Source organism: Melospiza melodia, chromosome 8 (assembly GCF_035770615.1).
Source record: "Melospiza melodia melodia isolate bMelMel2 chromosome 8, bMelMel2.pri, whole genome shotgun sequence".
NCBI classification, from domain to species: Eukaryota; Metazoa; Chordata; class Aves; order Passeriformes; family Passerellidae; genus Melospiza; species Melospiza melodia.
The window spans coordinates 15277758-15516129 of record NC_086201.1 but is presented as its reverse complement, the minus strand read 5'-3'; the positions used below and the strand labels follow the sequence as shown (position 1 = coordinate 15516129).

The following is a 238372-nucleotide window of genomic DNA, read 5'->3' as shown; positions in this document are numbered from 1 at the left end:
CCCAAGCAATGACAGCTGTGGGTGATGGGAGGAGAGCACTCACACACTGGAAGCAGCAGAGCAGGGCAGGAGAGCACTCGCCCTCATCCACACACATCTCCAGGCTTGACAGCCACAGAGAAAAACAGAGGGTAGATAAAAAATGAGCTGGACTTCACCACAGGTCCCAGCAGGGCTAGGTGCTGGCAGGAGTGTGACTGACTGCGACTCACAGCTGGGGCAAGGCAGCTCTCTGGCTAATCCCACTCCAGTACAGTGGTCAGCGCTTCTCAGCCCTCCCCAGGAAGCTCTGTGGCATACGGCTTTAAATAGCTTTATTATGGAAGCTCTGTGCCACGGGGACCATGGGGGTGCCAGGCAGCCCCGTGCTGCCCTCTGGGGAAGCCAGGACTCCTCAGAGCGCAGAGCTGAGCTCACCCACGCTGACCCTGCCCCCGGCTCCACCTGTCTCTGTCCCGGGGGGGCCCTGTGAGCCTGGAGGTGGCCTCCCAAATTGTCCTCGCCTGACCCCAGGCTGTCAGATGCAGAGGCTGAGCTCCTGGCGGACAGAGCACTTGCGGCACTGCACCACGCAGCACCAGTGGAAGCGGCAGAGGCAGTTCTCCTCCAGCACCACCGTCTCGTCCCGGTGCCCTCTCCCGCAGCACAGCAGGTCGCAGCCGCTCGTGTCCATGGCCGTGCTGTTGCAGACGCGGCCCCTGGTGCCCAGCGAGCCCGTCTTACGGTTAGCCGAGCAGAAATCAGGCGAGTCGGCCGAGTAGATGAGGTCCTGTTTATCGGGAGGCTTGATGTTGTCGCCCACAGGGATGAGGGTTTTGCCGTCGTTGCCTCCCATCACCTTGAAGGCCCCGTTGAAGCGCTCGAGCAGGCGGTCGCCCACCTCGCGGAAATGGGGCATCTTCCTCCAGCAGGTCCGCAGCGTGCAGGAGCCCGAGAGCCCGTGGCATTTGCACTCTGTCCTCATGTAGCTGCGCACCGCCTGAGGGAGAGACAGCCATGCTCAGCCCTCGGGGCCCTGCCCAGCACCCCCAGCCAAAACCCTGCCCCGTGGTGCTGCCCTGGCCTGGGAGAGGGGTGGGGATGGAGAGAGGCTTTCCAAAGCACCTGCAAAGGATTCCCAAAAGATATTGGGTAATATTTCAGTCAAAGCTGGCGCAGGTACACGGCTCGGGGACACTGGAGGTAGAGGGCTGGGCAGGGGCACAAGGGCTGCGGGGGACAGGGAGTGCAGGGGCCTTACCAAGCGCCCGGCTTCGTTGTTGTGCAGGTCGATAAGAGCTCGGATGTCATTTTTGCCTTTCTTGTTCTTGGCATCCATGAACTGCTGGGATTTCTCGTAGCCAAACTGCACATCATCCCCGCAGCCACCCCACTCCCAGGCGGTGCCCTCTGTGCCCGGCCCCGCCGTGGGCGAGGGGGGCGCCCGGCTCCGCGTCAGCTCGCAGCCACACTGCAGCAGCTCGCCCATGCTGCAGGCCTGCGTGATGGCGTGGCTCACTCCCGCCGCCGTGATGGCGTACACGAAGGCTGTCTCACGGATATCTGCAGGAGAACAGGAAAACAGACAGGGCTGGGATGTGGGGTCAGCCTCAGCAAGCAAAGCACCATCCCTGGCTTATATCCTAGTGGCTTCCCCATTCTCCCTCTTCACATGTGCTTGGTGCTGTTCTCTGGGCAATGCACCCACCCTGGAACGGGCTGCCTGGAGCAGGAGATGCCTCCTGCAAGCAGATTTGAAGGTTCTGGGGGATGGTCAGGCCCTGCCACTGTTCCTGCACTCAGCTGTGGAGAGGCAACAAATCTCCCACCTCCCCTGAAAGTCTGGGTGCTACCCCATAGGAAAGAGGGAAGCTCAGAGAGCAGAGGGTGGTCCCAGATGACCAGGCGGTACCCACAGCTTCCTCACACTACCCTGCAATTTCCCTCCAAGCAGTAAAAATCCCAACCCAGCTCCAAACTGGCACCTGGAAGGGCACACTGCGAGGGATACCGAGGGTGCCACTCACCCTCTGCAGGGCGGCAGTGATGAAGCTGTGCTGCCTGCTCTCCCCCCACCACCCTCTTTGCCATGGGGAGCTGCCCGCCCCCCTCTCTGCACCGGCACAGCCTCCACCCTGCAGGATTATTTATTATTAGTATTTGCTCCTGTCTCTCTCTGCTCCGGGACACGAATTCCAAGCATCTTTCCCCTGCCCGGACCTGCCGCTCGCAGCCGCAGCCAGCGGGGGATTCTGGCGGCAGGGGTGCGGCGCCCTGCTCGGGGGGCTCCGCGCCCCCTGCGCCGTGCCAGCCCCGCTCCTGCCCGCCCGGATGCCAGGGCAGGGCTGGCCCAGGGGCTGGCCTGCAGGGGATTCCTGGGCAGGGAGGGGAAGGGGGGTTTCGGGGGTGTCCCATCCCTCCATCTTCTGACGTGGGGAGGCTGCAGGAAGAGGGATAGCAGGGCACCAGTTCCATGAGCGGCTTCTCCAAAAGCCCGCGCAGCACCTGCATCCCTCTGGTGTGAGCAGGAGCTGGGCAGAGCGGTGCCTTTCTGGCATTGCTACCAAGGGGGTACCACCCCCTCCCCGGGCCCACCCGACCACCCGCCTGCTCCCACCTGGGGCTGGCAGAACCCTCAGCAGACAGCCCGAAGCTGGCAGAGGTCCCCATGCCACCCTGCCAGCCGGGCCCTGGGGGGATGCCGCTCCTCTGACAGTTCCTCCAGACACGTGGCTGCCCCCAAGCCAGCCTGCCCTGGCATGCCACACCTGGCACAGGTGGCAGCAAGGGAAGAGGGGACAGCCATGACTGTGCCAGGGAGGCCATGGCCAGAAATGAGAGGTTTGCAGCATCCTTGGATAGAAAAGGATATTGGATGGAAGGTGTTTATCTGATGGAGCTGGGAACCCCAAAAATGCTGAGATACTTGGTGCAGTTCCTGCAGGTTTACAGGGAAGCTGGTGCCTGCTGGCACCTCTGAGGGCTTCTGATACCCATCTTGTTGCTCTGGGGAACTCCACACCTCCAGCTTCCTCAGAGTGCCAGGGACAAACTCACCACTGTCCCTATGACGTTGCTTATCTCCAGCAGCCCAGCATCGAGGCTGGACCAACCACCACCATCGTGGTGGCTCCTTCAGCATCCCCATGCCTGATGTGCCTGTGCCTCCTCCAGCACGAGCTGTTCCTGGGTACCCAGCAGCTCATCTGCCAGTGCCTTTCACTCCCCACCTGGTCTGGCCCTGCGTTCTGGCACCATCCCACTCCCAGAGCAGATCCCTGCCTGGCACAGGTCCCACCTGCCTCACTGCCAGTTTATGGTGACAATAGGTGACTCCAGAGGCAGGAGAGTCCCCCATGTGTCCTCTGTGCCTCTTGGCTGAATACACCTCCCTGTGTTGGGGGGAACCCACATCTGCAAATCAGCTCTTTAATGAGTCTATTCCTCTCCCATGGGCCAGTGTGTCCCTTGAGGCTTCAGCTCTGACCCCCACCAGTATCAGCAGTCAGTTGGGTGCCCAAGGCACCCCGCCCTCTCCAATCCCCCCAGGGATGCCATCTTCATCCCCCTGCATGGCCCATGGATATATCCACCTTGCCTTGGGCTGGCCAAGCACCAACAAATGTGATGGCTGAGGAGACCGGGGCTTGCTCCAGCATCTTCATCTGCCATAGCACAGGGACCAACATGGGAAGAGGGGCAGGGCTAAACTCACTTCCCATTAAGTGATCCTACCAGCCCAAGGTGTTTCAAGCAACCCCTCTTGCTTGGAACACCATCCACTCCCAGCTACTCTCCCTGAGGAGCATGGCAGGGATTTCCCATCCCTCACACACTCACGGGTGCCCTCCTGCTCTGCCCCTGCTCTGATTTTGCTGCAGCTGGGCCTGGCTTGGATTGCTGTACCCACTGCCTGAGACCTGCACAAGCCTTCCTGCCACCCAGCCCTGTTCCTCAGGGTGACACCAGGATGCCCATCCAGGGACAGGGACAGGGACAGGAGACACTCCTCTGCTCCCTGCAAGGCCAGGAGGAGGGATGTGAAGGGCACCCACGTGTGAGGGGCAGCTCCCAAGGGCTGCACACTGCCTCCCAGCCGGGCCCCTTCCCACAGCACACCCTGGGGTCCCGGGGGAGCAGTAAATCACTGCCAGACGAGGGTGCATTCTTGGGCTTCATGAAGCCCCGCGCTGTCTGGGAGCATTGGTAATTGCTTCATTACAACACAGGGAGACATGTCCTGGCAGTAAAACCTCGGCGTGACTGCACCGGGGAGCACTGAGCAACCCCCTGCACACACACACACACACACACACACACAGAGCTTTGCACGCCAAGATTCCTCCAGGAGCCCCGGGGAGGTGCTTCCCCAGGCTGGGGTCCTTCTGGGAAATGGGAAGCCGAGGAAGGGCTGGCCTTACCCTGCTGCAGGATCTTGCCGAAGTACTTGCTGTGGCTGGTGCAGTTCCAGCGGCGGAAGCGGAATTGGTACTGGCACTCCCGGACGCCCAGCTTGGTGCCCTTGGCCACCTCCTGCACGATCTCTGGCTCCAGCTGGCACAGCTCTGCCTGCTTCCCCGCCAGCCGCTTCGTCTTGCGGCAGATGCTGTTGGGGTCCATGACCAGGGGGCTCCCCACTGCCCTGCAGGAGGGGACAGCGAGCAGAGCAAAACCAGCACCCAAGCCCAGCAGAGACCAGGCTGTGGGTGGGACACGAGCAGCCCTACCCCCAGGGATGGAGCAAGGCTGCGGGGCAGTGCCAGCTCCATGCTGAGCCCGGGCGACAAGGGGACAGAGAGACATATGCAGTGGGGGTAGGACAATAGGGATGGGTGGCTCACCCAGGCAATACCTTGCCCTGTCCATCCATTGGGGAATTGGGTGGATCTCCTACTGTGGGACAGTGGTATGCTGGCACATACCACTCTACACTCTACATCCTTGGGGACATTCATGGTGGTGTCCCCAAGGGAGATGGCAGAAATATTGTGCTACTCAGCACCTGTTCATTGGGGCTGGCACTGACCTGACCCAGCCCTGGCATTGCCATGTGACTGATGCCCGATGCAGCTGCGTCTCCCAGAGCTGTGGACGCAACAAGGAGCCCAGCCAGCAATCTTGGTGTGTCTCCCCCTCTCCACGGGTTCTCGCTGCTTCACCCCGTGGGAGACTAGAAGAGTGACCTTGCTTCTGATAAAGGCCCTCGGCTGCTGGCCAGGATCCTGTAGTCACCTCCCAAACCCAGGCCCTGATTCCAGGGAACGGAGCCGCAGGCGGCTGCGGGAGTGCAAGGGAGGGATGCAGGTGGCATTGCCAGCTTTGCCAATGCCAGCGAGGGAGGGCAAGTCTTGGCTGGGCCCACGTCAGAGGCAGCTCCTCCTTGCCAGCACAGCTGGCGTGAGGTGCCTGACTCCCTGGCCCCGAAGGCAAAGTCTGAGCTCGGTGCTGTGCTCCCCGGTGTGCCATGGGCTACAGAAACTCCTGTACTTTCCCCACACATTTTGCCTGGAGTGCCCTCCGTGGTGCAGCTGCACAGCCTCCAGCGCCCTGCCTTGTGCTGGCACGGGCCGTGCTCCAGCTCTGCCACGGGCAGCTCCGGAGCCATGGGCCACACCAATTCAGCACAGCCTAAACTCAGCCCACCCCCGCCTCCAGCGCTGCTCCTGTGGGCTCATCATCCCGCTCAACAACATGATTTTCACGGCCATGGATGCCCACAGAAGCTCAGGGCTGGACCCAGCAGACCCCAGGATCAGGATATGCCTGATGATTGGGAGGGTTACAATCCCTGGGATTCCCTGGGGAGCAGTGCTTGGGCGGCCCGTGCTGCCTTCAGCCCCACTCACTGGAGAGCATTAGCTGCACAGCTTCCAAACCCAGAGCTTTATAGTCTGGCCAAGCCCCAGGGGCTCAAAAATCACAAGCTGACTCTTAGTGTTTAACTGTGTTCTGTGTTTCCTCTTCACTCTCGTGCAGCTGGGGGGCTGTGTTTGGGACACCAGACTGCAGTTCTCTGCTTGCAATCCTGTCCCCAGTGCAAACCCCCTCCAAGCCCCTTGTTTGAAGCTCAAAGCCCTGCCAGGATCCCCCTGATTCCTGTCAGCTCCCCAGCTGCCTGGATCTCCTGCCTACCAGACCCCAGCTGGCTTGGAGAGGATGTGCCCTCTCACACAGCCTGGAAAAGGAGCCCTTATGCTTTGGCTGGAGGTTTAAAGGTTAAACAGCTCAACAAACAGCCTGGAAAGGGAACTTCCAGCAGGGAAACTGAGGCAAGCCCACACTCCTGCCAGGGAGAACTCATCTCCCTTTGCTCCTGGCAGCTCAGTTTCCCTTTGCTGCATGATTCACATGGACCTCTGCAAAGAGATGGAGCAGCTGGGGAATCATCACAGAGATTGCCTGGCACAAGTCCTCCATAGATGGGGACACTGAGGCCCACGTGGAAGGTGACCAGAAAACCTGTCCAGACCCATCCCATGATGACCACAGAGGGATCCAAGCCTCCATGTTGGTCCCCAGGCTTGCTGTCCTTTGTGGCCACAGCAGGATGGCGGAGGTTTGGCTGCCCCCGTCGGTGGAGTGGGGGAGAGGGGGAGCCGGGATGGGACTTTCATTAAGAGACGACTCTTTGTACTCATATAAAAACGATGCTCCAGCCCCCGGGGCCGCCAGATCAAATGCTGAACTGTGGCTCACCCCGGCCCGCTGGATCAGGCCAGGAAGGAGAGCTGAGCCCCGCGGGTCTGGGGGCGATGGGCGCCTCACCGGGGGTCCCCACCCATGGTCCAGGCGGCGGCGAGGCTGGCGGGAGAGCAGCAGCTCTGTCCCTGCCGGCCAGGCTGGGGTGGGCTGCTAAGTCCAGAGCGATATTAATTTCCGCTGGGCTCCGCTTTCTGGCACGGCGAGGCTGCCGGGAGCCCGAGAGCTGTTTTGCTTTGGAGGGTTTAGAGGGGGGGGGGGAGAATGGGGGGAGACAAGGGCAAGAAAAATGCTGCCAAACTGCTACCACTTTGGCAAGGGCTCCGGCGCAGGGCCCAGATCTGCCTGAGCTTGTCCCGCTCCAAGGCCTCCCGCATCTACAATTAAGGTGCCCCACCTCTGCTGCCGGGCACTCCTCCCCCTGCCCTGGTGAAGGAGCAGGGTCGCCAGCCCGGCTCCCCACACCTCGCCTGGGGCACCCCGGCCCCTGCCTGGAGCCCCCAGCCAGGCTCAGCGGCACAGAGCATCCCTGCCACCTGCCCCTGTGCCCTTTGCTGCCTGCCAGAGCTGCTGCTGGGGGCTCTGGCTGGCCCAAAAGCCAGCAGGATGGTGAGCCCCACTATCCAACCTCCCCGCAGCCCTGTGTAAGGGAAACAGCCCCCATTGCTGAAAGGGGAGACTGAGGCACAGACAAAGGGCTGCAAACCACTGCCCACCTGCTGCTGTCAGCCCTTAGCTGCCACAGCCACAGCCTGAGCCCAGTCCCAGTGACACACGTCAAACAGGAGCTTCTGATGCAACCCCTGTGCTCTGCATGCTGTGCCTGCTGCAACAGAGACAGGGGTTCCCAGAGATACAATCACCATTTTCCACAGCTCAGCTCATGGTCATGGGACTTCCACTATATCCCACTCTCATTCCCAGCCAAAATCATGGACCAAGGAGCCTGGGACAGGTCACCATCTTCTCCTTGGGCATGGGGATGATGTGGAGCAGGACTTCTGCTCCCTGCCAGCAGAGCATTATGGAGGGGAGCCAGCAGGGTCCTGGTTTGCAGGAAGCCAAGGCAGTGAGGCCGGTAGAACTACGCAGTGAGGAGGAGGACCGTCAGCTTTCCAAAGTCACACCTGCAGGAGAGCAGTGGCTGGGCCATGCCAGCTCCGTGTGGGATCTGACAGGCCTGCACCCATTGGGTACTGCTGCCTGGGCACTCCTGTGGGGCAGGGGGACCTGCTCTAGGGCAGTAAGGCTGTGTCTTGCCTTGCATACAGGTCTCTATCCCAGCCTCTGGAAGCCCTCAGCAGGGTGATGTAGGTACTGGGGTACCCAGGTCAGCACTCTGAGCCCACAGGTAATTCTGCACCCACCTGGAGAGGTAAGAACTGCAGGGTGACAGCCCTGGACACCTGACCTCCATCCCTGGGGACATGGGTCACCTCACACCCCACACAATGATGTCACACTGTGTGACAAGTCACACCCAAAGGGAGCCTGTCTCTTTCCCAGCTGTGCAGACAGGGCAAGGGGGACCCACAGATGAATTTTCACCCACCCAGCTTTCCCTCAGCCCATGCAGGCATGTGGTGGGCACCCAGCCCCTCACCCAGGGCATGTGTGGGTGCTGCCAGTACCGGGGCACTGGGTGTGGAGCCAGAGCAGGAGCCCACGGGGGTGTGGTGAGTAAGCAGCAAGTCACGGCCCCGGGGGGCACAGCCAGGGCTTGGCTGCCGAGCAGCACCCGGGGTACTGAGGCAGCAGGAAATGCCATGGGTTGGGAAGACAAGGGGGACCCCCATTCCCCGCCCTCCTCCTTACATCTCCTTGGCAAGGATGGCTGCAAACAGCTGGGGAGCTGCCTAAAGGATCGAGGCTTTGGCATGGCATTGCACCAAGCCATGGACCTGCTGGCTGCAGGGTCATGCTGAGGCCAGGCTGTCGTGAGCAGGAGCTGCCCAAACTTGTGCTGCAGGTACTGGGGGGATGGAGGGAGCATTCACCTGCAGAGGTGGTGGTCCTAAAGCCATGTCCAAACCCTGGAAGGGCTGGGATAATCACTCATGGTCACTGCCTCCTTCTTCTGGGTGCTGACAGGGGCTAGAGCTGGGGTAGCATGAGGGCTCAGCTAGTTCATGCCCAGATGTGGGTGCCACATGTTGTGGGGGGACCCTGCAAAGCCTGAAAAGATGTCAGAGTGTGCCCAGTTCCCTCCTGCATGACAGGGGTTTGAAGCACTCAAGGTTCTGATGCAAAGGCCAGACCAATCCTCCAGCTGTGTGCATGAGTAGGGCATGGCCAGGGAGCCTGGGTGTCACCATGGGAGATGGATGTGACCAGGAGCAGGGACAAGGAATGGCACTGGGGAAAGTTCAGCTGCCTTGTGGGAGAAAACAAGTCGCCCAATGCTGGAGCCAGTAGTCATCTCAAAGGGTGCAAGAGAAACATTGTGCCATTGAAAAACCCAGCAGGTCAGCAGCTGCCCCAGCAAGGGCACAGGGAGATGGCATCAGGCAGGGGCTCTCTCCGTGGCAGATTCATTCCTGCCCATATGGTGCTGCCCCAGGGCAGAAGGCATGCTGGGGAAGGCTGGGCAGCTGTGGGGTGGCAGCTGTGGGTCAGCAGGACCAGGGGTGACTCACAAGGCTCAGCCCAAGGCAGGGCCCTCCAGCCCAGCAGCCTGCCCTCACAGGCTCTAGCCCCGCACTGGGGGAGCTGGGCAGGGAAGGAGGAGAGAACACTGCTGGGTGGTCACACAGGCTGTGTGGCTTGAGGGACATGGGACTGGGACCCCTCAAGCAAGGGTACAGCCACAGGGGCTGGTGGGAGAGGTCCTCTCTGAGCACCTCTGAAGAGAAGCTGGAGGTGCACTGCCCTTGTGCATGGATGGGCAGGGCATGGGGGGCAGGTGTCCGTCCCTCTGGGCCCCCTCAGATCCACAGCTGGAGCAGAGCACATTTCAGCTGGGATGATTTTCTCCCTTGCTTTCCCCTCCATCTCCCAGCTGCTCTCAGCCATGCCCATGGAAAGCCAAGAGGCACCAGGGGAGCTGGTTTTGCTTGCCCCCATCCTCAGAGTGCCTCTGCACTCCTGCAAACCGGCTTGGCTGAAATCCTGCCCTGAACCTGCCTGGGGCTCCTCAGACATTCAGTTTGCCTGCTCTGTATCTCTGCAGCCTCTGGGCCAGCCCAGGAGCCCCAGGCAGTCCCTACCTGTCCTGCTCAGGGAGAAATCACTGTTGCACAAGGAGCTGAGCAAGAAATGTGTAAAGAATAGGGGAGGAGGAAGAAAGGATTTACAGAGCCTCTGGGAGCAAGGAGAGCCTACTCCCTGCAGCTTGGCACTAATCAAGGTGCCAGCAGCATGTGAGTGACATATCTTCCATTGGCACTGACCACAGCCTGCTCCCTTTTGCCATGGGAAGGTGTGTGTCTTCAGTGAGCTCTCTGGGGACATCCTCACACAATGGGGATGCTCTTTCTCAGGCTACAGTGTCACTAGCAGGGTGTCAGTGCTTGTACACCATGCTTAAATCTTCTTCCATAGATGCAGCCATGTGCCAGGATCCCAATGGGCACAGTTACCACCTGTGAGTGGCCAGGCCCTGCTGCTTGCCTGGGCTGGGACTGCATCTTGAGATCCAGCCCAGCCCTCTCACAAATTAGGTCATCAGTGGGGGAAAATGCTGGCTTAAACAGGCAACCCCTGTAATCCCCCAGCACACAGATAATGTACTCAGGGGTGGGATGGGGAAGTTGTAAAGACATTTCTTTCTTGGCCAGGGGAAAATGGCTGAGCACCTTGGCTAAGCACCCACAAGTGCCCAGTGATGCACACACAAATGTGTGCCACCAGAGCCCCTATGCATCAGTGACAGAGAACAGCTCTATCAATGCCACCAGTCCTGGGGCTTCCAGGAGTTCTGGCACAACACACAGCTGCTCCCCTGAACCCCTCCCCACCAACAGCAAAACCCACTGACACCAGTGCTACCCAGACCGGGGAGAGGGGACCAGAACAGGAGCAGGCACATGGGACATGCCTGTCATGAGTGCCCAGACTCCTCTGCCCCACACAGGAAGGGCTCCCTGAGATCATCTCAGCCAGGCGCCAAAGCACCAAACTCTGAGAGAAGCAGCTCATGAATCACCCAGCTGCTCCTCTGCCCGGTCCCAGGAAGCCTGGCACATCCATTTGGCAGTGCTGGTGGCCTCACCCACCCACCACCTCTTCCCAGCTCGCTGGCTCCAGAGTGAGGCAGAGTGAGCTGGTGATCCCCCTGAAGCCACTCCACTGCCCAGTGCATTTGCTGTGCATCAGGCAGCTGAGTTATTATTCTTAAAATAAAGGTTCCTTTTTTCTTCTTTTTTTTTTTTAAAGAAGAAAAAGCAAGTTTGACCCCTTGCCCTCCTCTGCCAAATCCTGCTAATCTCCTGCAGTCACTGCTGCCTGTGCACACATGGCACCAGCAGGACCCAGACTCGACGGAGAGATGCAGTTCTGAGCACCTGGAGCAAGGGACACTGGTACCTCTTACCCTGCCCTGGCTGGTGCTGTCTGCCTGCCCCTGAAATGACAGCAAAATGAGCCTCTGCTTCACCTTTACCTGCTCCAGTCATGGGCAGATGTCCTCAAAACTGGAGCACAGCACCATGAACTTGGAGATATGGGGGAGGATGGGGCAGAGAAAGCATGGACAGCTGAAGGGACAGCTCTGTGTGTGTCTGAGAATTGGCCAGGAAGAAACAGCAGCAGGATGGCACATGCCCTGCAATGGCATAGCTACCCTGAGCTGGGTGGTACGGAGCATGGAGCCCCTCCACAAGCACCCTGCCTTGGCCAGGCTTGCCCTACCTCACTCTCCCCTCTTCTAGCACAAAAACCCAAGGCAAGTCCCTCTCAGCCCCACGCTAAACCCTTGCCTGGCAATAAACTCAACGCTTGGGCTCCAGGGACAAACTCTCAGCTGATGTACAAGTGACTGTAACAGCACCATTTACTCTCACAAAGATCCCCAGTGCAGCCCTGGAGCCAGGGCTAGCAGAGGGAATGGAGATGTGGAATAAATCACTGGTGGGCAGGCAGGGCACTGTGAGGGGAAAGGCTTATGGAGAGCTTTATTTTAGGGGTCAAAAGAGTGTGACAATGTGGAGACGAATAGCCTCAGATAATGAATGATAGCCCGGACGGCACGCCGGGGAGCTGGAATCTAAGCACTTAAAACCGGATAAAGACAGGCTGGGTGAAATTCTTAATAGATTTAAATAGTTCATGTTTCGACAGATACCTGGGCTTTCCAAGGCTGGGTCCCAGTTCTGTGCCTGTAATGAATCCCCCACCCCCTCTGGTATCCTGCAAGGCACCGTCTCTGCCTTTGATGAGGGCACCATTACAAATAGGGGTTTTGTCCCTGCTGTGTCCGGGCCACCGTTCAGGGGGGACACTGTAGGGACCCTAAGACTTTTAATTAAATTTGACTTATTGAAGGGGTCTGGAAGCCGCTAAGCCCCCTTGCCCACCCCTCAGGCATGCAAGCTTCCCAGGCAGTGGGCTGGGGGTGCGGGGAGGCAAAGCGCAGCTCTCACCACAGGACCCGCGCACCCTGTACTCCTGGGGATCCCCCAGCTGCTGCCTCCAGCACACTTGTGTGCCCAAACGCTGACAGTATGTGGGTGCCCCGGTCTGGACCAGAGCAGCCAGCGAGCAGCAACTCCAACCCAAGCGGTGCCTGGGTGCAGGGGACTCTTTTGTCCCCAAGCTGGGGGAGACGGCCCCCGGAGATCGAGATACCCTGCGCGCCCTCCTGCTCACCCCCGCGGGATGTGCTACTCACCACCAGAGCCCGATGATGTTAGCGGGGCAGAGGAGGATGAAGAAGAGCCCCAGCTGGGTCCGGGAGGAAGGCAGCATCCTGCCAGGACTGAGGAAAGCGTCGAACTCGCTCCACGCCGCTGGCCGGGAGCCGGGCACCCCCGAGGTCCGGCCGGGGCCCCGGCGGGTGGGTGCCCGCTGTCTCCCTCCGCCGGGCCGGGCCGGGCCGGGCCGGGCCGGGCAGCAGCGCGGCCGGCGGGGCCGTCCGGGCCGAGCCGGGCCGGGCTGGGCTGGGCTGGGCTGGGCAGGCACCTCCGGCGGCTGGAGCGCGGCGCGGAGGCTGCTCCGGAGAAGGAGGAGGGACGGGGCTGCGAAAGCATCTGCTCCGACAGGGAAACCGGAGCCCGGGGGACGGACAGGGCGGGCCGGGCGGGGGGACTCCCGGGTGCCAGGCTCCGTTCCCAGCGCAGAGCCACGGACGCGATGCGGGCACGGGCACCCTCCGGGAGAGGACGGTGGCCGCAGCCCGCCTGGCCCCGCGTCCTGCCGCCGCGTTTGAATGTGTGAATGTGCAGCCCATTTTGAGGATCTGGCTGGCACAGCCCTGCCCCCGAAGCCCCGGACCTGCTGCGGACCTGCTTGGCACGGACCTGCCTGGCAAAGCCCTGCTTGGCACAGCCCTGCCCGGCTCCACTCGGGGTCCTGCCGCAGCCCTGTCAAACCCGACCTGGCCTCGAGGTGTCCCCGACACCTTCCTGTCACGCTCCTGCCCGACCCTGACGCCCCTGACATGGCCTTGCCCAAACCTGGCGCCCCCGTGTTGCCCCAGCACAGCCCTGCCCGGCCCCTGTCCCTGCCTGGGCTCGCCTGGCACAGCCCTGGCTCCATGACCCTGCCTGTCCTCAGAGCAGTCTGTCCACCTGGGAAAGCTGGAGGAGCGACCCCTCGCAAGCATCTCCCCACATTTAGCTCCAGCACTCTGGAGAGACACACCTGGGGCAGAGGGACACGCAGGAGAATGATCGAGCCAGCCCTAGGAGCAAGGAGACCAGGAGTTACTATTCTCCTGGTGGTGAGGGACATCTTGCTCATGGTGTTTTCATTTCAGGTGCTGGGGACCCAGAGCAGACACAGTTCCCACACCAGCTCATAACAGCAGGAGCTGCCTGGGCAGGAGGAAGTTGACGTGCCCAGAAGGTAGCAGGGGGCCACACAAGGGCTGTGCAGCTGGGGACAGGAGGGGCCCATAGCCTGCCACACCAATGCTCCCCACAGAGGAGCCTCAGGAATGGTTTTCCAGAGCTCAGTCCAGTGCTCTGCATCTCTGAATCCTCTTGTACCATTTATGGCTCCCAGCAGAGCCTGGGGATCAGCTCCCAGCCCTGCAGCTTCTGGGCCATGGATCCTGGGAGAGGATCTACCCTGGGGGAGTCTCACCTGATCTCTGTACCCAGCTCCACTGAGCAACCAGCCAGCCCGCTGGGTTAGCCCAAGGGAAAGGAGGTGTCTTCCACCCATGATGGGCAAAGCAGGGCACCCTTGCTGCTGGTGAGATCAGCCCTCCCTCCGGCAGCCATTTGTGCTCTGTCCCCCCTCGTGGCCTCCCATACCCTGCCCATCTCAAGCCCCTGGCTTGCCCATAATGTTCCCCTTGCCTTGATCACCCGTGGTTTCATCCCTTCACCTGGGCACGTCTGCTCCCTGCTAGCAGCATTCGGTGGTGAATGACTCAGGCTTTATCAGCAGCTTGGCACAATTCTCTCCCTCCTGGGCACAGGATGTAAGAGACTCCCACCACCTCTGGAGGACTCACACCTGCTCCTTCTCTGCCCTCCCACACAGGAAATGGGCTCCTGGTCTGCACCCTTGCCATGGTGACTAGCACTGGGCTGCCCTGGCCACAGCGTGGGGACGCGGGGACACAGGGACACGGGCTCAGTCCCTGAGCTGGGCACTGCATCACTGCACCACGCCGTGTCCCTGTTGCTTTTCCTTCACCCACCCCTCCATGCTGGCTGTCCTACAGGCAGCTCATCAGCTCTGATTTGGGGATTAGTCCGCAGCCACAGCTGGTGAGAGGGGACATCCCTGCTGGGGCTGGCCAGGCTGAGCCGTGCCCGGGGGCCCAGCCCCTGCCGGCCGCGCTCGGCTCGGCTCATCTGCCGGCGTGTTGAAAGTGCCTGTTGTCCCTCCGCCCCTAGCGCCTGGCCTCCTCGCAAAGGCAGCGCGGGGCAGGTGAGAAGCCTTTATCTGATTTCCTAAGGGCAGAAAAATCCCTTTGATTTTGCCCCGAAGAGGGGAGCGGGGGGCGGGGGTGCCGTCTCGGCGAGCAGGTGCGGCTGGTGCTCAGCGACTCGCCTTATCATGTCAGCTCTGGTGAGGCTGGAGGGGCCGGGGGCTGCCGTGCCCCCTGCACACCCAGGGGGGGGAGCTGGTCCCATTCTCTGGGTCCCAGGGCAAAGCCCCCTTAGAGGGGCTGTGGGGCAGAGTGGACAAAGGTGGGCTCCTTGCCCTGTGTCTGGATCAGAGGACCTGGGATGGGGTGTATGCCAGGAGTTTGCCCCTATTTCACAGCTTTTCTCACAGCTGCATAAAAATTCTCCTTTAGCAAGGGGAAACTGAGGCTCAGAGATGCTGAGACCTGCTTGAGCAGGTGGGGAGTGGTTGTCTATTCACTCAGTCCCGGTAATTTTCTTGCTTCCTCCCCTTCTGCAACAAGACCCAAAGGCACACGTACTTCAGGGGACAAGGTGACAGTGGTCATACTAATCCAGGGTGACTGGGATGCCACTGCCACTCTGAAGCAGCCTCCACCATCACAGCTGATCCTTTGTCTCTGCCTTTCCTCTCCTCTCGCAGCGCACTCCCCCCCCCCGGCTTTTGTGTTATTACAAATTATAAAACAATTTTTTCCTGCCGTCCCGCATTCTTCTGCCTCCTGCAAGAATTTTAATGTATTTATTTTTGCTATCAGGGGAAAGCGCCGTGTTCCTCGGCCACCCCCAGGCAGCCCCGGCCCCACTTGGCCACTGATGGAAATTAATGATGGAGGATGCAGGGGGAGAGCAGGCACCCCTGCACCCCTGCAACAGAGAGCTGGGGGGACGGGTGCCCCCCAACCAGCCATGTTTCTCCCAGTGGCAAAGGACATAGAGCTCAGCTGCGGTAGGGGTGATGGGACAGAGGGGCTGCGGGGTCCCCAGCTAGAAGTTGTTGGTTATGGGCTGGGGAGGGGACACTTATTGGGCCCAGCCAAGAGGTGCTTTGAGGTCCAGTTTTGAGGGTGCTGTGTTGGGGAATCATCCCCATATAGCAGTGTGACTTTGAAGTCCTCTTGAGGAAGAGGAGACCTCTCCTGGACTCCAGCGCACTCTGCCTCTTGTGACAGTATCCCCAGGGATCCCCAGCCTGCTTGTGAGACAAAGCATCCCCTGAGTGGCCCATCCTGCACCCCCCACTGACCTCCCTCTGTCTCTAGGCTGGTGCCCTGGTACTTGCTGAGCTCTGTCTCTCATGCCCAGCCAAAGGCATGGATGGGGGTGCCCTGCTCCAACAGCCCTCCTACCCCACAGCCACAAGGCTGGGGGGGCTCTGGCTGCTGGGAGGGAGCGGACAGGGGAGGAAGTAATGGGCCTTTCCTGCTGTGGGGAAAGCGTGGCCATTTCCAACCCAAACACCCCGGCGCTCAGCGGCCGCATACTTTCCCAGCGTCCCTCCCCTCCTTTATTCCTGAGGACATTGGCAATCAAACCCACGTTGGCCTCCTCTGCTGCTCCTGCAGTGAGGTCATCGAGCTGTGTTTGTGACATCCCGGCATTTCCATGGCAGCGCGCTGTGATGTCATAAGCCCGGGTTGCGACCTCACGGCAGGAGCAGAATGATCTTATTAAAACAACACGGTCCCCATCCATGGCTGCTCACAGCTGGGGGACTCCAGTGCAGGGTAGCAGCCAGCAGACAGGCCTGTGGCAGCCAGGGGGATGATGAGGATGGTGCCCTCCCTGGGGTTATGTCACCAGTGGGAGATGGTGGTGACACAGGGCATGATCCAGGGCTCAGAGTGGAGGGTGGCCCCCAGGGCTGGGCTCCCAACTGATGCAAACAAACAAGCCACATGGTGCTGAAGTGACAGTGAATTTGGGGACGGCCATGCTAGAACTTACTCCTCAGGGTCCCCCAGGCCTGGCCACAGAGCTGCCCACCTCTGGGACCAAGTGTCTGGGGCCTTATCGGGGTGCAGAGCCCTTTCATGTCAGGCTGGCGGGCGGCAAGCAGAGCTGATGAGGACCTGTCCCCAGATGACAGCAGCCCGGTGCTGACAGCGACTGTAGGGCCCATTCTTAAATTAGACAAGTCCCCCTCCCCCTGGCCAGCACTCCTGGCCCTGCCCCATGGCTGGACATGGCCTGGGACAACCCACAGCACTTTGCATGGCCATGACCCACACACACACATGTGCACACACTTGTGAGCACACACCACACCCGGGGAGGGATGGTCATCCCTTAGGCACTGACAGGCAGGAGATGGATGGATGGATGGATGGATGGATGGATGGATGGATGGATGGATGGATGGATGGATGGATGGATGGATGGATGGATGGGTTGGTAGCCCTGGCTGGACAGGTAAGGGGGCTGGATGGGAAGAGTAATGTATGCATTTGTTGATGGATGGATGGGTGAGTGTATAGAAAGCTCAGGAGATGGCTGTGAGAAAGCTGCTTGCGAGTGTGGATAGATGGATGGATGGACAGATGGACAGGAGAAAAAAAGGCCCTAGCAGCACTCTTTAGCCTGTAACTCTGGACATTGTTGCTCTTTCCAAACAACCTAAGTTTCACACAGCATGTGTCCTCGTAGAGAAGGGAACATCCACGTCCCAAGGGGAGAAAATTTGCCATTCTCGCTGCACAACAATTTGAAGGCCTGACCTCATGCTGCTGCAGCAGTGCACCCTCACTGCTAGCACAGAATCCACTCTCCACTGGCCAAAGGGGAAACTGAGGCCAAGGAAACTGGCTTGCAGAGCAACAAAGCTGAAACCACCGCTCCTCAGGGAGGCATGGGTGTGTGGCCAGTCCCACTCGCTCCAGCTCCCCACGCGTCCATCTGTCCATCCATGGGAAGGACATGCATATCTGGGCTGCGAGCGATGCCGCTGTCCTTGGGCCCCCGGGGCTGTAAACATGATGTCATGTGGCACACACAGCTCACACAGCCCGCTCTGTGCACGGGTCCCCGCATGGGCTTCACAACCTCTGCGTGGGAGGCATCCACCATGGCCCACAGCCAAGGCAACTGGAGTCAGGAGATAAAATCAGGTTTGCTTTAGGCTGGAGCAAACAGCCTCTTGCAGGAGGAGTAAGGGACAGGGAGAGCAGATGGAAAAAGAGGAGACACCTCCCCGTCTTGGAGAGTTTGGCAGGGAGCAGAGGTGATTTGGGAAACTCCAGGAAAGCCCGGCGCTGCTCTCGGGTCGGCTCCCTTTGCTCCTACTTGACTTAGAATAACTCCATAGGCACTTGAAGTCACTAATCAGCCAGGAGCACTTGAGAGCAGCCTGGGGCTGCCTCCCGTCTCCTGTGATAACAGCATGCCAGCCCCGGGTTCTCTCCAGCATCCCACTCTCACGTCCTCGGGGGAAGCTCCTGGCCCACCAGGGTCCCATGGGGCACAAGGCAGGGGCAGCCTGGGTCAGAGCCTTCTGCCAGGTGCTGGGCCCTACATGGTGGTCATGGGGGACACACCATCATGCTGGTTGATTTGCTTCTTATTTCAAAAGCTTTGTGCTGCCCTCAGGCCTCTGCCCAGGTCTGAGGGGTCAGACAGAGTGAAAGGAGGGGAAGGGGACCTTTGGGAGAGGGCCAAGAGGGTCCCACTTGAACTCTTTGTGTCAGAGAAGAGCAGCTGTCTCCAGACCTGGGATCTGTGCACATTCCTCTTGATCCCCATGTCCCCCTTTGCAGCCCCACTGTCCCCAGCGTGGCTCATGACTCAGGCAGTGACAGTGTGGTGACACACAGTTGATGTAACAGGCTATCTCCAGTTCAGTGCTCTGGGCTGTTTACAGTCCTCAGTCCCAGGATCAGCCTTCTCACAGCCTGGGCTTTCCTGCGGATGAGTCAAGGGATGCCCTCCCCTGGGACACCCCACTTCCTCCCCCCATTTGTGGGAGAGCAAATCGGGGTCAGTGGATGCAGCTCTGGGAAAGATTTCCAGCTCCTGGGTGACACTGCAAAGTCACATAAAGGAGGGGACACTCCCTCTGAGGAGGACCAGCAGGCAGGATCCTCCATGAGCAGCGTGTGGTGGATGGCTGAGGGACAGAGGGGCAGGGGGTCCCACAGTGCCTGACTCTGCACGCACAGGTCCTGCCAGGGAGATGAGGTCGGACCTGACAATGGCTCTGTGGCATGAGTACAGTCACAGCATCCCTGGGGCAAAGTGACACACAGGATGTGACCTGCCACCCCCAGCTCCACATCCCCCCGGCTGAAGACAGCATTTGCTCTCCCGCCTCTGCCGCGCTTGTCGCCAGGCTGGGCTGGCCCCGCGCTGCGGGACCTCCCGGGAGCTGCCGGTGTCCCCGGCTCCGGGCGGCATCCTCCGGCCTGGAGGGGCCATGGCCCAGCCTGATCCCTTCGGAATCCCCGCCGGGAGACTCTGAGAGGGGCTGATCCCCCGAGCCCTCCCGGCCCCCAGCGCCGCCTCCCGCACAGCCCGGGCAGCGGCCCCGCCGGTCCCGCCGTGCGAGGGCGGGGAGCGCAGCCTAGCGGCGGGAGCGGGAAGGAGCCGGGATAACGGCGCCCCGCTCCGCGTCCCGAGCAGGGTGGGGAGCCCCGGGGACCGGCCCGGGGAGTCGCTGCCGTGGTACAGCCTGTCCTTCCACAAGGCCGAGTGCGAGGTCCTGAACTCAGGTCGGGGCCTGACCCTAGTACTGGTTTTGTCTGCGGGATGGATGGATGGATGGATGGATGGATGGATGGATGGATGGATGGATGGATGGATGGATGGAGAGCTGCCCTGTGGAGAAGGAGTCAGAGGCACTGGTGGATCAAAACCAGTAAATGAGTCGATAATGTGCTCTTGCAGATCACGTCTGAGACTGGAAAATAAGGAGCATGCCCAGCAGGGCAGGGAAGGTGGTTGCTCCTGCTCTACTCCACATTTGGAGAACCCACCTGAAGCAGAGCAGCTCTGGGGTCCTCAGTGCGAGACATGAACCTGTTGGAGCAGGTTCAGGTGAGCCAGACAAGGCTACAAAATGACCAGGGGGCTGGAGCACCTCTCCCGTGAAGACAGGCTGAGATTTTTGTTGTGCAACCTGGAGAAGGCTCAGGAACATCTTATTGCAACCTTTCAATATATAAACGGGCTTATAAGAAAGATGGAGAGAGACCCTTTACCAGGAGCTGTAGTTTTCACTCTTTTTGCAAGTGGCAATTGTTTTGAACTGAAAGAGGTCTCAGGGTTCCACTGCCCGGCAAAGGGAAGCACAGCAGGCTGGGAGAGGCCAGGGCATCCTCTGCCTGGGGGAGTGAGAGCTACAGGGTCTCAGTTTCCCAGGCTGGGAGCTCACAGAAGTCCTCGGGCGGGGACTCTCCTGGTGCACCGGCTCTGAACCCGGCCGGGGCAGGGCAAGCACAGAGCTGGCTGTGAGCAGCCATGAGATGGCAGCAGGCGCTCGTTCTTGGCTGTCCCAGCCTGGGGTGTCTCAGGGGTGTCTACAATCACGGGGGTGCCCGTGTCCTGCACCCCAGTCCCGGTCCGGCTGGCAGGGAGCACACAAAGCATCAGCCTGGAGCCTGGCCCGGGACACTCCCGGCGCCCTGGTGAGACAGGACCGAGGGCAACAACAGCCACTCACGGGGCTCCCAGATACGTGCCCAGCCTCACTCAGCCTCCCTGGCAGGACCTTGTACCCAATGCCCGATAAGGGCGGTTAATGATCAGCACTGATGTCCCATGGTGTGGGACACCCCTGGAGTGACACCGGGACAGGGTCCTGCCTGCCCCACTGTCCCAGGCTGGCCAGAGCAGACACGTCCTGCATGCATGGTCCCAGACACCCAGCAGGGTCCTGCTCACGGGCTGGACAGCTTGGCCTGCACCAGCCTGAGGCAGGAGCTGACGCTGTTCTCTCACTGGCGTGAAAACATACCAAACCTTCCTCCAGTTTGGTGCCAGCAGCCACAGTGGGCTTACCAAGGTCTCCCCATCCATGGTCCTGGCTGGCAGTGCCTGGAGAAAGTGGTGAGAAAGAGCCTGGGACAGTTTGGACCCAGATCCCCACAGCACCATCCTGCCCTGCTGGGGGACGAGGCAGACACAGGGGGGTGACAGGCAGGGAACAGAAGCAGGGCAGGACGGCTCAGGACGCCAAGCAGACCTAAAGAGCAGCCCAGTGGCGAACCTGGAGCTGATGCAAGGTGTGCAGGGTCTGGGATGTGAAATCCAGTGCCAGAGTGCAATGCCAGTGCTGGCACACGTTGTGCTCTGGCTGGTGCTGTGCCCAGTCCTCGTGCCCGTGCCTGGTGTGCAATGCTCAGCACCCACTGCCTATGGATGCAATGCCCAGGATACAGCAGCACCCGGTGCCACAGGCTCCATGGTGCCAGGGCGCCGTACCTGCCGTGCCACGCCAGTGCTGGCTGCCAGCTGCCACGTGCAAAGCTCCACCAGGCACAACACCTGGCACCCAGTACCTGCTACGGGGCACTGGGCACCGCTGGTGCCATTTCCAGCGCCCAGCACCCGCTGCCTGATCCGCGATGCTGCTGAGCAGTCACCACTGTCCAGTACTCGGTGTGCGGCTCACGGTGCCCAGTGCGCCGTACCGAGTACGTAGCACGCTGTAGCCGCTCTGCGCGGCCCGGTGGAAGGTGTGCCGCAGCCGGCGCCCGGCGCACGGTACGGACTGCCCCGTGCCCGGTCCCGCTGAGCAGCAGCCGGCACCCCGCACCCAGAGCGCAGCAGCCGGGGCCAGCACCCGTTGCGCAACGCCGCGGGTGCGCGATTCTCTCGCCGGTGCGCGGTACCCGGTGCGCGATGCTCGGTCCCCGGTGCCCGTGCCCGGTCGCCGCCCCCGCGCCGCCCCCCGCACCGCCCCCGGTGCCGCCCCCCACCACCCTCGCTGCCTCCCCGCCCCGCCCCGTCCCGTGCGCTGCCGACGGAGCATGGCGGGCCCGAGCGGCGGGGCCCGGTGGCCGCTGCTGCCGCTGCTCCTGCGCCCCCGACCGCCGCCGCCGCGCAGCAGCCCGGGACCGCCGCGCAGGACCGGGGGCTCGGCGGCAGCGGCGGCGGGGCCGGCGCGGCTGAAGGGACCGGAGGAGCTGCCGGGGCCGGGGCTGCTCCGTACTTTCGTCTGGCTCTTCCTGCGGGGCTACCTGCTGCACACGCACCGGCTGCAGGTGCGCCGGGGCAGCCCGGCCCGGGGTGCGGGCGTGCGGGGCTCGGGCTGCGCGGGGGCCTGGCCACCCTGCTCGGGGGCGCAGCGGCGGAGGAGGGTTCGGAGGGGTGCGTGGGATGGAGGGGCTGCCGGGGGGCTGCAGGGAGGGTGCAGGACCCGGGGCTTTGCAGGGGAGGGAGTGGGTGCGGGCTGGGGGCAGGGGGAGATGCGCTCCGGGGAGGGGGTGAGCTGCCGACAAGTGACGGCAGGGAGCTGAGCGGGGGCGGCAGTGCCGGGGAGCAGAGGGGCTGGGCGGCGGGGGGCACCCGGCGCCGTAGGGCGATGCTGGGGGCAGCAGGCAGAGAGGGGCCGGCAGAACCGAGTGACCTCGGGAGGGTCCAGCCTGCCCAGGGCTGTTCCAGCATTCCCGAACCAGCCGGGCAGCTGAGGGCAAAGGTTTGGGGGCATCTCACAGGGTCCTGGCATGCCTGGGCTCCCGGCTGTGACAGCTGGAGGGAGCAGCGGTTTTGGGTGCAGGTGGCTGGGCTGGTTTTTGGGCAGATGATACAAGACAGGGGAGGGGTAGCCAGAGGTATTTGTTTTCTTCTCTCAACACTTCCTCATACGTCGGATGAAGCAAGCAATGGGCTTGGCTGGCTGCAAGCCAGGCGGCATCTTCCAGCGCCCTGGAGCTCTGACCAGCCCGAGGAGCGTGCAGGATCAGGCCTCCCTGGCACCCCAGAGCACCAGGCACTGCTGGTTGGAGAAGGGACTGTCTCAGGACAGTGGGGTTTTGGGGTGTAGGCACTGGAGCTCCCTCCTGCCCTTGGGACACAGCCTGGCTTTGCAGAAAGATGCCCACATGCTCTGGAGGTGCCTTTCCCCGTTTCCAGGCAGCTCTAGCTCTCCAAGGCCTGCACTGTGTCAGGTCCTGGCTGCCAGCAGATGCTGGTGGGCAGGCTCCAAGCCGGGGCACAGCTGCCCCATGCCCAGGAGCTGCCTGCATACTGGGGCAGCCATCCCTCCTCCTCCTCCTGCCACTATGCACGAGGAACGAGGAACGTCTCCCCGTGGTGACGAATCCAGCTGAATCCAGGCACAGGCTGCGATGCAGACAGTCACCAAGGGAGATTGTACCACGTGCATCCCCGCAGCCAAGGGGAATGGGGACCAGGGCTTGCCTGCTAAGTCCCCTGCATCCCCCCGTGCTTGGCCATGCTCTGCAGGGGCTCTGGCAGTGCCTGGGTGCGATGGAAAGTTGCCTTTGGACGTGGCCCTGTGCAGATCCATTTGCAAAGGGCTGCCCAGCTGCCCCCAAGGGATGCACTTGGAGGTCACGGTGCTCCCGGCCAGGGCAGCAGGCATGGCACCTGTGGCTGCAGACAAGGAGAAGGGAGCTGCAGCCAACAGGGCCCAGAGCAGGGCTGATGTTGGTGAACATCCCCTAGCTGGCTGGTGAGCCTGTGGCCCCAGGGCCATGCCCTGGACGTGACAGCCTGTTCTGGGAGCAGCCCAGTCATGCCCTAGCCTGGTGCTGTCCTCCCACTGCTGATCATTAACCATCCTTACTGGGTGGTGAGTTCAAGGACCCACTCAGCGACTGTTGTCCCCAGGTTAAGCAGAGCTGGGGCCATGCTGGAAGCAGCAGGACTTAGTCCTGCTGGTGGTTGCTGCAATGGTCCTGCATCTCAGCACACTCCTGTGCTTGGCAGTTGTCTCTGTGCCTGCTGTCCCTTCTTGGTCATCCTTCCCCAAAAGACCCACCAGGCTGTCTCTGAATCTCTGGGGTGGGTGAAGGATGTGCCAGTCTGTGCTGAGGGGTCAGTGCCTGGTGTACTTAGTGCTGGGAGAGGAAATGAGCCTGGAGACACCAGCCCAGGCCATCTGCAGAGCACTTCAAGGATGCTGCCAGCTTGGGGGCATCAGAGGCAGGTGCTTGAGCTGAGGTGATGCTGAGGGGTCCATGGGATGGGTGCAGATAGGCACATTCAGGGTTGGGGCAGGGAGGATCTGGCGTAGCTTGTCCCATTGACCCTGCCATGCTTTGTGCATCACAGGTGATATCCCGACGCCTCTATGGACCTATCTGGAAGTCAACCTTCGGACATTATAGGAACATCAACATTGGGAGCCCAGTGGTGCTGGAGCAGCTGCTGCGGCAGGAGGGCAAGTACCCGATGCGGAGCGACATGGCGCTGTGGAAGGAGCACCGGGACACCCGGCGCCTGCCCTACGGACCCTTCACCGAGTGAGTCCCGCCCTGGCTGCGCTCTCTGGGCCAGCACACATCTCCTGCCCCTCCCCTAGGTGCAGGGCCCAGGTGCCCGTTGGCATTACTCCCGCTCCTGCAAGCTGCCTGTCCCCACCAAGCAGAAGGGCATGTCCATGGCGGGCAGAATTACCCCTGGGATGGCTCCAGCCTGGGTGGGGAGTGTGCACACAGGGATTGGGGAACTGCTGCCAGCCACTGCCCCCTGCCCGTCCGTGCCCCCGGCGCTGAACCTCGTCCCCACGCAGGGAAGGGGAGCGCTGGTACCGCCTGCGCCAGGTGCTCAACAAGCGGCTGCTGAAGCCCTCGGAGGCGCTGCTGTACGCGGACGCCATCGGGGAGGTGGTGTCAGACCTGATGGTGCGCCTGCGGGAGGAGCGGAGCCGCAGCCCCTCGGGGGTGCTGGTGGGGGACGTGGCCAACCTGCTCTACCGCTTTGCCCTGGAAGGTAGGGGTGTCCTCTCCCTCACCCCCGCCCTGTCCCACTGTTCCCATTCCGCCAGAGGTCTGGATGCTGTTTGTCCCCCACAGGCATCTCTTACATCCTCTTTGAGACCCGCATCGGGTGCCTCAAGCAGCAGGTCCCTCCTGAGACCCAGCACTTCATTGACTCCATCAACCTCATGTTCAAGAACTCCATCTTTGCCACCGTCCTGCCCCGATGGAGCCGCAAGGTGCTGCCCTTCTGGGACCGTTACCTGGACAGCTGGGACACCATTTTCGCCTTTGGTGAGCGGTGACAGTGGGGGTCCAGTGTGGTGGCACTGTACTCCCTAAAGACCCTCAAAAGCAGGGCAGTCCCTGGCCAAATGTCTTTTTGGCAGCCCTTGCTCTGTCAGCTCTGGTTCCTGCTCTCTGTCCCTGCAGGCAAGAAACTGATTGACCGAAAGATGGAGGAGCTGGAGGGGCAGGTGGAGCGTGGCACGGAGGTGTCTGGCTACCTGAGCTACCTGCTGGCCAGTGGCAGACTCAGCCTGGATGAGGTCTATGGCAGCGTGGCGGAGTTGCTGCTGGCTGGTGTGGACACGGTGAGAGCCAGGCAGCTGCTGTCAGGGGATCCCTGCTGTGCTCCATGCCCAGGGGAGCCCATGGGGCCATGCTCCACCCAGCCCTTGTGAGCTCTAGCCCAGTTGGGACTGATGCTCCACAGGGGCAAACCTTCAGGAATTGGTCAATACAGACCCCATCCTCTGCTCTGCTTTGTATCCTGCTCCCTGCCTCCCTCTCCCCTGTGCTTGCTGCCCCTCACCCCTGACTTTTCTGCATACCAGAGCAGGGGCTCTCTGGTGCCGTACTGATGCTGTGCTTGGCATAAGGCTGCTCAGGTACTGGCCCCAGTTTCTTCACTCCCCCTGGTGCTCCACTCCCCAGACCTCCAACACGCTGTCCTGGGCTTTGTACCACCTCTCCCGGGACCCAGACATCCAGGAGACCCTGTACCAGGAGCTGAAAGCTGTTGTGCCTCCCGACCGGTTTCCTGCTGCTGAGGATATCCCCAAGCTGCCGATGCTTCGGGCCATCATCAAGGAGACTCTGAGGTATATCCCAGCCTTGTCCCTGCCCTGAGGTCCTGGTCACCAGCCCCTTCTCCAGGGGAGATGCACCAACCAGGCAGGAGGCAAGGCTGGATTTCAGTCCCTCTGGACTGTGAATATCCACCTCTCCCCTGGGGAGCTGCTGAGCCTTGTCCTCGTGTCTCATCTCGCTCTCTCCAGATGAGTTCTGCTCCCCCACTAACTCTCTCCATATCCCAGAGTCTACCCTGTGGTGCCCACCAACGCCAGGGTCTTCTATGAGAAGGACATTGTCATCGGAGACTACCTCTTCCCCAAGAATGTGAGTGAGGGCCGTGCTGTGGGGACCCCCTCTGCACTCAGTGGGGTCATTAAACCCCAGTTTCCCCCTGCAGACCCTCTTTGTCCTGGCGCACTACGCGATGTCCCATGATGAGACCTACTTCCCCGAGCCCGAGCGGTTCCTGCCCCAGCGCTGGCTCCGGGGGCACGGCTCCCCTCACCACCCCTTCAGCTCCATCCCCTTTGGCTACGGGGTCCGTGCCTGTGTCGGGCGCCGCATCGCTGAGCTGGAGATGCACCTGGCCCTTGCCAGGGTAAGTAGGGATCCCTCCACTTCGGGTGTCTTGCCATGAGCTGGGATATGCATCCCAGAGAGTCCCTGAGGCACTGCCAACTCCTCTTCTCCCCACAGATGATCCAGGCATTTGAGGTGCGGCCGGACCCCCGTGGCGTAGAAGTGACATCTGTGTCCCGCATTGTCCTGGTGGCTGACAAGCCCATCAACCTGGAATTCATCGCTCGCCCGGGAGCCCCCTGACTGCACGTCCACCCCCACCCTGGGTGCCAGATGGAGATCCCCCTTACTGCCCCACAAGGAGGACAGGAACGCATACGCCTTCCCTGGCCAGCTTGGGCCAGGGGGCTCACAGCCCCACAGTGGGAAAGGTGGGGGGGATGAGAGATTGACCCAAATCACCCCTGGGCCACTAGTAGCCCCTTGCCCAAAATCAGCAGGAGGCTGGGGGAACTGCTGTGCCTTTGACACACTGCAGGGGGGTTGTGTCCCACCCATCCCGTGCCCAGCTGGGCTGTGTGAGGAACCCGGGAGCTCTTTTGGGGCTGGGGGAAAGCAGGGAGGGGGCTTGCAGCCATTCGGTGTCTCCTTCGTCCTGTCCTTGTGTAGCTGCGCGTGGATCTGTGCCTGGAGCCAGGACATCTGGGTCCTCTCTGAACAGCTGACCTTGGCCTCAGAAACTTCTCTGTGCCTCACTTTTCCCCTTGCCCCCAGGGGAGGGTTGAGTGCTGGTGGTGTTTGGGGTTTGCACCTTTCCCAAGGGACAGAGCCAGCCATGGTCCTGGGAAAGCCCAGCAATAACACATTCCTCATGATGGGAGGAGGCCTGTCACCACCCAGGACTGGTATTGCATCCCCTGGCAGAGCCAGCCTGCTCAGGAGAGGTGTTGAGCTCCTGGGACTTTCCATGTCAGCCTTTATTGCGCTGAGATGCTGATATGGGGTAACAGGAATGGCAGGGCTCACTGCAGGCAAAGCAGGACAAGAAAGATCAGCTCAGCAACCCCTACCCCCAAGCCAGGACCATTGCAAGGCTCACAGCTGGTAGCAGCCACAGGCACGGGATACATTGCCTTTTGCCCAGAGGCCTCGAGGGATGGGGCATGGGACATTTTTAACAGTGAGCCCCTCATACTTTCCTGCTTCTTGGACTGAGGGAAGCAGCAGGCAGAAACCTTGCTGATACCAAAGCTTCTGTCCCTCAGTGTGTCCCGGGAGGGACCTGCACACCACCAAGATGATTAAGACTGCATGCCCTGTGTCCCCATCCCCTCGGTTCTACCCCCGAGTTACTGCTCTGCCAGTGCCAAACTTGCTGGCAAACAGCCAGTACCCCTTCCCCAGCCTGGTTCCCTCCAGAGGAGTCATGCCCAGCTTTACCCCAGAAAGGCAAGAGGCAATTCTTCGATCAGGCTGTTTTGTTACAGCAAGGCTGAACAGACTAACAAATAAATAAATATCCCCTGCCCACCCCAAAACGTGCACAGGGTCTCCATGCAAGTGCCCATCCCGCTGCCAGCTCTGGCATGGGCTGTGCCTCTGCCAGAGAGCTCCAGCCCCGTGTGACCCTAAAATAAAAAAGCCTGTGTGTGCAGCTGAGCCTACGCTACCAGGCACCGAGCACAGACAGCGGGACTGTGTTCACTAGGAGGGAGCCACAACAGAAACACTCAGATCCATCAGCAGGATGGCAGAGGGTGGCCAGGTCTTCTGGGGCTGTATGGGGCTCTGCCCAGCTGCAAGCATGTTGCAGCCCCTCAGCATAGTGCCCACTGAGCATCGCTGTGTGCTCACTGGCAGGAGGCACCCCTGGGTCCCATTGTCAGTGTCTCTGCCTCTCCAAGACCGGCAGGATCTAGCCCTGGACTCAAGACGAGCCCGAGGACTGGGGTGAACAGGCATGTCCTCCCCACAGAGAGCCTTTGGGCCCAAGCCTCCTTCTCACAGGTCATGCAGGAGATCCCCAAGTCAGACAAGACTTGGCATTTCCCTGGTGTCTTCAGAGTGAGGATCGATTGATGCCTGTGGGGCAAGAGGGCGTGTGAGACCATAACCCCCAATGAGTGCTGGACTGGCCACCCTGTGACATGGCCCCTCCAACATCCCAGTGGTCACTGGGGTCTTTCCTCCAGTCCTTGCTTGTATGCAAGCCCTGGGGTAGGAGGGAGGGAAGCTTGGCTGGCATGGGACATCTCAGTGGCCCCCTGCAGCTCCTGATACAGCCGCCCCTGTGGGCATCAGGGACAGGGTGAGCAAAGGCACTGTGATAGGGGGAGGGGAGCAAAGGGGATATTCCATTTATGGCTAACACACACCATTCCCAGTCACCTTCTGTGCAGAACAGGTGGGCATTGCTAGGGGAACTGGTATGCACAGGCCTGTCCCAACCCATTGCCCACCACCACCCCAAAAAGCATAATTACCTTTGGGAAGCAGTTGGGAACTGGAGCCAGCTCCCCCCTCCTCATTTCACCCCTACAGAGGTGCAACAGTGAGTGCCAGGACCATGCCCGTCCCTAGCCAGTGAGGATTCACCAGGCAGTGGGTGAGCAGAGCCGGCTGCAGGTGGCCAGGCAGTGTGGTTCCAGTGCCACCTGGGAGTGAGCCCTGTCTCTGGAACAGACAGTTTTGGGGCTGCTGCAAGTGGAGGGGGTGGGGGGCTCTGCCAGCTGGAGCCCATGGGCTGGCCACGTTTTGTTTATGGCTGGTGGTGGGCAGCAGGTCCGGGGTGTGTGAGTGGGGGTCTGTCCGTTCTGTGTCCCTTGGGAATGGCACTGGAGGTGCTCAGGTCTCAGGAGGGGAATGAGGCAAGATAAAAAATAGGCTTTTATCTTGGGGTGCATCACACCCCAAAACCCTCATCTAGCCCAAAGCCCAGGGACCTGCAAAACCTGCATTCCACACACTGCCTGAATGGGATTCTGGCAGTGTCTCCATGGAAGGTGCCCTCATCCTTCCTCACAGTCATCAGGGATCCCTGTGATCCTTGTGTACCCCTGGGACAAGCAGCCTCTGCATCCTGCTGTCCCCACCTGGGCACCCAGCGCTGCCAGACCCCAGCCCCAGCCTCCTCCATCCCCCAGGATCACTTTGGATGGGGCAGGGGCAGAGGCAGGAGCCCCAGCAGCAGGGAGGGGACAGGCACACAGCAATGCGGGGGTGGCACCTACCTGAAATGGAGAGAAATTGAGGGTGCAAGTGGAGAAAGATGGAGCACCGTGGGCTAAGAGTTAAGAGCATCAATACCTGCAGGAGTGAGCACAAGGGCCTGCAGGATGTCAGAGAGGGAGACGATGCCCCGCGGGTAGCGGTTTTCATCCACCAGAACCAGGCGATGGACCTGTGGGTGCAGGCAGAGCATCACGGGCAGGCTGGGCAGCTGGCAGCCGTGGCTGGCACGGGGCACCCGGCCACTCACCTGCTCCTTGGCAATGCGGTCAATTATGTCCTCCATGGGTTCGTGGGGGTAGCAGGTGAGGACCCCCTCCAGGCAGACGCTGCGCTGCCGCAGCGCCTCCCTCACACTGATGTCCAGGTTGTTGTAGGTCTTCTGGGCTGCCAGGTGCTGTGATAGATGTGTCCCCATTCAGCACCCCAAGGTGTCCTTGCACCCCATTCTGCCACCAGAGAGGGGACACCAAGCCCAGGAGATGCACAGAGAAAATGTGCACTGGCATGTGCATGACAATGCATGTGGAGTGGGTTGGCATGGGCACAGACAGGTATAAGGACCCCACCAGTGCATGCAAGGGGCCAGACTTGAGCCTGGACATGCACACACGCAGGGTACTCACAATGACATCAAACCGCGAGTACAGGCCAACCACCTGCCCTGCAAAGAGAAACAGAGCAGGGGCTGCAGAAGGAGCCCTAGGGACCACCTGCCATGTTCCTCCCACACCCAAGGGGCAGCCCAAGGGCCAGGAGAGGGGTTTTGGGTAGGGATGGTGCTGGAGCTGCTAGCAGAGGGAGATGAGGACGTCACATTTTCCCTCCCCAGGTACCAGCATCATTGATGACAGGCAAGGCGGAGACACGGCGATCCACAAAAATCTCCAGGGCAGTGTGGACTGGGGCAGTCTCAGCCACGACGGCCAGATCACGGAAGGTGCCAATGCACAGTTCCTGCACTGTTTTCTTCAGGAAGCGTGGCTTGGGGATGGTAGAAGCCTTCAATGGGACAGGGCAGGGCTGGGCTGGCACCTGCATGTACCTTGACACCCTTGCCTGTGACACCAGCCATGAGTGTGCACAAAGAGCCCCAGCACTCACAAAGATGTGGAGGAACTTGAGGATGCGCTTGTGCGTCAGGATGTGCAGGACATTGCCCGAGACAGGCTCAATGACAGGCAGGCGGTGGATCTTGTGCTTGATCAGGGAGTAGACAGCATCGAAGAGGCTGTGGGTGATGTGGACATCATGGTGGGATAGAGCTGTGTTCAGGTGCACACATCCCACTGCAAGGGGTGTGCTCCCCCTCAGCGGACAGATTCTCACCTATTGCTCGGAGAGATGTAGACCAGTGGCTTGAGGGAGCCCTGCAGGTACACCTCTGCCAAGGGAGAGAGCTATGAGAGGAGGTCCTCCAGCCCCCTCTGGCAGCCCCACAATCCCAGAGCCCACCTCCATGCCCTGTGTGACAACATCAGCCCAGCCACCCACATGTTTTTTACCTCTCCAGGTCTCAATCTTGTGCTCCTCCACCTCGTAGATCTGCACCTGGAGGCAGGGAAATGCCCTGGTCGTGATGGCTCCATGGGGGACTGAGGGCACTCTGAGACACTGCCCCCTTCCTTGGGCATCGTGCCCCATCACCCAAACACAGGGATTAAATTTTGTGGGCCAAGCAGGGGAGCAACAAGTAGATGCTGATCTGGCCCGGAATCATCCCCTGGTCATTGTCTAGCAATTAAGAAGGGACCAGGAGTGGTGGGGACAGCCACTCCCTGCCCCATGTGTGTCCTGATCCCCCAATCCCTCCTCGTGGCACTCACCAGAGGTGAGCGGTAGTAGCGGTGCAGGATGTTGATGAAGTCGGTGATGGTGAGCATCCCTGTGGAGACACGTGGGGCTGGCAGCACTGCCTGTGCCCGCTCGGCCAGGCAGGGGCTGGGGCCAGGCATCGCTTCTGCCACTCACCCACAAAGCTCTGCGCCTTGCTGTCCCAGAGCGGGGCAGCACGAACCCCGTTGGCCACCAGTGCCAAAAAGGCTTTCTTGATCTGCTGGCAGAGTGCAGAGGGGTTCAGAGGATCCCCAAGCTTGCCTCTTCACTGCCCATCCCCACTCATCCCCCAGGTTATCACCTCCAGGGAGATGTCAAAGACAACGAGCTTGCAGCTGGTGGGGATGGCATCATAGCAGCAGTGGCTCCTCAAGAAGTGCATATAGACCTCAGCATCAGGGGTCTGAAACTCGGTCTCTGGGCCCAGCCCCAGTATCTCATTTCCCAGTGTGAAGGTGACAGGTCTCCTGTATTCTTCCTCCTCCTCTTCCTCCTCCCTGGGGCATACAGCCTTCGGAAACCCTGCAGGCAAAGTCAGCCCAGCCCTAGCCAGTAAGCTGAGCTGCTGGGTCTCAGCTGCTGGGTCTCAGCACCCTCCTGCCTGGGGGGAGCAGGGGGTGCTGCTGACAGAGCCCCCTGTTCCCAATTCCACAGGAACAGTTCTCCATAGCCGTTCTCCAGCCTGGGGCAGACTCCAGCTGAGGAGAGGGGTATGGGCAGGGTGGGCAGAGAACCAATGCACTTGTCACAAGGTAAGGAAGTCCCCCCTCCTACATACCTAGACTCTTCCTGCTACCCACCTTCCTCCTCAGGGCATGCAACAGCATCCAGCAGCGCCACCTGAGTGGGCACACAGTGAGCAGGGGTCAGCAGGAGCCAACTCAATCTTTTCCCCACCCATGGATTCTGCCTGCACCCACCCAGCTGCTCTGCCCACCCAAGCCAGGCAGAGAGAACTGTCTTTTCAGGGTGCGGATGTGGGCACCCCCCACCAGCCCAGGACCCCCAGAGTCTCCATGGCAGCTCCAGTCCAGGACGCCCAGCTCGTCCTCCTGCTCTGGGGAGACAGCAGGGCTCTCCAGAGCAGGACAAAGCATGGATGGCAGGACCTCCTGCCTTCTCTCTCGGCTGCTGGAGCCAAGCATGTCCCACAGCGGCTCTGCACCCATCCTCTCCCAATCCCAAGGTGTAAATTCCATTCTCACTTCTTCCTATGCAGAGAGCCTCACCAACCCCATTGGTCCCTCCCGGGGACCAGGTCCATCCCAGGAAACCTATACTAAACAAAGCAGCAGCCCAAGGAAGAAGGGAATACACAGCGCCGGATGGCTGACCCCGTTCCCTCAGTCCCCAGGAGACCCTATTTAACACAGTAGCACATGCAGAGGGAAGAGCCACAAATCTTCCTGACAGAGCCAAAGTTTACAGCCACCCTAAAATAATGAAGGCACGGAGACGGGGACCACCACTCCCTAAGGAGCCTAGAGCCAACACGGAGAAGGAAGAGACCCTGCACCACCTGCCCCGACCATTCCCAAGGGGCTTGGCACAGCTGGGACAAGGACGTCCTTGTCCCCAGGGCTGCATGTCGGAGGGAAGGGGCCCGTCAGCCGCCCACATTCTCCCGCCCCCGGGGTGGCCTGTCCCCAGTCGGGGGTCTGTCGTGCCGCGCCCCCCACCCAGCCTTACGGTACCTGGGACGCGGCGGGGCCACGGAGCCGCTCCATGCTATCTGCGGGGCAGCGCTGCTATTCTGGGCCCGCGGCTGGCGCGGCCCTGGCAGATAGAGTGTCAGCGAGCAATGCCAGCCATGCCCCCACCGCCACCGCCGCGGGGGGGGGGACACGGCCGACACCGCCGAGCAGCGCCCGCAGCCACCGAGCAGCCTCGGGCTGAACTAGGTGGTGGCGGCCCCGGGGGCAGCGCTGGCCCTGGGCACCCGAGGGAGGGCGCGATGGAGGGATGGCTGTGGGCAGAGAGCGGAGGGACACCCCGCTCCGCGTCCCCCGTCCTCCAGGAGCGGTGCTCCGCGCCGTCGGGACGCGGCCCAGCCTGCCCCGTGCTGCCCGGCCCCGCCGCGGTGGGGGACACAGCGTTCCCCTCTCCACGGGGATGCTGGAGAATGGCTGGATCCAGCCACGGGCTGGGGGGATGCGGACCCTTTGTCCTCGGCGCTGCCCAGCCCTGCCTGTCCCTGCCCCGGATCCTGCTGCAGCTCACTGTCCTGCGGTGACCCTGCTCCCACGGCCCGACCTGTGGGGTAACCTCCTTCCTTGCCGTGGGGCCATTCCCTCCTGCTCGCCCTCTGCCCGCTCCCGGCTCCGATTTCTATTTCTGGGAGGCTGTGGGCTGGCTGCAGGGTTGGTGGCTACAGGGCCAAAGGGACAGCTCTGGCTGCAGGGGACAGCTGGATACAGGCCCATGGCAAGGTACAAGGAGTTCCCTGGTGCTGCCTCAGAGCAGGCAGGAAGAGGAGGGACGAGCTCGGTGCTGGCTCACAGGGTGGTCCAAGTCCCGCAGTGGTGCAGGGGCCCATGGGGCCAGACCCTTACAGCTGTGCTGAGCAGACCAGCCTGGCTCCAGCCTGGCCATCGTGGGTGCTGGCAGCAGGGAAGGGAGCAGGCATCTCCACTTTCGGAGGCTATTTTCAGGTGCTGGAGAGAAGCCGAGGAGAGATGAGATTGTCGCCAAGGAGACCAGAGAAACAGGGCCCAGTACTGGGAAATGGTGGGCTGTGAGGAGAGGGGAAGGAAAGGCTCTCTAACAGACCCAGGGCTCACACATCAGCACCTCCTCTGGGCCCCAAGAACCTGCCCATGCACCCAGCATTCACCTACCATACTGGGAGGACAGAATCCTGAAGCAGCTCGGCACCCAACCCTTCCTACCCCCCTTGTAAGGTTGGACTGAACTGTTCCCCTTGATTAACGATGCATGGGATAGTTTCTAAGACATAGAAAGACTCCAGACCAAAGCAGTTATGCTGGGAGCTGCTTTCCCATGCAGGAGGGTATGTTCACCTGCCACAGGGCAGCAAGAATTACCCCAAGGCCTAGGAAGGACAGGGAAGTGGGTGGTAGCACAAACCCTCCCTGTATCAGAGCCTAGTGAAGCATGGGAAGGGGTGAGCTTCCCACCAGACCCAAAGAGGTCAGGGAAAGGAAGGCAGATGAGAACCAGGAAAGCAGTTGAGTGTTAAAATTTAATAGAAATCCTTGAGAAACAAGGGGAAAATAGAGAGCAGACCCAAGAGAAGAGCACTAGCCTGCAGTCCATGCACACATGCTGCAGGGCACACCAGAGAGCCAATGGCCCTGAGAAGGCTGCTCCCTCCCCAGCAGCCCCACTGCCCCCACAACCAACTGGAGCCACACGGGTACCCACGGTCTCTCTGGAGCTGCAATGTGCAAGCCTGAGGTCTCCCATGGGGCCTGTTGCTGGGGGAGGGCAGGATGTTGGCACAGACATTCAGAAAGGATAAAACTGGGCAGTTTTACTCCCTCCCAGGCATGAGGACTCGGGACTTATCTCCAGGGGCCAGGCTGCAGCAGGGCAAGAGCAGGCTCAGCTGCCAGCAACTCAGGACACAGACACAGGCGAGCTCAGCCTGTGCTGACTGGGGATAGAAGGGCAGGCTCAGCCAGCTCTCACACAGCAAAGAAACCACAATGTCAGGCTTTCTCAGTCTAGGACAAAAGCCAGATAACCCCCACTTCCTCCAGCTTTGCCACTTGCTTTAGAAAATGAAGTCACACAGGCCTCCTCTTTGCCTAGGAAAACATCTCTCTCTACAACCAGCCCCAAAACAAGTGTGCAGTGCAAAGGGCTCTCACAGTCCTTGCTCTACAGAGGCAGCTCCTATGTCTTCCTTTGAGGTAGATTGATGTGTCCCCAGGGAGGACGGTGGCTGCTTGGTCACATCACCAGGGCAGTGTCCTTGAGGCAGCCAGCAGGTCTCTGGTTGGCTCCATCAGTGCACTTGTTGAGAGGTAAGCTCTGAGCAGGGCTGGGCTCCAGGCATCTTGTGAGATCCTCACCAGCTGAAGGGAGGCATGAGCTGCAACGAAAAGGAGACCCTGAGCTTCTTAAGGACAGTGAGAAAGAACCAAAAGGACCATGGTGCAATAATCATCTGCTGTATCACGACACAGGGACTCAGAGATAGGGCTGCCAGGCTTATCTACTCCATCTCCCATTCCAGGCAGTGCCACTGACCCCAACAGGTATCCCAATATCAGTGGGACTGCAGGGTCACAGCTAAGTCCTCCTGTCTGTGTGTAAACCCAACTCCACCCTGGCCTCAGCACAGGAACAGTGATGACCTTTCTCTTAGAACCAGAGACCAGGGGTGTGCCTCCCCTTCACTTTGTCTCATCCAGACAAACTACAGTCCTCCACCTCTGCAGGAAGCTGTCAGCAGTCCAGCTTTGCTTGGGGAAGCTGGGAGAGTGCAACAGACCTGGAGACCTCACTGTTCCCCCAGCCAGTGCTGCAGCTGAGAGCTCTGCTCACTGTTAACCACATCAGTGTCCACAGAAGTGATACAAGTTCCAGTGCAGGGAATATCTTGTCAGCATGTTCTGACCATGACAGCTCCAAGCATCACCTAATCTGGCTGTTCTGAGCTTCAGAGCTCCCATCTAAGCTGGGTGTACAGTGCCAAGATGCCCAGTTGCACAGATATCCTGCCAGCTCCATCTGTTGGCTCCTCAGAGAGCAGAGGCTTCAGAGCCTGCAAACCAATCTGCTCCTCTCCCTTTAATAAAGCTGCTTTTTGGGCAGCCAGTTTTCTACCAGGACACCAGTCCGAAAGCCACATTATAAACACCATGAACATCATGGCCAGTGCAAACTCACCCCAGTTTGCCCAGTTCCAGTTTGCTGAAGCCATTTGATGGAATGCCACTCTTCTGGAGGAACAACGACTTTGGCAATGACCACTGTGGAAGGAGAGGAAGACAACAGAATGGCTATTTAAGTCATGGCAAAAATCCCTCAAGCCTGCTGTGCTTTGCCATAGGCTGCCCTAGAGAGCTTGAGCTAGAGCCGCCTCACTGCTGCGCATTGTCACTGCCACCAGACTGTTCCCAGAATAGCAAACAGAGCAATCTTTGCTCTCTGCCTAATGAATCCCTCTGCTCAAAGTGGGAGTAGAACATCTCGAGGTCAAGAGTGGGTTTCTTTCAGAGCAGCATTCTGCTGTAAGGCACAGGAGTGACAGACAGAGATGACTCCCTCACAGAGAACAGTGGTCAGAACAGGTGCCAAATATGTAGGGCTGTGCCCAGTGCACCCAAGGATATTCAGATGCAAAATACTTGCAGATCTAATATACTGTTCATGACTTCATGTTTGTGGGAAATAGGGCAGCATGGGTTTTTCCAGACTCCTGGAGGCCTTGGCAAAGAGGGAAGAAGGCAAACAGGTACGACAGGAGCCAGAGGAAGCAGAGCAAGCAGGATCTTTACCCAACTCTGTGCAGGTAAACAACCATTCTGTGCCTACTTTACCCCCACTTATACATACCATTTGGGCCAAATCCGTCCTTGCCCCAGTGTGGTACCCTTTGACACACCAGTTCTTCAGTAGCTCCAGACCTGGGAAGTGACAGAAGACAGTAAGTGAGAACAGCCAGGTTTACAAAGAGTTAAGCCTTCCCAGCTCAGGGCATGCAAATATGCTGCACTGACCACACAGAACATGCTATGCAATAACTACTTGAACACGTGCCTGAGTGCCAGTAAACACGGGGTAAACCCAGGGCGTTCACCCTTTGTACGAGCAAACATCAGTGCGTGGGCTGCTGCAGTGCTTGCCTTCCTCCCAGGGAGCCAAGACATTCCTTGCAGCAGGCTCAGCGAAACAGGAAAACTGGGGCAACACAGGATTTGCCGAATTAGACCAGATTGGCTGTCCCCCTGAGCCCAGTGCCTGCCAACAGCAGTACCTGATTTGGGCTGCACCGGTGAAAGTTCCCACTGTGCAAATGTAGAGCAGCTTTGCTGTCATTGACCCCTTTCCCAAAGGAGAGCAGCTCAGGCAACCTCCTCCTTGCACAGCACAGATCAGCTGCAGCATCCCAGTGCATCACCTCCACCCTACAGGGATCCATCCAGAGCTCAAGATGGGCTGAGACTTCATCCCTGACAGAGGGTAAAGACTGGCACAAGCCGAGATCATCGCTGGTATGACTGGAAGGGACCAATCCTCTCACCACACACAAGCCATGGTGCTCCAGAGCACAGCAAGGTCATTTTGAAGCAGAGCCATGTGTTCAACTGCACAGAACAGGCTCCACTTCCTCTAGGGCTTTCTGCAAGCTGTCCCCCCGCTACAGCCAAGCACCCTGCTCTTTGGCTAACCCAAAAATATTGAGAAATCCCATCCTGTTTTCTTATTTAAGAGCCTTAGGGTCATAGCAGAAGACTAGGGTGACTTGAGAATTAAGAACCAGCAGAGCAATGGCTACTCCATTGATGCTGTCCAGCTGGCATTACTGTGGTTTTCTGTAAGATACCAGGGGAAATCCTTGCTGTCCAAAGCCTGTTTCTTGGTGACCTTTCAGCAAGCCCCAGAACCTTGTAAAAAACCCCCACTTGTTGGGGGCCAAGGGGAGCAGGGCAGCTCAGATGCCTTGTGCTGGCTCTGTGCACCAGCCTGGGCTTTGCATCTTGCTGGCTAGAGAAAGAGGGGTGCTGCATGGAACACAGGGGAACAGGAAGGGGATGGGGGAGGGTGAGCTCTGCTCAGAAGTACAGAGCAGTGATGGGATAGAGGAAATCTGCTCGCCTGCTTTCTTTGGGGAAGCTGGAGCACTGAAGCAGGACCCTTGCCTGAGCAGCAAAGTTCATGGCAGCACTTCAGTGAGGATGATGACAGAATCTTTCTTCCAGTTGATGGAAGATCATCCAGCAAAGATATTAGCAAGGCAAAGGATGACACGTGCTGACAACACAGCCAGAGAAGGCTATGATGTTACCGTCTCTCTGTGAAAGACTGTTACTGACCCCTTTGATACTTGCTTTAACACCAGTGAAAAGTGACAAAAGCATTTTTCTTCTTTCTCTCCTTGATAGCCAGGTGAGGAGCACACAGTCACTGCAGTGGAGAGCCAGCTCCTCCAGAAGCTCTCCATCTAGATCAGCTATTGGATGGAAAATCCTCAGCCACAGCCTCTTTTTATTTTCTCTAACCCTTCATGCTAGACCTCACTGACTCTCCCCAGGAAACAGTTTGTACTGCTGCCCTGATAGAGGCAACCCTGAGTGAGAAGGAATTGGTCCAGCCCAGCTATGCCTCATTAAAGGATAATGTTTTTATTAAAATACAGAATTGTGTCCTGAAAGGATGGAAATGTTAGCTAGATTTCTAGTGTTTAGAAAAAAATTCCATTTGTACGCTGACTGTTTTTCATCAATTAGAAAGCTGCAGGAGACCAGGGAATAGGCCCAATTTTTCCTTCACAGATCACTTGTCAGGAGCAAAGCCCAGCAAATCCAGCTGTTTCTCCATCAAAAGAGAGCAGAGAAACACAGTAAGAGGCCAAAGCTACAGGTTGAAGGCAAAATCCCAGTCTGCTTCATGCCCAGGGCACCTAGAAGTGCTGGTGCTGTGTGTACCAGAACAGTAATCACCTCTCATCGAGTCAGAATAAGCTTTTTGTGACATTTGAAGCAGTCTGGGAAGGTAACACATTTCCTGGGGGTTAGTATGCAGGCAGGCAGCTCCCCCTCAACATGCATAGCTCAGAAATCTCCCACGACTGCTGGCAGGCAGCCTGCCTGAGTCAGGTGGCTGTGCCATGCTTTGGAGGGCAGTTACCTTTGTGTCTATTCGAGTAGTACTTGAGCTCCCACTGGGTGACCAGGATGTTAAAGTAACGGGGCTGCTCGAAGAAGCGCAGGTAGCGCATGGAGATGTGGCTGGGGAACACCCGCTCGAACTGCCCGCGCCGCGAGTACTCATCCTCTGTCTCCACCAGGACACGAACGTCATCTGGAGTCAGGATGTCCAAGACAGAAGAATAAAAATCCTGCAGACAAAAGCAACCCAAGGTCAGGGAGAAACATCCCTCAAGCAGAGGTGTCCGTGTGTCTGAGATCTTTGGGAAACTGTGGAAGGAATCTAGGCTCAATGGTGACACCAACGCTGCACAGAACTTAAGAGAACACCAATTCTGCAGCCCAGCCTCTCTTAAATACACTGGCAGGAGGCACACAAGGCCAGTGACCCTACTAACCCAGCACAGGGGTCAGCTGGCAAAGGCTGTAAGAGCTGCACAGACATATAAGGAGAAGCAGGCAGTGCTCAGACTCTGTTTGGGGACCGGTGGGTAATGCGCCCCTCAGCACACATCTATTTTAATGTACAGGTAAGTCAGTGAGACTGTTGTCTTAAGCAAACCCAGTTTATTTCTGACCAGCTGTCTTGTAACCCACTGAAGCCCAAGTGCACCCCATCATCTGGCTGACTCCAGAGAAGAGCACAATCTGAAGAGGGACAGACATGTGGGACTGGCTGGGACATGGGCTTGGCATGATGATGCAAGTAACAGAGGAGGTTGTTTTGTACCTGGTCAGGTATCTTCTGCATCAAGTAATAGACCTTCTTCATCTTCTCTGCTCTCAAATGCTCAGATATTGGCTTGGACTTCTTCGAAGCACTGCCCATACTGAGGACACAAGAGAGACAATAGAGCATTTAAGTAGAGAAGACAAAGTCTTGTCATGGCAGAGCTGCTCCCAGCAACTTCTGAGAGAGTAATGACACCCTCATGAAAATGACATGGAGGAGAGAACACTTTCTCCAAGGATTTCACTAGTTACGAGATCAGTGATGGATCCACAGCCTTGTGCACCAGCACAGAACGTGGGAAGGATGTGGGCAGGGAAACTGGGAGGACTCTGCCAGACCCTCACTAAGGCATTTCAGTGATCCTTCACCCAAAAGGTGAGCCATCACCTCACACTCACATAGGATGCACAAGGGTCAAAGACACACCATGATGTGATTCACAGCACATGAAGCCTGGTGGGATCTCATGTTTCCATCCCACTTGGAACACAGCTTCCTAACTGCAAGCACAGGGATGGGGGTGCAAGTACCCAGTACTGGTACCATACAAGGAAGAAGAGAATTCTTAGATCAAAAACTTCCTCTGGCAATATTGAAGTACTCTCAGGACTCAAATTCAGCCACATGCCATGGGAAGTCCTGGCCTTTTGTATTATCTGACCAGCAACCATCTATTCTAAACACCAACTTAACCTTTGGGGATGCCAGAATCTGGGAGATACTTCTTGAAAACCTTTTAACCCATCTATCAACATAGCTTTTTTTTTTTTTTTCTGCTGCTGCAAAACTTTAGTTGTGTGAATCTCCAAACAGGGAGAGTAGAACCTTGAGTCTGTGCCACATGGTGCTTGGGGAACATGCATATCTACTGGAATTCTGCCCGTATGCTAAAAAATCCCTTCATATGCTTCCCAGGGCAGGAAATACAGTTAAACAAGCTTGCCTCTGGATGCAAGAAATCTGGTAATGCATCATCTGAACCATGTTAAGGATCCACTTAATCCCCTGCAGGTCTTTCTGAGGACACCTGCCCTTCAGCACTTCCACTGGAAGTGGCAAACCAGCATGTGATCAAAGCACCGCAGACGAGCTGGTGAGAGCTCCCCATCTGGAACAGACCCATGTTCCCAGCTTCTCCACTGAAGGCACAGGGCACTCAGGGCAAGAGTCCCATCTTTTGGCATGCCCACACATCACTGCATGCTGGTGCTTAACCAAGCAAGCTGATCCTTCAGTGACATATGGCCAGCAGCCATTCTGCTGCAGACTGGTTTCCTTCCAGCCATCAGGTTTGAAACCAGGATAAGCCCTAGCTGTGGTGAAACACAGAAGTATTAGGGGTCTGGCTGGACACACACCCAGGAACTAGCATTCTGTAAAAAACAGCCATGTTGGCTGTGAAGTAAGACTTTGCACACCTCCACCCATAAATTGACAGCATGTGACACCTGCAGTCCTGCCTAAAGAACTGATCACTCCAGCATTTGCAAAATAACAGGTGCTCCTCTTGCTCTAGGCTGCAGCATGTCAGTTCTGGTAAGTCAGAGGGTAAGTGGATCCAGCCCCAACAGAGCCAGCCAGTCCTCCAAGCAAACAGAGAGGCAGTAAAACTTAGCATCATATTAGTTCTGGCAGGGGGAAGGACAAGAGAGCATGACTTGACAAACTGCAGAGCAAGCACAAATTACATTGGCCTCACTTCCAACTATGGACCTGCAGAGAGGGCATAAATCCTTCTGCATTGAAGAGACCACAGGAACCAGATACTCAGGCAAGGAGACAAGTTCTTTGGACCCATAGCTAAAACACCAGCAAGCACAGGCTCTCAACAGCTAGAAGCCAGTATTTGCTGGGCTCCAAGCAGCCCCCCCAGATGAAATCCCTCAAGAAAAAAGCCTGCTTCTCTAACAGAGAAGGAGGATAACCTGTAGGTAGAGCAACTTCTTGTCTGTGTCTCTGAAGCCACACTGTCCACGCTGGGCAGAACAAAACCAGCGAGGTTGAGGAGGTCCCGAATCATCTGGCCCTTTATGGTCACATCCAGTGGGGAGTTGGAGTGGAGGCTGCAGAGAGGAAGCATCACAGCAGCCTGAGTGCTAGAATGGAGGGGTTCAGCCCCATGCCCCAAGATCAATCCCTGTGTTATCACTGACTGAGACACAAACACCAGTCTGTCCCTTGCCTTGTGAAACCAGCCACAAGACACTGAGAGAAAAATTCTGACAATAGAGCTTTGAAGGGGTGGCTTATCAGAAATAGTTAATTTTTCCATCTCTTCCCAATTTTGCTAGAAATAGGCAAATCCATCCCCTGTGTGCATGGCTGTGTGTACAGCTCATGCCCACCCACTCTCACAGACAGGAGGGGCCATGCTGATTACACTGCAGCTCCCAGCCCTGCCTGCACAGCTGACACCACAAGGCCGGATGCGGTCAGGAAGTAAAGAACAGTGCGCGAGGCAGTGGAACTGCTGACTGCTTCTGCCCACGCAGAGAAATCTCTGCCATCACCCGTTCTGTACAAGACACATCCCTCCTTGCCTTCCTTTTTTAACATGCTCTTCCCTGGCTCTAGCTGGAGCATGCCCAGAAAAGCTTTCTGAACTGCAGAGGAATGTTGCTTTCACAGACAGGGAGGGCTTTGATTCCTGCAATCTGGAGAGGGAAGCTTCAAAGCCCATCATCTTTTAGCACAGGCTACAGGGGACATTGCAAGCCAAACTCACTTTGTAGTAAAAGAAAGGCCATTATCCACTGTGCTGTGGCTCAGAATATGCTTTACCTTGGGGAAATGTTGACTTCTAAGATCCAGGGCTTGAGGTTTTCATCCAGCATGATATCAAACCCAAACAGCTCATGGCAACAATACGGCCGGCGCACATACATCTTCACCAGGCTGTTCACGTAGGGCTCAGAACTGCAAGCCAAGAAAAAAAACCTTGTTTCCAACAGTCAGACAGACAGCAGAGCTCTGGCTGTTCACAGCACGTGTTGACAGTTCTGGAAGTGTAATGCAGCCACGTGCTGTGGGAGCAGGTGGGCTGAGGGACCAACACAGGCCTGTGTGTTGCTGCTGCCTCACCACATATGGATCCAGCACTGCATCTTGAGCATCCCTGCTGTGTCAGGTAGCATCCACCTCTGAATACAAGATTTATCCTGCACCAGGGACCATTCTCTCAGGCTCCCAGGCAAAGCAGGGGACCAGATGGCAAGCTGGGCAATTTTGGGTACACTGCACCTTCCTGGCCTTCAGGCAGGTCAGGGAAATGTAAGATCTATCTACCCACTGCAGCTATTGTAGCAGGAGCATAAGTAACAAGGTGAAAGGAGGGATGTGCAGAGAAATACTGAAGCCAACAGCAGTGATACTATTTCAGTTAAGAACAAAAGGACCAGGCTGAGAAGGGACTGTACAGTCAAAAGGGCCAAGGTGCACCTCACAGACACACAGAGCAAGGGGTGCCAAGACTCACGCAATGATGGTTTTGATAACGATGTCCTTAATCTTCTCCCAGATGGCCTCACAATTAACTCCTTTCTGGGTCAGGTAACCCCAGAGAGCTTTGAGTGCCCTGTGAGAGAGAGAAAGCAAAGGAGCTGTGGGGATTTTTGAAGGAATTTTGAATGAGTTACAGATGGGGTTTTCCAGTTGTTTTAGATGATGTGGTTTATTTTTTTTTTATCTTCTACATAGGTAGGAAAGGTGAGTTTGGTTCACATCTTTACAGCATGGTTCAGAAGGTCACAAGATGGCTAGTTACAAGACCTTTAAAGGATTTATTGACTAATAAAACACTGCTAACAAGGACATTTATGTTTTTGACCTGATTTTTAAATATTTCATCTTATGGACTCATGCTACACTGTAAGCTTTCTGAGCCAATAATGTTATGACACACAAACTTACACAAAACTCTAAAACTCTAAATTTTCTTCCACTTAGTTTAACATGTCTCTGTTTCAAATTATAAATCTATATTCTCGCTTCTAGCACCTAAGTTTGGAAGCTTTTCCCAAGGTCTTAGATCAAATCCTGTGTTTAATTTTAAGCTTTGGCTTACAGGCCCAAAGTTCTCAGAATTCCTTGCATTTTGGATTCCAAAATGTAGCCCCTTGCTGCTGGTGGTGAAAGCAACAGAGGGGAACCCTGACAGTGCTCTTCCCTGGCATGGCAATGCTCCTGACATCCTCAAACCTCTCAGTTCCTAGTTACTGCTCTCCCCAGCCTGGCCCCTGGTTTTGAAGGCCCAAGCTACTAGGAACATGAATCTGTCATAGACTTCTCTCAGCACAGTCCCAAATTAGCACATGAGCAAGGTAAGTCAGGCCCAGATCTTCTCTTCCCTCCCCCTCCATGTCCTCAGCAAACCTCCCCTTCCTGCAGGCCTTCCCCCGCAGCACTGCAAAGCAGCTCAGCAGGAATCCAACAAGACCCCAAAACTGTTTTAGCTAAAGCCACTTCACTGAGGCTTCAGGGATGAAAAGAATTTCTGAAAAATGTGGTAACAAGATGGTATGGGGGAGCATCTATGCTTTTACAGGAGTTTCCCATACCACACTGAGTGCTGCAAGCTACTCTGACACTGAGCCAAGGATGGATGCTGAGATATTTCTCAAGTGAGACCATGTGGCTAATGGCCAGGAATCCAAAGGTCACGCTTCCTGCATACAAGATGCAGTGGATTACAGCCACTTATCTTTAACATAGGAGCAGCCAGCATTGACTTGCATGCAAGTATGGGAAACCCACACAATCCCACCTCCACACAACTGCAACTGCTGAGGGGCAGCAGACCCTGCTAAAAGTCCCAGTGCAGGAAGAGACCACCATGAAGCAGGTCCAGGTCTAAGTGATCTGGCCACAGCCAAACATCTTCTGCAACTCCCTTTGAGTGCAGTAGCCCTGCCCAGGCTGAGAATTGAGAACTCAATCCCACACTATTTTTAAAAAGGTTCAAACACCACCATGGAATCAGAGACAAGTTCCTGGGGCTTGTATCCATTCACCCATGGGACAGCAAGCAATGGGAACTCCTGCAAAATTGCAGCCCTCCTCCCAAATGCCTAGAAACAGTACCACTGCTCCCATTCCCAGAGTAGCACTAAATTAACAGTTCTGAACCAGAGTTGTCCCCTTCTCTGCCTCCACAGCAAAGTCAAGAATGAGATGGGCAGAAGCTCCCATCAAGCCAATTTAAGCATCAACTATTCAATATCTAACAAAAACCAATCAGATTCTGCTTTAACCACATCCCATCACCCTCACAATAGGGGAAGGGGAAGAATGAGCAGAGATGAGTGCAGTGTTGGAAGCAGGGAATGGCACAAACACAGGCAGGATGAACAGCACTTACAGCAGTACTGGACAGGATGAGTCACAAGCCAGGGAGACTATCCAGATTCCATTGACACTAACTCATGCTAAAATCACTCTGTTCTTCCACTTTCCCAAGTGGGAGCAGATGATACAGAAAGCAAGTTCAAGTTTTGGGTAAGAATACTGAAAAAAGCCTGACTTAATGGGAAATAGAAAGAGCTGCCTTGTACCCTAAAAGCAGCACCTACCATTTGTGTCCCTGACAAGCAGTCTCATCCGAGTTGGGTTTGTACGCTGCGTTCTTCTTGTTCACGCTGTAGTTGGTCAAGTGAATGAACTTGTTGCCAAGGCTCTCGACTGAGGAGGAGTACCTGGAGAAGGCAAGAGGAACACAAGCTCTCCAAGACTGAAGTGGCTCTCCCCAGTCCATGAGGCAGGCACAGACTTTGTTTTCATCTCAGAACACTCTCAGCCATCCACCAGCCCCACTGCCTGCAGCTCTCTGTCCCCACAGGCCCAGAGCTAATGGAACAAAACATGAGACAGAACAGGCTGCCTTGGGACAGTGGCATGCAATCCCACCCTCACAGCATATCCTCAAGAAATAAGAGCCAGAGTATCAGTGAGCAGAAGCACTGATGGAATTGCAACAGCCTGAGGCAATACAATGAAAACTGGAAGAAATGTCTCAGTTTCTGGTATGCCAGCTTTTATGCAGAATGAAGCACAGACAATGCATTTCAAGAACTGCTTTAGACTGAGCTGATCTTTCATTGGAAAGGTTGGATGTAGGCAGCATCCTCTCACATTCCCTTTCAACAGTCACCTGCAGCAACCTCATGTGTTTCCACACTGCCTCTTAAGCAAGCAAGGTACAGCTTTAAGCATTATAGGGCTTGACTCCCTCTTGCCCCAGCCAAGGCAGGCACCACAGCCACAGGTGCCTGGGGACCAAGGCAGCCCCCAGCACTGCTCTCCTGCACAGCCTACCTGCAGCTGGCAAAGCGAACCAATCCCTCCTTGAACAGGTAGACCCTGAGGGGATCATAGCAAGTGACGTAAACATAGAGCCTCAGGTCAAACTTCTTCCCGCCAATGAGGTAGGGCTTTTGCAGGTATCTGCAGAGGGAAGGAAGCACATAAGGGTTAGGATTTTCATATGCAGGAACATCTCTAACCCCCAAATCAGAAGCCCTGGCAAAACAAGGGATCAATGCAGAAACCTTTTTGCACAGCATTTCCAAGTTAATCACATCACAGACAAAATGACAGAAAGAGCAGCTCTCCCATTCACAAGGAGCTCCTGCAGCACATAAGAACTGTTTCCTTCTGCTCGCTTCCATTTTGAAGAGATTTTCCTCAGTTTTAAGGCACAGTAGCTTTTCCACACCCACAACGCTGATCACAATTTTCAGGAACATTTAAGAGATGCAGTACACCACAGATGGTTTTGTACAGTAGGTAGAAACAGTTGGGTATTTTAATCCAACTCATTTGATTATTCATCCCAGAGGTTCATGATTTTCCATAGGAAAGTTTATCTCTCTGCAGAGAAAGTGGACAGGGAGAACTAACAAGCAAACACAACAGTTCCCTGTCTGCCAAACACTGCAGTTTTCCTGCTCTCACAAGAATCTTCCCAGATTCAAATCAAGATGTACTATTCCACTTTTCTGCAGAAGGGGAAGGAGATTGAGAATGCTGTTATTTCAAGGAAGTCCTTTGCATCTACATGCACTGAGGCTCTTACTGAACCATTCTAACTTGGATAAGAACAAATCTTTGACAACTGCCACCTCTTCCCTGGGACTTCGCTTCCCACTGTGCTTGTGTGAACTGGATAAGATTTGTTTGTCTCCAAACATGCCAAATCCCAGAGTACAGAGCAGTGGGAGCCGGATCATAGCAGAGCTGAAGCTGTCCATCTGCCAGACAGAAGCTCCAGAAAGCTCATGAAACCAAGTTGTGTCTGAGACCTCAAATATCTACAGAGACTGCAGCACTGCAGTAAGCCCAGTTGCAGCTGATGGAGCCAAACTTCCAGCAGCAGGACAACCAGGCTGTCTCCAGAGAAATCTCCAGATGCAAATCAGGTACTTCTGCTTTGCCACATACTAGTAGGGGCCCAGAATTGGCCAGAGATACAAGACATTAATTAAAAGGTCCCAGGCTGTGTGTCAACCTTGGTTTTATGTTCACTCACCTCTGTACTAGCAGTGGTCTCCTTTTGGGGAGCTGGCTCCATTTGTGGATGACCTGGATACCATTGCCTCTTGCTGATGCTGGCTGCAAAGCACAAACAAGAAAGGATCAGATCTTCTCCCTGCACCTACAAAAAGACAGAGGATTGAGTTCTGCTTTACACCTACTGGCTTCACAATCCATTTCTGTCGGCTACCTCCTTCCTCCCATGCTTTCCTGAGTGATTTGATGTCCTGGGGCAGGATGAAGGATTGAGGGAAGAAATTAAACTCCTTTTTCCCACAGCGAGCCTGCATCTTTAACAGGTTGCGCCACAGACGGTCCTTCCTTCCAATTTGAAATGAACCGGGGAAGTGGTTTAGCTGGAAAGGAACACAGATGCTATGAGATCTCTCTGCTTCCCCTACTCCTTGCCCACCCCTTTCTGCTCCCTTGGCAGAGGATACATCCCCTCTGAATACAGTGCAGGGTAACAGTCCTTGCTCCCCTCCCAAGATTGCACCCAAACTGATCCCACCTGTTCCTGAAGCTTTGCAGGGACAAACTGCCTCATTTAGAGCATCACAGCTCTTCAGAACAGGCATGTACTTGTGACAGATACCAAACCTTTGGTCCCTTGCAGGCTGTCATGCCATGAGCTACACCTGACTGTTCTGTGATCAGAGTAAGGTACATGCCCTTCGCTGCACTGGCAGTGAGGGCATTGTCCCTATCCCTCAGTTCTGCCAGAAGGAGGACTGCATTGCTTTAAGCAGCAATGACTGAATTTAGAGAAGCTCACAAATAAATACAATTTGGCTACAGCCTCAGTCCATACAAGAGCCACCCTCACAGCAGAGATGCCCATCCAGCTATGCCTGTCTCTTGGACTCCTCTCCCAGTTCTGGAAGGGACACTACAGGGACAGCTGGCACAACAAACACTTGGCCCTGAGCAGAGGGGCACCCAAATTGCTTGCAACACAGTCTCCATGCACATGAAAGAGGTCAGCAAAAAACAGCCCCTACCTTTTGGTGCTCCCTGATGGCTTTGAAACCAGGGGATTTCATGTGGTTGCCCCAGCAACCCAGCCAGTCAGTGCTTGCTGCAGGAAAAACAGAAAAGTCCATGACTGAGTACCCTGCCACCCATAACTCCTGCTCAACCCACAGCACCCCATCTCCTTAGGCTAGCAGAAGTGTGCCAGGGATGCTGTACAGCTCTAGCACAAAGCACTCACATTTGCTACTGCAAAGCTGCCAAAGCAAGGGCTGAGTGGCATCCAGTTAACCAAGTGGGTCATATAGTTGCAAATATGACTGGATGCAAGAACGTGAAGAGGTACAGGGTCAAAGGAATGCCTTTAATTCCCCAGCATCCTGACTTCTCTGCATTACAGCTGGCAAATGAAGCAGTTGGCTAATGAATGCTGTGCTGCTGAGGGACAGGTAGGTGTGCCATAACTACTTAGGACTTCCTCTGCCACCCATGTCTCATTATAGCCTCAAAATAGTCTGTGCAGAGGTCTCCTGATACATGCAGAAGTCCAATAAACTTCCAGGAGATCACATTCCAGAGTATGGATCATAGCTGCAAATGCTCAGTGCTTCTCCTACACTGTCCTTGGGAAGTGACAAGATTCCCAACCCTGAGAACTCTAGCTATGGTCAGAGATGTCTTCCTCTTCAGTACATGGGGACAAGGAGCAGCAGTGCTGGGCCTGGCACTACATGAGGGCCAGCCCACTCAGAGTGGCAAAGCAGAGCAAACCTGCCTCACATCTGCCTCAGTTCCTGACAGCCCAGGAGTAAACCCTTGTGGACTATGCCAGGAACAAGCCAAGAGGCAAATCAGGCCCTGCTGGGACCCACAGATGTTGGATACTACAGGTCAGACAGGCAAAAACATGAACCCAGCATCCTGCAGTGCCAAGCCTGTATTGCTTCTGCTCTGTTCTTTGCAGGCATTCTGCCTTCTAGTGTCCAGGTGCTGGAGGCAAGGAAGGACACAATGCTGCCTCCCAACTTACTTTTGCTAACTCTGAAGTGGGACCTGCCAATGGTTTGCTTCACTATGTTAGGTGTGACACTGCACAGTTTCCATCGCAGCAGCTTCCTCTGCTCCCAAGGCAGCTTTTCCACTAGGAAAGCAAAAAGTTAAAGACTGAAGGAAAACAAACACAATACTTGGATTTACTACAGCTGCAAAATTCTTATGGTTTGCTGCACAGGCACCAGGCCTGTAGATGAGGGTGCATAGCCCTCTTTGCAGAACTGTCATGGAGCAGAAGACTCCACAGCTGGGGGAGATCCAAGACACTGGAACATTTAGTGGCAGCCTGAGTCATGCTCCAGACATTGGAAATAACAGTTTACTGCAGTCATTTGGATCTCACAGCAGTGTTGGGTGCCATCATGGGAAGGGTTAAGGGCAGTCACTGCCAGCCAGTTCCAGGCTGTGTGCTGGCACCACCTGCTCCCTAATAATGGGCCGGCCACTCTCACCTTGTGCAACAACAGACTCTGGCTCACCTGCCTCATCCCGAGTACTGAAGTAGATAGTTGGAGGCACATTAGGGAATAAACTGCAGACAAGAGCTGGTTTGAGCACTTTGTCTTGAGCCCCAGAAGGCTGGGCCAGGCAGTCAATGCGTTTCCTAAGAAAGATGAAGCAGTAGTCAGCTGGCTAAAAGTGAAAAGTAACAAAGGAAGAGGGAAGCCAGAAGGAGCCTTAATCTGGGTGTCAGGAATTTGCACCATCATTGCAATGTGGTGCAAGCAGCGGGCACCAAGGTCAGTAACTCAGTCTGCAGCAATGAGGGGAGGAGTCTGCAATGAATGCACATGCCAAGTACCCACTGTGGAGTTTTTGAGTTTCTGGGGCAAGGAGTGGAGTCTTTTTCATGACAAACCCTATAACCTAGTCCAAGGGAACAAGGGGTGGAGATTGTAATACATATTATTTAACTCTCGTGGTTTTGCTGTATTGCAGGGAAGAGGGATGGAGTTTTACCCACTATATGTACACCTTACCACAGCAAGCCCCAATACCTGGAAGGAGGGATAGAATTTGTAATGTTTCTATTAAGATTGTGGTGAAGTGAAAAGTAGGGTTTGCAATGAATGTATATTCAAATATATGCCACTGCAGCCATTGGAAGAAGCCACACCAGAGCAATCCAATAAAGAACAAAGAACAGCAAAAGAAAAGGAACTACAACACAGTATCACCAATCTCTCAGGCCACCCCTTGCCTCACTGAAGGGACTGAGTGTAGCTTGTCACAAAAGAATTGGAGACCAGGCTGAGGGAAGAAGAGGTGTTTTATCAAAGTCCTTGGTTTTGTTTTTTTTTTTTTTTCAGTACTGAAATCAATAATTAAAAGTTTATTAATTGGAAAAGGATTATATTGCTTAACATTCTCTGGCACAAAGCTGGTTTTGCCCACACTGGTTCTGCCCACACAAACTGAAGGCAGGAGACAGCTGCAAAGGTTTCAAGGCCAGGCCAGCACACACCCTGCACAAAGAAGTGGTGAACACCCATCCCTCCTTGCTGCAAGAGGCATTTAGCCCAAGCACTGCTTCTCCCCATCTGCCCCAGAGGCCAACCAGACACATCCTGCCAGAAACAGCTGCTGGGCCAGTTTACATCACCTCTCCAAGACTTTCATAACCACATGTGCACACCCAAAGCCCTGCAGCACCCTAAGGCTCAACACTTGCTCACAGAAAGCCTTGCTTGTCTCCCAGATTAGTGATGACATGATTGGAAGCAGCAAGCTGTCAGGCAGACAGCAAAGCCTGAGGCAGCCCTGGTGCAAGATTAGCTCCCACTGCTGGATGGGCAAAAACAGGTCCAACAAAGGTCAACCAAGAGTCATGAAGGCAGGGCTCAGATGACCACAGGCTGACCAGTGCTCCCCAGAAAAAGATTCTCCCAAAAGTTAAAGAAAAACCCAAGCTCCAGGACTTGCTTCTAGGATGCTATGCTGAGACACGAATCTCCAAGGAGCTTTTGCAGTCTCTGGCCCAGGACACCTCCACTCTGCTTCATCTGCTGGGCAATGACACTGCAAGAGCACAATTTAATCCAGTAAACCTAACTCAGCAACTGTCAGTGCCAGTGAAATTAAGACCCCTGTTTTGCTGCAGTGGATGCACCCTTAGCACTTCACAGGCTGCTGCTTGTAGAAAGAGAGGTAGCTCTAGTCTGCAGGATAGGAAGGAAACCTGCTTTGCCTGGGACATCTGTTCCTATCTTCACTCCTTTACCCCACATGCTACCATCTCCTCTGTCCCCATGGAGGGCAAAGATGACAGAATCACAGAATATGCTGATTTTGAAGGGACCCACAAGGATCATCCAGTGCAACTCCCTGCCCTGCTCAGCACCATTCCCAAGAGTCACACCCTGTGCCCAAGAGCATTGTCCAAACACTTCCTGAACTCTGTCAGGCTTGGTGCTGTGGCCTCTTCCTAGGGAGCCTGTTCCAGTGCCCAGCCACACTCTGGGTGAAGAACCTTTTTCTAATATCCAACCTAAGTCTCCCCTAACACAATTTCAGGCCATTCCCTCGGGTCCTGGGACAAGTCTGGGAAAAATACACCAAGTTCAGTGCACTGTTCACAGCTACTAACCTGGATGCAGGAGTGGTGGAGAAGCTGGACAACACATCGGCATCGGAGGAAGAATCCGAGTCACCTGCAGGAGGAAACAAACATTTGTCTCCATGAGGAGTGAATGCACACAGTTAGAGAGGGAAGAGAGGAAACAAATGCTGCAGGGGACAGAACCTTCCAGCTACCCCTAATCCTTGGATCCTGGCTTTTGCCCACCAACTGGGGTCATAAAAACAGGGAAGGGAGCAGAGCTGACAGCCCTGCACAGAAAGGAGATGGGTAAGTTCTGGAGAAGGACAGTGGTAAGACCTAGCTTGCTCCCAGAAGGAGCCCATGCAGTTCCTCCTTGCTGTTACATCACTTTTGGGTTCAGTACATCCTGGAACGACAGCATGAATGTAAGACAGGAGGGCAGCTGTGCTGACTCCCAGCTCCCAGACAGCTGTTGCACTCCCCACATTGAGGCATGGAGCACAGCCCTCCCTGGGGCACCAGCACTCACTGTCCTCATACTCTTCTTGACTGTAGTTCTCATCCAGACCATCAGGAAGTTCTTCCTCTGCTTCGTCCTGGGGATGGCTTGGCTGCAGCAGTGACTTCTCAGCAGTAGCACTGGGACAAAGAACATCACATCAAAAGGAATGGCACATGCTTTCTGTAGCCAAAAACCCAGAAACCCATGAGGCAGCATGAGATAATGTGGGCAGACGAATGAGGGCACTGCCCTTTCCAGTGCTGATGTACAAGCACACATCCCAAGCTAGCAAGATGGAGAGGCCCCAGACCATGCTGAGAATGAACATGTTCCAGAGCAGCTAGAAAAAAGAGGAAAAAGAACACCCTCTCCCACCAGCAGAGCAGGAACTCCATGTCCTCACACCTTCTCTATCCTGTATTAGCCCTGTGTTCTTTTATGAACCCACGTCTCTGACTAGGAAGGCCTGGTTCAACAGCAGGCTGGATTCAACATAAGTGCAGCGCTTTCCACTGAAGGCAGGGCCCCCCAAGTAGAAGAAACTAGAAATGCCACACAGTAATTCCATGCTATGGTTGAAGGAGAAAACAGAACAGCTTGGAGCTATCCCAAGTGCCTGTGTCAAGCTGGGGGTGCAGGAAGGTGCTCCACCCACTAGGATGCTGCAGTTGGGTTTTGCTCATGGACACAGCTCATGGTTATCCTTATGGTCACCTCATACTGCCCACAGTGCATCCTCTCCCAACACACATAGACACAACAGCCAGCCTGGCACATCCTGCTGCAGCCTCCCTCCTCCTCCTGCCTCTACTTACTTAAGCTTTCCTGAGACCACAGCCTGGGCCTGCTTCTCTTCTTCCTCCAGCTGGATGGTGGACACCTGTGCTGCCACTTCAGAGACAGCAGCAAAGTGCAGAGGATCTGCTCTTGCCAGGTGGTCCCCGGCACACAGAGTGCTGAGCACACCCACGGGACGGCAGCCAGTCCTGCAGACAGGAGCGCTGGCACACGAGGCCAGGGGACGGACACTGATCCGCTCAGGGCGGGCAATGGTGTCACAGGTGCCCCTAAGGCTCGAGTTACTGTTAAGGCAGTGGCTCTCCAGCTCCGAGTTCAGGGGAGCAGTGGGTTCTTTCTGGGTGATCTGCACTCCGGCATGCTGCCTCCATCTGCTGCTCTGGTTGGACAGGCTGCCCACACTCATAAGGCCGGAACTTTCAGCTTGGCACCCAAAGCCTCTGTGTGTGGCAGCCTGACTAGGTAGCTGCTGCACAGCCTTCAAGAGGCTCTTCTCCGGTTCCTTCTCTTTTGAGCTGTGAGGTCTCCCCTTAGCATCCTCCAATAAGCACTGATCCTTCCTGAGGACCGCACAGCTTGGCACAGGGGCATGGGAGGGGATTTTGTTTTGCTCTGACACAGCGTTGCTGTTCGTCACTGTCCTGTTAATCAGGCTGCTACCAAAGCTGTCTCTATTGTCCCCGAAGAGGGACCATGAAGTAGCAGGAAAACTCCGGGTGTTTTCCACCTTTTTCATCTTCAGTGACTGCAGAAAAGGCACTTGAGCACTGCTTGGCCGTAGGAAGGAGTTGTTATTGAGCACGGGTCTACAGGAGCTGGCAGCCTGCTGACCTGAGCTGAGGGGAGAGCCTTTGACCCCAGTTCCAGAGTGCTCCTCTGCCAGCAGGCAGGGGTCCATCAGCAGGGAAGGCATCACCCTTCCCGTGGCAGTGCCAGTGTGTCGAGGGCTTTGGAGGCTGTCTTCAGTGGGCTGTGCGTGGCAGAGTGATGGTGAGCACAAGAAGCAGGATTGCTGCAGAGGGATCCCTGAGGGCAGCAGGATGCGATCCTGGAAAGCACTCGCATATCTCTTCTCTAAATTCCAGACGGGTTTGGCCTGCTGCTGAGCGAGGCGCCAGGGCCAGCACGGCTGAGGTCGTTCTGCCGGGAGGCTGCCTGACTGCAGCCCGATGCGCTTCTGCTGTTTGGGGCCCCCATTAGCATGGTCTGCTCCTGCCGACGCCATGTAGAGCCATAGCACTTGAGGCACAGTCAGTCATCTACTGCAGCATCTTTGCTGGCCTGAAACAAAAGGATAGCATGAAAGACTCTGCTGTCCTGTCAGAGGACAGCACCCAGCCTAATGCCACATGAGGAAAGCAGGGTGGGCTGCTTTTCCTGCAGGATGAAAATCACATCTCCCATTTACTGAGCTCACCAGGAGTCTCTGGAGACCAAGTCAAAGAATGGCTGGCATCTCACATGAAACCAGAGGATGCAAAGAACAACGTAAAGAGAGCCATCTGCAGGAAAGCTTGTACCCTGCAAACACACAAGGGTGCCTGACTACTAGCCAGGGCCATGGAGGAGCAGCTCCAGCAGGCACCCAGTCTGCAACAAGAGGCTGCTTGCCTGGGACCCATATGGCAGCTGGAGCCCACTCCTGCAGATCTGTGTCTCCAACATCAGCCTCCTGACTCTGCCACAAACTCCAAAACATCTGCTTATTTTTTCTCCCTGCTCCTTAAAACTTCAGCTCAGTACATTACACAACTAGATGAGAACCTCAGCCCTTGCTTTTAAAAGGAACATGTTTCTCACTCTTGTAGAAGAACTTAGTGAGGGCTAAAGGTTTCCTATAGAGCTCAGGACTGAGAAGGCAGCAAGAACCAAATGCAGGGCTGTTCTAACATCAACACCTTTGCTTCCAGCACAGACTGGCAGTACTGTGCACATACATCTCTCCCCACTGCAGTCCTTCAGAAAAGTCTCCTGCAAGGACCAAACTGGCAGGCCACAGTGCTGCAGATATAGGTGCCCTGAATCTTTCTAGAATGAACTATTGCACCATACCTGCAACATCCTCTTGCCTGAGGAGAAGGGAAAAGAGAAAACAAACCACTAGCCAGTTATTGCTTTAACACATGCCTGGAGGGACCCTGGATACAGCTGCGATAGGAATTTGTATTTCAAGCAGGCTGGCTGGTTCTTCCACCTTCCACCAGCTCTCACACGCTTGCATATTAAAGAAAAAAAAAAAAAAACAGAGGTATAAAAAGAAGGATAAGCAGGGCATCAGCCATCACACTCTTCTTTTTCTTGCCATACACACACACACTCCTTTCTCACCTGAAAGACAAGCCTCAGATGCAGCAGTTAAAGTGTAGCTTGGAGACCCTGAGGTTGCTCTGTAGCACCATCACAGCAGCTCGCACCACCACAGAGCTGGGTCAGACGGACCTACACCTGCCAGACCCTCTCAGCCTGTGAATCAGCTCCAGTCTCCAGCACATAGCAGGTCAGCAGCATCTCAGCCAGAGGATGTGGGAAATGGAACATCCCATGCAGGATCCCATAGGAGGTATACATCCTCAAGGAGAGCTGCTACCCTGCCAAGCTCTGCAAGGAAATATGGCAAGTGCCGAGTCCATACCACATCCATAGGGCTGCATTGCTTGTTAGTGCTTTTACAGTCAAGCTGAGAACTCCTGATGAGGACAGGGCACCTGCATCCCAGTGGGAGCTGCAGCCCAGAGGGCCTCCAAACCCCAGGGAAGAGAATCCCACAACTGAGATGTACAACACTATTCCACTGCTACCCAATCTGCCCCCAGCAGCAAACCTGGCTGTGTTGTGACATTCACAGCGATTAGCACAGAGGGAAGAAGCTGTGCCTCAGATGCCGTCCCCTGCCCAGCTCAAATTTCCACCAGTAAACAAGGGAGCAGAGCTTGGCCTGCACACGCTGCCCCCTCCAGCTCACAAGCACACCCGGACCACAAAGCGACCTTAGCACACCAGTGAACATAGGTGTTAAAGAGCAAATTAAAATCCAAGGAGAATGAAAGTGTTCCTGCCTAGAGGATCTGTCACTGGCCTCACCACCTGCACTGCCAGTCTGGCCATCGCCTGCACTCTCACCCGGCTGTGAATGACCTTGTAAAACCAGCCTGAAGTGAAAGCCATCTGTAGCTCATCTCCAGCTGGCTTTACAGCTATCAGTGAATCATCCTGCTGTAAAAATAAAAGTGATGTGGCCTAATGAAGCTGTAACAAGGGCTGTGAATCTCACAGTCAGCTTACACACAGGTGTGAAAATGCCAGCACAAGTCCTGTGTGACCCTGATCTGGAGTGACAACGGTGGCATAGATGTGACTGACAGAGACACGGGGGTGCTGCTGACAGCTGTGGCTGCCAGGGTGGAGGTCTGGGCATGGCACAGCCTTAGCTAACACTGCCTGGAACCCAGCCCACAGCAGCAGACAAAGACATGCCAAGCTTGGCCCTTCCCGAGCAGTTTTGTCACGGAGTTGCAGAAGTGTCTGGGCCAGCACAGGGGAGGGGTGTGCAGGAAGCAGCAGCTACATAAGAAAGCTGCAGGGCCTTTAGCAGAGCTTTCAGGTAAGGCCTAGGTTGGCCAACAGCTAGTCACTATCACTGTTTCCCTGTGGAGACACAGGAGCTCAGAGATAGGGGCAGGAGGAGCAGGAAGGATGAAAGGAAGATGCCCTCACAGGATGCATCCAGACTGATAGCAGCAGTCCATGCTGCCTGTCCTTCCCCCCATTCACACCTCCTGCATGCCAGCACAGCCAACTCTAATGCCCACCTGAAAACTGTCTCCCATCCTTACTGCAAGGACAGCTTGACAAAGCAGCTGCTGAGCATCCAGGAGACCTGATGGAGATGGAGGGAGGACCTTCACGTGCCAGGCTGTGGTCACAACAGGACAGCAGGTGCCACATCTCTGTAGCTCTGGGTAGGAAACACGTCACCTGCCCCCAGGTAAATCCCTGCTGGTTACCAGCAGAGAAGTTTTCCCTTTATATTTAATTCAGCTGGAGTTTTGGGATGGACAAAGGTCACAGCTTGATGCAACCCCTAGGTCTGCTAACCCAACTCTATGAGAAAGGAGCTAGACTCTGTTCTGCATCTCACAATGGCACTAAAATAACACTCTTAAAATTTTATTGTAGAAACATGAGCTAGGAAAAGCCCTGGGTGAACTGGCCAGGCTGGAATTCAAACCCAACCAAGCAATTAATGGATTTTGGCTTGGACTTATTGACACACAATACAGAGGCCAAAGCTGTCACTGTTGGAGTGACTGTACAGCTGCACTTGCTTACAATTACTCTGCCAGCACCTTTTATTGCCACACAGCTTGCTTGCAAGTGTTGGGAGGTCAGCTGGAGCACTGCCACAGCCTGTACAATTGTGACATCCCTAGAGCACAGGGCCAACATGTGCCCAGCCTCTGCACACCCCTGTATGCAGCAGTCAAACCCTTTCTTCCAGCCTGAGCCCCGCTGCAGCATGTGCTCCTCTAATGGCAGCGTGGCAGCTCCTCACAGCCCTCTTCCAAACAGAAAAGGACAAGACCTCAAGAGCCCGGGTGTGCACCTCATCCCATTGTTAGAAGAGTGTGGCTGTGGAGGTTATTTTAAGTGCAGCTTGGTGATACACTTAAAATAACAAGAGCTTGTAAATGTATGCACTGCAAGCTGACCTGATAACGTGTTGTCAGCCACACACAGCCTGAAATCACAAGGAAGAGAGATTAGACAACTGCAATTGCTATTGCTTTCTATGCCATTGCAGGGTGCATATTGTGTTCTGCTCTTTATTATTAAAAAGGATAACACATTTTTCTAAACAAGACCTGAGTTTACACCAAGTTCCTCACTTGCAGGTCTAGGGCTTTTGATTAAAGCTTGAACAAGCAAGTTAACAACAATGCAAAACAAACAGGTTTTAAAACAAAAATACATTTACAAATAAGGGTTTGTATCCCTTCAAAAAATTTAAAACTTTGAACAAGATCAACAACATTGATCTGAAACAAACCAAGTGTCTAAAAGTGCTCCAACAGCTCGTAGCTAGGTACAAATTTGTGTTTCAACAGCATGGAAACAGCCCTCCCTCCCCAACGTCAGCTCCAAGAAACTAGTGGCCTCAAGGGCAGTCACACGCCAAGCCAAAGCACCTGAGGCCACCAGCAAGTTCAAGCTGAAGAGTGGAGGGTGTTGCTGGCCACAATATGTCCAAGAGGACAACACAGCTCAGAAGCAGCTTGGCCACTGCAGAAATGCTCTTGGGTACATCAGCCTGGTGTGCTGCTTTGCCATACAGTTAAGCATCACTGTTCCCTCTCAGCTTCATTGCAATCCTTGCAGAACCACATTTTGTGTGCAAATCCAGAGGATGACAACCAATTTCTGTCCCAATCAAGACGTCAAGTTTTTACGTGGCCACTCAGGTCAAAAACAAAAAAAAAAAAAAACAAAAAAACAAAAAAAAAAAACAAAAAAAAAAAAAAAAAACAAAAAAAAAACCAAAACAAAACAACAGTGAGAAATCAACCTCTGTGAGGATGCATCAGCAAATTCCACCAGCATGCCAGGATTACATTTGTGCCAGGGTTGGTCATTTCCATTCATCAGCTCTGGTGCTGAACTCCACTCCACACTGAGTAGAGGAAGTATGAGGAGTGTATGGCTGCCTGAAAAGACCCTTTACCTAACAAGGGCACTGCCCTGCAAGAAAAATAGAGTAGCTCAGGTGTGTGCTCCTGCTCCCAAGGTGGAGGCAGACCTCAGGGACAGCAGGATGCTGGAGCAAGCCATGGGAGAGCTGCAATCCAGACAGCATCTCACGCTGTGCTGCAGCAAATGCCTCCCTCCATGCACACACAAAGTGGGCTGGGGACTGAAGGCTCCTGTGCTTGCCTTCACAAGGGACTTTCCCATCACTCTAAGGGCACTGAAGCACAGTTGCTAGATGAGGTGGGGAACTCTGGCACAACAGGCAGAAAATCCAGGGCTATAGCTTGAGGGCACCCAAGGACACTTCAGATAAAGGGCCAGCTCAGTACTCACCCCGGGAGGGCTGACCTGGCTGTGACCAGACAGTGCAGGGGCCACAGCAAAGGGCAGAGCATGGAGCTCCTATTGCTGTCAAAGGATATTAACTTTTCTCCCTGGCAGACTCCCCAGGCCCTGAGGCAGATGCAGTGCACACTGACAGCAGATCATGCAGCTCTGTTTCCCCAGCAGTGAAGCTGGTAAGTGCCTGGTCTTGCTCCCACCCAATTTGCACTTTTTCATCACATGGGCAACAGAAGCACAAACAAGAGCAGAGAAACGAGTCTGGGTTAAAAGCAACAAGCTAAACCATGAGGTGTTTAACAGCCTTTCACCATGGAGGTCTACAGCCCATTCCTGAAGATCCAAACTGAAGGGCCAGCATTTTCAATTGATTTTCATTTTCTCCATGATGGGAGAAAAGAGAATTATGTGGCAAGACCTGGGAAGAGTTTGGCCACCAGTGTAGGATCTGAGGGCAGTCAGCACAGCTCTATCTGATCTTAGGCAGACTAGCCTTTAGTAGAAAAATAAAAGTGGAGGATTTTGAGTGAGTGAAACAAGTATAAAATATCAACATACAACAAGGAGAAAATAACTACCCAATTAGTTCAAGACACATTATTTCTTAACCCACCTTCTGTTCTTGATACTTTTTACTGAAACATAGCTGCAATTGGAAGAAAAGATTCCTAGATTTGTCCTTCAGTATGTGCTGAGGACTCTTCCATGTCCTGACACGGCTGGGAAAAATTCTTCTGAAGCCACTGCAAAACCCTCACTCCATACAGCAATCTCTCAGGGCTCAGGAGTGGAGCAGAAACAGAGACTCAAGGTGAGAAGCTGCCAAATACTCCCAGACCCAATGCATGGCAGGAACTTGGGAAATGTAAAGGAGTGGCACCCAGCCAGGCTGGTGCAGCCGCCAAAGCCCCCAACCTGTGTCAATGATTTGACACCTCCATGCAGGCGTTGTTCTGTGGGATGGTGACGTTTGTCCCCTCAGCTCCTCCCTGAAATGCGATCCCTGCTGGGCTGAAGGACCCCTTGACTGAGGTGTGGGAGGGGACAATTGTCATCAACCAACTTTACCTAACACAACTGCAGCAAGAGAGCAATGAAAGGACAGAGAAATGCTACTATCTGCTGGGTGGTACAAACAGTAAGAATTGTGGAAATATTACTCTATAAAACTATAATAAAGCAAACAATTCACTGTCAATTCCCCCAAACGATCCGGGAGTCACTAGACGTCATCTGCCCATTCCGTGAGAACACCACAACAAGAAAGACAGGCAAGCCTCGGGGGGTCATGTAGGCAGGGCTTTGATGTGTAGCTGTGGAGCTGAACTCTGCCTCCCATGAGACATCCACGGCCATGCACAGGATGCTGGCACAATGCCACAGGGTTTCCCCACACCTTCACTCCTCACTCCCTGACCAAACCCTGGAGGCATTCAGGAAATACTCCAGGCTTGTCTCAACTCAGTTTTGTGCAGACTTTCATCTTTCAGACTCAACGGTCCTTTTTAAAACACAAGAGCAGCCAAGCCAAGACCCCTATGATGGACAGCCAGGATGTCCCAGCACTCCACCTGGGCCTGGTCGATCTCAGCTCCATCCTAATACTCCAAGTAGCGTTGGAGAGGTTCCCTGGGGCCGTGGGTGGCTGGGGAGCCAGCCCTTCCTCGCTGACGCTCGCCCGGGGAACATGCTGTGTCTCATTTCTCCAGTGAAAGACTGTGATGCCCAAGCCGCTACCAGGATGCTCTATCCTGGCGCCGGAGCGCCGCCCAGGCCGCCACCCCCAGCATGTCTCGGCACAGAGCGTTCCCAAACCGCCCCCCAGCCCCACGGTGTCACGGGGCAAGGCCATGGCGAGCTCCGCGAGCAGGCCCGGGCGGGAGCGAGGTGCCTCCTCGGGGCCCGGGCACGGCTATGGGGCGGAGGGGCCGGGGAGGCAACGCGGGGGGACAAGGGCCACAGTGGGGGAACTCTGAGGGTGCAACCCAGGGAGACACAGGGGGAGCAAAGCCCCGCTCCACAGGCCGGCAACGCCGCCATACTCACCGCCCGCCGGGGCCCGCCGGAGCCGCCGCCGCCGCCGTTACCATGGGGAGCCGGCGGGCCCACGTGACTACAGCTCCCGGCAGCCATCGCGGCGGGGGCTGTACCGCCCCCTGGCGGCGCGGCGGAGCACGGCGGCGGCGCGGGCGCGGCCCCGGGAGCCGGCGGGAACGGGCATTTTGTCAGGGCCGGCTTCCCGCGGGGGGCACCCCGGGTAAAGACGGCCGGGTAGACGCCCCCTCAGGCGGACAGCGCGGGTTGCAAGGAAGGTCCGGCTGGAGCCTGAGGAGGGTGAAGGAAGCGTCCGTGGCGTCCCGGGATGCCCGGGCATCAGCGCTCAGCGCCGGTACGCGGCGACAGCGGGCTGGGCCCCGCGCGGCCGGACGGAGCTGCGAGGCGGCGGAGGAGCTGCTCGCACCGGCGGCGGAAGAGCGGCTCGCAGTGCCGGGCAAAAGGCGTATGGGGACTGACAGCGGCCAGCGCCGCCAGCCTCTCGGTGGCTTTGAGGGACAGCAGGACCTGCACAGCCAAGAGAGGGACAGGAGTCACCCACCAGCTTGACCCTTGTCCCTACAGCTCTATCAGGTCCCCCAAAGGAGCGGGGTCCCCGTGCCGTACCTGCTGGATCCCCGGGTGTTGGCTGAGGGCTCGCAGCGCCTCGAGGGCTCCCTCCCGCACGGCCTTGCGCGGGTCCTGGCAGGTCACCTGCAGCAGGCGGTCGAGGGCCCCGCTCTGGATCAGCAGATCCCGCAGCTCCTCCCCGCGCTGGCCCAGGTTGCTCAGGGCCAGGGCCGCGTTGTGGCACGTCTGGGCCCGAGAGTCGCTCAGCAGCCGGGTCAGCGCGGGCACGGCCCGGCCCAGCGTCTCCGCCGGGCAGGACGCGTGGCAGGCGGCGTTGCCCACCGCGAAGGTGGCTGCCCTGCGCACGCTGCTCGCCGGGTCCCACAGGCACTCCAGCAGCCTCTCCAGCCAACCCGGCTGGCTCTGCAGCTCTGGGGAAAAGCTGTGCCGGAGCAGGTTGCCCAGCAAGTTGCAGGTTCTGGCCCGTATCAGGTGTTGCTTGTGGCTGAGCAGGTAGGTCAGTGGCTGGTCAGCCACATCTGAGTCCCTCAGGATCCTCTGGAGAAAGGGCAGGTGCTCGGAACTGGCCCGGGCCACGTGGGTCAGGAGAGACAGGAGGTCACTTGTGAGTATGACATTGTCTGAGGACAAGACAGACTTCAAGAAGGCAACAATGTGCTCCGAGGCAGCAGCTTCCCTCACCACTTGGTCTATGACCTGTATATCAGACACCACAAATTGGCACAAGAGGCCCATGGGGAGCTCGGTGAACGAGAAGGGCAGATGGTGAGCGCAGACCTAAGGCAGAAGGACAGACAGCACTGCTGAGTGACTGCTCACACGTGAGCCAAGCCAAGCAGCAGCTGAAGGCAGCCAGCAGGTCAGTGCAAGCTTAGCAGCCAGTCCAGCTTCTCCAAGGGCTGCATAGCACCCAAATGACATCCCTGTGGGCTGCCAACAGGATGCGAAGTGGTGCCATGCATTGGGGACTGCAATGTAGGGAAGGGTCACCACAGTATGGGGGGAAAGGGAACACAGGGCCAAGAAAGTACCTGTAGCAGCTGGGCAGGGATCTGGGTATCTCTCACAGCCTCCATAATCAGTGCTAAGGTGTCTTTATCCACATCCAGGGCAAAAGGGAAAGAGAGGAGCTGGCAGACCTGGATGACCACATCTGGGACAACCTCAGGGTCCCCATCTTTTCCTGCTTGCCTGAATTAGTGAAAGAAAGAGGGTTTAATACAGAGACGATCAAAAAAACCTCAGGGCAAGGGGCAAAGGGCAAAGGGCATTCCCTGTGCCAGTCACTAAGGAGAGGTTCTGCAAGTGCCTGGTCAGAAACTTCTCAGCCCTTGGTGTGCTCATGTCCATGCCCCATTCAGCAGCTGAGCTCTGCCCACTTCAGCCCTTCCACAACTCACATCTCTGCCACGCATGCCAAGAAGCCAGGGGACAGCAGTCTCTTCAGTGTCACCATGAGGACACCATGGGACTGGCTGAGCTGAGGCAGACACTGTTGGGACTCACGAGTGAAGATGCTGAGGGCCAGGCTGAGGAATAACAGGGTTCCTGCAGAGAAAACAGCAGGCAGAAGGGCAAAGATAGAGAAGGCTGTAATGTTTCTTCACTTCTGTCTGTGCTCTCTCAAGCCTGCTCCAGGGTGAATTCTGTGATTACCTGCCCAAAACCAGAAAATCTCCACCCAGGTGGTCACACCTGCCAGTGGACATTCCCTGCAGCACAGACATCCTTTTTGCTCCTCCACAGCCAGCTCAGCTGAGCTGCTGCCAGCTGGGCACAGCATGGGCCAGCCCAGCCCTCTCTCCCCAGCAGACACTGCAATCCTCAAAAAAACCACCTGAGTCCTCTGGCCTCAGGGAACAGATGTGGAGGGGGACAGATATGGAAGGATGTGAAGCAGGGTCCAGGGCAGATGCCCTGCTGTCCCACAGCTCCTACCTTGAGGGGAGAGGAGGTTCCAGTCTGGCTCTGCCGTGGGGTGACCAGCACTTGGGGGTGGATCTTCCTCCAGCACTGCACTGGCGGTCCCCACATGAAGCACCACAGCTACACAATGGCAGACCAGGCTCCATAGCTCAGAGGAAGCAAAGCCCTGCTCCAAGACCACATCCTCCTAGAGGCAGAGAGGCAGATGTCAGAGGCCTTCATGGCCCCCAGGGTTCTGATACATGGCTCTGCCAGTCCCATGGTTCTCTGAAGGTCAGGGCTAGACTGACATGGGCCAGGAGTCCTGCTGCAGCTTTCAGCAGTGTCAGTCCCAGGGCATCTCTGCCCTCCTTCACTTCAGTGAGCCCATGGATCACCCCTCCCCACCCACCACTCTCCCATCAGCCCTGCAGGGACACAAGGTGACTTTCACGGGCTTGTGCAGCCAAAACTACACAGTTCCTGATTTCCCTCAGCCTCGTTACCAATGTGCATTCAGGCCTTTTTGCCACCACACCTTTTGGCAGAGACCAGGCAGAAGACATGGCTGGACTGGTACCTGTTCAAGGAGTTTCAGCAGGAGGAAAAACAACCCATCATAGAGACCAGCACCCATTGGCAGAGGGAGCTGCAGCTGTAAGAGAGTGGGAGACACTCTGAAGCTGGGTGCTGGGCTTGAGGGCAGCAGCATCACTCTTGCACCCTTCTGAGCCCGTCTTTGCACACCTCTACAGTGTGCATGGGTCCCCAGCTTCTCTGTCCCCATCCCATACCTCAGCAGGTGCAGTCAGCACATTTGTTACCACTGGTAGGATCTTTTCTCTCTGGAGCTGCAAAGCCACCCCATGCCGACTGAGCTGTGCCAGGAGAAATGCTGCAGCACCCTGTGGGACAAGGAGAGTTCAGCACCTTTGGGACTTTCCCATCTGCTCGGTCACTATTGACCCCTCATCCCTTGGCCTCATCCCACCCTGAGTGAGGAACAGTAAGGCCCAAATGGGATGCAGGGGTCTGCAAGGCTCTCAGTAGTGACTCTGGTGGGGGGGTGGCTTACCACAAGGGACACAACAGGAGACTGGGTGATGAGATCCACAGCCAGGGCAACCATCTCCTCACACCTGAAATGCAGGGACCAGGAGAGAAGCACTATGTTCCCACAGCTCCACATCATGCAGAACAGCAGCATCCAATACCCACACAGCTGGGAAGCAGCCACGTTTCAGGAGGAGCCCTGGTTCACAGCACCTCCTTGTCTGCACTGGGTCATCCTCACCACATCCCCAGCACCCACCCACACTGCCCAGCATTCTGCTGGTATGTATGGGTCAGAGGGATCAGTGGGACCAGGTTCCAGCTCCAGGCAGTGTGCAGGACAGAGTGCTGTTCAGGGCAGGGCATGTTCCTCTCTCCCCCATGAATGAAAGTGTCTGCTTACCTGGGAGGGGATGCCTGAAGCTGCAGGGTGAGCAGGGCCAGCAGGTACAGAGAGGCTTCATAGGCTGCCTCCTGGGTCACCTCCAGCACAGGGACCTACCAAAGGAACAGAAGTCATAGCAGGGAAGGAGGAGGTGTTTCTGGGCCCCAAAGGAGAACTACACTCTTCTGATTAACTCCCCAAAACTCCTCTTCCCCCACAGATTGATCTGACCAGTGCTCAGAGGAATGCATCCTGCTTGCCCACACTCCTACCCCTCCACGAGGGCTGTGGTCAGTCCTACCTCACCCTGCAAGATCTGCATGAGGGAACCCCACAGAGGCTGGTTCCTTCCCAGGTGCTGGCACAGGTTGGGGTAGGCATGGCAGCCAGCATAGAGGATCTGCAAGGCAGAGGGGAGAGATGCCACCAGGCCCTGCAGACAGGTTCCACCCCATGGCTACCATGGGCTCACTTATTCAACAACTCACACCAGGCAGATGGGAACCATTGAGGGCTAAGCTCACAGTTCCCTGTTTGCCATGCTCCTAATTCCAGAGCAAAGGCCCAGGCACCTCTGGGCAGAGCCAGATAAAAGGACTGGGCCATTACCTTCAGGATGTTCAAGGAGCAGCCTGGGTCCTCCAGTCTCTCCAGCAGTCTTGCAAGCTGCTGACTCTCTCCTTCCATAAGGTTTTCAGCTACTGCATAAGCAACCTGCAGAAATCAGCCTGTTTTGGACTCTGGGCACCTGAAGCACTGCCCAGACTAGAAGGGTTTGATGCTAGCAACAATTTAATGAAAGAAAGCATCTGCTTCCTACATGTTGCCTGTGTCTGCTAAGGGATGCCTATCTGCCATGACCTAGCATGGCTTTGATGCACAGTTCCAGAGTTCAGATGAGCAAGGTAAAATTCCTCCTTCCCTCCTTGCTGACCCAGCATTAAAGAATCGAATGTAAACCTGTAATTGTTTTCCTTCTTACTACCCCTTCAATTTCAGATTGCCTACAGTTCATATCACTGTAATAAAAGAATTCTTATTTTCCCTGCATTGCCTAGTTCTTTACTTAGCCCATCTCATAGTTCAGATCCTAAGTTTGAGTCTCAATTGATTCAAGAATCCTTACATTCCTAAGGTCAGCTGTTGGCTGGGGAGGTGCAGCCCACAAATATGAGCCTTGCAGCCAATAAAGCCAGAGGATCCCAGCCCTCCACTCTACTGTTGAGAAAGAGATCCTCCTAGAAAGGGCTGCTGCCCCTGGGAGGACCACACCTCTTCACCCTGTACAGAGAGCTGGTCTGACCTGCTGCTTGGCTTCCCGACAGCTGCTTCTCTCCAGGGGGATGCTGCATGCAGCAGCCAATGCAGCCAGGAAGAGCTCTGCCACACATGGGCTCTGGTCCTGGGCTGACTTGCCTTCCACTGCTGCACCTGCACAGGGACAGAGCTGGGGACTCATTGTGCTAAAGGTGCTGAGGGGCAGCAGGGTAGGGTTGGATGGCAAGAGAGGAAAAGTCAGGTCTGTGACATAAGGAGGGTGAGATCTGGGATTGAGGGAAGAGAACCCAAGTTAGCAGGGGTCTGGACAGATAAATTTCAACCACCTCTTCTGGCCAACAGCACTACAATGGCCATCAGTGCTCTGATGGAGCCAAAGGGGAGGAAGGAGAAGAAAACCCAGGAAGAGGTGGTGAGCTGCTATCACTGCTACCTCGAAGAGCAGGCTGCTCTAAGATGGATTCTTGAAGGAGTCTGTCCAGCAGGGGCTGATGCTCCTCTTGCAGCCTGGTGTAGAATTGTGCAGAGATACAAGGGTCTGTTGTGTCCAGGCTCTCACAGAGCTGGGTGAAGCACTGGGGAAGACACAGGGGTTGCCATCACTGCAGACTGAGTTTGAGAGGAAAGAAAAGGACAGCACAGGAGGAAGCTGTGGGAGGACAGAAGAGAGGGGAGAAGGACTCATGCTGGAACTTCAGGGACCTCCAAATGCCCACTCCAGCCAGGTTACTGTATGGGACCCACATCTGGCTGCATGCTGCTGAAATGAAGGGTACACATGGAGGCATGTGTCCCTCCTCACCTCTATCACAGCCTGGCAGACCATGCCCAACAGCTATTTTTGCTCTTGCTGACTCTGTTGTTAAAACATGCAGCTTGAAAACAAAGGCTAAAAGATATCAAATGCAAGCCTGTATGCATCTCCTGCCCGAGCCACATGTGAATCATACTCCAATGCTGAGAACCTGCTGTGCCCACCCAGCACAATCCCAGCAGCAGAACTCTTGGCAGCAGAGCCAGGGGCATGTCTGGTGAAGTGACACTTTTTGTGCAAGAGTGTGTACAAGGGACTGCACTGGCCATTGGCTCAGCTAGTAAAGCCACACCAGAAGGGTAAGGCCAGTGAAAGTGCCCCTTCAGAGACCTTCTTTTGTATGCAATTCCCCACAAAAACCCCAATGGGTGAGACAGCATCAGGCCCCATAGTTAGGAGCAGGGTCCTCAGGCTGCGTTCCTTCAACACACACAGACACCCCCATAGCTTCTGTCCCTGGGGGCAGAGGGTGTGAAGGAGGGAGATAGGAGCACCCTTACCAAGAGGCTTTGCTGGCAGAGTCTCATCTCACTGTCGACTGGCACAGCCAGCAGCTCCGGCAGCAGGGCCAGGAAGCAGTCAGCACTCTCCTGCAGACTGGGGGGAGAGCAGGGACAGCTGAGTCCAGAGAGACATGGCCCCTTGCTGTGAGGACAGGCTCACGTGGCCCTGGCTAATGGAGCAGGCAGCACTCACACTGTGAGCTGCTGTCAGCAGGCAGCACCACCAGACTTGTCAGCTGTGCCTTGCCTTCAGTTAATCCCATTCAAGGAAAGTGCTACTCTGTGAGCACAGCAATATGGCATGAAGCACTTAGACCATGATGCTCCCCCACAGAGACAACTCCAGCTGCAGAGTATGAACATCACCCTTCCACCTACTGCCTGTGGTCCCCAAAGTGACCACACGAGACCTCAGGGAACAGAAGGTTGTCCCTACCTGTCCTTTTGCCCACTCTCCTCCAGGCTACATTCACTGCTGAAATAAACTTTGGTCACCATGAGGAGGTCTGTCAGCACAGCGATACACCAGGGCTGCTGCAGAATCCAGAAAGAAACCACAAATGGGGATTGTCTGCTGGCCATCCCCACACCACTACAACAGGATCCTTCCCTACCGGAACCTCCTCCTTCCCAAGTGTGCCTGGAAGAGGAACCTGTGAGCCAGATCCAGCAGGACACCAGGGCCTCCTCAGCACCAGCACTCTGCAGGGCTGGAAAGCACCCATATTTCCCTGGGGTTCTACACCCACCTGCTTGGTGACAGCACTTTCCAGGATCTGCTTGGCTAGACACAGCAGGGACAGAGGCACATTCAGCTCTTGGCAGAAGTGGTCCAGCAGTTCAGCATCACACTGGGTAGACAGGAGGTTGCCAATAACACGAAGCACAGAACGAAGATGGGAGGCTCCCTCCAGCATCCCTTCCAGCACCTGGACACAGAGAAGGCAGAAGAGCTTATAATAAGCAGCAGTTTTGGTGTCTCCACCAGCCATGGAGCAGCCCTTCAACCCATTCAGGCAGGGGACAGCAGAGCAGCAGACGGCAAGCCAAGTGCACAAGACAGTTCCAACTCCTGGAAAAGCAGAGGATCTTTTTGCTGGCTGAACTGAGGATTCTCCATATGTTTCCAACCTAATCCTGATGAAGAAGGCAGCATCCAGTTCTCCAGTCTTAGTTTCCTGGGCCAGCCATCCCTTACCTGCTGAGCAGAGTCTGCCAGGCGGTCCCGGACACGGTGCTGGAAAGCTAGGTCCCTCAGCAGGCCCAGAGGCATGCTCAGCTGCATGGCTGAGGCCTCAGTGTCCTCACTCAGCTGCTGCCACTCCTCATCACTCTCCAGCTCCTAGCCAGACAAGAGAGAGGACTGGTGACACAGACCTGCTAGTCCCAGGGTCTCTGAAGCAGTCCCTGGCAACTGGGCCCTGCTGTCCTCACTGAAGACACCATCTTACCTCAGTCTCCAGGTCCACAATGCTGTGCCTGCTGCAGGGCTCTGCCCTGCCAGCATCAGGCTGTGGAGGGGAACCTGCTCCAAGAAACTCCCACTCATAGTCTTGACAGAGGCTGTGCTGCCTGGCCAAGGAAACAGTACAGTCAGTGAAAGACCTTTCCTTTCCCTCTTCCTCCTGCCCCAGTCTCTGCCTCCCTCACCCTGGGGTGGGAGGAGACTCCTCAAACTCCTCAAACTCTGCTGTGCTGCTCTTTCCTTGCAGGAGATACGGACTCTTCTCATTGGAGGCAGCCAATGGCTCCCTCTCCTTGGGGGCTGCCTTCCCTGATGCTGGTCTAGGTCTAGGTCTAGGTGTGGGATGTCCATTGACAGAATCCTTCATAGATGGATCACCTGCCTTCAGTTGACCCTGGTGATGGCAGAGAAGTTTGGTCAGGGCAGGGTTACTCAGTCAGATGAGTCCCCTAGACTCCACCACCATGAGCACCCCACATCCTGCCTTGTGTGTTGCTGACACCCCAGCCTGACCCAGGTACTCCTGTGTTTTCCCCCAGCACCCGCTTTAGTGTCCTTCCTTTGCCTTGACTGTGAGACATAGCCAGGGGAACCTCAGACTTTTCTCCACCTTTTTCTCTGTCTCTTCAACCATCTTCTGCTGGGCCTTTCTCAAGATCCTGGACGACCTGCTCCTAGGGACCATGGAATGGACTTGCTGCTCCTTCAGGGCCTGCAGCTCTGGAGACAGCTTCATGGTGAAGGGGTTTGAAATCCCATGCTCTTCTGTGTCGTCAATCACTGGGGAGGCAAGAGGAGAACTTCAGCAGCAGCTCTCTTGTAGGACACAGAGTGATCTCTCTTGAGATCCCAGGGGAATCCCAAGGAACCCAGAGCAAGACCAGGACCAGGAGCTAGGAGTCAGTGCTTGGAAAAAGCTGAGAGGAGAGAGGCATAGACCAGGATAGTAAAAATAGCAGGGCAGGGAGGTCCTCCCAGTCTCCAGACAGTAGTAGAAGGAAACAGACCTGGACAGCTTTGGAAAAGGAGTAAAATACTCACCAGTAACACGTCCAGCAATGAAGGGGTGAGAAAGCAGCTCTGGCCATGACAGGCGCTCCTGGGGGTCCTTCATCAGTAATCCTTGAAGGAAATCCTGCAGAGCAGCAGGATCACTGATACATGTTCAGCACCCACCAGTGAGCACAGTGTGCCCACCAGTCTCCCTCAGTGAGGGCACCCAGGAGGCCTGCCTTTCCTGCCTAGCTCTGGGAAAGGAGTACTTCTAGTGCTTGGGGCAGATGGCAAGGCATTCCCCTTCACAACCCAATAAATTACTCCTCTGCTGTTGGACCCAGTTTCCCAGCTTATGGACAGCAGATATTTGATAACAGTGATAAGGATTCCCCTTCCAGGAGGTCCAGCTCTCATTGCTTTTCTGTGTTCTGAAGTCCCTGCTAGGGGACATAAAAGCCAAGAGGGACCCACCAGGGCAGCAGGCGAGGCCAAAACTGCATTAACAGATCTCACCCTGCAGACAGGGCCCCAGCCCTTACCCTGAACACTGGGCTCATGGTCACAGGCCATTTGACAGGGTCCTTGATGATGAGGCTGACCAGCTGGAAGATGCTGTTGGTGTAGAAGGGAGGGGTGCCCACAAACAGCTCGTACAGGATGCAGCCCACAGACCACAGGTCTGCTGTGTGGTCATACGGCCGCTCTTCCACCAGCTCAGGGGACATGTACAGCGGGGTGCCCTTGATGGACGTCAGCACCATGGTGTGGATGCTCATGGCACGGGCAAACCTGCTCAGAGCAAAGCACAGATCTCAAGTCCAGACTGAAACATCTGTTGCAGCTCCCAGGGAGTTCCCTATGAGTTTATCCTCCTCTGGAGAACAAAATCTCCCCTCTCAGGTTAACCTCTAAATATGCACAGAATCCAGGCCCCCTTCCACACTCCCCCACTCCTCCTCTATAGCATGCAGGAAATCCCTTGGCTGCTCCAATGCCCAGCATTCCCCTCAGGCTGGCCCCCAGCACTCACCCAAAGTCACAGAGCTTGACAACACCATCTTTGCCCAGCAGGATGTTCTGGGGTTTCATGTCACGGTGCAGGATGCGGTGGGAGTGCAGGTAATAGAGAGCAGAGATGAGTTGGGCAGCTATGGCCTGGACCTGCCAGAGACACAGAAGCCTCACCCTGTGTCCCATGGTGCCACCCACTGGCACAACCACAGGGGCTAGGTCCCTTACAGCCTGGCTCCCACACTACTTCTACTTTTGTCCAGTTTGGGGCAGGGACCAACCCCAGCTGTGGGCCAGCAGTTCCTTGGAGTGGGCCAATAGCCAAGGCAGCCTAGTGCTGTGGCCCTTGTAAAGGGAACAGAGAAACTGAGGTCTCTGCAGGACCCCACTGTCCCACAATGCCAACCTAGCCCCGTCTCCATCCTTTTAAGAAGCTCTGCCAGGTAAAGTCCCAGAGGCACCCTCACTCTCCTGACATCTCCTGGCTCACAGCTGAGACCCTCTGCCTGCAGGCACACAGGCCCTGTTTTCTCTAGCCTGCAGCAAACACTGCATGGCCACTGCAATGACAGAGATACCTGGCTCTCAGGCAAGGTCCCATCATCCTCCAGGATCTGGAAGAGCTCTCCCTCTGCATAGTCAGTCACTACCACCACCTGGAGGGAAGAGCAACATGGTGAGATCAGGCCCTGGGGACCAGAACAGAGCAGGATAAGAAATTTGAGGATAGTGTTTGGGTGGCATTATGCAAAGTCCATCAGCTTGGGCTGGGACTTGGAATGGAAGCGAGCTCCATGGCTGCACTGCAGCAAGGACCTGGCACGTGGCAGAGGTCTTGTAGCAGTCCATATCTCAGCCAGCAAAAACAAGAGAAGAGGGAAGGACAGGACAAGACCAGAATGGTACTGCCAAGCCCAGTGGGTAGAATCACCCCCTTGAGCTTTGTTTTGAATCTGCTGTCCAATTACTTTATTTCATGGTCCCATTTGCCAGGGAACAGTCTTCAATCCTCTTTTATCATATTATATCCATGAGAGTTTAAATCAGTGAAAAGCCAGTCTCTGAAGAGACTGATGAGTGAAGAGTGACCCTTATCCTGTGATCTCAAACCACTCCTCCTGCATCACAGCCCCTGGTCAGCTCCTTCACCTCTGCACATGACCTAGTGCAGCCCACACAGGTGGTGGCTCCCCACATGGCACATACTAAAGGGCTCTGAAAAACACTAACTAGACCCTGGGATGAAGTCACCAGCATCTCCTGGGAAAGATGTCCCTACAACAGCAGGGGACAGCCCTTGTTCCCCTCCCCAATCAAGCAAAACCCATTGCCTGGAGTAATCCCCTTCACCTCATTAGCAGTCTCAAAGCTGTCAAGCATCTGGATGATGTTGGGGTGATGGAGGTCTCTCACAATCTCAATTTCCCGCTGCAGGTTCTTCAGCTCCTTCTCAGACCGCCCCACCTTGGGGATGAACTTCAAGGCCACCACCTTCCAAAGCAGGAAAAGCTGGGATCAGACCAGACTCCTGGTCAGACCCACCCTGGCAAAGGCTGTTTTTAACCCAAACAGGGTTCCAGCTGAACAAATACAGTAGAACAATGAGACATTTGTTCACTTGGACCTAGGGCTCTCCCCAGGCCCTTGCACATCAATGCTGCTGCTCACACTTCTTTTCACACTGGCATTTAAAGCAAAGAAATGTAATCAGTGAACACAGATAAAACCAGGACTTCAGAAATATGGGACAGGACCTCGAGATGCTGGTGAACAGCAGGCAGAACATTAGCCAGAGGTGTGCCCTGGACATGAGGAACACTGGCAGCACCCTGGGCTGTATCAACAGGCAGGAACTACAGCAAAGTGATTACTGACCTTTATTTCTAATCTTGTGCACCACGTTGGGAATATTGTGGCCAGGTGTTTGGCCCAGAAAGACATCAATAGGCTGGAATGGGTATAGCAGAGAGACTTATGATGGTGAGAGGACTGAAGCATGTGGGAGGACAACATGGGAATTAAAAATTGAAATGGAGGGAAGTTCAACTTGTTAAGAGGAAAACACATTCATCCTAGTAATAGTCAGGCACCAGCTATGGGTGCTTGTCTTGGGCGTTTCAGAGGATCTAAATTTAGTCCTGGCTCTGCTTTGAGGTCTTGAGGTCGGTTCTGATGTCCCTTGAATCCAGATGACTTAGAGCCAGCTGGAGCTGGTCAGGACCGTCAGCAGAAAGCCGAATGGATGCCGGGTCCCAAAATCCTGGCAGAGCCTTAGAATACAAGAGGCAGCAGAAATCAGCCCCGGCCCCGCACAGCAGAGCCCCAGCCCAGTCCCCTCACCTGGGCGCTGTGCCTCCGGCGCCCCTTGTACACGTGCCCGAAGGACCCTTCTCCGATCCTCTCCAGGACGTGGTAGTTCTCCATCGCCCGGGACGGGGCCGCCGAGCTGCCGAGGCACGGAGGCCGGGGAGGAGCAGCGAGTGCCCTTCCGCGGGCACCTCTCCTCCCGCGGGGCGGCATCCGGCCCCGTTCCCCTGGGCGAGTGTCGCCCCCGCCGCCCCAGGCTTTGTTGCTGCCCACCGGCTGGAAGGCAGGACGAGCCCCGAGCCCCGAGCCCCGAGCCCCGGCGGCAGCGCTCCCGCTGCGGGATGAACCGCGCTCCGCTCCCGCCCGGCCCCGCCGCCGCGGCGTCTCCTGGCAACGGGCTCCCCTTCCGCTTCCGGGGCCAGCGGGGAGATGGCGGCGGCCGCTGAGGAAGCGGAGGCGACGGACTGGTAACAGCCCCCGTACCTTCCCCGGTGTCTGCACCTTCCCACGTGCCCGGCCCCTTCCCGCTCCCCGCACCCCCGCTGTCCCGCACCCCCAGCCCGCCGGAGCCGGCTGACCCCCGCCTGGTCGGTTCCCGCAGGGCGCTGCCGCCGGAGGTGGAGGTGCTGGAGTCCATCTACCTGGAGGAGCTGCAGGTGGCGCGGGGCCTGGGCAGGTACGGCCCGCCTTCCCCATCCCCGGCCCGCCTTCCCCATCCCCGGCCCGGCCCCGCGCCGCCCTGCTCACCCCGAGCTGCCCCTTGTGCAGGTGGGAGCCCTGGGAGATCAGCATCACCCTGCACCCTGCCACGGCCCAGGACCAGGACTCCCAGTACGTCCGCTTCACCCTGGTGCTCTCCGTGCCCCCCCAGGTAGGCTGCCCGCGCCCCCCGCCCCTGCGCCTCCGAGCCTCGGGCCTCTCCACCTTCCTTGTTGTGCTTTGGGTGTTTCTCTTTGTTCCTAGTATCCTGATAAAGCTCCGGAGATCTCCATCAGGAATCCACGGGGGCTGTCAGATGAGCAGATTCAAAAGTGAGTGCCAGGAGGGTGGGGAGTGGCAGTTCCTCAGAGATCCAGGAGGCAGAACTGATGGACAAGCTTTCTGTAATTCACACGACATCCCATGTCTGGTTAACAGATGGATACAGGTCCCCAAATCACTTTGTCCTAAATCTCTCAGGAGCCACTGGTGCCAAATTTGACACAGAGGGGTCCACCTTGTGGTTGTTCCCCTGTGGTTCCCCAGAAATGTTATTTGAATCCTTGGGGCCTTGAAAGTTGCTAGTCCTGCCTTGACAGAGGTGACACTGTTCCAAGTCCTTGGGCAGCCCATTGTCGTCTTTGTGCTTCGGTCCTTGGCACAGTGGAATGTGTGCAGAGACCTTGGTGCCTGCCAGCAGTACGAGAGGATGTGGCTCCCAACAGACCTGCTCAGGGGCTGCCATCACATAAACAAAGCCTGTGATTCACCAAAACCAAAGGGTGCTGGCTGAGCTCAAGCTGAGGCCATCAGCAAACTTGCTCCTGAAGTCCTGTCATAACAAAGGCTTCCTGTGCACTGGCTTGTGGGGAGCCAGGACATCATGTGAATATGTGTGTGCATGTGTGCCCATCCTGTGCTCCAAGCAAAGCCTGAAGGCCACTGTTCTCCTTTTTTCTCTTGTCATCATGGCAGGATGGCAGGTATGTGGGACAGTGAAAAGGCGTAGCTAAATTTGTGTTAAGGATTTCTGCTGCTTTGCTGTAGGATTTCCCAGACCCTCAGAAGTGTTGCTGAAGCCAGGCTGGGGACAGAGGTGCTCTATGAACTGATCGAGGTGAGAGTGAGGAGATTGGGTGTGACCAGCCACAGACACTGATCCCCAACTGCCCTTGGGCAGGCCAGTGAGTAAAACGTTTGCTTTAATGCTTTCACAGAAGGGAAAGGAGATCCTCACTGACAACAATATTCCTCAAGGACAGTGTGTAATCTGCCTCTATGGATTCCAGGTAGGCATGTGTCTCCTGACCCCACAAACTGACTGGGAAGTGAGGCAAGAGAACAGGAATTCTGACACTGGGATATCAGCCTGGGACCAAGATACACCCCAGCAGCCCCCTGCCTCCCAGTCTGCACAGGGCCCTTCCTAGTGCAATACATGCTGCTCTTCCCATCAACTTCTAATCTTCTACAAAAAATGGACATGGGGCATGCTGGAGCATCTCCAAAGAAGCATAGGTTCTGGGGCTAGTTGATGGTGCATTTCAGCTTCCCTGTGTTGGCTACACCTCACCTGGAGTTCAGCACACAGGTGGTGAGGAGGGACTAGAACATATCCATGCAGGTGCTGAAGTCTGTGGAGACAGGGGAGCAGGCCTTACTGGGGTTGCAAGGAAAGCCAACACCTGCCTAGGAAGGAGAACACACCAGGTGGGAAGATTGCTGGTCACACAGGAACACATGCAGAGAAATCAGTCATAGAATCTTTGCATATTAACATTGGGAGTGTTTCTGACATTTGAAACAAGAAGCAGCATCCTAGTAATTGCTGAGGGAGTGGAGCTGCAGCCCAACAGAAGATGTTGGGCAGCTCTGCTAGCACTGGCTCCCCATGGATACCACTGACATGGAAGTGAAAACCCAGCTCAGCTGAGTGGTTACACAACTCTTTGCGTAGAAATCCTTCAAAGATACACTTTTGTCTTGACAGGAGAAAGAAGCCTTCACAAAAACCCAGTGCTACCACTACTTCCACTCCCACTGTCTGGCCCGCTATGCCCAGCACATGGAGGAGGAGATCCTCATGCAGCAGGAGGAGAGGGAGCAGCACCTTGCACCATCCCCCAAACAGGTACTGGGCCTTCCTTGGCCCCCTGCACAGACCCTTGTAACATCTGTATCACCTTCTTTGGAACGTGGAGCGTGTGCTGAGAATCAACAGGGATTAGACTGAGTTATCTCCAAGGGCCCTTTCTGACCAAACAAGTTGGTTTATTGGATCTCTGGGTCAGTGCCTGCTGTGTAAGGGTAAGGGAGTTTCATTTTTAGACTTCTGGAACCACAGAAGTTAGAAAAAAGGGCTCCTTCCCTAATCCTAGTCCTTGAACTGTGGGGGGTTGCAACAGGGTAAACACAAATCCACCTGTGTTTTGGGGTGATAAAACCTACCTAGCATGTGTTGGAACAATTGCCAGCTGCAGAGCAAAATACATCCTAAGCTGAGGGCTGAAGCCATACATGTTGACAGAGGTGCTTTGTAAAGCAGTCAGCTGCTGAAGCACAAATCCCAGCATGCCTCATGTGGAGACACCTTCCACAGCAGTTGTTGAGACACCGGGCTGCTGCTGGAACCCCTCTGGCTTCCTTACCTTGGCAGAAGAGTGAAGAAGATGACCCTGTTCCACTTCCAGGGTGGGGTTATGGGGCAGTGCATGAGCTGGATCACAGACAGGGTTTGCTATCCTCTCTTGCCTCCCCACAGGAGGTTGGTGTGCAGTGCCCTGTCTGCCGGGAGACCCTGGTCTATGATCTCTGTGCTCTGAAGGCAGCGCCGCCCCCGCAGCACCCTCTGGTAAGAGATGGGGGCTCACCTGCCCAGCTGGGCCTCCTCACTGGGTAGCTTCAACTGGGACATTGTAATGCATGCACACTATATCTCAGGTCTTCCTAGATGTTCCATCCAAAGGGCAGCTCACAAGCAGGTTCAGTTTTATAGCCCTGAGCTGAGCAGATGTGCTGAGAGAGAGGTGATTCTGCCATGGGGAACATCCCTGCACTCACTGGGTACAGTCAGGTCAGGAGAGTGACCTGATGGTAGCTGCTCTGCATCCTGCCCCACAGCAGGATGGCCCAAGGCAGTCACTGCAGAAACAGTGGGTCTGCACTGGGATGGATGCTCAGCTTCTGTCCAGGGATTTCCCATGCATCTGTAGGCCTGGTCAGTGTGGCAGAAGGAAGCGGGTTGCCTGCCACTGTGCAAAGAAGGGTTTGGGGAGTAGCTCCCAGCCCTGCCATGCCTGTCCATGCTAGGTGTTGAGAGAGCCCTTACCTTGCCTTGCTTTCTTCTGCTCAGGAACCATACAGGCCAGATGCCAAGGTGCTGCAGCACCAGGAAGAACTGCGCCTGATTTTCAAGAGACAGCAAGAGAAAGGGGGAATCATCGACCCCGAGGCAGAGAGGAACCGATATTTCATCAGCCTCCAGGCGGTATGGCACTGCGGGCAGAGAGCTTCCAGGGGGCTCTGCAGCACCAAGCACTGTCATCTGCTGTGGGACACCCCTGGCCTTGTCTTAACCAGTGGCTTTTCTTTCAGCCTCCAGCTGCTGTGGATCCAGGCCAAGCAGCCACTGTCTCCGAGCTGTCGGTGAGTGCCCGCGCTGCGGACGTGCCCCAGCCGCCCAGCCAAGCATCAGCTCCTGAGCCAGCCGGGGCATCAGAGCCCAGGGTGGAACCCAGGCAGCCTGAGAGGTGTGCTGTGCCCAGAGAGCAACTGAGCAAGAGGGAGAGGCACAGAGGGGAGAGGCCAGGCTCCAGAGGCAGGGGCAGGCAGCTGTGCAGTGGCTCACAGGAAGCAGGAGAGGAAGCCTGTCATCCACTCCATGGCTCCAGGGGGCCCAGGGTCTTCAGCCAGAGGGCAGAGCGTAGACCTGCTGGATGGCACAGCCAGGAGTTTTCAAAGCCTCCCAGTAGAAGCAGGGCTGCTCCCTTGGCTGAAAGAAGGGAGTTGTGCCGTGAAGATCCCTCACCAGCAACAGAAACTGTGGACTTGAAAGAGGAGCGCCATGACGTGGAGAAATGGAGCACAGAGGAGGGGACTGAGGCCCGGGGCAGGAAAAAGGAGAACCTGATGTTCAACCGCAGTGACCACAAAGCTGCCCCCAACTGGCAGGGCCACCACAGGCCCTGGGATTGTGGAAGGTGGGAGAGGTCAAGAGTTCAGGAGCGTGGTTCCTACCCCAGAGCACCAAGAGGGCGAGGGGTGTTCAGGCCCAGTGGACATCGAGAAGCCCATCTTGAGAAGGAGAGTGGCTCCTAGCAGGAATGGTGAGGGGCTGGGCTGGGGGAAAAAAGGGCTCATTCTGGAGAGAACAGTGAAGCAGTAGGAAGCAGATACTGTATCCCCTGGAAGGGAGGAGGCAGATGGCACGTGGGACAGCCTGGGACAGGCAGTGTCGCCATGGTATGTGCAGTGTAAAGTATCCTAGCATGAGCATCTGGCTGTTTACCAGCATTGGAGAAGTGGAACCTTGACAGATCATATCAGCCTTGGTCTCAGAGGACCCAGAAGAGAGAGGTAGCTTTGGGGACCTGCAGCTATTGTCCCTATAGGTGAAATGCCAAGAAATGTGCACACCTACAGAGCAAAGGTCTGAGCCCAGCATGGTGCCATGGCAGAGCCAAAGTGTGGCAAGACCTTCCCTGGAAGCCAGTGGAGCTGTGGTGGTGCCAAGTGCCGGGGCAGTATCTTGGAGCTCAGTTCCACTTGCTCTGTCCCCCATTCCTTCTCAGAGCACTTTCTCAACTGCTAGGATTGGCCAGGCAAATCCTTATTACACAGGACATTGCCCAGTCCCAGCCAGGACATCCAAATTAAGCTTAAGTCAGCACATTGGCAGGTCACAGCTGTCTGGTGGCTAAGGCTTCACCTTGGCTCTTGCTTCTCCAGGAAGCCCATATTTAGCTGGAGCTCCTGCCCTGTCTTTCAGCTGCTTTTGTGCAGGCTGAAGCTGATGGGGGAACCTCAGAAGAGAGTACTCTGCTTTGTAACCTGTATGTGTCAGAAGCCCCCTCCAAGGCCAGGCTGTCTCTTAGCACTTCTGACAACCCAGAAGGGAAGACATGGCCCAGTATTTTGGGTACAGCTTGCCCTCCTGTAATCTTCAAGCTGATATTGCTTAAATGAGGATTTGCTGTTTAAAACTTGGCGCAGTTCCATCTGCTGCTGCTCCACAGATGTAAATGGTGTCCCATTTAGAAGCCATGAAGAGTGGTCCCAAGCCTCTGAAGTGAGGCAATACTATTAAATTAATTCATTGGGTCTTCTCCAGAGCCTGCTCCCTTTGTTTCCTCTGCCCTCTTGCTCCTGTTTGTTGCTTTTTGGAGCAAAGGTGTTGATCCCTGATATTTCTCAAATCCTTCCCTGTTCCCTACAACCAGGGCTGAGGCAGACCTTTCCCTGGCACGTCTGGGTGGCAGGAGGGCTCCCTGCTTTGCCTGGCTTACTGTAAGCTCTCTGCCTCACCTGGACAATACTGATTCCTTCACACTTGTTTGTGCCTTGTCCCCCACCTCTTGTGCCCACACGTGGGTTGTTAACTGTCTTCCTCCTTCTGCTAAGAGCAAAAATAGCAGTGCTACAATGGACTTGCCAGAACTTCGTATGGGATCCCCAGGAAACCAATAGCAGTGTGTGCCAAGAGGGCATTTGCCAGTGCGCACATCTGTCTGGCTGAGCTTTGGCACATGAAAGCTGCACTACCCTTTCTCGACTGAGAACTCATCTGCTGCCCTGCTTACTCCATGCCTGGTCTTGACCTGAAGGGGTTGGTTTAACCTGCTGCCCTAGAACCTTCTGTGCTTAAATTTCCAACGGTGGTCTATTTTCAAGCCTAATGCTTTAAAATCATTCTTTTTTTCTCCCTCCTTGGCCTGAGCCTACACTACCTGTCCTGGGCTGGCTGATCTGAGAGACAGATGAGGGCTGAGCGCTCATGCCTTGAAGAAAACCCTAATTTTCCTTCAGTGCTCCCTCTGTCCTTGTTCAGCTGGTTTCTGAGGGAATGGCCTGCCCACACTTGAGTGAGAAGGTACAAACTTTACCTGACATTGGTGCTTGTTCTGCTGCCTCCTGCCTTCTCTGGTGAAACTGCTCTGTTCCAAGAAAGGCATTTGATTGTGTCCTGAAAGAAACATGGAAGATCTCTGCCCCTCACAGCAGCTGAAGCTCCTTGGCTTCCTCTCATGAGCCAGGATTACTCTCAGCAGAAACTTTGCTGTGCCATGTTTGGAGCGTGGGAATTCGGCCATGGAAATCAGAGTGAGGACTTGGATAACTTCAATCAAATGCCAGATGTGTTAGTGGGAAGGGATTTTTCCCTGGGAATAGTGCTTTAGTAAGGGCCCTCTCTGACTCACTGCTGTCAGCCTGGAGCAGAGAGCATTTTGCAACAGTACGTGGAAATGAATTTGGGATAAACAAACCAAACCTCCAGGTCAGAGGGGTGGAAGAGAGCTTGCACGTTGACCTGGGTCCCCTTGCTTGGTGTCCACCTGTGTCACCCACCTACCTCACAAGGCTGTTGTGAGGCTTAACTGGCAAAAGCCCTCAGGCCAGGCAGAAGGCACTGGCAGCATCTGTAGCATTAACACTATTAAAAGCAAGCAGCAAGAGATGTTGCGTGTCATGGCATCGGGTCCCTCTGGCTCCCCCACAAACACTCCCCATCCTCCCAGACTGCTGTGGGACTTTTGCCAGTCACTCACTGGCCAGTTCTGACCCCCAGCTTTGAGGGAAGAGGCTGGATCTGAGCAACCAGCCTCTGGAGGATGGCCAAACTCAGGGTTTGAGATGCCAGCCAGCAGCATCCTGCTCCTTCACTTGCAGAAACATTTGTGGAAGTCTGGGGTTGCATTAAAGCAGTGCCTATTTGCACCAAAATCCATCCAGGTGCCAACTGACTCTGCACCTGTGTATTGCCGTGTACTCTTGGTCCCACAGGGCAGAGGCAAGAGGAGGGCTAAGCAGTGACCTACAATTTGGGTTTGGCTTGGAATCCACTCCCCCAGCCCAAGCAACCCCCAGAACTGACCACATTAACATAGGACTGGCTCTGAGGAAACTACTTTCAGGATTGTGTAAAAGGCACTGGAAGGGGAGAGCTCTTGGGAAGATATGCTGTAACTGGCCAAGGCCTCTCATCTGCCCTCATACACCTCCAGGGCTCCACATCTCCTTTGGTGGGAAGGACAGTCATGCCCATCTAGAACAATATCCAGGCAGATCTGTGGCTTGGCATCATAACTCAGCAGGACTAGTGGCACCAGCCTGGAGTCTGAGGGACAATGAGTTGTCTCTTAAGAGCTGCTTTTTTTCAGAAACACTCTGGATTTGCAGTACTGGCCTTTCCAGGCCCTGGTCAGGACTAGCAGCTGGATAAAGGGACAACTAACAGGAAAATGAACCAGAGAGACAAGAGTTGTGTTGTGCACTTCACAGAGGATATTCACAGACCAGTGAGACCACTGTCCTTTAAAAAAACCAGACACTTTTAGCAGTGTAGAACCCCAATGTTCTGCCCAAAGGAAATGCCCTTCTGGGGCACCTCCAGGCTGACCCACAAGGAAGGGGATTCACACCAGGAGCAATCCCAACATGAGGCACACACTGGTAAGCAGGGCTGCTGCAGTAGCACCCAAGTCTGGGAAGCAGCAAGAGCCAGATTCCCTCCCTTGCAGTGAGGCTGGCAGCTCTGACTCTCCCAAACCAAGGCATAGGAGAGGTGGAGGTGAACAGAGACCTGGCCTGTGCAGGTGGGCGGCTTCATGGCATGATCGTCACATCTTTGTCCAGTCATCTCAGTGTCACAAGGGAATGCTGGCCACTGGTCACAGCAGGCTGGAGCTTATGTTTGAAATGGCTCCTTCAGGGTCTGTCTTGTAAAGCATGAAGTGGCCTTGCACCTGGGCAGCGCTGATCTGTTTGGAGACCGCCAGCGCCTGCTCCGCGAAGCGCTGGGCTGCAGCCGCGGGCTGCTCGGGGTAGAAGCGCTGGAACATGCGGGTGAGCTGCCAGCGGGAGCAATGGCCCACGTACTGCTTCACATCCACGCGGCCAGGACGCACCAGGGCTGGGTCCAGCCTGCCAAGAGACAAAGGGTGGTGCTGGAAAACCTGATCAAAGCATCTGTTTAGGGTGGGCCCTGGTGGAAGCCCCTATCGACAACAGCACAGGCCCTGTCCTTTCTGCAAAGTGCCGTGCACTGTGAGATGGTGAAGGGGGCAAACAGGTTCATCCCTGGGGAAATTGAGGGGAGAAATCAACCCAAAAAGAAAGGAGAGAGCTGGGGAAGGACTGACTGCAAAGGATGACAAGAAAGCAGCTTTTGTCCTGGGAAACAGTTCTCCCCATCTCTGTTCCATGAGCAACCTCTGAACAAACCCCTGGACCAGCTTGGTCTGTAGTGAATCAAGCCTGCCACAGCACATCAGCTGTCCAGGCACCATGAGCCCAGGCTGTATCCCACCAACCCAGTGGGCTGCACACTGGGCCAGCGTTTCACTCACAGTATGGACACAACCCCAAAACTTGCAGCTCCCCACAGGCAGGAAGGTGGTACCACTCCTGAAGGACACAACCATGTTCTAAATACCAAGTAGGCATCTGAGGCTCCAGCAAAAGGGAGCCTGATCAGCAAAGGATTTGCATCCCAAGGGAGGATGTGGAAAATCTGAACCCCCACTCTTCATGCTGGAGGATTCAATAAATAAAGCCCAGGAAAAGGGAGCAAGGTTTTCCTGTGCTACCCACCCCACTCCCTCCCGGGGGCAGTCTGACCTGTCCACGTAGTTGGTGGTCATGAAGACAATCCTGGCTTCTGTGGAGGCCACACCGTCCAGCGCATTGAGGAGACCGCTGAAGGTCAGGCGCCCCATGCCTTGGTACACAGCTGGGTCTGGGAACAGAGGTGTCTGACATTGTAGCTGTTGGCCACTAACCCTGCAGAGGCTCAGGGCCACCTTCCTATCACCTGAGGCTTATGCCAAGCTCCCTACTCGCTCCTTGCTTGGAGGCTGACCCTCTGGCTAGCTGGCAGCACATTCACCTCCCCTGCCCACAAACACCCATGGGAACACAAAGAAAAAGAGAAGGAAAGCCACTTTCTCCCTCATCCTGCAAGGAGCTGGGGAAGAGAAGGACCTTTGCCTGAGGATAAAAGATCCAAATTCCCTTTTACAGCCTAGCCAAAACTGGACAAGTTCCAGTTTGGGCCCTGAGAGACTCCCCCACTCCTGGTTTCTGCTGGAGCAGTTGAGCAGCCCAGAGTCCAAACATTTTTCAGGACAGCCACAGAACCTCCCTCCTGCTGCTGGCCCAGGAACAGGGGCAGTGCTCACTCTCAGCAGCAAGGTCCCGGCTGACGAAGGCAGCGTCCACATCCTCCAGCAGGATGATGCTCTGCTGTGGTGCTACACTCAGGAGGTGATTGAGCCGGTCATCAGAGAGGCTGTGGTCACTGAGGCTCAGCAGGCAGATACTGTACTCCAGTTCCCCAGCAAGGGCTGTGCTGGAAAGGACACAAACCACGAGGATGAATCACAGTGGGGAAGCCCACAGTCAAGGAAAAATCACATTTCTCCCCTTAGCAATAAGGGAGAGGGCAGAGGAGTTCTTTCCCAGCAAGGATCAGATCTAAGGAGCGGGCAGAAGCCCCTGTTCAGCCCACCCATACCATGCAGCACTGTGGAAAGCAAGGGCACAAAGGGCTTGTCACCCTGACCTGTCACAGTACCAGCAATGCAAATGCTTACAATCGGCACCACACATAAGGCACAGTCCAGTATTCCAAACCCAAACTCATCCACACCCTCTCATCCAAGACTGCTGTGGCTCAGAGCAGGGAGCTGACAATACTCACATGAAGCTGCTTTTCCCACATCCAGGAGGACCATAAAGCAGGTAGCCTCTTCGATAGGGGATCCCTAAGAAAACAGTGTTCTTTTAGGGTAACCACCTGGATTGCTCTGTGCTCCCTCCCTCCCTCCAAGCTGTGGTGCTGTGCTGAGCACACAAAGAGGATACACCTGGGGAATGTAAGCAGCAGGGAAAAATCTCTTCACAGCCAATTCCAGAGAGGACCATGAACATCCTGCCCCACCCCATACAGAGCACACCACACCACACCAGAGCCTTGCCTCTTTCATGGTACCACTTGGAGTTGTTGATGAACTCCTTCACGTCCTGAACCAGCCTCTCTGACACGCCTTCCTCCAGCACCACGGAGCTGAGGGGCCGCCGGCGGCGGGGGAAGCCGAACTGGCGCCACTCTGCTCCCATGGCTGTGTACATGATGGTCTTCCCCTCCTGCTGCTGCAGCGCCAGCTCCCGGGCTGCAGAGAGAGGCACAGGGGACAGCTGCCAGGGAACAGCATCATCTCCCATGCAGCCCTGGGCATCTCCAGGGAGCAGGCTATTCCCAGCAGGACCGCACACAGTTCCCCTACAGACCTTCCTGAAGGATGTTGAAGAAGATCTCCCGGTCGGTGCCCAGTGCAGTGAAGGTGACAGACTCCCAGGGGGTCCCTGTGTTCAGGTCCAGCATCTGCGTCTCCCGGCTGCGCTCGATGCGAATCCACTTCCTGCGGTACCTGGGGCAGGGAGACAGTGGGCGTGCAGTGATCCAGCACCCTCAGCTGCGCCTCACCTGGCTCATGCATCAAGAACACTAATCTCATGTAAAGAAATCATTTCACACTGCTGAGTACAGGCTGCTCTTGCTACTCTTCATCCCCTGCCCTAACCCAGACCCAGAGAGGAAGAAGAACCCTCTCCACTGTCTCTACAGGCCCCCCAACTTGCAAAAATGAGGCTGAATCCCCAAACTGCTTTCCCCTACCCTCCCTTACCAGATGAAATGATTCCCGAGGCTGGGGATAAAGTCGAACTTGGTGCTGACACGCCCACTTTCATGCTGCAGGTATGATGTCTCAACACTGAGGTGCTGCGTGTGCTTGGCGTGGTGGGAGACCCAGTTCAGCAGCCACTGGTAGCTCTTATCCTTGCAGGGCACCTCCAAGGTGATCATATAGTGGCGCCTGAAAGCCACCAGCCCAAACTGGGCCCCCTTACGGGCTGCTGCCAGGAATGTGCCCACCCCGACGAGGCCAAACCCAGCCCCAAAATATGGGTTGTCCTTCAGTGCTAAGACAAAGTCAGAAAGGGGCATTGTGGGAGGTCAGGCAGCTCCTTTCCACAGCATTGTTTTTGTACTCCAGCAACAACCTGTGAGGAAAGACTGAATGGTAGCAAGAAATGCAACAGATCACCCACAGTTCCCTGCCCTTTATCATGGCCAGGTCTCAAGGTGAAGGGGTGCCTGGCATGTTTGGATTTCCTACATCTGTGCTTATTACTAAGTGTTCCTGCTGGCTCTGGAAACCTCCTCCCTCTCTGCAGGCCACTGGGGTGAGCCAAGCAGGAGGGGGCCAAGAGGCTCTTGAAGAAGCACAGGAGCATCTGTAGCTTCTTCAGCCAAGACAACAAGGCCAGAGTTTTACAGGGTTTTATTATTTGAACAGCCAGAAATCATGAGCACTGCAATTATTTAAGGTTTATCGTTTAAAAAAGCTGAAGCACATCCCCAGCTGAGCCAAGAGCCGGGTCTCGGCTGCTGAGAACGCGCACACGACGGTGGTAGAGGGCACACCTCCATGTCTAGGTTACAGCCACATGCTGCGGGGGCCTGAAGCTTCTCCACCTCCCTCCGCAGGCCTGTCATGTGCTGGGACCGAGGGGGAGCCTTCCCCGCCAGACACACAGACGCGCTCTGCTCTCTCAGGTACAGAATCCCACCTCCACTAGAATAAGGTGTGACCTTCCTCCTTACCCTCCTCAGCCGGGCACTTTGGGCAGGGTCCCGCAGCCTCTCCCTGCAAGAGCCCCACCCTCCCCTGCAAAGGACCCGGACCCACACCGGCCTTCCCCGCAGCAGAGGCCCGGCCGCGGCCACTCCGCGGAGGATTCCCCGCCGCTCTCGTCCCCGCTGCAGCCGGTGCCGCCATCGCTCACCTGCACCGCGCCGCTTCCGCTCCCGCCCGCGCCGCTTCCGGCCGCACCATAGAGCGGGGCCGGCCGGGCCGGGCAGAGCGGCTGCGCGACGGGCACAAAGGGCGGCGCTCCGCCGGCCGGCACCACCACCGAGATGTGCCGGGGCAGGGGGGCCCGGGGCGGCGGGGACAGCCCGGGCTGAGGGCACTTCGGTGACAGCCCCGGGTAAGGGGCCAGAGGCTGGGGCACCCGCGGACAGCTCGCGGTGAGGACTGAGGGGCTGGGAGGGCCGGGAACAGCCCGGGATGAAGGGCTGGGGGTGCCGGGGTGACAGGCGAAGGGCTGGGGGGAGCCTGGCCCGGCGGGACTCCCGGGGCACCTGCGGGCTGCAGGCTGGGCATGGCGCTGAGGGTGGGCTCGGGGGCCGGCCCAGCTGGAGCCAGGGAGCAAGCCCTGTGTGTTGGGCTCGGGCAGAACGTACAGGTGTCCTTGCACTCTGTCTACCCTGTGACAGAGGGCTTGCCAGCAGCCTGCTTGGGGCACCCAGCATTGAAATACCCTGCCTCGAGACTGGCTGCTCCCCAAAATCCTTTTGGGCTCTGAGATGTCCCTCATTTGAAGTGCTTTCTTCTGTTTCAGGTTGAGAGGTCATCCAGCCCAGTGCCAAGGCAGTGCCCGGCGGCAATTAGCGCAGCAGTGACTGTATCAGAGGCTGCCAGCAGGGAGATGGAGACCCTGTGCTCGGAGCTGCTCCTGCCCACACCGGGAGAGGTGGGAGCCGTGGGAAGCCCTGGTGTGGCCAGCGCTGGTCTGGCCGGGACACCCCCGCTGGCTGCCAGCCAGGAGTTGCTGCTGGCAGAGGCATCGATGCCGGGGGAAGGGGCTCACGCTGAAGGAAGCAATGTGGAAATATTCATCGAGGCAGTGGCTGGCAATGTGACACTGAGCAACGCGGCCAGTGCCACAGGTACGGGGTGCAGGGAGTGCAGAATGGGCCCCACTGAAGTCAGCAGAGCTAGAGAGGTCTGGCCAGGGTCCCTGTCCCAGGTGCCCTCAGGTCTCTGACCCTGCATCATGAGTCTGGTGCCACCATTGAGCACAGACCTGGCACCAGCTGGGTGTGTGGATGGGGAGAGTGGCTGTGGGAGCTGCATGCTGCATGAGGGGGTGGCTCCAGGCTGTCGGTAGGGACCAGGCAGAGATCTCCACCTGAACTGCTACCCCCCAGCATGCTTCCCACGTGGGTTCAGTGTGGGCACTGGACATCCTAACAAGAATGAGGCCAAGCCAGCCTCTCATCTCTGCATGCTTCAAAGGTGCAAAGGGACAGAGCTGGTTATCGTGACCACCTGGGTAGTGGTATTTAGCCTCTTATGGGAGATCTGGTTCCCAAAATGTAATTTGTGGCAAGAGGGATATGTTTTCCTTGTCCTGAGCTGGAACTGAACGACCAGTCCCAAGCTCTGGGCCTGGAAAAAGCTCCTTCTAACGTTCATCTCTTGCTCTCTGCAGAGGTTCTGGTCAAAGTGGTGGAGCTGTACTTCTGTGAGAGGTGTGGCCAGAGCTTCTCAGAAGCCTCCCTGCTGTCCCAGCACCAGTGCCTGCTGCTGCCCCCCCAAGAGCACCTGGAACTCCCAGGGGCACTCTTGGCTTCTGCCAGCGAGAGCCAGAGTGATCCCAGGGGCTCAGAGCTGCCCGGAGCCAGCACACAGGAGGGCTCTGCTCCCGAGTGCCTGCTGTGCCCCATCTGCCAGGAGGCGTTTTTGCAGCCTGGCCAGCTCAAGGAGCACTTCAAGACGCATCGTGCCCCGTCGGGAGCCCTGCCCTGTCCCGAGCGGGGCTGCCGGTTCACCACGGAGGACCGCAAGCAACTGCGCGCTCACTTGCGCCACCTGCATGGGGCCTCCCCCGTGTCCTGCGCCTGCCGCGCCTGCCCGCTGCTCTTCCCCAGCCGCCAGGCCATGGAGCAGCACCACCGGACACACTTCCCCTTCCACTGCTCCCACTGCGACTTCATCACAGCCAATGCCAAGCTCTTCTGGCAGCACCGGAAGGGTCACACCACAGAGTCCCCTTCTGAGATGCCCACAACAGGCGACCCCCACAGCCTTGACAAGTGCTGCATCCTGCCATCGGGTATGGCTGGGTGGGGGGCTGGGGCCTGTGGGTGCTACAGAGGCTGGCTGTGTCTGTGCATCCCAGTTACAGCTGGAGAAGTGGAGAGCTGGGAACCTTGCATTTGTGCCTCCCTGCAGCACAGTTTGTGCCCTCCATCTTAGCCAGGTGGTTTTCCTGCATGTGTGTGGGTGTGTGAGGGTGGCTTCCTCTTGCATGGAACATGATGATCTTCATCTTTCCCCACTGAAGCAGCATCAGAAGGACAGGAGGAGCCAGGTGATTGCCACCCTGGCTGGAAAGCCAGCACAGCAGAAGCCAGGCCAGCAAAGCCTGCAGGTACTGGGGACAGCTCCTTGAAGGGACAGAAAGCATCAGCTGGAGAAGAGGACTCGGACAGCAGTGGGGATGAATCACCAGAGGAGGATGGTGAGAGCCTCTGTGAAGCCGAGGCCAAAGAGGATGGGAAGGCAGCTCCCAAAAAAGTTGGAGTGCCACAGGCACAGCACTTCAAAGGTAGGATGCAGGGCCTTACCAGGAGCTGCTCAGGCTTTGTGAACAAGCACCACATCCTCAGGGCGGGCAGGGAAATGCGGCCTAGGTTGATGGGTGACCTCACATCTCCTGCATGTACCAGTGCACTTGTTCCTCCAACCTCTGCCCAAGCAAATATGTCTCTTCCTGTTCATGCGTGCTGCCAGGTTTAGGCAGAGGTCTGCCTGGCTTTGGGGACCAGGGGCATGTGGGCAGGCCTGATGTAGGCTGTGCTTTGCCAGTGTGAGTTGGAAAGAACTCACCTGAAGTGTGGTGGTGGCTTGGGCTGGGGACAGTCCTTCTGAGTAGGTGGTGGCTGTGTGACTGCACATGTGTATAAACCCTCATCCTGGCACAACTGGATCAGGGACAGAACATCTGCCTGCACTCTCCATCTTTTCCCTATTAACTGCTCCCCCTCCTTTGTTCCCCCAGGGGATGTTGCAGAAGGCTCCGAGTACCTCTACAAAACCCACATGTGCCCCGAATGCAAGCGGTGCTTCAAAAAGCGGACCCACCTGGTAGAGCATCTCCACCTGCACTTCCCTGACCCCAGCCTGCAGTGCCCCAACTGCCACAAGTACTTCACCAGCAAAAGCAAGCTGAAAATCCACATGATGCGGGAGACAGGCGAGAAGGCTCATCGCTGCCCACTCTGCCACTACAGCTCCGTGGAGAAGAACGCTCTCAACCGCCACATGGCCAGCATGCACGAGGACATCTCCAACTTCTACTCCGATGTTTACTCCTGCCCCGTCTGTGAGGAGAAGTTTCGGCTCAGCCAGGCCCTCAAGGAGCACTTGAAGACTCACAAAACTGAACCCAAGAGGCTGAGCTGCTTCCACGGGGACTGCAGCTACTGTGCAGAGGACCGTAAGGAGTTTGTCCGTCACCTCAAGGATGCTCATGGCATCAAGGCCGTGGAGTGCAAGTACCACGCCTGCTCGCTGCTCTTTGGCACGGCTGAGGCCATGGAGGCTCACCGGAAAACCCACTACGCCTTCCACTGCCAGCAGTGTGACTTCATCTGCTCCAACAAGCACGTTTTCCGCAAGCACAAGAAGCAGGGCCACCCGGGCAGCGAGCAGCTCCAGTGCAGTTTCTGCCCCTATGCCACTTTCAACCCTGTGGAGTTTCACGACCATGTGGGCAAGATGCACGCCAATGAGAAGATCCACAAGTGCACTGAGTGTGCCTTCGCCACAGCGCACAAGCGGGTGCTCATCCGGCACATGCTGTTGCACACTGGTGGGTGTCCCCTGTAGGGGTCCCAGAAGCTGAGCTGGGATGGGGAAGGTGTCTTGTCCTGCCTCTGGGTGGGCAGGGAGGGCTGGGTCAGGTTTCCTGGGTCCCACCACCAGCTTTGCCAGCTCAGGATCACTTGCCTGAAGTTGTTGCATGCTCCCTGCTGAGCTGTTTCCCTGCCATGTTGCTTTATCTGGCTGTCATGCTGAAGGCATTTGTTTGTTGCATGTAGGAGAGAAACCTCACAAATGTGAGCTCTGCGACTTCACGTGCCGGGATGTGAGCTACCTGTCCAAGCACATGCTGACCCACTCCAACGACAAGAACTTCATGTGCACCGAGTGTGGGTACATCACCAAGTGGAAGCACTACCTGAACGTCCACATGCGTAAGCACACAGGAGATCTCCGGTAAGACCCCTGCTCCACTGCCCTGGCAGCATGGTCAGAGCTCCCCAAATCCTGCTCCAGGGGTCTACTTCTGGCTGCACTGTGTGCCAGTCTTTCTCATGCCTGCCTTGCCCTTTCTGGTACATAAGAAATTTGGGTTTTGAACTTACAGCATGGTGGTGTGGAGGCAAAGCTGTTTTTGGTGTCTCTGTGCTGCCAAGGAGGTGTATTACCTCAGAGGTGCAACTCTGAGCTTGGGTTTGTTGATCTATTGGTGTTTGTGGGTCAAGGCCTATTCAGGACTGCCAAATTATCACCATCTGGGTCTGGTCTGCCTCCAGGGATGCTAGAAGTGCTGTTGGCATGCACGTGTGAGAGTGTGCGTGTCTGATATAGTCACTGTATGGAATACAGGGAATCTATCTCCAGTCCCAGGCTGGGGGTGTAAAGCACCAGCTGTGCCAGGGGCTGCAGCAGGGAGGAATTGCCTGTGGTTAGAGCTGTCTGGATGGCAAAGGTCAGATCTGGCAAACCAAACAGTACCCCTTCCCTGTTTGTCTGGGATGGGGAAGGAGAGCTCAGCGTGCCTGATGAAGCTCAGCCTGCCCCAATGCCTCGTGCTGCCTGACAGATTGTGCTTGTCCCTGCAGGTACCAGTGTAACCAGTGCTCGTACCGCTGTCACCGTGCTGACCAGCTGAGCAGCCACAAGCTGCGGCACCAGGGCAAAAGCCTGATCTGCGAGGTGTGCGGCTTCGCCTGCAAGCGCAAGTACGAGCTGCAGAAGCACATGCAGGCCAAGCACTCGCAGAACTACCAGGTTCCCGTCTTCCAGTGCCAGTACTGCACCTACCAGACCAAGTACAAGCAGGCACTGCTGAACCATGAGAACTGCAAGCACACCAAGCAGAAGGAGTTTCGCTGTGCCCTCTGTTCGTACTGCACTTTCAGTAACACCAGCCTCTTCTTCCATAAGCGCAAGATTCATGGCTACGTTCCTGGTGACAAGGACTGGCTGGAAAATTATGCCAGCAAGGAGCTGGAGATCAGCTCATCTGAGGCACTGTTTGGCTATGAGGTCGGTGCAGCCCTGCATGTGGATGCCAGTTCCCCCCTCACTGGCAAGGAGCAGTGGATGAAGGAGAAGCCATCCCAGGTGGAGTGCCAGGGAGAAGAGGGCTACCAGCAAGTGTTCATGGTGCCCCTCCTTGAGCAGGATGCTGCTCCACCAGAGAGCAGCAGCAAGGCAGAGAGGGGCGAGGGGGAGCAGAGCTGTCCTATTGCTGGCAATGCCCTGGAAGATGACTGCATGCAAGGAAATGCTGCCACGGGCTCTACTGAGATCACTGTTTCTGAAGATGTGGCAGAGAGCTGCACCTTGCAGTTGGAGGCACTGAATGTCTCGTCTGACCCTCTCCTGGAGAACTTGACTGGAGAAGCCTGTGTGACCCAGCCAGAGAGCGTGGAAATGCTGTCCTGCAAAGAGCCTCCTGCAGCCTATGAGATGCTGGGCTCCCAGGGTGGCCTTGGCTTGGAGGACAGTGGCAATACACTGGAAGAGATCCCAGACTTTGAGGAAGAGGTAGATGTACAGGAAGACAAGGTGGTGAAGGTCAGTGTAGAGGCAGGAGACAACCAGGGAAAAGACACCCTAAAGGAGGACATGGGCCACCTTGAGGGGTCATGCTCAGACCACAAGGTCGTGGCAGACACTGAGGAGAGTGAGACCAGCCAAGCCAAGCTGCCAGAGGCCTGGCTCAGCATGCTGAAGACACCTGAACAGGGCCACCTGCCTGTCCCAGAGGATGCGCCCACCTCTGGTGACAATGCCAGGAGTGGCTCGGAGTCAGTGCTGAAGGCTCTGCGAAAGCAGGACAAAGAGCAGGCAGAGACACTGGTGCTGGAGGGCAGGGTGCAGATGCTGGTGGTGCAGTCAGAGAGCCAGGTCTTTAAGTGTGAGAAGTGCTCGTACATCACACGGAAGGAGAAATCCATGTCCCTGCACTCCAAAGCCAGCTGCCAGAGCCGCCGGGCCCCCCTCGTGTGCCGTGAGTGTGGGGCCAGCTTTAAGCAGCAGAGGGGACTCAACACCCACCTCCTAAAGAAGTGCCCTGTTCTCCTGAAGAACAACAAGGTCCTCAAACCTACCAATCAGGAGGCACCTGGACTGTGCCAACCTGCCGACCAGCCTGGTGATAATGGTACAGAAACAGCAGGGAGTGAGAAGGGAGGCTCAGAGGAGTCTGGGCATGCTGAGAGCCCTTGGGAAGCTGAACTGCTATCTGATAAAACACAAGCAGCAGGCATTCCTTTGGCTGGGGCACAGACATCAGGCTGTCATGCCTCTGAGAAATCCCTGCTGGGTGGCAGCACAGAGGTGGCAGAAGAGCCTCCCCAGCAAGGAGATGGGACTGAGCCAGGTGGAGCCACTGGTGCCTCCCAGTCTGGGAAACCCTCAGAGAAATACCGACTGGAGGGAGGGAAGCTGCACTGCAATGCCTGCTCCTTTGTGTGTTCCCGTATCACCACCATCACCTCCCATGTGGAGGATGGCTGCCGGAACCTGGAGCAGTTCTGGTGTTCCCAGTGCCCTGAAACCTTCCGTTCCCAGCGGGCCCTCAAGAGCCATTGTGCTGAAAAGCACATCATGCATCCTGAGGATGAAACCCAAAGGACTGAACTGCCTGAGGGGGACGCACTCAGTGTTGAGAAAGACCAGACCAGTGAGCTCCCACTGGATGCAGCCCCACCAAAATCCACACTGCCCAAGAGGAGGCGTTTCTCCTGCCCCACCTGCCCCTTCACCTGCCACCAGGAAAGGGCCATGAAGACGCACAAGAAGAGGGGCTGCGTAACCCTGGGTGAGTTTCGCTGCTCCTCCTGCCCCTTCACCTCCAAGGTGGCCAAAGCCCTGCGGCTGCACCGCAGGCTGCACCGCAAGCATTACAGCAAGCGGCCGCAGCTGCAGTGCTGCCAGTGCGAGTTCACCTGCAAGCAGGCCCGGTGCCTGCGGCAGCACGTCCGCATCAAGCACGAGGGCGTGAAGCCGCACAAGTGCCGCTACTGCGAGTTCAGCACCACGCGCCGCTACCGCCTGGAGGCCCACCAGTCCCTGCACACCGGCGTGGGGCGCATCGCCTGCGGCATCTGCAGCCAGACCTTCGGCACCAACTCCAAGCTGCGCATCCACCGCCTGCGCGTGCACGAGAAGACGCCCACCCATTTCTGCCCGCTCTGCGACTACAGCAGCTACCTGCAGAATGACATCACCCGCCACGTCAACAGCTGCCACCACGGCGAGCTCAACTTCGGCTGCTCCCGCTGTGAGGCTCGCTTCAGTTCTGAGACGGCCCTCAAGCAGCATGTCCTGCGCCGGCACGAGGAGAAGGTTTCCTACAGCTGCCCACGCTGTGACTTCGTGTGTCACAGTGAGGCCACGCTCAAGTGCCACGTGCAGAAGCAGCACCCACACCTGGAGTGCGGCACCTGCAAGGAGACCTTCGCCACCCGGGAGGCACTGGAGGAGCACAAGACGCAGCATTTCAGCCACCGCTGTGAGCTGTGCAGCTTTGCAGCCAAGGAGCGGCAGCAGCTGGTGCGGCATTACATGGAGAGCCACGAGCCGACTGCCCCCCAGGACAAACCCCTGCACTGCCCTTTCTGTGACTTTGCCTGCCAGCACCAGCTTGTGTTTGACCAGCACATGAAGGGCCATGGGGGCACCCGCGTGTACAAGTGCTCAGACTGTGAGTACACCACCAAGAACAGGCAAAAGATCACGTGGCACATCCGCATCCACACTGGTGAGAAGCCCTACAAGTGCCATCTCTGTAAATATGCCTGTGCTGACCCCTCACGTCTCAAGGTAAGAGCTCTGCTTGCATTTGCATTGCTTGAGGGGCATCCAGCCACAGGGGTTTGGGGAAGAAGTTCCTAAGGGGAGGTTTCATCCTCAGTGTTCAGTGGCTCATGCTGAACAGAAATAGGAGTCAAGCAGATAAAAGTCATTGTCAGTGCAATACATTTCTTCTCTGCTGTTGGAGTTTAAGGGTAAGGGAGACTTTTAACAAAGCAAGAAGGTGGCAGCAGTCTAAATTCACTTCTTTTCTTGCTGACATCTCTGGGTGCAGCCTTGCACTACTGAAAGCCAAGTTTGGCTGCTGGCTGGCTTCAGCATACTCTGTGGTGCCAGTTAGAGAGGGTGCAGGGAAACCTCCTTCTTGGAAGCAGAGTGTGCCCCTGCCCTCATTGCTGTAGGTGATTAGCATCCTGATGCATGGTAAAGGGCTTTTTCTAGAACAGGAAATGCGTGGGTGATGGAGGCACAGGGTAATGGAGGGAGAAGTAGTCTGGTTTTGCTAAAAGAAGTATTGACTTTTTTAATGGCCAGGCTGAGCTGGAGTCTCCTGGGGCCACCTGGGACAGGCTGTGCAATGTGCTCAGCTCTGTTGGGCTGGGCTTTTAATTTGACTCTGCCTTTCATATCAAACTGGGAAGCAAAGCCTGTGCCATCCATGGGCTGGGACAGAGCAGCTCAGCAGTACAGGAATCTCATCCTGACTCTGGTGTGGATCCCCCTTGCCCATAGCCTGCCAAGCAAGCACACAGTCCTCCTTGCCCCATGCAGCTGGACATGTCTGAGCTGTCTTTGAGCCTCTCACTGCCACCCCAAAGCCCTGCACATCCCCAGGGCCGGGGCCATGGTCTCATCCTGACCCTGTCCTCCTGCCCAGTATCACATGCGGATCCACAAGGAGGAGAGGAAATACCTCTGCCCTGACTGCGGCTACAAATGCAAGTGGGTGAACCAGCTCAAGTACCACATGACAAAGCACACGGGTGAGTGCTGTCCACTGAGGACAAGCTGTTGAGCACTGGGGAGGGTGTTGGGGCTGCTCCATGCTTCTTTTCTGCCAGTGGCCCAGCTAGAGACAGAGGAGGACATTTAGGGGGCAGCACATTATCCTGTGTTAATGGGGTGGGGGCAGTGCTCTCAGGTGGGAGGGAAATGTGGGTGGCACTATTTGGTGCCTTGGAAATGGGGATCTTGGTGTGCCTGCTAAAATGGGATGTAGGGGGGAGTCCCTGGGGACTGATGCTCTGTCACGGGGATGGTGAGACCCATGCACTGGAGAGCACGGTGCCCCCATCCCGGTGCCATCCCCTTCCTTCCCTGTTGCCTCAGGCCTGAAGCCATACCGGTGCGATGAGTGCGAGTACTGCACCAACCGCGCGGACGCCCTGCGGGTGCACAAGGAGACGCGGCACCAGGAGGCCCGTTCCTTCATCTGCGAGCAGTGTGGCAAGGCCTTCAAGACTCGCTTTCTCCTCAAGACCCACCTGAAGAAGCACAGCGAGGAGAAGCCCTATGTGTGCAACGCCTGCGGGCGCGCTTTCCGCTGGGCAGCTGGCCTGCGCCACCACTACCTGACGCACACCAACGAGCACCCCTTCTTCTGCCGCTACTGCCCCTACAAGGCCAAGCAGAAGTTCCAGGTCATCAAACACATCCAGCGGCATCACCCTGAGCACAGGGCTGTTGACCCTAGCCAGGGGGTGGGAAAGGACCCCAGCACACACACCGTCCACCTCCACAGCGTGCAGAGGGAGAGCCAGGCCAAGGGGCCCCCCAGGATGGAGCAAGGAGGAGAGTGCCCTGCAGAGAAGGATGGCACAGCACAGTGAGGCTCCATCTCAACTGCTCTAAAGTGCTGGTGGCACAGGCCTGCTGCAGAGATGTTTGTGTGTGTATATACAGGCATATATGTATATGGGTTGTAAAATACACAACTGTATAAAAGGAATTGCTCAGTTCTGTTTCTTTGTGCTGCTTGGAACCCCTGTGTGAACAGTGGGCCATGTGCCCACAGGGAAGGAGCACAAACCCAAGCTCAGCTCCCCATCTCTCCCCAGCATCACTGCACCCAGACCTGAACCTGTTTGTCACTGAACAATTTATTAAGTTGCTTACAGAGAAAGGATGGGATAAGGGTTAATTTGGGTTGTAGGGGCCAACGGGCTCTGCAGGGTTAGGGGACAGTGAGGACCAACTCCACTCCCAGCTGTGCCCAGCCCTGGGGTTTGCTCAGCTCCAGCCTCGCTCCCCTGACTGGGAGGGGACCAGCCCCTGCAGCAGAGCTGGGCCACACACCATCTCTCCTCCTCCCCACAGTCAAGCTCTGACCATGGGCCAGGGCAGGGTGCCTGTGGAGGGTGCAGGGAGCTGCACTGGCACAGACCCCACACTCATGCATGGGCAGCAGCATCCTGAACCTGCAAAGGGGAGGTCAGTGCTTTTTCTCAGCCCTCGGAGGCTACTGCAAAGGGAATCACAGCAGCAACAATGACACAGGGATTGCAGAGACAGGTCAACAAGAGGGCAAGTTGGTTGTCTCTGTGGCCCCAGCTGCTTGGAGCTAGTTCTATGGCTTCCATCTGGGTGCTGCTCACCCCATGAGCTCAATCCTGCTCAGGGCCAGGTGGCTCAGTGATGCGGATGTGGACAAAGAGCGAAGAGGGTGGGATGCTGGTGCCATCCTTTGAGAGGAGATGGATGTGCCGATATCCTGCAGGAAGGACAGCAAGGTTCTGGCTAACTGGAATCCCACCCTCCTCTCTAGTACCCAGCTGAGCCCCACATATGCTTGCGGGGCTGTTCTGGGTGCCCAAAACCACTGAGCAGGAGCCACTCACCAGGTTTGATGTTGGCAAATGCTAGGGTGAACTGACCCACAAAATCATTCCTGGAAGTCTTGTCATAATCCTCCACCACAAAGCGAATGAGGGCCAGCTCGGGCACGTGGAGCTGAAACTGCAGTGTCTCATCCCAGCGGGGGTTAAAGCCTGGGAAGAGAGAGCTGGTGCTGAGAGAGGGAAGGACAGCAGGGGCACAGCAGGGGCCATGGTGCTGCTGGGGGTCTCACCATTGTTCTCAATGTACTTGGTCTCCTGGTGCGCCTGGTCCGCGGGGACCCCGTAGATCTCCACACGCACCAGTGGGTCAATGATGGCTCCCTCCTTGCTGTTGGCCACTTTGGGCAGCTGCTGCCCACTGATTACCTGCAAGGCCAAATCTGTCTTTCGTGAGCCTCCTGAGCTCCAGCACACTGCCCAACAGTGTCCCCATCTGTCTGGGACCAACAGAACCCCAGGACACTGTCACAGTTTCCCCAGGGTCCCTCCACACCTCTGTACCTGGATTGTCAGGGTGATGGGGCCGGGGCCTTCCCGGCTGCTGGGGTCACTGGGGTTGAAGAGAGTCTCCTTGTCCCTCATGAAGGGTGGTTTGAGCACGTAGCCACAGCAGCCATTCTGGCTGAAGAGCCCGTCACACAGGTCCATCTCCATGCCAGCTGTCTGGAAGTTCAAGGCCACTGGAGGGAGGTGGCAGGGAGAAGGGTTCAGAACAGCTTGGAGATACCACACTCTGCTTTGGGCTGAAAACCAGCCTGTCCCCACAGCCAGAGAGATGTGGAGTTGCATAGGGGAATAAGGTGATAATGCTTTAACACCCCCAGAGCAGTGCAAGAGCTGGCAACCCGACCTGGCTCCAGATGGGGTTGTAGATGGCACTAGCACAGGACCCAGGGCATCTCCCCAGCCCACAGCCCTGCTCCACCCCGGCCATACCGATCTGGCACCCCACATTCCACATCTCCTGGGGGCTGTAGTTGGAGGAGTCAGCCCTCATCCCACTGGGGTAGATGCGTGTCAGCTGCCAGGCATTGTGGCGAACAAACTCATTTCCTAGGGATAGAGCAGGAGGCCCACTTGTGGGGTCGTTCTCTGGCCTGTACAGTCACCCACATGTACTGTCCATCCATCTATCCATCTATCTATCCATCTATCTATCTATCTATCTATCTATCTATCTATCTATCTATCTATCTATCTATCTATCTATCTATCTATCTATCTATATGTCTATCCACCCACCCACCGATTCTCATCCCTCTCCCTGCTCAGGAATCCAGGTGTGCTGCCTTGTTTTCTAAGCCAATAACCTCATCACCTACCAGAGCCAAACCCCACAGTACAGCCCCACTGGACCCTGTTTCTCCCAGACAGGAAGGGAACCCCAGTTTCAGGAGGCTTTTGCACCACCCCATGAGGAAGCCATCAGCTCCCTCTACTCTGTCCCAGTCACCTGGTGCCACTGCAGCCCCCCGATCTCACCTTCATCCCGGATGAGCTTCCTGGCCTTGGCTTCAGAGAGGGAGGAGATCTCCGAGGGCCGGGAATGGCTGCGGGCCTCCTGGAAGCCCCGGAAGGGCACGCTCTTGCAGTAGATGACACAGTCAGACAATGCTTGTGCCAAGGTCTCCTTGTCCTTCTGCAAGGCAGAGCCAGGTTGGGTCCCTCCTGATGGGAGCACCATCCACCAGCACTCACCCAGGGCAGGGGCTGTAGAGCCAGGGCAGGTAAGAGAAGCCAGGAGTATGCTGATGGGTGGCAGCATCCCCACTATGAGCAGTCTTCTTGCCAGAAATAGAGCAAGCAGGGGACCTCCAATATGTTGCCACCACAACAAAGAGAGTGCTGGCATGGCCAGGGGCAGAAAAGGCTGTCCTCCCTGCCTGGTGATGTCCCTGCAGTCTCTGTCTCCTCCATGCAGTAAGATGTCACCACAGCTCATAGCTGTGTCCAGGGACTCAGCTCTCCCAGTGGTCCCCAGCCTGGGCCACTTACCTTTGCCCTCCGCCTCTCCTCCTCTGCCTCTGCCCCATTGTCATCGTCAGACACATCAGGAGCCTCATCCCCTGGCCCGTCCAGGGTGTCCTCCAGCCGCCCAATCTTCTTGCCCTTCAGCAAGATCTTGTGCTTCAGCTCCTGTGGGGTTGGGGATAGAGAAGCACCTTGAGCTACCCAGTGCCTCCATGGGCCTTGTGGCCTGGATCCTGCACTGCTGGAGGCCAGCAAGACCAGTCCCTTCAGCACTCAGAAGGGAATGGAGTAGGAGAGTTTTGCCCCACTGTCTGATTCTGCAGGACTTGGTCTGATTCTGCAGGACTTGGGGAGACAACCCTGGGGACAGTCTTGGCACTTCTGTGACCATGAGGACACAGTACCCTCCCCCAGTGTCCTCAAATGCTCCAGTGGAGCAGGACAATGCTGGAACAGGTTGGCCTATTCTCTGAACAGCAGATCCACCTCCTGGCCGCACTCTCGGGCAGGACAGAGATGCCCTGCACAGCTGTGCTCTGTCCATACCTCTGGGGATGGGAGCTGGGAGGGGACATGCCCATCGATGGTAGCGGTGAGGAGCTGTTCCCCCAGGATGTCCTTGAGCTGCTGGACCAGGACCTCCTGCTGCTCCATGCTGCAGTGGTTTTCTAGGGACAGGATCACTGGGTAGTCCGAGGTCTGAGGAGCAACATGCACACCTGGAAATAAGCCTTGGTGGGGCTGGTGAGCTCTCACAAGGGCTTCATCCAGGTATGATCAGTGCCAGGACGGAGCCCCTTGTGTTCGTGTCTCCTCTGAGACCTTCATACCCCTCCAATCCCCCAGTATCCCCCACATCCCATCTCACCCCTGCACCCCCAACAGGAGCCCCCATCCCCTGGCACTGCACAGTGCAGGCTGTAGGTCAGACCCCCCAGTGCTATCCCCCGGAAAGGGACACAGCCACCACCCTCCTCCCCGCAGTGTGAGCAGTCCTGCTGCATCAGCAGGTGTGTGAGCCTCAGCACCGCTGCCCCACCACTGCCGTGTACCCTCACCCACCCAGGACCCCCAGCAGCCGGGGCAGGGGCCTTACCTTGAAGGCGTACTTCCCCAGGGTGCTCACCACCTCCCGGAAGGGGATCTTGGAGGTGAAGGTGTGGCCGTGGTACACCATGGGCTCCCCGTTTGGCCCGTCCCAGCAATCCACCTCCAGGCACCGGCAGCCTCGTTTCAGAGCCCTGCGGGTGGGTGGTCACCCCTGGAACCCTGCACTCATCCAGGGCACCCGCTCCCTGCCCTCCCCTCTGCCTGTGGGTGTCACCCCTGAGGGACCGGGGACACCCACCAAGGGTGGGGATGCTGCTGCGTGCAGGGCACGGCCAGAGGAGTGCTGGACTGCAGAGGAGCAAAGGAGCTTCTGGGGTTCACCCTGCTCAGGACATGACACTGGAGCGGGAGGGTGTTGGAAGGGAGCTGGAAGGGAGCAGTCCCTTTACCTGATGTAGCCCTCGATGCTGCTGTGGCCCCGGAGCTGATCCTCTATCAGGTAGGTGTTGTGGGAGGAGGAGATGAAGTAGTGGCAGAGGGGCTGGCTCATGTCCTGCCACAGCCCCCGGTGCTGGGGGTTGAAGATGGAGCCCTCCAGGGAGCAGAGGTACATGAGGAACCCATCAGCACTCAGCACATGGCGGCTCCGGGCTGCAGGCACAGGAGGAGAGAGGTTCAGCAACACCAGGGACATGGAAGAGGCAGAATGGGGGCAAACAGGGCTGCTGGAGGCTCCCAGAATCCCTAAACTGATGGCCACAGCTGCTGCCAGAGTCCGGGGCACAGAAAGGCGCAGCAGAGCAGTAACTTTGGAAAGGTGAGCAGTGGATCCCAAAGCTGGGGCTTGCACACCATGGGTGGTCAACCTTCTACACCAAAATGGTCCAGGAACAGACCAAATAAAGGGGAACTGCACCCAGATCACACCTTGGTGAGTCTTCCATTCACACCAGGACGGGGCTGGGAATGTTTCTGCCACGGGACTGTGAGTCTGTGACCCCTCCTTGCCCCCAAGCAGAGCACAGCTGATGTCTGAGCCAGCTCTCACCTGTCTCCGATGGCTCATACTTGTCAATGAGCTCCATGGCCAGCTCCTCTGTGCCCTCATCCTCCAGCTGCTCCTCCCGCAGGAAATCCGTCAGCTCCAGCAGTGTCAGCTTCTTTCCATCCTCAGAGTATTCCTGGAAGAGGCTCTGCACCTCCTCACGCTGCGTGAGAGCCTTGTAGAAGAGCACAAATTCCTCCCCTTCCAGCGTCCCCGACTCTGACTTGTCAGCATCCTGTTTGCAAGGGGGCTCACTCAGCATCCAGATGGGACACAGCAAGGTGTCCTAGCCACCAAAGTGGCTGTGGGAGGATTCTCCCACCCCAAAGAGAGGGCACAGAGACCCCACACCAGTGCTAGTGGCAGGCATTGATCAGTGGGGAATGGATGAATGGGCAGATGGAGGCTGGTAGGGTGGACTGATGGACGGATGGGAGGGAGGGATAAGAAAGCAGAGGGCTGGTTAGCTGGGTAGACAGATAAACAGCTGGATGGACAAATGAATGGGAGGAAGGAAGAGAGTGTTAGTTTAACAAATAAATGAGCAAATTGGTGTTTGTTTGGGTAAACAGGTAGTTGGCTGAACAAATGGATGGATGGATGGATGGATGGATGGATGGATGGATGGATGGATGGATGGATGGATGGATGGATGGAAAGTGACCAGATCCCTTTGCAAGGAGGTGTTGTACAGCTTGTTCCAGCCCCTCCAGTCCCTCTCCAATCCCCCCAGGCTCTCAGGTGCAGGGCTTACCTGGAAGAGCCTCAGGGCATGATCCTCGTTCATGTCCACATTCATCATCTTCAGGAGACGCTGCACCTCCTTGAAGTTCATGCGTCCATCCTTATTCTTGTCAGCTTTCTGGAACCAGTCACGAATCCATGTGCGGGAAACCAGGGCAAATGTTAAGGGAAAGGACCTTGGCTATGAGAAAAGGGGCTGGGTAGTATCAGAGGGCATCTTTTCCTTTTCCTGTGCCCTGCATTGGTGCAGATGGTGAGACCCACAACAGCTACACGCTGGGGTAAGGCTGAAAACACAGGGTCTGGGGGATGATCAGCACTGGGTGTGGGGGCAGAGTGGTGCTCTCAGGAAGGATATTGGTCTATCTTCTCCCTTTGGTCCATGGTGGTGGCCACCTCGATGAGCTGACGCAGGCCCTGTATCCAGCACTGTGCCTCCTCTGCCGAGCCAGCCACGAGGTCCAGGTTGCCGCGACGGCCGTAGAAGACGATGGTGAAGCAGCGCTCGGGGGGGAACTCCTCAGCCACGCTCTGCAGCACCTCCGACTGGTGCCCTTCCCGCACCGTCTCCACATCGCTGATGGAGACTGGGGCAGAGGGAGGGCAGGCCTGTCTGCAGGAGACAAGGACCACAGGGCAAGGGGCACCGCCCGCAGACATCCTCCAGTCATTCCTTCTTCCACTCCATCCATCCATCCATCCATCCATCCATCCATCCATCCATCCATCCATCCATCCCCTGAGCTAGTTATCTATCCATTAACTGCTGAACTATCAAGTCAGCCAGTTATCCATCTGCCCCTCTGTCTGCTTACTCCTGCCCTGGCATTCCAGAGGTTCCATTTGTATCCGCTGCAATTCCTACCCAGCCCTTTTGACCCACGGGTCCTGCTGTGGGCAGGATGTTTCATGGAGAGGTGTGGGTGAGAAGAGATCACACATGCATGCAGAGCCTTTCTTCAATCCCCCAGCACCTTTAGCAAGCATGGCCCAAGAATCTCCAAACCTTCACATCCCCTGTTTACTCTGAAACCTACTGATAACACACAACAGCTGGTACTCACAGGCAGACTCAGTTTTGCCTGTCCTCTTGGACTGGTACCAGATGGTCATGCAGTCTTCCTGCAGCTTGAAGTAACGTTGCTTCTTCCAGCTCTTGGACTTGACTTTGCGCATCAGAGTCCCCTGCTGCATCTGCTCCAGCGTGTCTGTGAGCTGGATGCCTGGGGGCAGCATGGGCTGCATCACTGAGGGTGGGGGTATCCAGGCACTGTGCCCTGTACTTGGCTTCCTCTCACCTCTGGGGTCACACATGGTCCCTCAATCCGTGAGGGAGGAGGGATGAACCAGAAACAAACTCCCTTCCACCACAGGAGGTGCACAGGGTAATTCCCCATCAACCCTTTCCATCCACCCTTGGTGCTTCCAAGCCCAAATCCCAATGGCCACAGTGGGGTAGGGATGCTTCTGAGCACAGCATGGTGAGCTCAACCCAGAAGCCAGATTTGCCTCGGCGTAAATCCAGATGGCCCAATGCCCTGCCCTGCACCCCTCCTCCGCTGGGGCACTCACGGGCGTTGCACAGCAGTGATGCCATGGCTCTGCCTTCTCCACGCTGGCAGCTGCTGGGGAGGGAAGAGAGAAGGTGGCTGGGGGAAGCAAGGTCAGACCCTCGTGCTGTGCCCAGGTCCCACCGAGTGGGCTCCAGCCATACCCTCGTGTGTGCGAGGTGTGTGCGCCCCTGCCCGCGTCTGAGCGCACCTGTGTCTGTCTCCTGCTGGGTCATTGCATTCCTTAAGTGTCGAGTTCACACCGCCACACTCATGAAATATTAATCTGTGTTACCGGGAAGCCGGAGCTCAAAAGGTGTTGGTGGAAAACAGAAAAACTTGCCAGCACTGACGCCCCACAGCCCAGCGGGTACTGAAGCCCTGCTGCTCCCAGGCTGCTGCTCCCAGGTAAGAAGCAGCACCTGAAACCAGGAAAAACTGCTCTGGCAGTGCCCAAGAACACCCCCACCACCTAGGAAACAACCCCAATCAGTAAATTTGAAAGTAAAGGAAAAGCACAGCTGTGATAGCAAGGAAGAGAACACAGAGCAATGACCCTCAGCTCCTACAGCTTCTTCTGCCCAGGGAATAGCAGCACCCCAGGCAGTGACTGCACCGGCAGCTGTACAGGAGCACATGGCAGTGAGTGTGTCTATAAATACTACTGGACAATGAGACTTTGATTAGGCTGTTGAGACTTTAATTATGCTGACAAATCACTGGATGTGCCTGTCACCCAGGTGCTGGAGCTGGGCCCTGGAGGAGCGGATGCCGCAGCTGGTGGGCTGGGGTTTGGGTGCAGGAGGGGACCCCGGGTCCCTGGGAGCAAAGGGCTCTGTGCCAGGGTGCAGGGGTGGCAGCTGTGCCCTGGGTCCCTGACTCAGCACAGGCACAGGTCACACAGGGCTGGGAATAGCCGGTGCTGTCAGCGTGCGGGCAGCTGCCAAGCCCAGCTGCCAGACCCCTGTGGGCTCTCAGGCCAGACAGCAGCCACCCCCTGCTCCGTGTGGCTCAGCAGGGCAGAACAGCACTGCCCAGGCTGTGACTCTGCTCTTGTGAGACACCCTAGTCATGGCTATTTGACTGTCCCCAGGGCACACAGGGATTGTCTGTCCACCCTTGGAGACCTCACATGTTGCTGGAGACATGGAGTAGCTGGGGTGCCATCCCAAATGCCTTCCAGTAGTGTGCCCAGTGCTGGGGCTGTGCTTTCCCAACACTGGTCCTTCTTGCAAGGCTCAGACTGCAAGGACTTGCTGCAGGGCCTGTATCCCCCCACATTCAACCCACAGAGCACTGACCCAGTGGCCCAGGACTTGGAGTGCCTGCACCCAAAAATGGGGGGCAGCCCTGTCTTCCTCTTGTGCCCTTCAGAATCAATGCCCTGATGCTGGCTAGCACAGCTCCAGGAGTGCCCCACATCCACCCTCCACAGTGTGCTCTCAGCCCCTGCACCCCATGGCCCTCAGGGAACCAGGGGGGACAACCCCAGTCCCACATCTGCCAGCACTCTCCTGCTTTCCAGCAGCACCCAGCCTGGCACAGACACTTCACAGGGCCCCAGCTCCAGGTGCTCACCAGCTCTGCAGCCCCTGTGCCACAGCAGATGAGGGAGATGGGCATGTCTTAGGGAAGCTGGGGTGGCACCAGAACTGGAGACGCAGGGAGACATGCTGAACTAGGACAAAGATGGGCTCAGTGCCACCAACAGTTCTATCGTCCTCTTGGCACCCTGCCATGCATGTGTACAAGGTGGCAGCATGCAAAGGGGCAGCTTGTAGGCCCATTAACCACACTGAGAGTTTGGAGCTAAGTTCCTCCCCCAGTGCCAGCCCTTCCAGGCTCCCAGCACAGCCCAAGCATTGCCAGTCCCAACCATGGAGCAGTGCCTTCCCCATAAGGGCAGCAAAGAAAGGATGCCCCCTTCCAATCCAAGGAACCACGAGAAAGCACAAGGAAGAGCATGTGGATGCAAGGACACGTCTGCTCTTGTCTCTCCTGTTGTGTGAGGGATGCCGTGAGCCCCTCACAGCCTGGCCCCATGCAGGCCCCCTTGCCCCAGTCTGAATTACATTGTTGAGCCAAGCGGGAGGAGAGCCAGGGTATGGAGAAACCCAACCCGAGAGTTTCCCGCAGAGCAGCTGCCTGCTGCCGGAACAGCCCCAACTACCCCAGCACACTCTGAGCCATCGCAGCGTCTCTCCCGGTGGTGACAGGCCCCAGCAGAGCTGGAGGGACAGTGAGTGTGAATGGTCCCCAGCAGCTCCAGTGCAGAGCAGCCCGGCACAATAAAATGCCACCGTACGGGTGAGCGTGCCAGAACAGGGAAGGATGACCCCTCACTCCCCTTCAGGCACCCCCGCACCTCGCTGTCCCGGTGCGCGTATAAACTGCCCTTGCTTTGCAGCCGAGAGCTTTGCTCAGCCGCCAGCTGACGGGGGCAGAAGGGGAACAGACAAGGGGCTGCGGGATGGGGCGGCAAATCCCAAGGAATTTGGAGCTCAGGGGACAAATCACACCTTATGTCAAAGGAGACAAAATCGCCGGCACTTCTGTCCCGCGCCGCCCCGACCGTGCAGCCGCTCCGGGGCACGGCAGCCCGAGAGAGGGGCTCCCAGAACCTGGAGGTCGCAGTCCCGCTCCCACCGTCGCCCCCTTCCCTCCGCAGGAGGCCCGCTCCTTACCCGTTCTCCGTTACCGCTTTCTGTTGCCGCTCCGTACCCGTTCTCCGTTGCCGCTTTCCGTTGCCGCTCCGTACCCGTTCTCCGTTGCCGCTCCGTACCCGCTTTCCGTTGCCGCTGCGCTCCGCCGGTGCCCCGCCGCCGCAGCCGCACGGAGCCGGGGCTGCCCGCCCCTCGGCAGCGCCCGGGCAGCGAGCCCTCCCCCGGCCCCGGCCCCGGCCCCGGCCCCGGTCCCCCGCCCCCGCGGGGCGCCCCCGGCCCCGCACGCCCCGCTGCCGCTGCCTCTCAAGGTCGTTTCGGATTAAGGTCACGCCACTCCCGAGGCGGAGCCGGGGGGGCAGGTAAAGAAGGCAGCGGAGGGGCCGGCAGGGTTGGGAGCACCCTGCGGAGCCTCTCGTTTGGGGTCGAGCCCCCACTCTTATCCTCCGGTTGAGCCTGTCTGTCCCCAGACCCGCTTGCACCCATGGGGATCCAAGCTGGGGGCAAAGGGTGAGGGGCGGGGACCGAACTTTGGGGTGGGCGATGCTCCCACAGACCCGGACGCCGGAGAGTGCGGCAGCGCCCGCGAAGACGCTTCAGGGAGGCAAGTGCTCTCTCCCTGGCAGGCTCGCTGCCTTCCTGCGAAGCAAAACAGGGCAGCATCCCCGGCACACTACCCGTCCAAAGAGATGCGGCGCCACAGGGACAAAGACACCTCGCACTGGGAAAAGGTCGCTCTTCCACGCTCATACCCCCAAAGTGGCACATCCTGCCCTTCCTCCCGTCTGCAACAAATCCCAACGGCGCCGCTTGCCCCCATTCCCCCCGAGAGACCAGACCGGGACCAATCTGTGCTGGATAGGGCTTTATTATTTATTAATCGGAATTTTTAAAAACACAACCAACCAAACAGAAGCATTTTCACACCCTGGCAAGGTCAGGGTGAAAAGGAGGGAAAAGGCAATGGTTATAAAACAGGAACCCGAGGGCAAGGAAGAGGCTGTGCTCTGCCCTTGTTATGCAAGGCTGTGAGAGGAGGGAAGGGAAATGATGGGATTTAAGACACTGTTGGCACACACTGCAGATGATCAGCAAAATGGGCTACTCGAAGAGGGGGGAGAAATTAAGTAGCTGCCCAGGCTTGCCTGCAGCCAAGAGCAGGCTTTGCTGCCGCAGAGCCCGGGAGCTCCTCCACTGCTTCCGAGAGCTCGCTGCGGCTGCATTGGCCCCTCGGCACAGGGGCGGCAGATAAGTGGCTGCTGGTCCAGGTTAATTGCAGTGGGGCCGTGGCGGATGCCAAGGCAGGTTTCAAAGCTGAAATAGATGCACCTGGCTGGCAGAGGGAGCAGGAGGAGGGGGGAAGGGAGGGGACAGGACTGAGAGGCGCCTGGCGGGCAGCAGTGGGAGCAGAAGGCAGCATACCTGGAGCCTGCAGGCAGCAGGAGATCAGTCGGTGGCCTGGCCACCACCTCAAGGCAGGTGCCCTCACACTGAGCTCCATGTGACAAGCCAGCCAGCAGCCTTCCCAGGTCTAGATGAGAGGCCAGCACACATCAGCCTCGGGCCGCTGGTCAGCTGTGGGAGTGAACTATTTACAGCACAGGAGGCACAATCCTGCTGTCTTCTCCTTCCCCAGAGCTCTGTGAAGCAACCTTATGACACATGGGCTCACTGCAAGTAATCCACCCCTCCTCCCGGGGCAAGCACCGCAGTGGCCTGGCTGCAGCCACTCCCTCCACGCCAAAGGAAAGAAAGAGAGAAGCTCACTGTGCCAGATGGATGCAGAGCCAGGAGCAAGGATGTGCTGGCAGGAAAAAAAGCTGTCCCTGGACTACCTGCAGCTGAGTAGCAGTGTAAGGAGGGGATAAAACAACTGGATCAGCTTTTATTCAGTTCACTCATCTAAACAGACATGTAAACAAGAACTGACAAGGAACTGGAAGGACGTGGTGCACATACCTGCTGTTGTGCACCACTTGGGCAGAGGCTGAGTTTGCTGGAAAAGTGGACATCTGCACTACCCCCTGCCTGGAGGTGGGGGAAGAGATGCCACCCAAGCCTCCCGGAGAGACTGGGATCTACACAGATTGTTTTTATTGATTTTTTTGAAGCTGTAGTATCAGCGTTTGCTGGTGTTGGGATCCCCGGAGGCTTGCTGCACTGCTACAGAGCAGCCCTTTGGCTGGGTGGGATGGTCCGACAGGCCAGCAGCCAGCTGGCGTGCCCAGTTTGTTGCAGAAGAGGTCACCTGTTCCTGGTTCTTTGTAAACCTGAGCTGTTTCTTCCCCAGTGCCCCACCTCCCCCAGCAGTCATTGCGGAGGAAGAGGGATGCCCCGTGGGTCAGTGACTTGACCCTCCTGCAGGTTCTTGACGAGCTGAGCCAGCCAGCGCTTTGTGGTGGTGTCATCCTTCAGGACCTGGGCAAAGGTGGTGTCCTTCAGCTGGTCAGGAAGGCACTGCCTGAGAGCTTCACGTGCCCTACATCAAGAGACAAGAAACGGGGCCCAACAAATAAACTCACAGGGGCAAGAGGGGAGCAAACCCCACTGGGGACACAGCATTCCCTTGCCTGGAGGTCTCCCTGCTACAGCCAGCCAAGGAAAGCACTGAGCAGCAGCACTGCAGCAGATGGCATTCAGCCAGCCAGCACAGCTCCCACCCCTGACACTAAACCCCGCCAAGCAGCCCCTGCACTCCCACATCCAGCAGCAAAGTGATGCAATGCTAGGAGACACTGAGGCAACAAATACACTCCCAGAAGCTTTGGGCAGGGCTACTGGTCAGCAGGAGAACAGTTTGTATTCTCTCAACTGAATTTCATCTACTGCTAACAGCCTGTCTTGATGTGGAAGAGGCAGAGCATAGTGTACCTTCCACCTCAGGCCCTCCTTTGTATCTTGTTCAAGCTACATGAGCTCAGGCAGTAGTAACCTGCACAGCTGGAATTTACACAATCCCCCAACAGTCACTGTTGCTCCCATGCACCATAAAAGCTGCTGTGACTAGCAAGAAAAAAATCAAAGCAAAACCCCACCCATCTTCCATACTAAGCTGACAGGTGGGGCACTGTGGAGAACTGAAGAGCTGTGCTTCCAAGGGCACGGGAGAAGCCCTTGCCCAAACTCCTAAAATGTTTACCTGGGGTTATCGGAAAGGCGAAGGTAGCAGCGGACGACGTGTTTCAGCAGCCGTGCCGATGGCTCCTTGGAGAGCTGCAGGACCATTTTACCCTGTTTGACAGAGGCCAGTGCCACCAGTTAAAGTCTTTAAAAGAATAGCTCCACAATCAACAGAGACGAGGAAAAATCATTAGATCACTTAGTCTGGCTTCCTGAGCAGCACAGCCCATTACCTTTTATCTAGATACCCCTGCAGGGAGCCTGGTGCTGCTTGCCAAGATGCCTTTGAGAATAGCAGTTTGCCATGACTTGGAAAGGGTTCTACCAGCACCTCGAGGAAAGCTCACCTCATTTCTGTTTAATTTTTACTTTCTAGGACTACTTAGCAACTCTTTGGGATATTAAAGAGACCCTGGGGTTTCCCCCTCATTGAAGACAGACACATTCCAAACAGTTGGATAAGCTGAGGCTGAGTGACACCATGAGGTGTGATCCCAAGCTCTGCAACATCCCCTGTTCTCACACGCATTCCCTTCATTTCAACATCCTGTTAAGACAACAGCAATACCCTGGAAAGCCAGGCCATAGGACTGGGCTCACCCACACTTGTAGTAAGGTCCTTATCTGGTCTTAGCCTGCATCCAAGCAGTGTATTTTTTCTTTCTGCTACATTCCTCATGAAGCTGTTCCAGGGAAGCAAGGCATAGATAGATCTTCCCAGCCCAGTCCATTTCCCACACTAAGTAGGACTTTGCACGTGGCTGCACTTCTGAACATGCTCAGCTGAGCAAACAGTGCGGATGCCTTCACACACCTCCTCTGAGGAATTTAACAGACTACAGGCTTGTATTTAGGAGTCAATCACATCTGCCTAACAAGTTGGTTTTTTCCTGTAAACTACATTTTCCCCATTAGCCAAATTCGCCTGCATTTGGATATCCTGGCCATCAGCAATTAGCAGGTCCCTCCTCATCTGCCCTTTTGCAAGCTTCCTGTTCTTAGTGATTCCCAAGGATTACCAATTATTTCTTCAAAATAAATAACCACAAGCTCCTGAGAGAGCTCCTGGATGGAAAATACTAACTTGCTCTTTTAAAAGCATATAATACTTGTGTGACATCTTACTCTGTTATCAGCAGACATGGAAGCATCATCACCCTCATTAGATAGGAGTACACTATCCTGATTTTTGAAATAGACAATGAAAAAGTCTGCTACATTTTCATCTTTCTCTCTTGCACTATGGAATATTGACCTTGCCCGTGGCTTCACCTAATGGTGGGACTACACAGGCTAACACAGCTTTACACACCCACATCCTTCTGTGTTCAAGGAAGAATTCATGTTTGAAACCCCTTGGCCAAAGACAGTGTGGCTGCAAAAAGTTTCCATGGGTTCAAGGGGTGGATAGGACAAACACTGGGGGTTACTACATAGAAACCCCACAAGTGGCCCCAGAAATCCAAAGCTGGAAGTAGCTGGTAGCTATGAAGTTACGAAGACAAGTAGGATAGATACTTGCCCTGCTCTTTCAACATGGTGTGAGAGACAGGGATGGGAGACAGATCCATGATCCGAACTGTGTGATGATTCTTACATAAAAAAATCAATTCACATCCTACCTACAAATGGAAACACCCACAACTCTGGAAAATCTTTTTCTTCTCTGAAGAGGTTTACCTGTTTTTGTCTTGGGGACTTAGTATATCACAACTAAGATGTGTTCTCTTGACACGCAAACCAGAAGTATACCAAGGAAACATGGAAGCAGAGCTACAGTGCCACAAGCAATTAGCCCAAGAAAGGTTTGCCTCCCTCATCCTGTGCTCCAGCCAGACAGCAGTAAAGTAGTTGCTGAAGAGGCTTGCTGCTGTAGCATAATTTTTTTCTTTTTTAAACATAAACACTTTAAAAACAAATAATCTTACCAGTATCATGGCAACGTGGGAAAACCGCTCATAAGTCTGACAGATATATGCCAGCCCTGTGTCATCCAGAAGGATTTTCTGAAGAATAAATGTAGCAACCTAGAATGGGGAGAAAGCAGGAAACAAAGCATATGAACAACTTATCTACCCTGAAAAGGGACACCTTTGTGTGGTGCTCTTTTCAAGTCAGCCCCAGAATTGAAAAGTCTTCCAGCAGGCAACAAGTGCTTTACTCAGTGAAAGTTAGAAGCCAAAATGAAATGCAGGGCAATACACAATCTCTGGCATCTCTGGCTAAAGGAAAGAGATGAACACAAAGCACAGTGTACAAGATGACTGGATTCAGGTTGCATACGAGGCCAGCTACTGCCAGGCCATTCAGGCAGCCTCAGGTCTTGGTAAGTTTGGTTTTTGAGGAGGTAAAAACTCCACCCAGACTTGTCCCAGCATTTCCAGGAGCAGAGAAGCTCTGCAGGGCACTGGCTGCCTGGTCAGTAGGAGATGAACAACAAAGTATCTTTATGGAAACAAAAAAATGGTACCGTTTTGGAGAGCTCACTGCCAGACTCCATAATACGTAAGCACAGGGGGATAATTTCTGTTGTCAATAAGAAATTTATCACTTCTTGCTCATCCGTTTTCACCAAGGCCCCTTGAAGTAAAAACAAAATCCAAAATCAGTAAATGATTAACTGTTTCAAAAAATCACACCTTTCAAGGAGGGCCTGTGTTCTGCCCTTCCCAGAAACCATTCAGTCTGAATGCCAGGCAGAGAACTGTCATCCTAGACTTAATCCATTTTAAGACATTTTAAGATTCTTTATGCATTGAGAGAAAAAATATTTGGGCAAAAAGAAGAAAGTAAAAAAAAACCAGGGTAAGAGGAAGACAGGGAAAATACACCCAAGTCAATGACAGAAACCCAGAGAAAGCCCAGCCTGCACCAACCCATCCCAGTGCCTAACTGGGAGGGCTGAGGGTGAAGGTCCCACAAGTCTGCAGGTACTTGTACTCAAAGAAACGTATTTTTGGCAATGTGTTTAGACTTTGGTGGTTTTTTTATAAGTGAAAAGAAAGAGGAGTCTGCCTTCACAACAGAAAAGGAGCAGCTCCTTCTCTTACTGCTACAGGAGACTTGTAAAATCCCAATCACAAGAGACCTCTGACTTTGGCCATGCAGGTCTCTATGCCCAGAGCATGAGGAGCTCTAACTCAGTAGGAGATCAGCGCTCCAGTGTCTGCCTGGCTGCTCACCAATGACTCCGAGGCTTGTGAGCCGCAGGTACTCAAACGGACGGGTCTTGCTGACCGTGTGCAGGAAGGGGTACAGGAAGAGAGGAATATGAGCTGCCAGAAAAGCTGATCTGCAGGAAAGACAGAACACACCATGTGAACAACAAGGGAAACAACGTGAGCACACAATCTGGCATTACCACACACAGCCTCAGACTATTCCTGGTGGACCCCATTGCTACTGCTCCTCAAAAGTGGGTAACACTTAATTCTCCGATGGGATGGCACGAAGCAAATCCTGCACTGGGCACAGCACAAAACCTAACACCTGATCCGTCCATTACCTGCATTCCTGCCTCAGCTGACCAGGAACTGAGAACACCCTTGTTGTTTTTATTACCTCCTCCTGCCACCCAGACCCTCTGTTTTGTACATTCACTGCTGCATTTCACCCTGCAGGCTCCCAACGGCAAGGTTTGTCAGCCACAATGCCTGTGAAAAGTACCTCTCAGAAACACAGACTGGCTGAGCTTTAGACATCACCAGGGTTTAAATGTGCATCAACAGCTTTCCCCAAGAGTCCTCACACTGCCATCTGGCAGTAGTGAAAAATAAAAATTGCAGGTACAATGCTGGAGACTGCTCTGTTAACAGATGGAAGCTCTCTTGCACAATCATACAAAATACTTGTTCCATTTTCACTTTTCAAACTTTACATGTAAAGGTGAGTAGTGTAAAACTACCCTATTTCTCTGGTTATCATCTCATGGAGGGGTTGCTGTTTAACACTGCTTTGCAGCAGCTCAAAACCAACTTCAGCTATGCTGCTGCTCAGCAGTAACAGAAGCATGAGATTGTGGATCTCTGGGTAGTTTCCTCCTGAGTTCTAGCTACTGAATTTGGCTGAACCAACATCATAGTTTTCCCTACTGACATGGACTGGGCACAGACTGAGAAAGCATGAAGTCAGACACTGGCTGAGGACTCCAAAAACGGCTCTGCTATTGCACCCTTGCCTCAGGAAGACAGTCCTGTTCATTCCACCCTTTCAACAGCTGGTCTAAAAAACTGTAAGCTGAAATTTAGGGAGTTCTTTTTTGACTTTACGGAATATTCTGAGTTGGAAGAAAACCACAAGGATCATGGAGTCCAGCTCTTAAGTGAAGCGCCCATATGGGGATAGAACCTACAACCTTGGCATTATTGACACTGTGCTCTAACCAAGCTCCTTGCCTAAATAATTTTAAGCTCAAGAATCCTTGCACACAGCACTCAACACAAAGGTATCCTTAGCTCTGGCTGACCTCCCAGAAGCTCCCACAACCCAATGTTCTGAGAATTTACAAGATCTCAGGATGATCCAGGGAATGCAATGCATTTAGGACCATAAAGCTGTCACTGTGATAATCCATGCAAACAAGTAAAAGCAGCAGGCAGCTGCCTATCTATCAGCTCTGTTGTCTGTTTCACTTCTCTCACATAAAAAAAAGAAAGGAGCTCAAGTGCTTCTAAAGTCAAACACTTGGGCTGAGGTGTCAATATCAACACCTCAGAAAACCCACATAATTTGGAAACCCTTACCTTGTTTCAGGGTGTGATGCAACACACTGTAGTAGAGCTAAAGCATTGCAGACTCTGTTGGACTGATGGGCTGTCAAAGTCGGAGGGTTGATTGATGGATAAATATTTACAATTTCCTAAAAATTAACAGAGAGTGGAAAGTTAAAGGAGAAAAATATCAGTAAGCTACACCAAAGCACTTGCCTGGCAAGGAAGCGCAGTGACAGCAGATAAGAGTCTGCTTTCACCAAGTTATTTTCAAGTTACATGGCAGCCACCATGCTGCCCAGGCAAGAGCAGAGCTGAGTCAGAGGCAATTTGACATGGAGTCACAGGAGTGCATTCAAACCTCCCTCTGCTCCCCCCAGCACACGATCCAACAAAGATCATACTCCCAAGCAATGGCAATAAGGGATCCCACCAGTTCCTCCCCAGATCCACCTGATGGATGCACAAGCCCTGCAACATGCTGATGCTGCAGCACAGAATAAAAGCCACAGACTGCATGACACACCTGAAGGAGTGCAGCGATGGTGCCAAACGAGTGCCACAGCATTGGGGCCAGGTCAGGCACGGACTCGCGCTTCTTGCTCAGCTCCAGCAGTGCATTCTCCCGTGTCTCAGGGCTGGACAGCTCATTGATCCATTGGTAGATCTTCTCACGGTCAACCTGAGCCAGTGCTGTTGGCACAGGCTGGGAGGAAACAGGAAAGCTTCAGCCCAAACATTTTATCCAGTTCTCACCCAAACCGCTGCCACAATCTGACAGAAATGGAAACTCCTGACTGAGATGGCGGGATCTACAGCTCTATTAAGATGTTCTGGACATGGATCCATCCCTTCCTTAGATAAGTGTTAGTATTTCACCTGTTTGAAATTCTAAGGCTTTATTTCCTGGCCTGACAGTCTCTCTTAATCCCCTTGTGAAGCAGTACCTTTGTAACTTCATTCAGCATGAGAGCCAAGCTGCTCTCATGTGCGCCAGCAGAGCTCCTGGGGAGCAACACACACTTCAACCAGCTATCATGGGCTCCACCTGCATTTAGCATGCATTTCTTTCATGCTTCAAGTGCAAGATTCACAGATTCAGAGTAAGGCAGAGGTTACCTTCTTCTCTCCACAAACACCCATGACATTGGAAGCTGCCAATGAGATTCACCCAATGCACATGAGAAAAATATTCACACGAACAGCAGAAAAATTTTCACTACTTCACCATCAGCATGACATCAGCCACAGCCAGTAAGAGCTGCTGTTACCAATGGCTTGTATTGATACCAGCTCCATTGTTCACATGCACGGAGCTAAAAGGGAATTTTTCAAGAATGACTTTGTGCAAGATCTCAGGATGATTTGATTCTGTACAAAATAAGCCCAGAGAAGAGTAGATCTGTATTCCTGGCCAAGACACACTTTCTACTACTCGGGAAATCCAAATTTTGCTTCTGCCTCTCTTGAAACATCAGGGAAAGAACAGTATCAAGATCAACAAGTTCTCAATACAAAAAAAATGAGGAATAAAAGGGAAAAGGACTATATCATAATTTCTGTGGAGAAGGCAAGGCACAAGTCTTTCACTGAAACTATGTCTCCTGCCTTTGCTGGCACAGGCAGCACTTGGTGCAAACAAATGCTCTGCAGGTTTCCTAAGGGGATAGTTTGGTGACTCAGAAACAAAATTTTGAAGGAGACAAAAACCATCAATAAGCCTTCCAAAAGCCAGGTCAGAACCTTTTCAAACAGTGCTGCAGTGGTTATTACTGAAGCCAAGCACAGCCCTGTTGGCACCTGCTGCTCCTGAGCCAGCCCAACCAGCTCTGCATCTCGCTGTGCAGTGATCCCAGCTGGGAACAGGACTGTATTTCTTTATTTTGTAACCCCAGCTGAAACTCTTCACATGCTCCCCACAACAGATGCAAGCAGGGCCCATACCACACTGACAGCAATGCTGTCACCAAGCTGCTCACCACTGAAACACACAGAATACAGGAACTGAAAGTGGCTGCAGCCAAACCTGAAGCCACACGGCAGAGGCAGTCCCAGAAGGCATGCAGGAGGGATGGAGAGAGACTTCTCAACCTTTGCCAGACACCAACAGCTTTCTTTCTCTGTGTCTGCAAAGGTTTCCCTCCTCTGTTTATCCCCATTTTATTTCCATAGTAACATCCAAAGAGATTATTCCCCAGCTGTGGGATTTCTCTCTCCTCCAGCCAGCTCTGTTGTATTATTTAACTTAAATGTTCATACGTAAGCCAATGTGGTGTTATCACTCCCTGTACTCTTGGGCTCAAATACTTTTTTAGCTGTTCATATTTCCTCCTGTCCTCTTTTTTCTCACTGTCATGGTTTAGTGATGGCAATCTCCCATTTAGTGTTCCCACTGAAACCACTCCAGACCACTCGCCACTCCCTCCTTCCCCTCCCAGTCCCCCTACTCCAAGTTGGAAAGGGGAATTGGAGGCACAAAAGGGAAACATCACAGGCTGAGATAGCAACAATTTACTGGGAACAGCAATGAGATAAGAAATCTAACTAATATTAGTGACTAATATTAGGGTACAAGAAAAGTTATTGCTCACCCCACAGAATCCCCCTACAATACCCAACTGCTTCCTGGGCCACACTGGCCCAAACTCAAATCAAGTACTTCCTCCCTCTCTGAAAAATGATGTGAGGTGGTACAGAATAATCTCTGGTGCCTGGCTATGCAAAAATTAACTCTGTTCTGGCCAGAACCAGGACAGTCACCTACTAAATTTGTAATTATTTCCCTCAAAACCTCAAACTAAATTAGTGATCCTGCCAAGTTTCTTGTGCCCCTACAACTGAGGGTGCAATTGCAACGCTAGCTTCTACACTGAAGCTCAAAAAGAGAGGGAGAATGAACAGAGCTCATTTGTTTTTATGTGGGATGGTGGGTTGACAAGCAGTGTAGCAATAATGTTGTTATAATTGTGTTATCTAAAGCTTCCATCTATTTTTCTAGACTCACTGGAAGTTTCAGTTCCTGTAAGCTTAAATACATCGACCCCTTAAAAGCACAATCATGTGCCTGTGATCCCTAGAGAACACTAAGTAGATTTTCCACACAATTAGGTTTATGATGTCCAATATCTGCCTTAGCCAGAACAAACTGCTTTTCATAGGCTCTACAGTTGCTCCTTTTGTTTTAGTTTATATGAAAAGACATACTTTTTTTCCTAATTCCCTATTTCATTATCGTTTCTTCTTCTCCCTCTAAGACCCAAAATTCTGGGGAACCCTGAGGGCCACACAAATCCTGCAAGCCCCAGGACAGAACCCCACCAGGCAGACTTTCCTTTGCACACAGGGAAAGCAACACTTTTCAACGGTATTAGGCCAGGAAAATCCTGTAACACCTTTTCTCCTTCTTGGAGAAAAGACATCTCTAACACACAACAAATTGATTTAGGCAAAAGGCTTTCTCTTCCTGATTGAGCAGTTGCTGCTAGGCACACTGGCAGAAGTCCTGGTCAGCCAAAGCCAGACATTGACTAGCTGGACAACATGTGCTTTTTGAACTATTTTGATAGCCCATTGGTTCAGAAACACCAAAAATGAGCTTTGAACTTCCACAGCAGCGATGCAGCTGATTGTAGCAGGGCTTTCAATGCCTAGAGCCAATCACAGGTACATTAATGGTTTCAGTGTGTCCTCAGCACTCTGTGATGCCTTCAGGGCAGACACTGAAGTGTCAGCTCTGCCACCAACATCACTGCATGAAGATCACTGCTCTAGCTCACCAGAGCTTTATCCCAGCAGGGCTCACAACACCCAAAGGGATTCTGAGCCAATTCCTGACCTTACTAAGAGGTGACTTTATTTACCACAGGTCCTGAGCACATCTCCAGAGCCAAACACCCTTCCCCCTGTCACCTCCAGCTTAAGCTCACTGACTGTGGTAGGAAACATTTCAATACAGAACTACCAGATAGCATGAACTATACATAAATTAAAGATACTTTTAAGTGAATCCTAAAATAAAGTTGATCTCTATTCTGAAATAAATTTTTTGGTTAAAATTGTCTTTAAAAAGGAGAAGTAACTAGAACATAGAGGATTAATGGGAGATACACATAATGGGAGTCCTTCATGCATTTCAAGAAACATTTAGGAATTACAGTGCTATAAAAATGTAAATGCTGATAAAGAGAGTTTACCTGATCTGGCACACCCTTCCATGCTCCGGAGAACAGTACTTCAAATCAGAAGTATTTTACAGCACTCCAAGAACCAGTTAAAGTCACAAGCATTTTAACAAAGAGGAGACACTTAAAAAGTGCTCTAACTCCTTTTCATCAAAACCTTACTTACTCATTAGCTCGGCAGTCCAACCAGACCCTTGATCTAAGTTCACCTGAAACAGCCCTAACTGCTGCTTGTGCAACACACATCCCACACTCAGTACACACGAGACTCAATCAGCTCTAGGCAGTCTTACACATGCCATGAACGAGCATTTGGAGGAGAGAAAACCAAAACACAAACCCAGTCACATGGCAGATACACAGCAATAACCACATCCTTCAAACTCAGCTTCCATTTCTGAACCCACCCAGGCCAGGGCACCGTTCCACTGCTGCCAGCCTGAACCCCAGGCACCAAATCCAACCCTGGCAGCTTCCTGAGGGGAATGAGGGCAAGCACCAGCCATGGCCGGTCCTGCACCGCAGTGGGGCAAAAGGGAAGCAGGAACAGGCAGCCCCTGCTGCCCGAGGGGCTCTTCACTGCGCTGTCAAGGCCAGCAGTACAACAGCTCCCAGAGGGCAGAGGTGGCTGGGCACACAGGAGGTGTCACAGATAAGTGTTTTAAGGTCACTTAAAGAAGATCCACTCTGAACCTTTTGCCTCAGCAGGAAGGTATTTCTTATCCCTTCTTATCCAACCCTTTCCTATCCTTATCCTTTTCCTCCCTGCTCTTCCCCCTCCATACACTCTGTGGATAATTTTTTGCATTTAGTTTGGTTGTAGATTAATTAATTCTAGACTTTTGTTTGCTTTTCCTCTACGCGCTTTTGAAAAAATTGAGCAAACCTTATCAACAAAATTTGTCATGCTTCTGCTTGCGTATTAAACCTACTTTTGCCGATAGCTTTTCTAGCGCTTCATGCAGGCGCAGGGAGGGAGCAGGGCAGGCGGGGGGAAGGAGGGATAGAGGGAGCAGGGCAGGCGGGGGGAAGGAGGGGAAGCCCTGCGTGAGGCAGCCGAGGCAGAGCCGGCTGGCCCCGCAGGGAAACCCTCCAGGCCCCGGACGGGCCCGCCGCAGCAGAGCCCGCACCGCCGGCACGGAGCGGCCGGAGTGCGGCAGCGGCCAAACGAACCCCGCCGGTGATGCCGCGGGACGGAGCTCACCGGGCTCCGCCACCCCGCGGCCTCAACTTCCCCTCGCAACCACAAGCGGCCGCACTCCCGCTCCCCGCACGCCCGCGCAACGGGGCCCATTCCCAGCTCCGTCCCGTCGGCGCCCAGCGGGGCGCGGAGCCTGGTGCTCACCGCGGCCGTGGCCAGGCTGTGCATGGTCGGAGGGTGGGAGCGGAGCCGCCGCCTCAGGCCGCCGTCACCGCCATGGGCTCGGCGCTCGCCGCCGCGACCTCTCACCCGCGCGCGGGGCACGCCGGGACGGGGCCGGGCGGGGCCGCTGCGGCGCCAGCGCCTGCGCGTGGAGCGGGCGCGCGCGGGGCGCGCCGGGAAGGCGCTGCCGCGCTGACGTGAGCGGGCGCGCGTTGCGCGCCGTCTCGCGCTGCTGTGGCCGGTTCCCGCCATCCGCCCCCTGCCCCCGCCCCCCCCGGGCCTCGCCCCGGGCCCCGCGGGACGCGCCGGAACGCGCCGGAACGCAGGTACCGGGGATCGCCGCCACCGACTCCTACCCGCTCCCGCCGGCCGCGTGCCCCTCCCGCCGCGCGGCGACCGCCCGCCCTCAGAGCGGCCCGGCCCGGGGCGGGCGGCGCTCCCGTGCTCACCGCGTCCCTGAACGGGTGAACGGCGGGAGCGCAGCGGGGCCGGGCCCGGGAAGAGCCGGGACCACCGCCAGGCCCGGCCGGGAGCGGCGGCGCTGAGCGCGGGATGCCTGGGGGAACCTCCCCGGCAGCGCCTCCCGGGCTGCGCGCCGGGGCCGCTCCATTCATTCCTTCTGCTTTTACCGGGAGAACGGCTCGCCCCGCTTCCCGCAACGCTCGGGCTGTGTCTGTCGCCCCCGGGCCCGTGGCTGTCCCGGGCGGAGAGCAGCGGGGGAAGCCGGGGACCCCCGTCCCGGCCCTGGCAGGTGACCGCGGGTCCCGCGCCGTCAGAACGAGCGCGTTTTCTTTCTTTGGAGACTTCCTCCAAAACTTTGTTTCCCATCTCGTGCTGGCTTTCCTCGGGCACTTCTTTCCCCCTTGCCTTAAATCCGTTGAAGTTAAGGGATTTTACGGACTTCTGTGTCTGGAATTGTGTTTGCTCACCTTTCAGCAGTAAAGAATCGGCGCACTGCTGTTCATACTGGGAGAGATTTTATTAATCTAAGTTTCCTTCACTGCTGCTCAGCTCTTCCTTTCTGTGTTTAAAAACAGTGAAACGGTTCTACCAAACTTCTGTGGAAAGTTCAAGCCATGCTGCCATCTTCCTTTAGCCATTATCTGGCCTGCCAAGTTATATATTTCTCCTTTTTAACAGGTTTTTAAGGTGGAGCACGCTTACTGTCGTTAGCTCTTTTCTGTGAGAAAAAGTATGGCCCTGTTAAAGGTGCACGGACCTGTCCGGATGCGCAGCATGCAGACTGGGATTACAAAATGGAAAGAAGGGAGCTTTGAAATTGTGGAGAAGGACAACAAAGTGAATCTAGTAGTTCACTACAATGTTGGAGGGATTCCAACGACGTTTCAGGTATGCCAGACATTAAAGCTTTTGTTTTAACAGTGCATGGATTGTGCTCTCTTGTGAACAGCTGTCCTCTTCAAGGCTATTAAGTGTCCCGCAGACTTCCCTCTGTCACTGTTTCTTGTTCCTGGTTTCCTGAACACTAATCCCTTTGTATAACTCTCCAGTAAATTATTTACACGTATACCAAGGTTGGCATTGAGATGCCACTGAAAGGGAAGAGCAAAAGAACAGAGAAAAGTTACAGAAGTGTAGAGCATCGTGGCTCACGTTTTGGATGTTTGGAACCTGTAACCTTTCTCCTACTAGCACATTTGTGTTCTCTAGAGGAGAAGACCCTGACCATTTTATACTAGCTGTTTCCCCAGCTGAAGTGTAATGATGTTGATACACCTGTGTAGCCTATTGTGAGACTTTGCTGAACATTACTTGTTACAGTTTCAGGGTTTGAATGCAGATGCAGATTGCTGTTAAAAATTCTCTTGAAATATTCAGCCAAATTTTTTCTCATTCTATAGTTGTTTTCAGGTCAGTCTTCCTAGATTTTCTGCAAAATGCCCCAAATCAAAAGCAGAGTGCTTTCTCTAAAAGAAATACATACCTGTTTTAGAAATAACGTAAATGACACGAGCAGTTGGAGGAAAACAAATCCCAGCTTATTTAGCAACTTTGTAACAGCCTACCTGATCTATATGTTGGCTTCTGCTTTTTCGCGCTACTGTTGTTTTTTGTCAGTAATGTTCACCAGTCTGTTCTCTGAGCCATTTAATTCTGTGTGCAGATGCTATGGAAAAAAGTTTATTCCTTTTTGAAAGGTTCGGTTTTTGCTGCCTTAGTGCGCTGAAAAGTCTCAGCAAAGAGTCTGGTAGCTGCTGTTGCCCGGAAATCTAGGCTGCCAGGAAATGGTTAGCTATGGATTGTTCCCACCTGTGTTACTGTAGACTTGGGAAGAGTCTCTGCCTTCTCATGTGTGCTGCTGTGGCTGCAGGTTTGCTTTAAGCCACCGTTGGCCCTGAGGAGAGCAGTGTTGTCTTCCCCTCGTGCGTGCGTTCCCTGGGTGCCTGTTCCCACCCACTCCTTTCTGCCTGGATGAGTGATGTGGTGTGACAGCAGCTCAGAGGGAGCTTCCACGGGGAGGATGAGCCTACAGAACAGCTAACCATGGCCTAAAGGGGCAGGTTTTCTTCCCAGCCTCTCATGGCTGCTGTCTCTTGTCAGGTCTCTTTGTGAGCTCAGCGGAGGGTTTTCATAGAAATTTGGGGAAAGGACTGAGTGCGGGATCTAGCAGAGAGGGTGATAAGCCACCGTGCAGCTGGGACTGCAGCAAAGGAAGAGAAGGAGGCTTGTGCTGGAGGGTAGTTTGTGTGAGACATCCCCAGGGTGTTGGCATGCCGCTTCAGGTGTGACAAATTCCTGATGATCTTGCTTCAGAAGTAGCATTCCCTGTTTTTTTGAGAAGCTGCTCTGAGAGGACTGTGAGTGATTTCCCTGCCTGTTTTTAGATTTCTATAATGGAAGGTTTGGATGGATCCAGCATTATATTTCTTTCTACAGTGACTGGTGTGTCATCAAATTTCTTCTGTCAGATGATGTCTTAGAGATGTTTCAGAGCTTTAACTAAGTTTTCCTAGATAATATTAAGAGAAATACTTTGTTTCTCCACACCCGCCGAAACTTTGTGACCCTGACTTGGTCATAACAGGTGCGTGAAGAGTAGGGATGGAGTCTTCTGACAGCGTTTTGAGTTGAAATATGTTGTTTTGCTCTGAGATGGTGAGGTAATTGTAATCCCTTTGCACTGGACTCAGAGTTTTAAGAGAGCATGAAAAATTTGAAGCCTATTATTCTTAGGTATTTGAAAATATTTTTAGCTTATGTTTACAAAATATCCCAACAGCTCAAAGAAAAAAAAAAAAACATAAAACCAACCTAAAACACAAGGATTGAGCACAAGGTGTTTCAAAAGTGTAATGGTCCCATTAAAACAAACTCTTAGTGGTTTTCCAACCCCGCTTACAAGCTGCTGTTTGGTTTTCCAAGCAGCTAGAGATCTTAATGGGAAAAAAGAAATCTGATTGGTGGACATGAAGTGTCTTTTACTATCTCAGTCTTTTTGAGCTACCCTCAACCTGCACGAGTAGTAGAACCTTTACCCAACAGCAGGTGACTTAGCATGAAGCACAAGTAACTTTATTATGTTGCAAAACAGCAGTGGCATCAATAGGGAGCACAAAGTCTTATTAAAATGATCCTTGTGCTCAACCATAACCCTGAAAGTTTTGGCACCACTTAATTGTTACGATGTTGCTTACGGAGTAAGCATGTTTCTTACTGACTTACTCCCTCAGCAGATTTTTTAAGTCATTTCAAATCTATCTTCTCTGAGAGCAAATTGTGAAGTGATTCATTTGTGTTTAATACTTGAAACTTTCCCCATCTTAAATTGTATTTTGCACTTGATGAGGAAGTTTTTATTAAATGGGTTTTCATAAAGTTGCTTTTCCTTTACATTTACAGATGTCACACTCAGTAGAAAAGCAAGTTTCAGAAAGCTTATCCAGGACTCTAGAGACTGCTGAGCAATAGTGATACTGTCCTTGCAGTCCTGTCAGATGCCAAGGTCACAGATTGTATTAATTGTATGAGGTTTAATGTTTCCTTGAAGTGGAGCAAGAAGTATTTTGCTGGGAGTTTCTCTTAGCCTGTCTATTTGAAGTATTTTGTTTGAATTTGTAAGTATTTTGACCTTTTAAAGTTGGATTTATGCTTATAGTCACTTTCTTGTTTTCAGTTAAGCCATAACATTAAGACTGTGACCTTACGACCAAATGGCAGAAAGCTGTGCTGCCTGATGCTCACACTAAAGGACACCAGCTTTCTGACAATTGATAAGGTACCTTTCAAAGATGCAAATGAAATGCGGATGTATTTGGATGCAGTCCATCAAGACAGGGTTCATACTGGTAAGTGCAATTGTTGTAAATCATGTTATAACCTTATGGAGGGCTGGTGTGTTTTCTTTTCCCCATCTTATCATGGTTTAAGCGTATCAAACAACAGCTAAGCCCCAAGCATCTGCTCACTCACTCTTCCCAGTGGGGTTGGGAAGACAATGAGAAAGTGAAAATGAGGAAACTTGTGGGTAGAGACAAAGGCAGTTTAGTGAGTAAAGCAAGAGCTGTGCATGCAAGCAGAACAAATGAGGAATTCACTCACCACTCCCTGTGGGCAAGCAGGTGTTCAGCCATCTCCAAGAAAGCAGCACTCTGCCATGTGTGATGGTGACTTGAGGAGACAAACACCATCATTGTGCCTCCCTTACTTCCTCCCCAGCTTTGCACACTGAGCACGATGCCGCATGGTGTGGGGTATCCCTGTGGTCAGTCGGGGTCAGCTGTGTCTGTGTCCCCTCCTGGCTTTCTGTGCATCCCCTGCTTCCTCAGGCGTGATGTGAGCAGCAGAAAAGGCCTTGACTCTTTGTGAGCAGAGCTCAGCAATGACTATAACATCTCTGTTATCAGCACTATTTCCAGGACAAATCCAAAACATAGCCTTATCCTTGCTACTGTGAAGAAAATTAACTCTGCTCCAGCCAAAACCAGCACACATCTTCAGCACATTTTGTCCTTGTGTTCCTGGCTTTCTCTGCACTTCTGTAAATGCTTCTTTCTGGCCTTAAACCCCATTTTTTGTTTTATACCTTTCTCAGGCTGAACAAAAATCAGAGATTAACATAAAGGTTTTGTTTACGTTGTGTGTTGGTATTTGTAACGTTAATAATCTCCCATGCACAGTCTCTTCATTTTTTCTTTTATTTACTTTATTTTGTTTTTTCTTTTAAAGATAGGAGGTTTGCTGCCAAGTGGCTAAATGACCAGTATGAGGGATATCCATAAACACATGCTTATGTCTGTGCATTCAGAATATTTAGTTCTTTGGCAAGAAATCTGGCATGCCCTTTCCAAAATCAACTCCAGCTAAACATTTTGTAAATAAAAATCACAGTCAGTTTAATGACAATCATATCAAATATTGTGTACTTTTTCTGTCAGCTGGGAAACCCTCACAAGGATCTGGCAGCTTTGCAGGTGTGCTGGGCAGCAGGACCACACAGAAGGAAGCTAACAGGCAATTCTCTTACATGGAGAACCAGGTTTGTTAAATTGTTCAAATTTTTCCTCTCTAATTTTATTCTGTTCCTCTCTTCGTCACATTCTCTTTACTGTATGTGTTAATGGCACTGTAAATACATCACATCCAAAGTGTTTGTAATCAAGAGAGCTTGGAATAGATGGGTATAGATTGGTTGGCAATGCTGTATCTTGTTTGTGAGGAGACATCTGTATGAGTAAGAAAGGTCAGTGTCTGGCTATGGAAGTCAGACTATGTTCTTCACATATGAGCTTTTAGGCAGAGAAGTAGAAATAGAAGGAAAGTACATGACTGAGACTTGCTTCTCACATAGTTCTGATCTCTCTTTGTTTTATGCCAAACACCTTACGTGTGTGTGACCATGTCTTAGTCAGCATAGGTCTCAATGGGCTTAGCAGACTTCAGAATAAAGTTACTGAATTTGTGGCATTCTGCTCACATTTTTGTGTAAATTTCACAGACTTTTCCCCAGAAGTTGTTTTCCTTCAAAATATTTTTTCTTCTTTTTCTCACCAGATTTCATGGTGTATCTACTAACTTTAATTTACTTCATTATCTCTGTGAATACACTTACATTACTGCCCTGAGGGAGACTATTTCTGACATTGTCCCAAAACAAATTCTACATGTTACCTTAAAGGCAATCTCACTCTCAAAACTCGAGACTGTATATACAGTGGTGAGATTAGACATGTTCAGTTTTCAAGTCTAAAATTGACCAACATTCCTTAGTCAGCCAGTTATTATCTCTTTGAATTGCATCAGGTATAGAGCCTGCTTGGCCCAAGGCAGTTAGGGCACTGTTTTAATTATGTGGGTTTTAGTACAGCCTTTTAATATTTTTAATTGTAATACCACCCAGGATTGATCTGGGGATAGTTAGAAACCATGCCTTGGGTTTTTTAAAGTCAAAGCTTGTAAAGGAGATTTTAAAAACTGAAGTTCAACTGACTTAGCATTGGAAAATGAGAAGGGAAGGTGGTTACTGCAATGGAGTTTAATGTTTACAACTTGTATGACTCAGTCAGAATTCTACCTATGTCTAATTAGTGTGTAAACTCCCTGAATGTGTTGCAAGTAGTATCTGTCCACTTCTGCATGCTACACTGTAGCAAACAAAAAGTGGTGGAAATCAAAGATTGGACTAAAGATGATTCTGTTTTTTCACTCTTGGGTTTTCTCCCTGGCCCACTCCACTTGGGCTTTGCAGACTCCTCCCAAAAGAGTGACTGTGGAGAGTAAGGAGGAGAACACATTCCGCAAGGTGCTGGGTACCCCAGCCAGAGGCTCTGTTAAGAATTCTGCTGGAGCTGGGACACCAAGCAACAGGGTGAACATTGCAGCATCTCCTGCATCATCAGTCCCTCACAGGACAGGCTTGTTGGAGAATCGGTAGGAGGGTTTTCTTCTCACTATGATACCATAAAAATTCAGCTCTTTATAGAGCTACAGGTGGATATAAATCTTCCTCTAGTTTTGCTGTTACTTTTAACAGGATGTTAATACATGCTTTTGTAGCCTCTGACTCATGCTGGCACTAGAACTTTTAGTACAGCTTAAGAGTTGGGCAGACCAAATGCCTCATAGTATGCTATAAAAGTGGAGATTGCAGAAGATAGGTCCAAAATGCGTGGAAGGCATTGAGGAATTATATTCATTTGGAAGAGGGACATTTGCTAACCTTTCAGAAAGAATGACCACAAATTTTTCTGTCATCAGTGAAAAGAGGAAAAGAACACAGCCCCCTGGTTCAGAAATGAGTGAAGATTATCCCAAAGAGAATGATTCTTCAACGTAAGTAACAGTTGTTTCTGATTTTAAATTCCTTGTTCATTTGTAAAGGGATATTTTTCTGAAAAGAATGCTCTCAGCCACATGGACCAGACCAGTTTGTGAATACATTGGGTGCTTGAAATGAGCTATGTGTTCAGGGTAAGGGAAATACAAACTAATCCAGCAGTTGATTTCCATGAACTGGCACATACAAATTTTGTGTCATCAGTCTTTTGTCAATTATGTCACTCAGAACTGCATGTGGACTATATGTGCTTTGACCCTTTTCAAAACAAAACTGATAAAGGGGAATTGCCATTTGAAGAAGAAGCTTCACGTGTTTAAAGTCAGATTTAATTGTAAGAGGGCTTGTTTAAATGAATTATGTGAGGTAAACTTAACGTGTGAATGAAGTTCTGCTGTTCGTGGTCAAGTATTAAAGGTGATAGGAGAGAAATGCTTTAAAGCAAGTTGTAAATATTGAATAGGAATATCCCATATCTTCCATAACTGCACTGCTTTCCATTCTTCTCCCTGTAGGAATAATAAAGCCTTGAGTGATCCAGCATGGAAGTACTTGAATAGTAGCAGAGAGAAACAGTTGAACCTGAAGCAGGCTGAGGAGAATAGGACATCAGGTAAAAAATTATTGTAAAGCTAGATGATACCTAGCCTTGACCAGTACAATCTTGCCCCTTTGGTGCTTCAGCAAGTTGCTGCAGAGGTGTTTTTTTCCTAATCTGCTATGCCATTAACTTTGTTGCTTCCTCCAGAGCCATATAGGAGATGCAGATAACCTGCCTTCATTTTCAAAGCCTGTCCTGCTCTAGTGTGGCCTTCACCTTTATTCTTCAGTGCTGATGCCAGCCCATGAGCCAGCTTGCTTGAAAATTCCAACAAGCAGCTTCAAACTGTTCCAAGCTGCCCTTTCTCTTAGGAGATTTCTGTAAACTCCTTTTTACTTACTTTCTTACATATTTTTAAAACTTGCCTTTGCTCTTAATGCCTGTGTGAACTCTAGGCTGGTTTTTTTTTTTTTTTTTGATTGAGATGTCTACTGTTTGCTTTTACTTCCTTATCTCTTCCCCAGAATTTACAGGGGCCAGGACTTTGGTTCTGTTTGTACCAAAGTTCTGTTGGATACTGCTGTGGGACCAGGCTTTACAGACAATACAGAAATACTGACAATATGTAGATAAGCTAGTAAGCAGCACTGTTCTTCAGTTTGATGAATAAATACTTAGCTTCTTTCCTTGTAAAGCGGAATGCATTCAAGATCTTGTTTTTATGTGGGAATGTTGGTGGATGCATTCTTTTTTGACTGCATCTCTGATGGCACAAATATGTTGCAGGAAGAGCTGGTAAAGTGAATATTTGAATGGACCTCTGAATGGACATCTGGTTATGTCTTCAGAGTCAAAATCAGAGTCTGTGTATCCCTGCAAATTCTTGCAAAGTTCTTTCATATATCTGCATTTCTGAAAATTGCATGGCTCAAACAACTTCAAGCTGGAAAAGAAGTAAACAGTTATTCAAACTAAATTAGACTGAGATTCACTGTAATAGATGGGGTTTTGGCTCTGGAGAGCCTTTTTTTAATGTGGCACCATCTGAGGCATTAAAGTCTCAGGATCTGTCACAATGATATCATATCAATAAAACAATCTTATTTTGCCCCAAGTATATAGTAATTTACTGTGGGAGTTGGGAGTAGGAAGAGAAGCTGTTTTCACTTCTGCATATTTACCTTGAATGTTGAGAGCTCTGCATTGGAAATCAGGAGTTTGCTGTACATGTGTCTTGTCTCTCTTAACAAGAGGTAGTTATTTATTAACTTTCTCATAGTGAAGATAATGACTTTTTAATATTTCATATTGCACTTTGGGTTTGATGGCAACTGAATTGAATACCTGAAACTCCATCATGCCTTTACTTACATATCATTAATAGTCACTTCAGTACTTCTAAGCATATGTATTAGTCATCTCCCAACCAATTCTTGAAACCAGTATTTGAGGATTTTTAAACCTTTTGACTAGGTACTTTCAAACAAGCTGCTTATTGTAAAAATAGCTGTGTAACCTGGAACAAAATGTCCTGTCTTTCCTTCTCTTTTAAAGGTGTTTTACCACTGCAGTCATCATCTTTTTATGGTAGTCGATCCTCTTCAAAGGAGTACTCCACTGGCAGTTCCTCCCTGGACAGGTAGGGCTGATTCACTAGAATGAACTGTAAATAGCAGTTGTTTCACTGGAATTAAGCTCTTCAGTTTCCTGTGTGTTGATCACGTGGTGCTTAGATGCATAACGTGGTGGGTTTTGTTGGGCTTTTTTTTCCTTCAGCAGCAGAGTCCAGTTCTTCAGTGTGTTTTCAACTGCCCTGCTTACATCTACAAACTCTAGTTACCAATTTCAATAGAAAGACTTTGTAAAATCACTCAAGTCTGTTGTAGTTGTTGTGAATAACTCTAGATGGTTCAAATACTATATGAACTCTGCAAGTTAAGTCTGAACTCGTACTTCAATTTTCCCAAGTAGATAAATGGCATGCAATTCTATATTTTAATAACAGTATTTTAGCAAATACTAAATCCTGCTGAGCTTGGGGTTCTTCTTTGTAAAATGCTGTGCAGTCAGACTCATGGTCTCTGTCTTAGATAGATAAGGTACAAGATCAAGGGAGAAAAGAAGCATTGTCCATGTTTAAATGTTAGGAATTGAGGTCTATAGTTGATGATGAGGTTACAAGAACAAGAGACTGAAAATGAAGATTCTGGCCCAGATGTGAATTTTAAGCATATCTTGGGAGTGGTGATCTCCTGCTATGTAATTATTCTTCCTCTCATCATAGAGTGTGGAGAATTATTAAATGTTTATAAGACCAAAGACTTGGTTATACTGCGTGCACACCAGTGGATATAAGAAGATTTAACCAAGCTAAGATTTAACACTTCTAGAGAGAAGTGTTCTCTGTCACATCTCTTTTTCACTGTGATACATTCTTATCTTGTATGGCTTTACCACTCCTTGTCTTCCATGGTGCTGCAATTCCAGTGTCATGGACTATAGCTCTTTAAGGCAGAACATTACAAATCTTCTATCTTCTTATGCCTTTATGTTTCTAGGTCTAGTGTATCCAGCCAGACCTCTTCAGCCAAAAGAAGCCTGGGATTCCTTTCTCAGCCTGCCCCTCTTTCTGTTAAAAAAATGAGATCTAATCAAGATTACACAGGATGGAACAAACCCCGAGTGCCCCTTTCCACCCATCCTCAACAACAGTTGCAAGGGTAAATTTAATTTTCTTTATCTAGTGTGCATACTTTGATCATCAGAACATGCACATTCTTGTTGTGATTATTTAATTAAAAAAATAATTCTGAAATTAATGAACACTGAGGGAGGGAACCCTTTTCTTATTTTGGAGGGTATGTATTCCTGAATTTACATCCTAGGAGTTTCAGAGACATAGTAATTTCTGGTAATTCATGTTCCTTTAATGATGATTCATTTCTCTGTCTTTATGTGTGTGTATATATATATATATATATATATATATGCACATTTTTTTAAAGTTTTATTGTAGAAACTCATGTGAGCTTTCCTGATAAATGCTGCCTCCCATGAGTTTTCAGTTTAGGCTGAAGAGCTGGGGAACAGCTCCAGTAAAATGCTCTTTGGGGGAGTGGCTGGGGTGAATATCCTATGTGTTAGTAGTGCTGTGTTTAACTCTGGCAACAGGTTTGCACATTGACCAAGTATTCAAAAATTTTTTTTTTTCAGGTTTTCAAACTTGGGAAACACCTGCTATATGAATGCCATTCTACAGTCCTTGTTTTCAATTCAGTCTTTTGCTAATGATTTGCTCAAACAGGGTATCCCATGGAAAAAAATTCCACTCAATGCACTTATCAGGTAAAACTCACATTCTGTGAAAGCTGTTTTTCTCCTTCTTTACTGAGAAACTGGTTTGGTAATACTGAAGCATGCTTTTAGAGGCTCATTTGCTTGTATAGATAATAAAAGAAATCCTAGAGCTATCTGTGTTTTGGAGCTTTACTTTTGAAATAGGAAATCAGCTCTTAAAACTTATAATATTGAGTTACAGGCATTCTTTTACTATATTTCTAGTGGCAGAGTGAAATGCTTCAGAAGAAAATGTAAGAAATTGCAAAATAAGTTAGATACAGAAAAGTTTCTTTTAAAAACTTTGCCAGGTAGAGTTTAAGCTGATCACTAACTTCACCTGATATGTGGGGGCTTATGCCTTTTGTTTGGTAGCTGTGGAAAGTGTTCAAGTTTTGCACATTTAATCTTTCTCTAAATTCAGCCATTTGGGATTTTTATTATATTTTCTCTGATGCACCTCCTTTATTTTCTGTCTCTAAATAAGATGCGGGATTATCAGAACCGTTTGTGTTTCTGTTCCATCAATTTTTTATATCTTTTGAGGTAATTTTCTATTTTTGGTGTGTCATCTTGAACTCTTTCTACACTACTTGGGATCAGAGGTTGTTCCATGTGCCTCTTGAAATGTCCTTTCTCTAATTTTTATAGAAAGACCTCTGAAGGTTGTGCTCCATATACCTAATGGGCAGTGTGTCATCCTGTACAAGTCAGAGTTGATACTCAAAGCATCTACTTTGTCTTCTCTTGGTTTGGCTATACCATCTAACCTGGTGACTGTTTTTCTGGTTGATCAGTGATTGATTATCAACTGTGCTGTGGTTTCCTAATGTGCTTCACTGAGCAGCTAAGAGGGCCAGGACAGCACATGCTGTTCTTGGAGTTCAGCAGAGTAGCAGAAATTTGTCAAGCTGCAATAAACTGATCAGATTCTTGGGGTTAACTGAGTGTGAGTTGTTGGTTTGGGATGCAATGGGAGTATACAGGTTTTCCCTGCTTTGGGTTGGGGGTTTTTTTGTGTCATGCGATGTGACATCTTCCTGTCACCTTCTTACGTATGTAGCATGACCAAAACTTGTGCTTGGAATCTATTTGGTGTGTATGTCCTGTGAAATTGTAAAGCAGTTGTAAAAGATAACTAAATCACAGTAGCTCAGAGGCAAAAGTAAAGTTAATTTCAAAAGTTCTGTAGCAAAGCTGACAGAAGCACTAGCATGAACCAAGGAACTCCTCATGGCTCTTTTTGCTACAACTCTTTCTCTGTTTAAATGTTTTTACTGCTGGAAGATGTAAGGCTTGAAAATGAGTGGAAGTTTGAAAATAAAACATAAATAGAAACCGTTCTGATCATTCAAGTTGAATTCAGTGATTTTGTATTGCTTATTTTGGTACTGTGTGATATCATATTTCCTATCAGTACAAATGTTTTTAAAAAGCATTATGAGGTTTTTTCCTCATTGCAAAAGAGGAGAAATACATTTTTAGAGCTTTATAAGGGTTTTCATTTTACCTTAAAAGATTGTGAATTGGGTTTTTTTGTTCATTTGAGTGCTGTTTGATGATGGCTTCAAATGAGATCTCAAAATACTTGAAATGGAAAAGGTTAATTATGTGTGGGATATTTTCATACAGAACCCCTGAACCACTTATCACAGGACAGAAGCTTTTAGGAACTCTTAAAATAAGGTATCATGAGTTCTATTATGTTTCTCTAAAGTCCTGGAAAACCAACCAGTGTTTCCTTGCCTTGACTTGTGCAGACGTTTTGCCCATCTGCTTGCTAAAAAAGATGTCTGCAGCCCCGAGGTTAAGAAAGAGCTGCTCAAGAAGGTGAAAAGTGCCATTTCAGCTACTGCAGAGAGATTTTCTGGGTACATGCAGAATGTAAGTATCATTGTCTGGAAACAGTTATGTGCAGTTTGTCCAGTGCTTGGACTGTGTTGAACACTTGTCAAGCTGCAGCTGTGTTTGACAGTGGCTTTTGATTGAATGGCAATGATTGTTAGAGCAGAACTGCCTCAGTATTACTGAATGCAGTGAACTGAACATAATTCCCCAGTCTGTGTGTGTTTGAGAAAGATCCTGAATGAAGTTATACAAAGCCATTTCATTGCATTTGCCCTGTTTCTAGGATGCACATGAGTTCTTGAGCCAGTGTCTGGATCAGCTGAAGGAAGACATGGAAAAGTTAAACAAAACTTGGAAGAGTGAACCAATCCCTAATGAAGATAACTCACCAGGACGTGCTTCTGATGACCTCTCAGCCACCAAAGTTTATACATGTCCCGTTATCAGTAACTTAGAGTTTGAGGTTCAGCATTCTATCATTTGCAAAATGTAAGTGTGCTTGACAGCTTTTTTCACACTTACCTTAAAGGACTAGGAAGTGTTCCCATCTCACATGACTTCACCTGCAGTAATCACAACTAAGAACTGTGTTTTATCCAAGGCTAGATATTTAGAAGAATACTCTCTTGTCTAGAAATGTTGTAATCTTCACACACTGTCTGCTGCTGCAGGCCTTCTTTAAACAGTGTCATACTACATAGTTCTTCATTGCATTTCCTATGGAAAGCCTTTGTGCTTTGCTCTGTGTGCACCAATTGTATGGGAATAGAGAGAAAAGGAGGTTTCAGCCAAGTAATGTTTCCTCTTAAAAAAACGAAAAGGGGATGCCATGTTTTTAATTTGATCTTTCTAAGGGCATCCAGGGAATGGCATTTTCTTCTGTCTCTCTACATTCTTGCAGAAAAAGATGTCAACCAATATGTTTGGGCATTCATTGTGTGTGACCTGTACAGCAGATGTGTTCAGCTCTAGCAATCACTTTGATTTCCTCTATACCTGATCATTTGCCTCTCCAAAGCAATCTGTACATTTTTGTTCTTACCCTTAAACAAATGTTTCAACTTTTAAAGCATCAAAAAGAAATTGCAAGTTCCAACTTTGTCCTGAGCATCAAACAGTTCCATTTTGATGAGTAAAAATAGGATGAACTGGGAAGTCACTTTACCCTAAACCACAAAAGTATTTGTTAGTTTTAAGTTTCTTTTTCATCAGACTTGCACGAGCATGTTTCTTTTTTAGGTGTGGTGAAACAGTCACTAAACGAGAACAGTTTAATGACCTCTCCATTGACCTTCCTCGAAGGAAGAAATTCCTTCCTTCCCGATCCATCCAGGATTCTCTTGACCTCTTTTTTCGGGTATGTACTTTGAGTGGGGGGTTTTATGCATTGTGGAGTGTGTGCAGGTCGTGCACCATATGGAAATTCTGATTGTACAGTTTCTATGACAGTGGTTTGCAGGCATGTGAGATAACATTGAACTTTTTTGAGGTTTGTCCATTAACAGCATATGGAAGTTTATATTGTAAAATGCTATGCAGAAATTAACTGCTGTAAAATAGGTAAACTTCCCAATTTTTTGATGGAAGAGTTGAGGTGTAAACAAGGTGTAAACAAAAATAGAGAGGCTGTCACATTGGGATAATCACTCAGGAAGTGCTACCTCTCCTGGGCTAGGATGCTTCAACACCTTGTGTACAAGCCTTAATTAGCATGGAGGAAAAAATCATGCAGGTACAATAATTAAAAAAAAAAGAAATAGCTGTAATATGTGGATGCTTGCTTTCTAAATAGAGCTTCAAGGTGAAGCTTCTGAAAGCTGAAAATGAACTGTATGTTTGTGAATTGGTGTTGTATTTTGTCATATCTTGAGCCAAATTTTTTTTCTCTCTGTATAGATAATACTTTCAACAGAGAAAATAGCTGATGTGCTTTTTCTTCTAAAAGCTGGTGGAGGTCTTACAATTTAAAAAAATCCTAAAATTTTAATGTAATTTGACTTCACTTAAGGTAAAGCGCTGTAGGAATGTTTGTAGGTTATATAATTTCAGGAAAGGAATGCTTCCCCTTTTGATGTCTGTCCACAACTCTACTCTCATGTAGCATACCCTTGGTAAGTTTAGATGAGGATACCTTTTGAGGAACAAAGCAGAGGTTTTGAACAAGAGGGAGAAAATTTCATGGCACCACATCCACTGAAGATTATTAGGGGGAAAAAAACCCAACAAACAAGTCCTGTGTATGGGAGAGAAAACTGTTACCCTCACAAGATTGTCCCCTCCATTTGGAAGCTATTTTGTGTCATAATGGTGGCTAATTCACTGGTCTTCAGTAGACTTGCAAGAAGAATTCCACCTGTGTTAGTGGATATGATGTGAAATTTTAAGGTCTGCTACCTGTCCTCTTATTAAATGTCCTCCTACTATGTCAACTTGAAGGTGATTATAGTTTTAAGTGGTTACTGCTGTTTGAAGAGTTTGTGTAACAGATGTGGTGTATTTTTGGTTGAGATCTGTTTGATTTCTCTTTTGTTCCACGAGTCATTTCTCTGCTCCCTTAAACAGGCAGAGGAGATTGAGTATTCCTGTGAGAAGTGCAATGGAAAGTCTGCTGTTGTCACACACAAGTTCAACAGGCTTCCCAGGTAAATGCTGACACCTGTTCTCTCCTTCCTGGAAGCACATTACAAAAGTGCAAGCAAAAATCCCCTGAAGAGTAAAGCTGGGAAAATGAGCAGGACAGCATGTGCAGTGGTCAGTGTGTGAAAGAGGTGCACCTGCAGTCAGTCTCCATGCTGTTCTTCAGTTTCACTCTAAAGAAGCCCTTGGAAGCCCTCAGCAGTACTTGTTTCTTCCTCCCTATCACTACACAAGGAGGACTAAGTCTTCCCTTTCCCCTTTTCTTGGGGTTTCTGGGATATGAAGGAAGCACATATAGAAAATATATTCTGGAATTTTAATATTGTACAAGTTGAGTGATGAACAGGGGGTGTGTGATTACCTGTGTCTTGCAGATAAGGGATGGTCAGCATTTGCCTACCACCCCAAAATAATAATGTAGTTTGGTCAGGTGAATGCCTTTGGAAAAAAGGCTTACTTGGATTTTGAATAGGTTTTCTTTGACTTCTGTCTTGAGATGAACATTTGTCTTTCTCTCATCTCTCTCAGGGTCCTGATTCTTCATCTGAAACGATACAGCTTCAATGTAGCATTGTCTCTCAATCATAAAGTGGGGCAGCAGGTGGTTATTCCCAGATACCTAACCCTGCTTTCCCACTGCACAGAAAGCACCAGGCTGCCACTGACACTGGGATGGAGCGTCCATTCTGCCATGTAAGTGTGCAGCTAGCTTTGGTCCCTGCTCTGTTAATCATGTGTGTCACAAGGTAGGCACTTGTCAGATCTCCTCCAGAGGATGTCTGGGCAAGGAAACATTACAGTTATGCAGTTTCAGACGTGTGCTGCTGGCTTGTAATGCTGCTGTCATAAGAACATGTTTGGAAAGGAAGCATGTTAGAAGCAGTAGGAAGAGATAGTTGGGCATTATCTATGGAATATTTGGTAAGATAATATTCTTCACTGTCCTTGAAAATAAATTTATATTCTTTTTAAGAACACTTCTGTTAGTAATTTTTAAAATGTAGGCCTCTCAGTGCAAAGTAATCTAGATTACCTTTCCCTTCAGAACACTCTAACTCTGCTTAGAAGACAAAACATCCTACCTTTTTCTGCTAATTTCCACTTGCACCTCTTGTGCTGTCATTCATTTTTCATTGCCTTTCCTGTGCCACTGTAGTATCTGAGCACTTTGGATGCTGCAAATACTCTCTTCTCTCTGAGACTGTTATATCTGTACAGCTGCCTGACCTGAGACACAGAGATTAAATGTGCCAGTTGTCACATAGGAAGCTTGTGGCAGAATGAGGAACAAGAAACCCTTAGGTCTCTTGTGGCCTCTGCTGAGTGGCATAGGCAGGGTATCCATAGTAAGCTAGGACACATCTGTTCAGCAGTGTGGCAGGTGTTTTGCCAAATGTTTAGTGGTGTTCTGAGATGGAAGTGGATGTTTCCCATGAGTTTGTTTTAACAGTAGAAATCTCAAACACAACAAACAGTTTATGCTAACCAGAGCAGCAAAACTTGAAAATAGGTTGGAAATAGCTTTCCAATGTTTGGAGGTTTTTTTTTTTCAGTCATGGAAATCATTGTGATTGACCAGGGAGTGGAAGGGAAACTAGGCTGGAGAGAAGCAGCCCTGGTTTAGGGGGAAGATTAGAAAAGGTTTCTGCAGTGGCTACCATGTGTTTGATAGATGTGTAGTGATAGTGATGGACTTTGAGGAGCCCATGAAAGGATTAAATGGAGCAGGAAGTTGGTTCAGAGGAATCTAGGTAAGGCAGGAGAAATTAAGATGTGGGATATGCCAGAAAACCGGCTGATCCAGACAAGAGCAGGAGACTGTGGTTTGGGAGCAGGAACTCAAGTGTTGGTGGGAATAAAATAGAAAGAATGAGTTGTCTTGACATGGGAGCCAAGAGCCTTTAATTTGTGAGCTGGTCCCTGAGGGTGCATTGCCAAGAAGTGAATCAAGTTTAAAGTATTATACATGGTTTTGAACAACTGTTGTTTATTTATAGTGTGATGAAGTTATTACTGTAAATCTAAGCAATTAGCAAGTACATAATGGTATTCTGCTTGTTCTTTTGGTCATGGATTTGCATGCATAGCAGACAAGTAAACTTATTTTTTAAAGACTGTAACTAGTGCAATAAATTATTTTATTCTTTTAATAGTTCCCGTCCATTGAAAGCCTCCCAGATGGTGAATTCCTGTACTGTAAGCACTTCCACACCTTGTAGGTGAGTTATAGCTCTGGAATGTCCTTGTTCAATGGCCTGGGGTTTTGTGGCATAGGTTCCAAGGCATTTTTAGATTTTCTAGTTCTTTTCTGGTGTTAATGTTGTAAATTATTTCAGCTACTGTCTTTTTTCATATCTGAGTTTTATTGGTATTGCATGGTAGCTGAAATTAACATCAGTGGTGCAATTTGCCTTGTTTAAGAAGCAAAATGATTTCTACTTCTGCAATCCAGATCTTTGTTCTGACTCTATAGAGCCAAAATGGGTGTTTTGGGAGCAGGAGGTTGATTCCTTAAGTTTATTTGCTAAGATGAGACAGCCAGTTTTTGATGCTGTGGAAAATGTGATATCACACTGGATGGTTTTGCATTGAGGGATGTTTAAAGACCAGATTTACTAATAAAACAGAAATTGTGACTTCCCCAGACTCCTTTGTCTTCTGTTCTAAAGAAGCAAGAATTTATCTTAAAGGAAGAGCAAACAGCAAAATGAAAAATTGGTGCATTTTTGTACTTCTTATATCTGGGTAATGTTGTGACAAGCCCTATGTCAAACTTAAAAAACTCAAGTCAAATGATTTATGCCAAATTCTATGTGGTAATGTGGCCTTGTCTCAAATGAATTCAGTCTGGGATTGCAAGGTAATAAAGTGCAGAATCCTTTGCCTTAAAAGCAAGAGCCACACACTCAGCTACTTTTAACTTTGTAAGCTGTTATTGCAGGCTTCAAGTAAACATGTCAGTTAACCCAGCAGAATAAAGCTTCCTGAAAACCTTGACTGCCATATTAATACATTGTCATTGTCCCTTGTTGCAGTTTGTTCCCCAGTTGAACAGTGTGAAAGCAATGTTTCAACAGTTACTTTGAGACATGTTTGTATGATGCTACAATGCTGTGAGGTTCTATAGCCATGTTTTTAATTTACAGAAAATACACTTTCAAGTCCAAGAGCTCTGCAGCACTCTATGTAGATTCTGACAGTGATGATGAGCCATTGAAACGCTCTGTTGCCCATAGCCAGAGGTTGTGTAACATACAGAGCAGAGACCAGCAACAACTGCAAGATGAGCCAGAAAAGGTAAGGGAAAAACCCACAAACTTTCATGTACTAGATCCTGTATGTGCTCATGTCTGCTGTGTGCTTTTTTTAGCATAAACTGAGTGACATTGATGTCAGATGAGGTTTTTTCCTCCTAATTAGCAGTGCAGTGCCGGAAGGGAGTGCTTTGCTATTTGACCTCCCTCTACAGTTGTCTTGGGTTCCCACTGGGAACAGAAGTAATTGCATTGCAATTGAACTTGAGTTTTCAGGTTATGGATACCAGCTGCTTAGCAGCTTGGTCAGTCCTTTGGGTAACTTCCACTAATAATATTCCTGGGCTGAAGTATAATGTGCTGTCAATAATAAAAGTATGAGGTAAGGCCCTTGATTAAATTAGATCCAGTACAAGTTGGGCTAAGCAAAATATTCAGTTGAGAGAATTTCATGCACATCCAATCCGTGTGGCTTTTAAATGTTGTTAGAATCTGAAGCTAACAGTCTTTGTAGGCGGACACAGAAGTGTCAAGAGACCAAGTTCATTGGTGTAATGGCACAGTTAATTTCAAATTGCCTTTGAGCTTTTCCTTGTGACTAGTGTTAATGCTGCCAAGACACTTTTTTTGCCTGTCAGGCCAGTGTATTAGCAGGTAGATGAGTTGTGTGGGAAGAAATGATGACCCAGAAGGGAATAGCAGCAGCTTAGAGGATTATCTTGCAGTACCACTTTGTTCTGTTGAGAGTGCTGCAGGCCTTGTGCATAGGACAAGTTTCCTGCTTCTCTGCTTCTATAAAGCTTTTGCTTCACTAAAGTTTTTGACAATGCTCATAGGATTATTTTAATCAAGGAGAGATTTGTGGCCTTGATTATGATATTAAGGGACAGGTGTAAATGTGGATGAATAGCAGTAGTAACAAGAGGAAGATATCTACAGTTTCTGATCTGATGGGAAAATCAAACCAAGGGAGGATCCTGGCCCAGAATTTAATAAATGACAGATACTGAGTATTAAACTTTTAGAAGATCCAGAGCTAGGAAGAGCTGCCAGTTTGATGAAGCTCAGAACTACAGATAAGAATGATCTTGACAAATCTGAGAAACTGCATAAAAATAGGAGAGGTGGTTCAGTAGGAACAGGCTAAAAGTGCTAATCTTAGCAGGATTAATTGACTATAAATGTGGGATAGGAACAGCTGGGAAAACAGTGGGCCTTCAGAAAGGTCATGAAAGGTGACAATCATAAGGTCAGGCAGGTTGAAAGTAGAAGTATCTAGACAGAACCATAGCCTCCATACTCATTGTGTGAAGTAACCCTCCTTTTTTCCTCAGAATTGAGCTTTAGCTGGAGTTCTGTATCTATCTTTGGGCTCTGGACTGAAAAGAGTTATAGATTAACTGGAGAAGGGCCACAGGAGAGGAACATGAATGGTCAGAGATCTAGAAAGGAAGATTTTGAGAGAAAGAGCCAGGCAAGTGGTCTTCAGTTTGGTCTTTAGTTTAAAGAAAAATGTAAGCAAGGCTTGTGTCTTCAAGGAAAGGGAGGAAGTTAATAGAAACACTTGAGCTGTTTCCTGTGCCTGTGGTGGATAGAACAAGAAGTAATAGACTAAATTGCAGACAGTAATTTTTAGATTAAATATTAGGGAACACTTCCTGATGGTCAGGATATGTAGGGATGGAATGGATTGCTGTGGGAAAGCACAGAAAACCCTTTGCTGAAGGTCTTGTGTCTGCTGTTCTGCATGGCACATCTATGCCTGGCTGCAGCTGGAGGAAGGAAACAAGCTTGTCTTTGAAGTCCCTGTTATGTACCTTTCAGAAAAGGTATTTCAAGCTGTCCTGACTTCCTGGAGTTTTGTTTGTGGAGAAGAGTAGGTAGTTTCTACTGCACAAACCCTGTAAGTGCAGAAATTGTGGGAATAAAGCATACTAATTTGAATAACAAATTAATTACAGGCTTTACAGCCAGTTGTGGGAAAGAGACACTGGTGTTGATGATTCCACATAAATTATTTTATTCTGTGGCCATGCATATTGGCCACTTCTCAGCCACAGGCCTGGCCAGCCGTGTGTTACCATTAACCAGGTTCTCTGACCACCTCAGTGTTGTCCTGGGAGACCTGGTCCTGGTTTTTTGGAGGTGGCAGTACTGTTGCTGCACCATTTCTCTTGGTATGAGTCTCAAAAGAGCTGTGGATGGGGTTGCATTAAGGGCTTGGTGGTCACTTTGTCTGGCAAGTGCATCCCTTGCCAGGCACTCCTTGCAAAATGTCCCTGCTGTGTGGGAGAACAGCTGGAATAGCATCTGTGTATGGCACTGGATGGCAGGGGCAAACAGCAGTTGTCCAGCTAAAGAGGGCACAGCTGCAATTCCTGTGATCTCTGCTTCTGCAGATGAAGTAGTATTTGAAGAACTTCTTAAAAATGCTTACTTAAAACAGCCTGTCTTAGAGCCTAAGCTATTTAAAATCTATGCAAATAATGTCTAGTAGAAAAGTTGTATTCAAATAATGCACAGATGCTGCCAAGTCTTTAAAGTCCATCCACTGAATTAGTGGTAGTTGTTGGCAGAGAGCCTGGAACTAGGGTTTGCTGAAGAGCTAAAGCAGTTTTGATGTTGGTAGCCTACAGGTGCAGGGAGAGAAATCAGAAGGCTTAGAAAGGTATTCTGCTTTACTTATCCAGTGCATAAATACCTGTGAGGAGAGAGGTTTAAATTTGGCACTTCTAATTCTTGGAGGGCAACAGGTCTAGAACAAGCAGTTTAGTTAGCTAATTCATGTGCTAATTTTGTTTGATAAGGCAGTTTTAATACAAAATGCTTGCTGTATTTGAGTAAAAAGCAGCAGTAAAAATGTGATTTTGTTCATTTCAACAAAGTTCTGGGATTCATCCTAATGCAGTTGGCAGTAAGATCTGGATAAGTACATTTCAATAGAAACTGTCTAACCCCATTTTAACATAATATAGGAAAAGAAATTCTAAGCATATGATAAATAGTGTAATTGTGTAAACATGCATACATGGAGGTTAACCTCCTGATTAACAGTTAATATCAAAATGATTGAAATTACTATATTATTTGCAAATTACAGTGGTGTAGGAGTTGATGAGCATCAGCTTTAGGAAAATGAACTATAAAAAGGAAAATTGAGATTAAGACTAAGGTGTTTTTTTTTTTTTCTTCCAAATGAAAATCATTCTGTTCTCCTTGGGAAAGAATAATTCCCCCTTTCCCTGTTTAACTGTTTTCTTACTTGGTTTGCAACTCCTGCACTCCTCCCTCTGCTCACATCACGGTTTCATATGACAAATCTGCAGCGCAAAACCTAATTTTAATTGCTCTTCATACCAGCTCAATTCTAGTTTCTGTTCATCCATCCCTATATTTGAGTTCAGTTACACTCATGTTGCTGCTTCATCCTTTGTTAACAAACTTGCAGTTTCCCTGCTTATATCTCAGCGTTGACTTGCCAGGGGCTTGAGAATTCATCAGAACCTAAAGGGGAAACATGTTTTGAAGGAAAGGAAGGAGAAGTGAAGAATTATCTGTGTATGTTAATCCACAAGGCCTGTAAAAACTGGTTGTAGTGTATACTTAAATAGTTTTCTGTGGAGTAAGTGTAGCTATAAAGGCTGTCTCTCCCTTGAGTCTCGTGTAACTATGTTGAATGTTGACAGTGCCAAGCTCCCACTCCCTGGGGTTAATAAAAATAAATCTCCACATAAATGTGAAACTGATGTTGTATACCTGCTTATTCAAACAGTTAATCATAACTCCATTCATCTCTAGGGTTCAAAAAGAAGTAAAATGGAGGGTGATAAACCCGAGCTGGGTAATGCTGGTTTTGATGGGATGAGCGAAGATGAGCTCCTAGCAGCTGTCTTAGAGATTAGCAAAAGGGAAGCTTCTCTGTCTCTGAGCCATGATGAAGATAAGCCCACAAGCAGCCCAGACACTGGTTTTGGAGATGATGAAATTCAGGAATTGCCAGAAAACCTGGAATCTATGGAGATGGAGAAACCTAAAACAGTATTAGACTCAGGTAAGGCAAAGCAACCATCTTAACTGGACTCAGGTGGGCTAAAGCAGGTTACTGATAACATCAGGTTAGTAATTCCTGGTGCTAGGAACTGGCTGCAAGTGCACTGCTGAATCTGTGACTTGCTCAGAGTTTTAGGAGCTTAAACTTTGTAATTTCCCTATGTATAAAGCATTTAGTTCATCAAACTGTGAAAATGTATTTTCTTGTAAGTCTGTCACCTCCATGATTCAAAGTTAATTTCCTTTTTTTTTTTTTTCTCTCTTGATTAACACATGCTTCCACAGGTTCCTGTGCCAGACAATTCAATTTCCTAATATTTGGCCATGTCTAGAACTGACTCTAAGTCTAAGGCATAAGACTAGAATGCTTTCATAAATGCAGCTATTTTGTCACTAGTTAGTAATGAATTTAACTATATCTCTGTATTTTTTTCCTAAAGCTTTTTATGTGAGAGTAGACTTTTAAGCTTAAGAGGCTCAAGTGAATTATGGCCTCTGACAGAAAGACATGTTTAAGTACAAGGAGGAGCCTGGGTGTTCTCAGTGTGGGGAAGCTGAGTCTTCCTTTAGCCAGCTGAAGGAAATATAAGTGGTTTATCATTTATTGTGTGCTACATGCTTTCCATCAGGTTTTTAGTTGCACTAGCGTGAAAAAAGAGACCAGCAATGTGCTCATGTCCTCTAAGAGGCAGGAGATTCATTAACAACAGAATATCTCCCCACTTTTACCAAAAATGACATTTCTTTCAATGGACAGCCCATGACAGCCTTGATGGTGGAAGGCTATAAGAATAATATTATGTATGTGATCATCCTGCTTTGTGCCCTCCTTTTTATACAGTAATTGCTTATGGTGTTGTGAAATAGAGTTGTGATGGAATACGACCATATAAACATATTTCTGTCCAGGTTTTCTTTGGAAAGTACAATGTAATTATTTGAAGGCATTTTTGTTACTCTTAAGCAAAAAGTGTGTGTTTTATATAAGTTCTGTATTTCTTATAGTGGAAGTTTTCGAAGCTCATGTAATACATTCTGGGTTTTTTTCATCTTGAAGGTATTAGACTGATGGATTATGGTTCTGGTGCTGTTGGCCTTGTGTTTAAGGGTTCACAGATACTGAGACTGCCTTGTATTATCGTTGTTAATCACTAATCAACAGATGTTGAAGTCTGCACAGGACAAAACCATGAAGTTTCACATGCTGCTGCCTGATAGTTGTTGGAGCAGATGTTGCACTTTCTTAGTTGCAAGCAAGAATCAAAGTGTCCTGCATCTGCAGGAGTGTATGCAGCAGCTGAATGAATGTTCATTTCAGATGTTCTGTAAAGTACTTCTGCCCTTGTGTTTACTTCAAGGGTGAACTAAAAAGTTACCATCTTCATGCACCTTTAAAGCTGCACATAGTGCTCACAAGATTGAAGCTCTTAGCTGAAGCAAAAGGTAGCACATTTAAAGAGTGCTTGAGATTTGTGCTTTTTTTCATCTTGCATTTGGTTTGGCTTTTATTGTGGCTTCACCTGTAGTACTCCAAGGTCTAATATGCAATGCAAATTTTTATAATCCATGCTTTCTTACAGAGAAATTCCGGTTCATGGCTGGAGAAACCTAGTGGTGTGTGGCTTCTGTAGTTAAACTTGCTGTTTCTGAGTGAACATAAAAGGCTAAGAAGAGAACAGGTTCAGGGATTAATCAAATGGTTCATTGTACACCAGTTAAAATGAGTATGATATTGCCCTTTGGAGCTTTTCCATTTGACTCTGTGTGGGTGTTTTATGGCGGGTGAGCTCCCTGTCAATAGATGTCACTATGCTGCAAGGATTGTGGTGATTTAAAGAGGACTTAGATGGTAACAAACAGAAGACCCAGAAAAGTATAAACTGTACTTTGTGATCCCTCAGGTCCTGCCAATTTCACTGAGATAACTAAAGATTTTGATGAGAATAAGGAAAACAAAACTCCAGAAGGCTCCCAAGGGGAGGTTGACTGGCTGCAGCAGTACGATATGGAGAGAGAGAGGGAAGAACAAGAACTCCAGCAGGCACTGGCTCAAAGTCTTCAAGAGCAAGTAAGAAATAGTTTGCTTTCTTAAGTTGTCTTCCCCAACACTGGTTACCTGAAAGCTAAAGGAAAAGCTTGCATTCAGGCAGTAACTGCAAAAGAATTATTCTGCTTTTTTTGACATAACCAGATGGAAAAATGTTTGGGTTTCTTCTAGTTCCAGTGTCAGTAGAGTGATGACACTGGGTACATCTGGACACATTTTGAATGTGCTTTGAAACCTGTGCATCACATCACAGATCTACAGATTTCTCAGAGCTCCCCATGCACTTTTGTGCACTGGTTTGTCACGTTATATTAAAAACTATGATAACCTCAACTAAACTCTTCCTCTCTGACATCAAGATCCCAGCCCACCTTTAGCTTCTCTGACAGTTTCTTGCAGTGTGTCATGTCAAGACTTAGTGAAAGAGGCAGGTTTCAAAGCCAAGGCTAAGAATGGCCGTGTCAGGTCAGGCTAAAGATGTGTCTATCCTAGGTGTGTTTCTGGTGCTAGAGAGTAGGGGATGCTTAGTGAAGAATGTAGGAACTGAGCATTTATGTGATCCTTCTCAGTTAGTAAAGTGGAAAAAGGATCCCAAATAATTTAGTTGAAAACAAGTCCATTAAATTAGGCTTGGAAAGAACGGGTTTCTTGAGTTGTCTGCTAACTATCTGTATTCCACTTGAATTGCAAGACCTGTAACTGATTTCTACAAGTTTAACCAAGCAGCAGAGAATAAAGCAAACACTTAGCTAGGTCTTCCTTTAAATAGGTGCCCTTGTCTGCTCTCTATTAATACCAAAGCTGTCATGGTTTTCCTTATGAGATCTGATGTTTCCATGGCTCTTGTGTTTTTTTCTCTCCCATTACTCATTGTGAGGTGCTGGTATGTTCCATGCCAGATGTAGCTTTGATTCATCAATGCCGAGTAGTTTAACAAAGATTCCCAAATCCTTTAGAAATAGTGAGATAAAAGGCCTCATGCTAATAATGTAAAACTGCCCTTTGAGTGTGTTTCTGTTACAGTTCTGAAGCAAAAATCTGCTATTCTAATGATTTGGGCATGGAAATGCAGTTACTGTGGTTATCTTGATTTGAAATACATAGTTGGGATGCTGCATTCAGGTGTGCTGAAAGCATTCAAGCCCTAAATTAAGAAACCAGCTCATTAAATATTATTGACTGGTTTGCTGTAGCTCTGGGCTTTCAAGAGTAGTGGGAGGAATAGGGGCATGATATTATCCAAATATTTGACGTGTTTGTTGACTTAAGGTTTCTTTGCTGCTTGGTCATGGTAATATTCTTAATACCTGGTTGTTTAGTGATGTCTTTTTGCATCCTGCCTTTGTTCATTGCACCTGTTAGATACAACCACTGGCTGCACTTTCAAATGCCTTAAAAATAGCAAAATCTGTCAGGATTTAATGACTGTGTCCTCAGCTGGCTTTGGTCAGAAACAGACTAAATTTTGCTGAAGTGTGAGGAGCTTTGTGTGTAAGTGACAGCTTTTCTGAGCACAGGGTTACAAATTCATTCAGATGCTTTTCAAATTAATGATCCAGGGAAAGCATTTGGTGTTACTGGAGACTCGCTCTGCTGCATACCAAACTTCAGGAGCTTTGACAAGCCTTAATGAAGGTTTGTCCCAGGTTCTGTTGCACGGGAACATTGGACTCTCGGTGGTTGCAAACATTCCTTCACACAGAACCTTTAATTTACAATGTCAGGTTTGTTGTAGAAACCAGAGCAGCACAGTTTCAATGGAAAAAGAGCACCACAAGAATTTTAAACAGTGAAATGTCTCAATGAGCTAAGTTTTGTTCTCTCCCCATCAGGAGGCACGAGAACAGAAAGAGGATGATGACCTCAAACGAGCCACGGAATTAAGTCTACAAGGTGAAACTTATTTAAGTTCTTCCAGTATGTTGCTTTTGAGAGAAAATTGATATGTGTGTATGAGTGCAGCTCCTGCTTGTCAGTAAGACAGCTGGGATTCATGTTCTTTTGGTGTGTGCTTTGTTGTGTTTGGCGCTTGAGGTCAGTTTTTCTTGTTCTTGGTTGTGAAAGCAAGTGCCAGGAAAAACTTAAGCTGAAAAATTACTTCAGTCTCTTGACTTTTTAGTTAGATATAGAGATATATAGAGAGATATGTGTAATATATTATAAGCAACACATATAATATACATTAATGAATAATATAAATTTAGAGAAAGCACAGTGGATCTTGGAACTTTGCATTCCCAGCAAATCCAGCATGCTAATGGCCCTAGTCAGAACATAAGGATTATTTGTTACTTCCATTGCTGTTTTAGGGCTGATTAATAAATGCCCTAGCCTTGCCTGGAAAAATGAATCAGTGCTGTTTCTGTCAGATATGGGATGGGAGGGGGACAGACGTCACTGCAAGGTACAGCTCTTGAGGGTGAAGAAGGAAACCCAAAATGTGCTGTCTGTCTCCTCCAAGTCCAGACAGTGCTGTAGGCCTCCTCAGGCACTGTTTAACATTTGTGTGAGGCTGGCATGCAAGTGATTTCATACAGTCTGGCAGAGCAAAGCATAACTGAGAGAAAATTCCTGCTCCAAAGACGGAGAGGGAGGGATAATGAAGTATTGTGTTAAGATAGTTGTAGTTGCTCAGGGCCTTTCAAAGGCCCTCAGTTGTTGCTGGATGAACCTGTGTCAGCTCCTGAAGAGGAGTTGAATGCTGCTTAGGCATCCCTCACCCTGAGCTCTGACAGACTAAGTGACCAGTCCTTCTTGAGTTTTCCTTGATTGATATCCAGGAAGAATTCAAGGCTAGAGATCTTCCATCCCCTTGATTTGCAGTTGCTTGGCTTAAACACAGCTTTTTCTTGCTACTGTCTAGTTTGTAAGGCACCAGGAAGCAGCTGTTCAAGGAGATGTACAACATCTTGAATGCAGAGCTGGTCACATTTGTCTCATGAGGGATCCCAGTGATGCCATGAGCACAGAACCAGTAATCATCCTGGCACTGTTGGTGCAGTGGGCTTGAGCAATTCCTCTGGCAGGTGCTTTGTGCACAGACCTACCAAGGTGGCTGTGTTTTCTAGGCTGTAGTCTACCCTACAGCCCAAGTGAGTGGCCTTGGTCCCAGGCTTTTAATCACTATACTGGATCCATGGGAGAACCTTCTGAGATAAAAGATTTAAACCTATCCACAGCCAAAGTGGCTGTGTTTCTAGGCTGTAGTCTCCCCTACAGCCCAAGTGAGTGTGGAAAGCAGCAGCAAAGGATTCCCAGTTAAGTAAGGGAGTCATCTGTAAACTTCCCAAGAAGATTGCACTAATCCAGTGACTGATGATTTAACAGGACAAACAGTGTGAGAATCTCTTTGGCCAAACAACTCCATCACAGCTGGCGTGATAGTCCCTTGAAAACAGACGAGAGAAAATTCCTGAGCAGTGTCCTGTTAATCTCAACTTCTCATCCACCCAGGACTCCACAGCTTTAATTTAACTGGTGAAAGCATAGCTACTTCTCCTAATGAGAACTGTACAAAATCTTAAATTAGTTGGGTAGCTGCAGAACCCCAGGAAGTTTGGAACAGCATGTACAGGGAGCAGTGCTGCCTTCCGGCTCTTTACAGAAAGCTGCGTGCATTTTGCTCAGCCAAGCAAACTGGAAGTTCCTGTGGTGAGCAGCCTTCTTACCATTGAAAACAATGAAAAGATGCCTGCTGCCAGCAGTAGCATTTTGATGCCAGTTTTAATTCAAAAATGCACTTTGTTCATGCAACTTATAGTTAAAAGTGTAATTCATAGCTTCTTGTTGCAGGAACTCACAGCTCACTGACCAGACTGGCTGTCCTTCTTTTGCTGTCTGTCCTGTCTGCAGCCCACTGGTGCTCCAGAGCCACTTGGGTGTTAACTGCTCTTTTGTCACCCAGCTGTCATTGCCATAGTGCCCTTTTGGAAAAGTATGAGGGAGATGGTGCTAAAATTTATTCCAAGATACTTAACTGTTGCTCTGACAAGTTGGAAAAGGGCAGGATCTTTTGTTTGGAATTCCAGTATCCCTTTGTTTTCTCTAAAAATTAAGCTTGAAATTTTATTATCCTGTTTATGTGGGTAGATATACCTCAACCTGTTGTAAATTCCTGTGTGGTCCACAGCTTCTCATGCAGTTACCATTGTTTCCTTACTATCCAGAGTTTAACAGCTCTCTCCTGGACAGCGTTGGCTCTGATGAAGACTCTGGAAATGAGGATGTTCTGGACATGGAGTATTCAGAGGCTGAAGCAGAAGAGCTGAAAAGAAATGCTGAGGTGTGATCCATGATTTCAAAAGCCAGCTAAGAAATATAGCTATCCTTTATAGTCTTGAAGGTAGTTTTACAGAGCAGGTGTAGAGGCTAGAAAGGTATTTATATTCTAAGTGAAAACATAGAAAATTTCTGTACTTAAGTCTTACAGTGTTATTTTAATTACAAAAAAAAAAAAAAAAAAAAAACCAACCCAAACCAAAGCAAATAAAACCCAAAAAAAACCAAAACAAAACTGATTAAAAATCAGCTATGGAGACCTTCTGAGTTTCTCTAAGATACTCTCTTTGACAGTATTGTCAGTGAATTCTAGAGGTAACATTTCCTGGTCAAGAGAGTATTAAAAAATGAATTGTCAGAAGCCATTGAATAGAAAGAGCATGTTTCCTGCATGTAGAGTGGGTGTTGTCCTCTGACATTACAGGTGCAGGACAAGAATTTGGGCTGCATATCCTGTATTAGCTGTTGAATCTGTGTACCATTATCAATGGTATGTCTTTGATATTTCAGAAGTAAGCATGGTGTTCCTTTTTGGCTTTTCTGTTTATTTGCTGGATTAATTCTGACATCAGTGGAAGTTGCTCAGGAAATGGTTGTTTAGAAAACTTTGCAGTGTAGAGCTCGTGTCAGCATCTGTTCTGAGGTCAGAGAGGCTCCTTGGCATGCTCATTGGCTTGCTGATAGATTAAATACACATTTCCCACTTCTGGAAGGACTCCTTGTTTGGTGTGAAGCAGGGTGTCTGTTTCTGTAATCCTTCACTGGTTTGCAGCTTTGAATACCTAGCCAAAGTTGATATCTCAGGTATAATTCATCTTGTCCATAAGCTATATGGGGGGAAAAAAGAATGCCTGAAAGCTTTAATTGTACTTGTTTTGTTTTTTTTTCCCCAGACAGGAGAGCTTCCTCACTCCTATCGTCTCATCAGCATTGTGAGCCATATTGGAAGCACATCATCTTCAGGTAAAAGATGCCACATTTTATTCTTCATCTCTTACCTAGCTTGAAAAATCTGTAATACAGAATTACCATAGCATAATTATTTATAGGAAAGAATTCAGGCAGCAAAGCAAAAATCTTCTGTCATGACTTGCTGATGTGGGAGCAGGTTGGGGATATCGTGGTGCCTGACTATGGCATGTAGGAAACGTACAGCTGGTGGGCTCTGTGGAGTTGCTTGTGCTTGTTGCCAGCTGACTGAGGGACCAGGATCTTAAGGATCTTTTAGCATTTAAATCTGACATAGGTGGCTGGACCAGGGTACCTGGCTGACCAGCTCACTGGCTGAAGTGCAGCATGGAAAGATGTGCAGAGAAGTTGTGGCTGCCCCATTCCCAGAAGTGTTCAAAGCCAGGCTGGATAGAGCTCTGGGCAGCCTGGTGTAGTGGAAGGTGTCCCTGCCCATGGCAGGCAGTTTGGAGCAGGATGACCTTTGAGGTCCATTCCAACCCAAAGCATTCTGTGATTCTGTTGTTAAGGTCATTATATCAGTGATGTCTATGATATCAAGAAGCAGTCCTGGTTCACCTACAATGACCTGGAAGTCTCTAGAACTCTGGAGACCACCGTTCAGTGTGACAGAGACCGAAGTGGATACATCTTCTTCTACATGCACAAGTAGGTGTCTTGGGGAATGTTGCTCCTAGAAATCACCTGCTGCTTGTGAGGAAGGGGGCTTCTCTTCTTCCTCTGGTCCTCTGCTGGGATGAAAAATGTCTCCAGAATGACAGAATTTAAGTGCTTGGAGTTCAGAGGTGTGGGATTGCATGTCAATGATACATAGTGTTTTAACAAATACATTAAACTGTACTTTAAGAAAGGGATTCAGTGTCTCAGCGCATGTGCTACACCAGGAATCATAATGGAGGTTGGGTTTTTTTTTTTCAAGTGCTGTGATATTTATAAATGCTCTTACCCCTGCTCCTAACAGTTGTGTTGTTGCAGCCATGGTCATCTCAGGACAGTGAAAATGGGGTTTGTTGCTAGAAATGTTTTCAGGCCCACAAAAACTGAAGAAAGTTTGTATCCCCCTTTTCTGTTGTTGCTGCTGCTTGGAGATGTCAGATTAGACCTCTCTCTTTGCCAGGATTTGTAATGCTTGAGTTTATGGAGTAAATCCAGCTGCTGATTCCCTCAGGGCTATATTATGTAGTGAATTTTTGTTGTGCAAAATTTTCACTGTTGGTCTTTTGTTCTGTTCCAGAGATATCTTCGATGAGTTACTAGAAACAGAAAAAAATGCACAGCCACTTAGCATGGAAGTAGGAAGATCAGTTCGTCAGCCTCTGTGAAGAGTAAAACACCTTGTTCCTCCTGAGGAGCAAGGAAGATTCTGAACTTGTGCCAGCCACGCAGGAGTAACAAACAGCTCAGGGCCAAAACATGAGAAAAAAGGTAGAAATGTGGGACGCTCGGTTTGTTGAACCATCTGTGCAAGTCCTGGGCCTGAACTTTGTGTTTAAAACTTGACATCCAGAGCGACCCTCCTGTGGTGAAATTTTCAATGTTTCTCAAATGATTTTGTCAGCATGGAGCCTTAAAGAGTTGTAACAAGCCACAAGACTACAGCTGCTCATAAACTGGTTTAAAAAATAGTGCAAAAAGAGACTCGACTTTAAAAGCCCATTCACCTGTGAGACGTGAGTGGCGAAGATTTACATATCACTTGGCGCTTTTGTTTCTTTTCTCCAAGAGCAATTTAAGCAATAGACTGTAACCTGGCGTGTGTTGTGTTAGTAATATTCACTGGAAAGCCAGATCACTGAGCAGGCTCTTGCCAGTCATCTGGCTCACAGGCATTTTGGAATCACTCAAGCTGATGCGTTGTGACATTCATGGGTTTGTAAGCGCGCTGCGATTTCCCTGCAGTTCCAGGAAACAAACTGTCGGTGCTGTGGAATGTATTGATACCTGGTGGCAGCTCTGTTGTTTTTTTTCTTTTTTTTTACACCATTCACTGTCATCCTCATTTAGATGTGAGATTATATATGTGATTTCTTTTGTTTTACAAGTTCTATCATTTGATTGCATTTTCTCCATGAGGTTGTTGCATCAGTGCCGTTTGGAGGGGCAAGGTCTCTCGTTGGGTGTGCTGTGTTTCACACTGGAGTTGTGTTGATTAGGGCTGCTCCGATGTGACTCTGGGAGAGCTGAGTGCCTGGAGCAGACAGAGCAGTGCTAGGAGGTGAGCTACACTTCTGGGAGGGAAAGAATGTTCTGGCATTACCCTTCCTGTGCAGCACCTGGCACTTGAGCTGAACTGTGGTCTTGCCATGGTCTTGTGTACCCCAGGGTATGTCTGCAGCCATGTCTCAGTTCTCCTCTTTGAGGAGTGCAAGAGTGCTCAAACTGTGAAATTAACCAGGTGGAAAGCTTTCAGAAGGCCCTTGCTCAGCATTAACAGAACGTGGTTAGGAAGAAGTGATGCTATCTGCTGGGTTTGGAAGCATGATGCTTCTTTTATAGCTTGTTTCAGCAGTGGGGGGAGAAGCCTATTAAGTTCATTTTTTTCAGCACCTTTGCACTAATTAAGGAGGGACAGATGTTTCCTTTCACTGACATTTACTCATTTCAGAGAAGTTATTGCTGTAAGCAAAGTAGTTGCTCTTGTTTTGGCCTCTAGTTCTGATTTTTGCAGCCTGAGTTTTAGAGATGAAAGACTTCTTTAAGGAAAAAAAAGGAAGAAAATCACTTTTTTTGCCGTTGAGATAGTTTGTGAGTTTTTTAAACTATCATTAGGAGTTTCTCAGGAATAAATTGGCTGCAGCAAAGCAGACAAAACCATCGATTTAGGAGACAGCAGGCACCTTTCACGGGCACTTCCACACTGGAGTTTATCCCGGCAGGGTGTGTCAGTGCCCTCAGGGGACTCTTCCCACTTGTGTGCAGCAGCAGCAAGTGACAGCGTGGGTGTCCTCCCCACCCCGAGCACTTGGGGACCCTGGTGCAGTGAAGACTGACCTCCCTCCCAGTGCCCAGGTGGGGCGAGCCCAGGGGCCCTGGGCACAGTGCATCTTCCTGGTCTCTGAGCAGCAAAGGCTGGGCTGCAGGCATGCCAGAGGGTTCATCTGGTGAGCTGCAGCCCGAGGGGGGTGTCTATTAATTTATTACAAAGCATTATACTTTTCTATTGTCAGAACTCATTTTGGTTGAATTCTGGGTGACGGGAAGAGGTGGTGACACGGGAGTTGTCCTTTGAACTGATTGCCCTTTGAGTGTGATGGACTGCTCCGTCCAGAGGGCAAACCTGTTTTCCCCAAGCACATCCTATGCTTGTGCTGTAAATAACTGGTATTCCTGTAGTATCAGAAGTCAGCTCTGCTTTTTTGGGTGGCAAGGTTGTTTTTACAAGGCGCTGCACTCCAGTTAATTTATAATAAAAGCAAACATAGCCTGATTTTTCAGTGCAGTAACTTTTGTTTAAAACCAGTTTTGTTTGGATCAAGGTGAAAAAGCTGGTGCTTGAAAACAGTGTTCCTTGTGTTATGAGAAGTTCTTGCTTGTTATTCTAGTCATTAAGAATTTGCAGACATATACTATAATTTAAGCTTTTTTGTTTGGCATATGGCAGCTCAGTTGCACCTTCACCCGGGCAGGAGTGTCCCCAGAGCCCCTTCCTTGCACAAGCCAGCTTTTTCCCTGCCCAAAAGCAGGGGGGAGGATGACAGGTGTGTAATTCTCAAGAGATGTGCTGCCCACCAGTTGTGTCATTCCCACTGCTCACGCTGTTGCAGCAGCAAGTTCAGTAAGGCTGGCCCTTCCATATGGGATACCTGTCCTTGGGTATAGGTAGGTGAAGCTTACTTGTGGGCCCTGAACATGTACTAGCTCTTCCTCAGTTAAACATTTACCCACTTCTGAATCCACCTAGTTTAGTACAAGTGTGATTCAGCACAGAAATTCAAGGAACTCCCATCCCTCTGTTCCTTTCGTCGCTTCATTGTCTGACTGCGATAATTTGCTCTTGATTTACACCCCTAATCTGAGAGGGGCAGAGCTTTGGTGTCACTGAACTGGAGCTCGTGTGTGGATCCCTGGGGAGCCAGCAGGGCCAGCAGGGCTGCACCCAGAGCCTTTGCAGAGCAAGGACTGCTTTCCCAGCCGGAGCAGCAGAGTGGGACTGATGGGAGGAGCTCTGCAGCACCTGTGGCCTCGGCCTGGCCTTCCCCCTGCTCAGTGCAGCACAGATAAGATCAGCCGTGCATCTTCCTGCCCGACCTGCATCGAGGAAGGGAAGTGCTGATTGCCAGCTCAGCACTTCCTGCTTCAGTTCACCCTGGCAGGTGGGGAACACCGTGGGGCTGGGAATAACTCATCTGCTTTGTTTTAATGGAGCTAATTATCCCTGTAATTGCCCGCCAAAGAGAAAAAGGGGTGCAGGACCCCTGGCAGCTGCTGTCCATGTGGTTTGCTGCCACACTCCAGCCTTGCCTCCCACTGGCTTCTGCCTGCACCCTGACTTTCTGGTTCTTTACACTGTTGATGTGGAGCAGTGCTTTTCTCTGTGTTTTAGCAGACCTGTTCCTCTCTGTTCTTTACAGTTTTTGCTCTTGGGTTCCCCCTGCCCGTTTTTAAATGATGTGTAGATAGATTTTTGTGAAATTAAAACCTCTTTATTAACCCTCTATTGATTTGGAATCTTATTTCTGCTGGCTCTTCCTGGGCACTGCACCTCCACCTCTCCTTTTGCTCAGTTGCCTGGGAACATCCTGTGTGTGTGTTCAGTGCCCTTCAGCACATGTCCAGCCTGGCCCCCCTGAGAGAGGGGACACCTCAGTGCCTCTCAGCATCCCTGTAGAGCCCCAGTAGAAGGGAGACACCCTCCTCCCCTCCTGGGTCCAAGGACAAGTGATCCCTGGTGTCTGTCCCCTCATTTACCTTTGGTACCACACGTGTTTACTGCAGTTCCAGTGATAAGGCAGGGAGTGGCTCCAGCTGCACACTGGACCTTTAGCCCGGAGCTGCAGGTGCCCGGATGGGAGAGTCCTGGCACCTCGAGCATGCCCAGCCTGTGCATCACCTCTGAGCACAGCCAGGACAAAGGAGGGCCTCGGGGAAAAGGAGTTGAGGATCCTCCCCTGTGCTGGCGGTGCCCAGTCAAAACCTGTGTCTGTGTGCCAGCCCTGAAACAAATAACCCCCACACCTGGGGCTGGGCCTTGGGGATGGAGAGGAGAGACCACAGCCCTATTTTTCATACTTATTTTATTTCCTAAAGAGCTGGGATTGTTTCTTTGCCCAGGCTCCTGCCCTAGAAGAGTCCATTGTCCTTCTTGAGCTTCTGTTGTTTCCACAAGGGCAGGCTGCTGAAGGCAGAGCGGCTCATGCCAAAAACAGCCTGGAAGTCGGCATCAGAGAGGTGGTCCTGGGGCCAGAGAAAGAGAGGAGGCTGAGCTGAGGAACTGGGAGGGGCTTTCACTGTCTCCCCCTCCAGCAGCCCCCGGGCCTCATCTTACCTCCTTCCTGCTGGGATCCACACCCCGGGGCAGGTCATCAGCGGAGGTGTTCACCAGCACATCCAAGGGGAAGGTCTCCAGTTTGGTGGGGACAAGGGTGGTGGTGGCAGTGAAGACCTCTTCCCTGGATGTGATCACCTGAGAGGGGGGTGCAGAGTCACATCAGGGCCTGGCCCAGGGATGGAGGCACCAGGCTGGCTCCAGGTGTGCTCACTGAGGATCTGTCCTTGCAGCCCCTCCTGTCACCGGCCCAGGGGATGGGAGGGTTTTCTGTGTCCCACCCAGCCCAGCTGCCTTTCTCCTTATGCCACTTACTGAGGTGAGCTGCCCAAGGCTGCTCTCATCACCCAGCTCAGCTCTCAGTGTCTCGTAGGATTTCTTGTCCTGGGAAGGAGACAAAAGTGCTCAGCCCCTCAGCATGCACAGGGGTCAGGCAAGCTCCTGCCCACCCCCTGGAGATGCTCCTGGGGCCAGACCCACGTCTGCTCCCTTCTGCAAAGGGACTCCCTGGTCTTTCAAACCTCTCCCCCTGCCATGACTCACGTCCCAGTTGAGAGGGTCCCAGGCCAGGAACCAGCCAGTGAAGGTGGGGGGCTCATAGCCCTGCTTCACCACGATGATGGGGGTGTCAAGGTCACGCCCGCTGGGGTGGCTCCGCAGGTACTCCTGTGCCATCACTGCTGCCGCCTCCTTCTCTGACTCATTGGCATCTTTCCCAATCCAGAGGAAAACCTGCAAGAAAGTTACTGGGTCCACCACTGGGGTGAGACGGAGCCCTCTGGGACCACGGTTGGAGGCACATGAGCTCTGTCCATGGAGAAGGACTCTGTGAGTCCATCCTCAGCATTCCCTGGAACAAGAAGGCTGGAAAAAGCATTGTGGGACCACGTATAGGCAGGTTTCCAGCCTCCCATCCCACCAACTGTGGCTGATGCAGGTCCTCCAACTGCAGGAACATCAACTTGTGGGATCAAAGGTCTGTCCCCTGCTCCATGCTCCCCCAGCTCACCTGGTCCCAGGTGTCCAGTAGGTAAACATCACTCTCCTCCAGGTCATCCTGGGTGAAGTCTATGATCTCTGTGGCCAAGAAGGTGCCTGTCTTGTTGGAGCACTCAAAGAGTCGAGGGGGCTCGGAGGGGTTCTCCTCCTGCAGCCTGAGAGGGGTCAATGTCATGGGAATGAGGCTCACCCTGCTTGGGGATTGGCGGCCCATCTTACCCCTGGGCATGGGTAGGGACAGGACAGGTACCTCTTGTTACTGGCATATTGGGACTTGCCCCCCAGGGCCAGCCAGAACTCAGGTGGCTCCTGTCCTTCTGCAACCACTGGCTTCTCCATCTTGGAGATTATGTCAGCCACAGTCTTGGCCATCTCACGTTCATCGCCACTGCAGCCCTGCCAAGCAAGCACAGCTGCTCCATTACTGGCCCAGGCCAAAGAGGAGGAAGTGGAGTTGGGGACAGTTGTCTGGGAGGTGGCAGCACTCATGCCAGTGCCCAGCAGTACCCACCTTCCCATACCAGAGGTAGCAGCAGCTGGGGGTTTTGAGCACAAAGACATCATTGGAGTTGAGGGAGGAGGCGCGGACAGGCACCTCGAAGGCCTTGGTGTTGTACTCGTTGGTGCCGTGCACTTGGAAGAGGCGGGTGGAGGGTGTGGGCTCTGTGCTGCCCGCCCGTGACGTGCCACCCTGGGGGACAGGGACAGGAGGTCACCACCGGTGCCACAAGCCCAGTGGGTGGCCCATGCCCCCAGATGCCCGTGCTCACCGTGTACACCACCATCTTGCCCCTGAAGATGGCCATCAGATGGGCCGGCTCCTTGCCCATGGTGACGCGGATCTGCACGGGCTCGTTGTTGTACTTCTGGTCCAGGGCGACGGCTTGGTAGGCAGAGGCAGCCAGCTCATCTGTGCTGGCTTGGCGGCCCTGGGCAGGGCAGAGGGGGCTCAGCACCCATCACAGCCCCCCTCGCCCTCTCGAGAAGAGGCAATGCTCATGCTGCTCCCAAGGGACAGAGCACCCCCAGTCTGGGGAGGTACACCCTGTCCCCCACCCACGGGGCAGTGACCTGGAGGCCTCACCTGCCAGATGTAGATGATGCGGTTCACCTTGGGCCCCACATAATAGGTGTAGAGCACCAAGTAGCAGTCCCCACCATAGAAATGGCCCAGCCACTTCTTCTCTACAGGCACCAGCTCATTGTTCTCCACACGCCAGACCTGGTGAGACAGGGGTATACTACTGTCAGAGCTGGTGCATCCTCCTGCCCTGCAGACCCTGGACCTCACAGCATCCCCTGGTATAGCAAAGGGGGGACCTGAGAGGGTCCCACATTCTTCCACAGTCACCCTACCTCTACTTCTCCAGATCCATCATCCACCATCTTCTGCTGGGCAGCCATCTGGGGCTTGGCGTGCAGCGTGGTAGCGTCAAACTTCACCTGCTCCACCTTGGCTGTGGGGAAGGGCAGAGGGGTGAGCCAAACCCCTCAGGCCACAGGAGCTCCCCACAGCCAGCCCATCCCAATCCAAGAAGTCCTTCCACGTTGGAAGAAGACACTCACCCACTTTGCCCACGGTGTGGGTCTTGCCTAACCCACTGCTCTGGTTGGGGACAGTCCATTTTTGGAAGAGCTGCCTGAAGACAGTTGACTCAGACCCATCATTCTCTGTTTCCACGCTGGTGCTGTCTGGATAGTTCTTGGCTTTGATGAAGCCCTGGGGGGATCCAAACACAGAGCGTGGCCATGGAGTGCCTGGCACCCCAGGGAGCAGTCAGGCTATCCCATAACGAGCCCCTAACCCAGCACCCACCAGCGCCCTGCTCATCGCCTGCTGCTTCTCCTCCTTGCTGGCATCTTTGCCTTTCCAGACGAAGATCTTGATACCTCCTTGATCAAGGATGTAGCAGTCCTTGAAGAAGAGGCAACAATAGAAATTAGGACTTTAGGCAAGTCCACCAAATTCAGCTTTTGAAGGATTAAAGCTGCTGAGGAAACCGGGCACCCCCAAGCATCCCATGGGTGACAGACCTCGTGCAGGAGCATGTCTTGAGTCAGGGGTCGAACTGCCACCTCCTGTATGACCAGGTTTCCACTGGTGTTGGAGACACTGATAGGAGAAAAAGAGATGAAAAGGGCTTAGAAAGTGGGTTGGAAAACCCCATCCCCATTACAGGGTGGTAGGGTTTGTGGGGATGTTCCCTCCCCATCCCCTTCCCCAGCCAGATCATGACACAGGTGGTGCCCAGGGGATCTCTGGCTGTGCCATGGTGGCAAACTGGTTTGTAGCATGCCCTGCCAGGCAGCTCACTCATGGCCACAAGCAGGGACAGAGGGGTGCCACATGCTATGGGCCACTGAGGTGCATTGCCACAGCATCCAAAGGTGATGCTTGCATGAGCATCTCTATCAGGTACCAATCCTCTTGGCAGCTGGGATTCCTCTAGCTCCAATGGCACCCAAAGAACTTATCCCCACCTCTGCTGTAGCTTTGACCCTTCTTGTGTGTGTCCATGGGGCTGGGAGTTGTGGGACATAGCAGAGATGGCTGCTGCCCCCCTCTGACACCAGGGAAAATGCCCTGCGCATAACCCAAAAACTCACTGGTAGAGCTTGAGGGAGGATTTGAGCTTCTCGTCCACTTTGTCATCAGGGATGGCGGGCTGGATGTCCCTCTTCTCACCCAGCACATGCTTAAGGACCTTCATGAGTCCCGGTGAGGCATCCTCATCCTCACCATCCACTACGCCCACCTTGGCACGGCCCCCACGTTCCCGGTCCCGGATATCCTTGGCCAGGGTCATGGCCTGCAGCCAGGGGAGAAGGGATAAGCCCAGATGAGGGAGGGGGTGGCTGGTGACCCCCCCCTCCTGCAGGAGGGGACCTTGGGACCCCCTGGCCGTACCCTCAGCCTCTCGTTTCGGTTGCTCTCAGGGCCGTTCCACTGGACGATGAGCTGGCCCAGGTCCAGCAGGAAGACGTCTCCTCTGTTGAAGCTTTTCCAGCTCATCTCCACCTGCAGCAGCATGGGATTGAGAAGGGTGGGTGGCAAGCAGCAGAATGCCTGGATCCCCATGGCTCTGCAGCTCCTCTCAGGAATACTGAGAGGATTTCTGGGGAGCAGTTGCAAGGCAAGGCAGCATCATCCCACACCCACTGTGCGCCCTGCTCGGAGGCAGCTGTATGTAGGGGTGCTCTGGCCTGATCCTGATCCAGACTCCACACATGCCATGACTCACCTCTCCTGCCACCACGTTCTTCTTGCCCTTCACATGCAGCAGTCGCTGGACGTTGTAGGCGTTGGTCTCCACATGCTTCATGCCTGAGGCCACACCACCCTTCTTATAGCTGGGAAGGGACAGACATGGTGTCAGCCCTGGGTGCCCCTCCTCACACCAGTGGAGTGTCCCTCCACCTCTGTGCACGGGGAGGTGTTCGGGGTACACACACACGTGGTAATGGATAGATGGAGCCCAGCTCCAGATCCTCCTTCTTCCTCCCCCACCTCACAGACAGAGCTGTCCCCATCCCCACCCAACGGGGACCCCTCCCCAGTGTCCCCCCCGTGGAACAGGTGCCCAGGGGTGGCTGACATACATGAGTCCCTGCTTGAAGTAGGCGCGGAAGGTGTCGCTCTCGTGTCCCTGGGCCTCGCGGTGCTGCACGGCCACGGAGCCCAGGTGATCGTCCATCTGCGTGGTGTAGATGGCCGCCGCTCCCTGCTCGTCCTGGCTCGACTCCTTGCCCAGCCAGTAGTGGATGTCGTAGCTGAAGTTGCTCCCAGACTTGCGCGTCTGCAGGACACCGGTCCCCGCTAGAAGAGCCCCCGTGTCCCCAGGCCCCACACATCCCTCCTTGCACCCGGCCCCTCAGGGCAGAGCCAGTCCCCTGTGCCACCCCTGACCGCCCTACCGACAGCAGCACGTAGCAATCCCCCTCGTAGAAGTTGCCGTAGCTTTTGGTGGGCACTGGTACCATCTCCATGTTCTGCAGAAGGAAGGGACACATCAGCCCTGTGGGGGAACCCCCCCCAGCCCAGCCCCACCACCCACTGCCCCCAGCACCAGGAGCTGCAGGGCTTAACCCTGGGTGCTGCACTGAGACCCCCAAACCCAGGTCCTGGGGACACAAAGGGAGGATCTTCCCTCACAGAGACCCCCCAAGGCAGCCCCAGTGGTGTGCCCCCGTTCCCACCTCAATCCGCCATATCTGGATGCCCGGCGTGGTCTTGTTCAGTGTCCTGGAGACTTTGGCGCTGAGCTCCACCATGGTGACAGGTACCACCGGCACGGGGACCTGCCAGCGTTGGCAACACCCTCGTTAATGGCAGACAGTGTCAATAAGAGCTGGGACATGGCCAACCTGCTGTGCCATCTGCTTCCCTGCCTGCTCTGCAGAGAGCCCGGCTGTAAACGCCCCTGTACGGAGCTGCACGGGGTGAGGGGACCCCCAGCACTGAGGTATCAGGAATGTGGCACACAGGTGGGGTGCCATCCCCTCAGCTCGGCTGGCACTGCCGCCAATGAGCCCGTACCAGGGTCCAGGCTGGGAAGGTGCAGGTTCCATAAGCGCCCCAGTGCCCTGCCCTGTCTCCAAGCAGGGGACAGGGCAGTGCAGGGCACCCGCAGCTGGGTGACACTGCTGCACGGTGGCCTGTCCTCCCCAGCACCAGCAGGAACTGGCCCTGCTCAGCCTTGTCCTGGCACGGCTTGGCGTGAAGTGGAACAGCATGACATGGCCACTGCTTACACACACAACACACACAGATACGCACACACACTCACAGGGCCTGCTTCAGACCCCCTGCTCCAAACCCCCAGCCCATCCATGCCCCCCAGGGAGGGCACATCCTGGCTCCCCAGGGCTGCTGGGTGCCGGTGCTGCCGAGGCTGTCCCAGCCATCTCTGCCAGCCTGACAGTGCTCCCCTCAAGCCAGCAGAGGGGCTGGGTCAGGCAAAGCCACCCTGTGCTCCAAAGATGGAGGCTGGCAGGGAGTGCTGGCATTGCCCAGATGGGAGGTCTCTGCTTCCCAGCCCTGCAAAACCCCTCCTGGCCCCACCGTGCTGCCCCACGAGCACCCACATCCCATACCTCAGACCCAGGGGAAGCATCGCCCACAGCACAGCCCCGAGATGGGGCTCAGGTGGGTCCCCAGGCTAACCTGCTGCCAGGAGCCATGGCATGTGTTGTGCACCCCATGGCCACCCTCTGTCCCCTCTCCCTACCCCACTGCTCACCTTCCCTGCAGAGCTGGGTGCACAGGTGAGCGTACCTAGGCGGAGTGCTCAGGTGCCAGCTCCCAGGAGACCTTTGTTCCCTCACGTCCCTGCCTCTGCTCACCATATAAGGGCAGAGACAGCCCAGAGTCAAGGTCCCCACAGCCCTCCAAGACTTTGTGGCACCTAAGAGCCCCGTTACTCATGGGGTGTTTCCCCCCCAGATGCTGTTGCACCCTGCCCAGGGTGGTTCCTCTGCCCTCCCCAGGCCTCCTCCCCCTCCCTTGGCCCCTGGTACTGAGTCCATGCTGAATTTTTTTCAATGCACTCCACCAAGAAGATCCATAAAGTGATAGCAATGAGCTGGACCAGGACGTGTGGGCATCAGCAGAGAGGTGCCTTGATGCCATGGGGATGGCCACAGTCCTCATTCCCCAGACCCTAAAATCCCCAATCCCTCACAGACATGGAGCACTAAGGCCACAGAAATGGGTTTTTTTGGTACCTCCTCCCCCAGAAAGGTTCCATAAAGTGACAGCAATGCAGCACCTGGGGCATCTCAGTCCCACCCCGTAACTGGCACATTCCCACCCTGACCATGGCACTGTTCCCAGGCTGCTTCCCACCCTAGCTGGAACCCAGATCCCAGGTCACTCCTGGCTGTGCCTCCCTGCCCTGGGAGTCTCCACAGCCCCAAGGGAGGGAGATGGGACATGGGACTGGAGCCTGGGGGGACAGAACAGGACATGAAGCGGTGGCATGGCTAAGCCCTGTCCCCCCCGACCCCAGTCCCGAGGGTTGGCATCTGATGATGCCCTTGATGTTGGCAGAGAGAAGAAGGGACTGAGGTGGCTCCCAGGCCCGATGGTGTTTTTAGGGAATGACCGCGGTGTCCATAAAGGTGGGAGGGGCAGGTGCCATCAGCAGGCGAGTCCCCGGGCCTCCTGTCCTGCTCTCTACCTCCCCCAGCCCCGTGGGATTGCTGCAGCTTTACCCTGGCTGCCCTGCTGGGCCAGCAGCCCTGGCCCCAAGCGCTGCGGGCATCCTGCAGCCCTGGGCTGGGCTGGGCTGGGCTGCAGCGAGCCCCGCACCCTGCCTGACCGTCCCGTCCCGTCCCGCAGGGATCCCGCGGCGATGGCCACGGGCTGACCCAGAGCACGGGGCGTGGCAGCCCCCAACAGGGGGGTGTCCTGGTGCACAGGGGTGGGCTCTGCTCTGCCCTCCACTCCTTGGCCCCCAAACCCTCCAAACCCCGCCACGCAGCTCCCACCTCCTGCACCCCACTCGAGAGTGCCCGTGGAAGCCTTACCTGGGTGCAGAACCCCCAGTGGGGCTGTTTGGGGTGGGGTGGGACACCCGGGTGGCCGCTGTCACCCTCTGCTCGGTGGCCACGTCCCAGGGCAGTCTGTCAGTGTGGCACAGGGGTAGGGGACCCCTCGCTGGCCCCAGAGGGCTCACCCCCTCTCTAGGGCCCCTGGCTGGGCAACTAATGAACTCAGTAATTAGAGCAGCCATCAGGGAGGACAGAGATTTCATTAATGAGGGGAGGCATAGGGCCAATGAGGGCACGGGGGAGGGGGCAGCTAAGAGATTCCCCGCAGGAACCAGAGGCTGCATGTTGGCAGCAGAGTGCCCGGGATGGTGGGAGGGGGTCACAGGTTGTCCCCCAGGGTCCCCCCAGTCTGTATGGGGAAGGCCTGACACCTTCCTTGGAGCAAACTCATTTGAGGTCTCAAAGCTGGGAGGAGGGCACAGCCCATGTGGTAAATTGGTAAATTTACCCCTCCTTGTTAAGGAGCAGGATAGGATAGCCATCAGTGTGACACCAGGGGCCTTTTCCCAGGAGGACATGGAAGGAGTTTGGATGGAGGTGCCAGGGCAGCCTGGGAGGGGCTGTCCTCCAGTGTGAGGGTGTCCCCTTGGCACCAGGCAAGGGGTGGCACCTCAACCCTGCAGCCCAAGGGTGCTTCCCCAGCACTGATCTGCAGCATCCCCCCCCTCCCAGGGGCTCAGGGGATCCCAGGGGCTCCGTGTCCCCACACTGAGCACAGCCACCAGTGACACACGCATGATATGTACCGTGCCCACACATGCACACACTCAGGACTACTCTTTCCAAGATGTTTTGACAGCTTTAATCACATGAAGGCACTTGGATCTGGTACCCCAGCCCTCCCCAGTCCCCCACGCTGCTCTGCATCCTCCAGGCCTCCCAAGGATGCCCAGGGCAGGGCTGTACACCCACAGGCACTCGCTGGGCAGCGGCTGTGCTGGCGCCCTTTGACTTGTCTAACATAAAGTGCTGAGTCCAACCCTGCTGGCGGGGCAGGATGAGCCCGGGGCTGGCAGGGATCCAGGGAGCTGTGCTGCACCACAGGGCAGGGGCTGTGGCTGTGGCTGGGGGCCCCTACTCACCCCCAGCAGCGGGAGCAGGGCAGTGAACAGCACCAGAAAGCTAAAACCCATCACACCCACCCCCCAAACACTGCCCCGCTCCCTGCACTGGCACTGCGGTAAAAAGGCACCCATGATTTTTTGGGAAACCATTGCTTTTCCCTCTAAAAAAGGCATTGTCCATATTGTGACATTAAAAAAGGCCTGGCTGAGCTCAGCCTCCCCAGGAAAACCCTCCCTGAGAGCCCCCAGACCCTCAAAGCCGGGGGACACCCTGGCACAAGTCCAACCCCACGGGGGTCAGGGCAACCCCAGGCTATGGGGGGCTGCAGCGTCCCCCACCCCTCCCAGCTGGGCACTGGGGCTGGGGCAAGGCTGGGAGGGGCACGTTAAGGCTGGTATGGAGGTCTCTCTCTCTGGACTAGCAGCCTTTGGTGAAGCTGCAGATGGATACGGAGTGGGGGCCGTGCCCCTGCCACGGGAGGGGACCCTTCTGTGGGTGACCAGAGTGGCTCCCAGTGACACAGTGTAACTGGAGAGGGGGGGAGGCCACCTCCCCCCCAAAATGAGAAGAAACCGAAGTTGGAGGGGGCGAGTAAAGAGCCCCCCCAGGCACACCCCTTGCAGGGCTAAGGGGGAACAGAGACACGGTGTCTCAAGGCACATGGGAGGCATTTGTGCCCAGGGGCTCAGCCCTGAGGCTGGGCTGCCCCTGCAGAACACAACCCCCAGGTGGGGGCAGCAGGCATGAGGAGAGGCAAGGACATGCCCCCCTCGAGGTGATCAGCTGCACCCAGGGCACAGTTAAGGGTTTGGTGGCAGCCCTCTGCACCAAGGGCAGCAAGACTCCCTGCGTTTTCGGAGGGTGACAAGGTGTTACTGTCCTGTAGCCTCGGCAGACAGGGGCCAAGGGCTGCCAGCCTCCCAGCAGGCAGAGTCGGGATGGAGGGATCCAGTCCTCCCAAAGGCAGTGGAAAGCAGCAGCTGCTGACCCCACCCCCCTCCCCAGCCGGGGGACAGAGGGGAAAAGGACCTGAGAACCGTTTCGTGGAGGGGGGACACAGGCTGGGGGCGAAGGGGGCAGGAGCTGGACAGTGGGGGAGGATGGGACCCCCCAATAGGTCCTCAGCACAGCAAGGCAGTGGGTCACCCACGGCCCCCCTCCTCTGAGAAGGGGGGCACCCACATCTCCCACCAGCGGCAGGCACGGAGGGCACCGCACCCGCCGGGGCTGGGGAGGATGATGGGGGGCACCGGGACCCTCCCTCCCCCAGAACAAGGCACCTGGCTCCCCCGGGGTGCCCTTGGCAGCACCCGGAGCGTGGGGGGGCCATTAGCTGTTAGTCCGCTGCTTCTTGAGCACTGCGTACACGTCCTCCACCTTGCTGAGCCTCTCGAAGAAGGGCAGCAGGTCCAGCAGCTCCGTGTCTGCCATGTTATCGAACCAGGAGGCCACGGGCACCTGCAGGTGGCACAGGGGACAGAGTGGCACGGGGGACAACGCTGGGAGAGGGTCCCCCAGCACACACGAGCTGCCCAGGCCGCCCAGCCGTGCCCGGCGGGTACGTACGGCATTGTCCGGGTGGAAGATGTAGGATGCGGGCGAGTTGTCCACGATGATGATGCGGCGCAGGTCGCGGCCCAGGCGGCTCAGGTCCTTCACGTAGTTGCCGCGATGGAAAACACAGGATTCCCGGAAAAGCCGTGCCCGGAAAGCCCCCCATTTATCCAGCAGGTCAGCCACGGGGTCTGCATACTACAGGCACAGGAGGGGGATCGCTATGGCACACCACACCACCCTGCCCACTGCACAGTGACAATGGCACCCAGCTCTCACTGTGCCTCAGTTTCCCTAGCCAGTGCCTTGGAGGGACAGGTATAGAGGCCGCCCAGTGCTGGTGCTGCCTGTGGGTACCCAGGGGACAAGAGGCCAGTGATGCCTGCAGGTGGGCAGGGAAGGAAGCTGTGCCCCTGGAGGGGTGTCTGGGAAGGGGTGGGCGATGCCAGGGCAGGGCGGGGCACCCACCTTGGCCAGGCTGGCAGTGAAGAGCACGCACTCAAAGAGCTCGCCCATGCGCTGCAGGAACTCGTCCACGTGCGGCCGCTTGAGCACGTACACCTGTGGGCACGGACAGACAGACAGACAGAGGGCAGCGTGCTGCTGGCACCGGCCATGGCTCACCCAGAGCCTCCATGTCCAGGGGACACCTGTGACCCCACAGCCAGCAGCTCCCTGGCCACACCTCACGGGAGCTGCCCACGGGGGCTGGGGATGCACGAGCCCCACGGGAGTGCCCAGGGTGAAGAGTTTGGCCGGCTCCAGAGCCAAGTAACCGAGAACAGGCTGACTGCCCAGACCACAGCCTATCCTGGATTACTTGAAACCGGGGCTGGCCACTGCAGGAGGCACCATGCCAGGGCACCCCTCACCTCCCTGCCCTGCAAGGAGAGGAGCACCCCCTCTGCCCCTGCAAAGCTGGCACCAGGGCACCCCTCACCTCCCTGCCCTGCAAAGAGAGGGGCACCCACCTCTGCCCCTGCAAAGCTGGCACCCCAATACCTCCCATTGCCCTGGGATGGCTCCCGCTTCTGGGGGAGTTGGAATGATGCCCCCCTCCCACCAGGCACCCATCCCGCTGTTACCTGGTGCATGATGCCATCGATTTCCACGGGAATGATGAAGTCGGCGTTGTTCACTGGCTGGGGAAGGGCACACCAGGATGAGCACAGGGCATGCCAGGCACCCCCTGCCCAAATGCTGCCTGCTCTATGCTCACCGTGCCCCCCTGCCAGCCCCACAGCCCCCTCACAGGGACACCCCAACTGAGCCAGCCAGGCTGTGCTGGGTGCTGGGCATCACTCTGGGGGAAAAGGGGGCAGAGCAGCTGGGGGAGCATGTGGGGAGAGGTGTGGGGTGGGCCAGGGTGTCCCCCACCTTGAAGGAGCTGTGCACCAGGGTCTCATCCAGGTCGATGACCACGCAGAGCTTGCTGGCGTCCTGCGGCTTGATCTCGGGCAGCAGGTGCTTGACAGCAGCCTGCAGCAGGGGGACACAGTCAGCACGGTATCCACAGCACGGCCAGAGGGGGCACTGGGAGGAGCCACTGTTCACCCCCAGCCCTGCCCACACCACCGGGGAGGCGCAGGGACGGCAGCCAGGCCCCGCCGGTTCCGGGCTGGGTTTGGGGGTTACCTTGGGCAGTGCCCCGTTCTCCTCCACGAGGAGCGGCGCGCCGGTGGTGCCGGTGCAGGGCTCGCCCTCATCGCGGCACAGGCAGCAGAAGAGGGACTGGAGAATGCTGCGGCTCCGAGGCTTCTTGGCAGGGGTTTGGGTACCTGCGGGAGGGCACAAGGGGGGTGAGGGGTACCCGGGGCACTCCTAACACAGCACCGGGGGCCAGGTGAGCCATGTGTGGGTGCTGCCCAAGAGCCCCCGTGCCCTCATCAGACCCCGACACCCATCCGCCGGGCCTTCCTGCCCTGCCAAGCGACGGTGCCAGGGCAGCGCCGCTGACAGGAGTGCTTGCTGACAGCCCGCAGCCCCTCACCCGGCACATCCCACTCCACGAGCGACCCCCGTGGGCCCCCCTGCGTGGCCGGAGACCCTTCAGGAGGGCGCGGGGCTGGGCCCGGGGGCAGCCGTGGGCTCGGGGCCGGTCCCCGCTGTCCCTCCCGGGGGACACGGCCCCACTCGGGAGGGAGGGGGGTCCTGGGGGCGGGGTCTCTCCGAGGGGGCGGGGCTTATGCCCGTTCTTTTCCCCTCCTCCAGCAACTCCCTCGTCTCATTGGCCAACTCGAGTGCACCGGAGGCGAGAGGCCAATCAGGACCAAGCGCCCGCCCCTGGGCGCCGTTCCCGCAGTTCCCATTGGCGGAACGCGGGGAAACTGAGGCAGAGGGGCTGCTCCTGCCCACCCCGTGCCCCCGGGCCAGCGCGACGGCTCCAGCGGCCCCACCGGTGCCGGGGCCGGGTCCTGCGGCAGCCCGGCCCGGGGCTGCACCCCGCCCTGGCTGTGCCCCCCTTCCGGCGGGCCGGGGCCCCGAGCCCGCAGTGGGGAGCCCGTGGGGCAGGAGCTCCCACTGGGGACGGGGCCCGTTCCCACGTTTGCTCCTCCCGGCCCTGGCAGCTTCCCAGGCCAGGGAGACGAGCAGCGGCCCCCGTCAGACCCCCCTGGCGGGGTGGAGGGGACGCGGGGAACGGGACGCCGGTATGCAGCAGGGCGCCCGGCGCCCTTCCTGCCTCAGTTTCCCCGCCGGCGCTGCGCGCACCTCTCGCCGGCTCCGGAGGAAGCAGCGCAGATAATCCGAGCAACGCCCCGAGCCTCCCAGGGCCCCGCCGGGCTCCGAGGCGGCCGGAGCTCGGCCCCCCGCGCCCGGGCGGGCGCACACAGCCCCGCTCGCTCCGAGCTGCAGCCCCGGCGCATCTCCAGCCCTGGCGGCGGGATGCAGGGGGGCGGGCTGAGGCGGCGCGCAGCTCATCGCACCCTCCGGGAGCAGCCCCCGCAGGCCCGCAGCCCCCCGGGGAGCTCCCCCTGTGCGGCGCAGGAAGGGGGTGCGGGGGAGCCGTCTCCCCCTCGGCGTTACCTTTCTCCTGAAGCGGGGCGCTCCCCTCCTCCCTGCTGACCTGGGCGATGATGGACTGGTGCTCCATGGGCGCCGGGGAGGGGGGGTGGGAGGGGGCGGCCCCCCCCGGCGCGGCCCCCGGGGGGGGAGGCGGGGCGGGGGCCGGCGGCGGCGCGGGGCGGCGGGCGCGGGAGCGGCGCCGCGGAGGAAACTTTGTTACAACATGGAGTTTCCTCCGCCCGGGCTGGGGCTGCAAACATGGATCCCGGGCGCGGTTTCAAGGAACCCCTTAAAAGGGCAACGACGGCGGGGGGGCCCTCCTCCTTCTCCCTCCTCCTCCTCCTCGCTCCTCCCGGCACCCGCGCCGCCTGGCTGGAGTGGGGGTCCCCGCCGAGCCGCGATTGGGACCCAGACGGGGAGTGCTCTGTGGTCTGGCTGGGAGGGACACCCCCTTGCTCCATGGTCCCCGACACGCCGCCGGGCTGTCCCACGCTCCGGCTGAGGGAGCTTGGGGCGGGGGATCGGTGCTGCCGTCACCCCGCACCCTGCTGGCAGCGCGGGGATCCCTCTGCAGCTGCCCCCGGTGTGTGTGCCCGTCCCGCCACGCGGGATGTCCTCTGGAGCAGAGAGAGGTCCCCATTGCCCCGATGGCACATCCCGCACATCCCGCACAGCCTGCCCGGCCAGCCGCGCGGGACAGCAGGTGCTGCGGGCTGCACCAACAACCGCCGCGTTTTAACATCGCTCTTTCTCCTGCAATCCCCCAATTATTTGGGCAATTAATAAATCTCTATTATCAATACATATATTTTCCCTTACACCTCCTTCCCTCCTACCTTTGGCGGGCTGCTTCCAGGCGCTTTCTAAAAAGCGCCTCTTGACAGGAGCTTGTGGATGGCACAAATCCTCAGAGGAAATCCGCCCCCCAAGTCCCCCAAGGGCAGCATCCCCCAGCCCCTCCCCTCCCCAGCCCTAGGGGGCTCTGTGGGGCAGCCTCTCACCTCCGTGCCCCCCAAACCCCGCCCGGGCAGCGCCCGGCCCTGGAGGGGCCCGTCCGGTCCCCACCCCGCCACCGCGGCGGCAGGAGATGCTGCGCGCTCTGCCAGTGCTGCCTCGACAGCGCAGCAGGTTGGAAATCTCCCTTCTGAGCTCGTTTGAAACCTTTCCACCTGTCCCGCCTGCGGTTTGGGAGCTTCAGGAGGTGAGATCGCCTTTTCTGGCCCAGCAGGGACGTGACCCGGGCCCACAGGGACCGCACTGGGGAATGGGCTCCGGGACCGGGAGGTGCCCCCGCAGGGAGTCGCGGAGCCGCGGGGCTGGCGGAGCTCGGGCTGTACAAAAGCCGATTTCCACCTGCAGTTCTGGCAGTACAAAAGCCGATTTCCACCTGCGGTTCCGGCATCTCGGCTCCACGCAGAACATCCCAGCACCACAAGCCGTGCCAGGATGCCCCTGCTGGGAACAGGGACACTGCATCCTGCCGCCCCCTCCGCCGGTTCTGACGGCGGGCAGCGGTCGTGCCTCAGTTTCGCTGCCCCTCCTCAGTACGGCAGCCGCCTCCCACATCGGGCAGCCACCGCTGTCTCCTGGCCCAGCAGGAGGGAAAGGAGGAAAGGGGCTGTGATTCCTCTGCTCTCTATTTTGGGCTGCCCTCTGTGCTCCTTTAGCCCAGGTGGAGCTGCACGGGATGTGTGCCTCATCCCCAGCATCTGGCTGGGCTGGGCTGCTGGGGGATGCTGCTCTCTGTGGGGGCAGCTGCGGAGGCCACACACTTGTCCCCTGCAGGACCCCTGTCCCTTTGGCTACATCCTCCTCCTCCTCCCTCCCTGATGAGTCCAGACAGGCCCTGTTAGTCCTCCAATTAATGCAATTAGAAAAGTCTCCGGGCCAGTGCCTGCAGCGGTGGTTGGAGCACCACTTCCAGTTCCACTGCCTGCTTGGGGGCAGGTTGAGCAGGGGAGCTCAGGGAGAGGCTGTCCCTGTCCTGGAGCTGTGGGACAAGCCCAGGCCAGGAGTAGGCAGCGCCCAGCTGGATTGTTTGGGCTGCAGGGTGCGGGCACAAGGCAGAAAAGCATCAGGCTCCACTCAATCGCGCACTCAGGGACACTTTTATCCCACCCCACTGCTCCTAGACTGGAGTCCTGGAGGCTTTCCCCTGTTCTCCAACCCAGCCCTGGCCCTGGGAGCTGTGTTCCACCGAGAGCAGTCCCATGGCCAAGGGATGACAGAAACAGACAGGTCTTGGAGTGGGACACTTCTCCTAAGGGTTGGATAGAGGCAGGTGTCCCTGGGCTGAGGGCGCTCTGGGTTGCAGGTTCCAGCTGGAGAGCAGCAAACCCCACAGGCATAACCCTGCAGATCCCAGTCCTCTCAGCCTTCTGCCCCCTGAAGACACCCCGCTGTCCCCCACCCCTTGGTGATCCCCTCAAGGCTTTGTACCCCGAGCAGGTGCACCCGAGCCAGGGGCGTCTCCTGCTCCTCCTCCCGTGGCTCGGGTGGGCAGCGCCCCCGGAGCAGGGGGAGCCCCCGCCTTTCGGGGAGCCCCCGCCTTTCAGCGGGCCCCACAGCGCTGGCTCCTCCTTCAGGCCGGGCCATGGCGGAGGCGGGGGAGGCACCGCCCCACCCCGTCCGCCATCGCCCTTTTAAGGAAGGGGACATTCTTCACATAAACAAGCGCGGCCCCCGGGAGCGGGGGGGTCCCTTCCCGGGGTGGGGGGCACGGCTGGGGGGGTGCCCGCCCCCAGAATTCCCCGTGCGGCGGCGGGTCGGGAAGGGGGTCGGGAAGGGGGATTTCGGGGTGGGGGTCCTGGGCATGAGCGGGGAGCCTTGAAACGGCCAGGGAGCGTCTCGCAAGCGCGAACCGAACGGCGGCGGGGCCGGAGCGCCGGGACCCCCGCCCGCCGTGCGGGACCCGGGCGGCTCCGCAGCCGCATCCGGCGGTACCGGCGAGCGGGAAACGGGGCATCCGGGGCGGAGAGGGCACGGGGGGCCCCCCACCGCCCCGCTCCCCCCGCGGGAATGCGAAAAGCTGGCGCCGAGCCCCCACGCGTTGGCAAGCCCGGCCACTCCCCCGCCCGGGGCAAAGGGGCCGCCCCCGGGGTACGGGCGGGCCCGGGGGTCCCCGCCCCACGCTGGGGCCGCGCAGCAGCAGCAGCAGCGAGGCCGAGGCCGGTTTCGAACACGCCGTTTATCAGCCGTCCCAAGCCCCCCGATATTCGGAGCCCCCCGTGGGGATGGGGCCGGTCCCGGGCGGCAGGGGGTGGTTAGCGGTCCCCGGCGGTAATTAGCGGTCCCCGGTGGTAATTAGCGGTCCCCAGCGGTGATTAGCGGTCCCGGGGGCCGGCAGTAATGAGCAGGGCAGGTCTCCGCCGCGGCTCATTCGCTGGAGCGTCTGTGCCAATGGGAGAATGTCCCGCTCCATCCCACTCCCCTCGCATCCAGCCCGGACCAGCACCCCGGAATTGGCGGGGGTTGGGGGTGGGAAGAAGCGCTGAGCTCTCAGATCCTGGGGGGAGGTCTGCCTGTCTGTTAACCCTTTCCTTGCTGGGTAAAACGTGCACGGACTCGGAGTGGCAGCAAATCCGTGTCCAGGAGGCCGCGCCGGGCAGGGTCGTGGGGATAACAAGCAGGGATGGGATCTGTCACCGCGTCTCTGTCGGGTCGAAGGCAAGACCGAAATTGAAGCGGCTGTGGTGGCCCCGGGCCAGGAAGCGGACTCCGTGTGCGATGCTGCATGTCCAGATCTGCAGGGACAAAGGGGACGGGTGGATGAGCACCCAGCAGGGATACTGTCCCGCCCCTGTCCCCCGGTGCCAGCCCTACCAGGTAGGCGACGAAAGCCACGTAGGCAGCCAGTAGCAGGCTCAGGGGAATGTGGTACTCCAGGCCGTGCAGTGTTGGCAAAAAGTCCACCACGAAGTAAATGTTGATGGCGCAGACCAGCCCCGTTATGAGGGTCATCAGCACCTTCCCCGGGCTGCGAGCAGGGCAGTGGGCATCAGTGCCAGGGCAGGGCTCCCACCCTGTGTGCCCCTGGGCACAGAGGGCTGGGGGAACTGAGTCTGTGCATGAACCAGGCCCCAGCAGGAACATCTCTGCACCCCACAGCTGTATTTCACCCCGTGGTGGGGCTCTAGGTGTGGATTTTGGCCACCTTCCAAATCCAGGGCTGGCAGTGCCAGGAGGATGCTGAGGGTCCAGGGTGCCCAAGGAACCAGATGTCACTGGGAGGAGGATGATGAGGGTAGTGATGGGGTCTGTTCCGCTCTGGCTGCCCTGGGCAGGTGGGAATGGACATACCCTTCCCATGTCCCTGCACTAACTGCCCCATGGCATGGTCTGGGGGGGCAGGATGGGCCAAAGGGAAGGCGTCTGCAGCCAGAGCTCCCTGCTCTGCCTCCCCTGTGCCTCCCCGAGCCCCAGCACTCACAGGCTGTTGCTGAAATCCTGCATGAGCGGGTGCAGGCTGGTGAAGGTGAGCACAGGCAGGACGGCAAAAGGCAGCTGAAAGGAGAGCGGGATGGGGACGTCATGGCTGCCAGGCCAGGGTGTTGGGGGCAGGTGGTGCCCTGCCAGCCCCTTACCAGGATGCTCTGCAGGGCGTTGAGCAGGTCGTTCATGCCTGTGAGGTGGCTGATGTCCTTGAAAGCGGCCACCAAGAGAGTGGGCAGGATGGCAAAGGAGCGGGTGAGGAGCACCCGGGTGAAGCGGGACCAGCGGAGCCGCAGGAAGCCCTGGAACACGGCAGAGCCCGCACCCTCGCTGTGCCTGTGTCGCCCCAAACCCTGGCTGGGGAGAACAGGGGCGGCATCTCCCGCTCCCTTGTGCCAGGGCACTGAGCGCGCTCCTGCAGGGCTGCCGGGCCCCGCTAGGTGTCAGCTCCGACTCGTTAACACAGGATCTAATTAACTGGGGAAACACTGCGTGGGGCACCCGCAGGGTGCAGCGGGTGGGCACCGTCTCCATCCCACCTCCGGGGAACAGGGACACTGGTGCTAGCAAGCGCCACCCACCAGCTCCCTGCAGGAATGGTGGGCAATTCCAAACACTCCTGGGGGAGTGTCTGCCCACAGAACCCCCTGCCCAGGGCTCACCTCTGATTTCCCTGCTCTCAGCCCCTCCTTGGGGGCAAGGGCTGTCTCTGTCTCTCACCTCCATGACAAACTGTCCTGCATAAGTGCCGGTCATCGTGGAGCTCTGTCCTGCTGCCAGGATCCCAATGCCCCAGATGTACAGTGCCACTGCCCCGAAATAGCAGCCCAGGATGACACCCTGTGTGTGGGGACACTCCAGTGGGCACCCTAAAGTGTCCCCCACCCCAGGCATTCCCATCAGCTCCCAGATCTCTACTGGGGTTACCCCCAGCCACAGGGGTTGATGGGGAGAGTGACACATCCCCCAAATGGGAATGGAAGCTCACTGGGCACAGCCTGGTGGCACTCACCCCCTGGTAAATATCCACAGAGACTGTCTCGTTGTTGGTGGGGAAGATGCTGGCGAAGTGACTGATGCTGCTGTTGATGCACTTGTTGTGCTGTAAGGCACGGCAGGCACGAGGGTGACACCACCCAGCAGCTCCCACAGGCACAAGGGAGCCCCACACATCACCTCTCGGGGAAGGAGAACGTGCAGTGCCCAGGGGATGCTGGTCCCACCCGTGCCCACAGCTGGGCACAGCTGCCATCCCCCTGTGGCCATGGGTAACACTCACCACGTCCTCGTTGCGCTGGTGGTAGAAAGCCTCGCCAAAAACAGCCATGACAAAGAGGTTGATGAGGAAGGAGACAAAGAGGGCCAGGCAGGACTCGGTCAGGAAATACATGTTGGCCTCCCGCACTGCCTCCTTCTTGGAGCGGTCGATCACCCGTGTCTGGGCATGGCCAGTGGCATGGTGGGTGACGTGGGGTCACGGGAGCACCCCTGTCCCACAGCCAGGGCCGTCTGGTCCCCACCAAGTGCACCCTGAGGCGCCCTGGCAGAGCCGTGCCCGTGGCAGTGCCTTGATCTCACCTTGACCAAGGAGGAGTGCAGGAAGATGTTGTGGGGCATAATGATGGCGCCGATGATGCCCATGGCCTGCAGCAGCTCCTTTCGCCCACAGCCCGGGCAGCTGGGCAGGAAAATGCCCTTCAGCACCTCCACCTGCCTCGGCCCCACCACCACGTACTGGGAAGCAGTGAGAGGGGGCACTGTGAGCTGCCACCCCCCTGGCACAGGCTGGGAGCACGGGGACACCGTGTGGTAGGGTCCCTTGCCAGCCTTGCAGGAAAAGGGTTGTGCCCAGCTCCCCCCTTCACCTCATAGCCAAAGGTCAGGGCCATGATGGTGATGAGGAGGCCGAAGAAAGCCTCCAGTTTGCGGAGCCCTAGAGAGGTCAAGAGATGGGGTGGAACAGAGCAGGGTCACTGGTGCCACATGGGCACTGACAGCACCCTCAGCCCTCCTCCTCCTGGTGCTCACCATACTTATCGAGGAAGAGGAAGAAGAGGGTGTCCACGATGGTGATAAGGACGCCAGCCCAGAGGGGGATGCTGCAGGATGGCCAGGGGCAGGATTAGATACATGGAGCAGGGCCAAGGGGGAGCTGGGGGTGCCTGTGGGGAGCCTCACCGGCCAGCTGAGAGCAGGCTGAAGGCAATGGCTGTCCCGATCACCTCCTGCATGTCAGAGCCGATGATGGCAATCTCAATCATGAGCCAGAGCAGCACACGGGGCACCTGGAGGGGACAGAGGTGCCTGAGCCCACAGTGGTGCCTAGCTCTGGGCAAGCCAGCACAGCTCCTGCGTGCAAATCCCAGTCTCCAGGCTGTAGCAGAGCAGCATGGGGACTCCAGAAGACCCCTCTCAGCTTCTTTCACAACACAAACTCAGGATGAAAGATGGGTATTAAATCCGAGCCTGTTTCCCCCCTCCTCATCCATGCTCCAGTGAGAGCTCAGGATAGGATCTGTCTGTCTAGATAGGGGGGTTTGAGGGAGGCAGAGGGATGCATCCAACCCTCCTTCTGGGGACCTGTCATTCACCCAGCTCGTTCCTCCCATCAGGATTTTGACACTAAGATGGGACCCCCAACTGCCCCCTCCTCTGTCATGTGATCCCTCCTCTGGAGCTCCCCACAGCTTTCTGCCCCAACACGCTCAGGCTTTCCCGCGTCTTTCCCGCGTCTTTCCCGCGTCTCGGTTTCGCGTTGCTGCCCCACGCCTGGGCTGACTCTCGCGGGGATGCTCTCGTGTGTCCCCAGGTCACACCGGGACACTGAGGCAGCTGCTCACCGCCTCTCACCCTGGCCCTGCACTGCAGCGGTGTGGGCACTAGGTGGGGGACAGCAGGGCTCGGGGGGCTTTGGGGAGCCCCTGAGAGAGGCAGGTCGCTCACAGCATCCTCCTGCTCCTCTCCAGCCCTGCAAGGGCTGTCACCAACCCAAGCACGGGGTCCCAGACTGTCACTCCCCGTGGTTGCTCACCTTGGGGTAATAGAGGTAGCAGATCTCGCCCAGGTCCTTCCCGGTCACCACGCCCAGACGGATGGCGAGGCGCTGGCACAGCAGCCCCAGGACGGTGGCCCAGAGCAGCACCCACAGCAGCTGGGGGCAGGAGGGAGGGGGGCAGCGGGGACTGGGGGTGCTGGGCAGGACCCAGCCGCCCGGGGGTCCCCGGTTCAGCCAGGGTGGCAGGGAGGAGAAGGGTGCAGGTGCTCTCCCAGCCCAGCCAGAGGGGCGCCCCCCGCAGCCCGGGGTGTGCTGCCCCCGTGCCGAGGCCCCCGAGCCCTTCCCGCTCCCGGGCTGGGGCAGCAGCTGCCAGGGGCAGCCGTTGGCGCTGGAGAGGTTTCGAAACCCGCGCCTGCTTCCTGAGCGCGGGGGAGCCGCTCACCTTGAACCCCGCCAGGGCCCCGCCCTGCAGGTCCGACTCCACGTTCCCGGGGTCCAGGTACGCGATGCTCATGAGGAATCCGGGACCGGTGAAAGCCCAGAGTTTCCTGAAGCTGAACCCGGGCTGGGACAAGGCAGCGGGTCAGAGCCGGGAGCTCCGTTCAAAGCAGAGTCTCTTGGTTGCACATCCAGCCCCTGAGCCCGGCGCTGCCCGCACGGGTGTGTTTGGCACACGGAGGGCATTTTCCTGACAGCTTTGGAGAGGGAACGCTGCCCCAGCCTCCCCCTGTTAGCAGCAGTGCTGGAGGGGCAGTGAGCCCCCTCTGACCCATTGGACGGTGGTTTGCAGGGGGTTCCAGGGCTGTCCGGCACCCATGGGATTCCACTGCTGTCCTCTGCTTTTGCTACCCTAGGGAATACTGTTCCTTCCCCTTCTGTGTTCCACTGCCCCGAGACCAGACAAGGATGGGGAGTTCTGGTGGGGTGCAAGCAGCCTTGGGGAGCCCCAGTGGGCTCATCCATGGGTGGCCCAGGAGTGGTGTGCGAGCAGTGGGGTGATCCTTGTGGCTGGGTAGCACCTTGCCCCATTGTCTCAGTTTCTCCTTCTGGAAAACTCTAAGCATGGAAACACTCAACCTAGGCCTGTGACTTGCCTGAGCTGGGTCTGGGGAGCTGGAGGCATGTCCCCAGGGCATGACCAAGATGCATGTTCCCCACTGCAGTGGCCCTTTGCCTCCTCAGCTCCAGCTCCCTGCAGCACCGTCCCGTTCCCCTGCCCTCCCTGAGACATGGCCATGCAGCACCTACCCCACTGCCCTTGGGGATGCTGATGAGCTCGTCCAGGTAGGTCTGGTCCTGGGTGCCAGGGCGCTGTGGGGCCATGGGATCCCCGTTCAGGGACCTGGTGAGGCCTGAGGTGGACAAGGAAGAGGAAGGGAGGTGGCAGCCTGCCAGGGGGACAAGGACACTTTGTGAGCTGGCAGCTCTGGTACCAGCTTCCTTCAGTCCCACCTGACCCTGCCTGATGAACCCATGAGGGTTTTCCAGGGGGGGCATGAGGATGGCTATATGGGATCTATCAAAGGCCACCCAAAGGGATCAGATGCCACCTCCAGCTCAGGTGTCCCTAAAAGCCCTGGTCTGAGCCCCGTCTTCAGCAGTCCAAGAGCCAAGTGCGTTTCTGGGCAGCAGGGACAGGAGGGAACACGACTCTAGCTCCTGCTGCTGGATGGGCATAGAGTGAGGACAAGAAGCTGGTGCTCGTCCTGATCCCCCCTTTGCAGCCCACCTGCATCCTGGGAATTGGTTGAATCACATTCCCAGGCTCGAGGGAACAGAGAATGGGGCAGGTGGGGAATCCAGGACAGGCTGGGGGCAATGGTGCCCACTGAAAGACGGAGCACAGCCAGGGGTCCCAGGGTGGAGGGAAGGGCGTCTAGGGGATGAAAGGAGGCACAAGGGGTCCCAAGAAGTGTTGTGAGGCTCACCTGGTTCCAATGATGCCATGGGTGGACTTGATCCAGCCACAGTGCTGAGGCTTCCTGATTTCAGCTCTGAGCGCAGTGCCCGCTGCCCTGCCTTTAAAGGAGCCCCCCGCAGTTGTGTCATCCCTCCCCCTCCCCAGGAGGAGAGGAGGAGGATAGGAGAAGGAAGTGCTCCTTCCCTACCCTTATGAGCACACACAGTCTCGGTTCCCCCCCCCCTTCCCTCCCCTTCCCTCCCCTTTGCCTCACACACGTGCAAACACGAGGCTCCCTCACCGGGCTGTGGGAGCAGCCTGCGTGTCACTGTCCATCACGTGCCAAGGGCTCTGCTGGGGTGACTGTGGGGATGTGGGGACAGGGGACAGTGTCCCACAGGGTGAGAAGGGAGGGCTGGCCCCACGGGAGTAGGGGAAATGCCATACAAGTGGGAGTGAGGAGGAAGCAGGCACGTGTTGCACAAGGAGATCAAAATGCGGCCTTGGCTGCTGGGGAAGCACCCAGCCAGGCGGGCTCTGGGCCACAGGGTGCTCACACCACCCTCTGTGCAGGGACCTTCATGCCAAGGATGGTGTGCCAGCGTCGCAGTGTCAAGCTGTGCCAACAAAAGCAGGCACCCTTCTGCCCGCCAGGCCGTGTCCCACAGGGAGATGGGCAAGGGGTGTCCCCCAGGAACACGTGGGGTGGTGCCAGGCACAGGGATGTGAGCCTGGCCCTGCTCCACAGTGTGCCCCAGCCACCCCCACCCCCTAAGTGAGGGCTGGAACAGCTGGGAGAAGGACAGGATCCCACCCAGGAGGAATGGCAGAGCTTGGGCACACAGCTCACTCCACCTGCCCTCCCTGAGCCTCAGTTTCCCCAAAGCAAACAAGACTGGGCAGGCAGTGCTGGCTGCTTTATTTGCTGTTAGCTGGAGGGGGGCCAGCTGGGGAGCTGGGGAGGGGGCTGGCAGCACCAGTGGAGGCAAAGGGGCTCCCAACGGGCCGCTGGTGGGCGAAGAATTCCGCAGCAAAGGAGATGGTGTCGTCTGGCTGCTGGTGGAGCAATGCCTGTAGGAAGTCAGACAGCAGTGCCCGCACCTCAGGGTGCTGCTGGAGGTAGGCAGCATGGGAGAGTTGCAGCTCCTCCTGCAGTGGGGTGGACAGGATGGGTGGGGTGGGCACAAACACACATTTCCCCCATGGGCACTGTGCCAGGGTGAGGGGGGCAGGAGCCCGGGTCCTTTCCCACACTTGAGAGGGTGTGAGGAAGGATGTTTGTCCCCTGCCCCCTCTGTGTGCCTCCTGGACGCACCAGGGGAGACCCTGCTGGAGACTGGCACAGCTCCAGGTCCCCTTGTCCCCATGTCCATCTTACCTTTCTGTCCAGGAAATAGGAGTAGAGCTCCATGTCCTCATCCCATTCCAGGGGTTCTTTGGGGAAGGGGAGCTGGGGTGCAAACCTACCTGGCAGCAGAAGGCAGGGCACGGTGTTCCCCCTGGACTGCCAGACAGCGGGGAGGGGCTGCCTGTGCTGGGGGAGCACAAACCTGCCCTGCCCAGTACCTGACTTGCTGAGGATGGACTCGTCCTGGAGAAGCATCAGCACCGGGGCGCCGATCTGCATCAGCTGAGCCAGATGCCTGAGGGGGGAAGCAGAGCCCTTGGCGTTCCCACCGTGGGTCCCTGCAGCCTGGCAGGGCTGGGCGCCCCTGGCAGCGCTGCCCTCACCCGCTGGGCAGGAAGCTGCTGTGCCACACGCTGGGGGCGCCGCTGCTGGCGCGCACGGCTCGGCGGATCACGAACACCTCTGTCTCTGCCGAGCCCACCGCCTGCCGCTGGATGCCCAGGGCGGACTGGGGGCGGTACAAACAGCGCTCAGCCTTGGCTCCGTCCCCCCTGCCCCAGCTGCCATCCCCATGCCGCCCGCCACATTCTGCCCGCTCCCACTTCCCGCATCCCACCCTGTATCGCAGCCCGGCCCAGACCCGCCCGTCCCACAGGCCCTCCGGCCGGCGGCTCACATAGCTGAAGGTGCAGAGGTCGCCCTCGCTGTTGATGGCTGGGAAGACGAGGCCGGGGGGCATTGTCCGCCGGCGGGCCAGCACCCGCAGCAGCAGCAGGCTGGCGCCCTCCAGCAGCCGCGCCCGCAGCCTGGCCCGGCCGTACGAGAAGCTGTGGCACTGCGGCTCTGCCTGCGGACAGACCTGCCTGCCTCGTGGGACAGCCACGGACGCTGTCCTGCATCCCCAGGGACAGCATCCCCGAAGCTGGGCAGCCCCGGTGAGACAGGCCGGCGGTGCTGTCCCCTCCCAGGATGTCACCCTGCCTGCCCTCAGCCTCACCCCTCCCTCCTGCAGGGTCCTCGTCACCGTCATGCCGTACTCGTGGCTCACAAAGTGGGTCCTCTTCTCGGTGGGGTGTGGAGTGAGCTGCGGGAGGGGTGGGAGGCACGGGGTGGGGGGCAGAGCCAGGGCACCCCTCCTCTGAGGGGGGACCCCGGCCCCGCTGTCAGTCGGGTACCACGGCAGATGCATTGTGGGAAACTCCCCACCCCAGCTGCCACCCAGAGGAGGGGATGGGGACCAGGCTGGTGGGGCAGAGCTGCAGTCTGAGCATGACAAAGGACACCAGGCTACCCACAGCAGGCTTGCAGGGGGCACAGGCCCCCGGAGGGCACCACGGCAGGGCACACCCCAGGGCAGCAGGTAGGACACAGGGAAGGGGACATGCCACTACCACATCAGTCACCTCCAGGCACTCCTGCTCCTCCTGCTCCAGGGTCTCCAGCTGCCACGTCAAATAGGCTGGCAGAACAAAGCCATGCTTAACCAATCCTGTTGGATGGCACTGTCCCCATTCCTAACCCTGGGGGCTGGTGGACAGGGATGTTCCAGCCCTGGGGAGGAAGGAACTCCCCAAAGGCCACCCCTGGCTCACCTTTGAGGCTGCTGGAGACAAGCACACCATTGTGCTTGCCTCGGAACCTGGTTTGCACCAGGATGCAGCTCTGCATGGGCGCACCTTCCTGCTGGTAGGGTGCCCACTGGGCTGCCATCCACCACTGGCCCTGTGCCTCGTCCCTTGGTGAGGCCCCCACGGCCACCACTGCCAGCCTCTCAGCAAACAGGCACCCCTCCAGCTCCTTCAGCCCTGCACAGAGGGACGGAGACCGCGAGGAGATGGTCACTCTGGTCACTCCCTCACGAAGGGACAGTCGCCCCTGCCCAGCGCCCCTCCCTGTCTCCTTGCCCCCCTGCAGGCTGGGCCGAGCCCCCCGCCATTTATCCCCCACTCTCAGTCCCTCACTCTCCGGCTCCCTCCTGCCGGGCCGGTGCCCCCAGCCTGCAGGACAAGGGGGGCGGGAGGAGGCACGCACCGATGAGGCTCAGGAACTCGGCAGCAGTGTCCGCCACGCTCGGGCTGTCCCGTGGGCGCTCGGGAGGGGGCTCCATGCCTCGCCTGGCGGCTCCTGCTGCCGGGGTCTCAGTCAGGGGCGGCGGGGCTCCCCCGGTGCCGCCCCACGCGTGACCAGGGGGCAGTGACACCCAGCCCGCCTCCGCACCCCTCTCGGGTCCCGCCGGGTCCCCCGGTCCCCGCCCTGCCGGACCCACCCGGTGACCCCGACGCGTCTCCGTCTCCCGGCAACGCCCTGGCCCCACCCCTTAAAGGGGCCGCGCCCCGCCGCGGGGTTTAGTCCTCACCGAGGGGGAGAGAAAAGGACGAACAGGTGTAAAATTGATCCAGTCTTTTATTTGGGGCGTGCGGGTGATTGTGGCTCCGATCTCCAGCGAAGCAGCACCCGCCACACCCCAGCAGTGCGACCCTCTGGCCCCGTCCCAGTGTGTGCGTGCGTGTGTGTGCGTACAGGGGGGCTCCGGCGTCAAGGATGGGAGCCCCGTGCCTGGAGGTAGTACTGTCGGCCCGCCTCCCCTTGCTGGCTCCATCCCAGCCCCCACAAAGGAGATTCACAACACTGGGGGCTTAAGGGGAGGGGCCTGAGTAGTGGTGGTGGTGGTGGGGAAATAGGAAACTCCCAGAAAAACGGGGGAGGGGGCTGAGTGGTGGTGGTGGTGGTGATGGGGAAATTTGAGACTCCCAGAAAACCGGGGGAGTGGGTGGGGGATTGTAGGAGAAGCCCTTGGTGCCATTCCTATAGCCCCAGCATTGAGGTGGAGGGCTACAGACCCCCAAGAAGGGATTGAGGTGCTTCTACGTGACAGCTGGTGACCCCCAAGTTGGAGGGAGCAAAGGCAAGGATCACTTATGGGGTGCCCACTTAAGGGGGTGTCCACTCTTCCCCCAACCCTGCACCCCAGGAGGGAGATTCACAGCAAAACAAACCACAGAGCCTTGGGCCCCCTGTGCCCAGCCATCACCCGGCCCCGTGGAAAGGGGGGGCCCGGGCAGGGGGGCAGATCTAGGTGGCTTGGTAGAGGTCCTTGCGCCTCCGCACCTCCTTGAGGACCCGGGCACGGAAGGCGTCGGGGTCCTCCCCCCCGGCCTGCCACAGCCCCAGCGCCTCCTGCAGCTCGGGCCGGTGGGTCCGCAGGAAGGGGTTGTAGGTCTGCTCCTCCCCCAGCGTGGAGGGGCACTGTGGGGGCAGCAGCTCAGCTCCCCTGCTGGAGGCAGCACCCCTGGCAGGGAGCTGGGAACGCCCCCAGAGCGCCCAGCCCCATGGCACCCCCCATGCAAGAGGGTGTTGGGGTGCAGCATCCCTGCCAAGGGAACCCCGTGAGGGGTCGGGATGGTGGGGGCTGCCCCCAGGGACCCCCAGGCCTCACCGTGCTCCTCTTCTCCTGGCGTTGCTGCACCGCCCACTGCAGCTTCTGCTCCAGCGCGGAATTGTCCAGCTCCAGGAGGCTGGCGAAGGTCAGGCACTCCAGCGCGTATTCGTGGCCTGTGGACCCCCACAGGCAGCCCTTAGCATCACCCCCACCCGGCTCTCCCCCTTGGCAGTGGGGCTAGGGGGACAGCAGCAGCTCTGCCCCGCTGCTGGGGACACTCACCCGGCCAAAGCAGCGTGTCCTCGCCCAAGCTCACGGCCACGTCCAGGGAGGCCAGCATGGTCTCAGGGGAGCCCTCAAACGGCCTGCCTGCACCCCCACACAACTGCCTGTCATGGGGGGGTCTGGGGGGAACCCCTAAGCCCATCCCAGGATGGGATAACCCCCAAGCCCCTGTCTGGGGTTGGCTGCACTCACCACAGCCAGCGAGGAAGAGGAGGTCCCCGGAGAAGAGGCAGGGGGGGCTGCCAAAGGGGCCCCCGTCCAGCACATAGACCATGTGGCCCACAGTGTGGCCAGGCGTGGCGAGGGCCTCGAAGGTCAGGCAGCCCACGGTCACCTTCTCCCTGTCTGTAAGTGGGCTGTGCGGGAACAGGGGGCACCGTCAGGGTGCTCCCCCAAACCCAGCACCTCCCCTGGCACCCCTTCTAGCACACTGGTGTCAGGAGTGTGCCAGGACACTGCCCAACATGGAACTGGGGGGATGGACTGCTGGGTGAGTGCTGCAGACAGTGGTGGTTGGTAATGAAGCCCCCCCAGATTTACAGGGGTGCTAGAGGGGTGCAGGACTTACTTGGTGAGCCGTGGGATGGCGTCGAGCGCGCTGCCATACACCCTGCAGGAGCTGTGCTTCTGGCAGAGAGCCTCATTCCCTCCACTGTGGTCCCTGCAGACAGGGAGGTCAGACCTCCCAATACTCCCCCCACTAAATGGGGCAGGGCTGGGGGTCACCTCAGGTGGGCCTGCCTTCACAGCAGCTACCAACCCTTCCAGAGCCTCCTCTTGCCCCTTACCAGTGTTTGTGTGTGCAGAATATGGCTTCCAGCATCACCCCCTCTTCCTCGATGGCAGCCTGGGGAAGAAATATGGACAGAGAGATAAGGGGGGACAGAGAACCCAGTTTCCTCCCTGAACTCTATCTCTCCCAGCTCCCCTGTCATGCTCCAGTCTTGCCTTGGGCACTAAGGGCTGCAGATTAGGGGCAAATTTGCTCCTCTCTAACCCCAAAATACAGAGACATGGGACACCCTCACCTGGAGACAGCCAAACACCAGGTCAGAGTGGTTGTGGGGGTCTCACCTGTACAGCCAGCGGGTCAGAGGGGTCGATGACGGCCGCTTGGCTGGAGCCAGTGTCGATGACCAGGTAGCTGTAGTTGTTGGAGAGGACGGGAATGGGCAGGATTTTCACCCCTGCGGGGGAAGAGACACAATCAGGGCATCATCCCCCCCTGCTGGAAAAGGAGGAGTCCAGGTCAAACTCCCCACATCTTACATCAAATTCTTAGTTAAACATGCTTCGGGCAATTCAGTGATGGCAACACCTCCCCAGCCCAAAGCGCCGGCGCTGGGGACACTGCAGGGCCGAGGTGAGGAGGGGCTGCCCGGACTCACCAGGGAAGCAGTAGGGCCGGGGCACGGAGTGGCCGTGCGGGTACCGCTCCCGCGCCTTCTTCACCTGCCGCTGGTAGAACAGGTAGCCCAGGCGTGTGCGGGCGTACAGGCTGTACCTAGAGAGGGCAGACACCCCTAGGCATTAAACCCCAGGTCCCCTAAGGAGCCCAATTGGGAAGGGGGCTACTGCCGCGGCTGTGACTCGCACAGGGAATACATACAGGGCCACTTTGGCATTCGTGGGGGCTAGAGGTGTTGTGTGTGTACCCCACACCCCAGATGTGTAGTGAGGGCAGGACTGGTTCCCCGAGAAGGCATCCTCCAGCTCCTTCGAGCAGCAAGGACTAGGGGGTCATTGCTGCTCGCCAGGAGGGGCTGGAGCTGGATGTTCCTCTCCATGCTCCGGGGGAGAGACATGCCCAAGCCTGCCATAGTCAGAGGAATCAAGAAAGAGAATGGGCCGCGGAAAAGGGAGGCAAGAAATGCCCCCGTGCATGTAGGGGTGCAAAAGACATCAGGCTGCGGGGCTCGGAGGGACCGCCCCGTTTGCACAGCAGCAATTTGGGACGGGACGGGGAATGCTGCAATGACGGACATGTAAAGACCTGGGCTGCAAAGCCCATTCCCGGCCGAGGGCACCCCCGGATGGCACACCGGGAGCATGTAGTAGCGGTGGGAGCCCGAAACCGGGGACCAGGGGCCGGAGCACCGGGGCAGATGAGCGGTGACACCCGAGAGAAGGCGCCCCGCACGGGAGGGCACCGGCACCGCGCGGGGGGAGCCGGTGGCTGATCCCGAGCCCCGGCGGCCGGGCGGACGCCGCTCGCCCCACGCCCCCGGCCGGCGCGGGCTGAGCCGAGCCCGGTGTCCCGGGGCCGGCGCGGCCGCAGGTTCCTCCCCGGGCGGCTCCGCAGGAGCAGGGGAGGCGGTGGGCCCTCCCTCCCGGCGGCAGCACAAAGGCGGGCGGTGGCGGCTGCCTCCCCGCGGGGGTCCCGCAGCGGCCCCGCTCACTCGCTCTCTCGCTCTCTCGGTCACTCACCCCAGGCGGAACAGCAGCGGGGCGGCGAAGGCCATGAGCGCGGCGGCGGCGCGGCGGGCGCGGCGGAGGAGGCGCAGGCAGACGGCCCCGAGCCCGCGCGCCCCGGCCGCTGCCGCCGCCGCCGCCGCCCCGCCGGGCCCCGCGGCCATGCCGCCAACCGGCGTCACGCGCCCGCCGCGCCCCCTGCCGGCCCCGCCGCCGCCGCGGCACCGGGAGGGAGCGGGGGGGGCAACGCTCGGCCCCGCGCTCGCGTCACCCCCCGAGAGGAGGGGATTCCCCCCCCGCCGCCGCGAGGGGTGTCTCCCCGCTGACGTCATTGGTGAGGAAGGGGGTCCCTGAGTGACGTCAGAGCCGGCGGGAGGGAAATCCCGGGGGGACGGGCGAGGGCAGCGGGGTCCGGCCCCGGGAGCAACAGGCGGGAGGGACAGCGCGCCCCGCCGCCGGTACCGGCCGTCCCGGGTGCAGGGCGCGGAGCCGCCGCGGGGGGGCGCGGTGGGCGGTGGCTGCCCCCGCCCCGTCCGACCCGTCCCGGCCCGTCCCGTCCGGCGGCGGCCGCAGCCCGGCGGAGCAGCGCGCAGCAGGTAGGGCGGCCCGCCCCGCGCCGCGACCCCCGCCGTTCCCGAGCCCCCCCCGCGGCCCCCGGCGATCCCCCTCCTTCTCTCGGCTCCCCTCCGTCCGCTTCGTCCCCCCACCCCCCTGACCCTGCGCCCTCCGGTGCCACAGCCGGCCAGGGGCTGTCCCAGCGCTCTCCCGAGCGTCCCGGAGGCCAACGGGGACTGGGGGGTGGGCGGCCGGTCGCGAAACAGCGGGGACGCGCTGCGACACCCCGCTCCCGTCACCGGAGTGGGTGGGGGCACGTCGGGTTGGGGTCCGGCGGCGGGAGGAGGGGGAACGGAGCGCGGTCCCGCGGGGAGGGACGCGGGGGGACGGGACCCCTTCGCGCGGGGTCCTCTGTGGCATTGGTGCTGTTTTCCGGACCCTACGCGATGGCGTGGCGGGGAATCGGGGCGAGGTGCGGGTCGTTCGTGGGAGGGCAGCGACACTTGTGCTGTGGACGGTGTCCGCACGGACATGAGCGTCCTCATGGACTCCGTGGGGTGTCTCGGGAGGGGTGGGCACGGGTTTGTGCTCGGCAAGGTGTGGGGTGACGCCATGGGGGTGTGTGGGGACCAGCACTGGGTAGTTGGGGGTGCTGGGGCTGGGGCACAGGAGGATGCCTCTGTCCCATGTCTGTGCCCCCGGGAGAGAGCTTGCAGAGGGGCAGGGATGTGGGAGAGGCGATGCCGAACCCCAGCAAGCTTGTGTCGTGTGTGAGTCGTGTAGGCCAGTGGGGACATCCCGCCTGGGTAGGCCCTACTGACTCTTGTGTCAACTGAGCACGACTGGCCTGGGCTGGGCCGGGCCGGGACAAGTTGTGCTGTGCTGTTGGATTGTGCTGTACTGAGCCGTGCTGTGCTGCAGGAGGCCACTGTGCCCTATTGTACTGTACCAGGCTGTGCCATGCCATGCCAGGCTGTGCCACTCTGCTGCGCCATACTAGGCTGTGTTGTAGCAACTCGTGCTGTACTGGTGGGAGCTTCCAAGTTCTTCAAGAGTGAGGTGTTTTCTCAGGCAGCCTGAATGTGGGGAGCTCTGTCCCATGCCCCAAACCATGATCCCCTCCTAAGGTGGTTGTGTTTCCCCCAGGAACCTGTGGAGTTTGTGGCAGGGGCCCAAGTCTGGCAGGAGTGCCACGGTGGATGGTGGGGACACAACCCTGTGCTGCCCGTGAGATTGTGGAAGGGATGATGGTTGGCTGTGCCCCATGTGCCTGCTATATGTGCCTTATCTGTGCTGAGTCACGGTGCCAGTGCAGCGTAGCACCCTGTCCCCAGGGACCGTGTCATGCCACTGAGCTGGCCCCGGGTTGCCATCTACCATCCAGCTGGTGACCTGAGTTTCGGGACCGTGCAGTGCCATGGACCGAGGAGGGTTCGGCTGCCTGCTTCCCTGGGTGTGGCAGCTGCTGGGACCCGTCAGGCTGGTTCCTTCCCCGTGCCCAAGGCTACCCCAATGCGGTGGAAGCAGGAGGGGCTGGAGCAGTCCCGAGGGGCTGGAGCAGTCCCAAGGTGCTGGTCATGGGCACAGGGTAGGACCCTGCTGATCTGGTGCCAGCCAAATAAACCCCGCTTTCCCCAGAGACCTGGGCTCCCTCCTGGGGACTCTGGTCCCCCTGTAACTTGAGTGTCAGTCACAGAGGCTTTCCTAGGGTCAAGGTCCTGTTTTGGGCCCTTGCCTGGCCCCACAGATGAGGCGGTACCAGGGGGTCCCCTGTGCTTTCTGGGAAACCAGTGTGGAGAAAGTGAACTTCCTGTCCGCATGGTCACTGCCACGCCGGTTATTTATTTTTAGTGCTGTCGTCATCACCATGAGGAAGGGCAGTGTGACTGTGGCAGCTCTGCCATGGCTGGCACAGTTGGGTGGCAGGAGGGATGGAGGGACAGGCACAGAACTGCTCTCCCAGCCCGGCATGGCTGGCATGGGTGTGCCCCGGGGCGCGGGAAGGAAACACTGGCGTCACACAGGAGGCAGGGCCCAATCCCCTCCTGGTCTGGGCCTGGTTAGCAACAGATCCTCGTTCCTTCCCTGGGATGGTCCCAAGATCACATCACCGCTGCGGGCAGGAGGGTGCTGGGGGGTCCTGGCACCTTCCTGGGCTCTGGGGTGCCAGTGCTGAGAGGGTGGGAGGTGGGTAAAGGCCTGGCACTCTCTACTGGCAGCGCTGTTGTTTTCCTGGCCTTGGAGATCCTGCTTTCCTTCTCCTCCTCCTGCTGGGACCAAGCCCAGCTGGCCTTGAGCCCAGGCTGCCTGCTCACAGCTGCCGGGGGCTCTGTGAGGGGGCCTGGTGTGGCTGGGGAGGGGAGCTCAGCCCCAGGGGGGTCCCAGGTCTGCTGCCCGCGGTAGAGTCCATCTCCTGTAGAGGGGATGTGGGTGTCGCATCCCCTTATAAGGGACTCAGGAGTTCTGGAGCCCCTGTGTGACGCATGCGGCTGTTGGGTGGGGGACACCCCTGAAATGGGAGTGGCAGTGGGATCTGCGTGGCTGTGATGACGATCAGAGCCCGTGTTTCCATCCCAGGCAGTTGGCAGGGTGATGCCATTTGTCCTCAGTGTGGTGCCACCAGGAGCCACAGACCAGCCAGGGGTGCTGCTCCTTCCTCCCTGGCAATCTCAGGGGAAGGCTTCAAAGACAGGAGAAGTCAGGTCCCTGTGGAAAGGTCACGGCCAGAGGGGTCAGGTCCCTGTGGAAAGGTCACGGCCCGGCACAGCCTGAGTCAGCGCGTGGCTGTGCCCTGCCCGCGGCCGGCCACTGACGCGGGTGCCGGGGACTCAGGGCACAGGAATGCGGGTGGCCCCAGCCAAGGGATATCCCTGGTCTCTTATTGACCTGCTGGCATTGAGGCCACCTTGCCCTTACTCATTAGGAGCCGCTATTAAAGTGGGAGGGGGAGGATTTGTGGCTGCACGATCCCCTCTGTCCCTGTCCCTGCGGCTGCACTCACCGAACAGGTGCTGCCCAGGTGAGCTGTGCTGAAGCCCCCGCGCCTTCTGTCCCCTGCAGGTGCCCGTGGGAGGTGCAGGGAGCCGGCATGTCGCGTCCCAGCGCCCCCCCGCTCTACGATGACAAGAACCCCCTCTACCCCCCGCCCCCCGGCGGGTACCCCCAGCCGCCCCACTATGGCGGGGGGTACCCGCAGCCTGGGGGGTACCCTGCGGGGCCGGGGTACCCGCAGCCAGGGGGGTACCCAGCGTCAGGGGGGTACCCTCATCCCGGCATGGCCATGCCGTCCATGCCCATGCGGTTCGGTAAGTGGGGCACCTTGCTTTATTTGGGGGAGGGTACTAGAAACAGGGGTGCTGTGAGGGGCTGCATGCTGACCCTGGTGCTGAGGGCTGTCCCCCGCAGGTGACAGTGGCCTCGGGGATGGATCTGCCTTCGAATCAGTTGACTGGGAGGATAGGAAAGTCCGGCACGCCTTCATCCGCAAGGTGAGTCCCAAGGGGCCAGGGGCACCTGTCAGGGTGGGGGGCTGAGTGCTGACCCCCCTGTCTCTTGCAGGTCTATGCCATCATCTCCTTGCAGCTCCTGGTGACAGTGGGAATCATCTCTGTGTTCACCTTTGTGTGAGTAGAGGGTTCCTCCTGAAAAAGAGGAGCTTGAGTTCCTCGGGGGGGTTGTTCAGAGGGACAGTAGCTGCTGTCTCCTCTCTCTCACGTTGTCCCTGCTGTCCCACAGCCACCCTGTCCGCTCCTTCGTCCAGAGGAATGTTGCCATCTACTACGCCTCATAGTGAGTAGGGCTCTGCTAGCTCGTGTCCCCCCAGCTCGTGCCCCCACAGCCAGAGCCTCCCAGGCTGATCCTGTGGGATCTGTGGGGCTCACACCTGCTGTCTCTCCTTGCAGTGCTGTGTTCCTGGTGACCTACCTGGTGCTGGCCTGCTGCCAGGGTCCCCGGTGAGTCCCTAGGGCCCCCAGGGTGGGTGTGTGGGTTTGGGGGGTGTCTCCAGAACGTCAAGATAGGTTCCTGCTGGGGCTGGCCCTGGGTGGTGGGGAGTAGGGGGACACGACATGGTTGATGTCACTAACTTACCTCTCTCCTGTTTCGTTCTCAGGAGACGCTTCCCCTGGAATATTATCCTGCTGAGCATCTTTGTGAGTGGGCTGGGACTGGCAGGGGGTCCTGGTGGTGCCCCCGTGGCACCCCAGCTCCCCCTGGGTGTGCTGGGAGGGACAGGAGGACATGTGGGCAGGTGAGCAGCCTACTGAGCTCACCCTTCTCTCCCACAGACGCTGGCCATGGGGCTGATGACGGGCACCATTGCCAGGTATGCCCTGGGGACCCTGTGGTTATAGATCTGGGGTCCCTTCCGTCCCCCACTCTGCAGCCAGCTCAGCTGAGAGGCTGCCAGGAGCCAGGGAATGCTCCAGTCCCTTGGGCTCAGGGACTGCAGAGTTCCTGTCCAGGACTGGGGCTGTGAGGGAGGGTCTCCAGCACCCCTCTGGCAGGAGGATACTGATGTGGAGGTGATTTTCTTTGTCTGTAGCATGTACAACACGAAAGCTGTCCTGATTGCCATGCTCATCACCGCCATTGTGGCCATCGTTGTGACCATCTTCTGCTTCCAGACCAAGGCAAGGAGAAGGATGCCCCCTGCCCTCTATGGGCCAGGTGTGGGGAGCTGGTCAGTGGGGACACCCTGGGCTCTCCTGTGACATTTGTGTGTCCCCCATCCATATCAGGTTGATTTTACATCGTGTCCGGGGCTGTTCTGCGTGCTGGGCATCGTGGTCATGGTGACCGGGATCATCACTGCCATCGTCCTCTCCTTCAAATACGTGAGTGGGAAGGAGAGAGGGGCTGTGGGGAGCCTGGGTGTTCCCGGTTGGCTGTCCCCAGGGCTGGGGCCGGCGGGGGGTTTGGGTGGTCCCTCTGCTGGAAGCAGGGTGTGGAAGGCAGCCTGCCTGCAGGGAGAGGGTGTGTCAGCATCGGCAGCAGCCCCTCGGGAGCCGGGAGGAGGCAGGACATGCCCTGCCTCGCCTGCTGCCTGCCTGCGCCCGGCTCACCGTGCTGTGCTCCCTTCCCGTGCAGGTGCCCTGGCTCCACATGCTGTACGCGGCCATCGGGGCCATCGCCTTCACACTGGTGAGTGGGGCGGGCACTGGGGAGGGAGGAATTCCCCCTGCTCCTTGCCTGACACCCTCTGTCCCTGCAGTTCCTTGCCTATGACACCCAACTCGTGCTGGGAAACAGGAAGAACACGCTGAGCCCCGAAGAGTATATCTACGGTGCCCTCACCATCTACACTGACATCATCTACATCTTCACCTTCCTCCTGCAGATAGTGGGCCGGGATTAGCCCTGGGACCCCTCCCGTCCCTCTCCAGCTGCCCCCACCCCTCCTCTGGTCTCTGTACAGGATAGTCTGCTTACTGTGACTCTTATGCTTTGGCATTCCTACCTGTAGGCTGCTAAGGACAGGGCTTCCCTTGATCATCCCCCAACAAGCTCTGAGGGCAGTGGGGGGACTGGTTGCCAGCGTTTAGGCAGTTTAGCCCAGCCCTGGCACCGCTTAGGGAGGCTGTGCCAATGGCATTGGGCTGGCAGCGGAATGTCACAGCCCTGCCTGGGCACAGGGAGCTGGCAGTGGCTGCTGGGGTCATGTTGGGATGTTTTGGCAGAGAACAGTTGGTGCCATTCACTCTGTGCCTTAAATGTGGCTCTGGCCATGCCCCCTCCCTGGGCTGTGGCTGTGCCCGGTGTGGGCAGGGGGCAGCTGGGACCTCTGTGGCAGAGCTCACATTGCAGAGGCCCTGCAGCCACGGATGTGGGCAAAGTTGCACTTGCTAAATAAAACACTTCAGTTTTCCAGACAGTCCCAGTCTTACTCGTGTGGCAACTCCCTCAGAAAACCTGTGGGCAGACTCAGTGGGGGCTGCGGCCTGGTGCAGCACAAACACTGATTTGGGAAGGGAAAGCCAAGGTCACACTGCTCCAATGCTGGCCTCCCTCCCCTGCCTGTAGCCCCTGCTGATGTGGGCAGAAGCCCAGCTGCACAACAGCTGGGGCCCCCACTGCTGAGGCAGGCAGAGTCTGGGGCTGGGCATTGAGGGAGCGACCACAGTGGCACTGAGCTGTTTCACTTTATTTGTTCCTATTCAGCTCCACAACCACATCATGGTCTGGACAGGCAGGGCAGATGCCACTGTCATGTGTTCATGGGCTGGTGTCACCAGATGGCCAGCAGCATGGCTATGCCCCCCTGGCCATCCTGCCGTATCTCTCTGAATCGTACTCGCCCTGGTTGGCTTCCATCATTGCTCGGCGGGCTTTTTGCTGCTCAAGGCGGTTTTTGTCCACTTGCCGCTTGGTCAGGAGGAAGAGGATGATGCCGGAAGGCAACCCAATGGCCCTGCAGGACACCCAGCAGTCAAGGAGATGGAGAGAGTGGGTGGGGCAGCAAGGGTGCTGTGCCACGCTGGGGCTGCATGGACAGCGCCCTGTACAGACCCCCAAGCCCCCTGTTCCACCCTGGCCCTCCCAGTACCGACCTGTCCCACCAGTGAGCCACTCACCAGGCCACCCCCACCGGCTTCATCGGGTTCTTGCCCTTCTTGCGTGTGGGGATGTACTCCACGCCCTCGGGCAGCCCCCCGCTCCTGACTGGCTCCTGACCGGCCCCTTGTCCCGCGGGCCGGGGGCAGCTCTGCCCAAAGAGCCGTGTGCCCCGGGCGTCCGGCCGCCCCCAGCCCGTGCCTGGAGCTTTGGCTGCCACCAGCAGTCCTGCGGGGAGAGAAGCATTAGGGAGGGGCAGCCATGGGGTAGAGTGTGGGGGGCCCAGCCTGAAGCTCCTGTCCCTGTCCTCATCCCTGTCCTTACCCCGGCTCTCTTCCCTGTCCTTATCCCTGCCCTCTTCCCTGTCCGTCCCCATTTGCCTCCCCCTGCCATAGGCCCTGCCCTTCCGCCAGGGGGCGCTCGAAGACGGGCCCTGCGCCGGGGGCGTGACCAACACAAGAGGGGCGCGGCCCTACGCCCTCTCCTCGGCGGGGCAGGGCGGGGCGGGGGTGCGTCCGTCTCGGGGCGCTTGTGCCGAAAGCCGCGGAGCGGTGCCGTGAGGGAGGTGGCGGAACGGTCCCAGTGCCCCCGCCCCGGGGTTGCCCCCTGCTCCTGCCCACTCGCTCGCCCGCCCGCCGTTACCCCGCAATCCGCCTCGCGCCGCCGCCATGGTGCCGGTGTGCACCAGCGGCTCCGCTGCATGCCGGGAGCTGCAGTTTCGCCACTCCGGGACTGTCAGCGGGCTGCGCCGCAAGGTCCGTGCGCAGAAAACTACATCTCCCAGAACGCACCGCGCAGGGCGGGGCTGGCCCGCGCTCCCGGCGGAAAGGGCGGGATCCGCGCGCGGGCTCGGGCCGTGGTTGGCTGCGGCGGGCGGGGACCGGCCGGGGCGGGGCGGGGCGCGCGGCGGAAGCGGCGGCAGCGGCGGCGGGGTGGGTCGGCATGGAGCCCGGGGAGGACCCGGCGGCGCTGGACCTGCACGGCGACGAGGAGATCATCGAGGTGGTGGAGCTGGGCCCGCCCGGGCCGGGTGAGACGGGGCGCCTGCGCTACGCACCGGGCAGGGCCTGTGGGGGTCCGGCCTCCCGCCGGGGCACCGGGAGCGCTGCGGCCCCACCCCAGTGCCAGGCCCGGCCGGGGCATCCCCCCGGCCCGCGGCCTCTCCCCGTGTCGCGTCCCGTTCCTCTGCGGTTTCCCTGCCCTGGGGCTCGCGGCCCCGGCGGCATCGCGCATCCCCCGCTCCCCGGCCCGCAGCCACCCCGCTGACCGCCGAGCCGGGCAGGCCGCGAGCCCCGCCCTGACCCTCGCCCTCTGCAGATGACCTGGCCGAGGAGATGGAGGACGTGGACTTTGAGGACGAGGGGGCAGAAGAGCCCGATGGGGAGGCTTGGGAGTCGGAGGATGACGAGGGGGTGGAGGACGGCATGGAGGCACAGGACGACAGCGAGGTCACGTTCTCCCTCCACTCCGGTGAGTGCTGGGCACGGGCAGAAGCAGCTGGGACCCTCCTCGGGACCTGGTCTCGTCTTGGCTTTCCCCAGAGTTCAGGGGTGCAGAGTGCCTTGCTCGGTTGCTGTCTCCCAGCCTTCTTGGCACTCAGAGCTGCCCTGGGCTTGTTTCTGCCTTGTGCTCTGGCAGAAGAGCCCTTTGGGCCTCCCATTCCATTAGCAGCTGGCCCTAAGCTCAGCAGAAAGCCTGTGCCCCTCCTCTCCCACGTGAAGAACTGGTTCCCACTGGGATGGGTTGAGAGTTCAGCTTGCTGACATCCCACCCAGGCCCAGTGCTGCACGGGGTTTGGATCCCCTGGGAACGTCAGGTGAGGTGGGATCAACACCATAGCCATGCAGCCTCTCTCTGCTCTTTTGTGAAGATTCTGTCTTCTGTGTGAGCCTTGACCCCAAGACCAACACGCTGGCAGTGACAGGCGGAGAGGATGACAAGGCCTTCGTGTGGCGCGTGAGTGACGGGGAGCTCCTCTTTGAGTGCTCAGGTGAGGTGCAGTGAGCAGCTGTGTCCCCTCTCAGCAGTGCCTATCTGCACACATTTCCCTCCAGCTGATGCTGTGCTCCTGGCCATCTTCCATGGCTTGGCCTGAGCAGTCTCTGTCCCCTGATGTTCACAGGACACAAGGACTCGGTCACCTGTGCCGGCTTCAGTCACGACTCTGTGTTCGTGGCCACAGGTGACATGTCTGGGCTTATCAAAGTGTGGCGGGTGGATGCCAAGGAGGAGGTGTGGTCCTTTGAGGTGGGGGATTTGGAGGTGAGTGGTGCTGTGAAGGGTTTCCCAGCTAGCAGGTGGGGTGGCAGCATTGGGTGACACTGCCTGTCCCTCTCTCTGCCCAGTGGATGGAGTGGCATCCTCAAGCCCATGTGCTTCTGGCTGGTACAGCTGATGGCAACACCTGGATGTGGAAGATTCCCAGTGGGGACTGCAAGACCTTTCAGGGTCCAGCATGCCCAGCCACATGTGGCAGGATCCTGCCTGATGGTGAGGCACAGGGCCTCTCTGGAGTGTGAAATGTCACCAGCTCTGTGTGGGCCATCTGCCCTCCTGCTTCTCCCAGGCTGTGCTGAATGGGAGGCAGGGGATGGGGGCCCTATTTGCTATCTCTGGCTCTATTTGCTCTCTGTCTCTGCTATTTCTGCCTTACCCAGGGAAGCGAGCAGTGGTGGGGTATGAGGATGGGACCATGCGCATCTGGGACCTAAAGCAGGGAACCTCACTGCATGTCCTGAAAGGTAAGGAAGAAGGGAGAGGTTTCTCACCTGGGCTGCTCCCCAGTGGGCAAACAGCCCATTCTAGTGGGCTCTGACTTCTGCCTGAGTGGGGAGGAGGCATCCTGTGAGGGCAGGAGAGAGCCTGGCACAGGGTTTCTCTGTCACAGTGGTGGCTGTTGCTTGTGGGGGTCCTGCAGAGCCAGGCAGGGTGGAGGCTGCAGGATGGTGTTTCAAGGCTCACTGGGGCTCTGTGGGGAGGGCATATAAAGCTCATACCTGCCACTCACCCCCCAGGCCAGGATGGCCATCAGGACCCCTTGACGTGTGTGGCCAGCAACCAGGATGGCAGTTTGATCATGACGGGCTCTGTTGACTGTCACGCCAAGCTGATCAACTCTGCCACGGGCAAGGTGCGTCTGTGGGGGCTGGGCAGAGCCAGGAGCGCTGGGGACCCCCCAAGTCCCGTGTCCTAGGCCGGGGGCAGTGCCGGGAGCGCTGGGGACCCCCCCAGTCCCCTGTCCTGGGCCGGGGCAGAGCCAAGAGCGCTGGGGACCCCTCACATGCGGGGCCGGTGTGCGGCCATTGGCAGCCGGCAGGCGGCGCCCTCGTGCTGCGGGTGAGGGCGGGCTGGGTGGTCCCGCCCGGCTCCTGGAAGGAAGTTCCGTCTTGTTTGCTCCCGGGAGCTGAGGATTTGGGGCCGCGCCTTGTTCTAATGAAGGCGCAGACTCGGTATCGAGTACGAACGGGACCTTTGTGCATCTGGGTCTCCTTCCCTTGGGGTATAGCCACCCTCCCTCTACCCAGGTGGTGTGCGTGTTCAAGATGGAGAGCGTGACCCCCAAGGCACCCATCAGTGAGGGCGAGGAGGCAGAGTCCAACTCAGTGGAGTCGCTGGGCTTCTGTAATGTGTGAGTGTTGGGACAGCCCCTATTCATTGCTACATCTTACAGGGCTTGTCATACAGATCCATTTGCATCCCTTGAGCTCAGTCTGCTGCATTTCTCTTGTCTCCATCCTCCCCAGCTGAGTGTGGAGATGCCAGATCCCTTTGGTACGAGGCCAAGGGACACCAGCTGCTCAGTCCTCCCTGCAACTGTTGGGATTCTGGGCTAGCCTGATGGACCAGTGCTTGGCTGGGATACTCTGCAGACAGCTGTTTTCTTGCTAGGACATTGTCATCTTCACAAACCATGGGCTGATTGCTGACTTGCTGTACTGTTGGGTTTCCCAAGTGGGGTGTTTGATGGCTCCAGCCATCAGGTTGTCCCTCATCCTCTCCATACATTGTAGCCTTCAGCACAGGGTTTGCCTTTTACCTGGAGCCTTTATGTGTTTGCATCCCTGCTTCCCCATGTCCCATGTAATGCCTCTTCCCCTGTCTGTAGGATGCCATTGGCTGCTGTGGGCTATCTTGATGGCACTCTGGCTATTTACGACCTCTCCACACAGAGCCTGAGGCATAAGTGCCAACATGAGGTACTGCCCTCCCTCCCCACCCAAGCCTGGGAGGTGGGTTTGGGCGTTTTGGAGATCTCCCTTGGAGCCCAAGGGCCAGTTCCCAATTTGTACTTCTCCCTTAGCCTTGGGCTTCCCCAGAGGGCAGCCGCAGTCTCTGCAAAGCGGATGTGCTTGGCTCTGGGGTCTGGCTCTCCTGGGGGGATGGCAGACACCATGAGGGGGTGGGGGTACATGGGGGGAGCTAAGCCTTGCTGGAGGTCCCCACTGCGGTCTCCCCCTGTCCCAGTCAGGGATCGTGCAGCTGCTGTGGGAGGAGAGCTCGGCCGTGGTGTACACCTGCAGCCTGGACGGGGCCGTGCGGCTCTGGGACGCCCGCTCGGGGAAGATGATCAGCGAGTACCGAGGGCACTCTGCTGAAATCCTCGACTTCGCCGTCAACAAGTGAGCAGGCACCCCCAGACCCCTTCCCTGCTGGTGGGGGGAGCAGTGGTAGCAGGGGCCTCCAGCCTAGGAGCTGAAATCACAAGCTGCCTCTTGAGTGCCCTTGTGATCTGGTCCCAAGGTGGGGGACAAACCTAGGTCCATGCTGACACTTCAGGGTCTCAAAGGGGAGCGCAGCACTTCAGAGCTGGGCTGAGGGTGATGGTCAGGGATACTGGAAGCTCCCAGCCCACCTCTGAGCCCTGTCTCCCTGCAGGGATGCCTCCATTGTGGTGACCACCTCTGGCGACCACCAAGCCAAAGTGTTCTGCGTCCAGCGGCCCGATCGCTAGAACTGTGTCAAGGGATGGCGTCCCGGCGCTGCCCTGCGCCCTGTGTACAGAGGGACGAGGGACATGGTTTCACCACCCTTCTCCAGTGCGTGCTTTGTAATTTTTCCAGCCTGCCCTGCTTTGCCCTCACCATCCAGGGGCCAAGCCAGGGGTTTTGTATGAAGATGTCTTTAATTATATAAATTATTTCACTTAACTGGATGCCATCTACTCTGCTTGTTGGGGGGGGGGGAAGAGGATCTGGGGAGCTATGCTCCCTTCCTCAGGGATCTCCCTGGCATCCAACTATGGCCTGAGGATCAGTGGCAGAGACTCCCATCCTAGCTCTCCCTGCTAGGGGGAATGAAGTGGTCAGGATAGGAGGGTGCAGGTTGCTAGGTGAAGGAAGGAGAATCTTGCTCTATACAGTCTAGGAGTTCCCTAACAGAACACGCTATTCCCAGATCTGGGTACTGTACCCCAAAGTTCACTAGAAGGCATATGTTCCACAATACAGGAACTATCTCCCTTGGGGCTGTGACTAAACATCCCTTCCAGGGCAAAGTCACATGCATTAGTAAGCCAAAGCCTCACAGTCCTTTAAGATAGAAAGATCTTCTTTATTAATGAACCCCAACAGTATTTCTTCAGATACAGGAGTTTTGAACTCAAATACTCAGAAGAAAACAAGTTAATATTGCATTATTCTCTTAAGAAATACTGCAACTTATTTCCAGTAACATATTGCAAAGCGAAACAGCTTGAAAAGAAAAAAAAAATTAAAAAAGAAAAGAAATTAAGTCAATCAAACTGGAATTAAAGTTTTGTTTCTTGGAACGATCGAGTCCTCGCAAGCACAGCTCGTTTCTGCAGATTACTCCCCCAAGTGTCGTACAAACAGACCCCGATTGCTTGAATTCCTTATGAGCCCACAGAGGTGCAACATTAAAAGCTACGATTATCAGGTAGCAAGTGCCCCAACCTTCGTCCTCAGGCAGCCTCGGTGACTCGGCGTTAACGGGTTGTGAACGTCTTCCCCCTGGAAGGATGGAGAGAGGGGTCAGCACAGCCCCAGCGCCTGTGGGGCTTGTGCTGGGGCACACATGGTGAGCTCTCTAAGCCAAGCAGGCACTGCTGGGTTGGAGCTCACAGGGTCTGTGGCTGCAGAACCAAGTCACAGGGCTGTGGGAAGGAGGGGCTAACTTTTGCAGAGGGGACAACCCTCCTACCCCAAAGCAGCTTGCAAAGGGGACAGGACAGGACAAGCAGAGAGAAAAGGACACCAAGGGGCTCTGGGATAAGCAGAAGGTAAGGGATCTGAGTGAAACATGTTCACACAACTGCTCTCCTCCATCCACTTCACTGTGGGCTCCTTGTTCACAAGAGGGAGTCAGCCAGCATGGTGGCCTGGCCCCAGCCATCAGCTGGCCAAGGGCAGCCAGTGACGGAGGAGCTGCAGACACACTGGGCAGCAAGACCTGGTCCGGTGCCCACAAAGCCCAAGGAAGGAGCTGGCTCTTCTCCCTTCCATGAGGTGGAGCTGCCCCCAGAGATGGACAAGGCAGCTCTAACATAACAGGGAAAAAGCCCCCAGGAATGCCACCAAGGGCTTGGTGGGGGGAAATGGAGATGCCAGGGCTTGCAAGGCCATGTATGAGCCTTCTGTGAAGGACCTCCAGCACAGAGTTTTGCTTCAGACCCAGCTCCTCACAGGACATCTGAGGCAATCAGCTGTGGGTCACCCCCTACCTGCCCTGGACTGCAGTATGCCAAACTGAGCAAGACTGAGCTCATGACTGGCAGAGAAGCCCGGGCAGCCATGCCCTGCTTTGCTACTCACGTGATTGTTTTCATTTCTTTCTTCTCTGCGTCTGGACGGGCACGGTTGAGCACCTTGAGGAAATCTGACGTTTTCGCCCTCATACGCGTGTGAATATAGGCCTGTGTTTCATTAGGACAAAATAGGGACATGTCAGGAGCCTTCACAGCTGAGATTTCAGGACACATCCAAGCCAGGTCACTCTGAACAATTCCCCTCATTTCTGCTCTCAGGAAACAAACCAGATCCAAAAGGGAAAAATCCTACTTCACTGCTAGAATGGAAAGGAAAGTCTTGTGTCCAAGAGCAGGGAGAAGGCAATGATGCATCACTTGCCACTCCTGCATGACGGGGGAGGGCAGTGCCAGACCCTAATGAGTTCTTAAGGGGCACCCCTGTCCCTGCTTCTCCCCTTTAGCACCCAGGTTAGATGGGCTGAAGCCACCCTGTGTTCCCCAGCCCTCATACCTTCGAGCACTTGATGTGATAGTGCAGGTAGTCCCGGAATGTGTGGATCAGGTTTATGGTGTTGTCTCTGGCTGCAGCATTGGTGTGACGGGGGAACAGCACTGAAAGAAGAGGCCAACACAGACCATCAGTACCTCCTGAGGTTGCCAAGGCCTTCAGGATCAGTGCTGGAGGTTTCAGGGTGTGCTGCATTAGATCCCTGCCTTGCTCTCTATAAAGAACCCTTTACTCTTGACATGTACCAAGATTAAGCAGCACTTGTGATTTTAAATACAAGGCTTAAGGGCACTTTTCCACATTTCCCACAGGAACCTGTGCACTCTGCAGGACACAGGCAAGGCCAGGTGTCCAGAAACAATGGCACCGTAGGAAACCACATGATGCTCTATCAGTGCTTGGGAGATACAATTGAAGGAGCAAGGTGGGAGGCAGACCAGGGTGCCCAGGCTGCTTAACCAATTTCAAGATCCAGTCTGCCCTGGGGTCTTGAAATTGGTTGTGGATCTTTGCCTGACAGGTTGCCAGCCCTGTAACATAGGACAGACTTGGATACAAGCAGGTAGCTTGCTCTTTCCATAAGCTGGTGCTCTGTTAGGTGTCCCAGATCCGAGGGCTGAAAGAACATTTTGTTTGGGTTATGATCTCACCTGAGACTGTCAGATCAGATAACCGGGAAATTTAGTCTCAACAAGAACAAAAGTATGTGCCATCCTGGACCTATTCTTTCCATAGCTGACAGCTGCCCAGGCCTCAAGGCACCATTTCCAGCACAGGAGGAGGGCAATGCTATCTTCACCTTTCCCTGCAATGCCTGTGCTCCATCTCTGAGCTCCAAACTCCAGGAATGCTGGCCTGAGACACCCTAATAGCACACCCAAACATCTTGAAGAGACCTATCCCTTTCAACAGGGCAGGGTTTAGATTCCTCAACACTGCTACCCAGGGGTAAGTCATGGCTCTGCTGGCCAGCACCTCTGGCAGGGGTAAGCGGCTCATCAATGTTTGGCCCAGAGCAAAGAGGCAGAGCTGGAGAAGCAGAATGCACTGCTCTGCTGCTGCTCTCTGGCTGCCTCTGCTGATCAAGCACTGCACAGCTCCCTGCAGCTGGACTACCTACAAGTACAGTTGCATGAAAACTTTCACAAGAAACCTCCAGTTTCCAAAATATCACAGCAAAGCCACTCTTCCCCTTGCTTCCAAATACTGAACTTCATTTGTAGGCGCACACTAAACTCACTGTCCACTTCCACATCTTCTTGCCCACAGCATAGCTGAGGTGACCTGATATAGAAAAGGGACACTCCAAAGGGGGCACACAAGACAGAATGCAACTCCAGAGTCCTCGCTGCCCTGAACCGCCCACTTCAACACTCAGGGAAGGTGAATTCTTTCCTGCTTTTCATGTAGCAACAGGAACCTCTCTCCTCCCAAAGCATCCCCAAGCCTTGAGCTGCCTGCTTACCAAAAGTGATGTAGCCAATATTATCGCCAACAGCTGCGTCCGTGTCTTTCAGCTCCAAGGGTGGCTCCCTGTGGCTGAAGAGCACCTGTGGGGCTGTGTGACTGGCCCGGCGACCCTCCTTGAACTCCTGAACAAGACAAAGTGAAGGTGATTCCCACTGGGACCCTTCAGCAACATGCTGGGAAAGCAAATGGGGTTCCTCACTCCGAAAGGGCAAGGAGCAGAAGGTGGCTCAGCTTTCCTTGAATTGATTAAGTTCATCAGGCCAAACACCCTGAAAGTAATTCTTTTTCCCAGCAAACCCAGCCCAAAATGCATGGCTGTCCTGGGTTTATATATGACCATAGCGCAGCCCCTCAGCTGGGGTGGCTTTCAGTGTGTCACACCCATGCCATGGGTGTTTTGTGAAAGGGACACCTCAGTCTGAGCAAGCACATGAGACAGCACAGCTCCAGCTGGAACTTCAGTGCTTCAAGGGAAAGTGCACAGTATCCATCACTCCTGAGGAACAGAAATTCTCAGGAAGGGCTGCAGGGTCTCCATCACACCTAGTGTAAAGGTTCTGCCATTTGAGAAACCATGTCCCACCAGGAGTCTGCCTAGGCATCAAGATACATCTGGAGGCTTGAAGCTTGTATGTGAAGTCTGCTCCTCTTAATGCTTCCCTACACCTTGACACAATACCTTCAGGCAGGGAGCTCCCTTCGCCCACCTCACAGGAAATGTACTGGCTCTGCATTTCAGGAACTGTAAGGACCATCTCTGTGTGGGCTGGCAATGTCCAGAGACCATTCTTCTGCCCCAAGGCAAGGCAGTCTTCCCTCTGCCTCACTGACCTCCATCCCAACCTACACATTATCAGCTACCCTTGGCCTCTCCTCTGAGCAGTTTCCCTGGGAAAGGCAGGGGCATCCACGTCCCTTTTAGAGCAGATTGCTGGGGTTTCCTTAATGAAATGCTTAGCTTGCACTTCTGCCTGCTTATGCCAGAGGGTGAAATGGTTCAAATGGCTTCACTGGTTAGTTAATGGTCACATTTTCTCCATGAGAGTCCAGATGAGCAGACACCATACCCAGCTGTGTTATGCAAGAGCAATAGCTGGAGGGAAAGAGCCAGTGTGACTCAGAGTGGAAATTCCTGTGGCTGGGCAGAGGCAGGGTTTGCTGTTCTAAAAACCAAGAATTCGGGACATGGAGACTCCAGGACAGCTGCTGCCTTGAAGCACTGCCATCTTCCCAGGAACCTCACTAACCCCATTTTGTTCACATCATGCCTCCCTTCCCATTTTAAAAGTTGAATTCCATGCTGAGGGATATGCTTGGTGGGGGAAAACCTCAAAGCCAGAGCAGATGTCCTGTCTGGAATAAATGAACACAGCAAACAGCTATGAAGACTTCCATTGCAACAGACCCCTTCTGATGACACCCAACACAGGTACACTGGTCTACAGCAAACTGGGCCAGTAACTTGCTGTCCATGAGCCTGTCAGCAGCATGGCCTGGCACCCTTGAACGGGTGGGTTAAAGGTGCCTGGAACACCCTGTAGGCCCTGCTCCATAGCCATGCCCAAACAGGAGGCTGGCTCCCCAGGAGCTTAAGCAGATGAGTGAGGTGAGCCAGTGGCACAGATGAACACAGGTATAAGCATGCACTGAGCCTCCCCAGCTGCACACAGATGTCTCATTTTCTCCAGGCTGCATACAGTTGTTCACAGACATGCTAAGTGCTTACTACAAGTCTCTGAATGCTCCCCAGCTAAACAGCAATTGGAAAAGGTAGCTGAGACCAGACTCAACTGAGTCCAGTCCATAACTTGGCAATGACTGGTTCAAGCCCACAAATTCAGTATATTCATAGCTCTAAAAAGTTGAAATTCAAGAGCTGTCACACAGAGCTGCTGAGTGTTCCTGCAGCATTTGAGCATTAGCAAGATGAAACGTCAAGGTGAAGACCATTCTCTGCTCCTCCTCAGGCATGGCATGACATTATCTCACCCCTCCTCTCCCTTTACAGCCTCCTCAACATGCTCAGGTCTTCAGCTGGCTGGAGATCCTACACCATAGCTATCCACACTACTGGGCCTCACTGTGGGGACTGAAGTATTCATTGTGGTGTTTCTCATCTGTAACACATAATACGCTTGATTGTCCAAACAAGCAAGATTATTGATGATACAGATGCCAATGCAAGAGCCAGGAAAATGCACTGTCTGTGCCTATTAGCATGTTCTTCCATCCCAGTCCAGCATGGAGCAAAGCATTTTCATGTGTTAAACTGCCTTTGTGCTCACTTCAGCAGCTTATTTGGCAATGCTGCTTTCAAGCAAGCAGGCATCTGAATTGAGGACCAGACCCTTTCCCTGTAACTCAGTTTCCATACCTGCATAAACACCTTTCCAATCACCACATCATCGTCGTCCTTAAATACTGTGCTGAACACAACTGTGACACGGTCCTTCTTTGCCTCAACGTACCTGCAGGTGGCAGAGAGAGAACCCACCTGTGAACCAGAGCTAGGGAGTTCAAAAGGACAAGGTCAAGTAGATACAACAGCCATTCACAGGCCTGGGTGCTGTAAATTTCCCCTCCCCTGAGACAGTATTTACAGGGAGCACAACATTCTGCTGGGAGTGGCCAGTTCCTCTCCTGCATGCAGCCACAAGTGATGACACTAACAGAGACTCTTGTGTAACATCCCAGCAGCCCGAGGCATTACCCTAATGGGATACTTGTGGCAGCCTAGAACAGGCCCTTATTACCCTGGCCAAAGCATGGAGCAGGAGGATTTCCTGACTTTCCACCAAAACCTACAGCTGTGCACAGGAGCAGACTACTGACCACTGTCCAACCCCCGTGCTTTTAGTTTGAACACTTACATTGTCTCATCATCCCTGTAGTGGATGACTGCTCTTTTTTCTCCTTCTTTGCCCTCTTCCTGGAATTTGAAATACTTCTCAAAGACTGAAGCAAAGCAGTTGCGCTTCAACATGCCGGCTTGGTGCACAATGGCATCCTTGTCTGCAGGAAGGTTCTCCAGGTCGTAGAGCAAAGAGACATTGTAACCTGGGAAGGGACAGCCACTAGCTTTAATAATCTACACAGGGCCTTAATGAAAGCAGAGACATTTTTTTTAAGAGACACCTACAGTCCCACTTTTGCCTTAAATCCTCCCAAAAGCCCCAGGGGTGAGTTATTCCCACTCCAAGCACTTGCCAAAAGCCATGCCTGCACTCGGCGCGTGGCCATGGCAACGTTCCCGGGGCTCCTTCCCAAGCTCCCAGACACACGTGCTGGCTGAACTGCTCCCAAGTTTTTGCAGTGAGTAGGAAGAGATGTTGTCACAGGTAACCATGGTTTTTCTGTGTCTTACAAAGCATCTTTGAGAAGAACAAAGACCCCAACCGTGAGGAACAGAGGCTTCCTGGAGGAGGACTGCATAAAGAATTACAGCTTGTGCTGCAAGCTACTTCATCCCTGACGTGTCTGAGCCACTTTTTAAATTGGCAATTTCAAATTGCAATTCATTGTACAGAGAGCCTTAGATATCAAGCTCTTCAAGTTCAGCCTTCATATGAGCATTTCTCAGGTGACTTAAGTAACTTTGGAATTGCATTCACACACACACACACAGAGTGAATGTTATTGCAGGGTTACCTGATTCAGGATTTACCAAGTAGCTTCCATAGACTTTCTTCAATACCTAGAAAAGAAATTAAACACTGAATGCACAAGCTATCAAGACTTGTTTCCTCCTGCACAGCCTAGGCCATATTTGGTCTTCTTTTAGAAGTATCAAATTACAGCACCTGCCTCCCCTAGTGTCTAAGAGAACTTAGACAAATATTAAGTCATCAGCTTCTAGTACTATTGGCTGTTCCTGTTCTAGGGAGGGCTCCTTGAACTCCACTGACAGGGGACATACTGCAGGAGAGGACTCAAAACTGGAACTCTTTCAAGTTCTTGCTAGTCGGATTTGTGTGGGGAAGAAGCCTTATAGCTCATACCTTCAAAGGCGAACAATCAGCAGAGCCTGACACAACAGACCTGAGGGCTACCACTTTTCCTTCCATTCAAAGGCAGATGCAAAGTGTGCCTGGTCCCTCTCCTCGCAGGACGGCAAGTTCAGAGCACACCATGGCCTGGTGATCACACAGTGACTGTCTCAGCCTAGTGCACGAACAGATGGGCATCAAGAGGAGACTGCCACGCAGGCTTGGATGCCTCCCAGAAGCAGAACCGCCTACAGCACAGCAAAAACCTTTCTTCAAACGTAATTACTGCTGAATTTTACATCAATGGCAATTTCCAACTGAGCCATAGCTCTGTGTCAATGAGGGGGCTGGGAACAGGCAGTATTTCACAGAGAAGAACACAAGAGTGTTGGGGCAGAACTGGCCCTCCTGGGATGACACCCACGACCACGTGGAAAGGCTACACAGACTCTCTGCATGCCAAAACCTCCTTGTAGAGAGCCTGCCTGCAGCAGTGCAGGAAGATGCCCTGTCTTAGCAGGAAGCCCACTCTGCATTCCTCACAGTGGGGTTTCACCAAAGACAGAGCAGAAACAAGCAACATTGTCTGCAGGGAAGTGCAGAAAGCAACATTATGACGACTGGAGACTGAAAAATTTAATTTCTATTTAGTACTTCCAAGCCAGTCCTGTGCAGATCCCATTTTCCTCTAGAAGTTCATAGAAATTTGCCTTTCACCACTACAATGGCTGCTGGTGCACAGTACTGTCGGCCACTTGCCCACCACAGGAATTTTCTTGGGATCACACACTGCATTGATTCTCACTATACATGCTGGGAAGGCTCCACCATTTGGGCTGCTTGACACTCCTCATGCCAGCAGTGGTACTTTCAGTAGTAGGTAGTGCTCCACCTGGAAAGCTCTGCTTTCAGGAACCAGGAAAGCAGGACACTCAATCATATCTCTTCTGACTTAGGTGGGTCTTACGGCAATGCGCAGGAATTCACTTTGGGTTCAAATCACCCATTTCTTACTAGACTCACAATAAACTGATGGAGCAGTTTCCTTGTTTTCTTCCAAGGACAGACACCCAGAGGCAAAAGCCTGCTGAGAAGCTCTGGGTGAACCCCATTCGCTACCATGTAGAGATCTGAAAACTGACTCAGGAACTGAGTCACACTTCCTGCCTTGCCATCCAACCACAGCTCAGAGAGGCTCCTTTTTTCTACCATAAATGGCCCTCCGCAGCCACAGGGCCCAGTCAACAGGAACTGAGCCTGGGACTTCACACAGCACCACTGAAAAGGGAACCAGTCTGAAAACCAAGGTCTGCACACACAACAGGAGCCCAACACTTGCTCTCAAGTGTGGTTAGGAGTCAGAAAAGAAGCACCACAGCTCTGTCTTGGCACCTTCCTTCACTTGTGGGCTCAACACATCAGTCAGGGAAACTATTTCTAATGGTCAGGCTTCACTTTGAACTTGTGAAATTAGCAGTGCCTTCCACCTTTCAGGCTGCAGGGTGATACAGGATGACTACTTTTGCACCAGAGAGTGTGAACACATTTGCCCTTGTCTTTCAGCAAAGTGGGACTCCTGGTTGGCACAGGGCTGATCCTTTGACCAGTGTGAGATGGGAACACAGATGCTTCTCTAAGAGTCAGATGTTAGATACACCACAAAGGCATTGCCATCAACACAGTATTTGTAGGCAGGAGGCCTGGAGATGCTTACTCACCTCATCAGCACCGTGTTCCTGGAGTTCCTTGTAGAATTTCAGAGAAATACTGACCATCACTTTTGTCTTGTCTCCATTGGGGTTTGAAATATGGTAAAGGACTCCATCGAAGTCTAAGAAACAAGCAAGAGAAATGTGAGGGAGCAGGAACCAGCTCCTATTTCTGAGGAAGGCTTTCCCTACAAGTTCTAGTAACTGCATAAAGCGACAGCGCTCCTCTTGCTCCAGCCCTCACACACACAGCAAGAGGGAAACCCGCAATTAAGGAAAATGGAAATGTCATATAGGGAGACCTGCTATCATTCACAAGGCTGAAACAATTTTGACACCTGTCCATCACAGAAAGCTTTAGTCTAGTGTCACTTAGCATCCCTGGCAAATCCACTTGTGCTCAATGCACAAGGATACAAACATGCAGAGACAGGAGCCTTCTGGAGGGCCAGCACAGAAAGTGACTGACATGCCCACCAGGCCAGAGCTGCAGCCTGCAGGAGAAAACCTCTCTGCCAGCAAAGGCAGCACAGCCGCTGCCTGCTGTGAGAGCTTCCACTTCACTGCAGAACGGGCAGGGAGGGCAGGAGGTAGGGAAAGGCAACCCTCCAGCTACCTAGCAAGCTCCACTTCCCCACATAGCTTTGCAGCTTACCCAGATTCCTGATAACAGAAGCAAAAAATTAGTTGCTGAATGAGTACTTGAACTTTCTTGGCATTTCTCTTCCTGAAGAGCAAACTTGAGGTGATGAATCCATTTTGCCTGTCACCCTAAGTCAGCTTCCTAACAACCCAAACCAAACGGTACTAAGCAGCACCAAGGGCAGGACTAGAGAACAGATGAGGTAAAAGAGAAGACCTGTATAGCAGGCACACACCAAAGCACTACCACCAGTGAACTCAGTGCTCTAGGGAAGTCCCAGGGAAGGCAGACAGACAGAGAAATAGTGGGGCAGCCAACTCTGGGGATACTGCAGGGTCTCCACATTGCCTCTGCCCAGTGGTGTGGGCAGACTGTTCAAGCCAGCCCTTAGTTCTGAAAAGTCAAGAGAGCTGCCAACCTTACCTGCAAATGTTACTTCTACTGCCTCTGGTTTATTTCTAAAAAGCAAAGAAAACAAAGGACGTAAATGAGGACTCTTAACAGCAGCTTCCAAGCTGTAAAGGAAAAAGGATTAATTTCCAACACCTTATTTTTCACAGGCAGCCCTTCCTCAAAACCCCTTTATCTCTTGCTGTCCGACTAATAGTAACCTCTGAGAAGAGACCTTAGACTTTTTCCCCTTCCTATAAGCACCAGTTTTACCCCAGATGACATAAAATAGACTTTGAAGCTGGCACAGATTTCCAGTATTCTAGTTTATTATTAGATTGTGACATCACAGATTTCCAGTTAGAAATGCCTAAGAAAGCTACCCCTTCTAAGAAGTTTGTTTTCACAAGCACACACTCTGTACAGAATGGCCATGACACAGGTTTTGGGACAGAGGACCTTTTGTAAGGTTCTGCAATACCAGTTCATGGAAGGAGCTGAGTAATCCTTCCTGACACAGTGCCCTCTTTGCCATCAATACCAGTTCTGCAGATGCATTGATATAACTTGCTGGCAGAGAAGGCGCCTTTTCCAAGTTAGGAAAGTGTTAGTAGTGTCAGGAGCAGGTCAAAGAAGGAAACTTTCCACACATTCATTTCATCTTGCCCCCCTTCCAAAACACCCCAATATTTTGTCAACAGCCTCTGCAGAAAAACTGCAGCTCCGGATGTGCTCTAACACCGTCCTGAGTGGTGTCTGAGACCCCCATCAGCAACAAAACCCTCTGCAAGCCAAAGGCACATCACATCTCACACTGTGACTATGAAGATTAAACTGCGTCTTAACAAACCCTATTTTGACATTTGTTCATGATTTGTGAAAGAGTAGGACTCCATGAAAGATGTAACTGCTTTGGAAGGTCATTTCATTGGGATTGGCACTACATAACTGCTTTCACAGCTCCAAGGGGACTGGTATTAATAGGTCATTCTCCAACAGGGAATTGATGCAAAGGTATCTCCACTGCTGAGAGCAGGCATGGAAAATGAGAACAGGATAAAAATGCCAGTCTGCTACCGCTGTTTCACACTGTATCTCCATTTATTTTTCAAAAGTAGATAATATTCGAATACAGGCTAATAATGCTGCTGCTAACAGAAATCTAGTCTCTAACAGTTCATTCCCACCTGTCTGAACCAACATACTGAAATAACTCCCCAGAGTAAAGTCAGTGGTCTCAGCCATGCTGCTGCTGCTGCCCAGAGACCAGCTTCAACCGTTTTGCCAAAACTTGCTCTTCCACACACTTATGTGCTGCTGGGTACTGGTTACACTGTGGTACACAACCTGAGGAAGGTCAGGGGGGAAGTGATGACTCAATATCTATTTTCCCTGACAATATTCTGTAACAATTTAAATGATTTTATCTCAGCAGCAAGCATTGTTTTTTCCATCAGCTTTTCTGCAGCCAGCCTCATTCCTAGAAGGCAGAAATGACCACAATGTGATAAAACTCAAGCTGGGCAATACAGGGAGACCAAAACACTGCACTGATCCCAGACACTCACCAGGTCAACATTTTACTCCAGCAGAAACGGAGGAATTAACCCCCAGATGGAGAACCTAAGTGAAAATGAGGAGGTGTTCCTGCTTCTTAAAAGTGATCAGCTGTGAAAGGCAACAGGCCTTTTTTTATCTGAAGGCTGGGGAGCCTCTGTCTTTTGTGCCACCTTGCTGAGGATAAAAAACTACACACTTGAAAGAAGCGGAGCAAGTGCACCCAAAGCAGGTCCTTTCGTTTGAAAGCTGTGCCAGCTACCTGTGACCTCTCTTGCTTTCATTTCTCCTCCCCAGCTGGGCCTGAGACAGGCTCAGCAGGCATCCCTGGCCGCTTATTTAGCCTGGGCTCTTGGAAAGGGGAGCAATTCCACAAGCATGTCCAAGCCATTCTGCTCACTGAGGATGGCTCAGAGTAGAGATGAAAGAAAATCCCAGAGATCCCACTCGGTCAGCTGATGCAGACGTATTCCTCTTTTAGAGCACCACACTCAGACGTGGGAATCAGCTTGGATGGCAGTATAAATTTTTATAAAAAAAGAAATCTATGTAGGAAGCTTTAAAGATAGCACAGCCAGGCACATGAGAGCTAGGAATATTAAACAGGATGCATCCTTAAACCTCTGTTCCATCTTCTCAAAATTACAGCTTTCAAACCCCATTCCCCACATACATAGAGCTGACACCTCCCAGAGCCCCCGCTCCCAGTGGAGCCTTCCAAACACAGCACCTCCCTCTGAGAAATGCAAGGAAGTGGCTGACAGTCCGTGCACTGGAGTGGTTTGGCTGAGGAAGGATGATTCCCCATCTGGTTGTCCTGTACCCAGGGGATGGCAGGAAGATCACTCATCACATCATTGAAGGAGCAGAGCAAGACCATGTACAGGAGCTCTGCACAGAGCCTTTGTTCTGCACACAAAAGCTCACTGCTAACACAGCTGGGTTGGAGCCTGTTATTGTGCAAACGTCATTTCTTAGAGAAGTTATTTTAACGCTGATTTCCCAAGTGGCTCAGTTCCGGTACTTGGGGATGGTGAGGAGGGGGCATATTTAAGGGAAAAGAAGGTAACTGGGCAGAACTTTGGGTACTGAATATTCAACCACTTCCCAGCACAGCCCCAGTGAAGCAAGAGCTCACGTGAGCCGCATACAGAGCTCCTCTCAGCCATGCTGGCCCTGTCACCTACAGCACAGTGGTTTTCTGCCTCACCAGGCATGCTGGCCAGGGGAGAACAGGAAAGAGCACTGGTTGTGTGGCTGGGAGCAAAGTGAGGCCCCTTAGCCTTTCACAGTTCATGAGCTTTACAATCACAGTGTTTAAAGTGCTTCTATTTATTTCTCTGGCTCACCTCATCAAAACTACCCTGGCTACTCAAAATTTTTCTCCAACAGAAAAACCACTCCTTTTGCTACCTGGATTGTTGCTCCCACCTCAAGAAGTCCCCAAGCAGAAGAGAGAGGAGCTCTCACCTCCAGGGTTCCATAGTTTCTGGATTAGCAACAACAGACATGTTCACTTCCTCTGACCTTCCAGCAACCCCATCTTCTACCACTGGAAATAGCTCTATGGAGGCACAACGTGTCCTCTCCGTGTTCTGTCCTTCCTGCTCTTGTGCCAGCCACGGCTCAGTGCAGAGCATTCACAGCAGGCTGGGATGGGGCCTGCAGCACTGAGGGTGGGTACCAGCTACTGTCAGGTTACTGGCACGATCCCAAAGAGCTCTGTCTGGTCTAGTGGGCTCTGGCGTCCCTTGCCTCCACGAGGAGGCTCTCCGCACCCACAGCAAGAACTGGCAGTTTAGCAGCTTGGTGCTGAGTGACTCTAAATCACAGCCATCACAGCTGGACTGTAAATCCCAACTGGGAAGCCAGGAGGTCTTTTGGGGTTCACTTCTACCCCTGATCCAAAGCTCTGAAAACAGACTAACCCGAGCTATATTCAGAGGATTTCAGACAGGACACCTCATCCACTCCTGGAGCAGAGAGCTGCTGTGACCCCTGCAAGCCCCTCACCTCCAATGCTACCTGAACCACAGCATCCCTCAGTGACCTTCCCTGCTTGCTACGCTCTGCCCTGAAGGGACAATAAAACCAGCTCATACCAGCAATAACTGAGATGGCTTCTCTCTGCACTGAATACAGACCAGACCTTTCTGCAAACCCCTGCCTGAACTCCGACGCTAAAATGGCAGCTGTTCCCAGCAGCAGTCTGTTTTGTGATAACAGTTATCAGGTCTGAAGTCAAACCCACACCAAATCCCATCTGCCCTCTGCTTGTAACAATAAAAGACCCTGACAGGTTTTACGTCTTCTTGCCTGTGTTCCTTTTATTCATCTCCAAATGGCTCCTACGCCCTGTCTATCTAATACAGGGCCAGCTCCAAATCAGATTTTTCACCCTGGCAGAACATTCGTGAAGAGCCACAGGTGCCCATGGAGAGAACCAGCGAGCACTTAAGAGCAATAGCAAATCTTTTTTCTGACAGCACTTCCTCACTCGATTTGGAGGACTTCCCTGTTTCATTCTCAGGCCACAAAGGCTCTTAGCTGTATGATACGACAAATTTAAGAACCTGGCTGACAACCATACTGAAGCATCTCCCACACCACAATTAAGGCCTCTACCAAATAATGGAGAACGGCAATTATTTCAAAAGCTGCAGGCATGCAGATACTCTAACCTCTTGTCCCATAGGAGGGGGGGGGGGAAAGGGGGTATTTCAAAGCTTAAAGCTCTGAGCAGAGCTTTCAGATCACCAGAGTCAACACATAATTTAGATAAAGTGAGCCAGATTCAGTGACAGACTGCAGGCTCTTGCTACAGAAAGGTCACCTCAATAAAAAAAATTATGAGCAATGACTAAAATTCTCTGAACAGTTCCTCCACTTCTGGGCCCCGCTCAACTAACAAAAGCCTCAAGCTGCAGGAACATATGCAACCAAGGAGCTCCCATAGCTCTGGCAGCACACCCACCATGAACAGGAGTGCTGTCAGTGGGTGCTGCTGTGCTGTGTACAGCACCCTACACGTGCCAATTCCCCCCTCCTGGTTAGGTGACCCCTCCATGCCCAAGCTTTTCCCTTGCTGTGTGCCCAATAGCCTGGAGGAGCGGGCTGGTAGGAAAGCAGTGGGATTCACGGTGGACAAAGCACAGATGGTCCTGCAGCATGCTTGCACTGGCAGATCCCCTTCCAGCCAGATCTTTGCCCTCAGCTGTCTTCCATCCTCAGCTGGAAGCAGCTAGCCTGTGGTTCCCCACCAGAGAGATCCAGAGTTGGGCCAAGTCTCTGGGTAAGAACCTCATTTTGCACACTTTTACTGTGTTTCTTTAGTACAGTGATGGACACCTACTCTTCTCTGCTGTCAAGCATTGGTGGCTGCAGTGAGAACCACTCTCTGAAGATAAAACAGAGCAGGCTGCTCTTAGGAACCCAAGATGAAAACTGAGGCTGGAGTGATGACAGAACCACCTGTGAAAGCCTAACACTTTTCAGATCTGGCTTTTCTTCCCTCCTGCTCCCTGTGCTGTTGCACAAGAGTGGAGCACTATCTACTTCCAGAGGTGGTTCACAATCCACTGTTAATGCTAAGTCACATTCCCTGATGTCCGAGCACTCTGCAGTCAGGCAGATTGAGTTTCAGCAGGTGAGGCTGTGCCTGGAGAGATGTGCCGCTCCGGGCTGGGCTTGTGAGGTGAGCCAGCACCTGCCACTGCTGCTGAAGGAGGGAGATCTGATCCCTGCTTCATGGCTGCACCACAGTGAGCAGTCAGGACACAATGAATGGGATGAGGAAACTCATCTAGCTAAAAATACCCAGTTTTGCCTGTTTAATTTTAACCTAGGTCACTTCCCCAATCCTGTTTCCCTTGAAGCCACAAAAATGTCTGTGTCAGCAAGAATGAGGGGATGGCAGAGGAACAATCTGGTTTTGGTGGGCTCTCTGAGCATCCCTGAAGCACTGGAGCCACATATAACCACAACCATACCTGAAGAGAGTTCCTCAGTAGTGCCCTGCAGGATTCAAAGCTCTTCTACCCTCCCAGCCCATCAACAGCCTCCACACACTCCTGTCTCCCCATGATGAACTCACTGCAAGTCACACCATGAACACAAAGTTCTCACTGGTTACAGCCAGGATTCAGCCTCTGTCTGAAAGGCTCAGCTCTGCAGCACACCATCATCAAGTGACTGCAGGTGGGAAATACCATAAAGCAGGTGGGTGCAGCTTCAGCCCAGCTCCTGCTGGCTCACAGGAACCACTCTGCATCAGGGAAGTCCAAGCTTCAGTTGATTTCCTAGGTAGCTAATTGTCAGGGAGCCCTGCAGAGCTGTACCTACTAATGGCTGTAAAGAAACCAACAATTTAATCTGAGATTCTCTTCCCTCCACCCCCAACCTAGGAAAAGGCATGCTGTACCCCAGCTATGCAAATGTGTGTTCTTTGGCACAGTGGGTAAATAATAAGTAACAGTTTGAGACAGATGATTAATTGACTAAAGATTTTGGGTAAGTTATGTATGACTGGAAAACCAAACCCTAAGACCAAAGCCCTGTGCCACACTTTCCCTGGGGTTAGTTAAATTAGTGCAGGACAAAACTGGATGGCAAATTTGTTAGTGTCAAAAAGAATGAGTATTCATCAGACACAGAAGGCAATCATCAAAATGTTTTACACCTAGAGTGTTTGTGGGGTTTTTTTAATGTCTGTGCAGTTAGCAAAGGAAAGCAATGATGAGAAACAGGATTTTCCAACTCATAGAATTCATCTCCTCACACAACATTTTTATCAGAAATGGGAAAACTCACCTGTGACACCAGCTTCCAGGCAACATCTCATGTACAAATGAATTGGTCAGAAGCTTATGGAAGCTTCCTCTTGACATGAAAAAAGGTCACGAGCCAACCTCATTTCAATAAACTTATTTCCAGATACTGACCAGATATTCCCACATTGCAGAAGCAAATTCCTAACTCAAGTTATTTCAACAGATTCTGGTAGCTTTAGGTTTTTATTTTAAAATGTGGTTGGTTTAAGAGAATAGATTTAAACACAGAAATTACTAGAGCTAAGTAAGGAAAAAAAAAATCAGATGCATTGAAGTCCATAATCTGTTACCACCTTGATCTAAATCGTGTTTCAACAGTGGCTGTCCAAGGAGGTGAGATTTCCATAGGGACTGCCCACAAAACCAAATTAGATTTGAAATTACCCTATTTACAGGTGGATGCTGCCAAGCCCCAAGGACCTTGTCCAGGGAGTACTCTCAGAGGTGGGTCAGGCCCTGTCTCAAGTGCTGATCTCTGTCTGCAGTCCTGCCAAGGTACCTTTCACACTGGGAACTCCAGGGACAGCTGATGGACCTCCACGCAGAGCAGATTTTGACATATATGACAATAATGGCAGTTAATGAATTCCATCTTTTACATGTGACCTAGTTCTACATGACAAGGTGAAATGTGGAGTGTCTCCCACCTGACAGCCCAGGGAAGCTCTGCAGGAACCTGCCAAACTGTGGCTGCACTGCAGCAGAGGGGAGTGACACAGCCCATGTCACAGGACAAGTCTGTGGCAGAGGATTTGGAAATGAGCCCTGCCCTGCCCCACTTGCAGGCTGGTGCTGAAGCCACCAGGCACACCTGGCTCTGAGACAACCCCTATTGACAAATCCCTGCATCACATCTGCTGCACTTCGGGGTTAGAGCAAACAATGTAAACTCAGCTCTGCCCCAGTGCCCACACTCACTCCTCCCAGTCACCAAATTCTTCAAGGCTTGACCTCGCCCTGACTATCCTGTGTTCAGCCCCCAAGATACACCTTGGAAAAGCATCACCAAAACAGCAAAATACAGGAAATCCCTTCCTGCCTCCAGGCTGAGCACCACAGGAATAACCCGAGAGCTGTGGCCATAGGAAAAAGAAGTATCACTTGAATAAATGTTTTGTAACATCCATTCCTTAGAAGACCTTAAAGCAGGAGAAACCTCCATGGACTTGCCTGCATGGGGGACCCCAGAACAAGCACAGAAGAAAATTCAGAAGTCTTCCTCACCTTCAGCAACACGCTCAAGGCACAAAACTTATCTAGAAACGCCATCTAAAGAACAGAACATGCCACAGATGACTAAAAGGCAGAAGCAGAGCACCATCAGCCACCCTACAAATTGATCCAGGAACAATCAGTATGTCAGGCACACGTGCCAACACACAAGTGAGGTGGCTTTGCCATGCAGCAAAATGGAAATGTCAGGGGCCTGCAGGCTGCTGCAGGGCAAGCAAGCACAGCTCTGCTCACAGAGTCAGAGTTTTGGGGTGCATCTAAAGCTGCAAACTGCCCCTCCACATCAGATCAACACAGGGACACATGCATGTTCTTCCCTCTCCATCAGGAAGAGTGCCTTGGCACAGACAAGCTGCTCTGACACTCACTGTGAAGCTCTGTACATGCCATATTTTCTAATGGAAGTGGCTGCAATACCACAGTGGTCACCTGGGAGCTCTCTCTGCCCAGTGCTGTGCCTGCACTCTGGGGAAACTTGTTGCATTAAATGATCAGGGCTCAAGACAAATCAAAATCTGCGAGAAGCTCAGCTGTCCTCCAAGGCAGAGCAGCCTGCATAATTATTTTATGGAAAAAAAATCCCCTCCAAAACAAAACGGGGATCTGAGCAACAAGTCAAGTGAGAGGGGGGCAAAGCAGAGTAAATGACCTCTGACAACGTTCTGCATGCAAAAATTTGAGAGATTCAAAAATCGCTGGAGAAAAAAAGGTAACACAGAAAAAGGCACCTGCCTGGGGGGTCCTTTCCTGGAGCAGCCTGAGCCCTGCCTTGCGAGGCGCCAGGGCAGGCTCCACCCCAGAGATAACACCACTGCTCTGCCTCTCGAGGCTTTGTGTCTGTACAAAGGTGTCTCAGTCAGCAGGCAGTGCATCGAGCCCACAGGCCACTCGGCTGCAGATAAGGACATTCATACTTAAGGGGCCTCCTTCCAAGCTAAGCTGGGTCCTCTCAAGCATGTTTTTGCCCTGGTGCAATACTCAGTAAAAAAACCCACTGGCTCCCCAGGGACTGAACTGTCCCAGTCAGAGATGTGGGTGTGAACTAGACCCCCAGCCCGCTCCCCGAGGCCAGCACACCCACCAGGCTGGCACCAGTGGTTGTGGCTGACCCCTGTGCCCGTATCCCTTCTGCTCGAGAAAGCAAAGAGGGAGCACGCTGGAATTTGCTCTTCACCCCAAAGCAAAAGGCTGAGGCCGTGACTCCGTACTCAGGCTTCCTGTTCCCCGCCTCCCCCTACACATTCTGTACCAGCGCTGGCACCTCGCTGATGAAGCCCACTTTACCCAAAGCAAACACGCTGCAAATCCGCCTTCCTCCCTTCCCAACTTCCTCCTTGTCCAGGCCCTGTCCTCCAGTCCACCCCAGCACGGCAATCTGCGGTACCCTTCCCAGATCCGTCCTGCTCTCCCTGGGCCCTCCATTGCTCTGGCACTGCTGAGCCCATGCAGCCCCACTGTCCCCTCCGACACTGCCCTGTCCCGCTCTGCTCCCTCATTGCCAGGCTCTCCCTGTGCCCAAGCTCTGCCCATCCCCGCCGCCCGCAGCTCGGGTCCCGCACCCTGACCGCCCCCTCCCTGCCCGGCATCCTGCAGGCCGCCACCCGTGCCCGCTCTGCCCTCCTCGTTCCCGGGCCGCCCCCCCGGCAGCACAGCACCCGCAGGCTCAGCGCCGCTCCCCGGCCCCACATCCTGCCTTGTCACCGTGCCCTGGCCCCCACCTTCCGCCCGTCTCAGCCCCATCCTCCCCCGGCACCACCCGCCAGGCTTCGCTCCGTGCCCGGGCGCCTGGCACGGCCCGGGCCCCGCCAGCCACCGCCCCCTCGCCCCTCCCTGGGTCCGCGGACCCGTCCCCGCCCCGCCCCGGCTCCCCTGTCCCTACCCGGCGGCCGCGCCCTCGAACTTGAGCGTGAGGGTCTCCTCGATGATGCGGTTGTTGACCTCGAGCAGGATCATGTCGGTGCCGGGAGCGGCTCTGAGGGAGCCGAGCCCGCTGCGCGCACCGGGGACCCGCCCGAGCCTGCGCCGCCGCTTCCGCTCTCGCGCCCGCGCGTCACTTCCGGCTCGGCGGCGGCGCCACCGCCCCGCCCCGCCTTCGCCCCGCCCACACGGAATGACGCCACAAGGAGCCCCGCCCCGCGGCGGGAGGGAAACGGGGAGGGGGTCCCCGAATGCGGTGGGACACGGGGCTGTGCCCTAAATGCGGTGGGACACGGGGGTGTCCCCTAAAGGCCGTGGGACACGGGGCTGTGCCCCAAATGCGGTGGGACACGGGATGTTCCCCGTATGCGATAGGACACGGGGGTGTTCCCCAAATGCGGTGGGACACGGGGGTGTGTGCCCTAAATGCGGTGGGACACGGGGATGTGCCCCGAGTGCGGTGGGACACGGGGATGTGCCCCGAATGCGGTGGGACACGGGGGTGTGCCCTAAATGCCGTGGGACACGGGGATGTGCCCCGAATACAGTGGGACACGGGGATGTGCCCCGGGTGCGGTGGGACACGGGGGTGTCCCTAAATGCCAGGTGCAGGGGTGCACTGGGTATGGTATGGGCATCGTGGTATGGGCATCCCCGCCAGCCGGGGTGAGGCAGGGATATGTGGTGTGCCTGCGGTCTGGAAGTCCCCAAAAGTGTGAGGTTCTCCCCCCCATTCCCGTTAATTGAATACTCACAGTATTGGGGGGTCCCCAAAACAGTGGGGTGCCCTTAGGGTTATAGGGATGTCCTAGGAAGTAGCAGGTGTGTCCCAGTGTTTGGGGGGCTGTGTGAGAATTGGTGCCCCAGGGATATGGGGGTGCTTACAGGGGAAAATGGTATCTTGCAAAATGGATAATTTCACAGCTACAGGCCCCCAAAAATGTGAGGTGACACAGGGAGTGGGGGTATCCTAGAGGGGCTGTAATGGTGCCCTGGAGCTGGGGGTTGCCCAAAACTGGGCAGATGTTCCCACAGAGAATAGGAGTGTCCTTGAGTCTATGGGGATACCCAAGGGATATGATGGTGGCACTTACCAGGTGCCCCAAAACGTAGGGTACTGGGTGCATGGGGAATGGCCTTGTGTGCAGTTCTCCCCTGAGAGCAGTGGGGGCACTCGGAGCCACAGCATTCCCTAAGTCTGCGGGGCTGGCACAGGGGCACGGCTCTGTCTGGTGGCATTGATGGCATGGCTTGGCTCGGCTTAGCTTGGCAAGGCACAGGCAGGACAGGAGGGACATGGGACTCTGCTCTGGGGAGGTTCCCCACAGCAACCCCCAACAGAAGGCAAGCCGGCCTTGCAGTCCCTGTGCATCCCCCAAATGCTGACACCACCCTTGCTCTGTCAATGGGGAAACTGAGGCACAGAGCCCTGCATTGCCATCACCCACTGACCCACTGGCCATGGCCTTGAGACCTTCTGCTCTCCTGGGGGGACTGCAGCACACAGGAGTGCCTTGAAGGGGATCCCCTCATCCACGGAGGGCCTGGGGGCAAACTGGAGACCCCCAGCTGGAGACCCCCAGGTGCATCGTCTCAGGGATGGCGCTGAACCCCGGGGTGCACCCCCCGTGCAGCGTGGCCTGGGCCATCCTGGGACAGGAGGGTGACAGCAGGCTGCGGGCTCCCCTCGGGCTGGGAAAAGCATCTGAGGGGGGACCACGGAAGGGTCCCTTTGGCTGCCACTTCCGCTTCATTCTGGGAGAAGATTTTGCAACATTTCCTCCCCGGGCAGTATAAAGTCTGGAGGGAAGGGGTGCTGGGAGGTGGCACAGCTGCAGGCGCAGGTGAGGGATCCTCCAGCTGGAGAGACCCCTGGGTCTGGGGCTGCCCTGCATCCCACCACACTTTGTACCGGAGCCCTTGGGGGTCACATCTGGATTTAAACCCGTACCTGTGTGCTTCCCAGTGAGAAACAACTTGGGATCAGGAGAAGACTCCACATTTGAGGGGACGGCGACAGCAGCAAGCAGTGAGTCCGTGGAGTGTGCCACTGGAGATTGTGGCTTTCCTTGGGCTTTGACAGCTCCCATCTGAGCCCCTTCACATGTGGAGCAGCCTGAGGGCTGGGGTGGGTTGCTGCAGTGCCCAAGAGGCTGCTTGGTAGAGGGAGGTGGTGGCGAGAGCACCCAAGGCTGTGCTGAGGGCTCATCTGGGGTGCAAACCCTCCATAGTCCCCAGGGACATCAGCCTTGGGTGCTGTGGGGAAAAAAACCTGCTCCCATTTCCTTGCACAGTGATGAGCTAGGAGGATCCTTCCCCATGGCATGTCCCTCTTTCCTCCCCACTGGGGGACAGCCACCCCGCTGTCCCCCAGCCCTGCCAGGGTCAGAAGGGGAAATGGAGTGCTGCTTGTTCCCCTCATCTGGGCCAGCTGTGCGGTGTCTGTGTGTGCTGTACCCGGGGCATACCCGTTTACAGAGGAACCACCAGAACTTTCGAGCGGGGAGGCAGAAAGCAGCAGACAGAAATAGATGCAGGGGAAGCACTGGCATCAGGCTCTGCCCCGTGCCTGTGGGAGCCCCACTAGGGAGGACATTCCCCATCAGCACCAGCAGCATCCCTGTTGCACTCCTCTGGGATGCTGATGCCTCAGCATCCCAGCAGCACCCCCCTGGAGTCACCATCCCAGGATTTCCATCCCTGGATCACTGCAAGAGAGGATAAGCAGAGCCAGGCACAGATTTTTCTGGGCAGTGGCACCAGCCCAGCTGCAGCAGGGAGTTCACATCAGGCAGAAGTGGACAGTCAGTTCAGGGATGGTTTGGGTTCAAACAGGGCCAGCTCGGAGCTGGGGACCCCAGCACTGGGAGGCACTCAGCACCCCAAGCAGTCCTGGCATCTCCAAGCCCTGGAGGGGTTGGGGGGCTCAGAAATGGGACAGAGGGGTGAAACTGGAGTGAAACAAGAGTGCAGATCCATTCTGGGAGAAGACTGAAAGCCAGTGGTCCCTGGGGAGGCAGGAGCAGAGCGAGCTCACCATCTCCTATGTGTGAGGAGACAGGAAAAGCGACTGCCACCTGTGATTTCCCCATTGAGGCCAAGCACGGGGGGACACAGCAGTGACCAGCTGAGCAACAGGAAAACCAGAGGTGTAATATTTCCAAAGCTGCCTGCAAAGTGTGACACGTCTTTCCGCCCGGGGCTTGAAACCAGTCCCGCAGGAGCAAGACCAGCAGGTGGAAGAAGGGCACAAAAACACCTTCAGACCTTCCTGAATGCTGCCCCAGGCACCATGAGCACAGCCTTGCTGCTGGCTGAGGTGGCAGGAGAGGCAGCTCTGTTCCAGGCATCACAGCAGCAATGCTTGAGGGGGTGGAGAGGCTGGAGGGATACAGGGGTACTTGAAGAACTTTGGAGGTGCCTGAGGGGCTCTGAGATGCCCAAAGAGCTTAGAGACTTTTGAAAGACCCACAGTAAGCCCGGGGTTTCTGGAGGAGCCAGATGTCTCCTGGAGGGATGTGATGCTGCATTGATGGGGAAGCCTCTCAAACTGAGAAGAGATGATCATTCTATGGGGGGAAACTCTTCTTCCACAGGAGTCAGGAAAGGGACAGAATTGGGGTGAGATGCAGGAGACTGAGGCATGCAGGGGGAGTTTTATGAGGGGGTATATGAGGAACAGTGTCTATCTGCAGTACTGACCATTACCTGGCACAGTGTGGATGCTGTGTCCTCCATCACAGTGGAGTGATGAAGGACAGCTGCCCACTGGCTGGGAGGGGACCTGGGGGACAACGGAGATGCCAGAGGACCCAGAGATGCTGTCACCCCCGGTCCACTACCCTGCCACCCCACGCTCATGCCATTTTGTGCTCCACAGGCAAAATGGAGTTCTTGTCCTACAGTGGGGATCTCTCCAACATCTTAGCCCTTTACAACTACAGCTATGACTACAGCACAGCCATGCCTGACACTGCTATCTCATCCTCTCCGTGCCGGCCTGAAAGCTCTGCCCTCAACAAGTACCTGGTGGTGGTGATCTACTGCCTGGTCTTCATCCTCAGTGTGGTGGGGAACGGGCTGGTGGTGCTGGTGGTGACCTCCATCCACACCAGCCGCTCCGTCACCGACGTCTACCTGCTCAACCTGGCCGTGGCAGACCTGCTCTTCGCCTTAACCCTGCCGCTCTGGGCAGCCTACCGAGCCCACGAGTGGGTCTTTGGCACTGTAATGTGCAAAGCCATCTCCGTGCTGCAGGAAGCCAACTTCTACAGCGGCATCCTTCTGCTGGCCTGCATTAGCGTGGACCGCTACCTGGCCATCGTCTACGCCACGCGGGCTGCCACTGAGAAGAGGCACTGGGTGAAGTTTGTCTGCTTGGGCATCTGGGTTTTCTCCACGCTGCTCTCCCTGCCCGTGCTGCTCTTCCGCGAGGCTTTCCGCTCGCCCAACAACGGCACCGTGTGCTACGAGCGCATCAGCGGCGAGGACACGGCCAAGTGGCGCGTGGTGCTGCGGGTCCTGCCGCAGACCTTCGGCTTCGTCCTGCCCCTCCTGGTGATGCTCTTCTGCTATGGCGTCACCATCCACACCCTCCTGCAGACCAAGAATGCCCAGAAGCAGCGGGCCATGAAGGTCATCTTTGCTGTGGTGCTGGTCTTCCTCATCTGCTGGCTGCCCTACAACATCACGCTTGTGAGCGACACCCTCATGAGGACGCGGGCCATTGCCGAGACCTGTGAGAGGAGGAACAGCATCGACACAGCCCTCTCTGTCACGCAGGTCCTGGGCTTTGCCCACAGCTGCATCAACCCTATCATCTACGCCTTCATCGGCCAAAAGTTTCGCAACAGCTTCCTCAAGATCCTGGCGCAGCGTGGGCTGATCAGCAAGGATGCTGTTGCCCGCTACGGCCGCGCCTCCTATGCCTCCACCTCTGGCAATACATCCACCACCCTCTGAGCTCTTCTCGGACCCAGCCCTTGTGGGTACCAGCAGGTCCAAGCACCACACATGCCTCAGCATCCTCATCCAGCCCCCTGGAATGTGGGTGGTGATGCCATGGAGATGGGCAGGGCCACCATTGGATACTGGACCCCAGCTGGAAGGGGGCTTGGATGGCAAGGTGGTAGGACCCCATTGCCAGGGGAGTGATGTCAAGTGTGCACCCTGCCCTCTCTTTGGGACAAAGCCTGTGACCCTGTGGACTCTGTGAGACTGCTGTGGGGATGGTGTATTTACCCGATGACCATCCAGCAATAAAGGAGTTGGTGGGTTTGTCACCCATGTCTGCCTCCTCTTTGCCACGGGAAGGGACATGGCAGGTCAGGGCCAGAGTACCTCTCTGGAGGCAGTGCCAAAACAGTGCTGCCTGCTGAGCCTGTCAGAGTGTGGGTTACCCTTCTTCGAGGACAGGGTTTGGCATCCTGTACATCCCCACAGGGGACCCAAGCCCAGGTTTTGCTTCCTACAGCTCCCCAGACAGGTCCTGGCCCTTCGATAATCTCTATGTGGAGTGTATCCCACCTGGGGACAAAGTCATTCCCTTTCCAACCCCAATCTCAACCCCAGCAGAGCAAATCCCTGAAAGATCTCTGAGCAGCCCCTCACACTGAGCCAGCCCTGTGACCCCTGCCTGAAGGGTACCAGCACCCCAGGCACCCCCGCTTCCCCCAGCCATGGTGTCAGGAGATTGTTGTGCAAAGGGCTGGGAACCTGTGCCTTACACAACCGGGATGTTTCCGCCCTGGCTTGGGCAACTGGGGCTGACACTTTACTGGGGTCAAGGAGCTGAAGAGGGGACTGTGACCGTGCTGAGGAGTCTCCTTCCACTCTGTGTGCCAGGCTTCAGGATGTCTGCCCTACACCTACACATCTACACATCTCTCTACTGGAGTCCCATACTGCTCCTCCATTGACCTTGATCCGGGTTCCTAGGGGTCCATAATCATGGGGACATCAGCAGATGTCACCCATGCGCTGGCTCATGGGTGGGTACAGGGGTCCCCAGCACCCAGGTGGGAACCCTGGAGACTTGGGGCACAGCAGAGCGAGTGGGGGAGAAGGACAGCCCATCACCTTTGCATCTGAGAACCCTCTTGCCCAAGTGGTTCCTTGCAGTGTGGTAGGAAGCCAGGGCTGTTGGCCAAGAGCTGTCTACTCTCCCCAACATGTGATGGTGCAGGCAGTGGCTCACCCTGGCTGCAGCTAGGACACCCTTTTTGGGGATGGTTCCCCCCAAGACAACTTGAACACCCCCACAGCAGCATTCTCCACCCTGCACCCACCCCCAGTGTCAACCTGGCAGTGACCAATGGACGACACAGAAGACACAGGGGTAGCAGAAATGAGTAGTTTTCCTCTTTGTGGACCAGCCGCAAGAAAGACACATGTCAAACCCAAAATTCTGGGCAGCAGAACCTGCATGCAGGCAAAATGCTGGGCAGCAGAACCTGCATGCAGGCCCTGGACACCCCGGTAAGTCCAAGAGGAGGCACTCAGGGCAGGAGATGTCCCAGACATGGTGCCAGGGATGCTGTGCCGCTCATGTGGCCTGCGGGTGCCTCTGCTGGTAGCAAATCAGGCAGCAGCGGCCGTGCTTGCCCATGTCCACGGAGCAGGTGTGGCACACCTTGCCCTGGCACAGCCTGCTGAGAGAGCAGGGGGTGAGAGCTGAGCCCGCACCGTGCCAGAGCCAGCCCCCGTTCCCGTCCCAGCCCACCTGCAGCTGTACCGCCGGGAGAGGAGGCGGAAATCCTTGTGGCAGCGGGCACACAGCCCTGGGTCGCGGGGCACCGGGCTGGGCACCGGGCTGTCAATGCCCTCTGTCTTCTGCCACAGGGCATCCTTCTCCCTGCGGGAGGGGAGAGGTCAGCGCTGCCTTCGCCGGGGCTCTGGTGCCCTCCTCTGGGCAAAGGGGTGTGGGTCCCCTCGCCCTCGCGTGGAGGCCCCGGGGCTCTCACCGCAGCAGCTCCAGCAGCCGCCCCTTCATGTCGCGGATGAGCTCCTGCTGCCGTGCCTGCTCGGCGCCGCGCGTCGCCTCCCGCTCCAGGGCCTCCCTCTGCGCCCGCTGCAGCGCCGATGCCCAGCGCTCGCCGTCCTGCCGGGCCCTGCCGCGGGACAGCGCCCACACCGTCCCCCTGTCTGTCAGCTGCTCGTCTCTCTGTCCCTCCATGCATGCGGATAAACCTCCCGCCGCTGGTTCCTCCCTCCCTCGCTCCCTCCCTCCTTTCCTCCCTCCCTTCTTTTCTCTGCTGTTGCCCATCCATCCTCAAGCTCTCTCCCCATCCTCACAGCCACTTTGCCAACTGCCACCCATCTGTTTTCCCACTGTTCATCCATCCATCCATCCATCCATCCATCCATCCATCCATCCATCCATCCATCCATCCATCCATCCATCCATCCATCCATCCTTCTCGACATTCGTACCCCTGGTCTTCTGCCCACCCACTCACCTACTCACCCCAAATTAATCCCTGTGTCTCTCCATCCACCGTCCCATCTCCATCCATTCACACTAAATTGATCCCTCCTTCCCTCTCTCTATCTACTAACGCCAAACCACTACAACTCTCTGCCCACCCACCCTTGCACCCACCTATCAGCCCCAAAGTGACCCCTCCCTCCAGTCCTCCCCCCTCAAATCCTTCCCTCCCTCCCCCAGCCGATCCCCAGCTGCTGTTTGGCTGTGTCCAAGCAGGACATCACTGGGAAACCCTCTGGTGGGCAGATAGGAGGTCCCACTCTGGGGTGATGGGTGGTGGAAGAAGGGGTCCCTGCCCGACCTGCTGAGCTCCTCCTGCAGCCGTGCCATCTCCTGTCGCTGGGCCTGGAGCTGCTGCCGGCTCTGCCACGTCTCCTCCTGTGCTGCGGCAGCCAGGCTGGCCAAGCGCTGGGGGAGAGTGGGGGCTCAATCCTGGATCCCAAACCCCACCCCACCACGGGGTCCCCTTGGGTTTGCCCATACCATGGCCATGCTGGTGACCGTGCTGGGCTCCCCTTCTGCCTGGGGGGCTCGTGGGGGCTCCTGGGGAGCACGGGCGAGCTCCAGTGCCTGCCGCAGCACCTCCTCCACGGCAGCCACCTCATCTGAGGTACCAGCATCCTTCGGCACGTCCGTCCGTCCTGCCGCCACCAGCGCTTCCTGGCATTCCTGCAGTCGCGATGTCAGCGCCGCCGTCTCTGCCCGCGCCCTGGCCAGCTGGGTGCCCCGCTCCTCTGCCACTTCTTTCAAGCGCCGTGACTCGTCCTGTGCCCGTGCCAGTGCCCCCGGGTCCCCCGCTGCCACCGCTGCCTCCAGTGCCCGCTGCAGGAAGGCGTTGGTTTCCCGCAGAGCCTCCTCCTGGCGTGCCCAGAGCTGTGCCCGCCGGGCGCTGCCCTCCTCCTGCCGCCGGTGCCGCCGGTCCGCCCGCGCCAGCCGCGCCGCCAGCGCCCGGGCCGCCGCCTCCCGCTGCCCCAGCTCGGCCCTCAGCTGCGACACCAGCGCCTGCAGGGACTCCTCTGTGCCACCCGGCTGCCTGGGCACCAGTGACAGGGGCCCCAGCATGCACCTTGTGCCACTGGACAGTGGGGATGTGCCAGGCTGGGCTGCTTTGCCAGCGCCATGTGCATCCTCCAGTTCCTCTACATCCACATCCTTCATCTCCTTCTCATCCTCCTCCAACTCTTCATGCTTCTCTTCCAAATCCTCCTCCACGTCCACTTCCACATCCTTCACCTTCACCTCCTTTGTATCCTTACTGTAATCCTCCTCCACTTCCTCTTCATCCTCCTCTTCCGTGTCCTTCTTCACCTCCCCATCCTCTGCATCTTCCTCTGTATCTTCCACTTGCACACTCCCTGCCTGCAGGGCAGCCCAAGTGGGTGGGCAGGGATGGGCTGGTGGCCCATGGAGTGCCACAGTGGGATGGCCAGTGCCATCAGACCATCCATGTGCCACAGTGCTGATCCTGTCTGTCTGCAGCGCTGTCTTTGCTGGGCTGCTCCTCATCACTGGGCTGGGCCGTACCAGTGGCCTAGAGGGGACACAGGGCTCAGGACTACGAGGTCACCCCCAAGGGGAACAGGGCATCACTACCCTCCATTTGGGCTCGCTGGGCACAGCAGCCTTTAGGAATTTGGGAGGCAGCAGGGCAGGGGATCAGTGATGTTAGTGCCATCAGCCTGAGCACCCACAGAACACGTGGCACTCATCGACCCAAGCATGTGTGCTTGTGACAGTCTATGCACATGGGTGTGTGGGTATCAGAACAGGTGTGAGTGTGCTGGAACAGCTGCATCCATGATGCCCCCACAAGTGTGCCCAGGGCAAGGGTGTGCAAGCACATACATGTGTCCCTGTGTGTCAGATGTCACAGTGTCAGGGTGTTGCAGCAGGGACATACTCAAGCACAGGATGGCTCTGTGTGTGTACACATGCATGTGGCATGTTTGCAGGCACAGGCAGGATGGCTCTCTGTGTGTGTACACATGCATATGGCATGTTTGCAGGCACAGGCAGGGTGTGCATGCTGGTGCCAATGACTGTGCCCTCCATGGAGAGCTGGCACATCTGGAGTGCTGTGTGGGGTCTAGGGCAGTGGGGCACTGCACAAATGCTTCTCTGCAATGCTAAGTCCCAGGTGCCTCTGATGCCCTTGACATCCCCAGTGCTGCCAATGCCCCCGGTGCCCCCAGTGTCCCCAAGCTCACTCAGAGAACATGGGCCAGGCGGTGTCCAGGTCACTTCTGTACAGAGCCAGGTGGAAGGTGACACAGTCCAGCTCATAGAGGCTGCCCAGGATCTCTGCTCGCCGTTGGGGGCTCAGGAAGGGGCTACGGGCGTAGTACCACTCACTGCAACCACAAAGCATGCATCCCTCTATGCCCTGGACAGGTACACATCCCTGCAGCACCTCTGCTGACTGGGTGCTGCAGGGCACTGCCCACCCTGGCCATGTTCCCCACCTCCAGGAGCATCCCCCCAGTGTGCCCCTGGTCTCACCAGAGGCTCTCGGGGTCCAGGAGGCAGAGCTGCAGGGACTCTGCCAGCTGCCGGTGCACCAGGCAGTACCGCAGAAAGGCTCGGCCCCTGCCCACAGGCGTCTTCAGCTGCGGGGGAGAGGGGGTTATCAATCCCTGTCACTCCAGTCTGCCCCTCCACACACCTCCCTCCCAGCCCATGCAGGGAAAGAGGGCCCCCAGGGCTCGGCCTGGGGTGCAGTGGGGATCCCAGAGGGGACAAAACTGTTTATAGCACCAGTGGGCAAATGCTTGGTGCCCAAGCGGGTGTGTGCCTGTGCAGAGGTGTGTGTGCACCCACAGGCAAGCAGAAGTTCTTATGTGTGCACAAGCCCCTGGGTATCCCACCAGCCCATGCCCACCTTGTCCAAGGAGGTGACGAAGTGAATGCCTTCATGCTCCTGCCGGCACCGTGCCAGGCCCTGGCACAAGAAGTCCCAATAGTCCTTGCGCTGCCCAAAGAAGCTCCTCTTCTCCTTGAGGTCAAACTGGCAGAGGTACAAGCTGGGACTTTTTTTTCTGGGAGCATCCCCTGCTCCCCCCCAGCCTGTCCCCTGTGGGGCTGGAATCCAGCCAGCTCCCCCAGCAGGGTTGATCCAGGTGTCCCTCTCTTCACTCCATACCTCAGTTTCCCTTTTTCGGCACATGTAATTACACATGTGGATTAGGGAGAACCTGGTCCAGGTGGCTGGGGATGCCCAGGGCCAGACAATGCTGGGTGGGGTTATTCCAGCCCCTGCATGGTTAACACAGGATTCCTTCTGCTCTCAGCTGTGCCTAAGGGGAAAGGAGGCAGGGGGCAGCAGAGATGGAGGAGCAGCAGGCAGTACCTGGAGAAGGAACTCTAGCTGGGCACAGAGGCTGTGCAGCTCCCGGCTCCCGTCTGTCACCGGCACGTTCTGCTCCTGGTAGCTGCATTTCAGCTCGGCCACGGTCTCTGCGGGATGGCAGGGCTGGGCTGGCATGGCACCCTCTCCCATCCTACCCCTCTTCCCTCAACTGCCTCACAACAACCAGCCTCGGGGATTTCTCATGGTGGATGAAATAATAGAATTCTAGAATCTAAGTTGGAAAAGACCTCCAAGATCAAGTTCAGTAATTAACCCAGTACTTCCAAATCCACCATTAAACCATGCAGCCAAATGACACATCCACACGTCTTTTAAATGCCTCCATGGGTGGTGACTCCACTACTTCCCTGGGTAGCCTGTTCCAATGCTTGATAAACATTTCCATGAAAAATTTTTTCCTAATATCCACTGTAAACCTCTCCTGGCACAACTTGAGGCAATTTCCTCTTGTCCTAACCCTTGTAACTGGGGAGAAGAGACTGACTCCCTCCTGGCTACAACCCTGCCCATGTTCCCCCATTCATTTCAGGTAGTTGCAGGGAGTGATAAGATCCGCCACAGAGCCTCCTTTTCTTCAGAGAGAAAGAGGAGCTCGGGAAAAAGGAGGGGAGCAGGGGGAGCAAGGAGCACAGCCACCTCCTGGGCACTGCTGGCTCCCAGGGGCTGGCAGTGAGGATGGGAGCACGCAGCAGTGCCAGGGTTGGCACGGGGATTCTCTGGAGCACCCCTGGCAGTGACACCCCTCACTGCCCATGACTTGGGTGCAAAAAGGGATCTGGCACAGCCAGGGTGAGATGTGCCATGCAGGGAACATGCTGGCAGGGCACTGGTTGGCACACTTACTCTGCAGATCCTTGATGACACGGTTGAGCTCCCCTTCCCCTGCCATGGCTGCTCACAGGGATCTGCAGAGGCAGGGGCAGTGATGAGAGGTTCCAGGCTGGCACTTCCCTGGCACCCCCAAACTCTGTCCCAGAGAGAGTGTCTGCCCCCCCAGCTCCACCCCAGAGGGGTTTTAGGCAGGTTTAGGCACCCCTTACCTTGCCTATGTTCCCCCACTACATAGGGCAGAGCAGATGGGGTGGATAAAGGTGTCCCATCCTGCACCCTCTCAGCTCTCCACGTGCCCTGCCCCTGTATGTCCGCAGCCTCTGGTCCCATTCCTTGGGGAGTTCCAGGGGCTGACCCCACCACATCCCTATTGTGTCCCTGTCCTTATCCCTGTCCCTGTTTGCCAGGATTCAGGATGTGGGTTTGGTGCAGGGGAAGTGCTGCTTTTGCTTCTGCTCTCGCTTCCCTCACTCACATCACGAACAATGTGGGGGCTCCTGGGTGGTTGAGCACGGGGCACACCAGCCCTGATATGCAGCCCCCTAAGCTCAGCTCCCTCAGTAGAACCCTCTGGCACAGCATGTTGACTGCACGGCTGGCATGGGGTTTGGGTGAGCTGTGGGCATGAGGTGAGGGGACACAGGGCACAGTGCAGTGATTTTGGGGTGGGTGGCAGCTTGGGGACTGGGTGAGGGAAGTTGCCCATGGGGGTGGCAGGTCTGTGGCTTGTCACTGTGGCTGGTGTGGGGCAGCACTTTGGGGGGACGGGCTGTGAGTCCCAGCAGGGTGCACGTGCACTCACAGGAGTGTGTGCACCGGTGTGCCCAAATGTGCCCAAGCGTGTGAGTGCCCTGTGCCCTCTACCACAGCACAGTGAGGGAGCAGGACACAGGTCTGGGGCTGCCCATGCTCCCATTCCAGGGCTATTGAGAGACCTCAGATGAGCTATCTTTGCACCTCCCCACCCCACCTGTAGCTCAGTTTCCCCTGGCAAGAGAAGCCCCTTACCTGTGTCCAGGAGCTGTGGGCTGCCCCGGGGCAGTTGCTGAGTGCTGCGGGTGAGCTGGCATGTCCCTGTGCCCACGCTGTGCCTGCCTGCTTCTCCTTTTGTACCTTGGGCAGGAGGAAGTGTAGGAGGTCGGTGGGGCTGCAGAAGCCACAGCCCGCCCGGCCCATATCACATCAGGCACTGCAGCTTAGCCCCCAGCACCTGCCAGCTCCCTGTTTTGGGGGTTGCCAGCTCTGGGGAAGGGGTCAGCAAGGCTGATCCCCCTATGCAGCTTTTGGGGCAGAGGAAGGACAGTGTCAAACATGGGGGGACCCTGATGGTCTCCAATAAGGATGGAAATTCGGAATGCTCTGAAGAACCTGCCCGCAGTTTTTGTGGAGGGGGTCCAGGACCCATACTCTGCTAGAAGCAGCCAGCAGCAGACCCTGGCCCAGAGGCCACCCCCATGCACAACAGCCCCTGGGCACAGAGACCCCTGCAGGAGCTGCAGACACCCTAGCAAGGACCACAACCCTCCCCAGTCATCTGCCCTCCACATGGGGACTATACCCAGAGCCAGTGTGTAAGCTCTTTCCAGAGCATCCTGGACAAGGCTCCCTCTTGCTGGGGAGACCCCAGCCCAGCAGTGCACCTCATTCACTGTGCCTGGACCCTTGTACTGTGTCAGCCCTGTCCTGTGGGCTCTTTCTCGACTGGGGCTGAAAACCTGTGTGGAGGGGATGTCAAAGGTGATGCCAGCCCCTCCCACCAGTCCAGGCAGGGGCACCCACTGCCATCCTGTTCCCCACCACCATCTTGGTGGATGGCCACAGCGATGCCCATGTCCTATCCTCTGCCGTGCCCCTCCTTGTAGAGCAGGTTGCCCTTACCTGTGTCACCTGGATGTCCTTGGGGACGCCCTTGTCCCCCCGGCCAGGCCTCGCTCGACACCAAAGTGAAAGTAGGAAGTGATGCTGAGTGGGAGCCTGGGCCTCCCAGCACCCTCCTGGCTCCCGGTGGGTGTTGGCCTGTAGGTGCAGCTGGGGAGCAGAGGGGAGCCACTGGCAGTACTCAGGGTGACCCCAGCCTCCTCAGCACCCCATTGCCCCGTGCCACACTGCAGTGTGTGCCCCTGTGGGCATGGGGCACAGCACTCCATATTGGATAGGGGTAGGGCAAGGTGTTGGGTGGCAGTGGAGCAGCAGCATCCCCGTGTGTGTGTGCAGGCGTGCGTGTGACTGCACGTGTGTGCAGGCTGTGTGAGCACGGCTATGTGGCTGCGTGCGTGGGTGCAAGCTGTACACGTGTGGCTGGTGTGGGTGTGAGGCTGAGAGGGCACCGTGTGCGCCCTTCATTGCACCACCCACGTACCCCGTGCCAGGCACTGCGAGGGCAGGACCCCAACCCCTGCAGGGGGGACAGCCCCTGCCCACCGCGCCACTGCGTCAGCCTGGCAGCAGGGTCCCCTCTCCCTGCCCAGCCAAGGGCCAGGGCGGGGGTGCCAGGGCTGGGGGGGCAGAGAAGACTCTCACCCATCCTTGGCGTGGGTGCAATTCAATTAACGAGGCCTGGCCCCGGTTCAGCACAGCCAATAAAGCTAATGGCCCCGCACAGGCCTGGCGCTGCCCGCCGGGCTGGGGGGGCGGGCGGGAGCCGGGGGCCATCTGCTAATTAAATGGGGGTGGGGGACCGTGGAGCCAGCGGTGATGTCACCTCCCTGAGGCTCACCGGCCCCCTCTGCCCTCCAGCCCTCTACCACCGCCAGGGTGCCAGACAGAGCTGTGGGGGACAGCTGTGAAGTGTGGGGGACCACCCAAATTTCCTGCACCCCCACCCTGATGCTGCTGCTTGCTGGGAGGCTTCCCAAGGCAAATGCAATTAGTGCCCATGCCTGGCATGGCCGCTGCCCACGCTTGGCACCAGCAGCTGCCCCGTGGGGATGGGTCCTTGCCCGGCACCAGCACGGCGTCATGGCAGCATCCAGGGGCGCTGCTGCCTGCTGCTCTTGGCACCACCTCGATGGGCGCATGGGGGTGTGCGGTGCCAGGGGGCTGCGCCCTGTTACTCTGTTCCCTGCCCTGTGCAAGCCCCATGGCGGGGTGGAGGTGCCCGGGTTTGGGGAGGTTCCCCACGGTTATTCTGTTCCCGCAGCACGGCGTGTCAGTCGGGCAGCCTTTGGGGAGAGACTCCACTGCAAGGGCACCGTGTGGGGAGTCCCTGATTGTGTCCCCAGGCTGCCGAGGAGAGGCTCGTTGGGATACAAGGAGGACGGGCAGAGGGGAGGGAAGTCCCCCCCCGCCCGTGTGTAGGCGCTGCCACTTTGGGCTAGGGATGGGCGGACGGTACTGTAAGGAAACTGAGGCAGGGTCGGGGCGAGGGTCGCGGATTGAGCGAACCCGCCGTGTGCGACCTGCTGCACCCCCAAAACTGACGGCGCTGGAGTGGGGGACCCCGTTAAGGTCTGACATCCACCCCAGGGATGCCGTGCCCGGAGGGCAGGCGGGTGAGCGCCGGAGGTGCCAAGCCCCGAGCCCCGTGTGCGGGAGGAGGAGAAGGAGGAGGAGGAGAAGGAGGAGGGGGAGGAGGGGGAGCGTGTCGGAGCTGGCTCCCACCCAAGCACTGCAGGACAGGGGCGGGCACGGTGCTCCCTGCCTGGCTGCCAGCGCGCAGGCGACGCTGGGGAACGGGCGGGGGGGACAGGCCCCGGTGGGACCGCAGCCCCCCAGCACATCACTGTCGCACGGCCCCGTGCCCAGGGCTGGGCACGCCGGGGGCACTGCCCGGGCACCGGAGCTTGTTGTGGCCGGCGCACGGCTGGGTTCGGCCGCTGGTGCGAGCGTGCCCTGGGCAGGGGTCGGCCCCTGCACCCTCCCCCCGCCGGGTGAGCCCCGGGCAGGGGCACCATGACCCGGCTGAGCTGGTGCTTTGCCACCTTGGTTGGCTGGGGGAAGTCCTTGGTGTCCTGCCTCCTGCCCCTCCGCGCCCGCCGCCGCCGGGAGGTAAGCGGGCATCGCCGGGCACGGCGTTAGGGTTAGGGGCGGCGGGGGACACGGGGCTGGGGGGCTCCGGGGTGCGGGGAGTGGGGCATGGGCTGCCGCTGGCCCTGCCTGCTCCGGGCAGCTGGGGGTTAAACCCTGCATATGCATGCCGGGGTGCAGGGCATGTCCTTTGTCCCTCCGTTTGCTCCCCCCACAGCGTCTCACTGTGACCCTCTCTTCCCACACCCGAGGAGCCCTGCAGTGCCTGCCTGGAGAGGATCTGCCGTACAGCCTTTCATTCTAAGGGATCTGCTGGGATCCCTGTGTCCTTACAGAGAGACCGTAGAGGCAGGGGGTGTCCCTGCGTCCTTATAGAACCCACAAAGGGAACGCTGTGCCCTGCATGAGGGGAGCCCAGTGGCCATAAAACACCCCCCAAGTGAAATCCCTGTGCCCATAAAGTGGTCAGTGTGGGGGATCCCTGTACCTGTAAACACCTCGTACTGGGAAGCACCATGCCCATAAAGTACCCAGTAAGTGTGGGCTCCCTATGCCCAATGTGTGAGACCCTGTGGGGTCACTTTGTGTAGGGCACCTCTGGGCCTGTCAGCACCTGGCATGTGTGGGACCCACGTGCCAAAGGATTGCCCCACAGGGCATCCCCGTGCCCATGCAGCACCTGCTGTGGGGACTCATTCTGCTCTGCCACCCAGGCTGTGCAAGCTGAGGCGGGGAGGGGGGGAAGCTCTTGGAGGGTGCTGGATCCCACTGCGCCACCCTCACGTTGTTCCAGTCTTTGGGAAGCTGCCCCGTGCCTGGCAGGATGGCATGGGACACTTCAGCTGCACCATGCCAGAAAAGCAGGTGCCAAAGCCACTGCTGGGCAGCGCCTGAGGGAGTCACTGCAGGCTGGTGACAGTCCAGTATATGCCAGGACAGGGACACAGCCTGGAGGAAGGAGAGGCCTCTGACTGCTTGGGGACCCCAGAGCGCACCGGGGACGCAGGACCATGAACTGATGGGAGTACTGGAGGGTGGTCAGGGCTGTGGGTGGGTGGGTGGCATTGGTGAGACGTGGGTTGGTGGTTGTGCAGTCCTGTGTCCACCACTTTGTCCGTGTGTTTCGGATATGGGTGTGAGGATGTGGACTCGTGGGGGGCTGTAGCACACGTGTACCTGTGCATGTGTGTTCATGGGCGTGCAGGTGGGGCTGAGGTGAGAGTGAACTGCAGCTCACATGGGTGTGGGTGCACAGGAGGTCTCAATGGAGCTGCCATGGGGCGTGTGTCCCCTAACACACGTGTGTATGCTGGGGGCAGCAGCAGCAGGGCTCTCTGTTGGTGTGAGCTGTTACAGAGGGGTGTCTTGGACCTTTCTGTGCTGACAGGTACCCACACATGTGGGACCCACGCATCATGTGTGACATGGGCTGTGTGTGTGGTGTACATGAGCGTGTCCTGGCATGTACACAGGGGAACATGTGTGATGTATGCATGTGAGAGCACACATCACACATGAGCAGTGTGCAGACACTCCGCTGGAAGTGGGTGTGGGGGCCTTGGGGATGTGGTGACCCCAGGACACAAAGGAGTCATGCCAAGGCTGGCCCTGCACTGGGAGTGCATGCCTACACCAGTAGAACCTGTGCAGGAGTCCTCGTGCTAAGTGACCCCGTATGTGTCCACCTGCTGAGAAAATGAGCCTAAAATGATGGTGATGGGCTGTGTCCCTGTGGCCACCCTGTCCCTGTCACATGACCCTTGTCCCTGCCCTTCTGAGGAGCCTGGAATTGTCACGGCAGTGAATGGGAGGAGGTGATTTATGGGGGGGTGTGGACGCCTCTCCACCGGGGCTTTCATTTGTGAGCAGTAACGAGGTTGATTAATAAGGGCTGTAATGATGGGGAGGGGTGTGTGAGGGGGGTGGGCAGGGGTGGCTCTTTGCTTGTTTGTGCTGTGAGCAGGATCAGTCCCCTCAGCCTCCCTCTGCCCCTGGATGTGGTTGGCATGGAGAGGTGGGAAGTGCTGTCCTCTGTCCCAGCTGGCACATCCCCACAGAGGTACCACTGCCCTGGGCCGGGTGAGCACAGCATAGAGGTGGGGTGGAGGGCAATGGGACAGGGATATTTTGGGGAGGGGATGCTGCACTTTGGGAGGACCGAGATGCAACCCCAGTCTCTGGGAAGGGCAGCTTACCCCCATCCCACCCTGCCTTTCCTATCTGGGCTGGCGATTTTATTCAGAGTATGGATGGGAAACCGAGGCATGGGGACGGGGGCATTACAGTGCCCACGTCCTCTCCATGCCCAGGTTTCCATGCCAGCCGTGGCTTGTCCTGTCGGTGTGTCCTTCCCCCTGGCACGTCCCGCACCCTGACTCACACCCTCATGGTCACGGCCAGCTGAGCACAAGTTTCCAGGCTGGAGCCGGAGTCAGCACTGGCGGAGAGAGGGGGAACCGTGTGTCGCACGGCCAAGCCCCCCAGGAGGGGCTGGAGCACCCCCTGTCAAATCCATTCCCGTCAGGGCCGCAGGCTGCCAAGCCGCTCTCCGTCCCGCCCGGAGCTTGTCCCCCCTCGCTGAGGCCCCCCAGCTCCGCGCATGGATGTCCGCTGATCCCTCCCCGTCTCCCATCCCGGGACCACCCAGGGGACTCGGCTGGGCATGGGGGGGGTGCATCCCGCCGCAGGACCCGCCGGAGGCCGGAGGAGGGATGAGGGTGACGTGGGTGGCGGGTGTCCCCCGGTCAGCGGAGGAAATGGATCCCAAATGTGTGTGAGTGGGGAAGAGGGGGCCTGGGACACGCACAGCCCCGCTCCGGGCCCCCGCAGCCCCTCTGCTGGCGGTGGGGGGGTGTCCCAGACGCCTCCGGCCGACTCGATTGGGGCGCTGCGGGCTCGGGGGGGCTCCGCCGCTCCCCCCCTCCCCCGGGCGGAGGGGCGGCGAGGGGCCGGGGTGGGGCGGGCGGGCGGAGCGAGGGGCCGGGGGCTCGGCCGGCGGGGACGCGCCGCGGGCAGCATGACCGGGCTGTGCCTCTCCTGCCTGCTCTGGGTACGAGCCGCGCCGGGGGGAGCAGCGGCGGGGTCGCGGAGCGGGGCCGCTCCCGGCAGCGGGCGGTGGATGGGACTGGATGCACGGGCAGCGGGACGGAGCGGGGGCGATTGCACCGGGACGGGCTGATTGGGAGCAGGGGGGACTGGCGGGGCTGGACCGGCTCTGGGGGAACCGGGACGGAGCGGAGACCGCTAGGGACGGCCGGACATCGCGGTGGGGCTGGGGGACCGGAGCGGGAGCGGGGCCGGGAGGAGCCCGGGGACTGTGGGGAACGGAGCGGGAGCCAGCCCGAGAGAGAAGTGGCGGTGGGCAGTAGGCTGGGGGTACACGAAGAGGGGGGACCGGGCTGGGATGCGGGACATACTGGGCTGTAGAAGGATCTGTGTGAGGAAGGGTTGTGGGCTTGGGGAGGATGGGAGGCTGATCCCCCACGATGCCCAGCCTGCGTCACTGGCCGGGGGCTCCACCATTCCCTGGGGCAGAGGATCTGCTACTTCACTGAAGGGAAGGGCAACTCAGAAAACTGGGGGGGATCCAGTTAGGTATTGGGGTTGGGGGCTCTGCATTCTCCCCAGTCACCGAGTCCCGGGGCCCAGCGGGTTGCAAAACTCTGGGTGGATCTGAGCCTAAAGACTGCACCCAGGTGTCCCGGTGCCCTCCACCCACCGTGGCTTTGCAGCCTCAGGGGAACTGGGTGTCACAGGTTCCCCCCCGCCACTGCACTCTCTGCAGTGCTGGGCAATGAACCCAGGTCTCCTAGCTCTTGATTAACTTGGCATCTTTGTTTGGTGCCTCTTCCAGCCCAGGACACCTGGGTCCCCTTCCAGCCTCCTTTGGTCTGCATGTTGGCGGGCCCCATGGCCAGGGATGCCTTTGCACCCCTGCTCCTGCAGCATGTGGGTACTGGTCCCTGGAGGTGGGTACCATGGGTGGGTATCCAGGAGACGTTCCCAAGAAGCCCTTCAGCCCATGCCCCTGCATCCCCCCAACAGTTTCCAGCCTTGGGGGCAGAGAGGCTAATTGGGATGCTGCCAGTATGGAGCTGGGACTGGATTGTTTTGTGGGATGGGCTGGTTCCCTGGCTGGCAGAGTGGCACTGGGTGGGCAGAGTGCCCCTCCAGCAGCAGGGTCCTGGGGGGGAGCATAGAGCTGGGTGCTGGGTTGGTCCCCCTCTGGCACAGTGATGGTGTTGGCAATGAGACAAACAGAAGAGACTCTGGGGGTGTGGGAATCAAAGGGGCAGCTCTTTCACTAGTGAGGATAATTGCTGTTAATGAAGCCATGGAGGCCAGGACAGAGCGGGGGGTATGTGCATGGGAGATGTGTCGGCATCCCTGTGCATCCCAGTGGGTCCCTGGGAGCGGGGGGCAAGGCCTCTTCCCGGGGCACCCTGCAGCAATGATGCTGCTTTGCATATGCAAAGGAGCTCATGGCATCATTAGGTCTCACTGTCACCCAGCAACTGCGGCGTGGGAGCCCCTGTCCTGGGGGAGCTTTTCCCACGGCCGCCGGGTGGGTGACGCCACGTCTGAGCACACACACGTGTGTGTGTATGTGTGTGTGTGTGATTGTGTGTGTACACACCCACCCAGCAGGGTGGCACCAGCTCTGGGGGCTGCCAAGGCACCACTGGTGAGTGGCCCTGTGGGAGCAGGTGCCCAGGGAAGAGGGGCTTGCAGGCACATGAACAAACCGTGTGAGTGTGTGCACGGTGGCACATGGACCAGTGTATGGGAACAATGAGCCCGTGCCACTGCTCTGCTGTGGCTGCTGGGGACATGTGTGCCTGCGGGTGTGCATGTGCACACAGGGTGTGCATGTGCAGCACCCTCACAGCCCCAGGGGGATTTGCACACACACAGAGGCGTGCAGTGCACATGGATGGCCCATCTCCTGTCTCTGTCTGCACTGGGGAAACTGAGGCAGAGAATTTTGTGGGGAGGTACCCGGCCCCCTGACACTTTGGCACCATCCCTTTTGGCTCTGGTGCAGTGGGCTGGAGGAGAGCGGGGCGCCAAGGCAAGGGGGGGCCGCCGGGCCTCTGCTTAATCTCATTAGTCTTGGCATGAAAAGGCGGATTTACAGGGGCTCACGTCTTCATCTGGCAGCAGGTGGGTGGGCAGGGCTGGCCTGCTGCCAAGGGTTGCCCCCTCCAAAAACAGTCAAATGGGAGTTTGGGAGGATCACTGGCTGCCTGCAGCTGTGCC

The 238372-nt window shown here is 55.2% G+C and overlaps 21 protein-coding genes across 37 annotated transcripts; 7 read left to right on the top strand and 14 right to left on the bottom strand.

Moving 5' to 3' along the window:
• Positions 1–297: 297 nt before the first annotated feature.
• On the bottom strand, positions 298–12647 carry WNT6 (Wnt family member 6). Its single transcript, XM_063161910.1, has 4 exons — positions 12506–12647; positions 4401–4621; positions 1241–1542; positions 298–979 (listed from the first exon to the last, which is right to left on the bottom strand). Exons 1-4 carry the CDS (start codon positions 12580–12582, stop codon positions 518–520), a joined length of 1062 nt encoding a protein of 353 aa, XP_063017980.1. The 5' UTR covers positions 12583–12647; the 3' UTR covers positions 298–517.
• Positions 12648–21661: 9014 nt separating this feature from the next.
• On the top strand, positions 21662–26913 carry LOC134421238 (sterol 26-hydroxylase, mitochondrial). The gene is made up of 9 exons (XM_063161903.1): positions 21662–21895; positions 23931–24121; positions 24391–24590; positions 24674–24871; positions 25010–25170; positions 25514–25680; positions 25897–25978; positions 26052–26252; positions 26351–26913. The coding sequence occupies exons 1-9, from the start codon at positions 21662–21664 to the stop codon at positions 26474–26476; spliced, it is 1560 nt and encodes a 519-aa protein (XP_063017973.1). The 3' UTR covers positions 26477–26913.
• Positions 26914–27120: 207 nt separating this feature from the next.
• Positions 27121–33011, bottom strand: PRKAG3 (protein kinase AMP-activated non-catalytic subunit gamma 3). 5 transcript variants are annotated; one of them, XM_063161907.1, is made up of 13 exons: positions 32932–33011; positions 32038–32077; positions 31539–31759; positions 31373–31457; positions 31228–31286; positions 30907–30952; positions 30731–30785; positions 30506–30632; positions 30238–30403; positions 30028–30065; positions 29652–29798; positions 29404–29573; positions 27121–28255 (listed from the first exon to the last, which is right to left on the bottom strand). In XM_063161907.1, exons 1-12 carry the CDS (start codon positions 32962–32964, stop codon positions 29457–29459), a joined length of 1134 nt encoding a protein of 377 aa, XP_063017977.1. In that variant the 5' UTR covers positions 32965–33011; the 3' UTR covers positions 27121–28255; positions 29404–29456. The 5 variants fall into 5 exon arrangements, with proteins under 5 accessions (XP_063017977.1, XP_063017979.1, XP_063017978.1 ...); XM_063161909.1 differs by having other exon boundaries at positions 30238–30385; XM_063161908.1 differs by having other exon boundaries at positions 31373–31454; positions 32932–33010.
• Positions 33012–34425: 1414 nt separating this feature from the next.
• Positions 34426–61385, bottom strand: TTLL4 (tubulin tyrosine ligase like 4). Its single transcript, XM_063161902.1, has 19 exons — positions 61339–61385; positions 53223–54486; positions 52435–52544; positions 51951–52014; positions 49843–49967; positions 49341–49451; positions 48340–48416; positions 47500–47694; positions 47334–47416; positions 46121–46249; positions 45379–45501; positions 43287–43385; positions 42593–42727; positions 41737–41874; positions 39809–39908; positions 39059–39269; positions 36764–36834; positions 36095–36177; positions 34426–35294 (listed from the first exon to the last, which is right to left on the bottom strand). The coding sequence occupies exons 2-19, from the start codon at positions 54428–54430 to the stop codon at positions 35153–35155; spliced, it is 3204 nt and encodes a 1067-aa protein (XP_063017972.1). The 5' UTR covers positions 54431–54486; positions 61339–61385; the 3' UTR covers positions 34426–35152.
• Positions 61386–61513: 128 nt separating this feature from the next.
• STK36 (serine/threonine kinase 36) lies at positions 61514–73920 on the bottom strand. Its single transcript, XM_063161901.1, has 26 exons — positions 73668–73920; positions 72678–72818; positions 71906–71983; positions 71347–71477; positions 70856–71105; positions 70362–70455; positions 69931–70100; positions 69506–69714; positions 69307–69427; positions 69054–69197; positions 68605–68784; positions 68292–68389; positions 67853–67949; positions 66972–67113; positions 66564–66691; positions 65870–65974; positions 65562–65660; positions 65279–65373; positions 64898–64961; positions 64617–64727; positions 64403–64477; positions 63856–64030; positions 63318–63465; positions 62949–63108; positions 61954–62694; positions 61514–61854 (listed from the first exon to the last, which is right to left on the bottom strand). Exons 1-26 carry the CDS (start codon positions 73845–73847, stop codon positions 61666–61668), a joined length of 4125 nt encoding a protein of 1374 aa, XP_063017971.1. The 5' UTR covers positions 73848–73920; the 3' UTR covers positions 61514–61665.
• A 123-nt stretch (positions 73921–74043) lies between these two features.
• RNF25 (ring finger protein 25) lies at positions 74044–81004 on the top strand. Its single transcript, XM_063161898.1, has 10 exons — positions 74044–74101; positions 74236–74310; positions 74403–74505; positions 74598–74665; positions 75381–75450; positions 75551–75622; positions 76324–76464; positions 77095–77184; positions 77686–77820; positions 77928–81004. Exons 1-10 carry the CDS (start codon positions 74064–74066, stop codon positions 78648–78650), a joined length of 1515 nt encoding a protein of 504 aa, XP_063017968.1. The 5' UTR covers positions 74044–74063; the 3' UTR covers positions 78651–81004.
• Positions 81005–81810: 806 nt separating this feature from the next.
• On the bottom strand, positions 81811–86458 carry LOC134421234 (mitochondrial chaperone BCS1). 2 transcript variants are annotated; one of them, XM_063161899.1, is made up of 8 exons: positions 86400–86458; positions 85238–85613; positions 84840–84979; positions 84527–84721; positions 84250–84313; positions 83729–83898; positions 83169–83286; positions 81811–82472 (listed from the first exon to the last, which is right to left on the bottom strand). In XM_063161899.1, the coding sequence occupies exons 2-8, from the start codon at positions 85555–85557 to the stop codon at positions 82220–82222; spliced, it is 1260 nt and encodes a 419-aa protein (XP_063017969.1). In that variant the 5' UTR covers positions 85558–85613; positions 86400–86458; the 3' UTR covers positions 81811–82219. The 2 variants fall into 2 exon arrangements, with proteins under 2 accessions (XP_063017969.1, XP_063017970.1); XM_063161900.1 differs by lacking the exon at positions 86400–86458 and adding an exon at positions 86305–86395.
• Positions 86459–86501: 43 nt separating this feature from the next.
• ZNF142 (zinc finger protein 142) lies at positions 86502–96464 on the top strand. 3 transcript variants are annotated; one of them, XM_063161896.1, is made up of 9 exons: positions 86502–86603; positions 87018–87345; positions 87891–88514; positions 88746–89009; positions 89463–90275; positions 90505–90682; positions 91312–94525; positions 95394–95499; positions 95846–96464. In XM_063161896.1, exons 2-9 carry the CDS (start codon positions 87105–87107, stop codon positions 96343–96345), a joined length of 5940 nt encoding a protein of 1979 aa, XP_063017966.1. In that variant the 5' UTR covers positions 86502–86603; positions 87018–87104; the 3' UTR covers positions 96346–96464. The 3 variants fall into 3 exon arrangements, with proteins under 3 accessions (XP_063017966.1, XP_063017967.1, XP_063017965.1); XM_063161897.1 differs by having other exon boundaries at positions 86515–86643; positions 88749–89009; XM_063161895.1 differs by having other exon boundaries at positions 86515–86643.
• Positions 96465–96597: 133 nt separating this feature from the next.
• Positions 96598–106552, bottom strand: PLCD4 (phospholipase C delta 4). 10 transcript variants are annotated; one of them, XM_063161890.1, is made up of 17 exons: positions 106398–106545; positions 103736–103788; positions 103228–103386; positions 102522–102750; positions 102174–102303; positions 101423–101654; positions 100824–101025; positions 100421–100565; positions 99871–100023; positions 99349–99489; positions 98836–98992; positions 98290–98406; positions 97855–98033; positions 97584–97719; positions 97354–97503; positions 97111–97226; positions 96598–96977 (listed from the first exon to the last, which is right to left on the bottom strand). In XM_063161890.1, exons 2-16 carry the CDS (start codon positions 103758–103760, stop codon positions 97120–97122), a joined length of 2262 nt encoding a protein of 753 aa, XP_063017960.1. In that variant the 5' UTR covers positions 103761–103788; positions 106398–106545; the 3' UTR covers positions 96598–96977; positions 97111–97119. The 10 variants fall into 10 exon arrangements, with proteins under 10 accessions (XP_063017960.1, XP_063017961.1, XP_063017957.1 ...); XM_063161891.1 differs by having other exon boundaries at positions 96598–96933; XM_063161887.1 differs by adding an exon at positions 103925–103999 and having other exon boundaries at positions 96598–97226; positions 106398–106537.
• A 673-nt stretch (positions 106553–107225) lies between these two features.
• Positions 107226–119834, bottom strand: CNOT9 (CCR4-NOT transcription complex subunit 9). The gene is made up of 8 exons (XM_063161883.1): positions 119729–119834; positions 114729–114908; positions 114236–114351; positions 112676–112785; positions 111964–112073; positions 111422–111520; positions 109513–109604; positions 107226–108852 (listed from the first exon to the last, which is right to left on the bottom strand). The coding sequence occupies exons 1-8, from the start codon at positions 119750–119752 to the stop codon at positions 108684–108686; spliced, it is 900 nt and encodes a 299-aa protein (XP_063017953.1). The 5' UTR covers positions 119753–119834; the 3' UTR covers positions 107226–108683.
• A 176-nt stretch (positions 119835–120010) lies between these two features.
• USP37 (ubiquitin specific peptidase 37) lies at positions 120011–154657 on the top strand. The gene is made up of 24 exons (XM_063161882.1): positions 120011–120072; positions 120887–121096; positions 123882–124053; positions 125143–125243; positions 126453–126634; positions 126962–127036; positions 127556–127653; positions 129136–129220; positions 130140–130301; positions 130795–130926; positions 132678–132801; positions 133049–133254; positions 134005–134122; positions 135328–135407; positions 135931–136095; positions 137556–137621; positions 138549–138699; positions 142455–142707; positions 144608–144774; positions 146586–146646; positions 148920–149035; positions 149925–149994; positions 150510–150648; positions 151235–154657. Exons 2-24 carry the CDS (start codon positions 120941–120943, stop codon positions 151320–151322), a joined length of 2967 nt encoding a protein of 988 aa, XP_063017952.1. The 5' UTR covers positions 120011–120072; positions 120887–120940; the 3' UTR covers positions 151323–154657.
• Positions 154658–155219: 562 nt separating this feature from the next.
• VIL1 (villin 1) lies at positions 155220–160782 on the bottom strand. Its single transcript, XM_063161359.1, has 19 exons — positions 160682–160782; positions 160400–160474; positions 160085–160281; positions 159727–159835; positions 159393–159503; positions 159092–159294; positions 158519–158597; positions 158301–158399; positions 158051–158204; positions 157841–157941; positions 157569–157706; positions 157255–157413; positions 156996–157175; positions 156735–156880; positions 156495–156639; positions 156029–156217; positions 155801–155869; positions 155486–155623; positions 155220–155394 (listed from the first exon to the last, which is right to left on the bottom strand). The coding sequence occupies exons 1-19, from the start codon at positions 160754–160756 to the stop codon at positions 155281–155283; spliced, it is 2481 nt and encodes an 826-aa protein (XP_063017429.1). The 5' UTR covers positions 160757–160782; the 3' UTR covers positions 155220–155280.
• Positions 160783–163838: 3056 nt separating this feature from the next.
• On the bottom strand, positions 163839–168761 carry CTDSP1 (CTD small phosphatase 1). The gene is made up of 7 exons (XM_063161881.1): positions 168680–168761; positions 167291–167433; positions 167033–167134; positions 166741–166797; positions 166124–166216; positions 165668–165853; positions 163839–165559 (listed from the first exon to the last, which is right to left on the bottom strand). Exons 1-7 carry the CDS (start codon positions 168744–168746, stop codon positions 165431–165433), a joined length of 777 nt encoding a protein of 258 aa, XP_063017951.1. The 5' UTR covers positions 168747–168761; the 3' UTR covers positions 163839–165430.
• Positions 168762–171830: 3069 nt separating this feature from the next.
• SLC11A1 (solute carrier family 11 member 1) lies at positions 171831–176613 on the bottom strand. Its single transcript, XM_063161358.1, has 13 exons — positions 176527–176613; positions 176121–176240; positions 175268–175374; positions 175118–175188; positions 174955–175022; positions 174668–174823; positions 174369–174527; positions 174102–174191; positions 173810–173929; positions 173242–173391; positions 173088–173161; positions 172481–172634; positions 171831–172401 (listed from the first exon to the last, which is right to left on the bottom strand). Exons 1-13 carry the CDS (start codon positions 176596–176598, stop codon positions 172300–172302), a joined length of 1443 nt encoding a protein of 480 aa, XP_063017428.1. The 5' UTR covers positions 176599–176613; the 3' UTR covers positions 171831–172299.
• A 2289-nt stretch (positions 176614–178902) lies between these two features.
• Positions 178903–181529, bottom strand: CATIP (ciliogenesis associated TTC17 interacting protein). The gene is made up of 9 exons (XM_063161374.1): positions 181364–181529; positions 180925–181137; positions 180736–180791; positions 180330–180416; positions 180009–180179; positions 179716–179840; positions 179551–179627; positions 179363–179451; positions 178903–179133 (listed from the first exon to the last, which is right to left on the bottom strand). Exons 1-9 carry the CDS (start codon positions 181437–181439, stop codon positions 178903–178905), a joined length of 1125 nt encoding a protein of 374 aa, XP_063017444.1. The 5' UTR covers positions 181440–181529.
• A 188-nt stretch (positions 181530–181717) lies between these two features.
• On the bottom strand, positions 181718–185572 carry LOC134420987 (probable hydrolase PNKD). The gene is made up of 9 exons (XM_063161373.1): positions 185424–185572; positions 184385–184500; positions 184071–184183; positions 183785–183843; positions 183565–183657; positions 183189–183352; positions 182994–183080; positions 182769–182884; positions 181718–182578 (listed from the first exon to the last, which is right to left on the bottom strand). The coding sequence occupies exons 1-9, from the start codon at positions 185570–185572 to the stop codon at positions 182405–182407; spliced, it is 1071 nt and encodes a 356-aa protein (XP_063017443.1). The 3' UTR covers positions 181718–182404.
• A 3464-nt stretch (positions 185573–189036) lies between these two features.
• Positions 189037–191831, top strand: TMBIM1 (transmembrane BAX inhibitor motif containing 1). The gene is made up of 11 exons (XM_063161880.1): positions 189037–189268; positions 189369–189451; positions 189522–189586; positions 189699–189752; positions 189866–189916; positions 190075–190114; positions 190250–190287; positions 190507–190594; positions 190703–190798; positions 191052–191105; positions 191176–191831. Exons 1-11 carry the CDS (start codon positions 189052–189054, stop codon positions 191317–191319), a joined length of 930 nt encoding a protein of 309 aa, XP_063017950.1. The 5' UTR covers positions 189037–189051; the 3' UTR covers positions 191320–191831.
• A 1588-nt stretch (positions 191832–193419) lies between these two features.
• Positions 193420–197662, top strand: AAMP (angio associated migratory cell protein). The gene is made up of 11 exons (XM_063161876.1): positions 193420–193545; positions 193833–193985; positions 194386–194505; positions 194638–194777; positions 194861–195005; positions 195173–195256; positions 195530–195645; positions 196040–196143; positions 196621–196711; positions 196980–197134; positions 197391–197662. The coding sequence occupies exons 1-11, from the start codon at positions 193458–193460 to the stop codon at positions 197464–197466; spliced, it is 1272 nt and encodes a 423-aa protein (XP_063017946.1). The 5' UTR covers positions 193420–193457; the 3' UTR covers positions 197467–197662.
• Positions 197663–198044: 382 nt separating this feature from the next.
• On the bottom strand, positions 198045–217568 carry ARPC2 (actin related protein 2/3 complex subunit 2). The gene is made up of 10 exons (XM_063161877.1): positions 217426–217568; positions 207961–207995; positions 206904–207016; positions 204848–204893; positions 204070–204256; positions 203574–203667; positions 201195–201321; positions 199733–199833; positions 199286–199386; positions 198045–198484 (listed from the first exon to the last, which is right to left on the bottom strand). The coding sequence occupies exons 1-10, from the start codon at positions 217497–217499 to the stop codon at positions 198460–198462; spliced, it is 903 nt and encodes a 300-aa protein (XP_063017947.1). The 5' UTR covers positions 217500–217568; the 3' UTR covers positions 198045–198459.
• Positions 217569–219284: 1716 nt separating this feature from the next.
• LOC134420969 (C-X-C chemokine receptor type 2-like) lies at positions 219285–222714 on the top strand. Its single transcript, XM_063161357.1, has 2 exons — positions 219285–219492; positions 221344–222714. The coding sequence occupies exon 2, from the start codon at positions 221349–221351 to the stop codon at positions 222423–222425; it is 1077 nt and encodes a 358-aa protein (XP_063017427.1). The 5' UTR covers positions 219285–219492; positions 221344–221348; the 3' UTR covers positions 222426–222714.
• Positions 222715–223816: 1102 nt separating this feature from the next.
• On the bottom strand, positions 223817–230262 carry RUFY4 (RUN and FYVE domain containing 4). Its single transcript, XM_063161356.1, has 12 exons — positions 230156–230262; positions 229160–229221; positions 228296–228402; positions 227828–227953; positions 227449–227555; positions 227157–227300; positions 225433–226480; positions 225251–225357; positions 224426–224572; positions 224185–224316; positions 223916–224113; positions 223817–223883 (listed from the first exon to the last, which is right to left on the bottom strand). The coding sequence occupies exons 2-11, from the start codon at positions 229203–229205 to the stop codon at positions 224008–224010; spliced, it is 2070 nt and encodes a 689-aa protein (XP_063017426.1). The 5' UTR covers positions 229206–229221; positions 230156–230262; the 3' UTR covers positions 223817–223883; positions 223916–224007.
• Positions 230263–238372: the final 8110 nt, after the last annotated feature.

What these genes read in the sequence shown, in the direction of transcription:
- TTLL4 (XM_063161902.1), bottom strand. Translation starts at nt 54,430, where the DNA reads ATGGCGTCGGCAGGAGCAGACCATGCTAATGGGGGCCCCAAACAGCAG. An exon ending in CTACTCGAATAGACACAAAG is followed by an intron (nt 36,835 to 39,058) that starts GTAACTGCCCTC and finishes GTCACTTCCCAG; the next exon opens with GTCTGGAGCTACTGAAGAAC. An exon ending in GGACGGATTTGGCCCAAATG is followed by an intron (nt 36,178 to 36,763) that starts GTATGTATAAGT and finishes CTCCTTCCACAG; the next exon opens with TGGTCATTGCCAAAGTCGTT.
- LOC134420969 (XM_063161357.1), top strand. Translation starts at nt 221,349, where the DNA reads ATGGAGTTCTTGTCCTACAGTGGGGATCTCTCCAACATCTTAGCCCTT.
- LOC134421234 (XM_063161899.1), bottom strand. Translation starts at nt 85,557, where the DNA reads ATGCCCCTTTCTGACTTTGTCTTAGCACTGAAGGACAACCCATATTTT. An exon ending in CTTCAACATCCTTCAGGAAG is followed by an intron (nt 84,722 to 84,839) that starts GTCTGTAGGGGA and finishes CTCTCTCTGCAG; the next exon opens with CCCGGGAGCTGGCGCTGCAG. An exon ending in ACCACCAACTACGTGGACAG is followed by an intron (nt 82,473 to 83,168) that starts GTCAGACTGCCC and finishes GTCTCTTGGCAG; the next exon opens with GCTGGACCCAGCCCTGGTGC.
- VIL1 (XM_063161359.1), bottom strand. Translation starts at nt 160,756, where the DNA reads ATGGTGGAGCTCAGCGCCAAAGTCTCCAGGACACTGAACAAGACCACG. An exon ending in CCACACCGTGGGCAAAGTGG is followed by an intron (nt 157,942 to 158,050) that starts GTGAGTGTCTTC and finishes CCTTCCCCACAG; the next exon opens with CCAAGGTGGAGCAGGTGAAG. An exon ending in TGGATCCCAGCAGGAAGGAG is followed by an intron (nt 155,395 to 155,485) that starts GTAAGATGAGGC and finishes CTCTGGCCCCAG; the next exon opens with GACCACCTCTCTGATGCCGA.
- CNOT9 (XM_063161883.1), bottom strand. Translation starts at nt 119,752, where the DNA reads ATGCACAGCCTGGCCACGGCCGCG. An exon ending in ACAGCCTGGCCACGGCCGCG is followed by an intron (nt 114,909 to 119,728) that starts GTGAGCACCAGG and finishes GTTTCCTCCCAG; the next exon opens with CCTGTGCCAACAGCACTGGC. An exon ending in CCATCGCTGCACTCCTTCAG is followed by an intron (nt 114,352 to 114,728) that starts GTGTGTCATGCA and finishes GTTAATTTTTAG; the next exon opens with GAAATTGTAAATATTTATCC.
- WNT6 (XM_063161910.1), bottom strand. Translation starts at nt 12,582, where the DNA reads ATGCTGCCTTCCTCCCGGACCCAGCTGGGGCTCTTCTTCATCCTCCTC. An exon ending in AACATCATCGGGCTCTGGTG is followed by an intron (nt 4,622 to 12,505) that starts GTGAGTAGCACA and finishes CCCCTCCTGCAG; the next exon opens with GGCAGTGGGGAGCCCCCTGG. An exon ending in CGGCAAGATCCTGCAGCAGG is followed by an intron (nt 1,543 to 4,400) that starts GTAAGGCCAGCC and finishes GTTCTCCTGCAG; the next exon opens with ATATCCGTGAGACAGCCTTC.
- PLCD4 (XM_063161885.1), bottom strand. Translation starts at nt 103,760, where the DNA reads ATGGCATCACTGCTGTGCAACGCCC. An exon ending in ATGCCCTGAGGCTCTTCCAG is followed by an intron (nt 101,655 to 102,173) that starts GTAAGCCCTGCA and finishes CCTTGCAAACAG; the next exon opens with GATGCTGACAAGTCAGAGTC. An exon ending in TGGGGAAGTACGCCTTCAAG is followed by an intron (nt 100,024 to 100,420) that starts GTAAGGCCCCTG and finishes GTTGCTCCTCAG; the next exon opens with ACCTCGGACTACCCAGTGAT.
- LOC134421238 (XM_063161903.1), top strand. Translation starts at nt 21,662, where the DNA reads ATGGCGGGCCCGAGCGGCGGGGCCCGGTGGCCGCTGCTGCCGCTGCTC. An exon ending in CCCTACGGACCCTTCACCGA is followed by an intron (nt 24,122 to 24,390) that starts GTGAGTCCCGCC and finishes GTCCCCACGCAG; the next exon opens with GGAAGGGGAGCGCTGGTACC. An exon ending in CTACCGCTTTGCCCTGGAAG is followed by an intron (nt 24,591 to 24,673) that starts GTAGGGGTGTCC and finishes TGTCCCCCACAG; the next exon opens with GCATCTCTTACATCCTCTTT.
- RNF25 (XM_063161898.1), top strand. Translation starts at nt 74,064, where the DNA reads ATGGCGGCGGCCGCTGAGGAAGCGGAGGCGACGGACTG. An exon ending in TGCTCTATGAACTGATCGAG is followed by an intron (nt 75,451 to 75,550) that starts GTGAGAGTGAGG and finishes ATGCTTTCACAG; the next exon opens with AAGGGAAAGGAGATCCTCAC. An exon ending in ATTTCATCAGCCTCCAGGCG is followed by an intron (nt 77,821 to 77,927) that starts GTATGGCACTGC and finishes CTTTTCTTTCAG; the next exon opens with CCTCCAGCTGCTGTGGATCC.
- ZNF142 (XM_063161896.1), top strand. Translation starts at nt 87,105, where the DNA reads ATGGAGACCCTGTGCTCGGAGCTGCTCCTGCCCACACCGGGAGAGGTG. An exon ending in GCACATGCTGTTGCACACTG is followed by an intron (nt 90,276 to 90,504) that starts GTGGGTGTCCCC and finishes TGTTGCATGTAG; the next exon opens with GAGAGAAACCTCACAAATGT. An exon ending in CTGACCCCTCACGTCTCAAG is followed by an intron (nt 94,526 to 95,393) that starts GTAAGAGCTCTG and finishes CCTCCTGCCCAG; the next exon opens with TATCACATGCGGATCCACAA.
- ARPC2 (XM_063161877.1), bottom strand. Translation starts at nt 217,499, where the DNA reads ATGATCCTGCTCGAGGTCAACAACCGCATCATCGAGGAGACCCTCACG. An exon ending in TACAGGGATGATGAGACAAT is followed by an intron (nt 203,668 to 204,069) that starts GTAAGTGTTCAA and finishes TGCCACCTGCAG; the next exon opens with GTACGTTGAGGCAAAGAAGG. An exon ending in TATTGGCTACATCACTTTTG is followed by an intron (nt 199,834 to 201,194) that starts GTAAGCAGGCAG and finishes CTCTTCTTTCAG; the next exon opens with TGCTGTTCCCCCGTCACACC.
- SLC11A1 (XM_063161358.1), bottom strand. Translation starts at nt 176,598, where the DNA reads ATGAGCATCGCGTACCTGGACCCCGGGAACGTGGAGTCGGACCTGCAG. An exon ending in GCTACCTCTATTACCCCAAG is followed by an intron (nt 175,375 to 176,120) that starts GTGAGCAACCAC and finishes TGTCCCCTCCAG; the next exon opens with GTGCCCCGTGTGCTGCTCTG. An exon ending in TGCACTCCTCCTTGGTCAAG is followed by an intron (nt 174,528 to 174,667) that starts GTGAGATCAAGG and finishes GGCCATGCCCAG; the next exon opens with ACACGGGTGATCGACCGCTC.
- LOC134420987 (XM_063161373.1), bottom strand. Translation starts at nt 185,572, where the DNA reads ATGGCCGCGGGGCCCGGCGGGGCGGCGGCGGCGGCGGCAGCGGCCGGG. An exon ending in CCGCTGCTGTTCCGCCTGGG is followed by an intron (nt 184,501 to 185,423) that starts GTGAGTGACCGA and finishes TGCCCTCTCTAG; the next exon opens with GTACAGCCTGTACGCCCGCA. An exon ending in TTCTGCACACACAAACACTG is followed by an intron (nt 183,658 to 183,784) that starts GTAAGGGGCAAG and finishes CCCTGTCTGCAG; the next exon opens with GGACCACAGTGGAGGGAATG.
- RUFY4 (XM_063161356.1), bottom strand. Translation starts at nt 229,205, where the DNA reads ATGGCAGGGGAAGGGGAGCTCAACCGTGTCATCAAGGATCTGCAGA. An exon ending in AGCTAGAGTTCCTTCTCCAG is followed by an intron (nt 227,954 to 228,295) that starts GTACTGCCTGCT and finishes TACCTCTGCCAG; the next exon opens with TTTGACCTCAAGGAGAAGAG. An exon ending in CGGCTGCTGGAGCTGCTGCG is followed by an intron (nt 224,317 to 224,425) that starts GTGAGAGCCCCG and finishes CCCCTCCCGCAG; the next exon opens with GGAGAAGGATGCCCTGTGGC.
- CTDSP1 (XM_063161881.1), bottom strand. Translation starts at nt 168,746, where the DNA reads ATGGAGCACCAGTCCATCATCGCCCAGGTCAGCAGGGAGGAGGGGAGC. An exon ending in AGAACGGGGCACTGCCCAAG is followed by an intron (nt 167,135 to 167,290) that starts GTAACCCCCAAA and finishes CCCCTGCTGCAG; the next exon opens with GCTGCTGTCAAGCACCTGCT. An exon ending in TCTTCCACCCGGACAATGCC is followed by an intron (nt 165,560 to 165,667) that starts GTACGTACCCGC and finishes TGCCACCTGCAG; the next exon opens with GTGCCCGTGGCCTCCTGGTT.
- PRKAG3 (XM_063161905.1), bottom strand. Translation starts at nt 32,964, where the DNA reads ATGGAGCGGCTCCGTGGCCCCGCCGCGTCCCAG. An exon ending in CAAGGCGCAGAGCTTTGTGG is followed by an intron (nt 31,287 to 31,372) that starts GTGAGTGGCAGA and finishes GTGTCTCCACAG; the next exon opens with GGATGCTCACCATCACCGAC. An exon ending in TACATCTCTCCGAGCAATAG is followed by an intron (nt 30,633 to 30,730) that starts GTGAGAATCTGT and finishes CATCACCCACAG; the next exon opens with CCTCTTCGATGCTGTCTACT.
- TMBIM1 (XM_063161880.1), top strand. Translation starts at nt 189,052, where the DNA reads ATGTCGCGTCCCAGCGCCCCCCCGCTCTACGATGACAAGAACCCCCTC. An exon ending in GGCACGCCTTCATCCGCAAG is followed by an intron (nt 189,452 to 189,521) that starts GTGAGTCCCAAG and finishes TGTCTCTTGCAG; the next exon opens with GTCTATGCCATCATCTCCTT. An exon ending in TCGTCCTCTCCTTCAAATAC is followed by an intron (nt 190,799 to 191,051) that starts GTGAGTGGGAAG and finishes CTTCCCGTGCAG; the next exon opens with GTGCCCTGGCTCCACATGCT.
- STK36 (XM_063161901.1), bottom strand. Translation starts at nt 73,847, where the DNA reads ATGCCGCCCCGCGGGAGGAGAGGTGCCCGCGGAAGGGCACTCGCTGCT. An exon ending in TTGTGGACCTGGAGACTGAG is followed by an intron (nt 69,198 to 69,306) that starts GTAAGATGGTGT and finishes TTGTCTGGCTAG; the next exon opens with GAGCTGGAGAGTGATGAGGA. An exon ending in AACACCCGGGGATCCAGCAG is followed by an intron (nt 61,855 to 61,953) that starts GTACGGCACGGG and finishes TTGGCTGTGCAG; the next exon opens with GTCCTGCTGTCCCTCAAAGC.
- USP37 (XM_063161882.1), top strand. Translation starts at nt 120,941, where the DNA reads ATGGCCCTGTTAAAGGTGCACGGACCTGTCCGGATGCGCAGCATGCAG. An exon ending in TGAGGAGAATAGGACATCAG is followed by an intron (nt 127,654 to 129,135) that starts GTAAAAAATTAT and finishes TCTCTTTTAAAG; the next exon opens with GTGTTTTACCACTGCAGTCA. An exon ending in TAAAACAGTATTAGACTCAG is followed by an intron (nt 142,708 to 144,607) that starts GTAAGGCAAAGC and finishes GTGATCCCTCAG; the next exon opens with GTCCTGCCAATTTCACTGAG.
- CATIP (XM_063161374.1), bottom strand. Translation starts at nt 181,439, where the DNA reads ATGGAGCCCCCTCCCGAGCGCCCACGGGACAGCCCGAGCGTGGCGGAC. An exon ending in CGAGTTCCTGAGCCTCATCG is followed by an intron (nt 181,138 to 181,363) that starts GTGCGTGCCTCC and finishes CCCTCTGTGCAG; the next exon opens with GGCTGAAGGAGCTGGAGGGG. An exon ending in GTCCATCCTCAGCAAGTCAG is followed by an intron (nt 179,452 to 179,550) that starts GTACTGGGCAGG and finishes TTCTGCTGCCAG; the next exon opens with GTAGGTTTGCACCCCAGCTC.
- AAMP (XM_063161876.1), top strand. Translation starts at nt 193,458, where the DNA reads ATGGAGCCCGGGGAGGACCCGGCGGCGCTGGACCTGCACGGCGACGAG. An exon ending in GCTGGGCCCGCCCGGGCCGG is followed by an intron (nt 193,546 to 193,832) that starts GTGAGACGGGGC and finishes CGCCCTCTGCAG; the next exon opens with ATGACCTGGCCGAGGAGATG. An exon ending in CTCACTGCATGTCCTGAAAG is followed by an intron (nt 195,257 to 195,529) that starts GTAAGGAAGAAG and finishes CTCACCCCCCAG; the next exon opens with GCCAGGATGGCCATCAGGAC.